The 288,358-nt window shown below is 42.5% G+C and overlaps 13 protein-coding genes and 1 pseudogene across 54 annotated transcripts; 7 read left to right on the top strand and 7 right to left on the bottom strand.

The window, feature by feature from the left end:
* Positions 1–9,610: 9,610 nt before the first annotated feature.
* On the top strand, positions 9,611–22,069 carry LOC110536171 (centrosomal protein POC5-like). The gene is made up of 5 exons (XM_036936332.1): positions 9,611–9,623; positions 14,956–15,017; positions 15,209–15,361; positions 20,012–20,119; positions 20,921–22,069. Exons 1-5 carry the CDS (start codon positions 9,611–9,613, stop codon positions 21,137–21,139), a joined length of 555 nt encoding a protein of 184 aa, XP_036792227.1. The 3' UTR covers positions 21,140–22,069.
* On the bottom strand, positions 20,118–35,392 carry LOC110536170 (ankyrin repeat and death domain-containing protein 1A). Of its 2 annotated transcripts, XM_021621774.2 has the most exons (17): positions 35,265–35,392; positions 32,712–32,903; positions 31,530–31,630; positions 31,272–31,370; positions 31,039–31,137; positions 27,992–28,096; positions 27,762–27,866; positions 27,542–27,640; positions 27,231–27,329; positions 26,976–27,074; positions 26,725–26,823; positions 26,410–26,508; positions 26,228–26,323; positions 25,514–25,715; positions 25,114–25,245; positions 24,959–25,016; positions 20,118–20,953 (listed from the first exon to the last, which is right to left on the bottom strand). In XM_021621774.2, exons 2-16 carry the CDS (start codon positions 32,866–32,868, stop codon positions 24,961–24,963), a joined length of 1,647 nt encoding a protein of 548 aa, XP_021477449.1. In that variant the 5' UTR covers positions 32,869–32,903; positions 35,265–35,392; the 3' UTR covers positions 20,118–20,953; positions 24,959–24,960. The 2 variants fall into 2 exon arrangements, with proteins under 2 accessions (XP_021477449.1, XP_021477448.1); XM_021621773.2 differs by lacking the exon at positions 20,118–20,953 and having other exon boundaries at positions 24,904–25,016.
* On the bottom strand, positions 34,611–49,201 carry LOC110536169 (DNA polymerase kappa). Of its 3 annotated transcripts, XM_021621772.2 has the most exons (16): positions 49,113–49,201; positions 48,778–48,926; positions 48,444–48,563; positions 47,733–47,885; positions 45,832–45,963; positions 45,548–45,719; positions 44,880–45,095; positions 44,264–44,388; positions 43,958–44,124; positions 43,803–43,835; positions 42,144–42,240; positions 40,635–40,806; positions 39,596–40,462; positions 39,191–39,409; positions 38,058–38,106; positions 34,611–35,425 (listed from the first exon to the last, which is right to left on the bottom strand). In XM_021621772.2, the coding sequence occupies exons 2-16, from the start codon at positions 48,904–48,906 to the stop codon at positions 35,341–35,343; spliced, it is 2,736 nt and encodes a 911-aa protein (XP_021477447.2). In that variant the 5' UTR covers positions 48,907–48,926; positions 49,113–49,201; the 3' UTR covers positions 34,611–35,340. The 3 variants fall into 3 exon arrangements, with proteins under 3 accessions (XP_021477447.2, XP_021477445.2, XP_021477446.2); XM_021621770.2 differs by having other exon boundaries at positions 39,191–40,462; XM_021621771.2 differs by having other exon boundaries at positions 39,191–40,462; positions 49,109–49,176.
* Positions 49,202–51,455: 2,254 nt separating this feature from the next.
* LOC110536167 (ceramide transfer protein) lies at positions 51,456–92,960 on the top strand. Of its 3 annotated transcripts, XM_021621764.2 has the most exons (19): positions 51,456–51,602; positions 52,249–52,367; positions 53,106–53,240; positions 69,103–69,219; positions 71,813–71,920; positions 75,481–75,616; positions 75,890–75,976; positions 76,280–76,437; positions 83,406–83,498; positions 83,861–83,947; positions 84,169–84,261; positions 87,545–87,616; positions 89,979–90,074; positions 90,256–90,388; positions 90,511–90,581; positions 90,691–90,819; positions 90,962–91,091; positions 91,312–91,449; positions 91,903–92,960. In XM_021621764.2, exons 2-18 carry the CDS (start codon positions 52,275–52,277, stop codon positions 91,437–91,439), a joined length of 1,866 nt encoding a protein of 621 aa, XP_021477439.2. In that variant the 5' UTR covers positions 51,456–51,602; positions 52,249–52,274; the 3' UTR covers positions 91,440–91,449; positions 91,903–92,960. The 3 variants fall into 3 exon arrangements, with proteins under 3 accessions (XP_021477439.2, XP_021477438.2, XP_021477440.2); XM_021621763.2 differs by lacking the exon at positions 51,456–51,602 and having other exon boundaries at positions 51,763–52,367; XM_021621765.2 differs by lacking the exons at positions 51,456–51,602; positions 87,545–87,616 and having other exon boundaries at positions 51,763–52,367.
* Positions 92,961–93,090: 130 nt separating this feature from the next.
* On the bottom strand, positions 93,091–162,041 carry LOC110536168 (phosphatidylinositol 4-phosphate 5-kinase type-1 beta). 7 transcript variants are annotated; one of them, XM_036936045.1, is made up of 15 exons: positions 162,019–162,041; positions 126,395–126,480; positions 122,240–122,308; positions 121,107–121,237; positions 116,959–117,076; positions 110,678–110,830; positions 110,100–110,396; positions 101,771–101,973; positions 101,450–101,533; positions 100,732–100,780; positions 100,522–100,606; positions 99,895–100,050; positions 98,383–98,500; positions 97,414–97,543; positions 93,091–94,082 (listed from the first exon to the last, which is right to left on the bottom strand). In XM_036936045.1, exons 3-15 carry the CDS (start codon positions 122,306–122,308, stop codon positions 94,080–94,082), a joined length of 1,596 nt encoding a protein of 531 aa, XP_036791940.1. In that variant the 5' UTR covers positions 126,395–126,480; positions 162,019–162,041; the 3' UTR covers positions 93,091–94,079. The 7 variants fall into 7 exon arrangements, with proteins under 7 accessions (XP_036791940.1, XP_036791936.1, XP_036791937.1 ...); XM_036936041.1 differs by lacking the exon at positions 162,019–162,041 and adding an exon at positions 161,303–161,594; XM_036936042.1 differs by lacking the exon at positions 162,019–162,041 and adding an exon at positions 161,055–161,215.
* Positions 162,042–162,530: 489 nt separating this feature from the next.
* Positions 162,531–178,717, top strand: LOC110535087 (protein unc-45 homolog B). Of its 2 annotated transcripts, none has more exons than XM_036936031.1 (20): positions 162,531–162,661; positions 163,445–163,615; positions 163,743–163,779; positions 163,950–164,125; positions 164,265–164,354; positions 164,503–164,670; positions 164,874–165,039; positions 165,248–165,418; positions 165,639–165,810; positions 166,063–166,363; positions 166,536–166,630; positions 170,362–170,503; positions 170,634–170,774; positions 171,013–171,140; positions 172,104–172,170; positions 172,675–172,788; positions 174,995–175,110; positions 177,028–177,145; positions 177,247–177,402; positions 177,844–178,717. In XM_036936031.1, exons 2-20 carry the CDS (start codon positions 163,445–163,447, stop codon positions 178,111–178,113), a joined length of 2,799 nt encoding a protein of 932 aa, XP_036791926.1. In that variant the 5' UTR covers positions 162,531–162,661; the 3' UTR covers positions 178,114–178,717. The 2 variants fall into 2 exon arrangements, with proteins under 2 accessions (XP_036791926.1, XP_036791925.1); XM_036936030.1 differs by lacking the exon at positions 162,531–162,661 and adding an exon at positions 162,821–162,952.
* A 399-nt stretch (positions 178,718–179,116) lies between these two features.
* On the top strand, positions 179,117–200,407 carry LOC110536162. 19 transcript variants are annotated; one of them, XR_005034707.1, is made up of 13 exons: positions 179,117–179,506; positions 190,234–190,288; positions 192,946–193,643; positions 193,859–193,924; positions 194,025–194,264; positions 194,357–194,393; positions 194,549–194,581; positions 197,966–197,998; positions 198,728–198,745; positions 198,951–198,987; positions 199,125–199,154; positions 199,234–199,299; positions 199,713–200,407. XR_005034707.1 is itself a non-coding variant. In XM_021621753.2 (13 exons), the coding sequence occupies exons 1-13, from the start codon at positions 179,407–179,409 to the stop codon at positions 199,777–199,779; spliced, it is 1,497 nt and encodes a 498-aa protein (XP_021477428.2). In that variant the 5' UTR covers positions 179,117–179,406; the 3' UTR covers positions 199,780–200,407. The 19 variants fall into 19 exon arrangements, 7 of the variants coding, with proteins under 7 accessions (XP_021477428.2, XP_036791928.1, XP_036791930.1 ...); XR_005034704.1 differs by having other exon boundaries at positions 194,357–194,410; positions 198,589–198,745; XM_021621753.2 differs by having other exon boundaries at positions 194,357–194,410.
* LOC110536160 (kinesin-like protein KIF2A) lies at positions 199,336–231,251 on the top strand. Of its 8 annotated transcripts, none has more exons than XM_021621747.2 (23): positions 200,544–201,060; positions 202,548–202,713; positions 208,976–209,070; positions 209,686–209,808; positions 210,146–210,203; positions 210,332–210,445; positions 210,665–210,709; positions 211,570–211,670; positions 211,868–211,963; positions 212,063–212,117; positions 213,181–213,343; positions 213,582–213,672; positions 213,861–213,924; positions 214,035–214,126; positions 215,575–215,717; positions 215,868–216,072; positions 216,417–216,527; positions 217,840–217,907; positions 218,383–218,475; positions 219,772–219,916; positions 220,135–220,236; positions 220,500–220,635; positions 230,447–231,251. In XM_021621747.2, exons 3-23 carry the CDS (start codon positions 208,993–208,995, stop codon positions 230,533–230,535), a joined length of 2,172 nt encoding a protein of 723 aa, XP_021477422.2. In that variant the 5' UTR covers positions 200,544–201,060; positions 202,548–202,713; positions 208,976–208,992; the 3' UTR covers positions 230,536–231,251. The 8 variants fall into 8 exon arrangements, with proteins under 8 accessions (XP_036791927.1, XP_021477420.2, XP_021477419.2 ...); XM_021621748.2 differs by having other exon boundaries at positions 202,548–202,719; XM_036936032.1 differs by lacking the exons at positions 200,544–201,060; positions 202,548–202,713 and adding an exon at positions 199,336–199,642.
* A 766-nt stretch (positions 231,252–232,017) lies between these two features.
* Positions 232,018–237,047, bottom strand: dimt1l (DIM1 dimethyladenosine transferase 1-like (S. cerevisiae)). Its single transcript, NM_001165139.1, is given in 12 exon segments — positions 232,018–232,476; positions 232,579–232,685; positions 232,802–232,865; positions 232,965–233,029; positions 234,779–234,871; positions 235,075–235,198; positions 235,560–235,609; positions 235,712–235,805; positions 235,913–235,974; positions 236,070–236,156; positions 236,343–236,416; positions 236,885–237,047. Coding segments are annotated over 12 exon segments (921 nt in total). The 5' UTR covers positions 236,943–237,047; the 3' UTR covers positions 232,018–232,433.
* A 168-nt stretch (positions 237,048–237,215) lies between these two features.
* cenph (centromere protein H) lies at positions 237,216–240,897 on the bottom strand. The gene is made up of 10 exons (XM_021621758.2): positions 240,771–240,897; positions 240,320–240,454; positions 239,625–239,680; positions 239,479–239,527; positions 239,294–239,362; positions 239,039–239,095; positions 238,560–238,623; positions 238,301–238,352; positions 237,897–238,057; positions 237,216–237,546 (listed from the first exon to the last, which is right to left on the bottom strand). Exons 2-10 carry the CDS (start codon positions 240,439–240,441, stop codon positions 237,451–237,453), a joined length of 726 nt encoding a protein of 241 aa, XP_021477433.1. The 5' UTR covers positions 240,442–240,454; positions 240,771–240,897; the 3' UTR covers positions 237,216–237,450.
* A 99-nt stretch (positions 240,898–240,996) lies between these two features.
* Positions 240,997–244,008, top strand: mrps36 (mitochondrial ribosomal protein S36). 4 transcript variants are annotated; one of them, XM_021621760.2, is made up of 6 exons: positions 240,997–241,073; positions 241,250–241,369; positions 241,581–241,727; positions 242,296–242,359; positions 242,956–243,149; positions 243,379–244,008. In XM_021621760.2, exons 3-6 carry the CDS (start codon positions 241,623–241,625, stop codon positions 243,394–243,396), a joined length of 381 nt encoding a protein of 126 aa, XP_021477435.1. In that variant the 5' UTR covers positions 240,997–241,073; positions 241,250–241,369; positions 241,581–241,622; the 3' UTR covers positions 243,397–244,008. The 4 variants fall into 4 exon arrangements, with proteins under 4 accessions (XP_021477435.1, XP_021477437.1, XP_021477436.1 ...); XM_021621762.2 differs by having other exon boundaries at positions 240,999–241,073; positions 241,581–241,673; XM_021621761.2 differs by having other exon boundaries at positions 241,009–241,073; positions 241,339–241,369; positions 241,581–241,673.
* A 139-nt stretch (positions 244,009–244,147) lies between these two features.
* LOC110536163 (pyridoxal phosphate phosphatase) lies at positions 244,148–246,332 on the bottom strand. 2 transcript variants are annotated; one of them, XR_005034709.1, is made up of 3 exons: positions 245,282–246,332; positions 244,639–245,144; positions 244,153–244,493 (listed from the first exon to the last, which is right to left on the bottom strand). XR_005034709.1 is itself a non-coding variant. In XM_021621757.2 (2 exons), exons 1-2 carry the CDS (start codon positions 245,883–245,885, stop codon positions 244,819–244,821), a joined length of 930 nt encoding a protein of 309 aa, XP_021477432.1. In that variant the 5' UTR covers positions 245,886–246,332; the 3' UTR covers positions 244,148–244,818. The 2 variants fall into 2 exon arrangements, 1 of the variants encoding a protein (XP_021477432.1); XM_021621757.2 differs by having other exon boundaries at positions 244,148–245,144.
* A 1,819-nt stretch (positions 246,333–248,151) lies between these two features.
* mier3b (mesoderm induction early response 1, family member 3 b) lies at positions 248,152–257,389 on the bottom strand. Its single transcript, XM_021621743.2, has 13 exons — positions 257,265–257,389; positions 256,478–256,502; positions 256,049–256,194; positions 254,974–255,108; positions 254,552–254,675; positions 253,119–253,192; positions 252,840–252,912; positions 252,553–252,701; positions 252,376–252,457; positions 252,199–252,293; positions 251,902–252,029; positions 251,519–251,679; positions 248,152–251,278 (listed from the first exon to the last, which is right to left on the bottom strand). Exons 1-13 carry the CDS (start codon positions 257,271–257,273, stop codon positions 250,731–250,733), a joined length of 1,749 nt encoding a protein of 582 aa, XP_021477418.1. The 5' UTR covers positions 257,274–257,389; the 3' UTR covers positions 248,152–250,730.
* Positions 257,390–283,720: 26,331 nt separating this feature from the next.
* LOC110535086 overlaps positions 283,721–288,358 on the top strand; it is a 5,998-nt pseudogene continuing 1,360 nt past the window's right edge.

The raw sequence follows: 288,358 nt of genomic DNA, 5'->3' as shown, positions 1-288,358 counted from the left end.
TAATGCTGTATAATTACATAACGGAACACAGGCTCTCTCAAAGATAAGTAGGTTCTTCTGATGAAGTGAGAGACAGTGAGCACTGTGCTTGTTATGTCAAATCCTAGCACTTCTCAAACCCAAGAGCTGTGGAGAGAGACGGTCAGAGAATAAAGTGAGGGACTGATGCAAGCGGCAGCACACTCAGTCCTACAGTACTCACATCATTAAAGACCAAAATCCGTCGTAGCAGTACCACAGAGGAACAAGATCCACTGCAGAGAGATGATTATTATCTGCACAAAACATCCCATTTAATGTTCTTCTGTGGGGGTTACCTCTTGCTGTATATGAGATCTAAGTCATAGTAAGATATGATTGTCAAAGGATTGCATTTAAAATGGATTCCAGCAGTTTGAGCTAAATTCAAAGATGTAGAGGGTAGCACTGGTGTAATGATACTGTCAGGAATTGGTGGTATTATGTTGATATATTTTTAGGGGGGATTCTGTTTGAATGTCAAGAAATGGAAAGAGTGCTTGACACAGGCGATATAACGTACGTAGCGTGAATTAAATACCATCACAGTACATTTCCCACATGAAGAAATGCATTTATATACAGAGACACACTCACATGCATACATACCGGCATGGACACACTCACTCACACACACACTTACAAAAGAGAGGCACCTGTCTTTGTCCTCTGATTTTGATGATTCACAGGAGCGGTGATCTGAGGCTGGGGACACTCTCTGCTTTTCATTCAGAGCTGGAAGACAACATCTCCTCAGGCCTAAGACTCAATTTACTACTTCTGGAGAGCCAAGGAGCACTTAGCTTAATGTACGGGAGAACAGAATGGCCCTCTCTCTCTCTCCCACACACACACACACTCTGACGCACATGGCCACACACACACACACAAACTCTGACGCACATGGCCACACACACACAAACACACCATCATATCACATATTCATTCACATTTCAAAGAATCCTACTTACACCAAACATGCCTATACCCATAGATACACAGAGATGCACATTAGCAGCCATTAATAGTTATAGCTTGGGTAGACTAGTGCTGCAGTCTAGCCATAAAGTGTGTTATCTTTGTCTAGACAGCGATTCAGACATTGATGATAATTGTTTTTGCCTAGTGGGAGAGGTAACTGACTTAGCTCCCACCTTCCCACTCTCTCGTTTCCTCTCTCCTTCTCTCTTATTGGTCAGCAGACCTTTAGCCCTCTCTTACACAGTTGCCAGGGAGTATACTTACATTATATAAATGGAGACAGCATGGCCATATTTACAGACACAATACCAAGTAGCCAGTGATTGTTTTGGAAAAGAGCATCATAAAAGCAAAAGGACACTGGTGTTATTGTCGTGGTGATGTGATAAATGACTGTAGCCTGAGGGGGATGTCCAATATCATCAACATGCAATCAAAAGTTCTCTGAAAACAGTAGGCAGCTAAGAAAAGTGCTTCACTGACTATTATCCCCATTGTCTTGTATGAGAGGTCACCACTGTCGGATATGGGCAGCAAATGGGTTAACATCATCATGATTGATGACAGCACATTGTTGTTGTTGTCAGGAATTGTGGCTCTGCAGACAGATCTAATTCAAATCGATTGTAGGCAGCAGCAGCAGTTTTGTAGAAAGTTATGTTATTTACAGTTTATTACAGTACTATAACCAAATGAATTATAGGAGGTAAATACTGTACATTGTACAGTACATGTACATGCATCAGGTAGCGTAATGTATTAAACAAACTTACTTACTTCCTTATGTCATGTACTGTCATGTTGTGTCTTGTCTCTGTCCTTTCCCTTCACCCTGTCTCCCTCTGCTGGTCGTTGTTAGGTTACCTTTTCTCCCCCTCTTTCCCCCAGCTGTGCCTTGTCTCCTCCTAACCACCTCGTCACCCCTTTTCCCACCTGTTCCCTTTTTCCCTCTGATTGGGTCCCTATATCTCTCTCTGTTTCTGCTCCTGTCCTTGTCGGATTCTTGTTTGTTGTGTTTCATGCCTGAACCAGACTGTCGTCATGTTTGCTGTAACCTTGTCTTGTCCTGTCGGAATCTGCCGGTCCGTCTGAGCCTACCTATGTTTGGTAATTAAAGAAGCTCTGTTTAAGTTAATTCGCTTTTGGGTCCTCATTCACGCACCGTAACAGAAGAATCCGACCAAGAATGGACCCAGCGACTTCGGATCCTCTCCACTCAGCCGTCGGGATCCAGGGAGCGATGCTAGGCAGACACGAGCAGGAATTGTCTGCTGCTCGACATGCCGTTGAGACCCTGGCCACCCAAGTCTCCAACCTCATAGAACAGGTTCACCATCTCCGCCTCGATCCACCGGCCACTTCCAGGGCTTTCGAATCTCCGGAGCCCAGAATCAATAACCCGCCGTGTTACTCTGGGGAGCCCACTGAATGCCGCTCGTTCCTCACCCAGTGTGATATTGTGTTTTCTCTCCAGCCCTACACTTTCTCCAGGAGCACTGCTCGTGTCGCCTACGTCATATCTCTCCTTATTGGACGGGCTCGTGAGTGGGGCACGGCAATCTGGGAGGCAAGGGCTGAGTGTACTAACCAGTTCAGGACTTTAAGGAGGAGATGATACGGGTTTTTGATCGATCTGTTTTTGGGGAGGAGGCTTCCAGGGCCCTGTCTTCCCTATGTCAAGGTAATCGATCCATAACAGACTACTCTATTGAGTTTCGCACTCTTGCTGCCTCCAGTGGCTGGAACGAGCCGGCTTTGCTCGCTCGTTTTCTGGAGGGTCTCCGCGCAGAGGTAAAGGATGAGATTCTCTCCCGGGAGGTTCCTTCCAGCGTGGATTCCTTGATTGAACTCGCTATTCGCATTGAGCGACGGGTTGATCTTCGTCACCGAGCTCGTGGAAAGGAGCTCGCGTTCTCCGTTGCCCCCCTCTCCGCATCACTACCATCTTCCTCTGCCGGCTCGGGTGCTGAGCCCATGCAGCTGGGAGGTATCCGCATCTCGACTAAGGAGAGGGAACGGAGAATCACCAACCGCCTCTGTCTCTATTGCGGTTCCGCTGGTCATTTTGTCACTTCATGTCCAGTAAAAGGCCAGAGCTCATCAGTAAGCGGAGGGCTACTGGTGAGCGCTACTACTCCTGTCTCTCCTTCAAGATCCTGCACTACCTTGTCGGTCCATCTACGCTGGACCGGTTCGTCAGCTTCCTGCAGTGCCTTAATAGACTCTGGGGCGGAGGGCTGTTTTATGGACGAGACCTGGGCTCGGGAACATGACATTCCTCTCAGACAGTTAAAGGAGCCCACGGCCTTGTTCGCCCTGGATGGTAGTCCTCTCCCCAGGATTCAGCGTGAGACGCTACCTTTAACCCTCACTGTTTCTGGTAATCATAGTGAAACCATTTCTTTTTTAATTTTTCGTTCACCTTTTACACCTGTTGTTTTGGGCCATCCCTGGCTAGTTTGTCATAATCCTTCCATTAATTGGTCTAGTAATTCTATCCTCTCCTGGAACGTCTCTTGTCATGTGAAATGTTTAATGTCTGCTATCCCTCCTGTTTCCTCTGTCTCTTCTTCACAGGAGGAGCCTGGTGATTTGACAGGGGTGCCGGAGGAATATCACGATCTGCGCACGGTGTTCAGTCGGTCCAGGGCCACCTCTCTTCCTCCACACCGGTCGTATGATTGTAGTATTGATCTCCTTCCGGGAACCACCCCCCCCCCGGGGTAGACTATACTCTCTGTCGGCTCCCGAACGTAAGGCTCTCGAAGATTATTTGTCTGTAGCTCTTGACGCCGGTACCATAGTCCCCTCCTCCTCTCCCGCCGGAGCGGGGTTTTTTTTTGTCAAGAAGAAGGACGGGTCTCTGCGCCCCTGCATAGATTATCGAGGGCTGAATGACATAACAGTGAAGAATCGTTATCCGCTTCCTCTTATGTCTTCAGCCTTCGAGATCCTGCAGGGAGCCAGGTTTTTCACTAAGTTGGACCTTCGTAACGCTTACCATCTCGTGCGCATCAGGGAGGGGGACGAGTGGAAGACGGCGTTTAACACTCCGTTAGGGCACTTTGAATACCGGGTTCTTCCTTTCGGCCTCGCTAACGCTCCAGCTGTCTTTCAGGCATTAGTCAATGATGTCCTGAGAGACATGCTGAACATCTTTGTTTTCGTTTACCTTGACGATATCCTGATTTTTTCACCGTCACTCCAGATTCATGTTCAGCACGTTCGACGTGTCCTCCAGCGCCTTTTAGAGAATTGTCTTTTTGTGAAGGCTGAGAAGTGCACTTTTCATGCCTCCTCCGTCACATTTCTCGGTTCTGTTATTTCCGCTGAAGGCATTAAGATGGATCCCGCTAAGGTCCAAGCTGTCATTGATTGGCCCGTCCCTAAGTCACGCGTCGAGCTGCAGCGCTTTCTCGGCTTCGCGAACTTCTATCGTCGTTTCATCCGTAATTTCGGTCAGGTGGCAGCTCCTCTCACAGCCCTTACTTCTGTCAAGACGTGCTTTAAGTGGTCCGTTTCCGCCCAGGGAGCTTTTGATCTCCTCAAGAATCGTTTTACATCCGCTCCTATCCTTGTTACACCTGACGTCTCTAGACAGTTCGTTGTCGAGGTTGACGCGTCAGAGGTGGGCGTGGGAGCCATTCTTTCTCAGCGCTCCCTCTCTGACGACAAGGTCCACCCATGCGCGTATTTTTCTCATCGCCTGTCGCCGTCGGAACGTAACTATGATGTGGGTAACCGCGAACTGCTCGCCATCCGGTTAGCCCTAGGCGAATGGCGACAGTGGTTGGAGGGGGCGACCGTTCCTTTTGTCGTTTGGACTGACCATAGGAACCTTGAGTACATCCGTTCTGCCAAACGACTTAATGCGCGTCAGGCGCGTTGGGCGCTGTTTTTCGCTCGTTTCGAGTTCGTGATTTCTTATCGTCCGGGCTCTAAGAACACCAAGCCTGATGCTTTGTCTCGTCTCTTCAGTTCTTCAGTAGCCTCCACTGACCCCGAGGGGATTCTCCCTGAGGGGCGTGTTGTCGGGTTGACTGTCTGGGGAATTGAGAGGCAGGTAAAGCAAGCGCTCACTCACACTCCGTCGCCGCGCGCTTGTCCTAGGAACCTTCTTTTCGTTCCCGTTCCTACTCGTCTGGCCGTTCTTCAGTGGGCTCACTCTGCCAAGTTAGCCGGCCACCCTGGCGTTCGGGGTACGCTTGCTTCCATTCGCCAGCGTTTTTGGTGGCCCACCCGGGAGCATGACACGCGTCGTTTCGTGGCTGCTTGTTCGGTCTGCGCGCAGACTAAGTCCGGTAACTCTCCTCCTGCCGGCCGTCTCAGGCCGCTTCCTATTCCCTCTCGACCGTGGTCTCACATCGCCTTAGATTTTGTCACCGGACTGCCTTCGTCAGCGGGGAAGACTGTTATTCTTACGGTTGTCGATAGGTTCTCTAAGGCGGCTCATTTCATTCCCCTTGCTAAGCTTCCTTCTGCTAAAGAGACGGCACAAATCATCATCGAGAATGTTTTCAGAATTCATGGCCTTCCGTCAGACGTCGTTTCGGACAGAGGTCCGCAATTCACGTCTCAATTTTGGAGGGAGTTTTGCCGTTTGATTGGGGCTTCCGTCAGTCTCTCTTCCGGCTTTCACCCCCAGTCTAACGGTCAAGCAGAACGGGCCAATCAGACTATTGGTCGCATCTTACGCAGTCTTTCTTTTCGCAACCCTGCGTCTTGGTCAGAACAGCTCCCCTGGGCAGAATACGCCCACAACTCGCTTCCTTCGTCTGCGACCGGGCTATCTTCTTTTCAGAGTAGCCTCGGGTACCAGCCTCCGCTGTTCTCATCTCAGTTCGCCGAGTCCAGCGTCCCCTCCGCTCAGGCTTTTGTCCAACGTTGCGAGCGCACCTGGAAGAGGGTCAGGTCTGCACTTTGCCGTTATAGGACGCAGACTGTGAGGGCTGCTAATAAGCGTAGAACTAAGAGTCCTAGATATTGTCGCGGTCAGAGAGTTTGGCTCTCCACTCAGAACCTTCCCCTTAAGACGGCTTCTCGCAAGTTGACCCCGCGGTTCATTGGTCCGTTCCGTATTTCTCGGGTCATTAATCCTGTCGCAGTTCGACTTCTTCTTCCGCGATACCTTCGTCGCGTCCACCCGGTCTTCCATGTCTCCTGCATCAAGCCCGTCCTTCGCGCCCCCGCTCGTCTTCCCCCCCCCCCCCCATCCTTGTCGAGGGCGTACCCATCTACAGGGTCCGTAGAATTTTGGACATGCGTCCTCGGGGCCGTGGTCACCAGTACCTCGTAGATTGGGAGGGGTACGGTCCTGAGGAGAGGAGTTGGGTTCCCTCTCGGGACGTGCTGGACCGTGCGCTGATCGAGGATTTCCTCCGTTGCCGCCAGGTTTCCTCCTCGAGTGCGCCAGGAGGCGCTCGGTGAGTGGGGGGGTACTGTCATGTACTGTCATGTTGTGTCTTGTCTCTGTCCTTTCCCTTCACCCTGTCTCCCTCTGCTGGTCGTTGTTAGGTTACCTTTTCTCCCCCTCTTTCCCCCAGCTGTGCCTTGTCTCCTCCTAACCACCTCGTCACCCCTTTTCCCACCTGTTCCCTTTTTCCCTCTGATTGGGTCCCTATATCTCTCTCTGTTTCTGCTCCTGTCCTTGTCGGATTCTTGTTTGTTGTGTTTCATGCCTGAACCAGACTGTCGTCATGTTTGCTGTAACCTTGTCTTGTCCTGTCGGAATCTGCCGGTCCGTCTGAGCCTACCTATGTTTGGTAATTAAAGAAGCTCTGTTTAAGTTAATTCGCTTTTGGGTCCTCATTCACGCACCGTAACACCTTAGGCCCATCGCTCCTTTGGGAGCATAGGCCATCGATGACTCTTCTCTATGGCACTCAGTTCCAGCTCATTCCACCCCAGGCAGGGATTCTTGATATCTGCTTAATGTACAGTAGCAGTCAAACATTTGGACACACCTACTCATTCAAGGTTTTTCGTTATTTATACTATTTTCTACATTGTAGAATAACAGTGACAACATCAAAACTATGAAATAACACATATGGAATCATGTAGTAACCAAAAAAGTGTTAAACAAATCTAAAAATATGTTACATTTGAGATTCTTCAAAGTGAACACCCTTTGCTTTGATGACAGCTTTGAACACTCTTGGCATTCTCTCAACCAGCTTCATTAGGTAGTCATCAGGAATATATTTCAATGAATAGTTGTGCCTTGTTAAAAGTTATTTTGTAGAATTTCTTTCCTTCTTAATGTGTTTGAGACAATCAGTTGTGTTGTGACATGGTAGAGGTGGTATACAGACGATAGCCCTATTTGGTAAAATACCAAATCGATATTATGGCAAGAACAGTTCAAATAAGCAAAGAGAAATCGACAGTCCATCATTACTTTAAGACATGAAGGTCAGTCAACCCGGAAAATTTCAAATACCTTGAAAGTGCAGTCGCAAAAACCATCAAGCACTATGGTGCAACTAGCTCTCATGAGGAGTGCCACAGGAAAGTAAGACCCAGAGTTACCTCTGCTGCAGAGGATAAGTTAGTTAGAGTTTTCAACCCCAGAAATTGCAGTCAAAATAAATGCTTCACAGAGTTCAAGTAACAGACACATCTCAACATCAACTGTTCAGAGGAGACTGTGTGAATCAGGCCTTCATGGTCAAATTGGTGCAAAGAAACCACTACTAGACACCAATAATAAGAAGAGACTTGCTTGCGCCAAGAAACAAGATCAATGGACATTAGACCGGTGGAAATCTGTCCTTTGGTCTGATGAGTCCAAATTTGAGATTTTTGTTTCCAACCGCCGTGTCTTTGTGAGACGCAGAGTAGGTGAACAGATTATATCCACATGTGTGGTTCCCACCATGAAGCATGGAGGAGGAGGTGTGATGGTGTGGGGGTGTTTTGCTGGTGACACTGTCAGAAATTTATTTAGAATTCAAGGCACACTTAAGCAGCGTGGCTACCACAGCATTCTGCAGCTTAGTGAGACTGTCATTTGTTTTTCAACAAGACAATGACCCAAAACACACCTCCAGGCTGTGTAAGGGCTATTTGACCAAGAAGGTGTGGTGGAGTGCTGCATCAGATGACCTGGCCTCCACAATAACCTGACCTCAACCCAATTGAGATGGTTTGGGATGAGTTGGACCGAGTGTGAGTGAGAGAAAATCAGCCAACAAGTGCTCAGCATATGTGGGAACTCCTTCAAGAAAGTTGGAAAAGCATTCCAGGTGAAGCTGGTTTAGAGAATGCCAAGAGTGTGTAAAGCTGTCATCAAAGCAAAGGGTGGCTACTTTGAGGAATCTAAAATATATTTTGATTTGTTAAACACTTTTTTGGTTACTACATGATTCCATATGTATTATTTCATAGTTTTGATATCTTCACTATTATTCTACAATGTAGAAAATAGTAAAAATAAAGAAAAACTCTTGAATGAGTAGGTGTGTGTAGCGGGGTGCGTAATTGGCGGCAGAGAAGTCAGGCGCAGGAGAGCAGAACTGGGTAATAACCGGAGATTTATTAAGCAAAACCAACGGCATCCAGAACAACAAGATAAATGGGCATAAAAATAACCTGTTGTGCGCTCACGGGGAACATGCACAAGCACTACAATAAACAATCCCACACAAAGACATGGGGGGAACAGAGAGTTAAATACACAACAAGTAAATGAGGGAATTGAAACCAGGTGTGTGGAAAAACAAGACAAAACAAAATGGAAAATGAAAAGTGGATCGACGATGGCTAGAAGACCGGCAACGCCGACCGCCGAGCACCGCCCGAACAAGGAGAGGACCCGACTTCGGCGGAAGTCGTGACAGTATGCGCAGGCTCCAGCAGCGAGCCGACGCCGGCCTCGGGGACGTCCCGGAGGGCGAGGCGCAGGGCGACCCGGACGGAGACGGTGGAACTCCCGCAGCATTGAAGGGTCCAACACGTCCTCCACCGGAACCCAGCACCTCTCCTCCGGACCGTACCCCTCCCACTCCACGAGGGACTGAAGGCCCCTCGCCCGACGCCTCAAATCCAATATAGAGAGAATGGAGTACGCCGGGGCCCCCTCGACGTCCAAAGGGGGCGGAGGAACCTCCCGCACCTCAGACTCCTGGAGCGGGCTAACCACCACCGGCCTGAGGAGAGACACATGGAACGAGGGGTTAATACGGTAATCAGGGGGAAGCTGTAACCTATGACAAACCTCCTTCACTCTCCTCAGGACTTTAAATGGCCCCACAAACCGCGGGCCCAGCTTCCGGTAGGACAGGCGGAGGGGCAGGTTCCGGGTCGAGAGCCAGACACAGTCCCCTGGTGCGAACACCGGGGCCTCACTGTGGTGACGGTCTGCACTGGAGGTGAACATGGGTGGTGTCCCATGTCTCCTCCGCGCGCCTGAACCAGTCGTCCACCACAGGAGCCTCGGTCCGACTCTGATGCCAAGGCGCCAGAACCGGCTGGTACCCCAGTACGCACTGGAAGGGGGAGAGGTTAGTGGAACGAATGCTGCCCACTCCCCCGGCCGATCCTGGCAATACGACTGCAGAAACCTGCCCACATCCTGGTTCACTCTCTCCACCTGCCTATTACTCTCGGGATGAAACCCAGAGGTAAGGCTGATCGAGACCCCCAGACGTTCCATGAACGCCTTCCAGACCCTCGAAGTGAGCTGGGAACCTCGATCAGACACTATATCCTCAGGCACCCTGTAGTGCCTGAAGACGTGCGTAAATAAGGGCTCTGCAGTCTGTAGGGCCATGAGAGACCGGGCAGAGGGAGAAGACAGCAGGACTTAGAGAACCGTTCCACAACGACCAGGATCGTGGTGTTTCCTTGTGAGGGGGGGAGATCGGTAAGAAAATCCACTGGCAGGTGCGACCAAGACCTCTGTGGAACGGGTAAGGGGTGTAGCTTCCCTCTGGGCAGGAGCCTTACACTGAGCGCACACCAAGCAAGAGGAAACATAAACCCTCATGTCGTTGGCCACGGTAGGCCACCAGTACTTCCCAACCAAACAGCGCACCGTCCGACCGTTCCCAGGATGGCCAGAGGAGGGTGACATGTGGGCCCAATAGATCAACCGGTCACGGACAGCAGACGGAACGTACAGTTGCCCTGCGGGACACTGGAGGGGAGCGGGCTCTGCACGTAACGCCTGCCCAATGTCCGCGTCCAGCTCCCACACTACCGGCGCCACCAGGCAGGAGGCCGGGAGTATGGGAGTGGGATCCATGGGCCGCTCCTCTGTGTCATACAGTCGGGACAGTGCGTCTGCCTTCACATTTTGGGAACCTGGTCTGTAGGAAAGGGAAAAAACAAAACGGGTGAAAAACATGGCCCACCTTGCCTGGCGAGGGTTCAGTCTCCTCGCTGCCCGGATGTATTCCAGATTGCTGTGGTCAGTCCAGATGAAAAAGGGATGCTCCCTCAAGCCAATGTCTCCACGCCTTTAGAGCCTTGACGACAGTCAACAGCTCCCGGTCCCCCGAGTTTCGGTGGCGTACCCGAGCGCTGAGAGAGCACGGCTCCTATCCCAGCCTCGGAAGCGTCCACCTCCACTTTGAAGGCCAAAGAGGGATCCGGATGGGCCAGCACGGGAGCCGAGGTAAACAGAGCCCTCAGGTGACCAAAAGCCTTGTCTGCCTCAGCCGACCACTGCAACCGTACCGGTCCCCCCTTCAGCAGTGAGGCAATGGGAGCCGCTACCTGACCAAAACCCCGGATAAACCTCCGGTAGTAATTGGCAAACCCTAGGAACCACTGCACTTCCTTTACTGTGGTGGGAGTCGGCCAATTACGCGAGGCTGAAATGCGGTCGCTCTCCATCTCCACCCCCGAGACGGACTACTGGAAGAACAGGCATTTCTCAGCGTTGACGTACAGGTCATGCTCGGCGCGTGTAGCAGAGTATATCAGAATGTCATCAATATACACCACTACACACTGCCAGTGCAGGTCCCTGAAAATCTCATCTACAAAGGCTTGGAAGACTGATGGAGCATTCATCAACCCGTACGGCATGACAAGGTACTCATAATGCCCTAAGGTCGTGCTGAATGCCGTCTTCCACTCATCTCCCTCCCGGATACGCACCAGGTTGTAAGCACTCCTGAGATCTAGTTTGGTGAAAAAGCGCGCCCCATGCATTGACTGAATCGCTGTAGCGTTAAGAGGTAGCGGGTAACTGTACCTCACAGTGATTTGATTTAGGCCTCGGTAGTCAATGCACTGGCGGAGACCTCCATCCTTCTTCACAAAAAAGAAACTCAAGGAGGTGGGTGAAGTAGAGGACGCGAATGTACCCCTGACGCAGGGATTCGGAGACATATGTTTCCATAGCCGCCGTCTCCGCCTGTGAGAGGGGATACACGTGACTCCTGGGAAGTGCTGGGTCTACCAGGAGATCTATCGCACAATCCCCCCGTCAATGGGTGGTAATTGAGTCGCCTTCTTTTTGGAAAAGGCGAGAGCCAAATCGGCATATTCAGGGAGAATGCGCACGGTGGAGACCTGGTCTGGACTTTCCACTGTAGTAGCACCAACGGAAACACCTAAACAACTCCCCCAGCACTCTCGCGACCACCCCGTGAGAGCCCTCCGTTGCCAAGACAAGCTAACCAGGGTAGGCCTAGCACCACGAGAAATGCAGGAGAGTCAATGAGGAAGAGACTGATTCTCTCCTTGTGACCCCTCTGCGTCACCATACCCAGAGGAGCGGTGGCCTCCCTAATCAACCCTGACCCTGATGGTCGACTGTCTAAGGCGTGAACGGGGAAGGGCACAGCCACGGGAACAATGGAAAATGAAAAGTGGATCGATGATGGCTAGAAGACCGGCGACGCCGACCGCCGAGCACCGCCCGAACAAGGAGAGGACCCGACTTTGGCAGAAGTCGTGACAGTGTGTCCAAACTTTTGACTGCTGTATAAACAAAACATTTTTTGTCAAGATTAATAATTAAACAATCAAACATCAGCAATATACTGACAAAAAACTGAAGAATACTTTTTTGCTTTTTCCAACTCAATCAGCTTTACCTCAGAACATTATTCTCTCATTTCTGTCATGTCTACCATTTCAAGGTCTTGAATAGTCTTACATACCTGAGCTAAAATGCCAGGGGGAGGAAAGTCAAACAGATTGTGATTATTGTCCTGGAACAGATTGAACTTCTTACAGGCTAGGAGAGAAGGATGTGAGCTGCATCCCATTTCAACACAGGCCCAGTTGCATTTACTTTTTAAAACTAAGGTGGTATTTACAAAGTGGATCTAGTGAGGGGGTTGGGGAGTAAAACACTGTTTAATCTCACCCCTATCAACAGTCGTTTATAACCTCTTTCCACTACAAGAATGAAAGAGTTTTAAGATCCAAACACGGCTATTACCATTGATTTGTTGAAGGGAAAATATATCAATCATTCCATGTGTAAAAATATATGTGCACCACAGGAACAGTGAATAATAGTGATCAATATTTGGATATTGTTTGACCCACACACAGAACCACACACATGTGCTTACTGGTAGACCATCGTATCCAATGATGAACCACATTGTCTGTTGGAGACAGGCCATACAGTCCCTGATTGGGAATGGAGTGTAGGGGCATTTACAGCTTCATATCTCTTGTCATTTTGACATTGTGATTCTTGTGACACTTTATTTTCCTTGGTTCACTCTTGCCACACACACGCGCACGCATGCACGCACGCACACACACACATTGTAAGGATTATTTTATCATGCCTTGTTTTGTTATGATATCTTAACCAAAGCATAACAAATTAGCAGTTGCTCACTAATGATATCATAAAGGGCAGGGAAGCTGCCAAAGCAAGCTCTGGTGACAATATCATCCTCAAAGAGAAATTGTGAGAAACATATCCCTTTAAAATGTATAAATATGGTGCATATGTGGAATGGAAATAGGTCATCTGTGTGAAGCTACACAGTTCTGTCATTCATCAGAACATGATGCACTCCCCTCAATGCAACAGGGATTATCCTCTCTGTGCATCCAGACAGGTTAAAACCCATACTGTCAAGATGCATAATGATAAAATCCTATCTATGTGGTTTCATTGCATACTTCACCATGTCTTATTGCCTTATTTTCTTGTAACAAAAGACATATCTTAAACAATATGTTATAGTGACCTGAAATCCACACTTATTCCTCAACTGGAGTAGCCTATGCTATGCCAGGGGATCGGTTGTTAAACTGCTTTTTGGCACTAGTGTTCGTCCTTGGCAGAATAGCCCAGTTTAAGATGTCAGTTTAATCTCAGAGTGAGAGTATTACACTTACACAGACACATATGGCATTACACAGTGTTTTCCCTCATGTATCTAATTCAAAGAATTGACAAGTCTCATATCAATGCTGCTAGCATCGTGCCTGATAGTGCCATAGCAGCCTATTCCCTGCACATCCAGGTGGTAAAGAGGTCCTAGACCAAGAGCAACACAGGCATTTCTGCCGTGGCCAAGAGGGACCATATGTCTCTGCTGTCTGTCCCACCTCCGTTCTAGTCTGCCAGGCCTCTGCCACATATGGGGTTTAATGCCATTAAGCACGAGGTTCATGACCTCAAAGGCGTTTCTGTCTTCGCTCGTACGGGTAATGAACCTAGCTATGTCGGCAGTTGCCCAACTGACACAAACACGATAATGTCTAAAGGCAGGTTCTCAGGGTGGTGGTATTCACCAAAGACATATACCTACTTCAGACGGATAAGTGGGACTGATTGATTGTTTTAATTAATGCATTAACCATCACAATGGTCTGCTGTGGGCTACAAAACCACCAGTAAGTAGTGCTGCTGCCACTAACTGTCATACGCTACCAAACAAGAATGTACACACACACCCACTGTTTTTCCCTGCTTATTAATGGCAAATGATAAAGAAGCATTGACAAATCAATTTAAACTTGCAACACTAGCTAACGTTACAGTGCAATATGTTCACTTAAATATAACAGTAGATTAACATTACATCTGGTCAGCTAATTATACCAGTAGCAGTACTATAGATAGCTAAAATTACAGCATGACCACTTGGATCATCTTAGATGACATGTAGCCGAAGATGGTGGATAAAGGAATATAGTTCACTCAGGCCGTTTGGGGCAGTGGTTTGGTTTGGGTAATATGGCTTCCTCCTCCGCCTCTGGTTGAGTTCAGTGTTGTTTCCGCCTACTGTTACCAGGGAAAAGCACTGCCCAATCAAAAGTACTGTAGTAAGGACCTTCGACTCAGTAACCAACCTAATCGCGCCTTGTTCTAAAGTTAGCCAGTTTGAAACGCAAAGTAAGAGGTTTGAAACGGTCAAATTCAACAAATTACAAACAAACAAACGCAAGACGAAGCCAGTTCGAGATACTCTAAAAAGCAGTAATTGAATAACGTTATCTAGCTACTTTTGAAAATGATGACATTATACAAGACAATGTTTCAAAGCTGCAGTGTGTGTTTTCGCGCTAGCTAGGTTACTAACGTTTGTTATCTAGCTAAATCATGTTGAACATAGTTTAGCAGTCTGCTGCCACTCATTACAAGTTGATCCAATCTATCGTTGTTTTTTCCCCAGTCAATCATCTGCTCTTTGAACATTTGTTTGGTGAAAGCAAGCACCCCATTCACTTGGAAATATAGCCTAAACTTTATGCCATCACCTGACGAATCACCAAAATAGATTTTGTAGGATGGCCTTGCGAGACTACCCTCGCCGTAGCTACCTTATAAATTCGTCATGTCCACTTCTAGGTAAAATCTTTGAATAAAGTATAATAGTTATCTAGGTTTTATTTATCTATTTTTTATGTTAATGAACTATTTAGTATTTGTCATCATGCTATCTGACTTCATCAGCACGGGACCATTCCAAGTGCTGTTCCTAGTAAAATAAACATTTGTTTTGTATTTTAATCTTTCCTCAGATGAAGGGGATTCGAGCAGTCCAGTTCTACCAGGGGACAGCTCGGTCTCATCTGAGCTGCAGGTAACAAAGCACTTCCTTTTACAGATTTGTGGAGAGGTCTTCAAAAATGATAAATACAATTCTTCATCTAAAAAAAACTCATAATTTGACTGTTTTGAGTGATCATTTGAAGTTGCAATGGAGACATGCAGTATCTATGCAGAACTTTATTCAGGATTCAATGACTCACGCTCTTCTTTCATTATGGACAGGATGAATATGAAGAACTTCTCCACCATGCAGTGGTCAGTCCTGAGTATGAGCAGCAGCCCAGTGCTCAACTGCAGCTTCTGAACGCATCACAACTGTCTGCAGATGAACAAGGTTCCCGTGGAAACGATGACGCTAGGCCTAACACTCAGCAGGTACAGTGGGCTGCTGCTCAACCACACACACTCGTTACACTAAGCCATTCTGACAGACACACAGCTTGAGGCCCTCCACATTGCTCCCTTCAAATGATCAACTGTCATAAAGGATTTGGATTTCAAGAAATTATCCTCTGTCGTAGTTTTTTTTTATACCCCAGGCCTACATAGACTCAAATGCACCAAGTCCAACAAGCTGTTAAATGTTCCATGTGTATTTCACAAGCACCCAAACACTTGACATGGAGAAATGAATAGCTTGATGATAGCCAATACCTGTCCCTAAACACAGACTGTGAAGCACGTTAATCATATAACTGACAATATCAGACCATAAATGACAAGTTACAGTTAATTAAGGCAGTTTATACTATTTTAAAAACATTACAATACATGGCCCCTACTCAACCACTACCACATATCTACAGTACCAAATCCATGTGTATGTATAGTGCGTATGTTATTGTGTGTGTATGCATGTGTCTGTGCCAATGTTTGTGTTGCATCACAGTCCCCGCTGTTCCCTAAGCTGTTTTTTAAAATCTAATTGTACTGCTGGCATGAGTTACTTGATGTGGAATAGAGCTCCATGTCGTCATGGCTCCATGTAGAACTGTGTGCCTCCCATAGTCTGTTCTGGACTTGGGGACTGTGAAGAGACTTCTTGTGGGGTATGCATGGGTGTCCGAGCTGTGTGCCAGTAGTTTAGACAGACAGCTCGGTGCAATCAACATGTCAATACCTCTCATAAATAAAAGTAGCGATGAAGTCTCTCTCCTCCACTTTCAGCCAGGAGAGATTGACATGCATATTATTATTAGTTGTGTGTACATCCAAGGGCCAGCCGTGCTTCCCTGTTCTGAGCCAATTGCAATTTTCCTAAGTTCTTTTTTGTGGCACCTGACCACACGACTGAACAGTAGTCAAGGTGCGACAAAACTAGGGCCTGTAGGACCTGCCTTGTTGATAGTGTTGTTAAGGCAGAGCATCGCTTTATTATAGACAGACTTCTCCCCATCTTAGCTACTAACTGCATCAATATGTTTTGACCATGACAGTTTGCAATCTAGGGTTACTCCAAGCAGTTTAGTCATCTCAACTTGCTCAATTTCCACATTATTTATTACAAGATTTAGTTGTCTGAGGTACTCTATTTAATATCAGAATAACCATTCATTCTCTGTTACCTACCACAAGCAAGCTTAAACCAAGCTTACACCCGGTTTCAGTCTTTTCTCCAGACCGTGGCATGTTTAGTTGTGGTTGTAGAGCTTAAACTGTCATGGAGTAGTGCACTGGGATGTAAAAAAGCAGGCAGGATTTTGTGCGCCTGATTTGTAATGATATGCTGGCATCATACCCAAACTGCTCTTTAGAGTGCTTTTTTCTTCCTTGATTAAGATATTGACGTAAATGCATTCCTGGATGAGGAACCAGTCTTACTTTGCATTCTTACGGTCACACTTAGTCTCTCGCTCTGTTTCTTTCTCTCTCACTCTCTCTGCCTCCCAGGCTCAGTTTCTGTAGCTAAAGATGGGAAATGCTCTAGCAGGGGGGTTGGGTCAGCAGCAAGGGCTTCCCTTGTTATAGTAGAGCCCAGGGCACACTAACACATGTCTGAGGGTAGTCACACACAGCCAAAGCAGACAGCTATATGCTTTCTATTTAGTCCAATAAAAAACATTATTATAAAGGCCGTGAGACTGAACAGGCTTTAGGATATATAAAACTATAATATACTATTTTGATGCTCCCAGAGTTCTAATCAAACATTATTATTATTTTTACCCCCTTTTTCTCCCCAATTTTGTGGTATCCAATCGGTAGTAGTTACTGTCTTGTCTCATCGCTGCAACTCCGGTACGGACTCGGAAAAGGCGAAGGTCGAGAGTCCTCCGAAACACAACCCAACCAAGCCACACGGCTTCTTAACACAATGCACATCTAACCCAGAAGCCAGCCGCACCAATGTGTCGGAGGAAACACCGTACACCTGACGACCTGGTCAGCGTGCGCGGCCCGCCGCAGGAGTCGCTAATGCGGCCAAACCCTCCCTAACCCGGACGACGCTGGGTCAATTGTGCGCCGACCCATGGGCCTCCCGGTCGCGGCCTGCTGCGACAGAGCCTGGGCTCGAACCCAGAATCTCTGGTGGCACTGCGATGCACTGCCTTAGACCACTGTGCCACCCAGGATCAAACATTATTTTGTTTATCAGGTTTGTGTGCAGAAAATAAAGACAATCTCTTGAGATCCAGGTAATGAAAAGATGGCCGGTAAGTCGTCTGTTGTCTCAGACAGACTGCAGATGCCGTTTGAGAGGTGCAGACACAGCAGACCACCTGGTCACCATGGTTACTGAGATATTTATCACTGAGGAGAACATGAATGGAGCGACAGCCTCTAGGATAGCCTGCCCTGCTTCTTTTTTGTCTATCTATTCAATGCCTGGAGATGTATTTTAGCTTGGAGATTAACATAATACACTTCTCAAAAAAATAAAGGGAACACTTAAACAAAACAATGTAACTCCAAGTCAATCACACAAGATACCCCCAATAAAGGAGTAGTTCTGCAGGTGGTGACCACAGACCACTTCTCAGTTCCTATGCTTCCTGGCTGATGTTTTGGTCACTTTTGAATGCTGGCGGTGCTTTCACTCTAGTGGTAGCATGAGACGGAGTCTAGAACCCACACAAGTGGCTCAGGTAGTGCAGCTCATCCAGGATGAGACATCAATGCGAGCTGTGGCAAGAAGGTTTGCTGTGTCTGTCAGCGTAGTGTCCAGAGCATGGAGGCGCTACCAGGAGACAGGCCAGTACATCAGGAGACGTGGAGGAGGCCGTAGGAGGGCAACAACCCAGCAGCAGGACCGTTACCTCCGCCTTTGTGGAAGGAGGAGCAGGAGGAGCACTGCCAGAGCCCTGCAAAATGACCTCCAGCAGGCCACAAATGTGCATGTGTCTGCTCAAACGGTCAGAAACAGACTCCATGAGGGTGATATGAGGGCCCGACGTCCACAGGTGGGGGTTGTGCTTACAGCCCAGGACGTTTGGCATTTGCCAGAGAACACCAAGATTGGCAAATTCGCCACTGGCGCCCTGTGCTCTTCACAGATGAAAGCAGGTTCACACTGAGCACATGAGACACACGTTACAAAGTCTGGAGACGCCGTGGAGAACGTTCTGCTGCCTGCAACATCCTCCAGCATGACCGGTTTGGCAGTGGGTCAGTCATGGTGTGGGGTGGCATTTCTTTGGGGGGCCGCACAGCCCTCCATGTGCTCGCCAGAGGTAGCCTGACTGCCATTAGGTACCGAGATGAGATCCTCAGACCCCTTGTGAGACCATATGCTGGCGAGGTTGGCCCTGGGTTCCTCCTAATGCAAGACAATGATAGACCTCATGTGGCTGGAGTGTGTCAGCAGTTCCTGCAAGAGGAAGGCATTGATGCTAAGGACTGGCCCGCCCGTTCCCCAGACCTGAATCCAATTGAGCACATCTGGGACATCATGTCTCGCTCCATCCACCAACGCCACGTTGCACCACAGACTGTCCAGGAGTTGGTGGATGCTTTTAGTCCAGGTCTGGGAGGAGATCCCTCAGGAGACCATCCGCCACCTCATCAAGAGCATGCCCAGGCGTTGTAGGGAGGTCATACAGGCACGTGGAGGCCACACACACTACTGAGCCTCATTTAGACTTGTTTTAAGGACATTACATCAAAGTTGGATCAGCCTGTAGTGTGGTTTTCCAATTTAAAGTTTGAGTGTGACTCCAAATCCAGACCTCCATGGGTTGATAAATTTGATTTCCATTGATGATTTTGTTGTCAGCACATTCAACTATGTAAAGAAAAAAGTATTTAATAAGAATATTTCATTCATTCAGATCTAGGATGTGTTATTTTAGTGTTCCCTGTTTTTGAGCGGTGTATATTCTCAGTTATGAGAATAGACTTTTGAGGCTGTGTTCTACAAATGTATTCTATTGGCCCAGTGGGCCTTATCAGATGTTTCCTGACTGATCAGGAATTCCTCATCTGATTCGTAATTTCTGCTACAGTATACACTACCGTTCATTTTTGGTCCATTAAAATAACATCAAATTGATCAGAAATACAGTGTAGACATTGTTAATGTTGTAAATGACTATTGTAGCTGGAAACTGCCAATTCTATTGTTTTTATTTTTATATCTACATAGGTGTACAGAGGTCCATTATCAGCAAGTACATTAGTGTCTAGTTTAAGAAAGACACCTCACAAGTCCTCAACTGGCAGCTTCATTAAATAGTACCCACAAAACACCAGTCTCAACGTAAACAGCGAAGAGGTGACTCCGGGATGCTGGTCTTCTAGCCAGAGCTGCAAAGAAAAAGCCATATCTCAGACTGGCCAATAAAAATAAACTGTTGACGTTGAGACTGGTGTTTTGCGGGTACTATTTAATGAAGCTGTCAGTTGAGGACTTGTGAGGTGTCTGTTTCTCAAACTGACAATTTCACTAAATATCTGAAAAGTAGAAAAACAAAGTTGTTTCTTGTTCATTTGTGGGTTTGAATCCTGCGTAGTTGAGTCTTTCTAAACATTTCTCCACCTGTCCCTGGTCTATCCTGCTTTCCCCCGTGTCCCCTCCCTTCTCTCCAGGCCCACAGTGCCCGGCTGGCAGAGCAGCACTACAGTCTGCAGCTGAAGAGGAAGGTGTGGGCAGGCTGGCATGCCCTCGTCCAGGGGAGGTGGAAACAGAAATCATATGTAATTCTAACACTCTGAAATGTGAATTTGTTTTTGTTGGGTGTTCTGTACTAAAATAAGACAATTTACCCAGAGTTTACATGAGCACAGAACAGTAGCTAGCTACACTAACTGGACAACAGAGACTGAATTAACATGGTCTTATATAAATAGTTGTCACTCGCCATATTGCACAGTTCTGCAGACCTGACAGCTTTTTAAATGGCAAATACACATTTTTGAAGGTTTGTCTGTAAACCAGGTTTTGTGGAGAGGTTAATAACATTGCTTTAGTGCAGCAGTTATTCATCAATCACAGTGAGTGAGCTTGATTGACTAAACATGTAATTGATGGAGGCTGAAAGCCCAGTGAGAGAGGAGCTAGAGCAGTGATTGAGCCATAGACATGTAGTAGAGCAGTCCTAGCAGAAACGGAGGGAGGGGGGTATTGGAATGGAAGAGAGGATTTGAATCGGCTAGAGTTATTGGCAGTACCATAGACGTGAAGAGAAAGAATGGAGCTAGAGCAGAACACAGGCCTAGCACAGTGAGGGAGAGATGGTTATTACTGTGAGTGAGAGAAGAGAGGGAATGGAGCAGACATTGCAGACTGTGGTCAGTTCAGAGTTAGTGATTTGAAACATGCTTCCCTTTAATCTTTATTCCTCAGTAACAATCTAGCCTCATGTTTTCCACAATGTTACCTTTGAATTTTAATTACGGTACGTTTAACAACGATGATACATTAATTAATCCCTCTCTCTCCTCCTCCCCCACTCTTTCTCGTCCCTCTCTCCTTCTTTTCCCTCTCCCGGTGAGTAGCACGTGGATGCGGCCCAGGCTGAGATCCAGAGCCTGCGGGCAGAGAGGGAGCGTTATGAGGAGTCCATGAAGACGGGCCGGGCACAGTGCGCGCTAACCAAGGTTGCCAGGTGCACGGTGTTTCCTCCGACACATTGGTGCGGCTGGCTTCCGGGTTGGATGCGCGCTGTATTAAGAAGCAGTGCGGCTTGGTTGGGTTGTGTATCAGAGGACGCATGACTTTCAACCGTCGTCTCTCCCGAGCGGGAGTTGTAGCGATGAGACAAGATAGTAGCTACTAAAATAATTGGATACCACGAAATTGGGGCGAAAAAGGGTTAAAAAAAAACCAAACACTTCTGTTCCTGACATTTTCATTCATAGAACAGATTCTTTAAAAAATAAGTATACCTTTCCCAGTCCATATGATCTGATCAACCTACACATGTAGCCTATGTTACAGTAAAACAGACACTAGTTGTCCAATAGAGTGCAGTCTGCTACTATTGACACGTTGACAGTATAGATTTATGTGGAGAGGGGGATGTTTTTCATTCCTCTGGCTCATTCATTCATTGGATGGCGTGATGATGCTAAATCTTTGAATGTGCTGACTGAGTGGTGCTCTTTGTGGAGGTTGTAACCTTGGTCTGGCGTTGACTGATGGGCAAGGACTTTTTCTGATTGTGTTTATGTGTGGTCATCGTGCGTATGCATGTATATGAGATTGTAGGGTTCAGCTTAAAGTAAAAGAGTATTAGTGTTTCTTGTTGCTGTTTCATTTATCTGTGTAATAATTGAGCTTTGTTGGTTGTTTTAGGGGGAGGGCCTGGAATGTCAGTCATTTGTCTCATTTTACAACTGACAATGTGATTTATGTTGGGTCAGATTTGATCATATTGGGCTTATTTGTTTGTCATCTTTGACCTGTCCAGTTATGAAGCTTACTTCAGGACATAAACCTGTATGACATTATATGACTGATCTTATTGGTCTTCCCTCCAGCACGATCCTGGCTCAGGCTCATTGGCCCGCCGCCTCTGTTCGGGTACAGCCCACTCCACCTTGACCCCCCTGTACCATCGTGACAGAGACGGTGAGACTCTCACACACCCTAGTTACAGTGCATGCAAGTTTTCACTATTATGGATCAGGTTCCCCCATCATTAAACATAGTCACATTTCCTGCCGTTGTATCTATTCTTTCTCAAGGCTTAACATTTTCTCATTAACAGTATTTCATATGGGTGTAATTGTCACAACACAAAACTGACTCCTCAAACACCCACTATGTGAAACAGTGGATCAGTTTGTCTAATTTCTTCATCTCCTCTATGTATGGGCTTCTACGATCACTCTGCCCACTCACTCGCTCTCCCTCAGGTGGGTTCTAGGGCAGAGGTGTTCCACAGCACCCTACCACCAGGGGGCACTGCAAGCTCCCACAGACAGGTTAGTGGCTTTGCAAGCTCCCACAGAGCACAGACCGGTTTGTACTAACTATCTATGGCACTGGGAGCTTATCGTGGCTATGTCCCGATTCTCTACCCCTCTCCCACTTTGTCATGGAGCTACAATCATTGGATTGGTGTTATCATTGACAAGGAGTTTTTACCATGGCTAAATCCATGATGAGAAGTGTTTGGGAAAAGGGTGTCAGCCACTGTCTCTGGTTACCGTTTTCCTCACCATTTGTCAAACAAAGTGAAAGGTCCCGTATTTATTGACTGTTCCTTAATAATATGTATCAGCTCAGTACACTGGTGATCACAGCGAGTCAACAGAAAGCCTCCAAAACCTTGACTGCATGCATCACGGCACGCTTCGTCTGCACTCCCAGCAACCTATGGGTGGAGCGCCAACGCCCTGTCACACAGGTACACCATCAGCATCATACATGTCTATTTTTACAATGAATCAAAATCACCAAACAAGTAGATTTATGATCTGTAGAAACACACCTTCGCTGGATAGACCTCACCCTGTCTCCCTTTCTCTCTCCCAGCGGGTCAGGCCACAGCTTCTCCTCCTCCAATCAGCAGGGCCAGAGTTCCTCCAGAACACACTCAGCCTACCACAAACACTCTATCAAAGTTGTTGAGTAAACACACACAAACAAAACCATATCGCATAGGAACATTCCACCCACCTTCTATGCAAATACAGTCTTCCATACATGACTTAGTCAAGCTGATACACCTGCACGTTTGAATATTCCCAAATATTTTAGACATATGCTACACCTGCACCTGATATTTCTAACACTCCGGAATGGAAAATAGAATGGCGACTGATGGAACCATCTTTCTATTTAAATGATGACCATTTTCCTAGTAGTTTTACCCAGGGGCGCAAACTGGTGAGGGCCCAAAAAGGTGACACTTTTTTCTCCACCAAAACATGCAAAAAATCCTTGCTGGGGTGAAATACAGGTTAACTAATTAAACAACAACAAATATGATCTACATAATCAGTCTGTATAAAATAAAAAGTGGTTCATGTGAACCTGACTCACAACTAAAAAAAAGTAAAGAAATCAATCCAATGTTATTTGTTGCCAAGACTTGACTGCAAATGACACTCAAGTCTTGACAAAATAATACACTAATATTGCAGTTAGCCACGACAGCCTTTATAATAGAATGGTTGTGACCACACACACACACATCTACATATTGCAATTTGGGGGGAAAACAAAGTAGAAATATAATTACTCTTTAATTACTTGTTTCTCTTATTCTTATGCGTATTTTTTGAAACTGCATTGCAGGTTCGGGGCTCGTAAGTAAGCATTTTACTGCTACACCTGTTGTCTTCGGCGCATGGAACTAATCAAATTTGATTGAAAAACAGGCATTCTATTTTTGCTCTATTATAGTGGCCACTATAGTAGACATCGAGCAAGTTCACAAAAATGTTCACCGAGTAAAACACGTAATCCCCCCTCACACGTTACTGTCAAATTCAACACAACAATAGCTATCTTTGGACTACACATTATTACGTTCTACAATGTGCCAGCAGAGCATGATACACTTTGTTGGCATAATTGATCTTTCAGGCAGAGTACACCTGGCATACCCCTTTTTATTGAGAAAGAGGGAAGTGTGTGGTGTTCCTTTCACCTCTATGGTGGCATCCAGTTTAAGCCAGGCCAAGCTAACATTACACTTCATCCCTACCTAATATTTTAAATTAACCACACAACGTTACTTTAGATGGTTAACATTTCACACAGATTGCCAGGGTCCAGTAAGCAACTAACACGTTATAACTTGAGGAACGGCAAGTAGTCGTATACCAGTTAATACTATAGCGAATTGGTTAGCTCATCTGATGTTGTAACGTTAGCTGATCAAATAATTGAGTTTAAGTTGGTTAATGTTGCTCAACATTTCTTTGGCTTGCTAACTGATAATTCGATCCAGCTAGCAAGATACTTGTTCCACACTTTCCAAACGTCAGTTGTTTTTCGGTTACAGCTCATGAAGCTTCATCAACTCCTCGCCCCGTCTCGGTGATCAGCTACCTCTTCCCACTCTCCCGCTGTTTTTCCAGCGCGCGCGCTGATTCTGTAACTAGCAAGTTGGTTGTCTCTTCAGTCACGTGCTGCCGTTTTAACGATTGGCTGAGCCCTGGATACAGCCAGCTCCCAACGCGCATCACTTGTTCACTTACAGCTAGTAGTGATCCAAAGCCCTTCCATCCCAAACTTTTCTCATCTGACCCACACGAATCACATTTTGGATTCAAAACGGCGACTAGTTTGCATCCCTGGTTTTACCTAACATTGTTGACGTGTGGAGAACAACACCTGTGTTCAACGTTTTCAGAACTATATCAACGCCATATGTTTATGTTTTAGCCACATTCTGCACCTTAAACCCTCAATGTAAATTGCTGGAATGATGGAACATGAATTGGAAGAAAATGTGCTCATAGAATAATAAACCATTCACTGAATATATATATAAAGATCAATTGAAAAATAACCACACAAATGCTTTGGAAAAAAATAATCTTGTTGACTCAAGCATGCCTATGTCGTTTTTTTTCCACCTTTATGAAAGGATGCATTTCTTCATGTCTCCTTCCTCTGTGTCCATTCGTATTTTATCTGTAAAACAACAAAACACCCATCTGTAATTTGCTGTTATGACTTCAACATAAATGTTATATTTTCCTATGAGGTAAGGGTCATGGACACCCCATACCTGCTATAGTCTTGTTGCCTATGGCAAGCAGGCCCTGGTACAGCTCTTTAGCAGGACTCCTTTGGGCCAGCTCTACCCCATGAAGCCAGATCAACAGCATCCTGTTCCCATGTTCCTGGTAGCTCTGCTGCCCTACACACACACACTAAATTAGAAACTGTTCTTTACTTCCCTGGTAAAATAAGAGTTAAATTACTTAGTGTAGTTAAGGCTTTCCTTGGTAATGTCACCCAAGTGGCTTGTTTTTGGAACAATGTCAAATGAGTAAAGAATCCCTCTTACCGATTTCTAAATTTTATCTTTACACTTGGTATTGATAAATTCATGAGTTTCAATTGATATTCCTGTGAATGATTTTCCCCTGCGCTACACTGTGAGCCAAAGGTGTTGTGTGTGTCACCTGTCCACTGCTCCTCGATGGCAGCCACCTGCTGCTCAGTGAAATGCCAGTGCAGAGCCAGCCTCTTCCAGTCGCCTGGCTTCAGCAGGCGGTAGGCCAGGTGCCAGGCAGTGCTGCGGGTCTGTTTGCTCTCCGTGCGGTGGTCTAATTTAAACGTCAGCGGAGTCTGGCTGTGAAGGTTCTCATTAAGCTCAGTGTTGGCCTGGAAGGGTAATCACATCTAGTCACCTGAGAAAGGACAAGCTTCACAAACTGAGAGCAGTGAGTGTTCAGCGATAAGCACACATAGTCCCATGCTTATTGAATGCCAGAGCCACTTGCTTTGACTGTCAGGTTGGGTATGGAAGATATGCTGAATCAAATTGACACTGAAATTGATTGTCAAGCATTTCAGGTCCATAAATAATGTTCCCACTGCCAGCGTTAATGGTATTACAGGGATTAATCTGGAGTTGTGACTTTAGGAAATTAATAATCGGTGATGAATATAATCATTGATTTCCAGCTCCAGTAAATTGATTAGCAGATGACTTCAGCAACGTATTAATCTCTGATTGAATTTACTGCATTTGATCATACAGTACAGCTATATCACTTATAGGGAGGTCTCTCACACAACAGTAGACTATACATTCTACATTCATTCACAATTATAGAGGATAAACAAACACAATGAAGTTAGTTATTTCCATTATGGTCCTCTGTTAACATTACCATCCTCCATGTCAAATATCTCTCTGCCTTGATGATCATGTCAACGATGATGACCTCGTCTGCTCGGGCTGCCACACCCAGTGCTGTCTTACCCTGCTGCTCAAAACAGAAACAGTTGAGTGGGAAGTTGCCGTGGAGAGGAGAGGGGTCAAATGAGCCTATTCTCGGTGTCCATGTTTCACCTTGTCTTGGAGGACTAGGTTCATCCCAGCTTTCAGAAGCATCTCAACAATGTCCACTCTGGCCAGCTCTGCAGCGACATGCAGGACAGTCTGGGACCTCTTAGGAGGACAGACAGGAGCTCACGTTATAAGTTTCCCTTAACCACAGATCTAGGGTCAGATTACCAAACCCATAACTTCAACCATTACAATGTCTGTCCTACGTTTGGCAGGACCCGGGACTAGTAATGCACTATGCAGAGAATAGGGTGCCATTTGGGACGCAACTAATTCATTATAACATTGATGTGGACCGAGTATACGTGTTGTATGTACGTGATCAGTGACGTTGATGTTGCAGCCAGCCTCGAGCAGTGTGTGTATGACAGGGATGTGACAGTTCTTCACTGCCAGGTAGAGAGGAGCCTGGAGGTGCTGCCAATGGAGACACAACCAACATGGACCATTATATAGAAACTCTCTCTGATGTCAGGTCATACTACAGACTGAGTAATTACACAGATAACAGGTTGGCTTTATTCATGGTTGACCAAGACGTAGGACCAGTTCACTATGCTCACTCTCACCTGGTTTTGTAAGTCCAAGTGGGCCGAGTTCTCTATGAGGAGTCTCACCAACGATGTGTGGCCCTTCTCTGAGACAGGGTGTAGAGCACTGCTTTGGTCCTAAGAGGGGAGAGGAGAGGTTCCCATTGAATAGAGAGGTCTACCTATTAGGTAAAGTACTGAAGTAGAATAAACAGGGTGTGATTTAGTAACTATGCCTGGTGGCGGCCATTTTAGTGAATAGTTGGAGGGTGTGGTTTATGTTTACAGGCCTACCATGGTGACAATGTTTGGGTCACAGCCTGCCTCCAACAGAGCCTGGACGCAGTCCTCATGGCCAGCGCCAGCAGCCAGGTATAGAGCCGTCTCCCCAGCCTGCCACGAATACATCAGTCATTGACCTAAAGCAGCTACTGCAAGGTGTAGCCATTGAGCACACACCATCACACATGCTGGCAATCAAACAGCTCCATTGAAAAGGAAAATGCGCAGCACTCGCTCACCATTAAAGATAATTTTTTCAATTTAAGCAGGGTTAAAATATGAACGTTTTGGCTTCCCTGAAAGCGTTTACAGTGAGACTTTACCATATTGACTTCATTGCGAGTTTCAAAGCTCTTCAGCAGTAGCTGGACGACATCCAAGTGGCCATTGCCGGCAGCCAAATGCAGAGGTGTGTTCCTATTCTAGCATTTAGAGAAAGAGAAAAATCAGGAGGAAATGAGGAAGGGAGAGAGACAGTGAACAGGAAGAGGAGATAGAGGAATAAACAGTCCTACAGCCCCCTGATTGGTGTGACACACACACCTGGTCTTCCTCCATGGTGGCCATATTGTATGCCTCCTCCATCAACATCTGCAGCATCTCCACAGAGCCATGCTCTGCTGCCAAAGCAAACGCTCTGTGTCCAGACTGAGAGAGATTGGTGCGGGGGGGTAGGAGATGAAAAAAAAGGGTCAGCTTATTGAACTAATTCAGCCCAATCAATATTTGAAATGGATGCAATGGTTACTGATACTGTATGTCTATGTAGTTACCAGGTCCTCTTTGTCCAGCTCTTTCATCATCAGGTCGTAGATGATGAATGTCATTATGTCAGTGTGGTTGTTGATGGCAGCACAGTGCATGATGTTCATTCCCAGCTGAGAAGTGAGAATACAACTCACCATCTCCATACAGTGCCTTCGGAAAGTATTCAGACCCCTTGACTTTTTCCACATTTTGTTACGTTAAATAAATGTAAACAAATCCTCAGCTATCTACACATAATACCCCACAATGACAAAGCGAAACTGGTTCTTAGACATCTTTGAAAATGTATAAAAAATAAACTGTAATACCTTATTTACATACAGTTGAAGTCGGAAGTTTACATACACATTAGCCAAATACATTTAAACTATTTTTCCACAATTCCTGACATTTAATCCTAGTAAAAATTCCCTGTCTTAGGTCAGTTAGGATCACCACTTTATTTTAAGAATGTGAAATGTCAGAATAATAGTAATGATTTATTTCAGCTTTTATTTCTTTCATCACATTCCCAGTGGGTCAAAAGTTGACATACACTCAAATAGTATTTGGTATCAGTGCCTTTAAATTGTTTAACTTGGGTCAAACGTTTCAGGTAGCCTTCCACAAGCTTCCCACAATAATGTGAATTTTGGCCCATTCCTCCTGACAGAGCTGGTGTAACTGAGTCAGGTTTGTAGGCCTCCTTGCTCTCACACGTTTTTTCAATTCTGCCCACAAATGTTATATAGGATGGGTGATGGCCACTCCAATACCTTGACTTTGTTGTCTTTAAGCCATTTTGCCACAACTTTGGAAGTATGCTTGGGGTCATTGTCCATTTGGAAAACCCATTGGCGACCAAGCTTTAACTTCCTGACTGATGTCTTGAGATGTTGCTTAAATATATCCACATAATATTCCTCCTGCAGCAAAGCACCCCCACAACATGATGCTGCCACCCCCGTGCTTCACGGATGGGATGGTGTTCTTCGGCTTGCAAGCCTCCCCCTTTTTCCTCCAAACATAACGATGGCCAAACAGTTATATTTTTCTTTCATCAGACCAGAGGACATTTCTCCAAAAGTACAATCTTTGTACCCATGTGCAGTTGCAATCCGTAGTCTGGCTTTTTTATAGCTGGGTTGAAGCAGTGGCTTCTTCCTTGCTGAGCGGCCTTTCAGGTTGTCGATATAGGACTCGTTTTACTGTGGATATAGATACTTTCGCTTTGCACTTTTTTGTTTGTTTTTGATTTGCACTTTTCACAGCACAGTACGTTCATCTCTAGGAGACAGAACGCGTCTCCTTCCTGAGCGGTATGACGACTGCATGGTCCAATGGTGTTTATACTTGCGTACCATTGTTTGTACAGATGAATGTGGTACCTTCAGGTGTTTGGAAATTGCTCCCAAGGATGAACCAGACTTGTGGAGGTATTTTGATTTTCCCATGATGTCAAGCAAAGAGGCACTGGGTTTGAAGGTAGGCCTTGAAATACATCCACAGGTACACCTCCAATTGACCTATCAGAAGCTTCTAAAGCCATGACATCATTTTCTGGAATTTTCCAAGCTGTTTAAAGGCACAGTCAACTTAGTGTATGTAAATGTCTGACCCACTAGAATTGTGATAGTGAAATAATCTGTAAACAATTTTTTGAAAAGTTACTTGTGTCATGCACAAAGTATATGTCCTAACCGACTTGCCAAAACTATAGTTTTTTAACAAGAAATTTGTGGAGTAGTTGAAAAACGAGTTTTAATGACTCCAACCTAAGTGTATGTAAACTTCTGACTTCAACTAAGTATTCAGACTCTTTGCTATGAGATTTGAATTTGAGCTCAGGAACATCTTGTTTCCATTGATCATCCTTGATGTTTATACAACTTGATTGGCGTCCACCTGTGGTGAATTCAATTAATTGGACATGATTTGGAAAGGCACACACACCTGTCTGTATAAGGTCCCACAGTTAACAGTGCATGTCAGAGCAAAAACCAAGCCATGAGGTCAAAGGAATTGTCCGTAGAGCTCTGAGACAAGATTGTGTCGAGGTACAGATCTGGGGAAGGGTACAAAAAAATGTCTGCAGCATTGAAGGTCCCTAAGAACACAGTGGCCTCCATCATTCTTAAATGGAAGATGTTTGGAACCACCAAGACTCTTCATAGAACTGGCTTCCCGGCCAAACTGAGCAATCGGAGGAGAAGGGCCTTGGTCTGGGGGGTGTTTTTCAGCGGCAGGGACTAGGAGACTAGTCAGGATCGAGGCAAAGATGAACAGAGAAAAGTACAGAGAGATCCTTGATGAAAACCTGCTCCAGAGAGATCAGGACCTCAGAATGGGGCGAAGATTCACCTTCCAACAAGACCATGAGCAATGACCATGAGCACCCAGCCAAGACAACGCAGCAGTGGCTTTGGGACAGGTCTCTGAACGTCCTTGAGTGGCCCAGCCAAGAGCCCGGACTTGAACATCTCTGGAGCAGGTTTTCATCAAGGATCTCTCTGTACTTTTCTCTGGAGAGACCTGAAAATAGCTGTGCAGCGTCGCTCCCCATCCAACCTGACAGAGCTTGACAGGATCTGCAAAGAAAAATCGGAGAAACTCCCCAAATATAGGTGTGTCAACTTAAGCTTGTAGCGTCATACGCAAGAAGACTTGAGGCTGTAATTGCTGCCAAAGGTCCTTCAACAAAGTATTGACTAAAGGGTCTTAATACTTATGTAAAGGTGATATTATTTATATATATTTTTTATAAATTAGCAAATTTAAATAAAAGTTTTTGCTTTGTCATTGTGGGGTATTGTATGTACATACATTTTAGAATAAGGCTGTATCATAACAAAATGTGGAAAAAGTCAAAGGGTCTGAATACTTTCCAAAGGCACTGTACATGACAACTTGACATTTTGTATTCTCAAATGGTTATGGAGAAATTGTGTTGATGGTTGATTATTGTAATTGATATCCTAGATGGTTGAGATGTCAGAGAACAGCTTAGGTCTGACCAGCAGATCGAGGAAAGGGATTTCTGAGAAATTTGTGAATAGGAACAGAGGTTCCCTACCGCATTCTCAACCTTCTGATCAGCACCACCCTGCACAAGCAACTTCAGGATGGGCAGACTCCCAAACCAGGCAGCCAGGTGGATGGCTGTCACTCCATGCTGTGCGAGTATGTATGAAAGAGAGAAATAGTTTAATTTTGACAAACCATGGCCATTCTCTCCTGAGAGTTTGTTGAAGAGGAGAAGCTTTAAAAGACACCATCAGTAACACCGGAAAAGTGTTGTCTTCCTACCTTGTCCTCTTGATTGATGTTTGCTCTGCGCTGGAGAAGGACTTGGACGGCCTCTATGTTTTTTCCAGCAACTGCATAGTGCAGGGCAGTGCGATCATGCTAGGGTCAATGCATGGGACAAGTTATTCTAACAAGTGACACAGAACAGAGTACATGGTTCTAATAAAGAAGTAACAGAAATAGTACATGATAGTCTCCTGTAGTCCCACTAACTGCAGTGTGGAGACGATGTTCCTATGGATATGAGGACTGACTCACCAAGTTCTTTGCGTCAACCTTGACTGCCCTTCCCAGAATCTTCATGGTCTGTACATCATTTATCTTTGCTGCTTCAATGTACTCCTTCTCCAGCTCCAGCACTGCAAACACATAAGACTCACCAGGTGCTTCACAATAAGTAATACATCAATATGCATGTTTTTCTTTTGAGAACATGGGGGTGTGAAATTTCAGTTATTATGACTAGTATTAGGGTGGAATTGGTAAGCTGTGTGTGTGCGTGTGGCCAATACAAACACAGCTCTTTGCACACTGGATGTTCACATTCAGTCAAACCATTACCTATGACAGATACATGGTAACACACCTAAGGTTTTCCAACATGGATTCAACCATAAGGATGATCAGGGATTTGGTCAAGAGCATTATCATTTCTACAGTATATTATCATAACATAATCTTTGCAGTCATTATAATTAAGAGGATAAGGATATTCCTTGCTTGCTTTGGTCTACGAAAGAATATGTTAGCATTGAATGAATATTCACCAATGTTTCTCAACATTTAATACCATAATTACAAGAACTCAATTTCCGATCCTGTTAAAGAGGGCAGAAGTAAGGCTCTGTTGCCTCAGGCTATTATTCTTACTGTTAAATTTGACCGTGGGACAATTCCACTGTGACAGAGTGATGCTGAGACTCCAATTTTTCACTTTAACATGCATGTCAAACAAAAACCAGTGATTGAAAAGTTAAACAAACCCTACAACTATATGCAAAGACTACTTTTAACAATTTCCACTTAAACATTTTCAAAAACACTTTCACTTGAATAACAGTGCAGATGGCACAAACCCCCCCTTTTTTAACGTTCAGTGTTTACTCAAGTTATGTTGAATAAAACAAATCTAAACAGGGCTTAGGTGTTACCCATTTACATGCTCATGGGCACACGTTCACACACACATACCCGGTACTCACACATACCTGGTACTCACACATACCCGGTACTCACACATACCTGGTACTCACACATACCCGGTACTCACACATACCCGGTACTCACACATACCCGGTACTCACACATACCCGGTACTCACACATACCTGGTACTCACACATACCCGGTACTCACACATACCCGGTACTCACACATACCCGGTACTCACACATACCCGGTACTCACACATACCCGGTACTCACACATACCCGGTACTCACACATTTCTTCATTATTGTAACTGTTGGTCTCCTCGTTCTGTATGAAGTCAGTGAATCCCTTGACTGCTTTTTTTGTGGTTTTTGGCGTTTTAGGGTTCAGGTTCAGCTCCTTCATCAGCTGTGCCCCCATCCTCTCCTTCAAGGACATTCTCTCCATGGTGAATATCTGGTGACTTCTCCCTGTATCCTGGGCTGGATCCCAGTATGTCTCTGTTTAATACTTGTCTTTCAAAACAACCATGTAGCATTACTGAATGAATGCAGAAAGTCTGGTCAGGAACTGGATCTTTTTACTGAAGCAGATAGAGGTTCTTACTGCATAAGGAATACAAAGTGGTGTGGAAATGGAGCAGTGTATGTACATTACCAGGGCTGGAAGGCTGACCTCTGTTTACTCTGGAAGCCCACACCCTTCACAGAATCGCTTCTGGTCAAAGTGAGTGCATAAGAATACCTGCACTGCCTTATCTACACTCTAAGCCTGGAGTAGTGAGCTGTATGAGTGCAGATTTATGACTGACTCTAGTCATTCATGTGTATTTGACTATTGAGCTCCTGTACAGTGTACAGTTTACTATTATTATGAATCTAAGCTCCAATCAAAACTCCGAAAGTAGTTGAGGCCTTAGGTGTGTTTAAATGGATTTATACTGCACACATTAAATACTCATCAACATTGACACAGAGACTTTACAAAGTTTAACAAGGAGAATAATTGACTGCCAACACAGTTCATTCAGCAAATGTCAACATGGTGGTAACTTTGAGCAATATTCTTGTGGAAACATCTTAAATACTAAATGCACATTTAAATATAATCTAAAACAATTTAGATATTTAAGTTTTCTTATGCAAAACTATAATACACTGAACAAAAATATAAACTTAGAATTACATTACTTACATGGAACAATTTCAAAGATACCGTTCATATAAGGAAATCAGTCAATTTAAATAAATAAATTAGGCCCTAATCTATGGATTTCACATGACTGGGAATACAGATGTCACCAACAGATGCATAACTTTAAAAAAAAGTAGGGCATGGATCAGAAAATCAGTCAGTATGTGGTGTGACCACCATTTGCCTCATGCAGCACATAGAGTTGATCACGCTGTTGTCCCACTCCTCTTTAATGTTGCTCGATATTGGCGGGAACTGGAACACGCTGTCGTATACGTTGATCTAGAGCATCCCAAACATGCTCAATGGGTGACATATCTGAAGAGTATGCAGGCCATGAAGAACTGGGACATTTCCAGCTTCCAGAAATTGTGTACAGATCCATGCGACATGGGTCCGTGCATTATGGTGAAACATGAGGTGATGGCGGTGGATAAATGGCACAACAATGGGCCTCAGGATCTCGTCACGGTATCTCTGTGTGTTCAAATTGCCATCGATAAAATGCAATCGTGTTCATTATCCGTAGCTAATGCTTGCCCATACCATAACCCCACCGCCACCATGGGGCACTCCGTTCACAATGTTGACATCAGCAAACCGCTCGCCCACACGATGCCATACATGCCGTCTGCCCGGTACAGTTGAAACCATGATTAATCTGGGAAGAGCACACTTCTCCAGAGTGCCAGTGGCCATCGAAGATGAGCATTTTCCCCAAATGAAGTCGGTTACGATGCCGAACTACAGTCCGATCAAGACCCTAATGAAGACAATGAGCACGTAGATGAGCTACCCTGAGGCAGTTTGTGCAGAAATATTTTGGTTGTGCAAACCCACAGTTTAATCAGCTGTCCAGATGCCTGATCTCAGATGATCCCGCAGTTGAAGAAGCCAGATGTGGAGGTCCTGGGCTGGCATGGTTGCACCTGGTCTGCGGTTGTGAGGCACTGCCAAATTCTCTAAAACGACAGAGGCGGCTTATGGTAGAAAAATTTAAATTTAATTATCTGGCAACAGCTCTGGTGGACATTCCTGCGGTCAGCATGCCAATTGCACGCTCCCTCAAAACTTGAGATGTCAGTGGCATTGTGTGACAAAACGGCACATTTTAGAGTGCCCTTTGTTGCCCCCAGCACATGCGCACCTGTGTAATGATCATGCTATTTAACCAGCTTCTTGATATGCCACACTTATCAGGTGGATGGATTATTTTGGCAAAGGAGAAAGGCCCAGTAACAGGGATGTAAACAAATTTGTGTACAAAAGTTGAGAGAAATAAACTTTTTGTGCAGACCAACACTTTATATGCTGCATTTATATTTTTGTTCAGTGTTTAGTTATTCTAACCCCTATTCTTCACATCCATCGTGCACCTTCTTCTTTACATCTAAAATGGTGCAAAACACACACAGTCCCCTCATTTAGCCGCAGCTAGTGCATGATCAATTATAGCAGTACAATAAATTAATAAAGCAATTTATGACCATTATGACATTAAAGAATGAACAAAATACATAAAAACTAACATTATAGAAAGAAGAAAGTGCATCTTCAATTATTGAGTAAGCAATCCAAATGCCCAGCAATCCAAGAAGTACTAGGTAGGTAGGTATGGTTTCTAGTGAGGTCACCAGCACTCCATTCACCTGAGATCCAGGTAGCAGTCAGTCTTCATCACCGTCTGAGAATAACATGCCATCCTCTTGGTCTTCGTGTGTGTTGTCACCTAAAGAACTTGTCGATGGTGTTCCGAGCTGGGCCCAGGGCTTTGACCTTCTTAGATGGGGGTGGGGGAGATGAGCCTCTCCTGGAAAAGTAGCCAGAACGAAACACAGCACATTTTTTAATGGCGTCAGACCGAGGCTCTGCATCTGTCCTCGTGCTCCTAGACCTTAGTGCTGCTTTTGATACCATCAATCACCACATTATTTTGGAGAGATTGGAAACCCAAATTGGTCTACACAGACAAGTTCTGGCCTGGTTTAGATTTTATCTGTCGGAAAGATATCAGTTTGTCTCTGTGAATGTTTTGTCCTCTGACAAATCAACTGTAAATTTCGGTGTTCCTCAAGGTTCCGTTTTAGGACCACTATTGTTTTCACTATATATTTTACCTCTTGGGGATGTCAATCGAAAACAATGTTAACTTTCACTGCTATGCAGATGACACACAGCTGTACATTTCGATGAAACATGGTGAAGCCCCAAAATTGCCCTCACTGGAAGCCTGTTTCGCACATAAGGAAGTGGATGGCTGCAAACGTTCTACTTTTAAACTCAGACAAAACAGAGATGCTTGTTCTAGGTCCCAAGAAACAAAGATCTTCTGTTGAATCTGACAATTAATCCTGATGGTTGTACAGTCGTCTCAAATAAAACTGTGAAGGACCTCGGTGTTACTCTGGACCCTGATCTCTCTTTTGAAGAACATATTTTATTTTATTTTACCTTTATTTAACCAGGTAGGCAAGTTGAGAACAAGTTCTCATTTACAACTGCGACCTGGCAAGACCATTTCAAGGACAGCTTTTTTCCATCTACATAACATTGCAAAAATCAGAAATGTTCTGTCCAAAAAGGATGCAGAAAAATTAATCCATGCTTTTGTTACTTCTAGGTTAGACTACTGCAATGCTCTACTTTACGGCTACCCGGATAAAGCACTAAATAAACGTCAGTTAGTGCTAAATACGGCTGCTAGAATCCTGACTAGAACCCAACAATGTGATCATATTACTCCAGTGCTAGCCTCCCTACACTGGCTGCCTGTTAAGGCAAGGGCTGATTTCAAGGTTTTACTGCTAACCTACAAAGCATTACATGGGCTTGCTCCTACCCATCTTTCCGATTTGGTCCTGCCGTACATACCTACACGTACACTACGGTCACAAGGCGCAGGCCTCCTAATTGTCCCTAGAATTTCTAAGCAAACAGCTGGAGACAGGGCTTTCTCCTATAGAGCTCCATTTTTATGGAATGGTCTGCCTACCCATGTGAGAGACGCAGACTTGGTCTCATCCTTTAAGTCTTTATTGAAGACTCATCTCTTCAGTAGGTCCTATGATTGAGTGTAGTCTGGCCCAGGAGTGTGAAGGTGAATGGAAAGGCACTGGAGCAACGAACCACCCTTGTGGTCTCTGCCTGGCTGGGTCCCCCATCTCCACTGTGATTCTCTGCCTCTAACCCTATTACAGGGGCTGAGTCACTGGCTTACTGGTGCTCTTCCATGCCGTCCCTAGGAGGGGTGCGTGGGTTGAGTCACTGACGTGGTCTTCCTGTCTGGGTTGGCGCCCCCCCTTAGGTTGTGCCGTGGCGGAGATCTTTGTGGGCTATACTCGGTCTTGTCTCAGGATGGTAAGTTGGTGGTTGAAGATATCCCTCTAGTGGTGTGGGGGCTGTGCTTTGGAAAAGTAGGTGGGGTTATATCCTGCCTGTTTGGCCCTGTCTGGGGGTATCATCGGATGGGGCCACAGTGTCTCCTGACCCCTCCTGTCTCAGCCTCCAGTATTTATGCTGGAGTAGTTTGTGTGTTGGGGGGCTAGGGTCAGTCAGTTATTTCTGGAGTATTTCTCCTGTTTTATTCGGTGTCCTGTGTGAATTTAAGTATGCTCGCTCTAATTCTCTCTTTCTTTCTTTGGCATGATGACTCCTTGCTGTCCCCAGTCCACCTGGCCGTGCTGCTGCTCCAGTTTCAACTGTTTTGCCTGCGGCTAAGGAACCCTGACCTGTTCACCGGACGTGCTACCTGTCCCAGACCTGCTGTTTTCAACTCTCTAGAGACAGCAAGAGCGGTAGAGATACTCTCAATGATCGGCTATGAAAAGCCAACTGACATTTCCTCCTGAGGTGCTGACTTGCTGCACCCTCAACAACTATTGTGATTATTATTATTTGACCATGCTGGTCATTTATGAACATTTGAACATCTTGGCCATGTTCTGTTATAATCTCAACCCGGCACAGCCAGAAGAGGACTGGCCACCCCTCATGGCCTGGTTACTCTCGAGGTTTCTTCCTAGGTTTTGGCCTTTCTAGGGAGTTTTTCCTAGCCATTGTGCTTCTACAACTGCATTGCTTGCTGTTTGGGGTTTTAGGCTGGGTTTCTGTACAGCTCTGAGATATCAGCTGATGTAAAAAGGGCTATATAAATACATTTGATTTTACTGCACAATTCTCACTCTGTCTTCACCAGTATCTGAAACCTTCTTGTCAACTTCTGGTCAATGTTTTAATCTACCACGCAACATTTGTGTTTAATTAAGTCCATTGTGAATGTACTGACTTTCAAGTCAATTGACCAATTCAAACTAACACGATTAGTGTCAGTAACCATGGGTACATCTAAATCAATTATCTCGCTCCTCTCTGAGTGACACTTCAATCTCTGATATATACACCCTGAGTCAGAGATATGTCTAAGAAGTTGTAGGTAGTTTCACCTTTTGCTCTTGCCTTTCTGTGGCGCTCTCCGCAGGGGCTGCTCTCGCTCTGTGGGCGGGAAACAGGAAAAGACATTAGGAAAAAAAGAATGACAACTGTCTAGGTTCGACAAGCAATTTAGTAATTTGTGTTATTTTCAAAGCTATAAAGACTGCAACCTCACAGGCAAGTTAGTTAAGAGGAAACTGGAAGAGACTTTCTTTCCATTGTCAGGCTTGAATGGGTGAAGAAGTGATTTACCAGGGGCAGTGAGCAGGGCAGGGGAGGCCCCACAGTGTGAAATGAGACGTCTTCACTCTCTCAAAGGAAATCAATACACAGCCCCCACAATACCATGTCACTGAGACAGACAGACTGGCCTCACAGTGGCCAAACATTCTTCTAGTTTCACCCTTAGAACAGGTCAGTTTCACTCTTTCTTGGAAGAAAATATACTCAACCTCAAGTAAGTTCTTGGTCTATTTTAATGACCATTTGGTATTTTATTAGGATCCCCATTAGCTGTTGCAAAATCAGCAGCTACTCTTCCTGGGGTCCACACAAAACATGACATCATATAACACATTAATAGACAAGAACAGTTCAAGGACAGAACTACATGTTTCTGGGATGTGTTTTTCCTATTCATATTAATACACTTTAAATTTGGCCTTGTATAAGAACTACAAGACACATTCATGAACAATGTGCAACAACAGATCAGAACAGCCGTAGTTATAGTCCATACTGTCATTTGCAAAACAATATGTATTGAAAAGCTTAATATAAAGAATATTTGAAGATCAGCACTAAATCAGGTAGAGTAGTGTATACATTTTATGTTAATGTATTTGATCCAGATATCAGTTTTTGTTCTGTACCATTTACATTTTGTAAATAATGTTGGTGCTTTGTAGGACACATTTGAGTTGTCTTTCGGTTTCAAGCGTGAGTTATTTACAGAACTGAACAAATGGAGCTCCATTACGTGCAGTGCGTTCGGAGAATGTTCGGACCCCTTGGCTTTTTCCGCATTTTGTTGTGTTGCAGCCTTGTTCTAACATGGATTTAATTGTTTTGTCCCTCATCGATCTGCACATGGTGCCCCATGGTGACATGTAATGTGAGATCAATCATTAAATGAAACACTGACCTTTGTGGGCAGCAGGTGTTGCATTGTGGGTGGTGCAGTCCACAGATGCCAGTCCTTCAAGCTCATGTAAGACCTCCTGGTTTAGACAGAGGTCAACGTGTCGGTTAAAGAGGGTGAGGTTATCGGTGTCCTGTGTCACCTGACACACTGGGCAGGTGAGGGCGGGTTCTCTGGGGTCATGTGACTCAACCTTGGGCGTAGTCATTGGCCGAGGGCCACCTGGGGACAACGGACGAATACGAGGGTCACTTTGAGATGAACCCTTCAGGATGTTAGGGTCTGTAACTCTAGGTATAGACACACCTCCATTTGGACAAGTGTTAAGGCAGACAGGGTTCAGGCCCACAGCGTTTAGTGAAATATTAGTTGTACTAGTCTCATACAGAAGTAGTCCTTTATTATCACCTGCACTAGAGTCCAATCGAAGGCCCAATGAGTCCAACATGCACCTACTAAGTGGGTCCCTACCTTTCTCCATCAATCCCTCCTCCCTCCTCCTTTCCCCTTCAGCTATCTCTTTCTCAATCTCCCCTTCCCTCTCTTTCTCCACCTCCTCCTCACAGACACTGGAGCCTCTCTCTAGTTCTGTGTCTGTGTGAATGTTGTGCTCCATAGGAACCCCACTGAGACACTGGTCAACATGTCTGTTGAAGACTGTCAGGTCTGTGGTGTTCACCTCCCTGAAGCACACAGGGCAGGTCAGACTGTCTGTCCCTGGCTCTGTGGACCAGTACAATGAAGTAGACACATGTGCCTCTGTGCTGCTGGCTGTAGGTGCATGTGTCATGTTGTCAGGAGCTGTCAATGCACTCATCGTGAAGTGTGTCTCTGCTGATGTATTTGGATTCTTCTGAATGGGTGTCTGTGTCTGTTTGGGCTTGGTGGCTGATGAGGTTGGGCCCAGTCTGGTCTCTAAGACGTTCCACTTTCCATCCTCTGGTGGGTCCTCTCTCTCAGCTTGCAGCCGCAGCCTCTGGGCGCGAGCTTTTTGGAAGAAGGACTGCTGCTGCTCCCCAGTCCTCCCCACCTCCACTCCTCCCCAGCTGGGTACCCAGGGGTGATCCTCCTGCCCCTGGCTCTGCTGTACCAGGGAAGGGCAGGGAAAGGGCTGGGTCTGGCCTGGAGGCTTAGGTGGATGCTCTTTCACAGGCTTGTGGGAGGAGATCTGTGAGGGGCTACTGGAGTCAGCCCTGCCTTGCTGAAGGAATCCCACAATGCTCTTCTGCTGGGGTTTCTTGTCGTCAGCTCTGACAAAGCTGGAAACTCGAATGCCTGCAGACACGCAAGGGTTGATTTTAATTAAAGATAAGAATTAATAACAGAATCAGTAGAAGGTACTTCATATATTATTGATATATACAACAGACATTAAATGTGATATTAAGTATTTTTTTCCAGTGGTATACTCCATTTAAACCAGTGAGAGAAGGTAAATTAAGGTTACCCATGAGCCTCAGTCTCAGTGGCTGGGGGCTGACGTTGTCAATCTCAGTCTTCAGCAAGTCCTTAGCGACAGCAAAGAGCTCGTCACTCGTAGCAACGGCACACGGCAATGTCCACGCTCTGGTTTTCACCTCAAAGTTGACATTTTTAAGCTTCAACGTCACTGTCTTGCCCTGGAAGAAAACAAAGCAATGACATGGTGAATTACAGGATACATCTGGTTGAACCTGGGGATGGAGTCAAAGGACAAAACAGACATTGATTTGACTGATAGATTACACTAAGTGAAGAAGGGTCAAAGACATTTTCCTAAGAGCGCGATGATCATCCCCAAGCAGCCTATTCACCAGGCAGGCTGAGGATCACACTGGTCCCTGGTATTCTCCATAATTGCTCTCTATTTCCTCCAGCTATCAAAAGAACATTAGGGCTAAGCCAGGGGGTGATGGTCGTGCCAAGGCAGCTCTCTCTATCGATTGGAGGGAAACAGACGCTCTAGTAATTGTGTGAGATGCTTCTTAGAGACAGATTGATTCTGGGATCCAACACTGATATTGTGATGTTCTGTGACCCCAAAATACCCTCTCAATACCCTCTCTGAGGAAATATCCTTTCTGTTCAAGAACACTTTCCTGCTCCCTCTTCCTGATAAAATAATGTATATGTTGAAAGATAATGATTAAATAATTCCACTCTGAAACCATATAATTTATGAAATTGATTAGAATCATAAAACTATAATCTGATGTGTGTAGTTTTAGTCAGAATTAGAACAAGGACCTTTTGTTCCTTTTTAGTATGTAAGCAGGGTGCAAGTGGGAAACAAATGATAAGAGGAGCTATCGACAGACAAGCTGGACTACTGTGTTCCTTACAGGACATTGTCTCCACCCGTGGAGGGGAGAAACGGTTAGGCTTGCAGAAGATTATGAAACATGTTGCAGATTAAACAATGTATCTATGTAGTGGAAAAACACAGACTGTCTAAGCAAGGCGTAGCTTAAGATTTGAACTTGTTTGTGTGTGTTATAAAGTCTGGGTTTGCATTTTTGATGTTAGGACGTCCTCGTGAATAAACATTTTGACTATTGTAAGCTGAGAAATCTGTTTCATTTAAATCAGAATCTTACAAACTCTGGGTTGCAGACCGAGTAGATTAATTGATTTTTAAAAAATTGTTTGATTTCAAACACTTTTACTATGAATCCAAGTGAATTTGTGTTTAAGAAAATATACTCTAAGCGAGGTGGAGAAATGTGCTACACAACTTATACCATTACTAAAAGTGTACTGTAATGAACCAAGCTGTACTTTCAAACCACTCCTCGGGGACCCCCAGTCCTTCCATGTATTTTAACTATTCTACAGCTAGCACAACTGATTCAACTTGACAACTAATCATCAAGCCTCTGAAAAGGTGAAACAGGTGAGGTAGTTCAGGGCTACAACAAAATTGTGAAACGTCTGGAGGTCCCCGAGGAGAGGGTTGAAAACCACTGCTGTGGAGTACCCGGAGAGCCTCCTTCTGCAGGTCCTGAGCCAGGTCTTGACACAGCTGCCTGCACAGAGAGAACTGCTCCTCTAATGCAACCATCTCTCCAAATGTCCTGACAGAGAATGAAGGAGATAGAGAAACATGTTGGATGTGGGGAGAGTATTAGAGTATGTTCCATTATTTATCTATTGATTTCACACATACAGTAAGGTCCAAAAGTATTTGGACAGTGACATGTTTTGTAATTCTGTCTCTGAACTGGATATGTGCAATAAATAAACACATTTTAAATGAAACAATGACTGAGGTTAAAGTGCAGACGGCCAGCTTTAATTTGAGGGTATTTTCATCCATATCGGTAGCCTAGCAAGCCACCTGATCTCGCAAGCTTACATGAATGTTCACTGCACAGCGACAATCAGTCTGGTTATTATGAGGCGAATACATTGGGTGAACCGTTTAGAAATGACAGAACTTTTTGTACATAGTCCCCCCCCCCCCTGTTTTATAGCCTGGCAACTCACACCGAATTCTTCCGCTGGTCTGTCGTTCGCTACATACTTTAGTCTGAGAATGCCATCATTGAAGTCGATTGTGGCGACGAGGGGTGTTGCACAAAAAATTGTCAGCAATTAGATTGTCTCTAACGAATCATAGTATCAAAGCAAATGAGGAATTTTAAAACCACCACTTTATACGTGTGTTCTGGCTCAACCCATCGGTTTCTGGACTAATCAGACGGCCCCGAATGGGTTTGCATTCGGGGAAAGGTCGGGGAGGTACTCAGATCCAGACTCATTGTGGAGAAGAAACTAACGTCCGTAGGCGTGGCGTTGCATTTGGCTGGAGCAAGGAGTCTGGGTAGCCAGGCAACCCAAATTAACGTGCGTATTTAAGTAGTAAAAAGTTTAGCATTTGGTCACATATTCCTAGCACGCAATAACTACATCAAGCTTGTGACTCTACAAACTTGTTTGATGCATTTACAGTTTGTTTTGGTTGCGTCTCAGATTATTTTGTGCCAAATAGAAATGAATGGTTGATAAGGTTCTGATGAGTGAGAAAGTTACCCAACCAAAATGGCTAACCTCCCATTATTGGTAATGTTGAGAGGACTCAAACATTCTCACTCATAGTTATTCAAGACTCATGCATTATTATCCAGAATCATGGTAGCATCAATATTAATGGAGAAGTGTTCAGAAACAAGTACTCTATTCTTATTTAGAATAAAAGTGACTACAAAATGACAAATTATTTACAATTAATTTCTATTTGACACAAAATAATCTGAAACAACAAAAACAAACTGCAACAGCATCTGACAAGTTTTTAGAGTCACAAGCTTGATGTAATCATTACGTGCTAAGAATATGGAACAAAATACTAACCCGTTGACTACTTTAACACACATAAGTGAATTTGTCAAAATACTTTCAGTTCCCTAAAATGGGGAGACTATGTACAAAAAGTTATGTCAGTTCTAAACGGTTCAGCCAATATGGATATAATAACCTCAAATTAAAGTTGACCGTCTGCACTTTAAGGTTAACCTCATAGTCTCTGTCATTTCAAATCCTATGTGCTTGAGTACAGAGCCAAAACAACAACAAACTTGTCACTGTGAAAATACTTTGAGCTCACTGTATGTTGCCAGAAAAGAAAAACAACTACCTCTCTGTGCTCATGCTTTTTCTCTCCCCGTCCCTGTAAGTAAATAAAAAACAGACAGACTCAAGTCAGATGACTTGAACTCATTTGAAGGATTCATCTACTGTATAGTTGCCCCTTTCTGCCCTGCCCACCCCCTCTGCCTGCCCGGCCAGAACCTCTCGATGTGTGTGGAGCCCAAGCCTAGGGAGATTTCGAGGAAGTGGTGCCAGGCTGTCTCAGAGAACAGCAAGGCCAGCAGCGCCATCTCCTGGCCAAGATGGATACAGCTGGTGATACCTAGAGCTCCCAGCATCTTCTCTGTCACGTTCCCAATGCCTGATACCTGGCACACCAAAAGACCATCTTTTACTCATCTTTATTTGTAGGCCATCAGCTAGCAACATGGTCCATAAAAAATCTCCTTGAGTAAACATCCCTTAATAGGCTGTCTAGGTTTGGGGCTGAGGTGTATAGCAACCTACCTTCCGGACTGGCAGGTCCTGTATGAATACCATGACAGCCTGTCGGTTAGAGGGGAGTCTGTACTGGCCGTTGGGTTTGTTCTTATCACTACACACCTTGGCCAGCATCATGTTTGGGGCAATGCCTAGAAGAATGACCAATAAAAGACCCATGGCAAATGTGTTACAAGCTTGATGTGACTACATACAGAATAGGATGATGAAGTTAGACTAGGATAGTAACATATCAAATGTTCCCTGAGGTATTTTCACACAGCTATGTAACCCTCAGCTCTGTTCCAAAAGACATTTCATAGTGAATTTGGGTTCACGAGTGGCGCAGCGGTCTACGGCACTGCATCAAAGTGCTGGAGTCGTCATCACAGACCCTGGTTCGATACTGGGCTGTATCATAACCAGCTGTGATTGGGAGTCCCATAGGGAGGCGCCCAATTGGCCCCGTGTCGTCCGGTTTAGGGGAGGGTTTGGCCAGTGTAGGCCGTCATTGTAAATAAGAATTTGTTCTTAACTGACTTGCCTAGTTAAATAAAGGTTCAATTAAAATCTAAATAGGGTGCTATCTGGGACTCAGACAATGTGTCCTCTGAGGAAAACGAACACACAGCGTCTCGCTCACCTGCGCTGGCAGTAAGTGAGGTTTTCTGCTCGATGCGGAAGCGCATCTCTCTCACCGCCTCCTCGGCACAGGTCCCAAACACCATCACGTCTCCCCCAGCCCCGCCCCCAGGAGCATCCTGCAGAAAGGGGCAGGAGGAGGAGCTGGGGCTGTCCTCAAACAGGACAGGAGACAGACCCTCTACTGTCTCCTGTAGGCCATCACCCTGCTCCTCAACTAGAGAGAGAGAGAGGTGTGAGATGATTCACAGCTGTGTGTCCATGTCTCTTCTCTTCTGCCCCCCTTGTCACTCGTTATACTTGACAGGTGGCAAAAGTGAACTAGATAAGAGAAAGCGAGAGGGACTACACATACATAGTTCCAATCCCTTCTAATTTACTTTCTGTCAGGCAGAAAATGAAGGAAGAATTAGATGAGGCTTATGCTATTAAGCTCTTAATAACCCTCTTTACTTTTGTTATATCTACCATAGAACATGTATCTGCCTTTATATCGCAATCGAACTACTTAAAATGGACTCTCAAAGTTGTCTTACAAATGACAACTTTATCACAGTATGTAAACTATAACTGTAAAATGGGTTTAAAAAAGGAATCCAACAGTGTAACAAATGAACATGACACATTTATTACACAGTAATCCACTGTATTTAGACACCGACTCCTGACCTGGCACTGACACGGATGTAGCTGTCCCAGTGTCGTTGGTCCGGAGACGGTGGGTACGCAGGGCCTCTGGCCAGACCCTCCTCTGCTCCAGGTGCTCACTGATGTCCAGGTAGGCCTCGTCCAGACTCATGGGAAGGAAGTGAGGGTCATAGTCTGCAAAGATCTCTTGGACCTAGCAGAGAAATAGGATGATTAGTGACCCATATGTCTGTTTAGGGAGGATATTTATACATATATTAAAAGCCTCACTGGCCACTGAAACACTGTGTGTGTCAGATCCTTACTTCAGCGCTCACTGCTCTGTATTTGTCAAAGTTGGTTGGAACAATAACCAGGTTTGGGCAGAGCTTCTTCGCGATGAAGCCAGGCATGGCGGCACGGACCCCAAACTTCCTTGCATGGTAGTTGGAAGTTGTCTGAGGAGAGTGGATAAAACATAGACAAGTTGTAGACACAACCTGGGGCTCAATACGAGGTAATTGTTGTAGTGCAATAATGGGCCATCTTTCAGATTCAGTTAGAACACCATAAACTAGTTCATACATGAAAGAGAACCAGTGTGAGAAAGATCGCCAGATATGAACCTCCCTCTGGGTAGCGAAGTCAACAGGCTTGGCTTTCTTATTTTGACATCACATAACTAGACATTTGGTATCACAAACTATATAATAATAATAATAATATATAATTATATATTATTTTGCTTGTCTCCATAGTCTTGCGTGGCCAGCCTTCCAAATCCTGTCTCGCTCATGAGAAGCCTGTGCTTATACACTACATGGCCAAAAGTATGTTGACACCTGCTCGTCAAACATCTCCTTCCAATATCATGGGCATTAATATAGAGTTGGTCCCCCCCTTCGCTGCTATAACTCTTCTGGGAAGGCATTCCACTAGATGTTGGAACATTGCTGCGGGGACTTGCTTACATTCAGCTACAAGATAATTAGTGAAGTCGGCACTGATGTCAGCGTTCCAATTCATCTCCAAGGTGTTCGATGGGGTAGAGGTCAAAGCTCTGTGCAGGAAAGTCAGGTTCTTCCACACTGATCTCAACAAAGCATTTCTGTATGGACCTCACTTTGTGCATGGGGGCATTGTAATGCTGATACAGGAAAGGGCCTTCCCCAAACTGTTGCCAGAAAGTTGGAAGCGCAGAATCGTCTAGAATGTCACTGTATGCTGTAGAGTTAACATTTTCCTTCACTGGAGCTTAGGGGCCTAGCACAAACCATGAACAGCCCCAGATCATTATTCCTCCTCCACCAAACTCTACAGTTGGCACTATGCATTGGGGCAGGTAACGTTCACCTGGCATCAGCCAAACCCAGATTCGTCTGTCGGACTGCCAGATGGTGAAGCGTGATTCATCACTCCAGAGAGTCCAATGGCGGCGAGCTTCACACCACTCTAGCCGACACTTGGCATTGTGCATGGTGATATTAGGCTTGTGTGTGGCTACTCGGCCAGGGAAACCCATTTCATTAAGCTCCCGACGTCCAGTTATTGTGCTGACGTTGCTTCCTTGAGGCAGTTTGGAACTCGGTAGTGAGAGTTACAATTGAGGACAGACGATTTTTACACGCTATGCGCTTCAGCACTCAGCACTCACCGCTCCCGTTCTGTGAGCTTGTGTGGCCTACCACTTCACGGCTGAGCCGTTGTTGCTCCTAGACGTTTCCACTTCACAATAACAGCACTTACAGTTGACCGGGGCAGCTCTAGCAGGGCAGAAATTTTACGAACAGACTTGTTGGAAAGGTGGCATCCTATGACAGTGCCACATTGAAGGTCGCTGAGCTCGCCAGTAAGGCCATTCTACTGCAAATGTTTTCTGTGCTCAATTTTATACACCTGTCAGCAACGGGTGTGGCTAAAATAGCCAAATCCACTAATTTGAAGGGGTGTCCACATACTAATGTATATATAGTGTACATGAGGTAAGAAAACATGTAATGAAACGTCTCAATAGTGCCATGTTGAAAGTTGAAAGTCACTTCAGTACGGGCCATTCTACTCCCAATGTTTGTCTATGGAGAATGCATGGCTGTGTGCTTGATTTTGTACACTTGTCAGCAACATGTGGCTGAAATGGCCAAATTCCCTAATAGGAAGAGGTGTCCACATACACTACATGGCCTAAAGTATGTTGCTAGCAAATTAACAGTCCTGTATAGAATCTCACCAGCATGCTCATAGAGCCCACGGCCATGGGTTTGTCCTTCAGGTCAGGACAGTCTCTCGTCTCCACCGCAGCGTAGAAGGCATCCATATCCACGTGCACAATAACACGGCTCAAGTCACGAACCCTCTCCAGGTCAAAGGTCATATTTTCCACCTACAACAAGACGTTCAGAGGCGACAGAACTTCAATCAAATTATAACACCTAAATATATGGGGGCGGCAGGTAGCCTAGTGATTAGAGCATTGGACTAGTAACCGAAAGGTTACAAGATCGAATCCCCGAGCTGACAAGTTAAAAATCTGTCGTTCTGCCCCTGAACAAGGCAGTTAACCCACTGTTCCAAGGCAGTCATTGAAAATAAGAATTTGTTCTTAACTGACTTGCCTAGATAAATAAATGTAAAATAAAATATACTGTAGAAGCTATAAACTTACTGTATCTGTGTGTCAGAGGCCGCATAATGTGTGTGTGTTTTTTAAATTTTATTTAACTCGGAAAGTCAGTTTACAATGATGGCCTACCTCGGCCAAACCCTAACGACGCTGGGCCAATTGTGCGTCGCCCTATGGGACTCTCAATCACAGCCGGTTGTGATACAGCCTGGAATCAAACCAGGGTCTACAGTGACGCCTCTAGCACTGAGATGCAGTGCCTTAGACCGCTGCACCACTCGGGAGCCCGCGTGTGTATAGAGCCCACCTACACCGTACCTGTGTTTGTGCTTTGCTCAACTGTTGCTCAGTGATGTGTGCTTTCTGCAGCATCATCCTCTCAATGCGCTGGTTCACCTGCTGTTCCTTTTTCATCTCGTTCTCATAGAACCTGGAGCCCTGTAGGAGAGGAAGGTAAACACAGAGGCTGATGACCTCCAGTAACTGGCCATGTTACACTGTGAGAAGAGAACACACTGGGCCTCAACAAGTGGGTTTGTCTGTTCCTGTGCCATTACATTACAGTAAGGTAGATAACTAGGGTATTAACTCAGAGTCTAGGCGAGTGTTAGTTTGGGTGTTTGGATACAGACAGAAGTTCTCAACATGGTACCTTGGAGAACTTCATGATGATCTTGTTTATCTTGTCCCTGTCAAGGCCCTCCATTCCAGCCTTGTTGTCGTTGAGGGCCATTCTGGAGAGGAAGCCCTCCCCACTGGAGGAGGTCCCCCCAGTCTCCATCCTTCACCTCAAGTGAGACCCTGCATTTAATACATAAAGTTAACGTTAGAACAAGCAAGAATAATTATGGTAACTAAGTTAACAAACTAGCTACCACAATATGTACCAAAAGTTGGTAAAAAATATTATAAACAGCTAGTAACGTTTGAAGCAAGTTTCCAACTATCAATGACAAAAAAAATAAAATATTTTGTTTGTGTACTGGCCGAATTTGGCGCCGTTATAAGTCTCTTCTTTGCCGATGCATCTTGTCTTCGGTCTTCACTCCTGAGTTTTGAATTTGCTTCCGCATGCTAGCCACGTCATTATGGGGCAGGACCGGAGGTGCGGTCAGAGAGGAAGAGGTAAAAAGAGAGGCCCAACTCGGCGGAAAATCTGTCTCCCTCCAGCAGGTGGCGTTTTAAAAAAAATTGCACACCAAGCAAGGAGTTTTTGTATGTAGATCAATGAGTTTAGAATTTGGTAAAACATCAAATGAATGGCCTATTTTCTACGTGAGCTTTATTTGATTGAATATAATTTTCGTAATGCTTAATTTGTTACGAGTGGACTGATATAAAAGGAACAATATAAATATAAGGACACATGACATCCCCGCAAAACACCTGATATCAGAGTTGTCTCAAGATGGCTATGTATATTCATGACATGAGGCTAGTAGCATAGCATCTCTCCATTGAATACAGCACAGGTAGCTGCTGAGGGAGAAAAGCTCAAATGGAACGGAGCAAATGGAATTGCATCAAACACCTGGAAACCATGTGTTTGATGTATTTGTTACCATTTCATCTACTCCGCTCATCATTACAACGAGACCGATCTCCCTAATTAAGGTGACACCAACCTCCTGTGGAATACAGGTGGTTGAATTCAACAACCCTCATCAACTATTAAACATTTTTGGAAAATAATTGGATCCACAAATCCAAAGAAAGGATAGACGGGAGCTAGACAGCCTATTCCAATTGTTAGGGCGAAGAGACAAGTATCTTGTCTGTATAGAGAGGCCAATTGATGAAGAAGAAGAAGAACCTGGGAGCATGGATTTTGTGGGGACGGTTGAGTGGAAAAAGGCTCCAGAGACAAGCGGGAACCACAGGAACTTCTGTTATGAGTGTGGGGACCTACTGCCTCTACCTAAGCTGCAGGAGACAGTCTTCTGTTTCAGCTGTGAGGAAGGAAAGAGGAAAAGGAGGAAGAAGGCATCGAAGAGAATGACGAAAGCAGAGGTTGAGGTTGAATTTGATGAAGATGACAATAGAAAGGGAGATGGGGAGGCGAAGAAGACTGGTGGCAAGTACAAGCAGAGCAAGGAGTATGCCATGTCAAGTGCTGGAGGTGAAATAGAAATGAGTGAGAGCGAGTTAAGTGGAGTGGAAGCTGTGGTGAAGAGCTCAGAGCCCGAGCCTTTCATCAATGGACATGATAAAGAACAATCTCATCCAGTAGGAGTGACATTTTTTGAGAAAGTGAATCCTTGCCTTTTAGCAGATCCATTTGTGGTTTCAGGGTGGGTGGTAAAGGAGTTTGGTGCAGCTGAGTCATTGAAGGTAACACGTGATATTTGTGTATGTTTCTTCTGCCCAGAGGGAGCGAGATCGGTTTATTGCTTTGCTCTTAGGAATAGGGCGCCATTGAAAGGAGTGATTACTGGGGTAGCGGTGAAGGTGGACCAGCTGAAGGGGAAGATTCCCGGTGTTTGTGATGCTCGTCGTTTGATGCGATGCAGACTGGGTGGCATGACTGGTGAGAGTCATTGCCTGTTCTTCTGAGTTTTGATGTTGAGTCTTTGCCCGATAAAAGAATGTTATAATATTTCAGTTATCCCGTACAAGGTTTTGTGCTGAACCCATTACGTTGTTACAGGTGTCAAGTTTATGGGCATGTGGCAGCAATGTGTATGGGGGAGTGGCAGCAGTGTGTGAGAAGTGTGCAGAAGGGCATGAGACAAAAGGAATGTGCAGTAGAGGTGGCCATGGTGCTGGGGATCAGAAAGAAGCGTATGTGTTAATTGTAGAGGTGGCCATGGTGCTGGGGATCAGAAAGAAGCGTATGTGTCAATTGTAGAGGTGGCCATTGTGCTGGGGATCAGAAAGAAGTGTTGAGAGAGAGGCAGGTTGAGGTTACCAGGGTTAGAGTAGTGCAGAGGGTGTCATATGTTGACACACTGAAAAAAGTAGAGGAAGATGGGTCAGGGTGAGGGATCCTGATATGATTAACATTCATAGCTATGGTTATCAACTGTACAGCAGAGATGGAACGTAGGTCACAGAAATTAGATGTTGTGGTGGCAGAGAAGTTTTTGGGGGTACCATATTTGACTTCAGAAGAGTTACAGGGTGTGTTGGGTGGCGGTGTCCTGTTGGCCTGGGGAAAAGAGCCAGATGGGTTTAAATAATGAAATAGGGTTGTGGGTTTTAATGAGTATAAGGTTAAGGTTGGGTAATTGTTGGTATATTTTTTTCTCCATTTTGTTTTGTGGATCAAAGTATAAGGGATTTATATCCCGGTCAAGTTGTTGGTGGTAATGCATCGTGATTTGTATGCCAACCGCTGTTAAACCTCACTGAAGAAGAAGATGCAGGAATGCCCAACATCCAGGAACGCCCCGAATTGCAGCCGCAATTGCAACCTTCTCTACAGCGCTGATAAACAAAACCTTGACAATACATGTCCATCTACATAAACTTTAACAGGTGAGCCAGTGTTGTTGATGCATTAATATGATCTCTCTATGTAACGTGATTAATTTATTCAAACAATGAAATATCACATCGTAGCAAGTGATTTTGATATAGAGATCATATATTTTGCGCAGTTTCTGCATAGCGGCGATGATACCGAACAACCACAGGCGTAGGCAAACAGGTTTGGGTCGTCCTGTTCATGACAGCGCACTACAGATTCGCGGGGAGGCTAGCTATCGTACTGTTAGTTCTCGGAGTCTGAGGGCGTCTCTGAAAGGATTTACCATGTGTATTTGATCGTAGAGGATATGGCGCATTTAAACAGAAGGACTATTTTGACTGCTGCGTTTTGACTGGATTGCTAGCCAGCTAACTAGCTTTAGCTAAATGCATTGTATTTGCTTCTAGCTAACTTGAGATAGCAAACGTTACGTCGTGTTGCTATCGAAACACATAGCCCGCAAGAAGTTGTGGATTTAACTCTACGTTAGTTAACCATGCAATTATTGCATGCCAATCAGGAGTGGCTTGCTTAGTTATACTGTCTCATGTTTTTCTACAACGTTTGCCCTCTAACCGATTTGGCAACACTCGCTAGGCCAAGTCTTATCAATTTGTGTATTTTAATTTGCACGTGGTAAACGCTATCCTCTAGGTAACTACCAACAACTTGGTTGTTAAATGTCGGAGAATAGTTCGAACTCGTCGGGCTCAGATGAAGATGTGGATCCCGAATCTGGGCAGCCTGTTGAACTCGGTGGCGTCCTAAGCAAGGTAAGACAAACAATGTATCTTTATTCAGGACTTGATCCTCTAAAAAACACTGCTACAACTACAATAACTAAATACCTGCTAGCTTTTATTCAAAGTTTGATGTGCCCATTGTACACTTCCCTATGGTGTACAATGGTTGGGTCAAATTGATCAAAACATTGTCAATCTAAATTACTATCAGCCAATAGGTACAACAAACAAATGGCCGCTGTTACTAATAACAAGCTGCCTGGGCCAAATTGCAATCAGGGATTGACATTAAAGTCTGAAAGGCACTTGCCCAGTATTTATTTTTTTGGTTGCTCGAGGATTCTGATCAGTTGACCAAACATGTAAATGAGCTATTTATACACAAAGTGCAATATATCGCCTGCCTTTCATCTACACATGGGGAGGAATCAGAAATATTCGTTTTAGGCTACTGGAATTCTTTGCAGATTGTTTGTTATTTTATTTGATCACATGCCCAATGGGACAACATCAAAGCAGGCTCCACTGCTCAGTTCACTTGCCTCAAGCAATAGGGTGACCTTTAATGTCAATCCCTGGCCATTAATAGCATCCTTTTGTGGGACATGCAACACCCACTTCTCTTTCAATTAACCAGGAAATGAATTTAACCAATCATTGTCTTCTATAGTGATTGTGTGAAACTAAATATATGACCCCTGTCCTACTGTAAGTACACCGCTAGTAGAGTTGTAGGCTTGACTATCTGCTCTTATGTTTTGTTGACAGTGGACCAACTACATTCACGGATGGCAGGACCGGTGGGTAGTGTTGAAGAACAACACTCTGAGCTACTATAAATCAGAGGATGAGCGGGAGTACGGCTGCAGGGGCTCTCTGTGTCTCAGCAAAGCTATCATCACTGTAAGTAAGAGGAAATGTTAATTTCCTCTCAGAAAGCAGCATTATGGCACATTTTGGCAAAAATGTTTGTTCAGACACTGAAATGGTGGAAGTGAAATGACAAGGGCATACTGACACTACAAGAAGCACCAGTTGTAAACACATATACATTGTTCTTTAGGCATCTGAAATCCTGATTCTGTATTGTAATCTCTGGCCACATACTGTTATCCTTTGTGTGGTATGCTTCTGTTTCTAGCCAGTTGACACTTTATTCTCCTCAGGCAGGCCTCCTGTTGGTTAGATAAACTGAAATCCAACTCCCTGGTTAAACATATTTTCTTTCTGAAATACCATGGTTCACTACAGAGGCCAAACAAATGGTGTTACTGCTATTTGTGCAATAGGATTAAATGACTGAAATCAGATTAAAACCATAATATGGGTTGTTGTAACTTTCCTTAGGTCCAATGCAGCTGTTTTTATCTCAATATTAAATATAATTTCTGGGTAACAACTAAGTAACAATTAAATACCTTACTGTGATTGTTTTCAATTAAATGGTCAAAAATAAACAAAAATAGCTTCTTAGCAAAGAGCAATTTCTCAATGAAGGGTTTTGTTAGGGCTCTCTGGGAGAGGTCTGAGTTAGGAGGGGAAAATTACAAATTAGCTGTTATTGGCAGAGAGGTGTGGAACTCTTTCTCATTGGTCTATTACCTAATTTACCACCTGGTAATGTCACCAGGCAGGCAAAAAATCCGTCTCACTAAAACAGGCTGAAATTTCAGGCAGTTGTTTCTAACAGCTCTTACACTAAGGGAAGGGAAAGGAGAATAACTAGTCAGTTGTACAACTGAATGCATTCAACTGAAATGTGTCTATCGCATTTAACCAAACCCCTCTGAATCAGAGAGGTGCTGCCTTAATCAACATCCATGTCATCTGCTCCCAGGGAACAGTGGGTTAACTGCCTTGCATGGGCAGAATGACAGATTTTTACCTTGTCAACTCAGGAATTAGTTCCAGCAACCTTTCGGTTACTGGCCCAACGCTCCTACCTGCCAGGCTACCTAAAGGACATTATCATAATTTACACAGTATTATTCCAACCTGATAGTGTGGATATATACAGTACCAGTCAAAAGTTTGGACACACCTATTCATTCAGGGGTTTTTCTTTATTTTTACTATTTTATACATTATAGAATAATAATGAAGACATCAGCTATGAAATAACACATGGAATCATGTAGTAACCAGAAAAGTGTTAAACAAATCTAAATATATTTTATATTCTTCAAATTGCCACCCTTTGCCTTGATGGCAGCTTTGCACACTCTTGGCGTTCTCTCAACCAGCTTCATGAGGTAGTCACCAGGAATGCATTTCAATTAACATGTGTGCCTTGTTAATTTGTGTAATTTCTTTCCTTAATGAGTTTGAGCCAATCAGTTGTGTTGTGACAAGTTAGGGGTGGTATACAGAAGATAGCCCTATTTGGTAAAAGACAAAGTCCATATTATGGCAAGAACAGCTCAAATAAGCAAAGCGAAATGACAGTCCATCATTACTTTAAGACATGAAGGTCAGTCAATGTGGAAAATTTCAAGAACTTTGAACGTTTCTTCAAATGCAGTCGCAAAATCCATCAAGCACTTTGGTGAAACTAGCTCTCATGAGGAGTCCCACAGGAAAGGAAGACCCAGAGTTCCCTCTGCTGCAGAGGATAAGTTATAGAGTTGTCAGCCTCAGAAATTGCAGCCCAAATAAATGCTTCAGAGTCCAAGTAACAGACGCATCTCAACAACAACTGTTCAGAGGAGACTGTGTGAATCAGGCCTTCATGGTCAAATTGCTGCAAAGAAACCACTGATAAAGGACACTAATAAGAAGAGACTTGCTTGGGCCAAGAAACATGAGCAATGGACATTAGACCGGTGGAAATCTATCCTTTGGTCTGATGAGTCCAAATTTTTGGTTCCAACTGCCGTGTCTTTGTGAGACGCAAAGAAGGCTAACTGAGGATCTCTGCATGTGAGGTTCCCACCGTGAAGAATGGAGGAGGAGGTGGTGTTATGGTGTGGGGATGCTTTGCTGGTGATGCTGTCATTTATTGAGAATTGAAGGCACACTTAATCAGCATGGCTACAACAGCATTCTGCAGCGCTACGCCATCCCATCTGGTTTGCGCTTAGTGTGACTGTCATTTGTTTTTCAACAGGACAATGACCAAGAAGGAGAGTGATGGTGCTACATCATGACCTGGCCTCTACAATCACCCGACCTCAACCTAATTGAGATGGTTTGGGATGAGTTGGACCGCAGAGTGAAGGAAAAGCAGCCAAGAAGTGCTCAGCATATGTGGGAACTCCTTCAAGACTTTTGGAAAAGCATTCCTCATGAAGCTGGTTGAGAGAATGCCAAGAGTGTACAAAGCTGTCATCAAGGCAAAGGGTGGCTACTTTGAAGAATCTCTAAAATATATTTTGATTTAACACTTTTTGGTTACTACATGATTTCATAGTTTTGATGTCTTCACTATTATTCTACAATGTAGAAAATAGTACAAATAAAATAAAAACCCTTGTAGGTGTGTCAAAATGTTTAACTGGTACTGTATAACACAGGATTTTTTTTTTTTACTGTATTGGGCATTTAGGTGAAAGGTGTCTTTGTGCTTCTAAGAGAGCATTAGAAAAAAGGAACTATGTAAAAGCAACAGACGACAAGGTTTTAACTACTAGCACCACACCTACACAGTCAGTGGCACTCAGTCTGTTTTATAATGAAGGCAAAAACAAGACTCAAAGACGCAACCTCTCTCTGCCATCTTTCCAAATATCCCTGAGCTGTCTGTCGACAGACTCTTCTATCTGTGTTGTGTGAGGTCTTAGGAATGCAGAAACTAGCCATTGGCAGTGTTTGGAAAGCTACTCTGAAAATAGTTTACCAAGATACCAGTTACTTAACATTGGAAGAAGGTAAGCTACACTAAAGCTACCCGTACGAGTAATATAAAAACAGCAGAAAAAGAAATGTCCCTTTTTCAGGACCCTGTCTTTCAAAGATAATTTGTAAAAATCCAAATAACTTCACAGCTCATCATTGTAAAGGGTTTAAACGCTGTTTCCCGTGCTTGTTCAATGAACCATAAACAATTAACGACTGTTCCACAGGTGCATGTTCATTAAGACACTAACAGCTTACAGACGGTAGGCAATTAAGGTCACAGTTATGAAAACTTAGGACGCTAAAGAGGCCTTTCTACAGACTCTGAAAAACACCAAAAGAAAGATGCCCAGGGTCCCTGCGCATCTGCGTGAAAGTGACTTAGGCATGCAGCAAGGAGGCATGAGGACTGCAGATGTGGCAAGGGCAATAAATTGCAGTGTCCGTACTGTGAGATGCCTAAGACACCGCTACAGGGAGACAGGAAGGACAGATGATCATCCTTGCAGTGGCAGATGACGTGTAACAACAACTGCACAGGATCAGTACATCTGAACATCACACCTGCGGGACAGGTACAGGAAGGCAACAACAACTGCCTGAGTTACACCAGGAACGCACAAGGTCTTCACCAGACATCACCGGCAACAACGTCTCCTTTGTGCACAAACCCACCGTCGCTGGACCAGACAGGACTGGCAAAAAGTGCTCTTCACTGACGAGTCGCGGTTTTGTCTCACTAGGGGTGATGGTCGGATTCGCGTTTATCGTCGAAGGAATGAACGTTACACCGAGGCCTGTACTCTGGAGCGGGATCAATTTTGAGGTGGAGGGTCCGTCATGGTCTGGGGCGGTGTGTCACAGCATCATCAGACTGAGCTTGTTGTCATTGCAGGTAATCTTAACGCTGTGCGTTACAGGGAAGACCTCCCTCATGTGGTACCCTTCCTGCAGGCTCATCGTGACATGACCCTCCAGCATGACAATGCCACCATACTGCTCGTTCTGTGCGTGATTTCCTGCAGGACATGGATATCAGTGTTCTGCCATGGCCATGGAAGAGCCCAGATCTCAATCCCATTGATCACGTTTGGGACTTGTTGAATTCCCCCCCCCCCCCAGAAATGTCTGGGAACTTGCAGGTGCCTTGGTGGAAGAGTGGGGTAACATCCCACAGCAAGAACTGGCAAGTCCTGGCGTGAAAGTGCCTTAGGCATGCTGCAAGGAGGCTTGAGGGCTGCAGATGTGGCAAGGGCAATAAATTGCAGTGTCCGCACTGTGAGATGCCTAAGACACCGCTACAGGGAGACAGGAAGGACAGATGACCACCCCCCCCCCCCCCCCCACACCTTTTGTTCAGGGACACATTATTCCACTTCTGTTAGTCACATGTCTGTGGAACTTGTTCAGTTTGTCTCAGTTGTTGAATCTTGTTCTGTTCATACAAATATTTACATATGTTAAGTTTGATAAAAAATTTACGCAGTTGACAGTGAGAAGACATTTCTTTTTTTGCTGAGTTTAGTTTACATAAAGTAAATTTGAAAATGTAGTTCACTACATCATGATTATTTATCCCGAAATAGCTAGATCTAAATCTGAAATATCATAGACCTCAAATTGCAAGAACAGATCACACTGGAGTTAAGTGTCAACAGAAAGTTTGTGTTTAATAGGCTAAAATAATGTTTCAAGTGAGAATTAGGAAGGTCTCATGCCATTTCCTACTTTACTCATATTTTATTTTTACCAAAAAAGTAATGTAGGTTCAGTAGTTAGATACATGGTAAATAGTAATTAACTACAAAAAACACTACCAAGATCTGAACTTAGTTCAACTAGCACCAAGCTACTGCAAAATGTAGTTAAATTATTAGTTGAACTACATGTAGTTCACTACTCTCCAACACTGGCCATCGGTTAATGTCTTGCTCAATAGAGGCCAGCTTCACTGTTAGGATGTACACCATAGACTCGGTACAGTACACTCACTGTAGGTACAGTATTTGTGCAGAAAATGCAAGTCAGATAATTCCGCCTCAGGCTATGGCTCAACCTCATGCTGTGTCACAACACCGCAGGCTACTGTTTACGCATCGCTCTCAGTATCTGCTGCATTTGTTCAGTATCCTGTGCTTCTTTCAAGAGGGATGGAAATCATACACTGCTCTTTTCATGCAGTATGTGTGTGTTTGTCAGAGATGTATTAGGTTTTGTATTCTCTGTTACGTTTATTTTCACGTACAAGGTAAAATATCTTCACATTAGAGTTGATAATTTAATTTTTATTTTACCTTTTATTTAACTAGGCAAGTCAGTTAAGAACAAATTCTTATTTACAAAGACGGCCTAGGAACAGTGGGTTAACTGCCTGTTCAGGGGCAGAACGACAGATTTGTACCTTGTCAGCTCGGGGGTTTGAACTTGCAATATTCCGGTTACTAGTCCAACGCTCTAACCACTAGGCTACCCTGCCGCCCCCTAATGATCGTAATACTGGTACTAACTACTAGTGATGCACCGATATGACATTTTTGGCCGATACCGATATTTTCCTTGCCCCCAAAAAAACCAATACCAATACTGATAATCGATTATTTAATATTTTAGCGTCCTTTTTAAGCATTCTAGCACATGTAAATAGGTAACACACACACATGGATGCAGCGGTCTAAGGTACTACATCTCAGTGCAAGAGGCGTCACTACAGTCCCTGGTTCGAATCCAGGCTGTATCACATCTGGCCGTGATTGGGAGTCCCATAGGGAGTCGCACAATTGGCCCAGCAGCGTCCGGGCCGTCATTGTAAATAAGAATTTGTTCTTAACTGACTTGCCTAGATAAATAAAGGTTACACACACACACTACACTGACTGAAAAGTAATTTTGTTGGCATTTCCATATGTCCCCATTACCAGTAAAACATCATCAAAACCTTTTTCTTTCACTTGCTGTGCTGTTTCGTTGTTCAGTTGTTTCATTCTCAACCAGGATTTCTATGGAACGCCGTTTGGGTTTTTGTGTGTCAAAAAATATACTTGACGTGTCAAAAACGACAATCTGTTTCAGTAGCTATATAGTTAGCTAGCTAACTTCATAGCTGGGTGTCATCTAAAATAACCTATTTATGGTCGGACCCATCTGTGAAGCTAGCCACAATAAGGATTAGCCACAATAGTGGACTTTGCGGTTAGCCTTCAAAATAAAAGTTTAGCATAATTCTACTATTTGTTCATTTGTCAATGACAGTTTTTTTATTTTAAAGGCGAACCGTAAATTCCACTAGTGCCTAATCCTTACTGTGGCTAGCTTCACAACACGGTCAAGCATCACTAGCCAGATGAAGCTAGCTGGCTGCTTATAACGTTAGCTTTGGGCAACAGGGTTACGTAGCTGGCTTGCTATTTATTTTCATGAACTGAAGTTCAATTTCAGTAGGCGGACAACAAGTGGCAACCTAGCTAATACTTACACACCAGGATTCCTAAATCATTGCTTAGAATAATGAACATGACTGCAGTTTCTGCTGGTCATTGTTTTCAGGCTGGTTGTATTGGTGCTAGCTAGGTACCAAGCTAAAGCTAGCTACCCCAGAAGTTGCGGTCGAACAAAGGCTTTATTACCAACGCCGCATTGTAAACACAGCGTACGTGTTTGCAGACTTTTTTGTACAGCTTTGACAGTGCTATTGTATCTTTTTTGACACGCAAAGACCCAAACGTCGTTCCGTAGTATGCATGTCGTGAAGCTAATAGAGGTGACACTATTACTGTGTAACATCTGAAAAATAGCGCACTTGGTAGTGTGTACTGGTGCTCGACCAGTCGGCGAAAGCCAACATCACCCACGACAGAGAACGGTTGATTGTCAAGGGCAATGAATTCCATTGTCTTGGCTTAAATGGATTTCGCCTTTTGAGTTGTCTCGCTGAAATGTTGTTACTCTTTCAAATGACTGCTGGACTTGTTGGATGCTCGATCCACACAGCAGACATTGTGTGGGGTAGGTTAGGATTTTACGTGGCGTTATCACATCATGCACCTACTTCATATAGGTATGCATGGTAGCTTTGACATCGGTGTTAAACTAAACATCGGGCCGATACCAATGTTGGCATCTTTAGCTAATATCGTCCGATTCCGATATGCTTACTAATATATTGTGCATCCCTACTAACTACTATAGATAATGTCAACAATACATTTTAATTTTTTAACAACCAAGGATACAAGCGAAGCAACTGCAGCATTGGCAGTTACAGTGTTCTCAATCAGATCTCTCCACACACACCGATAGGGATAGATTGCAGCACACTATGCTCCTGGAGAAGGAGCGAAAATAAAGCCAGGCTTTATGGTCTGTGTCTGATAGAGTCTTGTGCCAGTGGACTTAATGGTTCTTCTGATTCACACAGACAGCAGAGAGGTTCTTAAGGACATGCTTGATACGAGTAGGGTGTTGTTACCCTTAGAAACTGATCTAAGGTCAGATTTGTTTTTCTTTACAATGGATAGGGGTAATCTGGTTACAATGACAACTTCTACCCAGTACTGATTGGTACAGGAAGAGGTTAAAGAGAAACCAGCAGCCCTCCCTCATCACTACATCAGAAGTTGAAACTAACTTATGAAATTGAACACATGGGGATTGTTTTAGCTTTATGACATTTTGCAGGCATTACATGTATGTTCCAGATACTGTGTGGTGTGGGGGCTCTGCAGTTTTTTGTTACGGGAAATAAAACGAGGAGCTTTATTAATAGTTAAGGCCCTATAAAATTTGCGATGCAGGGAATGTGGACGGAATCCAGACATTAAAACATAATTCAACAATATTTAATCATGTCTTGAACTTAGTAGGAAATCAATTAATTTGTCAAAGATGATGATGTCATGAACGAAATGCGTAGCCTAAGTGATTCGTATGTTCCTTCAACTTTCTGAAGAGGCAACTGCTCGTGAATCCCCATGTTTGTGCGCGTTTGTCTACCGCTTTGGGTAGCCGTTTGCGAGGATGTTAATGACAACTGCCTTCTGGTAGTTGGAAAGGGTTTCATAAAAATCTTCTCAATTAAATGTTAACTACAAAGTAGTCTATGCCTACCTGGCAGAATGAGATCATGATTATTTGCATCAATCCAGTAGTGATTTGTTTAGCAAACTCAGCAATCACGTGTGCTACAGAAACACTGCTAGCCAAGTAAGTGTCTTGCTGGTGCGCACTTGAATGAAAGGTTATCTACACCCAAAAATGAAAATTTCTTAGGTTTTCCCCAGATCTCAAAAGTGGTCTCAAATTGTTGTTTTTCTATTAAAAATGTGTGATTTTTTGAGAGCGAAAACATGAAAATCGGGGGGAAAAGCTGAAACCTGGGAAAACTAAATGGAGAAACTGCATTTTGAGAAAATACAACATTTTATAGGGCCCTATAAAGTTTATTAAACTAGGGCAACATCAGCTGGCATCAACGGGCCATTTCTACTAGAAGAGGAGCTCGAAGTCAGAAAATGTGGAGGAAAAGGCCTTGCTGTCTTTAAGGAACAGATTCCAAACCCAGGTTATTGGTGTAGCCAATAGGATTCCACCATTTGCACACAAAACGATAAACTATCTTTTCTACACCAATGTGTCCCAAAGAGTGGATCTGTGTCACCAAGTAGGGTAAGAGTGTATTTGGCGCTACACATCTCAGGTTGTATTTCCACACACCTTGATTGAGTTTGCATCCTGCAGCCATCCATTCCCACACTTCATTGTTTGCATATCTCTAATGTGTTGCAATGTATCCAAGGTGTATCTCCTAATCAGTTTAGCTGACAGAGATTTTCTCTTGGCATCCGCCTTAGCAGCAATATCAGCCAAATCATTACTTTTGTCTGTAAAGATTCTACCATGTGCTTTCATTTTCAAAATTGTAACTGGAGAGCATTCAGTAGAGCCATCAACTCTGGTCAATTCTTCACAGGAGCTCCCAGTGATGTCATGAATCCTCTGTTTTTCCATATTTTTCCAAAATAATGGGTGACACCAAAAGCATACTGTCTGTGTATAAGATAAACTCACGGTTTTCCAAAGAATGGCTCTATAAACTTATCAGAGAGCTGATCCAAAACCAATTAACAACAGTCGTGTTCAAGTAATGTGGTATCTGGAGGATACATGAGAGTAGCCGGATTGCATGGTGTCTTTTCATCTATACCCATGTTCCATAGATCTTTAATCACTACTTTAGTAGTGTCCATAGCTTCCTTGCTAATGGGATATTGTTTTGTGCAAGGTGGTACAACACCTGTCAAGCACACTGGTTCCTTATCGAAAGTTCCACACTCATTTTGTTTTAGTAGTCCAAATAGGATGGTTCTGAACTGTAGAGCCCTGCAGTTGTCTAATTTGCCATGTCACCTTCCCTTCAGAAATGTTCAATGTAGAGTCAAGTTGCATAAAACATCAAGACCTAAAATAGGTTGTTCAAATGAGCCTATCCACACTCCTGCATCAATCTTCATTGGACCAAGAGAAATTGATAACGGTTTGTTTCATATCGGTCTTTGTCCCCCCCCACGCTTGTTGCTCCGATGTTCTTGCCCGTGTACTGAGGACATTTGTTTTGCATAAGATATGGGCAACAGAGTGACTTCAGCACCTGTATCTACTAAAGACAATCTATTGCAAGCAAAGTTGTTAACCATCATGTTCCCATATATTCCATTTGATTTCATATGTACACCAGCTGAGATTGGAAGTAATAGGGGGTCTGTTAGTTTACCTCCACATCATCCAGAAAACTCTGCTGCTGAGCCGGAGAGGGCTTCTTAAATTTCTGCATCAGCGTTGGGGCTGTTGTCTTGAGTCCATTTTTACATAGACGGACCCTGCTTATCCTATTCTCTTTGCCAGTGACCAGAAATCCCTTAATAATGACACACCAGGTTTCTCTTCTGCTGAACGGATATTGTTGTTGGTTTCACTCGGAACCTGCACAACTCTGATAAGACAGTTTATTATGTTGATTGATGTCTCTGTCCAGTCGTGACCGTCTGTCTGTCGCCGTAGTTTTGTCTCTCCCAGTCATTAGTTGTGGAAACAAATGTTTTTCGCAAGTAATGTATGGATCAGCTGATGAGTGATTACACTCAATTCCTCCAAAAATGGGGCATCTTCATCTTCCATGTCGGGTAACCCACTGTGTCTAACCACCTCTTCTCTAAACCTTTCTTCAAATTCAACAAACGCTTAATTTGGTTTTTGAACACATTTGGTTATCTCTCCCCAATATGGTGGTTGCATTGGTCAGACCCTTAAGGAAAACACGGAAGTTGATAGCTAGCAACAATCAATCATAACCACTAGTTAACTACACATGGTTGATGATAATACTAGATATTATCTAGCGTGTCCTGCGTTGCATATTATCCGACTGAACATACAAGCATACAAGTATCGAAGTATCTGACTGAGCGGTGGTAGGCAGAAGCAGGCGCGTAAACATTCATTCAAACAGCACTTTTGTGTGTTTTGCCAGCAGCTCTTCGTTGTGCGTCAAGCATTGCGCTGTTTATGACTTCAAGCCTATCAACTCACGAGATGAGTCTGGTGTAACAGAAGTGAAATGGCTAGCTAGTTAGCGCGCGCTAATAGTGTTTCAAACGTAACTCGCTCTGAGCCTTCTAGTAGTTGTTCCTCTTGCTCTGCATGGGTAACGCTGCTTCGATGGTGGCTGTTGTCGTTGTGTTGCTGGTTCGAGCCCAGGGAGGAGCGAGGAGAGGGACGGAAGCTATACTGTTACACTGGCAATACTAAAGTACCTATAAGAACATCCAATAGTCAAAGGTTAATGAAATACAAATGGTATAGAGGGAAATAGTCGTATAAAGCCTATAATAACTACATCCTAAAACTTCTTACCTGGGAATATTGAAGACTCATGTTAAAAGGAACCACCAGCTTTCATATGTTCTCATGTTCTGAGCAAGGAACTGAAATGTTAGCCTTCTTACATAGCACATATTGCACTTTTACTTTCTTCTCCAACACTTTTTTTTTGCATTATTTAAACCAAATTGAACATGTTTCATTATTTACTTGAGGCTAAATTGATTTTATTGATGTATTATAATAAGTTAAAATAAGTGTTCATTCAGTATTGTTGTAATTATCATTATTACAAATAAAAAAAAATTAAATCGTCCGATTAATCGGTATCGGCTTTTTTGGTCCTCCAATAATCGGTATCGGCGTTGAAAAATCATAATCAGTCAACCTCTAGTTTCAACATTTTTGACCATTCATCCAACTACACTGCTCAAAAAATAAAGGGAACACTTAAACAACACAATGTAACTCCAAGTCAATCACACTTCTGTGAAATCAAACTGTCCACTTAGGAAGCAACACTGATTGACAATAAATTTCACATGCTGTTGTGCAAATGGAATAGACAACAGGTGGAAATTATAGGCATTTAGCAAGACACCCCCAATAAAGGAGTGGTTCTGCAGGTGGGGACCACAGACCACTTCTCAGTTCCTATGCTTCCTGGCTGATGTTTTGGTCACTTTTGAATGCTGGCGGTGCTTTCACTCTAGTGGTAGCATGAGACGGAGTCTACAACCCACACAAGTGGCTCAGGTAGTGCAGCTCATTCAGGATGGCACATCAATGCGAGATGTGGCAAGAAGGTTTGCTGTGTCTGTCAGCGTAGTGTCCAGAGCATGGAGAGCGCTACCAGGAGACAGGCCAGTACATCAGGAGACGTGGAGGAGGCCGTAGGAGGGCAACAACCCAGCTGCAGGACCGCTACCTCCGCCTTTGTGCAAGGAGGAGCAGGAGAAGCACTGCCAAAGCCCTGCAAAATGACCTCCAGCAGGCCACAAATGTGCATGTGTCTGCTCAAACGGTCAGAAACAGACTCCATGAGGGTGGTATGAGGGCCCGACGTCCACAGGTGGGGGTTGTGCTTACAGCCCAACACCGTGCAGAACGTTTGGCATTTGCCAGAGAACACCAAGATTGGCAAATTCGCCACTGGCGCCCTGTGCTCTTCACAGATGAAAGCAGGTTCACACTGAGCATGTGACAAACGTGACAGTCTGTAGATGCCGTGGAGAACGTTTGGCTGCCTGCAACATCCTCCAGCATGACCGGTTTGGCGGTGGGTCAGTCATGGTGTGGGGTGGCATTTCTTTGGGGGGCCGCACAGCCCTCCATGTGCTCGCCAGAGGTAGCCTGACTGCCATTAGGTACCGAGATGAGATCCTCAGACCCCTTGTGAGACCATATGCTGGCGAAGTTGGCCCTGGGTTCCTCCTAATGCAAGACAATGCTAGACCTCATATGGCTGGAGTGTGTCAGCAGTTCCTGCAAGAGGAAGGCATTGATGCTATGGACTGGCCCGCCCGTTCCCCAGACCTGAATCCAATTGAGCACATCTGAGACATCATGTCTCGCTCCATCCACCAACGCCACGTTGCACCACAGACTGTCCAGGAGTTGGTGGATGCTTTAGTCCAGGTCTGGGAGGAGATCCCTCAGGAGACCATCCGCCACCTCATCAGGAGCATGCCCAGGCGTTGTAGGGAGGTCATACAGGCACGTGGAGGCCACACACACTACTGAGCCTCATTTTGACTTGTTTTAAGGACATTACATCAAAGTTGGATCAGCCTGTAGTGTGGTTTTCCACTTTAATTTTGAGTGTGACTCCAAATTCAGACCTCCATGGGTTGATAAGTTTGATTTCCATTGATAATTTTTGTGTGATTTTGTCAGCACATTCAACTATGTAAAGAAAAAAGTATTTAAGAATATTTCATTCATTCAGATCTAGGATGTGTTATTTTAGTGTTCCCTTTATTTTTTTGAGCAGTGTATTTTGGAGATGCTGATTTATGTGTGATTACTGTCACCGGAGGTTTGTCTTTACTACATTTTACAGCCTGTGTTCTGGTTGGCCTAAGAAATCATTCGTCACTGCTGTCAGAATCTGTTGACTCAAAGCCAGGCAATGCTGACCAGATGCTTGAATGCCGATCATCCTTGCGCAACTCAGCCTGAGGGTAGATTGAAGGAACAAAGGGTCCTCCACACGTTGGAGCCAAGTCTGTTTTTACGACCCTTCCCTGTAATTGTTGAATTTCTTCTTTCAAGGTTTTGATCTGTCCACCAAGAGCTTTCAAACTTTCTTTACCTCTCTGCAATGTCCTATCATGATTCTCCAGAAATAATTTCTCATCCCGTTTTCTTTCTTCGGCTGATACAGTTAAAGATCATCGTGACTTTGTCAAGGAGTTAGACATTCTCTGTATTTTTCCCCAAGCTTTTTGTATATCAGACAGATTCCATCTTTGTCAACAATGACAGAATATTTATTTATCTCATGCTTACACTTCTCTACTTTGAAATGGTTCTTCATATCTTCATAGACAGTGAATTTAAAATCTCTTTCATACTCACATCCGGAGGAGCTGTTCCACCCTTTCCCAGAGTGGTTTTCTCACTTAACAATGGCGCTACATTTAACTTCAAAGTTGTATAATATATCTCTCTCTCTCTCTCTGTTTTATATATTTATTTAACCCCAAAATATATCCCCCTTTGAGGACTCAAACCATTTCTAGAACACATTGTCTCTCTAGGGCCTGGCTACCCATAAAAAAGCTTGTTGACAGGGATGCAAACTAGTCACCTTTCGGCGAAATTTGCCGTTTTGAATCCAAAATATGTGACCTATGTGAATTGTGTAGAGCCAATGAGGAAAGGTGAGTGATGCGCGTTAGGAGCAATACTGGCTGTATCCAGGGCTCAGCCAATCGTTCACATAAAAGAATGCAGCAACCAACTTGCTAGTTACAGAATCAGTGCGCGAGCTGGAAAGTTGCAAAGGCAGTTTGCCAGTTAACTGGTATCAGTCTCCTTGCCGTTCCTCAAATTATAACGTGTTAGTTGCATACTGAACCCTGGCAATCTGTGAAATGTTAACGAAATAACTATCTGTGAACTGAAGTTTTCCCTCTACAGTATGTGGTTAATTTTCAGAATGAGAGAATTAGGTAAAAACAAGTGGATTCATGGATCAAGTGTAGCTGGAGCTGGGCCTGGCTTATGCTGGAGGCCAATAGAGGTGAAAGAAATGCCACACACTTTCCCTCTTTCAATACAGTGAATTAAAAAGGGGTATGCCAGGTGTACTCTCTGCCTGAAAGAGATCATTTATGCCAAAAAAAGAGTATCATGCTCTGCTGGCACATTGTAGAACAGATGTCCACATGCAGAAAGTGTACAATGTAATAACGTGCAGTGTAGCCCAAAGATATTGCTTTTGTTGTGTTGAATTTGATAGTAGGGAGGTGTGTGAGTGAGGGGGATTATTACATTTTTTTACTTAGTGAATGTTAATTTTGTACACAACCTTGTGCACTTGATCAATGTCTACTATAGTGGCAACTATCATAGAGCAAAAATAGAATGCCTGTTTGTTTCATTCATATTCTACTTTAAGATGTTTTTTTCCCCCCAATTGCAATATTTAGATGTGTATGGTCACAAGTGTTCTATTATAAAGGCTGTGATGGCTAACTGCAATATTAGTGTATTGTTTTTTTTCTCAGGACTTGAGTGTCATTTGCAGTAAAGTCTAGGCAACAAATAACATTGGATTGCTTTACTTACATTCTTTAGTGAGTTAGGTTCACATTAACCACTTATTTTACACAGAGACAGATCATATTTGTTGTTTAATTAGTTAACCTGCATTTACCGCTAGCAGGGATTTTTTTGACATGTTTCAGCGAAAAGAGAAAAAAAAAGTCACCTTTTTGGGCCCTCACCGGTTTGTATCCCTGTGTTGAAGACTTACGTTAACCACACGTGTAAAAATTGCTACTCAACTAGCAACTCGCTTCTATGCAACAAGAAGGTTTCACTTGAACCCTTACACATCACAGATACGTTTCACTCATTGCATGCACTAATTTTAACCTGATTTGGTTCTTTTAAAATTATATTGGTCTAGACTCACTCAGCACTGATGGCCATCAATCAGGAGATTAAGAGTAGACTCTCCTCTGGATCAATCCACAGTTGTTAAGTTTTCTTGTTGTTTAGACCAATTCGTCACGGCACCAAACGTTAGCAGTTGTTGTTGTTCTTTAATAGCACAGACCCCAAAGCAAATCAAGGGGAGGAAATATGTTTATTCAAAGAGGATAAATCATAGATATTATGCTGAGGTAGATGATCATTCTCCCCTGTCCTCAGTGATGCTCTTGTGTGGTTCTCTCCCAGTTCTCCACAGAACAAAGGGACAGCATGTCGTTTTATAACCCAGCCCTAGCCAATTAGAATTCCTTGCAATAAAACTGGGCCAAATAACAAGTATCCTATTTCAGGCTCACTGTATCGACAAATCCCTCCCATAACCATTGCTCATTAATCCCCTATTACAGAAAAACTACTATTTGCATTGATTGTTAGTCCTCTATTGACCTCTCGTCCTCTGCGTTGTGTATTTATCTTCGGAATATTCTTACAGTATTCACTAAATTGGTTTATATTAAGATTGTTTTAGAGGGCCAGAGATACACCTGTGATGATAATCTGAATTTCCCAAATAAAGTTGTCATATGATAAAATTCTGGTAGTTTTCTGGTAAACTTCAAAAGTTTCAAGTAGTATACCCTTTGCACCTCTAGTCAGAACCACATTCCTCCTACAACCAACATGTTGATTGGAATAAGCCCTGCATAATAATATAGCCTAGTGTTGGGTGTTTGGGCCTTGTTGAGTTGATTCTGAAAGAAGGATCTATTGACCACTCGTTTGTTTTTAAAGCGGTAGACGCACTGCTTTTCCCAAAGTACTTTCTGCTGTAGGGTTTGACGTCTCCTGTATAGGCCTAGTCACTCGTGTCTCCACTCACTCTCTCTCCCTGCAGCCCCACGAGTTTGACGAGTGTCGTTTTGACATCAGTGTGAACGACAGTGTGTGGTACCTACGGGCAGAGGACCCAGAGCACCGGCTCCAATGGATTGACTCCATCGAACTACACAAGGTAAGAATGAAGGATCTCTTTCTCTCTTGTACACAGAAGTGACATATACCAGAGATCTTCCCCTTGGCATGTGCAATTTACGTTTATTCTCCAATACTTTAAGATCTACACATAAGTGCACCAGCCTAGTGGTTGGTTTGGAATAGAACTAGAGGTAGAGGTAGCCAAGACTAGAGGTTAGAGAGGTAGCCAGAAAGATTCTAGTTCAAGTCCCGGGCCAAGAAATACAAATAAGTGAGAGATGGTGGCAACCGGAAGCATCGTGATTTGAGATCCCATATTTACAGTATGCTACCATTCCCAGGAATTGACATGTTGCAACATGACTGCTCCTGAGTGGAACTGGTCGACTGGTTTGTGACAGTTGAATGTGGGACGAACAGGAAAAACTTGGTGTGTGTGTGTGTGTGTGTGTTAGGACCAGGATGATACCACAGATAGAACAATGAGGAGTTATTTCACCAGATGTATAAATGTGAAGCATCCACTTGGCGTTTCCTTCCTCTCACTACCAAATATGGTAGTGAGAGGAAGCCCAGTGGTCGGCGGGTTGTTGAATGGTGTGTGTTGCTCAGAGGCAGTACATTCATTGTCATCAGTTCTATAAAATAGTGCCAATTTTCACTGTCACTAAATATGATCATATTTATTTTACAGTTATAAGTGTATAAATGTAATGACTGAGTTCCTAAACGGATCATTACTGTATGTAGATATTTCAACTTAGCATACTTCATGCCCTATTCACCCACTTTTCTTGAATAGGAACTCCATCATATTTGTACTAGATTTGAGTTGTTTAGCAGACACTCTTATCCTGAGCAACTTCCATTCATCTAAAGATAGCTAGCTGAAACAACCACATCAGTTGTAAGTCATTTTCCCCTCAGAGGTTATCAGCAAAGTCAGTGCTAGTGGGAAAAGACGAGTGCACGTTTTCTGGGGGGGAGATAAGACTGAGATGTCTCATTTTAAGATACTCTTAGACGAGGTAGGGTACTAAGTACTTGAGCTTGTCGTCAAAAGTGAGTATGTCTTAGCAATAAGTAACTATTTTTACCAGAAAGGTGAGTTATGCACTGAGTATACCAAACATTAGGAACACCTGAGTTGCACCAGCCTTTTTGCCCTCAGAACAGCCTCAATTTGTCTGGCATTGACTCTACAAGGTGTGAAGCGTTCCACAGGGATGCTGGCCCATGTTGACACAGATGCTTCCCACAGTTGTGTTAAGTTGGCTGGATGTCCTTTAGTTGGTGGACCATTCTTGATACACACGGGAAACTGTTTAGCGTGGAAAACCCCAGCAGCGTTGCAGTTCTTGACACAAACCGGTCCACCTGGCACCTACTACCATACCCTGTTCAAAGGCACTTAAATATTTTGTCTTGGTCATTCACCCTCTGAATGACACACATCTACACTGATTTGAAGTGGATTTAAGTGACCTCAAAAAATAATCATAGCTTTCACCTGGTTAGTTTGTCATGGAAATGTTCTTAATGTTTTGTATACTCAGTGTATTTATGGCACTATGCAGCATTACTAGTTACCGTTTATGACAATCTGAATTCTTTGCCTATATGTATTTGCTGTAGGCCATTTCAAATAATAAAGCAAGGGGAGAATGTAGGCTAGACACAGCGGACAATTCCACCAAAGCAGCTCAATGTCCCGTCAGGAAATATACTTTCTCTCTGTCTACGTCTGTGTATAGCATTCACGTGGAGCTTGTTGTTTTTGTCTGCCAATCAGAGCTGACAGAGCGACACTACAGTCCACAAGAAGCAACATGTGTAGCAAGTGAAGTGAGAACTAATGCGAGGTCAGATTACACTGGCTGAAGCACGAGAGGCACGTCTCTGGTCCCTTTCCCTTGCATCCTATGGATACACACACACACAAGCCTGTTACATACTGAAGCTGTCTCCACCAGACAGGAATATTAGAAAATATTTTCCTTTACATAGCCTCTGTCCAGGCTTTCAGCAACATTAACTTTTATTGTGATTATAGCCTAATGGTGGTTATAGCTGGGGTTTTTATTGTAATTTTTTGCAAAGAAAAGTGGTTGGCCAATAGGGGTCGATACCATCCTATATCACAATGTTTTCTGAGTATATAATCATGATAGGACAAATGTTGACATCTCCATACCCAAGCATACAATGCACCGTACCAAGCCTCCTATAGGCCTCCAAACCTATTGGGTCACAAGCTGGTGTAGTCAGTGTCCTGTTCCCCCTTCAATAGATCCCATTGGACTAAAGGCCTTGTGCTTTCCTGTAGTAGACCTGTTTCTCAGGGTTTGATTCTGTATTTCACTGGCTGGGGGAATAATGTATTTCTTACTCTGGTGACTGGTTGAACACGTGTTCCCCAACTTCAGTCGTCAAGTACACCCAACAGCACACACTTTGTTGTCGCCCAGGAACAAACACATCTAATTCAACTTGTCACGGGCTTGATGATTAGTTAAAAAGTAGAATCAGGTGTGCTTTTCCGGGGCCACACAAAAGTATGTACTGTTGGGGGTGCGTGAAGACTGGAGTTGAGAACACTGGTCTAATGTATTCTCCCCCCACCCCTCCAGGCGGAGTCGGGGTATGGTTCAGAGTCCAGTCTGAGGCGTCATGGCTCCATGCTGTCTCTCACCTCTGCTGCCAGCGGCTTCTCTGCCACCTCCACTTCCTCCTTCAAGGTAAACCACCACAACACTGACAACAAATTTTCGGGGAAATTCCATGAATTTCCCAACCTGCGCATGCCTAAATAGTCATGTCCAAATGAATCCACATGTATAATTATCCTTAAGGTCTACATGTTGGAGTTCAGGCTTTATTTGAAAAGTTTAAGTCGGAAATTGTATGAATTATGTTAATTTAAGAGTAGCAAGCCAAGTCTCTGAAGGCTTTTCTGTCAATCATATTTCATGGCTTTTTCAAAGAGCTCACAGTGCTTGTTTCTCCACTCACAGCTGTCCCCCAGTGTTGGTTATGAAGATGTGATGTAAATGAAGCAGTATAGACCAAATTGAAGTGTTGTGAGTTTTGTTTGCGTGTTCTACAGTCTTGTAAAGATCGCCCGTCCCAGCCAACACCCCTATGTCACATCCAGAATGTTTTTTAGGAAAAGTTTTTCTAAAACATGCACATATCGGTCACAGCCTGTAAAGCTAACTTTTATCAAGGTTTTATATGGTCTATACATGCTTTATAACTCTTCATTGCCCGTATCCTTTTTCAGTGTTATGATATCCGTAATATCTATTTTAATCATTTAGCAGACGCTCTTTGTATCATGTCTTAGCTTGTGCATTCACCACATTTTGTGTGATTGTTTTGAGATGTAATCTTCAGACTTTTAGAAGCAATTATTAATATCTTGAAAATGATATGTTCCGTCTAGCTAATATTATCTTGGAAAATATGAACTGGAATGCATTTCTCATACATGGCAGTAATGTTGTAAAGGATAGAAAGATGAGAAGAGTGCTTATCAACAATCTGAACAGTCCTGGAGTGTCCTTTTCAAAAGAAAGCACCCCTAAATACACCATCTTAATTCAGTGTCCAGAAAAGTGGATTGACAGTATAGGCACATGTACAGTGCATTCGGAAAATATTCAGATCCCTTGACATTTTCCACATTTTGTTACGTTACAGCCTTATTGTAAAATTGATTCAATTGATTTTCCCCCTAATCAGCCCCTCCAGGATTTCGCAGGGGGAAAAAAGTGATTTCTGCAGCCAAAAATGCATGATTTTGCTGCAGCTATTCTGAAATTCTGTGATACATTTTGCAATTCAGTCATGGTGATCTGCCGCTGCTGTGGGAACTGTTCTGACATTCTCTTATGCTTTGCTGATTCGAAGTGACTGTTGATTGTTGACTTTCTCTAGTTTCCAAAAACATTTGGAAATTGTTTCGCACAGACGTTAACTGTTATTTTCGTTGGCAAATGAGCGATTAAAAAAAATAAAAAATAAAAAAAAATGATATTTTTTTGGATTGGGCCATTTCCACGGTAAAAGTGCGGGAATTGGTCAAAATTGCGAGCTCTCGCCTAATATGCGCTGATTGGTTGATTTTGCGATCGCGGAATCCTGGAGGGACTGCCCAATCTACACAAAATACCCCATAATGACAGAGCGAAAAACTGTTTTTTATCAAATTTAAAAACAAAAAACAGGTACTCGTTTACGTACGTACTCAGACCGAGGTGCATCCTGTTTCCATTGATCATCCTTGAGCTGTTTCTACAACTTGGAGTCCACCTGTGGTAAATTCAATTGATTGGACATGATTTGGAAAGGCACACACATGTCTATATAAGGTCCCACAGTTGACATGTCAGCACAAAAACCAAGCCATGAGGTCGAAGGAATTGTTCGTAGAGCTTCGAGACAGGATTGTGTCGAGGCACAGATCTGGGGAAGGGTACCAAAATATTGAAGGTCCCCAAATACAGTGGCCTCCATTATTCTTAAATTGAAGAAATTTGGAACCACCGAGACTCTTCCTAGAGCTGGCCGCCCAGACAAACTGAGCAAGTGGGGGAGAAGGGCCGTGGTCAGGGAGGAGACCAAGAACCCACCCCACCCTATGGTCTCTCTGACAGAGCTTCAGACTTCCTCTGTGGAGATGGGAGAACGTTCCAGACAGACAACCATCTCTGCAGCACTCCACCAATCAGGCCTTTATGGTAGAGTGGCCAGACAGAAGCCACTCCTCAGTAAAAGGCACATGACAGCCTTCTTGGAGTTTGTCTAAGTGTCCTTAGGTATCTTTTGATAATGATATTCTCTGTTCTGATGAAACTAAGATTGAACTATTTAGCCTGAATGCCAAGCGTTACATCTGGAGGGAACCTGGCACTATCCCTATGGTGACGCATGATAGGCCATGGTGGTGAAGTAAGTACAATATAGCAATTAAACACTGGAATGGTAGGTGTGCAGTAGATGAATGTGGAGAATGGTAGGAGAATCTTGCTGTGAGGATGTTTTTCAGGGACTGGGAGACTAGTCAGGATCGAGGGAAAGATGAACGGATCAAATTACAGAGATCCTTGATGAGAACCTGCTACAGAGCGCTCAGGTGTTCCGACTGGGGCAAAGGTTCACCTTACAACAGGACCACAACCCTAAGCACACAGCCAAAACATCGCAGGATTGGCTTCGACACAAGTCTCTGAATGTCCTTGAGTGGCTCAGCCAGTGCCCGGACTTGAACCTGATCAAACATTTCTGGAGAGACCTAAAAATAGCTGTGCAGCGTCGCTCCCCATCCAACCTGACAGAGCTTGAGAGGATCTGCAGAGAATGGGAGAAACTCCCAAATACAGGCGTGCAAAGCTTGTAGCGTCATACCCAAGAAGACTCAAGGTTGGAATAGCAGCCGAAGGTGCTTCAACAAAGTCCTGAGAAAATGGTCTGAATACTTATGTAAATTTGATATTTTTAAAAATAAACCAATTTTTGATTTGTCATTATGGGGTATTTTGTGTAGATTGAGGGGGGGGGGGACGGGGGGGGGACTATTTAATCAATTTTAAAATAAGGCTGTAACATAACAAAATGTGTCAAAAGTCAAGGGGTCTGAATACTTTTCAGACAGCACTGTATATGCAATAAATAGAATGTTAGAGTACTAATTGGCCTTGCATACTATTCAGGCTACCTGTAATTATGCAATATGCTTTCCACTGACCTTTTTAAAAACATTCCAAATGACTACAAATTTGTTATGATAGATTTTGATCTTTAAGCTTGGAATGTTTATTTCAGATTCTGTAACATACATAGCCGTCGTTTGTCATTCCCATAATTACTTCAGAGAGGACAGTCTTTTCAGTATTGTCGTTTTTGTGTACAGCCTTTCCTTCGAAATGGCTTTACATATTTTGACCTAAGAGTTACAAACTCACAACTTTTGCTAATATGTTCAGTCTCCCCAAAAAGCTTGTCCATTTCATGTAACCGCCATAACACTTTTTATTGGCTTAATTTCGCCAACGTGCCAGAAGTCTGCTTTCTTGGTATACACCGCCCATTTAAATAGTTATTTTGCATACGCAGGAATCGCTCCTGGACAATACAGCCCCTGGAAAGGTGTAGCTAGGCATTTTGTTTAATTCATTCATTACCAAGGGACAAACCTTAACTTGGTGCAGACGTCCCGTTGATTCCCAATGCATGATTGTTTAATTATGTTAAGATCTAACAGTGAACCCCTGTGTTTGTGTTGTTGGACCTGAAGGGCCACAGCCTGCCGGAGAAGCTGGCGGAGATGGAGACGTTCAGAGACATCCTCTGCAGACAGGTGGACACACTGCAGAAGTACTTTGATAGCTGCGCAGATGGCGTCTCCAAGGACGAGTTCCAGAGAGACAGAGGTAGACCTAATGTAGCTGGTTAACATGGAGGGAGAGGGACTGTGGACCCCAGGAAGAGTAGCTTCTGCAAAAGCTAATGGGGATCAAAATAAACAAATAAGCTAACATGGAGGGAGAGGGACAGTCAGAGGTACTGAAGAATACCTGGGAGGGGCTTTCTGTGGGTTTTACAGTTCCATATTGAACTGGCCATGTAAATTGTAATAACCACACTTGCCACAGAACATGGAATGGCAACCCTGGTAGATCAATGGAGTCTTGTCTCCTTTCCAGTGGTGGAGGAGGATGAAGACGACTTTCCCTCGAGCACACGGCCCGATGGCGACTGCCTTTACAACAACAACGGCAGCAAAGAGAAGCGTGAGGATCAGTGTGTAAATTCACACTTATACTATTACTAAAGTTGCTACTACTTGTAGCAATATGAGTGTTTGTGTCCTTGAGCAAGGAACTTGACCCCTAAAATAGCTCTAGGGGCGCTGCACTGTAGATAACACTGCGTTCCTCCCAAATGTGTGTTTGTGTTGAATGTGTGTTGTGGAAGCAGATCAGAAAACAAATCTTAGTTTCATCACCCCTGAAGCACAGTTATGTGTAGAATGGTGGCATGTGACATTGGAACCATGTCATCAAACTGTGTCATATGTCATCTCTCTCTCCCAGTGTTTCCCGCTGCTAATCCTAAGGGCATGAATGGGATCGACTTTAAGGGTGAGGCCATCACGTTTAAGGCCACTACAGCTGGGATCCTGTCCACCCTCTCCCACTGCATCGAACTCATGGTGAAGAGAGAAGACAGCTGGCAGAAGAGACTTGACAAGGTATGGCACTGCCCACTGCTGTAACAGCTCTTCTTTAGAGCTAAAGTCTTCTTTAGCTACCAACAGGGTCATTCGACCCCTCACCTCTCTCATGGGACACTTCCCCAGTCAGGTTGTTGCAGAAGAGAACGAGTTATCATTTTTAATCGAACATGGCTGGTAAAATAGAAGTGGACTGGTGTGTTTATGGTTTAAGCCAGTGAGAGGAGACAGTACACAACTCCTGGTTCAGCAGAGGTGTTGTCTAACCAGTGGTGGCAGATCCAGTCTAATGTGTGTGTGGAGGTGATTGGATCATCTGGTCACCTCAATGCCCCACTCTGCCTTAATTGGCTTTTAGTTTCATTATGCCGGACTGTTGTGTGTTTGGAAAGAATCTCCCTCAGGTAGTATGTCCAACAGTTGTGCAATAGGCATGTAAAACATTTAGAAACATTCAACTCTTCAGGGAAGATAACAGTGAGTTTGCATTCTATTAGAACTATTAAAACATGGCTAGATTGACATTCTTTCTGAAAGAACTTTGTAATTACAGCACTTGTTAAACACCTTTTCAAGACAATCCTGCTTTTGAAGGTAGAGGGCTCTTTTTGTTTTCATCATGTGAAATAAACCACACTTCATCTGCATTTCCGTAAAGTCACATTTGAATGGTTTAATTGTTTGAATGGTTTAGTGGTGATTTGAGTGGATTAAGAATTGAGAATGTACTTTGTAGATACTGCAGTCTGTAGGAATTCGCCTCCCTACCTTGCGTCAGACACATGACTAAGCTTCACATCCTTACTCTGCTCAGCTGTTGAAAACCAGTTCTTCCAAAAAAAAATTTCAAGGCAAGTTGCCCAACCCAAGAAAGGGAGGTAGGAGTAGCCTGCAGTTGGTTTCGACTACCAGCGTGGCTGGGTGTGTGTATCTTGAATGTAGCATATGTTGATCAGGGAGAGAGCGTCACAGGACAGGACACACACTCCAACACACAAACTGGAGTAAGTAATAGGATGACTGCTCGGACATCGTGGTACCTTCTGTCTTCCTGGAAGCCCTCGCTACACAAGAGGGCCGACATACTGAAATACGAAAGCCAGAGATGGATCCCACTACAGACTTGCAGCCGCTTCTTTACAGTACGTATTATAGTGTCGGTATTGGTTGAAGCGAATCATCTTGATTGGAGATACACCACACTCCCAGCCTCTCGTTATGAACTGTCCGGCCGTTACCAAGAACCACATACCAGAATTTTTAACAGGCTTGTTAGCAATTGAGCTTTAAGAGTATTTTCTGCGCCTACATAGCTTAACTTGTATCAGTCGGATTAAAACGAGACTAGTGTCCATAAAGTGAACATTGGACTTAAAAAATTGCGGATTGGCTATGTTTGTAGGCGCACCTGTTTTAATTTATTTATCGCTCTCACATGCTCATTTTCTGTCCCTTAAGAACCAACGATGTGCTATCTTTTTGTAGCATTTCTGACAATGCTAAAATTGGGACCAACAACTCGGTTGCTGCAGATCTAGCTAACACCAGGCACATGAGAAGCAAGACCAACCTTGATTTCCCTAAAATACTTTTCATAGCAGGTTAGGAGAGCATTTTCGCTAACCCTAACCCTTTCTTAACCTAATTATCCTACAGATACTGATAGGATCGAAAGAAAAGCAGCACTGCTCTTGGCTCAGCTCTCTCCATTCAAATCTTACCTTAACATTAGATACGGACAATGGTTCAGCTCCTAGAAAGAAATGATCAAATATTGAGGAAGCTTATTCTAATGCTTAGGGTATGCACTAAATTGAATATTTGTCACATTGCACACATTGTTAGGCCTACACTATGAAAATGGAACTCAATTGATTTTAATGTGATTGAAATACAGTATATAGGCCTATGTAGCCTACTGTATTTCTTTCAATGCAGTCATCTGTTTTCATTTGAAGCAGCGTTATATCCTTTGCTTCTTTATAACAATTGCAAAGACATTGGCAACTTTGTACTGTAGTCAACTTTGTTCTGAAGTTATCGGCAGTCACAGAGCAACAGATAAAATAAATGTTTGTTTAGCTGAGATCTTCTGTGTATAACTCCTTCAAGACGGTTGAAAAAGCATTCCTCTTGAAGCTATTTGAGAGAATGCCAAGAGTGAGCAAAGCTGTCATCAAGGCAAAGGGTGGCTACTTTGAATAATCTCAGATATAAAATATATTTTCATTTAACACTTTTTTTTGGGTTACTACATGATTCCATATGTGTTATTTCCTAGTTTTTATGTCTTCACTATTATTCTACAATGCAGAAAATAGTCTAAATAAACCCTGGAATGAGTAGGTGTCAACTTTTGACTGGCACTGCATATACCCTTCAAATTAGTGGATTCAGCTATTTCAGCCACACCCGTTGCTGACAGGTGTATAAAATCGAGCACACAGCCATGCTACTCGGCGCTCTCGCTCTGTGAGCTTGTGTGGCCTACCACTTTGTGGTTGAGCCGGTGTTGCTCCTAAATGTTTCTACTTTACAAGAACAGCACTTACAGTTGACCTGGGCAGCTCTAACAGGGCAGACATTTGTCAAACTGACTTGTTGGAAAGGTCGCATCCTGTGATGGTGCCATGTTGAAAGTCATTGAGCTCTTCTGAACGGGCCATTCTACTGCCTATGTTTCTCTATGGAGATTGCATGGCGGTGTACTCAATTTTATACACCTGTCAGCAACAGGTGTTGCTGAAATTCCCGGATCCACTCATTTGAAGGGGTGTCAACATACTTTTGGCCATGTAGTGTTGCTACTGTAGTAGGTCAAAGCTGTGTCCTGGAAAACCTTAGTAGAGCATGTGTGGAGTAGGCATTGTGGTGATCATGTGAATTTCCTTCTGCTTCAGACCAATGGCTACTTCTCACTTAGCTTTTTTCTTTAATAGGCCTAGGTCTCAGAGATGGCTGCTTCCAACACACCACAGCAGATTGGAATACGCTCTTAATGGAAACCAAAACTGACTGTTGTATCCCAGTTTTCGCCTTCCCTCCTTTTTTCTAGTCAATATTTGGACTTGTATTTGGATCAATTTCCACTATGTTGTAGTTTTTTGATAATAGGGTTTAGTCACTAGTTTGACAGATCTGTTAGTTGGAATTTGAGTTGGTTTCGAGTTGGAGATTATCCTAATCCAAAGGTGTACTGTCTTTCTATCCTTAGTCATTACAATTGTAATGGACCTGTGGTAGAGATGTAGGCAGCAGCACCGTTCTGTAGTGTCCTGTTCCATCTTGTAAAAGTTTGTTTTTAATCCTGTGTGACATTTTAATCTGCTTCATGTTGTTATTGGAATTCTGTGTCTTTTTGAAGTAGGTGTGCCTACTGTTCCGTTTAGTGTTTGTTGTGGATTTCATTGTGCGAAGCGGCACTTCGTTCTCTTTGTACTTTGTGACAGCCCTCAAGCCAGTCAGCCAGGTTTAGTGCACCTAAGTGGGGCATCATGAGCAAGGAAGCACCTCCCTCCTGCTACTGGAAGACAAGTCTTAGAGGATGCCAGACAAAGGCCAGCCTCATTTGTCTTGAGTCAGTTTAATTACCTCTGGTGGAGCATGAGACTGGAATTTAAACTATTTTGAGCAGTGTCTCCTAGCATAGAATACTGCATAGAATACTGCATAGAATACTGCATAGAATACTGCATAGAATACTGCATAGAATCGGCTTGCCTTTTTCCTCCAAACATAACGATGGTCATTATGGCCAAACAGTTATATTTTTGTTTCATCAGATCAGAGGACATTTGTTCAAAAAGTACGATCTTTATCCCCATGTGCAGTTGCAAACTGTGGTCTGTCTTTTTTATGGAGGTTTTGGAGCAGTGTGTTCTACCTTGCAGAGCGGCCTTTCAGGTGATGTCGATATAAGACTTGTTTTGCTGTGGATATAGATACTTTTGTACCTGTTTCCTTCAGCATCTTCACAAGGTCCTTTGCTGCTGTTCTGGGATTGATTTGCACCTTTCACACCAAAGTATGCTCATCTCTAGGAGACAGAGCGCGTCTTCTTCCTGAGCAGTATGATGGCTGCGTGGTCCCATGGTGTTTATATTTGCTTTATACTTGCATACGTATTGTTTGTACAGATGAACGTGGTACCTTCAGGCATTTGGAAATTGCTCCCAATGATGAACCAGACTTGTGGAGGACTACAATTGTTTTTCTGATGTCTTGGCTGATTTCTTTTGATTTTCCCATGATGTCAAGCAAATAGGCACTGAGTTTGAAAGTAGGCCTTGAAATACATTCACAGATACACCTCCAACTGACTCAAATGCTGTCAATTAGCCAATCAGAAGCTTCTAAAGCCATTACATAATTTTCTGGAATTTTCCAAGCTGTTTAATGGCACAGTCACCTCAGTGTATGTAAACTTCTGACCCACTGGAATTGTGATACAGTGAAATAATCTATCTGTTAACAATTGTTGGAAAAATGACTTGTCATGCAAAGTAGATTTCCTAACCGACTTGCCAGAACTATAGTTTGTTAACAATACATTTGTGGAGTGGTTGAAAAACGAGTTTTAATGACTCCAACCTAAGTGTATGTAAACTTCCGATTTCAACTGTATGTACAGTGGGGCAAAAAAGTATTTAGTCAGCCACCAATTGTGCAAGTTCTCCCACTTAAAAAGATGAGAGGCCTGTAATTTATCATCATAGGTACACTTCAACTATGACAGACAAAATGAGAAAAAAAATCCAGAAAATCACATTGTAGGATTTTTTAATGAATTTATTTGCAAATTATGGTGGGAAATAAGTATTTGGTCAATAACAAAAGTTTATCTCAGTACAGAGGTCAAATGTTTTCTGTAAGTCTTCACAAGGTTTTCACACACTGTTGCTGGTATTTTGGCCCATTCCTCCATGCAGATCTCCTCTAGAGCCATGATGTTTTGGGGCTGTTGCTGGGCAACACAGACTTTCAACTCCCTCCAAAGATTTTCTATGGGGTTGAGATATGGAGACTGGCTAGGCCACTCCAGGACCTTGAAATGCTTCTTACGAAGCCACTCCTTTGTTGCCCGGGCGGTGTGTTTGGGGTCATTGTCATGCTGAAAGACCCAGCCACGTTTCATCTTCAATGCCCTTGCTGATGGAAGGAGGTTTTCACTCAATATCTCATGATACATGGCCCCATTCATTCTTTCCTTTACACGGATCAGTTGTACTGGTCCCTTTGCAGAAAAACAGCTCCAGAGCATGATGTTTCCACCCCCATGCTTCACAGTAGGTATGGTGTTCTTTGGATGCAACTCAGCATTATTTGTCCTCCAAACACGACGAGTTGAGTTACCATTTTGGTTTCATCTTACCATATGACATTCTCCCAATCTTCTTCTGGATCATCCAAATGCTCTCTAGCGAACTTCAGACGGGCCTGGACATGTACTGGCTTAAGCAGAGGGACACGTCTGGCACTGCAGGATTTGAGTCCCTGGCGGCGTAGTGTTACTGATGGTAGGCTTTGTTACTTTGGTCCCAGTTCTCTGCAGGTCATTCACTAGGTCTCTCTGTGTGGTTCTGGGATTTTTGCTCACCGTTCTTGTGATCATTTTGACCCCACGGGGTGAGATCTTGCGTGGAGCCCCAGATCGAGGGAGATTTTCAGTGCTCTTGTATGTCTTCCATTTCCTAATATTTTCTCCCACAGTTGATTTATTCAAACTAAGCTGCTTACCTATTGCAGATTCAGTCTTCCTAGCCTGGTGCAGGTCTACAATTTTGTTTCTGGTGTCCTTTGACAGCTCTTTGGTCTTGGCCATAGTGGAGTTTGGAGTGTGACTGTTTGAGGTTGCGGACAGGTGTCTTTTATACTGTTAACAAGTTCAAACAGGTGCCATTAATACAGGTAACGAGTGGAGCACAGAGGAGCCTCTTAAAGAAGAAGTTACAGGTCTGTGATAGCCAGAAATCTGGCTTGTTTGTAGGTGACCAAATACTTATTTTCCGCCATAATTTGCAAAAAAATTAATTAAAAATCCTACAATGTGATTTTATTTATTTTTTCTCATTTTGTCTGTCATAGTTGAAGTGTACCTATGATGAAAATTACAGGCCTCATCTTTTTAAGTGGGAGAACTTGCACAATGGATTGCTGACTAAATACTTTTTTGCCCCACCGTGTGTGTGTGTGTGATCATTTTTTACTTTTTACCCTTCGCTGCAACTCCCGTACGGACTCGGGAGAGGCAAAGGTCGAGAGCCATGCGTCCTCCGAATCACGACCCTGCCAAGCCGCATTGCTTCATGACACACTGCTCGCTTAACCCGGAAGCCAGCTGCACCAATGTGTTGGAGGAAACACCGTACACCTGGCGACCGTGTCAGCATGCACTCTACCCTGCGACACAGCCCGGGATCGAACCAGGATCTGTAGTAACGTTTCAAGGACTGCGATGGAGTGCCTTAGAACAAATGTATAAATCTAACAGAAGACTCGTCAGGGTCTGCAGCCTCGCTCACCATCATGACTACATTACGTTTAAACTGATGGAGGAACAGATGTCCAGGAAGAGCGAACAGAGAGAAACAGGCGAGTGAGGACTGATACGGGATGCGGCAGGCTGATTACTGCTGCCACATGATATGCTCATGAAAGTCAAGTGGACATTATTGGACCAGCGGATATGAGACTAGTAGCTGTTGCTTAAAGTCAACTGAATATCTTAATTTTTTTTGAAGACTTAACGTTTTATAACAGGATCCAGAAGGTTCTTTTAGATCGGTTTGGCTGAAAAATGTGGTAGCATAATATGAAACGGCGCCATGATTTTTGAAAAAGCATCATGACGTTTTTGTACCGTGTTTCCAGTATACTGTTGCAACACTTTGAGAGTTAGATTTGAGATGGCGATTTATTTTACCACAAGCGTATAGACTCTTCATGAACAATATTCCTTCCAGTTGACCCATTGACTGTGTGTTCAGGAGCTGGAGAAGAGGAGGAGGGTGGAGGATGCCTACAAGTCGGCCTTGAGTGAACTGAAGAAGAAATCTCACTATGGAGGCCCCGACTACGAGGTAAGAGTTCTAACCTTTCAAACTGCCAAAACTGTCCTGACACTTCCACCTGTAGTGACGATGAATACTGCAACCAATCCACATGAGTTATCATAGGTATCTGACTTAGTAATGACTCAGGAAGTGACACGAGACAAGAATGCTAAATATTTATTTCCACTTGCTTATAAGGATAGATACTATAAAATTGACATTATAGCTCATGGTTATGCCATTGTATTAGTCATAGTGGGTATATACCAGTCAGATTGCGGGACATTGATTCCTGTTGCATGACATTGATTTGGCTACTAGTTTGTACATCGTGGAAACAGTACATCTGTCGTAATGAGTTGTACCTTGTCATGGTGTTGTTTCTACAGGAGGGTCCTAATAGCCTCATAAAGGAGGATGAGTTCTTTGATGCGGTGGAAGCTGCCCTGGACAGACAAGACAAGATAGAGGAGCAGGTACGTTACTATTTTACTCTGCTCGCTAGTTCCCACCTGCCGGCATTCTGTATAGATGTGAAACGTCTGTGTGGCGGATTTTCCTTCCTTGCATAACAAAGAGAACATGTCCTTTCCTTTCAGATCTAGAATCTAGATATTAGACCTACAGGTGTGATCGTTTTGGGATTACACAACTGAGTGTATTGTGAGAATAATTAGAGTTGTCTGTACGTTCTCAGTGTCAGTCAGACAAGGTGAGGAAACCCAGACTGACCCCAGTTCCTCCTGGAGACACATACTCCACCATCGGAACCCACCGCTTTGCCGAACAGGTACACACACAAACATAGGGTTGTGACGATTATTAAAATTCGGGTGACAAATATTTGTCATTTATATAGGCTGGGTTTCTGAATAACACTTTGTAACATCGGCTGATGTTAAAAGGGCTTTATAAATCAATTTGATGGATGTACAGTGCATTCGGAAAGTATTCAGACCCCTTGACTTTTTCAAAATTGTTACAACCTTATTCTAAAATGGATTAAATTGTTTTTTCCCCTTATCAATCTACACACAATACCTCATAATGACAAAGCAAAAACAGGTTTTTAGATATTTAAAAAAATATTACATTTACATAAGTATTCAGACCCTTTACTCAGTACTTTGTTGAAGCACCTTTGTCAGCGATTACAGCCTCAAGTCTTCTTGGGTATGATGCTACAACTTGGCACACCTGTATTTGTGGAGTTTCTCCCATTCTTCTCTGCAGATCCTCTCAAGCTCTGTCAGGTTGGATGGGGAGCGTATCTGCACAGCTATTTTTAGGTCTCCAGAGATGTTCGCTATCGGGTTCAAGTCCGGGCTCTGGCTGGGCCACTCAAAGACATTCAGAGACTTGTCCTGAAGCCACTCCTGCGTTGTCTTGGCTGTATGCTTAGGGTTGTTGTCCTGTTGGAAGGTGAACCTTCGGCCCAGTCTGAGGTCCTGAGTGCTCTGGAGCAGGTTTTCATCAAGGATCTCTTTGTCCTTTGCTTTGTTTATTGTTATCTTTCCCTCGATCCTGACTATTCTCCCAGTCCCTGTCTCTGAAAAACATCCCCACAGCATGATGCTGCCATCACCATGGGAGGGTGCCAGGTTTCCTCCAGACGTGACACTTGGCATTCAGGCCAAAGAGTTCAATCTTGGCCTCATCAGACCGGAGACTCTTGTTTCTCATGGGCTGTCATGTGCCTTTTACTGAAGAGTGGCTTCCGTCTGGCCACTCTACCACAAAGGCCTGATTTGGTAGAGTCCTTCAGAGGTGGTTGTCCTGGGAGGTTCTCCCATCTCCACAGAGGAACTCTGGAGCTCTGTCAGAGTGACCATCGGGTTCTAGGTCACCTCCCTGACCAATGCCCTTCTTCCCCGATTGCTCAGTTTGGCTGGGTGGCCAGCTCTAGGAAGAGTCTTGGTGGTTCCAAACTTCTTCCATTTAAGATTGATAGAGGTCAGTCTGTTCTTGGGGATCTGTGCCTCAACACAATCCTGTCTTTGAGCTCTACGGACAATTCCTTTGACCTCATGGCTTGGTTTTTGCTCTGACATGCACGGTGAAATGTGGGACCTTTATATAGACAGGTGTGAGCCTTTCCAAATCATGTCCAATCAATTGAATTGACCACAGATGGACTCCAATCAAGATGTAGAAACACCTCATGGATGATCTATGGAAACAGGATGCACCTGAGCTCAATTTCGAGTCTCATAACAAATAGTCTGAATACTTATGTAAATAAGGTATTATTATCTTTTATTTTAAACTAACATTTAAACTAACTAACATTAAGCTAACATTTTTAAACTGTTTTTGCTTTGTCATTAGGGGGTATTGTGTGTAGATTGAGAAATGTTTTATTTAATTAATGTTAGAATAAGGTTGTAACTAGGAAAGTCAAGGTGTCTGAATACATTCCCAATGCAATGTAAATGGCCACGGTTATTTTCATAATTGTTATTATTGTAGATTGTTGATATTATATATATTTTTTGCCTCTGAAAATGACCTACTACATAATGAATACAACAGTTTTGGTAACCCCCCTTGTCTTAATAACAAATGATTTTGACCACTTAACTTTTGGAAATGAGTTTTTCCTCCGGACAATCATTTTACGAGCAGAATGCCAATCAACTTTACTCACTTCATGTAAAAATAGACTGCTGTTGGGTGAACCAATATCTACTAAGATACAAAGTTGAATCGCCCCTTCTCCTGAAATGAATGTATACTGAACCAAAATATAAATGCAACATGAAGGTTTCATGGGCTCCCGAGTGGCGCAGTGGTCTAAGACCCTGCATCTCAGTGCAAGAGGTGTCACTACAGTCCCTGGTTCGAATCCAGGCTGTATCAAATCTGGCTGTGACCACAAATTAGCCCAGCTTCGACCATCATTGTAAATTAGTATTTGTTCTTAACTGCCTAGTTAGTGAGAATTTCTCCTTTACCAAGATAATCCAGCCACTGGACAGCTGTGGCATATCAAGAAGCTGATTTCTCAAGTTGAGGAACCGTGCAATTGGCATGCTGACATCGTCTTCACCTAACTGCAGTTCGGCGCCGTAACCGACTTCTGTGGACAAATGCTCACCTTCGATGGCCACTGGCATGCTGGAGAAGTGTACTCTTCAAGGATGAATCCCAGTTTCAACTGTACCGTTCCACAGGCCAAAATCAACGGCCTGATCAACTCTATGCAAAGGAGATCTGTCGTGCTGCATGAGGCAAATGGTGGTCACTGGTTTTCCCGATCCACGGCCCTAACTTTAAAAAAAATGATATGTGACCAACAGATGCATGTCTGTATTCCCAGTCATGTGAAATCCATAGATTAGGGCCTAATTTATTTCAATTGACTGATTTCCTTATGTGAACATAAAGACACCACCATAAAACAACCTGTCAGGAGTGCAGAGACACACGCACGCAAGAGAGCAAGTAGATCAGCAAGAATACCCATGTTGTAGAGTCCCAAACCAACACACACACACACACACATGATCTCAGGTGTCTCTTATGTAGCCTACAGATGAGATCAGAAGGCTCCAATAGTACTGGCAGGTTTGTTACAGTGAAACAGCTTCATAGTGAGAGGAAAGGATTTTAGAGACAAACCATAACAACTGAACTTCTATTGGAGTTTTGATACATGCTGACTATGGCATGTGTTGTATATATCGGTGACAGTCATATTTACGTGTGTGTAGGTAGAGCTGTCAATTATTGTATAACCGATAATTATGGATGACAACTGAACTACTGAGAAAAAAAATACAGTAAACGCTACATGCAACAATTTCACTGAGTTACAGTGATCTCTCGTAATGATTTAGTCTGTTTGATTTGCGTAATCCCTTTCATGTAGTGAAGGGTGGTAATCCCTCTCTGCTAGTCTTTCATGTGTGGTGGCATGCCTGGTCTCATTCCCTGGATGTTTCTCTACCTTTCCCCTCTTTCACTCACCTGTTATTTCTCTTTCTCTCTCCGTTTGTCCTCTCTCTCCCCCTATCTCACCCCACCCCCCACCCCACACACTCTTTCTCCCCTCCTCCCCCTCTGCTGCATAGCCCCATAGCTACTTTTCCCTGTTCTCCGCCGCGCTTGTCAGTGCCTCAGATGTTCACAGATTCAGCATGCAGGTACTGTATGTGTTGAGAACAGAGTGCCACCTGCCTCCTGGGAATGCACATTACACTGCACTCTACTGGCTGAGACTGACTGCATGTGAATGACTAGGAACTGTAATACATACATTGATCTTGGCTGTGTTCACCTTCTTCCACGCTATCTGATGACCTGTCCTATACCCATTGTGTCGTTCCATCTCTTTCTGATGCACTCGTGTTCCCTCCCTCCGAAACCTGTCTTTACACTGTCCAGAGCTGCCTTGAATGGATCCATTTTCAACAACATTCCACTTGCAAAATCATTAGGAGTTGAATTTATCAATGCACACAGTTAGGCAAGCTGAGCTACAAGGCCGCTTAGATACAATAATTAAATAAAATTATGTAGATTTAACTATAGACCTTTTTTGGAACGTAAACAAACTAATTTAGAATGCGCGGCCCCACTATACATCCTGCTAGCTAGCTGCCCCAGAGAACTCAACATGTAAAAAAACGGAAACGGTTTTACATGTAGCTTAGTGTATGGAGAAGTCCCATACACTGACTAAGCTACATGTAGCTTAGTGTATGGAGAAGTCCCATACACTGACTAAGCTACATGTAAGCCCAATTTCTCGAGTGGCACAGCAGTCTAAGGCACTTCATCTCAGTGCTAGAGGGGTCACGACAGGCCCTGGTTCGATCCCAGGCTGTATCACATCCGGTTGTCCCATAGGGTGCGCACAATTGGCTCAGCGTCGTCCGGGTTAGGGGAAGGTTTGGCCGGGGTAATGCACAACTCATTCACAATAATACTCAGAAGTAGGTAGACATTTAGTCTTTCACAGTGTCAAATATGTAGGTAGGCATAGTAAGAAACTCAGTTTATTTGTTCTGAATATACAATATGAGTTTACATAGCACAATTAAATAGTAGCCATACAATACATGGAATCCTTGAACAGTGGTGCAATTGAGACATCTTGTGACAATAACATGGAGGGAATAGATACTTTATTGTCCATTGCTTATAATGGGAAATGTACCTTCTGCTTTTCCCAACACCCTGCATTGTAGCACCCCTGGGTGAAGAGCAATTGTGGGGGGGTAAATTGTTTCAATGGTATTGAAAAACCATCCTGGCTATTCCATATGTTATATATGGCATACTGCCCAAGCCAATTAGCTCGTTACTGGCTAGCTAGCTACAGATGTAGTTTCCTGTTGCACAAAGTTGGCTTTTTGGGTGGCATGGACAGCTTTTAACAGAATAGACCGCTATTGCTAGGCCGTAAGACACTGAGTGAAAAGTCAAATGTAGCCAGACCTTCATTGCAGTGATCAACGCACGTTGTCCTGTTTGGAAAAAACAGCACAGGACTAGCTACCCACCCCTAGTAGCTAGCTAGCTAAACTTTTTCTTCTTGTTTTAGCTTTCCGGCAGACTAAACGCTTTGTAGCGTATTGCTGACTTTCACAGGTTGGAGTGTGAATTACACATTTGGGACAGGGGAATTTTATTTTTTATGTAACCTTTAACTAGGTAAGAACAAATTCTTATTTACAATGGCGGGAAGTGGAGCTTGCTACAACCACTGGCTATAACTTGATGGCGCTCTCTACAATCAAAACAAAAAAACGGGTGGTCAGGGGCCGAGATTCAATAATCAACAGTTCTAGAATTTGTGTCAGTGGTCTAAGGAACGGCATCGAAGTGCTAGTTGTGCCTCTAGAGATCCTGGTTCGAGTCCAGGCTCTGTCGCAGCCGACCGGGAGACCCATTGGGCGCCGTACAATTGGCCCAGCGTCGTCCTGTCGCAGGCCGGGCTCATGCATGCTGACACAGTTGCCAGATGTACGGAGTTTCTTCTTCTGACACGTTGGTGCGGCTGGCTTCCCGGGTTAAGCGGGCATTGTGTCAAGAAGCAGTGGCTGGGTTGTGTTTCGTAGGACGCACGGCTCTCGACCTTCGCCTCTCCCGAGTCCATACGGAGTTGCAGCGATGGGGCAAGACTGTAAATACCAACTCAATATCATGAAATTGGGGAGAAAAAGGGGCAAAAAAAACAAATGGCCGTGTTTCCTTGAGGAGCTATGTGCCAGTATTCAGTTAGCCACAGCATTAAAAAGAGTAAAGCTGAGACCAGGCCCCTGGTCACCATCCATTGTTTGGTCTGAGCTGACCTCAGCAGATGCTGCAATGCATGACTGGATTCCTGTTGTAACCTCTTTCTCTGCATGAGCAGGCATGGACCCCAGTGTACTGAATATACTGTACCTTACATTCTCCCTGACAGTGATGCTCTGTCTCCTAATAACAGCCTGTAGTACAGACTGTTACAGTAAAATACAGTGACTCAAGGCCCTGCTACATGTGATGTGTCTGTGTCAGGTGGAGGAGGTGGTCCAGAATCACATGACATACTCCCTGCAGGACATGGGTGGAGACGCCAACTGGCAGCTGGTAGTGGAGGAGGGTGAGATGAAGGTGAGGATGAGGATATAGACGACCATAACTAGATACTACAGTAGACACACTGTCCCCTGCATGCCTAGTATTGAAGACTATACCTACAGTGATGAGTTTAACACGCTCTGCTCACTCACACTGTAAACGGGTCCAATATGGGTCTATAATGGCTAATGCATGTGACTGTCTGCTATCTCAGGTGTACAGGAGAGAGGTGGAGGAGAACGGCATCGTCCTGGACCCTCTGAAGGCCACCCATGCAGTGAAGGGTGTGACAGGACACGAGTTATGCCACTACTTCTGGGACACGGACGTACGCAACGACTGGGAGAGTGAGTCTATCGTCATCAGATTCTTTTTAGACTAGAGTCATCATTTTATTTTGTTACTTTGCACACAATCAATGTCTTGAATTGTTGTTGATTTGTCTAGTCTTGGTCTGTTTCTCTTCCAGCCACTATTGAAAACTTCAACGTGGTGGAGACGCTCTCAGACAATGCTGTTATAGTCTACCAGACACACAAGGTAATCATACCTCTGGAGTTCAGGCTCACCCTAGTGTGTCAGGCTCTTGTACATGTGGGTTGTCTAAAGACTCGTCATGTTTGACTGACAGCCAATGGTTGTGTTTCAGAGAGTATGGCCAGCCTCTCAGAGGGACGTTCTCTACCTATCCGCTATCAGGAAGATCCTGGCAACCAATGAAAGTGACCCAGACACGTGGCTGGTCTGCAACTTCTCTGTGGATCATAACAACGCTCAGGTGAGTTCCACAGACACAAAGGGCTTATTGCCATACATGCTCTTAATATATGATGGCATAGAGCTAGGGATCAATGTTGAATTGGAAGGGGGGGGATGGCTACTGCTCTCTTACCTTCTCATCAATTCCTTTCTTTCTGTAGCCCACCAACCGGTGTGTCCGTGCGAAAATCAACGTGGCCATGATCTGCCAGACCCTTGTGAGCCCTCCAGAGGGCAACAAAGAGATCAGCAGGGACAACATCCTCTGTAAGATCACCTACGTGGCCAACGGTGAGTACAGCAACCCAAGTTCTTTCAGGTCCCTTCATATGAGCCTGGTCAAGTTTATCCACCTACATTTTTTTTCTTCTCCTGTTTTCTTCTGTTACCTATTGGACCATGTACAAATACAAGCTGCTTTATGGAAGTTAAATGTTGATTAATGGTTTGGTATAGGGATTTTATCACACCGTGTAATATATATAGTGACTGAGTGGTTGTTTTTCCCTAGTGAATCCTGGAGGCTGGGCCCCTGCCTCAGTCCTCAGAGCTGTGGCCAAGAGGGAGTACCCCAAGTTCCTCAAACGCTTCACCGGCTACGTCCAGGAGAAGACCAGTGGGAAACCCATCCTCTTTTAAACCTCTACAGGTAGCAGCGAACTCAAACCCACTCTAAAAGGCTCTGCATATGCAATGGCCGTACAGCATTTACTGCGATACGGCCTCTGTAGAAGTCAGGGCATTCATACTTATTGTGCTTCGCAGATCTGTTGTCAAGGAAGTTTGTTTATACAGGACCTACCATCACCCAATCATGTCAATGTGGAGCTATACGAAGCCTTCGGCATTGTTACATGAATTGGGAAGTGCACAACATCACTGTACGGAGCTCGATTTGGCCTCTGGAGGCTCTGCAATTGGGTCACAGCCTCCATACGCCGCCTCCAGACAGCATTGCTGGATCAAGCCTAAAGACATCTATATAGACAATAAATATTTAATTACACTCTACCACACAAGTACAGTTGTTAAATCAGATCAATGTTGAGGATCATTGTGAGTTTTGTTATTTTTGGTAACTTTCCATCTCCTTTTCTCTCAGGCGGGAACACATTTAATCCTGAAGAGACATGGCTACATTTATGATCATTCAAGGGGCTCCCACAGACTACATTACCCATTAATCCGTCTACCAGAATGGCTCCAAACTATATAACCCATGATGAAATATCTGTATCAAATGACTAGAAACTGGTTTAGGGCTTTATTCTACCAGTAGTTGCTAGCCACCTGAGACAAAAACAACCAAACTGTCCATGTATTTGTATATAAATTCAAGAATTTCTATGGCAATATTTTGAATCAATTGAACCAATTATTTGCTTTTTGTAAATTTGTTTTGTACATTTCCAATTATACTTTGTTTGCATTAACCACTGTTTTCATGCTGCTAATTTTACTACAAAAAGAATGCAAGTAGACAGACGGAGAGTAGTGTGTTGAGTTTGGCTAGCCTTCGTCTTGTCCTCTCCTAGTGACGACCTGCCCTGGAGTCTAAAGCTTTGTACACCATTATACAGTAGCTGTAAAGGATCGTACGGAGACATTAGTTTACCAGTGTATGTAAAGTAAAGGATGTTGGCAAACTGGAATTGGAAGAACTACATAACTCGCCTGTTTTCAAAGTAAGGTGACCTTTATGACAACCAACTGAATGTATGGATGTCATTTGTTGAATGTACCTACCACAGCATTGGGTGTTCAAATGGACCTCTTCATTCGCTTCAACGGCTGAGGAGATGGGGTGGCCATATTTTTTCACATCCCTCGTTAACCTGTCATGCCTTAAACACCAGGATGAGCCCTGGAAGAAGTCTGTTACAGTATCATACGACCAGAGACACTACACTGGGGTCAGCATTTCACAGGATTTCTTACCTCATTTTTGTCAGAATCCTCCACTCAGCTTGAGGGGTCATAGAATCCATGGGGAAACAACATTGCCATGATGATCAGAGGAGTGACATCAGCTGAAGAATGCATTAAGCCTTTAATTTTGTCTGAGGAATTGACACGCTTTGTATATTTCTGTTGTACGTCTGAAGTGTTATCATTTGGGCAATGTTCTGTAAATTAAAATTGTTACGCTACACAAATGAAGACTTACATTTCTACTTAGTCATTACTCTGCAGTTGTTTTTACATGAGGGAAATGGAGAGTACTGTTTTTTTTTTTTTTTAAACAAAGCATCGATTGCAACTGATATTCAAGATTTTTTGGGAAAAGAAACAAGTGGAACGCATTTTATTTATAGGATTCTTCACATTCAGTGATTAAAATATTTATCTTCAGCAAACTATATATAATCATAGATCTGACACATTCTGTCTAAAATGGAGGCAAACTACAGGTTAGTTAACAATAGAGGACACACTCGTTCTTCAGTATCAAAGGATATCCTGAGAAATCTTCAGTTGACACCCCTCCCTATAAAATTTGTTTCTGTGCATCAAAAAAAATCTACCATTGTACTTATGACATACATAGGTGTGCATATTCCACTAATCCAACGTTCGTCAAGGAAAAATAGTTATTACAATCATAACTAACATCCAAAGTGCCATTTTGACAGGGGCGAGTGTATATCGCCATCCTCTTCAATGAAGCTAAAAATCCAAGAAGATTGACCGGATCTCCTCTCAGGTCGACAGCAGCCTTCAAACTGCTCCTTTCATCCTGTCTGATTGGAATGAATAGCAATGTGTTGGTTGGTTTGGTACCTTCAACATACCAGCCAATGAGTCTTTAGCTTGGTCTTGGCTTGGTGGTTTCAGAATGAATATAATATCTGTTCTTTTAACAGCATGAGTCGAGGCTCATCCATGTTTTCCATGTCACTGTTACACTTCTGCAATGGCCAAGATGTCACTAAATGTTTATTATCCAACCAGCTACTATGAAGAAAGTGTAATAACTTCTAGTCAGCAGGAAAATGAAAACATTCAAATTAATGTATATCTTCTATATATGCTTTTCTTTATAGGCCATGAGGGACTTCACTGACATGCTCTAACATCACTTGGTAAGGTCTGACATGTAATTCCATTTGTGTCTTGTTTTAGTTCATCAGCCTATCAGGTGTGAGCATCCCAGTCCTTTGTGTTTGGCAATAGTGGATTTAGCAGCGCTGGGGGTGGAGTCAAAGGAGCCCTGTCCAATGGAGTGTAGCGATTGTCAAGACGATTGACAAAATCGTAGTACTCTGTAAGCCTCCCCTTTCACTGAAACAGAAGAGTGCAGTGTAAGTAAATACTATAAATACAGGTTATTATATCCATTTGACAGATCTGCTCCTACAGGGGTGTGCTAGTCAGAGCCCTATGGGCCCCTGGTCAAAAGTAGTGCACTTTATAGCAGACTTTTATTTTAAATTATTTATTTGATTGTATTTTATCAGGGAGTCATATAGAGACCAAGGTGTATTTTACAGATGAGCCCTGAATTATTATTGAAAAACAATTCGATCCATTTTAGAATAAGGCTGCAACGTAAAAAAAAATATGGATAAAGTCAAGGGGTCTGAATACTTTGATGTTCTGTATGTTTAAAATCAGACTTATTTGTATGTGCTCTAGAGAACAACATATACATAGTACTGAATGCAGGTAAAACTAATTTCAGGTCAAAAAAGTGTTTCTGTAATACAATAAAGGCAGACGGTAGAGCCTGGTCAACCGTGGAGGCGATAGCATACACAACAGTATCATCAGCATACAGTACAAGTGCAGGTTCCAATTTCTTACAGACAAGATATTGTTAATGTAAACAGAAAGTACAGGACCCAGAATCAACCCCTTTCGTAATATCCAGGAAACCTGATTTAACACCATCAGTAGATACACATTGAGTTATATCTGTCAAGTCATTTTTAAACCAGTTACATGCAGCCTGGTCGAGGCCAATTTGAGGAAAGCCTCTTAATTAGTAGTGAGTGATCAATAGTATCGAAAGCCTTTGACAGGTCAATGAAAAGGGCATCACAATGTTGCCTTTTATACATACAGTTAACCACAACATTTATAACTAGGGACCTGGTCTGAAACCTGACTGATGTACATTTAGAATACATTTCTAAGATAAGAAAGAAAGCTGAGAATGAATCAAGGATTGTAATATCTTAGTTGGCAAGAAAGTTTAGAAATAGGGTGATAATCATTTAACCTTTATTTAAGGAGGAGTACCTGGGCCGCCTTCCAAACCTTGGGAATAGTACCAGATATAATCATCAGGTTAAACATATGGGTTAATGATTCAGCAATCAGGGGGGCAGAGAGCTGCAGCAACAATGGATCAAGTATATCAGCCCCAGTGGATTTTTTTTTCTCCATCAATCCAGGCATCTTGCACATCACAGGTAGTAAATTGTTGAAATGAAAACAAAGATTCACTAGAAGTTGACGGGTTAACCATCGAGGCAGCTAGAGGCTGGCAGAGGGAAGAGCAGTCGATTGACTGAACAGGGTCAACTACACCACCGTTTCTCTCAAATAAAAAGCCTGCCGAGATTAAAAGTATCACTTATCCCATTCTTCTCAGTTATGATGCCAGAGTCAGACAAAACTTGCTTAGGCAGGGAAGAACAGGAATTTGAACACTTCAGGGCATTTACTGTTTTCCAAAATGTAGAAGGATCACCACCTGAGTCAGAGAGAGCTTTAAAAATAGTTTGATTTAGCTTTTTTTTAAATCGAGATAGTACAACTGTTTCTCAATTGTCTGAAAGATTGCCAGTCCACCTTGATTTGGCCCAAGTCTGATTTATCATCTGAATTAGCTCAGATAAATCAGGAGAAACACCAAGAACACTAAGGTAACCTGCCTATAACTACTGATCCGTAGCACTCACGTCTTTAGCCATGAAGTGCTTTGAAAGGCTGGTCATTGCTCACATCAACACCATTATCCTAGAAACACTAGACCTACTCCAATTTGCATACCGCCCCAACAGATGATGCAATTTCTATTGCACTCAACACTGCCCTTTCCCACCTGGACAAAAGGAACACCTATTTGAGAATGCAATTCATTGACTACAGCTCAGCATTCAACACCATAGTGCCCTCAAAACTCATCAGTAAGCTAAGGACCTTGGGACTAAACACCTCCCTCTGCAACTGGATCCTGACGGGCTGTCCCCAGGTGGTAAGACTAGGTAACAACATATCCGCCACGCTGATCCTCAACAAGGGGGCCCCTCAGGGGTGCGTGCTCAGTCCCCTCCTGACTGCATGGCCAGGCACAACTCCAACACCATCATCAAGTTTGCTGATGACAACAGTGGTAGGCCTGATCACCGACAATGATGAGACAGCCTATAGAGAGGAGGTCAGAGACCTGGCCGTGTGGTGCCAGGACAACTACCTCTACCACATCCTCTACCTCAACGTGATCAAGACAAACGACATGATTTTGGACTACAGGAAAAGGAGGACCGAGCACGCCCCCATTCTCATCGACAGGGCTGTTGTGGAGCAAGTTGAGCGCTTCAAGTTCCTTGGTGTCCACATCACCAACAAACTATCATGGTCCAAACACATTAAGACAGTCGTGAGGAGGGAACGACAACACCTATTCCCCCTCAGGAGACTGAAAAGATTTGGCATTGGTCCTCAAAAGGTTCTACAGCTGCACCATCGAGAGCACCAGAGAGAACAGTCTGTTTACTCTGCTACCCCACTGCAAGCGGTACCGGAGCGCCATGTCTAGGTCCAAAAGGCTTCTTAACAGCTTCTACCCCCAAGCCATAAGACTCCTGAACAGCTAATAAACGAGCTACTCAGACAATTTGCATTGCCTTCCACCTTTTACACTGCTGCTACACTCTGTTTATTATTTATGCATGGTCCCTTTAACTCTACCTACATTTACATATTACCTCAACTAACCCCCTGTAAATAGCCTCACTATTGTTATTTTACTGCTGCTGTTTAATTATTTGATCTATTTATTACTTACCACTTATTTTTCTTAAAAAGGCATTGTTGGCTAAGGGCTCGTAAGTAAGCATTTCACTGTAAGGTGTATTCGGCACATGTGACAAATACAATTTGATTTGATTTGAAAACCAAGGGTTTCACCTACATTATCTTTGACTCTGAATTGATTAAAAGGGGTGTGTTTATCTGCCAGATGAATAAATATGGAGGATACATTTTCTAGAGCCCACTCAGGGTCAGGAATACAGGAGACCGTGGCTAAATCAGAGTAGAACATGTCATGTTGGGGCGGCAGGTAGCCTAGTGGTTAGAACCTAAAGGTTACAAGATCGAATCCCTGAGCTGACAAGGTAAAAATCTGTCATTCTGCCCCTGAACAAGGCAGTTAACCCACTGTTCCTAGGCCTTCATTGAAAATAATAATTTGTTCTTAACTGACTTGCCTAGTTAAATAAAGGTTTAAAAAAAAACAAAAAAAAACTGGAGCAGAAACATTTTAAAAAGTTATCTTCTTATCGGAAATAGGGTGTTGAGCAGAGCCCTATGGGCCCTGGTCAAAAGTAGTGCATTATGTAGGGAATAGGGTGTAATTTGGGACCAGTGAGTGAATACTCACTAAGTAGACATCGAGCACTGAGCCATCATCCCGGTCCATGTCCACCTCTACGTCCATGGTGCTCTGCTCTGAAGTCAGACAGATGGCGCTGTCCTGCAGGGTGAATGTTGAGCTGGACGCCATTTCATCTCTGAGGGGAAACAGGAGAACAAGAAACACACATAAGTAGATATACAAACAAGAGTCCCAAATGGCACCCTATTCCCTACATAGCTCCCTTCTTTTGACCATAGTGCAAGATTAACTGCATAGCAAATCAAAGAATCCAACATGAAAATGACAGCCAGGTGAAACCCCCTTCAGGGAAACAGAGGAAAACCTGTGTGTCTGGTGTCTGGCTATAGACTAGAGGTCTCTCTAGGGGAAGTTAATGTCTAAGAACTTACAAACAGGATAAGTTCATTTAAGTAAGGGAATTCTGGGACATTATGTTTTATGTGGAACTCCTTTACTGGGTTATGGACCTCTAAAAAGAGTCCCAAATAATCAGGGAAAATAAACGTCCTTTAAAACACAGCATCACGTGAACAGCAGGGGGCACTGGGGGCTGGTGTACATCTGAAACAGGCCATTTCCTTGATGCATGTCAGCTGACTCCTGACTTTGCTTAAATTCAGGAATGTGTTTACCATTTTATGGCATGTTATTGCCTACCCCTCTTAAAGGTGACATGCAGGCACACACACACCTCAGAAAAGGGATTATGTACATACATAGAAAAAGTCACCCTGTCAGAAAATTACACTCTCTCTTCTAACAATGTCTCTTAATCAGACCTTCTGAAAGCCTTGAGTCAAATATTCATGAAACACATTGATAGACAAATTTAGGGCAACAGACAGCCTGAGAAGGGAACAAGACCAGGCAGGCATCACAATGGAGACTTCCAGTTGGGTTAGAACCTGACACTACTGGGGGGGGGGGGAACAGAGAGTCTCCAGGTGGAAGGAAGGAAGGGGAGAGAGGTACCTGTCTTCAGACTGGGTCTCCAGGTTGATGGAGGAGGAGGAGATGGTTCCCATGGAGGAGCCCTCGTAGGAAGATGGGGTGTCAGGGACTAGGTCAGGACGCAGGTAGGAGCCAAACACTGGGAGAAACACACATAGCGATGGCTTCACTGAGAGATACACACATAGCGATGGCTTCACTGAGAGATACACACAAAGCCATGACCTCACTGAGAGATACACACAAAGCCATGACCTCACTGAGAGATACACACAAAGCCATGACCTCACTGAGAGATACACACAAAGCCATAATGCCTTCAGTCAGTCAATGTATTATTAACTGTATTTGTATAACAGCAACCTGGGCCTAAACCCCAAAAGAGTATGCAGATGTGACAGGGCAAGGACAAAGTCCTGGGTGCTTGTGCTGTGCTATTAATTTAACACATGATCTAAAGACCTACAGTACAGACTGGATGTCGAAGCTACAGGACAGAACATGGGTTTGAATTAGTTTAATTAGATGAGATAATAAAACAACCATGTCTTGTGCTTACAATTATTATGTAATTGTCCCTACAAGAACCTTTTATCCCTCAAAATAGGGTTTTCTAACAAGACCGAAGGTATGAGTGGAATTGGTTAACTAGAATACGTAGAGTAAGCTATTGAAAATGAAACTGTACATGTAAAATATATAAATGTCTTTATGGTATGTTATATGAAGGTTGGACATAGAACGTGCACAAAGGTGTTGTTTAGTTAAAATAAGATTTCATATAAACTAAAGAAGCTATGTTGCAATATGAAACAAGACTTCTCTCTCTTACTCAGAAGTCTGCACCCTCATCTCTTCCTGTAATATTGGCCAACAGTTTGGCCAACAGTGGTGTTACCGTAGAGGAAGAGTCATGACGCTGAGTTACTATTGTGGAAAGCGGCCTGATTCTAATCCAGCCAGCCACTGGAGTCAGGGCCTGATTCTAATCCAGCCAGCCACTGGAGTCAGGGCCTGATTCTAATCCAGCCAGCCACTGGAGTCAGGGCCTGATTCTAATCCAGCCAGCCACTGGAGTCAGGGCCTGATTCTAATCCAGCCAGTCACTGGAGTCAGGGCCTGATAATGACTCCTCAAGAGACACAGAAAGAGTTTACATGAATAATGCTAACTCAATCACTCACACAGAGACAGAGAGAGAGAGAGAGAGAGAGAGCGAAAGAGAGACAGCGAGAGAGACACCGAGAGAGACAGCGAGAGGGATGAGTTAGGAGGACTGGCTGTTAATAACAGGATATAGACTGTGTTTTCCTTCCGGTGAGGTAACATTTCAGTGGGGGCTGGAGGTGGAGACACTATGGCACTACTGAAGGACTAGTTTATGGGGACCAAGTGGTTTTCAAAGGCCCATCGGTCCAGACATAATGAGAGGTATGGTCTACATGACATATCTGGGAAGTGATTTCTCTCAGGTGCTTTTTGTTTTTACAACACATGAATGTGTGGATGATTGATAATCGTGTGCTGGTCTACCTTGTCCGTCTAGACTGGCCAGACTGCGTGCTCCTCCCAGACTCTGCCTCCTCTCCTCCTCCTTCTCTTCCTTCTGAGAAGACAGGATCTCCTGAGAGGACGACTTGAGAGCAGGGATGGATGTACGAGTCCTCTTAGAAGGGGAGAAGCGAATGGCTGCAGAGAGACAGAGAGAGAGAGCGTATATCAGTATGTCAGCGTATATCAGTATGTCAGCGTAAACTGAAAGCACAGCGAGAGGAGCTGAGGGAGGGTTTGAAATCTGACCTATTTAATTGACTGACAACAGTGTATGTGTTACTGGATCATCCACATAACAAACTGGTAAAACACAATCACGTATACATTTCTCCTGTAAGAGGACCTTACATCAACACAGCTGCGTTGTTGCCTTCAACACAGCAGGTGACTAACAAATCAATCTGTACAAACATTTCCAATGGTTTAAAGTTGACTAAACTGTACGTGACACACCGACATAGTGTTATTGTAGTCTCAGTCTTAGCCCTCATACCCCTTATACCATTACACTTGTTTTCCGATCCCAGTGCCTGGCATGTGTGACAGCTTAAGTCATAAATGTATCCCTGTCATAGGGGACTGAGGAACAAAAGCCAGCAGACTTACTCGGAGTCTTCCGGAACACCGAAGTGCTCATGAACTTGAGGAATCGGTTGGCATAGAAACCAGGCCGGTGCACCGAGACAGAGTCCTGAGGACAGAACAGAAGACAATACAGGCTTTTATCAGGGAGGGCCATTTGTGATCAATAAGAATGGAACCTATGAACGGTGTGTGTTCAGAAGGACACACGTAATCAGCAGCATATCAACTTACGCCGTCGTAGACGAGGGCCTTCCATGAGTGTTCCAACTTCTTAATGAATCTGAGGGGGAAACAAGAAGTCTTGTCACAAACAGAGCTTGTTACGCAACAAACCCAACCCCGCACCAAGCCCCATCACCCAAAACCTGAGATGCTTCCCGTTGACACCAAAAACAGAACAGGAACCACAGCAATATTACATTTAATGTTACATAATATGCTCCCATTGTAGTTACATTTGACACTGCAATTGATGGACTGAGGCAAGCAAACAGTTGGCAAGGGAAGAGGATTAATATGAAAAGATATATGGGGAATGATATCATTATGTAACTCCCCAGCCAAGACACTGACAGACAGGTCCTGAGGTCAGCTTAGAGATGCTGAGATATGGACAAGGGAACAAGCTTTAGGGACACTTCTGTCTCTCTGGCCCTCGAGGTTTGTCACACTGAGGAGCTTCTCTCTCCCTTACTCCCTGCATTGGGACAGAAAATCAATGCTTCACCAGAGTGAATAGGAAAGACTGATAGCTACAGAACCCTTATTAACAGAGTTGGATAGAAAAGGATGCTTTAAGGACCCAGGAGAGTGGCTGCTTGATATCCAATCAATCAGAATATGTAATGCTAACTAGTCTGTGGGCGTAGCAACGAACCCTCCATGTTACAGAACATTATAGTATGTTATTATGCTATATAATATAGCATGTTATGAAGTCATGTTAAACCTGTAGGACTGCAGGATGTCGATGATGCCCAGGAAAATAAGCAGCTTCTCTTCTTTGTGTGACTTGGCAGGAATTCCACCCATCCTGAAATACAGCCCAGTAAATGCAGGTCCAGTCACAGAATGTAGTCAGGTCAGGAGACACATTAAGGGTTTTGATCATTGTTTGTAAGAGTTTTGCCATGTATTTTTCAGTGTATGTGAATGTGAGTGTGTGTAAGTGTAAATGTCATCAAGCTATTACAGTGTATATGATTGTGTACTGTACGTGTGGTTGTCTTTGAATGTGTATGGGCAGTATGACTGAGGTGAGCTGACTCACGTGTCGTCTGTGGTGTGGGCCTCGGCAGCCTTGCCGTCCCCCTGGATAGACTCCATGGCTGTGGAGTAGAGGACCCTCTGGGCCACGGGCCGCTTGCCATCCCCCACTGCCTGGCCCGGCTCGCCGCCCTCCTTCGGGCTCTGGTCCAGAACATGCACGGCCAGAAGCAGACTGTAGTCCATGATCTTAAAGCTCTCCAACACCTGCAGCACACAACATGAAACCACACAGTTAATTACCATGATCTGAAATAACATCAAAACAACCCGTAGGCTAGCAAAGAGTGGAAACAGTTGGAGCAGTGTTGGCCTTGGTCTAAGTCCGGAATCTGACCAGTATCACACACAGCTGTGTGCATTTTAAACAAAAAGTGTTTTTTTATCATCTGGGTTATTGAAGTGTGACCCGTATTTCTGTGTGACCAAAGATAAATAGGCAATTGTGATATGATGTGTGGAAAGTCATCCTTTTTATAGTCCCTTCTGCCATAATAGGATTATCGAATTAGCATCCAAAAAATTGCTAATGTAGTTTGCCTGATTTTCCATCATTGGACCACGGGAATCGTCTTATTCTAAGCATTATTGTACCAATCCCCGAAACATCTAAGAATAGCACTGTCTGTCTGTCTGTAAGAGAGACGACAACGAGAAACAAGGAATGGTCATCATGATTGTCATGGTAATTCCTAGAATCTGCTCTCAGTTGGATTCCGTAAACAGTATTTCCAACATCGGGAACTTCCAAACTTGCCATAACAGACTCAGTCATCATCATCCGTTATATGGAACTGGCTAGTAGAAAACAGGCTGAGTGAAAGGACCACAACAGAACCAGTTTATTTGCCTTTTCAGACATAATCTAAGAAATGTGAACTAATATGTCCAGAATGAGGATCTTTGATAATAAAGACTGTAACACAAACACACCCTTACTAAGAGTGGACAGTAGGATGGATATAGTTGAGCAAAGATGGCCTTTAGATATGTTATACCACTGATGTATCTATAACTAGAATCCATTGCACCATGACTGAGCACACCCACAATAAGATTATAGAACAGCTATTTCCAGGATATCCCCATGGTAAATGCGTCTTTATTTGTGCTTTATTGTTGGTGGTTTAATCATGGTTAATTAGTTCTGTAGTGTCCTTTTAAGACGAATGCAAACCATGAACAATCATACAGACACGCGCGCACACCAGCCACACATACACACAAACATTCAGAATAAACACTTGTGCTCTTGTTCGAGCTTGGTATTTTCCATGTCTCTGATTTGCATCCCTTCCTCTTGACTCCCCCGTCCTATTCTTAGGCAACCATTTTGAATAGAGCCACACACCAGCCTGCCCGGAAAAGGCTATAAGGACACTCCTGACCTGCAAACCGATATTTCATTTCAGAATTGGTAAAAATCAGGTTATGGTTAGGGTTTGGTTAAGGTAAGGTCAGTTTTAGATTTTAGTTGGTCGTTAGAGGTCAGGAGTGTCCTTAAAATAATTACAATTCTCAGCCTTTACATTGACATTTGATGGAATGTCTCCATGTTTTTATGTTAGGCGTAGTGGCTAGATCCAGCTGTAGCACTGCATGGGGAATATGGTGTCATTTGAGATCTGCCGTGGTTTGGCTTTGTGAGAGAGGCCATTGTTGTCCCCGTCATCTTCCAAAGGAATGACAGAATCACATGACATGGCAGGAGGACAACATGACATGGCAGGAGGAGAGGGGGACAACATGACATGGCAGGAGGAGAGGGGGACAACATGACATGGCAGGAGGAGACGGGACAGCATGACATGGTGACAACATGACATGGCAGGAGGAGAGGGGGACAACATGACATGGCAGGAGGAGAGGGGGACAACATGACATGGCAGGAGGAGAGGGGGACAACATGACATGGCAGGAGGAGATGGGGACAACATGACATGGCAGGAGGAGATGGGACAACATGACATGGCAGGAGGAGATGGGACAACATGACATGGCAGGAGGAGAGGGGGACAACATGACATGGCAGGAGGAGACGGGACAGCATGACATGGTGACAACATGACATGGCAGGAGGAGAGGGGGACAACATGACATGGCAGGAGGAGAGGGGGACAACATGACATGGCAGGAGGAGAGGGGGACAACATGACATGGCGACAACATGACATGGCAGGAGGAGACGGGACAACATGACATGGCAGGAGGAGAGGGGGACAACATGACATGGCAGGAGAAGAGGGGGACAACATGACATGGTAGGAGGAGAGGGGGACAACATGACATGGCAGGAGGAGAGGGGGACAACATGACATGGCAGGAGGAGAGGGGGACAACATGACATGGCAGGAGGAGACGGGACAACATGACATGGCAGGAGGAGAGGGGGACAACATGACATGGCAGGAGGAGAGGGGGACAACATGACATGGCGACAACATGACATGGCAGGAGGAGACGGGACAACATGACATGGCAGGAGGAGACGGGACAACATGACATGGCAGGAGGAGAGGGGGACAACATGACATGGCAGGAGGAGAGGGGGACAACATGACATGGCAGGAGGAGAGGGGGACAACATGACATGGCAGGAGGAGAGGGGGACGACATGGCAGAAGGAGAGGGGGACAACATGACATGGCAGGAGGAGAGGGGGACAACATGACATGGCAGGAGGAGAGGGGGACAACATGACATGGCAGGAGGAGAGGGGGACAACATGACATGGCAGGAGGAGAGGGGGACAACATGACATGGCAGGAGGAGAGGGGGACAACATGACATGGCAGGAGGAGAGGGGGACAACATGACATGGCAGGAGGAGACGGGACAACATGACATGGCAGGAGGAGAGGGGGACAACATGACATGGCGACAACATGACATGGCAGGAGAAGAGGGGGACAACATGACATGGCAGGAGGAGAGGGGGACAACATGACATGGCGACAACATGACATGGCAGGAGGAGAGGGGGACAACATGACATGGCAGGAGGAGAGGGGGACAACATGACATGGCAGGAGGAGACGGGACAACATGACATGGCAGGAGGAGACGGGACAACATGACATGGCAGGAGGAGAGGGGGACAACATGACATGGCGACAACATGGCATGGCAGGAGAAGAGGGGGACAACATGACATGGCAGGAGGAGAGGGGGACAACATGACATGGCGACAACATGACATGGCAGGAGGAGACGGGACAACATGACATGGCAGGAGGAGAGGGGGACAACATGACATGGCAGGAGGAGAGGGGGACAACATGACATGGCGACAACATGACATGGCAGGAGGAGAGGGGGACAACATGACAAGGCAGGAGGAGAGGGGGACAACATGACATGGTAGGAGGAGAGGGGGACAACATGACATGGCAGGAGGAGAGGGGGACAACATGACATGGCAGGAGGAGAGGGGGACAACATGACATGGCAGGAGGAGAGGGGGACAACATGACATGGCAGGAGGAGACGGGACAACATGACATGGCAGGAGGAGAGGGGGACAACATGACATGGCGACAACATGACATGGCAGGAGAAGAGGGGGACAACATGACATGGCAGGAGGAGAGGGGGACAACATGACATGGCGACAACATGACATGGCAGGAGGAGAGGGGGACAACATGACATGGCAGGAGGAGAGGGGGACAACATGACATGGCAGGAGGAGACGGGACAACATGACATGGCAGGAGGAGACGGGACAACATGACATGGCAGGAGGAGAGGGGGACAACATGACATGGCGACAACATGACATGGCAGGAGGAGACGGGACAACATGACATGGCAGGAGGAGAGGGGGACAACATGACATGGCAGGAGGAGAGGGGGACAACATGACATGGCGACAACATGACATGGCAGGAGGAGAGGGGGACAACATGACAAGGCAGGAGGAGAGGGGGACAACATGACATGGTAGGAGGAGAGGGGGACAACATGACATGGCAGGAGGAGAGGGGGACAACATGACATGGCAGGAGGAGAGGGGGACAACATGACATGGCAGGAGGAGAGGGGGACAACATGACCCGCCACGAGTTCTATAACAATAATGAGAAGAAAATAAATCCCAAACATTCTGTGTGTTTGTGCAGGGCAGGATTAAGAAATCACTAAGACACTTTATGTTGGTGTTTCATTTATTTTGGCAGATACCCAAATGTTCTTGTGATAAAACTTAATCCACAGTTATTTTTTATAAACTATTGATCCTCTGTCGCTAAATGATGCTCTCTGTTGTATTTTGAACATTGCCTCTTGGACCTAGCCATTGATTCACACAATTGACCAGTCACATTATGCAGTTATTATACAGTTTATATTTCCTTATTATCCGGGCTGAAGCCCAGAAGCTTCAGCCCCTGCATTAATCCGGCCCCTTTGTGTGTGTGTGTGTGTGTGTGTGTGTGTGTGTGTGTGTGTGGCGCTGTGTGTGTGCGTGCATGTGAGCATACGTGTTTGTTTCCGTCTCAAATTAATAGGGGCATTCCCAGACAAAAACCTTTGCAGACATCAAGTTAAATGCCACTCCACGTCCCTCTTCCCTAGTCACAAACAGACCTCATGATTGGCAACCCCTTACAAAACATTGTACCCTTCGTTAAACTGTCATTCCATTTGACATTGTCATCCTCTCAACAACATCTCAGAGCCCTGCAGTGCAGTGACAATTACATTGTCACTGTACATTGTCTCCCCCCCCCCCCCCACTCCCCTCTCCAGTCATAGGACTGGGCATGGTTTATTAATGTTCTTAGTTTGTTGTGAGATGGAGAGAGGAGAAGAAGGAAAAACATACTACTCTACATTTCCCTCAGTGACCCACATTCAGCAGCAGACACTTCCTGGTCCCCCTCTCTCATCTCACCCCTTACCTCCCCTCCATACCTTGGCTGAATCTCCTTCCCCCCCTCACCCACGTCCCTCTCGATCCCACTCCTGTTTTTCGGTGTGGCAGCAGGCTCTGTGGCTAGGGGTTTACTGCTTACTCATGGAAACGGACAAAGATTCTGCTTAGGGGGCGCTTTGCTTACTGCTCAGGAGGGGAAGGCAGGAAGCCGTGACAATAACAAACTAGCTACAGTCCAGTCACTTACAGTACAACCACTGCTCAGACGTACCACAATAACTTCTGTTCAGGGTTACAGTTACAGAATGTATTTTTGTCTCTTAACAACTCTCCCTACTAAACAAAAGACAAAAGAGGAAGACATTTACACAAGGAGACATTTCAAAAACAAACATTGTGTCAGAATCATGACGTCAAAGACACTGTGCTCCAGCCCCCCCCCCCAGACACAGCCCCCCACCCCAGACAGACACAAACAAACAGTCATTATAAAACCTGGGCCTGGCACATTAATGACCTGCATGAAACACTGTTCTCTTTATACTTTGAAGTACAAAGGAAGTGAGAGAAGAGAGATGGGGAGGGACAGAGAGACAGAGGTCGTCTAAAAGACTTCAAACAAGAGGTCATCTTAGAGTGTCTGTGAATAGGGCTGGCACAATTACTGAATAACTGTGTAACCAACGGTTACAGATGAAGACCATCATGAAACGGTTATTACGGTGACCACGGTCATTTGGCCGGCCCATTACCGTCACCCAAATTCCATGACCGTCACAGCCCTATCTGTGAACCACTGTTATCCTTTCCCCACCATTCTGAGCTAATAGAAAGTCAACATTGAGGAGTGTGTGAGTTTAGTTAACAAACACAAGGAGAGCAGAGGAGATGAATCAGCCAGCTATAGCAGCCAAATCCATCGAGGCGTGACTCCAGGCGGTGTCCCAAAGGAGAGTCATCAGAAACACACAGGACAGCCTGTTACCAAACAGGCCTATATATACCCACAACACCGTGCTACTCATGCAGACTAACTCCATTCATTAAGTCACCACTTCTCGTTTGCTGTTGAAAAACAGCTCAGTCTCCGATACAATGAAAGTGGTAAAAAACTGGTTCACAGAAGCCATGACATTGTTATGGGGGAGTAAAACAAATGTCCTTGACAATCACATCGTAGGCTATAACATTTCCAAGTTTTCAAAGGTTGGATACCTTAAACAGGAAGTGTGTCTTCCTTACTGTTCCTGGTCTACTTCCTGATGTCTACATCCTGGTTGGAGACAGAGTGAAGCACCCTGTGCCGTCAGACAGAGACAGAGACAGACAGACACTACCATGCTCTCTCTGTCAGGGACAACACCCACATTGTTACAACACAGGCTTAACAGCCTCTGGTTTAAAGTTGTCCTTAGGGGCACAGATCTAGGATAAGCTAAACCTCCACATATACTAACTATAACTTAACTGTTGAAAATACTAAACTGCCTAGGGGCAACTTCATTCTTCTCCCACATGAGATATATCCCTTCATCCCTTCAGAGCTAGCCAAGGCGGCCAGGGTTATGTACAGTACATAGGGTTATGTAAGAACTATACTGTATAATAATAGCTGAATAAGACTATTCACCATATGATCTGTAACAGTCCACATTATGATTGATTACGTGTTTTCAATCAATCAACCAATTATCTATTCACAAACAGGTAGTGTAGGTCTGAACAGAGCACAATGACAACAGAGGGAGATAAGACAGATATACACTGAGTATACCAAACATTAGGAACATCTTCCTAATATTGAGACCCATCCCCATCCCCCTTTTGTCGGAAGCGGGATGCTGGCCCCATGTTGACTCCAATGTTTCCCACAGTTGTGTCACGTTGGCTGGATGTCCTTTGGGTGGTGGACCATTCTTGATACACACGGGAAACAGTTGAGCATGAAAAACCCAGCAGCGTTGCAGTTCTTGACACAAACCGGTGCGCCTGGCACCTACTACCATACCCCGTTCAAAAGGCACTTACATTTTATGAATTTCCCATTTCAGCCTCTGAATGGCACACATACACAATCCACGTCTCAATTGTCTCAAGGCTTAAAAATCCTTCTTTAACCTGTCTCCTCCCCTTCATCTACACTGATTGAAGTGGATTTAACAGGTGACATCAATAAGGGATCATAGCTTCACCTGGATTCATCTGGTCAGTCTATGTCATGGAAAAGGCAGGTGTTCTTAATGTTCTGTACACAGTGTACAGCATAGTAGTGCTGTAGGCCTATAGATCTCCAGCTTGACTTGTTGTGGTCCTGTTTGTTCTATGTACATTTTAGGTGTGGCAAAGTAGCTCCTTGCTCAGAGCAGAGTTGTGGTGTTCTCTTTCTGTTGAACAATAGCTCGGATCCCACTACTTCACTAGATTAGACAGGCTAATCTGGTGGCGATTGCTCTGAAATAGACAGGAATGCAGCCTCAGTTTGGACTCCTATCTTTAGGCTGGTGCGCTCCCTTACTTTCTCGCTCTCACGCTGCTGGGAACATTTCTTAATCACACTCAGTGTTTGGAGAGCTGTCATGGAACTGAACAGAGCTCAGAGCTCCCAATGAACCCACAGTGGAAACACACAGTCCCAGTGCCAAACACTGCAGCAACACACAGTCCCAGTGCCAAACACTGCAGCAACACACAGTTCCCTTTCTCAAAACACTCTGTCCAACCCTACAATCACACACACTGTTCTAGGCTTGTATACAATGTAGCAGAGTTTGAAGTGGAAGAGTGGAGAGCGAGTGTGTGTGGGTGTGGCGCACGTGCGTGCGTGTGTGCATACTTGCATTAGTATATATGCGTGTGTGTACGTGTATGCAGTGTATACTATTTGAGCGTGTGTACTGAGTGCAGAGTATCCTGTTTGAATGGGAGAGGTTGCTGATTTCCCAGAGACAGAGGGAGTCCAAATACAAATACAATCTGTGCCCTTTCCTTCTTCTGGCATCTGACCCAATGTCCAAGGGAAGACATCACCAGGAGTTTGGCCATTTAAGTCCAGAGTTTGGGAATGAAAACAGTAGACTGTAGAGATGAGCGTACAGATAGTGCTGTAAACTGAGCCTTCTCATCTGATAGTACTTCTAGTTTCTAATTCTAGCATGACTGGAAAAGCCAGAACGACTCTCCATAATCTGCATACAATACTGAAAGAATGTGAGGAATCTGCTTTGTTTTGTTAAATTGCTCCTGCCATGTGTTTGCTGAGATGCGTTGCAATACTGGGATGACTCAGCAAGTCGAAATGACATAACATTCAAACCAGCTGTATAATCTGCTTTTCTTGGTACTCAAGACAGTGTTGTAGCACAGCTTCACCAGGCCCTACCACACAGTCAGAGTTCGAGCCGACAGACAGACAGACGGACAGACACACACACACACACATGTCCCAGTCTACACCTACCAGGCAGTCTCTCTGTAGGGTCTTCATCAGTGCATTGTAGGTGTCAGCGTCAAAGTAGAGCCCTTCATGCATGTCCTGGAAGTCCAAGTCCTTGAAGACGGGACAGGCCTTCTCTCTCTCCTTCCTGGAGGCACGTCTCTTGTAGGTGGAGCCCTTCAGATCGTACTTGTAGTTCATCTTGACAGAGCGCGGCAGCACGTTGTTCATCACCACCAGCCGGATGTTGACGCCTCCAGACTGGATGCAGTATAGACCGTAGAACTTAGGCAACAGCGTGCGTGGGTTCTGGTTCAGGTTCTGTGTGTGGATGTGGGGAGAGAGGTGGATTGCAGTTAGTAGATTATTAAGGTTCTGGATTGGTTAGAGTTCATATAGCTCTGAATACTCAGTTAACCATTAATCCCAAACCTTAAACCTCAGTATTTTTCCACTGTTTAAAAGGCCTGAGACTAGGTTTGCAACCTAAACTGAACCCTAAATCTTATATAGTGCACTACTTTTAAACAGAGCCCTATGGGCCCTGGTCAAAAGTAGTGCACTGTATAGGGAACGCAGACCAGATTGGGTAAATTACTCACCATGTAGTAACCTGGGAGTAGTTTCTGGAGAAACTCAGCCTCTTTGTGCTGGACGGTTTTGATGATGAACTCGTCATCGCTGGTCAGGTAGAACAGAGAGCCGCTGGCCCCGGGATTGGACAGCTCAATCAGAGGCTCATTACAGATAGAGTACTGAGGAGAAAAACAACAACACATAATATAACTCGTGTAATATGCCTGAAAAAACAACAACATAACTGGTTTAATATGTCTGTAAAAACAACAACATAACTGGTTTAATATGTCTGTAAAAACAACACACAACATAACTGGTTTAATATGTCTGTAAAAACAACAACATAACTGGTTTAATATGTCTGTAAAAACAACAACATAACTGGTTTAATATGTCTGTAAAAACAACATAACTGGTTTAATATGTCTGTAAAAACAACAACACAACATAACTGGTTTAATATGCCTGTAAAAACAACAACATAACTGGTTTAATATGTCTGTAAAAACAACACACAACACAACTGGTTTAATATGCCTGTAAAAACAACACACAACATAACTGGTTTAATATGTCCGTAAAAACACCACACAACATAACTGGTTTAATATGTCTGTAAAAACAACATAACTGGTTTAATATGTCTGTAAAAACAACAACATAACTGGTTTAATATGTCTGTAAAAACAACAACATAACTGGTTTAATATGTCTGTAAAAACAACAACATAACTGGTTTAATATGCCTGTAAAAACAACAACATAACTGGTTTAATATGTCTAAAAACACCACACAACACAACTGGTTAAATATGTCTGTAAAGACAACAACACAACATAACTGGTTAAATATGTCTGTAAAAACAACAACATAACTGGTTTAATATGTCTGTAAAAACAACACACAACATAACTGGTTTAATATGTCTGTAAAAACACCACACAACATAACTGGTTTAATATGTCTGTAAAAACAACACACAACATAACTGGTTTAATATGCCTGTAAAAACACCACACAACATAACTGGTTTAATATGCCTGTAAAAACAACAACACAACATAACTGGTTTAATATGTCTGTAAAAACAACATAACTGGTTTAATATGTCTGTAAAAACAACACACAACATAACTGGTTTAATATGTCTGTAAAAACACCACACAACATAACTGGTTTAATATGCCTGTAAAAACAACAAAACATAACTGGTTTAATATGTCTGTAAAAACAACATAACTGCTTTAATATGCCTGTAAAAACAACAACATAACTGGTTTAATATGTCTGTAAAAACAACACACAACATAACTGGTTTAATATGCCTGTAAAAACAACACAACATAACTGGTTTAATATGTCTGTAAAAACAACAACATAACTGGTTTAATATGTCTGTAAAAACAACAACATAACTGGTTGAATATGTCTGTAAAAACAACACACAACATAACTGGTTTAATATGTCTGTAAAAACAACAACATAACTGGTTTAATATGTCTGTAAAAACAACACAACAGGTTTAATATGTCTGTAAAAACAACAACACAACATAACTGGTTTAATATGCCAGTAAAAACAACACACAACACAACACACAACATAACTGGTTTAATATGTCTGTAAAAACAACAACATAACTGGTATAATATGTCTGTAAAAACAACATAACTGGTTTAATATGTCTGTAAAAACAACATAACTGGTTTAATATGACTGTAAAAACAACAACATAACTGGTTTAATATGTCTGTAAAAACAACAACATAACTGGTTTAATATGTCTGTAAAAACAACAACATAACTGGTTTAATATGTCTGTAAAAACAACAACATAACTGGTTTAATATGCCTGTAAAAACAACAACATAACTGGTTTAATATGTCTGTAAAAACAACACACAACATAACTGGTTAAATATGTCTGGAAAAACAACAACATAACTGGTTTAATATGTCTGTAAAAACAACACACAACATAACTGGTTTAATATGCCTGTAAAAACACCACACAACATAACTGGTTTAATATGCCTGTAAAAACAACAACATAACTGGTTTAATATGTCTGTAAAAACAACATAACTGGTTTAATATGTCTGTAAAAACAACACACAACATAACTGGTTTAATATGCCTGTAAAAACAACATAACTGGTTTAATATGTCTGTAAAAACAACACACAACATAACTGGTTTAATATGTCTGTAAAAACAACATAACTGGTTTAATATGTCTGTAAAAACAACACACAACATAACTGGTTTAATATGTCTGTAAAAACAACATAACTGGTTTAATATGTCTGTAAAAACAACACACAACATAACTGGTTTAATATGCCTGTAAAAACAACAACATAACTGGTTTAATATGTCTGTAAAAACACCACACAACATAACTGGTTTAATATGCCTGTAAAAACAACAACACAACATAACTGGTTTAATATGTCTGTAAAAACAACAACACAACAGGTTTAATATGTCTGTAAAAACAACATAACTGCTTTAATATGCCTGTAAAAACAACATAACTGGTTTAATATGTCTGTAAAAACAACACACAACATAACTGGTTTAATATGTCTGTAAAAACACCACACAACATAACTGGTTTAATATGCCTGTAAAAACAACAACACAACATAACTGGTTTAATATGCCTGTAAAAACAACAACATAACTGGTTTAATATGTCTGTAAAAACAACACACAACATAACTGGTTTAATATGTCTGTAAAAACACCACACAACACAACTGGTTTAATATGCCTGTAAAAACAACACACAACATAACTGGTTTAATATGTCTGTAAAAACACCACACAACACAACTGGTTTAATATGCCTGTAAAAACAACACAACATAACTGGTTAAATATGCCTGTAAAAACAACACACAACATAACTGGTTTAATATGTCTGTAAAAACAACACACAACATAACTGGTTTAATATGTCTGTAAAAACAACAACACAACATAACTGGTTAAATATGCCTGTAAAAACAACACACAACATAACTGGTTTAATATGTCTGTAAAAACAACAAAACAATTCAACTGGTGAGGTACAGTATGCCTGTACAACCATAACCTAGTCGCAGATCTGTTTGTGCTGCCTCAATCAAGTCCTGTGGTCATTGAACGAGCTGCCTAATCCTCACGACAACAAGGTTCTCGCCTGATTTACAAAACACAACTTATACCATGGACAAACACCTAACACACCGTCCGTTGTTTATTGTGTGGTTAAAAAAGAACAAGTTGTATTCCAATTGGTGTGGTCTGGAATGCAAACATACTGTTTCATTCATTCAAAGATGCTTGCGTGGCTTTTCTAGCACGGTATTTCATTAACACTCACCCATGCACGCACACCCTCCCCCTTACCTCACACACACACACCCCCCTACTTCACACACACACACCTACTTCACACAGACACACACACCCCTACTTCACACACACCCCTCTACTTCACACACACCCCCCCCCCTACTTCACACACACACACACACACACCCCTACTTCACACACACACACACACACACCCCTACTTCACACACACACACCCACACTTCACACACCCCCCCCCCTACTTCACACACACCCCCCCCTACTTCACACACACACACACACACACACACACACCTCTACTTCACACCCCCCCCCCCCCCACACACACACACCCAACCCACCCCTACTTCACACACACCCAACCCCCCCCCCCACACACACACACACCCCTACTTCACACACACACACCCCCTACTTCACACACACACACACACACACACCTACTTCACACACACACACACCTACTTCACACACACCCACCCCCCCCCCTACTTCACACACCCCCCTACTTCACACACACCCCTACTTCACACACACACACACACACCCCTACTTCACACACACCCAACCCCCCCCCCACACACACACCCAACCCCCCCCCCACACACACACCCAACCCCCCCCCCCCCCACACCCCTACTTCACACACACACACACCCACCCCTACACACACACACACACACACCCACCCCCCTACTTCACACACACACACCCCTTCTTCTTCACACACACCCCCCCTACTTCACACACACACCCCCCTACTTCACACACCCCCCTACTTCACACACACACACACACACACCCCTACTTCACACACACACCCAACCCCACACACACCCAACCCCACGTAAGGCCAGCAATAAGCCTCAGGGCACGGGTGAATGTATTGTTTCCACCAGCATGTGTGTGTGTTTATCAGTTGTACCTTCACAAACAAAGCCCATGTCTGTACACACAAGAACATTTCCAGTTTAGTTTACATGAGATGAGCCTCTGGCAATAGAGCCCACATACAACAACCGTTCCAAGAACATATTTTGTGTTGTTCTCCATATGAACAGAAAAGCCTTAGTCTAACAGAACCCCTTCTATGTGGAAATCAAAGGAATAGGGGAAGTCAGTGAAGAAAGGCAGTAGTGCTGTGTCCATTAAACACTAACTTTAATGATAAGTGCAGTAAAAGGGAAACAGCACTGTGTATTCTGATGGATAGATAGATAAGAGAGAGAGAGAAGGCATGGGGTTCTCCACAGACTGATGGCAGTCTGCAATCACGTTGAGCCCACAGCACAAACACATCCGCAATATATCTGCATTTGCATTCAGTAGCCTGGGGGGTAGTATGTGTGTGTGTGTCTTAATTAAGCTGATTTGTTGCTCCGGTCTCTGAATAAATGCATAATCAATACAAGGACACACATTAAGACCGTGTTTGCATCACCCTTCATTCTCTCTCCCACTTCCAATCTGCCCCTCTCTGGCTTTCACTCTTTCTTTGCCTGTCGTGTAGCCTTTTGTCTGCTAGCAATGATTACAGATCATAAATGCAGAGTGTGGTAGGGCATTCATAAGAGTTGTGGTGAGGCTGGCTGCAACAGCCTTGACGTAAAGAGTGTTCATCCAAAACCTCAAGCTATGGGCATAATAGAAAAAATGGTAGAAAATCATTTCAAATGATAAGTAATGTGTGAGTGGAATAATATATAGATAACAGATCATGCAGTGAATAGCCAGGCCTGCTCCTGCATACAGTATGATATATGTATATATACTGTATGGTAGGTAGTGCTGCATATTGAAACTCTATGGTGTATTATCCTCTGCTCCACCTATTCCAGTGATAATGACAGCAGAATACTAGAGAGTGGTAATGACTTTGACCTAAAGGGCCTCTCTCTCTGACATGCCTCCTGAGTTGGATCGGTCAGCACGGGGTTAACTCCTGATACACGCACACCCTCTGGGAAATTACAGCCTCATTTCATTTCAATGTGCAGGGGATACAATTAAACCCGTCATAATGAAAGCATGCTCAATTAGCATGACCATTATCTTACACCCAGCCCAACCCCAATCACCACCACCACAGCTGGACACGTAGAACAGGGTAAAACCACTGCTCTCACAGGGTGGCAGGTAGACTAGCGGTTAAGAGCTTAATGTGGAACTTCTTACACAGCGACACTCAAAGTCAATCTTAATTGAATCATTCTTTATTTGTCAGCGCGCTGGAGAGATTCCAACAAACTTAATGCACCATAGTAAATGTCTGTCGGGAGCTCTGCTGGGGCAGTCCCAGCAGTTGTCTTATATACGGCTATACACAGACAAGTTATATTTGTATGATTTAGCATAATTAATTCATCATTACCATTTTGTTTCATTCATATCACTGACCAATACTAGTTCATAACATGTGACAGACCAACACCTCACAAGGCTTCTTCTCTCTAAACTGAGACCTTGAAACTGAGATATATTTCATTCTCAAAACAAGGTCTGGGCGTACTGACAAATTACAGCTGCTGATAGTGAGGATTCGTTAAGTCAGCCACTTGCATGAACACAGAAATTGGTTTATAGAACAGCACATGAATAGAACACATAAATGAGTTATAAGAAAAGCACATGTATACAATTTCATCACAAGCTCAACAGGTCGCTGGTTCGAATCCCCGAGCTGACTAGGTGAAAAAAATCTGTCGATGTGGGAAATTACAGCCTCAATCTGTCGATGTGCAAGGCACTTAACTGTAATTGCTCCGGTAAGTCGCTCTGGATAAAAGTGTCTGATAAATTACTAAAATGTATACATGTAAAATACACTTTAGTCACCACTGATCCCAATGAATTTATTGTAGAAAGCTACTGTACATGATAGGTAGGATGAACTCTAACCTATGGGATGTGTCTCGATCAGGTGCTGTGCATAGACCTACCAGGTAGTCATCTGGTTTGATCCCGAAGAGCTCTCGGAAGTAGCGGAATGCAAGTGGGGCGTAGGTTTTGAAGCGGAAGTCTGGGTAGTGGTGCGCCGGTGTCAGGTTGCTCCCTTCACTGATGGAAACAAGACCAACCAGACAACATAGACACAGAACAGTTAGTTAGAATATCCTCACAAACACAAGCAAGTAAGTTTGGACAAAGCCTTACAAAGAAATCTCAGCTGATCAGTTCACAAATGTAGAAAACTATCACTATTACTGATCTAGACTGATATTTTGCAAACAAATATCACACAGTCTCAGCAAAAATGTGTGGGGGGGGGGGGGGGGGCTATAACTAGAACACAATCTTCATGTCAGAGCATTCAGCCCAGTCAGTTCCATTCAGCGTGGCATGAAGTAGCGCAACACACCTCTGTGTGTATTGACATTAATACAGTAACCCATGATGGCAAGCCAGATGAACTGGTATTCCAGTGGCACACAGCCCTGTTTAGAGGTCAGAGCCTGGAGAGCGAGAACAGCTCTGATTACCCTAAACAATACTCATACAACACCTTACAACACCATAAAACACCTCACAACACAAAACCACACCACACAATACCACCTTACAACACCACACAACACAACATCACACCATACAACACAATACCACACCATAAAACACCTTACAACACCACACCATCTTACAACACAATACAACACAATACCACACCATAAAACACAATACAACACCATAACACACATTACAACACCATAAAACACATTACAACACCATAAAACACATTACAACACCATAAAACACATTACAACACCATAAAACACATTACAACACCATAAAACACTGTACAACACACAACACAATAAAACACCACACAACAACACCTTACAACACAATACAACACCTTACAACACAATACAACACCTTACAACACCTTACAACACCTTACAACACCTTACAACACCTTACAACACCTTACAACACCTTACAACACAACACCTTACAACACAACACCTTACAACACAACACCTTACAACACAATACAATAGACTAGCACTATGATGATATGAGCTCTGTGTCCAATGAAAGAGAGAGAGACTACATAAGAAACATTTCTGTTTTCCTTTCTTCCTCTACTATATGAGATACTGGCATGGCTCACATAAAGACTGACCCAGTTTAACATGAGCCTGTAGCTGTGCCAGGTGGAACAGAACACAGGGGGTCTGCTGGGTGATTAGCTTAGCTCCAGATGCTCCTTGAAATCTTTTAGAGAATAACAACTCCCCTAAATCCATTAACAGTGGGTTAACAAGGCTGTGTTTTCCAGGGAATCTCAACGCCAAGCTGCTTTTGAAACCATGTTTTTGGACTCGGCTAAGATGTTGAGCCGTGCTTTCACTCAGCAACGGGATTTAAAAAAATATTTTTTCTATTTCACCTTTATTTAACCAGGTAGGCTGGTTGAGAACAAGTTCTCATTTACAACTGCGACCTGGCCAAGATAAAGCATAAGCTACAACCTGGCTCCGCTGTGTAACACAATAGTTGTGATTATCAGCCTCCTCCTGAATGAAATCACACTGCTTATATAGTGTGTGTGGGCAGCAAGGAGAATTACCTCCAGCTGCACATAGCCATGTGCTGCCTGCTGTGAGTGCAAGGCCTCATATTAGAACCATTTAGACTAAGGAGAACTTCACACAGCTATGAGTGTCTTTCATAGGGTACTTTTAGAGAAAATACGACTAGACAAGTTACACCAGATAAGCAATGTGAGAGTCAGAAAATGTCTGAGAAATACAGGCATCCAAAACCAGCCTGGGGCTCCCGAGTGGCGCAGTGGTCTAAGGCACTGCATCTCAGTGCTAGAGGCATCACTACAGACCCTGGTTCGATTCCAGGCTGCATCAGAAGATTGTCAAGAACTGCAACGCTGCTGCGTTTTTCACGCTCAACAGTTTCCTGTGTGTATCAAGAATGGTCCACCACCCAAAGGACATCCAGCCAACTTGACACAACTGTGGGAAACATTGGAGTCAACATGGGGTGAAACTCAATTTTAGGAAAGTGTTCCTAATATTTGGTATACTCAGTGTATGTTGAAATTAGCATAATGATGGTGAAACTCAGTCTGTGAGTATAAACTGACAGCATGTTTGAATATAGTTTCTATTGAAGGACAACATTTGCATGTCCTGATGTGCCATTTGGAAAGTGACACACAGAAAGCATTTCCTAGTCCAAGTCTCCGCAAGGCTTGAAAGGAAAGAGGCTAGTCAATCAAGAGGTTGAAATTCTTTTTTGATTTACTGTTTTTCATTTGGGAAGGGGTTTGTTGAATTTTTTTGATCATTTTGGATCAGGTCCAATCCGGCCCGCGGGTGGTTTGAGTAAAAATACATCATAAAAATTATATTTTTGGGGGGAGGGGTAAACAAAATCAGTATACTTTAAAATGACTAAAAACGAATGGAAACTGTGTAGACATAAACTTAAATTCATACAGCATATTGACTGTGTCCAGCTCGCTAATAATCACCGAAATTAAAGCTAGACAGTCCGGGAGCATCTAAAATTCCAAAAACGATGGATAGAGGACTATTTCTATGCACATTTTGACAGAGATTAAATAATGACACATTTTCAGTGTGGCACTCCGGACCTCATGGAAGACCAAATGTGGCCCCCGGGCAAAATGAGTTTGACACCCCTGCTCTAGATCTTGAGAAAAATGTGTGAGACATAAACAAGAAGCTTATTCAAACAGTGACATTGTCTGATGGCACTAATGATATCATCTCTTACAAGCTGTGTGTGTGTGCTTGTGCGCGTTTGTGTGCTTGCGTGTATTTGGATGCATGTATGTGTGTGTACGTGTTCATGCGTGAGAATTCCTAGGTGTGTGCTGGGTTAGATAATGTGTTTCTTTAAGCTGATGATGTAATTATTAAGATAGAGGATTGTATGGCCCAAGCATGGCACGCAGTACATTTTGCACTCTGGCATTAAGAGACACAGTATGTGGATTCCCAGGGTATTGGGTATTCAATCCACTAGAGAGACTGGGTTCGCACACCAGGACTTCAACTAGCTGATTCATTCTCATGTTAAATGATAGATGCCTTTTTCTATTCTTTGGGATATGAACCCTGGGAATCCATCTCTCTCCGTGCATCAATACTGTTTAAGGAGAACGCCTCCTGCCTCTTGTCTCATGATGTGATCCAGACATGAAGCTATCCTATTTCAGCTAGCAGACAGATTGAGCTCAACCTAAGTTCCTCTTTTCATTCACAGGCTCACTACAGAAAGGCAATGAGTCACTTCACAGCAGCACCCACAAATAGGTTGTAGTGTTTCTAATGGACCTATCATTATGGTTAATCTACTCAGGATGTAAAGCATGTTTTTGTGTGAAAGCGTACGCAAATACAATATATGTGGCTCGTTTCTGGAAACTAGGATTGTGTCGCGTGTCACTAATTCAAAAGTTTTTTGGCAGAAATGCCTTCTGGAACATGTGAACTTTCACGTGCCTTAATAACAAACTTGTATGCCATCTGTAAATATGAATACAACATTTTAATTATGAGCCAAGTTGGTTTAGCCACAGAAAGACAGGAACCTTCCCGCTAGCCATGATTGGCTGAGATAATGGATGGGCTGGACATGCCAAGAGATGAGTTCGGATTGGTCTGCCGTGTATCATGCTTCTGTCTATAAGAAGAGCTGCTCAGTGTGTGTAGGTAATACTTTCTAAGACAGCTTTTTGGAAAGATATCACAACTGCAAAAGAGTTGCTAATGCTCTCCACTTTCTGGAGGACCGAGTTTTGAAACCAGTGGAATGCCCGGTGGAAGCAGAGTATGATAGCTAAGGAGAATGATAAAATTTCTGTGTTTGATTCCATATACACGGAGGGGGTCGAAAAGAGAACCTGTATAGAAAACCTGCCTCCGGATTACATCTTCAAACAGTGGAATTTATAAACTTCAGAAGCCTTTTAAAACCTCAAATACACTTCTAGTTTTATATTTCCTGCATTGCAGTGAAGTTCTCCTGCAACAAGGTGATCAAATTAAGATTCTACATCTGTAGCATCACTATAATCATCAGTAATGTCCCTGCTCCTCACCTGGGCAGGAAGACACTCTCCACAACGTAGAAGTCCTGCATGAGAACATCTCTGTCAGGTTTGGAGGTCAAGTTTCCCACCGTGTAGCCGATGCCCAACTGGATGGCCCCCTTCAGGGCCGACGACGTGGTCTGAGGGTGAGAGACAACCAAACACACCAATCAACACATAAATCAATCAATCAACAAATCAATCAAGCAATCAACCAATACATTTAATTACAATTACATGTTTATTTGTATGGTGTTTTTTACAAAAAAAAAATGCACAGTGCTAAAAAGGAAAGCAAACTAGGCATAAACTCCAAAGGGCAAGAAGGTAGCAAATTCCCTAGAGATACTGTACTGAGAACTCTTTTATAGGCATGTCTTATAAAGGAGGCAAATGTAAGATGGGCGTTCAGGAACATACAATACAGTCAGAAAACAATGTCAGATTCTCTGAAACAAGCACGTTACAGTAATGACATTGAAAGCCAGCTGATGCCAAGATGGCTGGTTATTTTTACAAATTACACTGTTACATACAGTGGGGCAAAAAAAGTATTTAGTCAGCCACCAATTGTGCAAGTTCTCCCACTTAAAAAGATGAGGCCTGTAATTTTCATCATAGGTACACTTCAACTATGACATACAAAATGAGGAAAGAAAATCCTGAAAATCACATTGTAGGATTTTTTATTAATTTATTTGCAAATTATGGTGGAAAATAAGTATTATAAATATTTTTTTGCCCCACTGTAGCTTCAATAGTTCTGAAAATATCAAATAAATTACCTAGATGTTTCAAATAGCCTGCACTTTTTGCAATAAGCCCTGTTACATTGTGTGCGCCAAAATCCCATCACCACCATTGATGTCTAATCCAACTGAAAATACAGTAAAGCAGCAAATGGACTGTGAGCTTCCCAGGCATGCTACTTCTGAAAGGTCAGGACATCATGTACCAACTGTGTAGAAGCAGGACATTAAAAGGACTTCAAAAGTGAAAGCTTCTTGGACTTCATCCTAGCGATGAATGGGAATTCATTCCAACAACACTCACTGTGAAACCTCCCTTCATGGTTCTCATAAAAGGCCAAACAAACCCTGCCAGAGAGAGCAGTGAGGAAGTGTGGCGGAACGAAACTTTACCTTCTTGTATGTTTTCTCTCCGCTTGTGTTCCGATACCCTCCCACTCCATTTTCTGTGGTCGTTGACATCTGATGAGAGGAGAGCAGAAGATGAAGAAACTCACTGGTCACAAGATTAGTATGAAATAAACAGTATTTTCAGGTGCTAAGTCAGTGGTACAGGAATACAGTAAATTCTCACTGACTGAGTAGGAATAAATTCATCTTGGATTATTGCATAATGTTAACTCAAGACACAGCTCACAAAGACAGTTTTTTCCACAACCGTTTTTTCTCAATCCAGACTAGATGAACACAGAGGCCTTCAAGTTTTACTTTGACTAATAGAACCATGTAGATTGATGACGTACGCGTTTTTAATCTAAGGAGAAATTGGCGTGCTAAACTCAAACGTTTGTAGTGACAAAATGTTGTCGGGTGCCGGGTTCAAAAAGCATATAGTGAAGAGTTGAGCAATTGTTTACTAGGCTTGGATGGTATACCCTATATACGGGGGTATTTGCAAATAGCCACGGGATGGTTTTTCAATACCGTCAAAACTATTTTTTAAAAGTTTTTCAAAAAATAAAAAAATTATATAAGTAGCTACTTTTGAAGTAAATACAGTGGAAGTTTACATACACCTTAGCCAAATACATTTAAACAAAGTTTTTCTCAATTCCTGACACTTAATCCTAGTAAGAATTCCCTGTCTTAGGTCAGTTAAGTAGAGAGAATCATTTATTTCAGCTTTTATTTCTTTCATCACATTCCCAGTGGGTCAGAAGTTTACATACACTCAAATAGTATTTGGTAGCCTTTTCATTGTTTAACTTGGGTCAAACGTTTAGGGTAGCCTTCCACAAGCTTCCCACAATAAGTTGGGTGTCACGATCGTCAAAATAACATTCGAACCAAGGCGTAGCGTGATATGGGTTCCACATCTTTTTTTTTTCGCGAAACGCACAAAACAATTGGGAAAAAAAGCTAACGAAACATGAAGCTATGGAGTGCTCACAGGCAACTACACATAAACAGGATCCCACAAAAAAACAGTGGGGAAAATGGCTGCCTAAATATGATCCCCAATCAGAGACAATGCTAAACAGCTGCCTCTGATTGGGAACCATACCAGGCCAACATAGAAATAAAACAAACTAGATTACCCACCCTAGTCACACCCCGACCTAACCAAAATAGAGAATAAAAAGGCTCTCTATGGTCAGGGCGTAACATTGGGTGAATTTTAGCCCATTGATACTGACAGAGTTGGTGTAACAGAGTCTGGTTTGTAGGCCTCCTTGCTCGCACACGCTTTTTCAGCTCTGCCTTACACATTTTCTATAGGACTGAGTTCAGGGCTTTGTGATGGCCACTCCGATACCTTGACTTTGTTGTCCTTAAGCCATTTTGCCACAACTTTGGAAGTATGCTTGGGGTCATTGTCCATTTGGAAGTCCCATTTGCGACCTACTTCCTGACTGATGTCATGAGATGTTGCTTCAATATATCCACATCATTTTCCTCCCTCATGATGCCATTTTGTGAAGTACACCAGTCCCTCCTGCAGCAAAGCACCCCCACAACATGATGCTGCCACCCCTGTGCTTCACAGTTGGTATGGTGTTCTTCGGCTTGCAAGCCTCCCCCTTTTCCTCCAAACATAACGATGGTCATTTTGGCCAAACAGTTCTATTTTTGTTTCATCAGACCAGAGGACATTTCTCCAAGAAGTACCATCTTTGTCCCCATGTGCAGTTGCAACACCGTAGTCTTGCTTTTTTATGGCGGTTTTGGAGCAGTGGCTTCTTCCTTGCTGAGCAGCCTTTCAGGTTATGTCGATATAGGACTCATTTTACTGTGGATATAGATCCTTTTGTACCTGTTTCCTCCAGCATCTTCACAAGGTCCTTTGCTGTTGATCTGGGATTGATTTGCACTTTTTGCACCCAAGTACATTCATCTCTAGGAGACAGAACGCGTCTCCTTCCTGAGTGGTAGGGCCGCTGAGTGGCCCCATGGTGTTTATACTTGTGTACTATTGTTTGTACAGATGAACGTGGTACCTTCAGGCATTTGGAAATTGCATTCACAGGTACACCTCAAATTGACTCAAATGATGTCATAGCCTATCAGAAGCTTCTAAAGCCATGACATCATTTTCTGGAATTTTCCAAGCTGTTTAAAGGCACAGTCAACTTAGTGTATGTAAACTTCTGACCCACTGGAATTGTGATACAGTGAATTATAAGTGAAATAATCTGTCTGTAAACAATTGTTGGAAAAATTACTTGTGACATGCACAAAGGAGATGTCCTAACCGATTTGCCAAAACTATAGTTTGTTAACTTAAAATTTGTGGAGTGGTCGAAAAGCATGTTTTAATGACTCCAAACTAAGTGTACGTAAACTTCCGACTTCAACTGTACCTGCAGTCAACTTGTGCAATATATAATATGAAGCAGATCATGTTCTTCATTTCACCCGTCACATAATTTTACATTATGAAGCGTACTGTAGTTCCCCTGAACAGTGTTTGTTTGTAAATTACATAAATGGAGAAAGAGGGAGCAGGTGTGTATTGACAGGGGTCGTGTTTTATATTGAATGTCAAGTATTTTTTTGCTTCAATACAGTGATTAGGGACGTGCAACTATAGTTTTTCTTCACATAAAATATATTAGTGCAACCCATTCAGCAGAAAATAGCTTAATTGTTATCAGATGACAACATAAGTGCAACGCTATTTGGCTGGCAGCCACACACGAAAATGAGTTTACGATTAAAAAGCATGGTATTTTTTCCAAAAACGATCCATGGCCATCATATTTCCAATGTTTATCATAAAGAATGTAGCCAGCTTCATTTTCTAATGTTTTGTGTAAAGGTAATCTTGCAATTTACTGGCCACACCGAGAAAAGTACCAGAAAAAGTAGCTACACAGTCAGAACTCTGTCTGCCGATACATGATAGAATGTCCATTCCTGAATTCTCATCTGAGTGGAGAAGTGCAACTGAAGCACAAAATTTGTTTGATGCTGAGCAGAAATTACAATAATTAGCGTTTTAGATCTGAGTTTACAAAACGCAGAAAGGTTTTTATTATGCATTTTATCTTTTTTTCCTGCATGAATTCTGCGTTAACGTGACCTCTAAGTTTAACTTGCTAGTTATCTAAGTAAGTGGCTAAATTAATAAGGTGACGGAGCATTATATTGTGTTAGCTTTATACTGTTTTTGAGAAGTCAAAGCCATTTGGATGAGTTACACTACATCCTCGTCGAACATCTCATTCCAAAATCATGGACATTAATATGAAGTTGGTCCTCCCTTTGTTGCTAGAACAGCCTCCACTCCACTCAGGCTTTCCACTAGATGTTGGAACAATGCTGCGGTGACTTGCTTCCATTCAGTCATAAGAGCATTAGTGAGGTTGGGCATGGATGTTGGGTGATTAGGCCCGGCGTTCCAATTCATCCCAAAGGTGTTCGATGGGGTTGAGGTCAGGGCTCTGTGCAGGCCAGTCAGGTATGGGGTAAGTTGAGTCGTGGGACAGGGTAAGTTAAGCCGCCGACAAACAAAATTCTGCACTGAATTAAATATTTCCACTACCTATTTAAAACCATGTCTATCTTTATTTCCCAAACACAATTCAGTTTTTTGTCTTTTAATAATTTGAATCATATTTTAACACAGGCTTAACACCTAACAAATACTTTGTACTTTTTTAACATAGGCCAGGCCCGGTTGATACTTCATATCCCAGCGATAACGCTTTGCATTATGCCTGGGAAGAAAACACTTAAATTTGCTCAACTTGCCCTTGGTTCAACTTACCCAAACATTTTGACTGTATTAGCCCACACCGCTACAAGGGTGCACTTTCATGTTAAGTTTAGGACCTCATATCGAAGTTTATAGTGACACCAACTGATGTATAGAACAATCTCAGATACAAGCATCATGAAACCTTGGTGAAAATCTGTTTTTTTGGACCTACGGTATGCTAGACATTCAGTCATGCTGAATTGCTCCTTAAAGCTTAATTCTTAAGAGGTTGCCTTAATGTGAAGATGTAAAGCTAGCACAGTGTATCTACAGTATCTGGTCGTTATGTTGATCAATAAGACCCTGCAGATAGGAGTGTCAGTGTGAAGCAGGTATAATGAGCCCACCTTGCTTAGTGAAAAGCTCTGCCAATGGAATAATGATCACGACCACATCTCTTAGTCATGGGGGTATTTCAATCCACAGAGACCCTCTGGAAGAGGAAAGAGGACATAGAGAAAATACTCCATTACATTACTATCATTACAGAGTGAAAGAACAGTAGAAGAATGCCCTCCGCTTCAATATTAAGCTGCTCCTCTTTCATTTTTCAATAGAAACTTGGAAAAATGTCCACCAGCAAATATTTTTTCATTAACAGGGACATTCCGGCAGATATGCCGGTTTCATTATTGGAATTGTTTTTCAAGTGGCCTCTGAAAACAATTTCATTTAAATTGTATTTATTTTTTTACACTTCCACCAGTTAACAAATGGATTTAATCTATTTCAAAACCCGAAATGATGAACAATCCTGCAGACAATTATCCATTATTTTAGACGGCTAGACAATAGGGTCTTTCAGTGCATTTATTAGTGAGTTTGCATGGTGTGTGTTTCCTCCCCAGCCCTACTGGCTCCCTGCTGTTGTTCAGGAGCAAATCACCCTCCACACACAGCCATAACAAGATATGATGCTGCAGTCATAACATCAGTCAAACCTCCCTAACATCACTAACACCTCCCCTTTTTTTCCCACAAAGAGGAGCTCTGCTGTGGGGGTAGAGAAGGGGTGTGAGCAGCCATGCCTGCTGCACTAACTGTGCTGGATAAATGACTCCTCGTAAAGCACAGAGACAGTCTGCAGACCCTCAGAGTGTACTGTATGAGAAATAATGGTGCCCCAGGCAGGGCCAACACACAGTCAGACCTGCAGCACAAAGAAGCTCTTATTCACCATTCAGCCACACCAGAGTGTGTGTGCCTAATGTGAACATGTCAGCAAGTGTAAAGTGAGTCTTGTTGTTTAAAACCTCTTAAGGATCCACCCTTTTTTCCCCTCAAATGTTCACCTAAAATGACATACCCAAATCTAACTGCCTGTAGCTCAGGACCTGAAACAAGGATATGCATATTCGTGATACCATTTGAAAGGAATGTACGAAAATATAACACATTAGATCTGGAAAAAAGTTATACAAAGAAAAAAAAAAACATGCGTTTTTTTGTACCATCATCTTTGAAATGCAAGAGAAAAGACATAATATATTATTCCAGCCCAGGCGCAATTGAGATTTTGGCCACTAGATGGCAGCAGTGTATGTGCAAACTTTTAGACTGATCCAATGAACCATTGTATTTCTGTTCAAAATGTTGTGTTCCATACTCTTCTGGAACAGAAACTTTTTTAAAAAAGCATGGGAACCGGTTAATACGTTTATTTTAAGTTAGAGGCATTTTTTCCCACACAAAAATGCAACAAAGCACCTATGCAAAGCCCTGACTCTGTCACTCAGAAATGTATTCCAGTGGCTGCCTGCTTCCCAGCTGAAAATCTTTGCCGGTGTGTGGTTAGAATACCTGCCCCTCTCCCTCCAAAGCATAGGCTACTGTACTGACGTTGCGAGCTTGCTAGCTCAAAAGAACATTCAAAGTTCATTCATAGAATCCGCTCCCCCTAGGTATAATTCTGTGGACCTAATTCAGATAATGCATGTCATAACAAGATGTGCACCACTTTACACTTCCCTCTCTCGCTCTCTCCCCCACCCGCAAAATTTCAGTTGTATTGCATCATAGGCTACACTTGTCTGTCCATCACTCATGTAAACAACTACCTTGCCTGCTCTATCCGCACTGATTGCTGAAGAAATTTAACGAGATAAATGTAAAAATGGTTGATTTCACAAGTTAAAAAAGGATCAGAAAGGAACAATATAAACCAGTACTTTAAGGTTCTAACCGGTTCAGAACTTTATTTTGCTGGTCAGAACAGTGGAACGGAAAAAGAAATGGTGGTTCTGTTCAGAACGAAATATCATTTCAATTCCAACCCCTGCTAGTAGATATCTGTGAGGAAGCCTTAAAACAATTATAGGAAAGATATATTAGGGATGGGATTTTGAAAGAAAGTGTGTTCAAGTACTCTCATGAAAATAATGTTGAGTGTTCGCAGTATGCTACTGGTTTTTCCAATTACTGTTTTTTCTGATATACAACTGAAAACAAAACATATTTTTGCTGCACTTGACATAATCCCAACAATAAAAAGATTGAAGTGTTTGAAATTTTTTCAGAGCATATACATTTTACCTGCTAAATAGTCTTTCAATTCTACGGGTCACGTCATCTCATTATATGCCAAAGATATCTTACTTTATCATACTCCAATATTTCACAACAATGCCTTGCGATAGACCTCCAGAATGGTGCACTGGGTGCTAGCAGTGCTAGCTGTGCCAGTAGAGATTCTGGGTTCGAGTCCAGGCTCTGTCACAGCTGGCCGCAACCGGGAGACACGAGGCAGCGCACAATTGGCCCAGCGTCATCCGGGTTAGGGAGGGTTTGGCCGGCAGGGATGTCCTTGCACTAGCGACTCCTGTGGTGGGCCGGGCGCAGTGCACGCTGACACAGTCGCCAGGTGTACGGTGTTTCCTCCGACACATTGGTGTGGCTGGCTTCCGGGTTAAGTGGGCATTGTGTCAAGAAGCAGTGCGGCTTGGTTGGGTTGTGTTTTGGAGGACACACAAGCTTCACCTCTCCCGAGTGCGTACAGGAGTTGCAATGATGAGACAAGACTTACTACCAATTGGGGAGAAAAAGCGGTAAAAAAATAAATAATGCCTTACGATCTGGTCTTTTGCATCACCTCATGGTCCAAATGTGGAATCCGTACACCTTGCCGATTGAGAGTAATGGTTTAGGAACATTACAAGGATTGATAGACATTCATATTACCTTTTTTCTATATTTACAATTTAGGTCAGCTATGTTGGAAACCCAACTACCGAACCATCCAATGATGGGATTTGTAAATAAATTATCTGGGCTCCCAAAAGGACTGATGTCCAAAATATATAAACTACTTTTGGAAAGTTCATATTCTGAGCTAGCCAATAAAAAAATTATGATCCACAGATCTAAGTGAATCTGAATGACGCTTTAACTGGAACAGAATATTGAAAAATATGACATTGGCATCCCGTCAATTTATACATTTTACATTTGTTGACAGCATCCCATCAATTTATACATTTTACATTTGTTCAGACACTGTATTTAACGCTAAAGAAACTTTTCATTATACAATTGGCCCCAACTCCCAACTGTTCCTTCATACTTTTAAAATTTGTATATTTTTTTAAAACTAGGCAAGTCAATTAAGAACAAATTCTTATTTTCAATGACGGCCTAGGAACAGTGGGTTAACTGCCTGTTCAGGGGCAGAACGACAGCTCGGGGGCCCTGCAGTTAAATACTTTTGGGACATGAGTATGTTGCTGAACGATGATAGCTCCTTGAATCTCTCAATACATCAGAGATTTCGCTAGAGACACACTTCTTTTTTCCCCTCTGTACTACATTTATTGTTACTTTCTGGCTCTGTGGTTTGATCATGGTGATCAAAACTTTGTACTTGTGTACTTTTTAAAGTGGGTGGATGTGAGATTACATCAATGTGTGTATTGTGCCTGTAGCCCCCCAACAAGAAATGTACAATATTAATAAAGATTTGGTGACAACAAAAAAAAAGTGTTGCATTTGAGGATTTCAAGAACTTATTATTAGTAATCGAATACAAACCTTTAAACGCGTACTCACGCCCCTCCTTAATAAATACTGTATTCTCATTGACTGTGGAATAAGCTGTTGTTTTATGATGAGCACAACATTCAGTCTGGTTTAACATTCAGTCTGTTTTTTTCCTGGAGAGAAGTGCCATCTTTGCTGCCCTTCTTGACACCAGGCCATCCTCCAAAAGTCTTCGCCTCACTGTGCGTGCAGATTAGAGGTCGACCGATTATGATTTTTCAACGCCGATACCGATGTCGATTAATCGGCCGATTAAAAAAAATATATGTATTTGTAATAATGACAATTACAACAATACTGAATTAACACTTATTTTAACTTAATATAATGCATCAATAAAATCAATTTTGTCTCAAGTAGATAATGAAACATGTTCAATTTGGTTTAAATAATGCAAAAACAAAGAGTTGGAGAAGAACGTAAAAGTGCAATATGTGCTATGTAAGAAAGCTAACGTTTCAGTTCCTTGCTCAGAACATGAGAAAGCTGGTGGTTCCTTTTAACCTTTTAACATGAGTCTTCAATATTCCCAGGTAAGAAGTTTTAGGTTGTAGTTATTATAGGAATTATAGGACTATTTCCCTCTATACCATTCGTATTTCATTAACCTTTGAGTATTGGATGTTCTTATAGGCACTTTAGTATTGCCAGTGTAACAGTATAGCTTCCGTCCCTCTCCTCGCTCCTCCCTGGGCTCGAACCAGCAACACAACGACAACAGCCACCACGTCGAAGCAGCGTTACCCATGCAGAGCAAGGGAAATAACCACCTCAAGGCTCAGAGCGAGTGAAGTTTGAAACGCTATTAGCGCACGCTAACTAGCCAGCCATTTCACTTCAGTCACACCAGCCTCATCTCGGGAGTTGATAGGTTTGAAGTCATAAACAGCGCAATGCTTGACGCACAACGAAGAGCTGCTGGCAAAACGCACGAAAGTTCTGTTTAAATTCATGTTTACGCGCCTGCTTCTGCCTACCACCGCTCAGTCAGATACTTAGATACTCAGTCAAATTATATGCAACACAGAACACGCTAGATAATATCATCAACCATGTTTAGTTAACTAGAGATTATGATTGATTGATTTTTATAAGATAAGTTTAATGCTAGCTACCAACTTACCTTGGCTTACTGCATTTGCGTAACAGGCAGTCTCCTCGTGGAGTGCAAAGAGTGCGAGGCAGGTCATTATTGCGTTGGACTAGTTAACTGTAAGGTTGCAAGATTGAATCCCCCGAGCTGACAAGGTGAAAATCTGTCGTTCTGCCCCTGAACGAGGCAGTTAACCCACTGTCCCTAGGCCGTCATTGAAAATAGAAAATAAGGATGTGTTCTTAACTGACTTGCCTAGTTAAATAAAGATTAAATAAAAGGTGTATATATATATATATATATATATATATATATATATATATATATATATATATATATATATATATATATATATATATATATATATATATATATATATATATATATATATAATAAAAAATATATATTTAAAAAAATATATATATACAGTGCCTTGCGAAAGTATTCGATCCCCTTGAACTTTGCGACCTTTTGCCACATTTCAGGCTTCAAACATAAAGATATAAAACTGTATTTTTTTGTGAAGAATCAACAACAAGTGGGACACAATCATGAAGTGGAACGACATTTATTGGATATTTCAAACTTTTTTAACAAATCAAAAACTGAAAAATTGGGCGTGCAAAATTATTCAGCACCCTTAAGTTAATACTTTGTAGCGCCACCTTTTGCTGCGATTACAGCTGTAAGTCGCTTGGGGTATGTCTATCAGTTTTGCACATCGAGAGACTGAAATTGAAAGACAGGGAATTCGTACTCGGATTAAATGTCAGGAATTGTGAAAAACTGAGTTTAAATGTATTTGGCTAAGGTGTATGTAAACCTCAGACTTCAACTGTACTGAGAACATCATAACAATATACACTGAACAAAATAAACAGTTAGTGATGTCATAGATAGGGTTGTTGTGTGTAGGGTTGCAAAGGGAGGGTATATTACTTGAAACGTTCAATGTTTACCAGTAAACTGCCAGAATGATGGTATTCTTCAAGGATTTTATGTAATCTATCACAAGATATCTAATGGCCCTTTTGAGTACTTCAGATTATCACAGGTGTTAGTAATTATCTCTGGCCCTCTGTGTGGCCTTATCACATGTAAAATATATTAAACAATTAAATACGATAATAGAATGACAAAGCTGTAAAACATTATCCTAAATCACTGGCTGTGCTGATCATTTTTTTATGAGCATGGCCTTATTTCTACTACAGCATATTGAATGACTGTCAATCAAATTCCATTCACCCAGCTCAATGTAACATTGATAGGTTTAGGCTACTACGAATGAAAGTTTACAAAATAGGTGCACAGGTCAAGAGAATTTTGAACAATCAAGGTGACAGGCAGTGACACATTCAATACCGCCTTGCACACTCTTGCCTGCATCTAGCTGATCTAGGGTGTAATCATTAGTTAAACAGCTGCAGATATAGGTATGTATGGACAAATTCAGATATGTTTATCCCTGTTTTGTTCCTTTTAAGAAACGTTTTTTAATAATATGCATGTCAATCTCTCCTGGTTGAAAGTGGAGGAGACATTGACTTCATTACTACTTTTATTTATGAGAGGTATTGGCATGTTGAATTCACCAAGCAGTCAGTCTAAACTACTGGCACACAGCTCCGACACCCATGCATACCCCACCAGACATGCCACAAGAGGTCTCTTCACAGTCCCCAAGTCCAGAACAGACTATTGGAGGCACACAGTTCTACATAGAGCCATGACTACATGGAACTCTATTCCAAATCAAGTAACTAATGCAAGCAGTAAAATTTGATTTAAAAAAACTGATTAAAAAGACACCTTATGGAACAGTGGTGACTGTGAAGCAACACAAACATTGGCAGACACACGCATACACACACACGATAACATACGCACTATACATACACATGGATTTAGTACTGTAGATATTTAGTAGTGGTGGAGTAGGGGCCTGAGGGCATACAGTGTGTTGTGAAATCTGTGAATGTATTGTAATGTTTTTAAAATTGTATACACTGCCTTAATTTTGCTGGACCCCAGGAAGAGTAGCTGCTGCTTTGGCAGGAACTAATGGGGATCCATAATAAACTCCAGGAAGAGTAGCTGCTGCTTTGGCAGGAACTAATGGGGATCCATAATAAACCCCAGGAAGAGTAGCTGCTGCTTTGGCAGGAACTAATGGGGATCCTTAATAAATACAAATGGGCTAAATGAATACACCCATGACCACACACAAACAGTTCACTCTCATAGCTAGCACATAAAAACAGCATGATTTGCTTGTTTGCTCATTAGCAGGCAAAAAAAATAAAAAATAATAATAATTCCAAGCCAAACCTTCATATCAATAAATGATCAAAACCAAAGTTTACCTTGACTTGGAAGAGTTCCAGTGTTGGATAGTCATAGCCAGCTAGATAACATAGCATTCCTTTCTGTTTGAGCAGGGTGTTTGAGTAGTCGAAACTAGCTAGCTGCATTTCTTAGCTAAGTGAAAGTAAAAAAATATACATATCTAAAATACAACCAAATATAGCTCTCTTCCCCTTCATTTTGGAAGAAATTCAATTGTTCAAAACTGTTCAACTATCGTCTTTCTCTCTCTTTGAGTCAACTACTCACCACATTGTATGCACTGCAGTGCTAGCTAGCTGTAGCTTATGCTTTCAGTACTAGATTCATTCTCTGATCTTGATTAGGTGGACAACATGTCAGTTCATGCTGCAAGATCTCTGATAGGTTGGAGGACGTTCTCCGGAAGTTGTCATAATTAGTGTAAATATATGGAAGGGCTGAGAACCATGAGCCTCATAGATTTTGTATTATAGTCAATGTACCCAGGGGAAGACAAAAGCTACACCATGGGGCTACCCTACAGAGTGCTGCTGAGGCTACTGTAGACCATCGCAAAAGTGTTTTAATAAATTATTTGGTGAAGTGAATATATTTAGTATAGTTTTATCTAAAAAATAACCTTCACTAATTTACATTTTTATTAAATTCACTGAGGAGGATGGTCCTCCCCTTCTTATTCTGAAGACCCTCCACTTCCCTAAATATAAACCATCAACTTAGTGAATACCATTGGTGTTAAATATGAGGGTTTCAGCATGAAATATATTTTATTTATTTTTTATAAACATTTATTTATTTGACTGTCAATATGAATTTGTTGTCCATGTTTTGGCGTCAAACTGGTGGCAGTTGGAAGAGTCAATAGTTGAAAGAGTTGCAGAGTTAACTGAAAATAATGCCATTTTTCATTCAAAGCTTTTTTCACTAATTAGGCTATTTTCTCTTGAACCATCTACTAGAAACTTAGACAATATGGACAGATATAAAAAAGGAATACTATATATGAATACATTTTGTACAAGTTATTCAAGTATAAATTACCAAAGTTACAATAGATTAGCATAGATTTTCTGTTAATTACCAATATTACTGAAGATTCCGGTAACTTTGGTAAATGACCGATAGCGTTGCAACCCTGTTTGTGTGTCGGTCTGCACCTGAACTGGCTGACATTAAGAGCGGAATGTAGCAGAGAGACAATCTGTGTTCATCTACAGACTGAAGCCTTATCTGTACACCAGCTCTCTTGTTACTATAGCAACACAGCAGCAGCACACAGGGTAAATACTATTTGACTTGGGGCTGATGTCTGTGCTGTAGGTCAGGTAAGGAAAGACTGTCTCTCGCTGTGTGTGTGAGTATTCTGTCTGTGGTGTGTGTGTGTGTGTGTGTGTGTGTGTGTGTGTGTGTGTGTGTGTGTGAGACCATTGGCTGTTCGCCTTCAGGGGCAACATTGAGTCATAACATGTTTATTCAAATGCAAATGAAAATATCATGCATATTACATAAAGTCACCGATATTGCATAACATGTATAAAGAACAGAATTCACAGCGTCACAGTCATTTCTCCAGGATCCTAGTGAATAAATCACAACTGTGTATTGTCTAACATTATTATTATTGGTGCTGTACAGTCTGTTGGCCAATCAGACCTAAGCTAACCTGGGTAATCATAATAAGTCATGTTTTCTGGTGCTGGGTCTGTCTGTATGGATACTGAACAAGAGGAATGTTAATTAGTCAGTCAGTCTGTCTGTCATAGGGAAGGGGACGCTGACGGTGCCTCACTCCCACTCTACCTCACTCCTACTCTCGCTCTCTCTACCGCCTCCTCCTCTCTCTTTTTCTCTCCCTCTTTCTCTCTGCCCCCATATCCCCACATCTCTCCCCCTCTCTCGCTCTAACCCCTCTCCCTATCCCTCTACCCCCCCCTCTCTCTGTCTCTAAGCCACCTGACCTGTGACCTTCCCAGCCAGCCATTGCTCCCTCTATCAGACCTTTTCCAGAACAATCCACGAGAGGCCCACAGCTGCAGAGCTGTTGTTCCCAGCTAAACAAAGAGAGATGGATGGATGGCCCTTTTTCAAACAGAACACTCATATCATCCTCTGGTGCTACAGTACAACAGCTGTTGAAGCTCACTAACACATTCAACGCATAGCCATATATAGTACAGCGTACAAGCACATGGATCTGATTTGATGTAAATAGTGTGATGTTCGATGTCAGAGCAAAGAGCTATTAAGAACAGTCTCTCTCAAGGACACTGTATGTGGTATATGAACTTAATAAGAACGTTGCCAGAACACTTGGGAAATGCTGTGGACAAAAGTAATGGGAACTTCCTGAGGCGAGGCCCTGACACTATTCCTGAACGAGCAAGTGTAGCAGGGGGAATGGGATGGGCTGCTGGGGTTTGGATTGGAATCAAAACAGGTAAAAGGAGCTAAATCAATATTGAAGTATAGACTCAGTCCTTTACTGTAAAGACTCAATAAAATACTCCCTAGTCTACAAGGGCCAACAAGAACACAGTATCAAATGGAACAGCTCTGCTGCGTAAAGTATCCTTCTCCAATGTGTGTTTGTGTGTGCGTGTCCATATAAAAGTGCACACGAGAGAGAAACACAGATAGAAAGATAAATGAGAGAACGAGGGGAAGGGAGTCAACGCACAGCTCAGGAGACTAGCTACATCATTAGTCAAATCTAAAGTTGGTCCTGCCCTGTGAGTGGTGTGGCATGAGACAAACTGAAGCCCCCCTCAGTCTGCATGGCATGGCATTGTAGATCCTCTGTGTAATAAGACACACTATCTCCATTTCACACAACACTCAAGCAGGGAATTCACATGCACGCACATGCACACAAACAAACAAACACACCTCAGATACATGTTCCAATGTTCAGAGTAAGTGTTTGTCTGCAGAACTTGTGAGAACCTTTTCAGCTAAAATGTTTCTTAGCAAGCTTCACACAACTGTACAGCTTCACACAACTGTACAGCTTCACACAGCTCTATAACTTCACACACAGAGAGACACATGCTGAACTGACTGAGATGTGTTTGGATACGGCCGGCAGGTCTCATGCACTGGAGGTTTGCTGTGTAAATGTGAGTGAGTGAGTGAGATTATGTTAGACACACTGAGGTGTGGCTATGCTCTCACGGTCTCCATAGCTCCAGGAGTTTATTTGCCCATCCCCTCCACTCTATTCCCTCTCTCTTCCACTCAATCTCTCTATCCTCCTGTAGGCTGAAACTTCAACTCCCTGAGAGCAAACAGAGAGCCGAGTGAGGATCTAACACCAGGGCTGTATCTCAAATGGCACCTTAGTCCCTATATACAGTTGAAGTCGGAAGTTTACATACACCTTAGCCAAATACATTTAAACTCAGTTTTTCACAATTTAATTTAATCCTAGTAAAGATTCCCTGTCTTAGGTCAGTTAAAAGAAAATGGTGATCCTAAGAATGTGAAATGTCAGAATAATAGTAGAGAATTATTTCAGCTTTCATTTCTTTCATCACATTCCCAGTGGGTCAGAAGTTTACATACACTCAATTAGTATTTGGTAGCATTGCCTTTACATTGTTTAACTTGGGTCAAACGTTTAGGGTAGCCTTCCACAAGCTTCCCACAATAAGTTGGCTCATTCCTCCTGACAGAGCTGGTGTAACGGAGTCAGGTTTGTAGGCCTCCTTGCTCGCACACGCTTTTTCAGTTCTGCCTACAAATGTTCTATGGGATTGAGGTCAGGGCTTTGTGATAGCCACTCCAATACCTTGACTTTGTTGTCCTTAAGCCATTTTGCCACAACTCTGGAAGTATGCTTGGAGGCATTGTCCATTTGGAAGACCCATTTGTGACCAAGCTTCAACTTCCTGTCTGATGTCTTGAGATGTTGCTTCAATATATCCACATAATTTTCCTGCCTCATGAAGCCATCTATTTTGTGAAGTGCACCAGTCCCTCCTGCAGCAAAGCACCCCTACAACATGATGCTGCCACCCCCGTGCTTCACGGTTGGGATGGTGTTCTTCGGGATTGCAAGCCTCCCCCTTTTTCCTCCAAACATTACTATGGTCGTTATGGCCAAACAGTTTTATTTTTGTTTCATCAGACCAGAGGACATTTCTCCAAGAAGTATGATCTTTGTCCCCATGTGCAGTTGCAAACCGTAGTCTGGCTTTTTTATGGCTGTTGTGGAGCAGTGGCTTCTTCCGTGCTGAGTGACCTTTCAGGTTATGTCGATATAGGACTCGTTTTACTGTGGATATAGATACTTTTGTACATGTTTCCTCCAGCATCTTCACAAGGTCCTTTGCTGTTGTTCTGGGATTGATTTGCACTTTTCACAGCAAAGTACATTCATCTCTAGGAGACAGAACGCTGTGGCTGCGTGGTCCCAGGGTGTTTATACTTGCGTACTATTGTTTGTACAGATGAACGTGGTACCTTCAGGAGTTTGGAAATTGCTCCCAAGGATGAACCAGACATGTAGAGGTCTACAATTATTTTCCGGGAATATTCCAAGCTGTTTAAAGGCACAGTCAACTTAGTGTATGAAACTTCTGACCCACTTGAATTGTGATACAGATTATTTCACTTATAATTCACTGTATGTAAACAATTGTTGGAAAACTTACTTGTGTCATGCACAAAGTAGATGTCCTAACCGAGTTGCCAATACTCTAGTTTGTTAACAAGAAATTTGTGGAGTGGTTGAAAAACAAGTTTTAATGACTCCAACCTAAGTGTATGTAAACTTCCGACTTCAGCTGTAGTGCACTACTTTTGACAAGGACCATTAGCGCTCTTGTCAAAAGTAGTGCACTATGAAGGGAATACAGTACCTTGCAAAAGTATTCATCCTCCTTTGTGTTTTTCCTATTTTCTTGCATTACAACCTGTAATTTAAATAGATTTGTTTTATGTCATGTAATGGTCATACACAAAATAGTCCAAATTGGTGAACTAAAATGAAGAAAAAAAATAGCTTGTTTCAAAAAATTTAAAAAAATGGAAAAGTGGTGCATGCATATGTATTCACCCCCTTTGCTATGAAGCCCCTAAATAATATCTGCCGCAACCAAATACCTTCAGAAGTCACATAATTAGTTAAATTAAGTCCACCTCTGTGCAATCTAAGTGTCACACAGATTTGGTCAGATGAGACTAAAATTGAGCTTTTTGGTCATCAAGGAAAACGCTATGTCTGGCGCAAACCCAACACCTCATCACCCCGAGAAACCCATCATCATGCTGTGGGGATTTTTTTTCCATCGGCAGGGACTGGGAAACTGGTCAGAATTGAAGGAATAATGGATGGCGCTAAATACAGGGAAATTCTTGAGGGAAACCTGTTTCAGTCTTCCAGAGATTTGAGACTGGGATGGATTTTCACCGTCCAGCAGGACAATAATCCTAAACATACTGCTAAAGCAACACTCGGGTGGTTTAAGGGGAAACATTTAAATGTCTTGGAATGGCCTAGTCAAAGCCCAGACCTCAATCCAATTGAGAATATGTGGTATGATTTAAAGATTGCTCTACACCAGTGGAACCCATCCAACTTGAAGGAGCTGGAGCAGTTTTGCCTTGAAGAATGGGCAAACATACCAGTGGCTAGATGTGCCAAGCTTATAGAGACATACCCCAAGAGACTGGCAGCTGTAATTGCTGCAAAAGGTGGCTCTACAAAGTATTGACTTTGCAGGGGTGAATAGTTATGCATGCTCAAGTTCTGGATTTTTTTGTCTTATATCTTGTTTGTTTCATAATAAAAAATATTTTGCATCTTCAAAGTGGTAGGCATGTTGTGTAAATCAAAATGATACAAACCTCCAAAATATCTATTTTAATTCCAGGTTGAAAGACAACAAATTAGGACAAATGCCAAAGGGGATGAATACTTTCGCAAGCCACTGTTTGGTGCCATTTGGGATGCTCTTGTGTAATATCCCTTCCTCCCCCTACCTACATTAGCCCAGGTGCCAGGCTCAGGCTGCTCCTGCTGCAGCCAAATTGGCATTGTCTGGCCTAACAGTTTCGCAAGGCAACGTTGTAGCGTTGTTCAATGCAGAAACAGTCAGGTCCCCAGACTGTGAGAACAGAGACTAGCCAGAGAATGCATTCAACCCTTAACCCTTTGACGTGTACGATCACATATGTGATTATTGTTGAGTACTCCCTGCAGCATACCATCGCAAATATGTGATTGGAACAGTAGCAACAGAGCGTATGATGCAACAAACACGTCTAAACAGCATTGTTGTCTGAAAAGAATCTAAAATGTTTTGTACTGATGGGAAATAAAAAGGTAATCACAACTTTATTCCTCAATGTCACCTTTTATTGTAAAAGATAAACGCGAAATTAATTTTAGCGTCACACGGAATATATCCAAACTCATTCCATAAACCAGTCGCGGTGACAGATAAACAAAACACAAGTTAGCGACCTAACAGCTAGACTTGTTTACAATGCACCACATCTCTGGTGAGCACAAGGGAGAAATGTAATATTGTTTAGAAAAGAGATGCTGTTAGTTTAGCTGAGACGCAGCTAAATTCTTTATGATGGCAGCCATGTTTGTTTATGTTTGACAAGCGAAAACTCCCTAATCCCAGAACGCCATTCACTATAAAACGCAAACAAACAAAGTCAAATTCGGCTGTGCCCATTGCCCCAAAAATATTCATTTAGATTGGCACCTGACGTCTGACACGTTGTTTACAGTTTTTGACAAATCACACAGATTATTACCCATAGTATAAACCTACCGCCTAGTTTAACAGTAGCGCGAAAGCTAAACAGGGTTGCCAGATTTGGTTGAAACCATTTTAGGGGGTTTGTGGGAGGGTGGGTAGAAATGGGGGAAGGTATAATGCAGGAAATATTACTATGATGAGGGATTTATCAATAAATTGAGGCAAACAAAGAACAAAAAAATAAAACCCCTGGAAAGGGGGTCTGAGCTGGCAACCATGAGTAATGGTTTCAATCTGTCAGTCAGTGAACCATCCGTATAACTCGTTATGTTATTACATATTTGGTCTGAGACATTTACATGACAACATGATTGCAATCTATGCAATAATCAGAATGCATGATGTCACTAGTACTTGAAAACGTAAATACATTATGCTCCATACATACATAACGGTGTGCAACAGTAGAAACAACACCACGATATACAGAAACTATAATTATAATGTAATAAGGCACTTACTTTGATAGTCACACACACACACACACAAAGTTTTATCAGTAAGGAAAACAGCAATGAAGGCAAAGCGGGCGCCAGCTGGAAAATGTGCCAGGGGCAAAAGGTTTGTGCAAGTTATTTTCTAAGTGGAAATGCAAATGTCTGCATACTTGATCTGGGGAAACACTGGGGAAGTGCTTGGGGTCTCCTCGAAGAGAGACGTTTGTCCGGCTCAGTAAAGTCTTAAACATAAATTGTCCTTAACAGTGAAATGGGCTAATTCTACGTGAATTAATGAGATGGAACACACCTCAATTAAAACTGTTGTTAGAAAACGACATGTTAGAAAATACTTTGAAATTGACAAGTTGAAACACACCCTATAGATAATTAGCAGGTAGCGTGCCTTGGTTTGAGCGCCTTGCGGGCTAACTGTCATGTTGCGTAACAATCGCATTATGGAACAGTGAGTGCACCGACATCACACGTATCATTTTTATTTTTTTAACTCACGCTGGAGCGACCGTTAGCGATATTTGGAACTTGCACGTGAAAAGGTTAACATTGCTTAATCAAATCAAACCTGGTCATACTTAACATTAAAAAAGGTCCCATATAGGCCTACGACGTTCATAAAGGCTAGTTACTTAAAAGTAATTCAGTTCATTTATAGAATCCCTTCATGGAACTACTGTATATACAGAGGTCAAAGACTAAACTAAAACCACATGATTGTGTAATTGAACAGACGCATTATTGACTAAGAATCATGTCGGTCTCTTTTCTCAGTAGTACAGCACAGTAGTACACACACAGTTTGGGGTTTACCTTGAAACATGATAGAATCGAGGTAATAATAATAATCCTGAGAAAAAAGAAGAAACCCGCACACTGCTCTTGATAGTATCACTGCTCTTGATAGTATCACTGCTCTTGATAGTATCACTGCTCTTGAAGAAGCCTCACCGTCTTATTCAGAGCTTTTAATAATAATAATAATTTCATGTTACTGTGGTACATATTCCTCCTAATTACAACTAGTAATACTGACAGGAGGAACAGAGAGATCCACTCACACGTCATCCACTGGGTTTACTGCTGAAAGCTGAGCTGCTCTCAATGATGTGCTCTTGGCTCATTGGTTTAAAATTGTCCAAATGTTTGCATAGTAATGGTAGAACATAATATTGAACAGCAGAGCCCAGGAGGCAATCTGTAATCTCCAATCATGAAGTCAATACGTTTCTACTGCTTGTCAGATGTGATCAATGATGAAAATGATCACACCAACAGGGAATGTCACTGATGGGTACATAACAAAACTCTACTACAACTAGTACTGTGTTGTTATGTGTTAATAATTTAGACTGCGTTACCCAGCAGGCTATGCGGGCGGGGCAGGTGGTTGAAGAATGCCTTGCATGGCAAAACAATTCATTTTCAAGCTGAAGTATAAGGTTCATTAAAAGTAGTTAAACCTAAGCCCCGGGTTTGTCATTATACAAGGAACAAACATAACAAGTACTACATAAGACCAACCTGCCACATGCCATTTGTTGACCTGCTATACAACACTTTTTTGGTTACTACATGGTTACTACATTTATTTCATAGTTTTGATGCCGTCACTATTATTCTACAATGTAGAAAATAGTAAAAAATCAAGAAAAACCCTGGAATTAGTAATTGTGTCCTAACTTTTGGTACTGATACTGTATATACACACACACTTCCATTTTTCTCTGCCTCAAGGGCCCCCTATGAGCTCGGGCCCCGGGGCTTCAGCCCTGCAAGCCCCTACATTAATGAGGCCCTGGATCCGCACTATGCAGCTGTTGCAAGGGCACATTTTTCACTGGCTGTCCACTGGTCACAAAAACAATGCTTGATAGGCAGCTTAAACGTTTTCAATTCAACCATTATTGGGTTAAAACACACATATACAGTACATTTGTGAACAGCCAACCACAATGCATAAGGCGCAGCAAGCTAAATGAGAAAGTAAACGTGTGAATCACATCAGTGCGCTATGTAGATATCAATAATAAGTGATATCCGTATCACCGTAGACTACACCACTACTGTCATCCTTACCTCCAAGCTTTTATTCAAGTTGGATAATCTTTGGATGCCGGCCACAGTCACACCATTGGAAGACATAGCTTGGCCTGTAGCCTATGAAAGCCTATTCCTGCACTTTTCCCGCAATCCATCAAACGTATTTGGTGTGTCATCATAGTGGTCTCTGACTTGTGGTCAGACTTGCTCAGGAGAAACTTGCACCTTTTTTCAATGCTGATTTGAATGTCATTGAGAAAACAGAAAGCTGTCAACAATTTTTTTTGCAAACATACAGTGGTGGAAAAGGTATCCAATTGTTATACTTGAGTATAAGTTTAGATACGTTAATAAAAAGTTACTCAAGTAAAAGTGAAAGTCCCCCAGTAAAATACTACTTGATTAAAAGTCTAAAAGTATTTGGTTTTAAATATACTTAAGTATAAAAAGTAAATTGAATTGCTAAAATATAAGTATGAATCATTTCAAATTCCTTATATTAAGCAAAGCAGACGGCACCATGTTCTTGTTTTTAAAATGTACGGATAGAGACATTATTTACAAAAGATGCATTTGTGTTTCGCAAGTCAGCCAGAGCATAGGCAGTAGGGATGACCACGAGTTCTCTTGATAACTGCGTGAATTTCACAATTTTCTTGTTCTGCTAAGCATTCAAAAAGGTAAGTACTTTGGGTTGTCAGGGAAAATGTATGGAGTAAAAAGTACTATATTTTCTTTAGGAATGTAGTGAAGTAAAAGTTGTCAAAATATAAATAGTAAAGTAAAGTACAGATACCCCAAAAAAACTACTTAAGTAGAAGTTTAAAGTATTTTTACTTAAGTACTTTACACCACTGGAAACATACATTCTGAAAAGTAATCCTGGAAGTAATAACCAAAAGTATGTGTAATTTGATTACAATATTTTAGCTGGTAAGGTAACAGGATTAGGGAGTAACTGTCACACCCTGACCATAGTTTACTTTGTATATTTCTATGTTTTGGTTGGTCAGGGTGTGATCTGAGTGGGCATTCTATGTTACATGTCTAGTTTGTCCAGTTCTATGTTCGGCCTGATATGGTTCTCAATCAGAGGCAGGTGTTCGTCATTGTCTCTGATTGGGAACCATATTTAGGTAGCCTGGGTTTCACTGTGTGTTGGTGGGTGATTGTTCCTGTCTGTGTGTTTTCACCAGATAGGGCTGTTTAGGTTTTCGTTACGTTCATAACTTTCTTTATTTTGTAGTGTTTGTATTGATTCGTGTTTTACGTTTGTTTATTAAAACATGGATCGAAATCTACACGCTGCATTTTGGTCCGACTCTCCTTCTCATACAGAAAACCGTTACAGTAACAGATTACATGTAATCCAAGATTATTACATGTAAAAACCAGTAACTGTAACCTGTTACTTCCCAATTCTGTTGACAGGACAACGAACACGACAGATCTGCTACCAGGCTAGACCCAGAGACCATACTTTTAATTGAAATAGACCCTACTTTTCATTTAAATATACCCTCCTTTTCATTTAATTTAAAACAAACTTGAACCAACACATTATATCCACTAGATATCTCCATGGAGGGATACTACAGAGTAGCTCAGCAGAGAGAGAGAAAGACAGAGCGGCTAGCTCTGTTACTCCTCAGTCCCCACAGACACTTTTGGATTACTGCAGCAGATAGAAGACATAAGGGCAAATCAATAGTGTGGCAGCAACTCAGAGAGCTGAAGACTGCCAGGCTTCATTGACATTAAGCCTTCACAACCCAGACTGAGGGATGTTAAACAAGCCCAGAAGATTTCTGGCACGGACAAAGTGAGTGGGCAACATGAAAAGGCAGTTTAGCTCCAGGGATCTACGTATTAAGATACTCAATTGCAGTAATTGCTGCCTTTCTTGGCTAGGACCCACTTGAGATTGAAAGAGATTCAAATATTGCTGGAACTGCCATGGTAAAATAAAGAATAGATACAATGACCTCCAGTTTGTTTATATTGGCTTTATAAGATATCACTTTAGGTATCTTCCAGATATATGTTGTCTAAACCCCCAAAACAAATCGTATACCTCCGTTAACTAAATCAGAAGATTTAAGGACTAAGTAAGGATACAATCCTAGACTGATCAGGAGCTGGCTAACCGTGGTTGTTGTGGGCTCCCTCCAGTCCCCAGCAGACATGCCTGCCTGACTGTCTAAACTCTCTTTGTTCCTCACTGGAGGTTCCTGCTTCAGTCTCCTAGCAGTGGTAGTGTCAGACCACGCCTTTTGAAATTGTCACAGAAGTGTTCCATAACAAAACAGATGCTTTGAAACAGAGTTTTAATGATACAGAGAAACCTAGCTGAGCTGAGGGAGCTATGACTAGATAGATTGATCCCTGCACAGGAGGAAAGCGATGCTCTCGTTTCTTTGTAAGGAGATGGAGTTCAATCCATTAAATACCAGTTCATCACAGACCATGATGCTTTGCCAAACAGAAAGCAGCACCACCATCAACTCATGAATAACAGAGAGATGATCTACTCTCATACCGTTTGTTGATCACACATTCTTCACCAAAGCTCTTATATGGGCAGCAATACGAGATAGCGCAGATAAGCGGGGGAAATGTTATAGCGGTATTTTGACATGCATATAGGCGAGACGTGCTTTGATAATGCAAAATATGGACTACAGTATAAAGTTAAGCATTTTCATGCGAGACAGGAGTCAGGATTTGGGGTTTCAGTAGGATTGGGACGATAGGAAAATAGCATAGGCTCTATATAAAGTTATTTAAGGCTACATTGTGAGTCAATAAATAAATATTAAGGATACATTATTGTATGCTAAATATTTCTGTTCAGTGATAGATGAGCAAACGAATAAATGAGCTACCACTTCCACTTGTCCAGCCGAAGATCAATTAACCACATATACATACATAGATTCAGTTAAACAAAATCACAATGATGTATTATCAGAAAAGTCACAGGCTTTTGGTCGGGAGTAGGACAGGGTGAAGAGTAAAATCCACTTGTATAACATGTTAGCAAAAATGTTCTGATCAGCTAATATTTGAGCAAACTAGAATAAAGATGATCATTAGCTCTCACCTCAATTTAGCTAACATTTCCCCTGCCTAAAAGTTACCAAATATCCAAACGGAGATTCAGTGAAAAAATTATCTGACATGGATTGATTTATCCAGACGGGTCCCCCACCGTTGTCTCAAAGCAACGCGATGGCGCTGTCCCAATCAAAACGGTGCGTGTGCTTTTCATTTATGGCGACTTTCCCACTATGTGTGAAGTAAATACGGTAGGTTAATAAAGGCTTCCATGCGACAACCTGTTTGGATAATGTGCAATTAGTTTTTTGCCAATCTGCTGCTGCACATGTGTATTTTGTGGAATTGCATTAGTGTGATATCCGACGACAATTTTTTCGGGAAATGTGAAGTTATCCTGGGACAGTCCCAGGATCCCGGTTACCAGTGTTAATCCCTAGAGATCACACAAGACACCACAACACAGCTCATCCAGTCAAAACAGCTTGAAAGAGAGCAAGAGAAAGGAGAAATCACAAACCTGAACGGCAAAAATCTACTGCATCCATCTCTACACTACCTACACCGCCTCAGGTTCCCAAACAACTCTACATAAGTGGAGCATTGGACAATGAGCAGGTAAAGTTACGGACAGTTCTGTAAGTGTTCCACATTCTGCTACAGACAGTAAGAGCCTGCCTGTGGATCCTCTGGGACGCTCCTACATACTACACACCTCTGCGAGAGAAACAGAGCTGCAGGCTAACTCTTTAGAACAGTCCACTGCACCTGGAAACAACGGAGTCCTACCACGCAGAGCTAAAGTCTAAACACAGACACTGCTGTTCAATTGAACAGAGAGCAGGAGGTACAGTATAAAACATAAGCAGCACAGAAAAAGGAAGAGCACTCTATTGAACTGTGGTTCACCTCCAGTATCATTATGTGGATATCTATACATGCATGTTCAACTATTCAATTGCCTCTGCTCCATATAATGAAATGAGTTAATGGAGTAGAATTGAGTACATGATGTCCTTTTTAAGCAGATAGACTAAAGTATATATTTGGCAGACACACATAACTCATTATGATGCCATCATATGACCTTTTACCATTGGCATACAGGGCCAGTGAGAAAGGGAGGATGAGTGAGAGAAAGAGTGTCAGTGAGAGAACACTTTAAAAGTCTCTCTGTTTAATGGCTACAGATATTATCTTTCAGAAGTGTAGTGAAGAAAGAGAAGGATAGAAAGAGAGAGAAAGACAGAGAAATAAATGAAGATAGAGAGATGGAACAAGATGAGGAGAGAGGGAGAGAGACAGAGAGCACTGTAGAGGAATGTGTGTGTGTGTGTGTTTGTTATTCAGGGAATGTCTCTGTCTCTCCAGCAGCACTGTGCAGCAGAGCAGAGGGGAGGGAGAGGAGTGGAGTCGAGAGGAGTGGGCCACTCTCTGTGCCCACAGAATCACATGGCCCCAACAGTAGAGAGGGAGAAGGGTGAGAAACACAGAGAGGGATAGAGAGAGGGACAGAGACAGTGTAGCAGCAACAAGAGGGAATAGGGAGAGTGAGAATGCAAATGAGAGGGATAGAAAGTGAAAAGAGAGAAACAGAAACCGCTGTCGAAAGAATGAGAGAGGGGATAGAAAGAGGAAGAATGGTTTATTAAAGTAAGGAGAGAGAGAATGAGAGAGGGGTAGAGGGCAAGCTAGATAGCTTCCTTTAATACCATTGCTTATACAGCTCCAGTCCTCTCATATAACCTGGTGTTTGTTTGCCCAGTGGTTTCTATGACCGTGCTCTAGTCTTATGATGTTCTGGTAGGCAGGGAGAGGAATGTCCAACCAGCATAACTGACGTCTGCATGTGGACTGGGAGACAATAGAGGGTTTGATGAGCTAGAATCAACATAGACATTTACTTGACAGAAAGGTCAATATAATATGAAGCAGCTTGGGAAAGCCCTGCAATCAAACCAAAATAAATGCTTAGCGTATAGGGTCTGACAGAGACAACTATAGCTATAGACGGTGATATGGCGAGTGATACAGACATGGCATAGAGGCTAAAAAATATGCATGAGCATTGTCTCATTCAGCAGCCACGCTGTTATAGGAGAGCTCTAAAATTGCTGGCAAACTAACAATGTCCACAAATTAGCCTACACTCCAAACCATAATAGTCCATCCACTGTCAACAAAAACATGACACTCAGAGAGAATGAAGCTTAATGAAGCCTAATCCAGCCCAGTCAACCCCAACACGGAGTGCAAGGTCCTCTCCCTTAACTAGCAATGTCTTACCAAGAATCAAAACGTGGCCCTGATGTTATTATATTCCTTCTGTGCAGCACCTTGTGAGATGTGACTTTACTAGAGGTGTTGAAAGAGGTGACATGGTCATAATGATGCATGCGGCTGCCACATGGGACGATCAGGCGTGGTGGCCGACGGGACAGGGTCACCCTCCCATCACTGATCTTGGGTCAGGAGCTGAAGGACAGAAAGAAGCAAAAAAGACACAGAGACAGACAGAGAGAAAGAAAGAGAAAGGGGGAAAGCACAGAGAGGGCTTTCTCTGTAACTACCACCATGTACACACACACACTCCCTCTACCTCCTAGCCTCACCCTTTCCTCATGCACTCTCACAACATGTCTTTCTTTCACTCACTCTCCTATTCTCCCTCTCTTCATCAGTCTTCCTTTCAGTCTCTCTATCCAGGCCCCATTGTGGGCCTCTCCTAGTCTTTCCCTTGCCAGGACAGAGAAGAGGGAGAGTGGGAGCTCAGCAGGACCAAAACAACAACAACAACAACAACAATAACATGACCTACAGCTACAGTCAATTGGAATCCCAAGAGTCAAATAACAACGAACCAATTCCTGGGCAGAGAATCAAACACCAGCCAATATCTATCTGATGATTTGACAGCCTATGCCTATGTAGCTCTGGTGGCCTTCTTAGGGAGTTTGCACCATCTCAGAGGCTGCCAAAGAAACTGTGGGGCCGGGAAAGGGAGATAAGTCATTAAGATGAAACAGATGAAAAAGGGCATTTCTCCATCTAGATTCAGCTGCTGTTATACAACCAAGAGGATGCAGAGTTTTTAAACAGTCCCTCACATTAGGCTCTCCTCAGTGATAAACACATTTCCTTAGTGTTGCCAATGAGAGTGAATGCCACATGTTGAATCAGAGCTATGGAGAACTTGCTGTGAAAGTATCCCCAAAAATGTACAGTAATACATGTTTAAGGGGAAGTAAGTAATTTCAGAAACATGTAGATTCCTTACTTACAAACCACAGCTGCTAATCCCAATAAAACTACATACTGTTTTGAAGTTGACTTTCCTAGTAATGTGTTCTCTCTTTCCTCAACAAACCAGAGCACATTTAAACAATGTTTTGACTGAAACACTTCCCCTGAGTATACATGCTTCCTGTGATGTTGTGGTGTTCTGAGAACAGCTTTTTAAAGGGTTGTTCAGAGGTATTCAACAGTTTATTAAGCCCATTATGGCCATCTGATCTAACTTGGATCTTATTGGACCACATCAACGCCAAAACTTTCAAATTAATTTAATTTCCAAGTACATAATATGCATTTCCTAGAGAAACACCAATTAGATGTAACATGTACGTTAAAGGACTACTTTAGAGTTGTTCTATGCATCAGTGGATCTGAGAAATAGAGCATGTAAACACAGGATTATTGGTAGAGGTTTCAACCCTCCACAGCAGGACTTCAACTGAGCTCAGAGGAAAGAACTGCCTATTGCCTATACTGTATGTACTGTACATGTATATTTACTGTGAACCGCAAGGCCAATTGCAGCCATTGCACATTCCTTTAGCTTTCATTACGGTCATATCAAACAGATGCTGAGAAACAAAGTTTTAATGAAGCAGAGAAACATAGCTGAGCCAAGGGAGATATGACTAGGGATATTTCCATGTAAAAGGGCCCAGGAGAACCAACATGGGAAGTTCAGAGGAGCAGATCAAATGAAAGCTATCGTGCCTTGCAAAAGTATTCATCCCCCTTGGCATTTTTTCCTATTTTGCTGCATTACAACCTGCAATTTAAATCGATTTTTATTTGGATTTCATGTAATGGACATACACAAAATAGTCCAAATTGGTGAAGTGAAAAAAATTACTTGTTTCAAAAAACAAACTGAAAAGTTGCGCGTGAAGTCACATAATTAGTTAAATAAAGTCCAACTGTGTGCAATCTAAGTGTCACATGTTCTCAGTATATCTGTTCTGAAAGGCTCCAGAGTCTGCAACACCACTAAGCAAGAGGCACCATGAAGACGAAGGAGCTCTCCAAACAGGATAAGTTGTGGAGAAGTACAGATCATGGTTGGATTATAAAAAAAATATCAGAAACTGTAAACATCCCACGGAGCACCATTAAATCTTTTTTTTTTTTTAATTGAAAGAATATGGCACCACAACAAACCTGCCAAGAGAGGGCCGCCCACCAAAACTCACGGTCCAGGCAAGGAGGGCATTAATCAGAGAGGCAACAAAGAGACCAAAGATAATCCTGAAGGAGCTGCAATGCTCCACAGTGGAGGCTGGGGTATCTGCCCATAGGACCACTTTAAGCAGTACACTCCACATAGCTGGGATTTACAGAAGTGTGGCCAGAAAAAAAGCCATTGCTTAAAGAAAAAAATAAGCAAACACATTTGGTGTTCACCTAATGCCATGAGGGAGACTCCCCAAACATATGGAAGAAGGTACTCTGGTCAGATGAGACTAAAATGTAGCTTTTTGGTCATCAAGGAAAACGCTATGTCTGGTGCAAACCCAACACCGCATCACCCCGAGAACACCATCCCCACAGTGAAGCAAAGTGGTGGTAGCATCATGCTGTGGGGATGTTTTTCCTCGGCAGGGACTGGGAAACTGGTCAGAATTAAAGGAATGAAGATGACGCTAAATACAGGGAAATTCTTGAGGGAAACCTGTTCCATTCTTCCAGAGATTTGAGACTGGGACGGAGGTTAACCTTCCAGCAGGGCAATAACCCTAAGCATACTGCTAAAGCAACACTCGAGTGGTTTAAAGGGAAACATTTAAATGTCTTGGAATGGCCTAGTCAAAGCCCAGACCTCAATCCAATTGAGAATCTGTGGTATGACTTAAAGATTGCTCTACACCAGCGGAACCCATCCAACTTGAAGGAGCTGGAGCAGTTTTGCCTTGAAGAATGGGCAAAAATCCCAGTGGCTAGATGTAAGCTTATAGAGACATACCCCAAGACACTTGCAGCTGTAATTGCTGCAAAAGGTGTCTCTATAAAGTATTGACTTTGCGGAGGTGAATAGTTATGCACGCTCAAGTTCTGTTTTTTTGTGTTATTTCTTGTTTGTTTCACAATACAACATATTTTGTATCTTCAAAGTGGAGGCATGTTGTGTAAATAAAATGATACAAACCCCCCAAAAATATTTTTAATTCCAGGTTGTAAGGCAACGAAATAGGAAAAATGCCAAGGCAGGTGAATACTTTCACAAGCCACTGTAGGAGTCTACATTTTTTGGAAATTAAGGCATATATGCATTTTTCAGGAATACGCAAAGGCTTTGATTTCTGGTCAAACAGATGGAAAATGGGTCTTAGAAAACATCTACCAGAGAAAGTCTTAAAAGGTATTAGAAATACATCAAAACACAATAATATAGAAGTAAAGCCCCCTGCCAACTAATATCAACACATATTTAGTTTAGTATAATTTGTTCTGGCTTCTGTAAGTCTAAGAAACATTGCCTTGTAATTCCTTTACCAAAAACCCACATATCTTTAAGGTATTTTCTAAATTTGAGGAAGGAGGATAATGAAAGTCCACAGAAGTAACAAAGGTAGTTGTTAGTTGGTGTTTTTACTGATATCAATTTTATTTAAGTGATTTAACTCAAAATTCTGTTCCCAAATCAGTTATGTTAAGCTGATAACTGTTTTCTTTCTGTCATCTGGTGGTCAAAGCAAAAGTTTGAAAAGTCTGGACAAGCCCTCCCACCCGCTCTCTCAAATTAATGTCACCTCTTCCGTCTCTTACTGACACCTACCCGCTCTTTCTATTTACTGTAACCATCATCCTCACCCACTAAGCACCGACCGACACCGGACGTTACTGAATGTTGAAAAGTAGTTGAAATTGGTTCAGTCCGCTCTGGCTTTGATTTCAACACCCACAGATGTCTGGACCAGCCTTAATTTGGGTCAAACATAGATGTCCATGATTGGTTGAGATTTGTTTCGGTCCGGACCAGTATATAGCACAGTATATATATTACATTACAGTAAATCAAATGTAGATTATAGCTCAGTACAGTCATGTACTGTACAGTGCAGTAAAATAGAGTTCAGTACAGTACACAGTTGAGCACACTAGAGTTGAGTATACTATAATGTACTGTACTGCACTCTACTGAGCTGTACTTAGATGTCCAAACTTGTGAAACATAGACGTCTATGATTGTTTAAGATTTTGTCCAGTCCAACCAAATTTGGTCTTGTTTGGTGGCGGAGCTCATTTAAATAATAGCCCGTGCGTAGCATAATACCCAAATATGCAAAGGAAGATATTGGTGTGTACCTATCACCATGAAGAGACTGGCATTCGTATCCATAATTATGTATTTCTGTGTCGTACAGACCCATCATGAAATTTCACAATTCTGTTACCGGGTGCACATCCACTTACTGTAGTTGAATAACCAAAAGAGATTGTTTCAAAACTCAACGTGTCATGTCATAGCTGACACCCCATTCTTTCTTCAAACATCTTTTCACGTTCATTCGGAACAAATATTTAAGAGTTTTTGGAAAACATGCTCACATAAACGGAGGGAGATTTGACAAATTCTGATACCAAACTTTGCAGTTCTTCCAGTGTTTGCGTTTTTGTAAAAATGTCAGTGTAAATAGTTAAATGTAGTCCTTGTGCATAGAGTTGTATGGTTTGTTAAACTTTTACATAAAAGGTTTTTGTTTTGGCATACATTTTCAATCTCAGCGCAAGTCCGTTACTGTGCAACTGCCCAAATACACAACTGCTGATGGTTCAGCCTGCCCAGTCAAAAGGGGTCAAACACAGCCCTAGGCAAAGACTCAGACTATAAGTTCTAGGACAACAGGCGCCTTCAGAACCACCTGTTTCCTGGTGGAAATCAAGGCCAGCAGTATTGGTATTTACCCAAGTAGAAAAGTAAACTGATAAACTCTGATTATTCCGGCGCTCAAAGTCTGATTATGCTGGTGCTCAAAGAAAGGAATGGTTGTCATGGGAGATGAATCTTCAGCTCCAGTCTGGATGTGTAAACAACAAACAATGAAACACAAAACAATCTTCTATGGGAAGTTTTTGTCCATGCTATCCTGGATTCCTTGGGATGTCGCAACTCTCACATTACGCCATTTAAGTTGAAATTAAAAATTGTTAAGATAAATGGTATTAACTGATGGTCAACTTACACTATATGACCAAAAGTATGTGGACACCTGCTCATTGTACATCTCATGTTCTTCCACACCGATCTCAACAAACCATTTCTGTATGGACCTTGTTTTGTGCACGGGGGTATTGTCATGCTGAAAAAGTAAAGGACCTTCCCCAAACTGTTGCCACAAAGTTGGAAGCACAGAATCTTCTAGAATGTCATTCAGTGGTGGTCAGTGCCGTTTAAGATGGGAGGACAATTTTTCATGAGCATGGCCTTATTTCTATGACAGCATATTGGATGACTGTCATTCATATTCAATTCACCCAGTTCAATGTAACAGCGATAGGTTTAGGCTATGAGTTTGCTACAACTTAGCCTATGAATTAAAGTTTACAACATAGGTGCACACAGGTCGAGAGACAAATTTGAGGTGACACAGTGACAGACAGTAACACATTCAGTACCGCCTTGCACACTCTTGCCTGCATCTAGCTGATATAGGGTGTAATCATTAGTCCAACAGTGGCAAACAAATGTTTCTATTGGACAAATTCAGGTATGTTTATCCCCATTTTGTTCCGTTTAAGAAACATTTTTCAACAGAATCGGCAGAATGAATACACCCCTGATCACACAAACACAGTTCACTTTCATAGCAGCCACGTTGTATTCCTTCTTGCATCTATGCGCGCTCCTCCTCTCACCTTTTCCCTTCGCTTGTGGACTTCAATGCACAACAATTCAGCTGTATGTGACCAGGTGAAAAAAAACTTTCCAAGCCAAACCGTATCATAACTGCTACACACAGCCTACATCGTTGTCACCATATTACCTAAAGTAATGCCATAGTCAAAATTGCTAATAAAACTAATGGGTTAGTAAACCTGCTACAATCATGCAGTAACGTTACAGTGTACAGTTAGTAAGCAGTTCAGCACTTACACCGGCAGCCCCGGTGGCAATAAATGAGTCAAAACCAAAAGCTTACCTTGACTTGGAAGAGTTCCAGTGTTGTGTTGGATAGTCATAGCCAGTTAGCTAACATAGCATCTCTTTGTTTGAGCAGGGTGTTTGAGTAGGCTAAACTAGCTAGCTGCATTTGCTAGCTAAGTAAGTGAAACTGAAAATAAATGACACTATCTTGCAAAGGGTCATTCTGGAAGAAAATGAATTTGTTCAAAACTGTTAAACTATTGTCTCTCTCTCTGAGTCAACTACTCACCACATTTTATGCACTGCACTGCTAGCTAACTGTAGCTTATGCTTTCAGTACTAGCTTCATTCTCTGATCCTTTGATTGAGTGGACAAAACGTCAGTTCATGCTGCAAGAGCACTGATTGGTTGGAGAACGTCCTCCGGAAGTTGCAATAAATTCTGTACAAGTCTATGGAAGGGGGTGAGAACCATGCACCTCCTAGGTTTTGTATTGAAGTCAATGTACCCAGAGGAGGACGGAAGCTAGCCATCCTCTGGCTACACCATGGTTATACCCTACAGAGTGATGTTGAGGCTATTGTAGACCTTCATTGCAAAATAATGTGTTTTAATCAATTATATTTAGTATATTTTTTATCTTATAAAAGGATCATTTTTGTGTGTTTCACTGAGGAAGATAGTCCTCCCCTTCCTTCTCTGAAGACCCTCCACTTATGTCATTGTATGCTGTAGCGTTAAGATTGCCCTTCACTGGATCTAAGGGGCTAGCCCAAAGAATGAAAAACAGCTCTAGACCACTATTCCTCCTCCACCAAACTTTACAGTTAGCACTATGCAGTCGGGCAGGTAGCATTCTCCTGGCATCCGCCAAACCCAGATTTGTTAATCGGACTGCCAGATGGTGAAGCGTGATTCATCACTCCAGAAAATGCATTTCCAGTGCTCCAGAGTCCAACGGCGGCAAAACTTACACCACTCCAGCCGACGCTTGGCATTGCACATGGTGATCTTATGCTTGGAAACCCATTTCCTGAAGCTCCCGATGAACAGTTATTGTGCTGACGTTGCTTCCAGAGGAAGTTTGGAACTCGGTAGTGAGTGTTGCATTCGAGGACAGACGATTTTTATGCGCTACACGCTTCAGCACTCACCTTCTGTGAGCATGTGTGGCCTACCACTTTGTGGCTGAGCCGTTGTTGCTCCAAAACATTTCCATTTCACAATAACAGCACTTACAGTTGAACGGGGCAGCTCTAGCAGGGCAGACATTTTACGAACTGACTTGTTAGATAGGCGGAATCCTATGGCGGTGCCACATTGAAAGTTACTGAGCTCTTCAGTAAGGCCATTCTACTGCCAATGTTTGTCTATGGAGATTGCATGGCTGTGTGCTCAATTTTACACAGCTGTCAGCAACGGGTGTGGCTGAAATAGCCAAATCCATTAATTTGAAGGGGTGTCCACATATTTTTGTATATAGTGTATAAACCTTGTGGTGCACCACTGATAAGTTAAGTTAATGTTCAAATGCACAGAAGGCAGAAAAGAAGATTAAATGAAAAAAAGAAAAAGAGAAACAGCTCAGAGGGAGGATGACTGATATGAAGAAGGGTCACACAAAACACAAAAACAGTCAGGAGCAAAGTGCAAGATTTCATTATAAAAACTCAACACTGCTAGCTCTGTACCAGGACATCTAAAGCCAATGTTCCACCTCTTCAACTGCCACATAAGGACAAGGCACCCCAGTCAGTCAGTCAGCCAGCAAGCCAGTCAGATAGTAAGTGTCACAGACAGCAGTGGTTTAAAGTGCTGAAAAAAAGTGCGGAGACCTTCTGTGTCCCCCTTGTGTTATGTAATCGTGTTTCAAATGAGACTCACATCACTGTTATTATGGCCCTATCTATCCATCAGTCCTCCAGTATGGAGTAGTACAGTGTGACTGTCTAACGATGCTCTCTGACCCAGGAGTACGCTCAAACCCTTAAGGCTGCGGATTGCAGAAACATTTTATTGATTGTAACTGTCCAGAATTCAGACCAGTCACTCGCCAATGTCTAAAGTAAGAATAGTCTTTGGATCTCTCATGCCTATTACAACTAAATGTTCCCTCTAAGCTGCACACGCCGCACATTTGAAATATCAGCGCGCAGAGAGAAGCACGAGATAGAAAACTAGAAAGTTGAATGAAGTTCAAATTGTGCCAGAGAATTTGTTGGGCAGAACGCAGAGTAGGATTCTATTGCATTGACAGGCACGACTCATACTCTACACAAACCGTTGCGCCATAACCAATCAGAGCTGCAGTAGGCCTATATGCAAATAGACCATTGCCATACAGTGCATTCGGAAAGATTTCAGACCCATTACTTTTTCCACATTTTGTTACGTTAGAGCCTTATTCTAAAATGAAGTAAATAGCTTTTTTTCTTCTCATCAATCTACACACAATACCCCATAATGGCAAAGTGAAAAAACTGAAATATCACATTTACATAAGTATTCAGACCCTTTACTCAGTACTTTGTTGAAGCTCCTTTGGCAGTGATTACAGCCTAGTCTTCTTGGATATGACGCTACAAGCTTGGCACACCTGTATTTGGGGAGCTTCTCCCATTCTTCTCTGCAGATCCTCTGAAGCTCTGCCAGGTTAGATGGGGAGTGTCGCTGCATAGCTATTTTCAGGTCTCTCCAGAAATGTTTGATCGGGTTCAAGTCCGGGCCACACAAGGATATTTTGAGACTTGTCCCGAAGCACTCCTGTGTTGTCTTGACTGTGTGATTAGGGTCGTTGTCCTGTTGGAAGGTAAACCTTCGCCCCAGTTTGAGCGCTCTGGAGCAGGCTTTCATTAAGAATCTCTCTGTACATTGCGCCGTTCATCTTTCCTTTGATCCTGACTAGTCTCCCAGTCCCTGCCCCTGACTAGTCTCCCAGTCCCTGCCCACCACCATGCTTCACCGTAGGGAGAGTGCCAGGTTTCTTCTAGACATGATGCTTAGCATTCAAGCCAAAGAGTTCAATCTTAGTTTCATCACACCAGCCTTTTGGCAAACTCCAAGTGGGCTGTCATGTTCCTTTTACTGAGGAGTGGCTTCTATCAGGCCACTCTACCATAAAGGCCTGATTGGTGGAGTGCTGCAGAGATGGGAGAACCTACCAGAAAGCCAACCATCTCAACAGAGGAACTTTGCAGCTCTGTCAGAGTGACTAACGGGTTCTTGGTCACCTCCCTGACCAAGGCCCTTCTCCCCTGATTGCTCAGTTTGGCCGGGCGGCCAGCTCTGGGAAGTGTCTTGGTGGTTCAAAACTTCTTCCATGTAAGAATGGAGGCCACTGTGTTCTTGGGGACCTTCAATGCCGGATACATTTTTTTGGTAACCTTTCCCAGATCTGTGCCTCGACACAATCCTGTCTCGGAACTCTATGGACAATTCCTCCGACCTCATGGCTTGTTCTTTTCTCTGTCAACTATGTCAACTATGTGACCTTATATAGACAGATGTGTGCCTTTCCAAATCATGGCCAATCAATTGAATTTAGCACAGATGGACTCCAATCAAGTTGTAGAAACACCTCAAGGGTGATGAATGGAAATAGGACACACCTGAGCTCAATTTCAAGTATCATAGCAAAGGGTCTAACTACTTATGTAAATAAGGTATGTTTTATATTCTTTATACATTTTTGCAAATGTCTAAAAACCTGATTTCACATTTTCATTATGAGGTATTGTGTGTAGATTGACGAAGCAAAACATTTATTTAGTCAATTTTAGAGTAAGGCTGTTATGTAACAAAATGTGGAAAAAGGAAGGGGTCTGAATACTTTCTGAATGCACTGAATGTGGTAGCAATTGAGCTGGGGCCAAGGTCAGACAGAACAAGTCATATGAGTCTGTGGGAACACGTACATGCCACTCCAGTCCCTTTCCAGCTGGAAAATATGACATAATGTCTCAGGGAGGCCTGACTCTGCTATGACAAGCCTTCTGTGTGGACAGGGACAGAACCAGACGGCACACAGGTGTTGCTTTGGCGATAATTTGTTGAAGGGGACAAGATTTGCATGAGCTGCTTTCCCATTCAAACTCAGTGGCACACTAACCTTGAGCTGGCCAACTCCACCTCACAGTCAAATCAGCAGGAAACAGGAAGCTCATCAGGACTCATGGACCCAATTTTCTCCATGACACCGCATTAGTTTTGCAGTGTAAGGTTTCCATAATGAATCCATTTTTCTCCATGACACCTTGTGACTGTTCCAAAGCAGTGTAAGGTGTCTATGATGAGAGGGGCAGAGTGATTGTGTTTGCAAAACTGGTGACAAGATGTTTTGGGTGGGCTATGCACAACGCTGAGCTAATGGACAGAGCTTGTTCAACAAACCTGCTTAAACCAGATGAGTTCTAAGACATCCAATTTGTGGAAAACATCTCCCGACACTGTTTATTTGAACCTAGCCTCATGTAATGAATGTGGAACGGTAAATCAGGCCTGTGTGATGAGTAATCTTGCCTGAGACCTGAAGACTGGTTTTCGCTCCTTGAGCTAATGACTAGGCTTTAGCACAGCGGGCTAGCAGTCTAGTGGTATGCAGTTGACCCGGGTTTAACCCCCACCAGTCACACACGGTTGCTGGAGACACGGATTCCAGGTAGTTCACTGTTGACTAGAAGAAACCAGTAGAGGAAACAACACCCTGTTGAGCTGTTTATGTTCCCAAAACTATGCCCACAACAAAGAGACCAACATGTCTATGTGGTCGTGTCTGCTTCCTTGGGGGCTGAATCGAAGCCCTTGTCTTGCACAGTCTTCCAGTTAACCTTCCTACAGCATGATCCCATCCTCTCTGTGTGTGTGTGTATGTATGTATGTATGTATGTATGCCACTCAGAGGGTAAATGGGAAGACAACTTATTTCAGTGCCTTTAAAACGAGCTATGGTAGTAGGTGCCAGGCGCACCGTTTTGAGTGTGTCAACAACTGCAAAACTGCTGGGTTTTTCATGATCAACAGTTTGCCCTATGTATCAAGAATGGTGCACCACCCAAAGGACTTCCAGCCAACGGCAGGCCAGTGGTCAAAAACGGGTCATTGATGAAAGAGGACAAAGGAGGCTGACACGAATTGTGCATAGCAACAGACAGGCTACATAGTCAACTGTCTGTCCAGTACAACATTGGTGCCCAAAGACACATAAAAGAATGCATAACTCGTTGTACCTTGACACAAATGGGGTATGGCAGCCGACGACCTAACAGAGTTACACTTCTTTCAGAAAAAAACAAGAAACTGCGGTTGCAGTGGGCTAAGCAACAAACATTGAAGAAATTAGACTGGCGCCCATGGCAGCAGCCAACCTCAAAGTTTGTCAAACACACACCTCAACACTACACTCACATTTATACTGAGATGCTGGCTCAATGAGCACACAACAGTAAAGTAACTAGCTACTGTATATAATCTAGAATAGCTGTTAATAACAGCTTTGATAGAGTTAGTAATAGTAGGACAGTTTTTCAGTAGCCTTTTGGATGTTACATAGAAAACATTATGTGCAATGTTTTATTTCAGTTTTCGGTACGGCTCCTTTGAAATGAAATTGAATCAGGTAGTAAAAGAACGGGCATTGCTCAAATTCTGTGATGATTATTTTCAGAGAAATAAAAAAAGGAGTGTGTGTGTAACAAAAAGTTCCCTGTTGTTCAAGTTCAATAGCCTACTGTAAATAAAACAAATCACATCATAGAGGTGACCTACTAAGATTTCACAGAGCAGTATGTGTGTGTGTGTGTGAACTCTTCACAAGAATAGTAAACAAACAAACAAAACATTTGACCAACTGGGGACCTTTTGTTAGTCCCCACGAGGAAAAAGGCTATTTCTAGGGGGTTTAGAGTTACGGTTACAATTAGTGTTAGGCTTAGGGGTTAAAAGTTAGATCTAAGGTTAAGGTTTTAGGGTTAAGGTTAGGGTAAGGTCTAGGGGTTAGGAAAAATACGATTTTGAATGGGAATCAATTGTTTGTCGCCAAAAGATTAGTTAAACAAGACTAAGTGTGTGTGTGTGTGTCCCTGAGGACGCCAGGTGTTGAAATGCCCCAGGCTTCTCAGAGTCCTTGTCCTTGGAACAATGAGAAAGGTCTCCAACCCAGCCAATGTTGATAAAATAATTGCTCTCAGTAAATTGGTAGGCTTATTTTCCAGAAATCAACAACAGGAATGGGCTATTCAGCACAAACCCTATATGATCATCAATAAGAGGCTGGCAATTCCATGTTAAGAGTGTTGCTGAGACTCATATTTTTTTACTTTAAAATGTCAAACAAAAAACAATTATTACAAAGTTAAACAAACCATGCAACTATGTACATTGCACAATGACTACTTTGAACCATTTCCATGGAAACGTTTACAGAAACACATTTACTTGCAGAATTAGTGTAGAAGGAAAGTTGGGTAACATGGTTTGTGCTGTCATTCTGTTAGCGGCTAACACGGTTAAAGTGATGCTAACTGTTGTCAAACTGTTTGACAACAGTTAGCATCACTTTAACCGTGGAATTGCACCAGTCTAGCCAATTTATCACCAATTGTAAATTGTCAACTGCACTGTGTTCAAGAACTGACCACTTTCATGTCGCAAACTCACAATAGTTCAAGTTAACCCCAAGCTAGGTGCCACTTCCCCGCAATATTACGTAATTTCACTTTCCTGAATAAACTGTGTTTCTCAAAATAGGGCGAGGATGTTGATAAGAACACAACACCAGAAAACCTAATTGCCAATAGCCTGCATAAGCAAACACTTCGGTGCACCCCGATTACCTTGAATACAGTTGCAGTCTGGCAAGGTTTACTGCCAGCTCTTGACGTGAGGTAGCAGCGTATTCTGTTATTAATATTAATACAAATTAGTCTGACACATTCTTCGACTGAGAAAAACACCTTCGCCAAGCAATTGCTGAAACGTCATCCCCATGTCACCTGACCAATATTGTCAATTTCAAATCGATAGCTCAATGGACAGGTAAATATCAGAATTCTCGTTATCATGAATAACACCTCAATCTTACCAGCTGTTCGCCCTCGTTTGTGAAGCGAAGTACACCGATTGATTGACGTTGATTTTATCTTTCTGTGGGATTACAGGGAGTATTCCAGTCCCGGGTAGCAATATTTACGAGAGAGCGAGCGAGCGAGCAATTGTGAGTGCGGCTCCCTGTGTAACCTAGTCTATGCTGTAGCCTACTGACAGAGAGGGGTAGGCTTGGTTACACATGTCTCATTCTCTGCCTCTCAGCATAACCAGACATTGTGCACCAACAACCTACTCTGCTGTGATGCAGAACTAGAATCAGCTAGCCATCTACAGGGCAGTTATGGTAATGTTAGGCTGCAAAATATTTGATTTTCACCACTGATCTTGCAGTACGGTGCATTTATTATGGCAAATAACGCCTTTTAGTGGCTGAGAACGTCTGTTACATGTGTCTGCTAACAATGTTGTACAATTCAATGGCTGTCATTTCCATAACCCAACTAAAACCCACAGAGAATATGCATAGGCACAGTTGACGAGGAAAAACTCCCTAGGTCAGAAGAAAACTTTAGAAGAACCAGACTGAGGGGGAGACAGTTGCTTGTTGTTGACATCTGCCTGCTCTTTGTTTTTGATAAAGGGATGTGTATTTTTTAATGACAGATGAGCCTATACACAGTCTTTCTATTTTTCCCCTTCGATATTCTACATGAAACAACTCTATATACGTCGGTCAGGACTGGAGTTTACCTTCAAGTAGATCCAGAAAGTTGTAGAAAATACCTCTCTCACACACACACACGAGAGAGTTCTCTTTCTAGAAGCTGCCAGGTCATTCTGTGTGTTCCTACAGCTGTCAGTGGCTGCCATACCCCCCACTCCACCCAATCCGCCCCACGCTTCACTAGAGCTGTAGATGCATTTGCTGGTGAGTTCTCAGCTGTCATCGAACCTATTCCTTAAATAGACCATATCAGGAACAGACCATGATTCAAGGGGGTTACCTATGTCATTATGTACAAATAGAGAACAAAAAGAGGAACTACTATGCAGTTATTCTAAAGATTCTCCATTGGAATGTTGTCATAAAAGCAATGAGACATTGTAACAAACCCAAACCAATGCTAAATGTGGGAATTCAGTGTAGAGTTCTCCCAGCAACTGTCTGTTCTGTGGAGAGTAGACCCCCATCCCTTATTTAAAATATATCCACCTTGGTTCTGGCCCACCTCATTGAGATTCAGTATAAATATAAATTGTGACGGAGGGGGAGTTGCATTACTACAAAAAAAGTTGACAGCGCAACAATCAGGCAGTGAAGCTCAACACTAGACAACCCAAGCAAGGGAATAGAAGAGAAGAGAGGAGACGACACAATCACACAATCCTAAAGGTACCGTATGGCTCTAAGGAACACATGTCTTGAGTGTACAAGGTCTTGAGTGACATGCTTGCCTGCCAGGGGCTCTCAAGCCAGGGGAGAGGGGCATGGTGATTGTCTATCAGGAGTGGCAGGAAGCTGTCTGTCCATTAGGATGGTTGTATCAGTGGTAAGGCCCCCACTGGGGTGCAGAATGATGCCCAAATAAGGCATGAGGGGAGGCCATTTCAAGTTAGAGATTACATGTGCAGGGCCATTTGCTAAAGGGGACTCGGGTCAGAAGGAGACATTATAGTGAAAATGGTAAGAAGAGTAACCGTTTTTCATAGAATGTTATATTTTCTGTCATTTGTTTGTCATTTTTAGGAAATGTGGTACATCGCTCATGCTGACTTAAAGTTTGAGTCATGCTGTTAATATGTTTAATTCACAATGAATGGAAACCTTGTCAAAATGATCATGTTTTAGCTGGCATTATTCTTGACTTGTTTCCTTTAAGTGGTTGTAAAGTTAAACAATCTACCAGAAACAGGGTTATATTTGGTAACATTATTATTCTTCCAGATTTAGAGTGGGCTGCAATCTGTTCTAAAGTTCATTAATGTGTTATTAAGTATATATAGCCACTGTACATGTTCAATGTATCGTGTTAGAAGAGTAATGGAATATTCCAGAAACATGTGCTGTTTACTTTGTAAGTACCAGTGACCCCAAAACCTGAAGTAAAAAAAATCCAGCTGAATTCTAACCAAGATATTTAGGATTTTGAGCTACAACTTCTCCTCTCCTTACCAGATGGGTGAGATGGCAGATCCAATCCAGTTCAAAGATGAGGGGAACAAGCATTTCCAAGCCGGTGAGGTCGACAAGGCCATTGAGTGTTACACTAAAGCCATCAAGTTGTGCACGGACAAAAAGGTTCTCGCCGTTGTCTACAGGAACAGATCAGCCTGTTTTCTGAAAAAGGTAAACACCTCACCTAAACCACAAGCCTTCATCAAGCAAAATTTGAATAGATTTATAATTATTCATAATTATCCTTGGGTGTGATTTCCTGATCTTCTGATGTTTTTGAACTCTTTTTTCTTCTCAGGAAAGCTACACCAATGCAGCCTCCGATGCCTCCAAAGGTACGGTACAGTCTACCAAATGTTTAGTACGTAAACAAGAATCAAAACACAGCCAGTTATGGTTTTTGCTCACTCAGTCACATAACATGACAAATAATGTATTATGCTCATGCCACAGTGATATTTTCACTTCAACCCAGACACTTGTATACTTCTCTGCTCTCCGACAGCCATTGACGTGGATGCAGCAGACGTCAAAGCCCTGTTCCGGCGCTGCCAGGCTCTGGAGAAGCTGGGCAAGCTGGACATGGCCTTTAAAGATGTCCAGAGGTGTTCCACCATCGAGCCCAAAAACAAGACCTTCCTGGAGACCCTCAGGAGGCTGGGGGCTGAGATCCAAGCCAAGGTCTGCTACCCTCTGGGACAGTTTAGACACAATCCATTGGTTTACTTACATATGACTATGTGATTATAATATTTTATTGACTTATGAACTAGACATAAAAAAACACATCTGATACTTCTCTCTCGCTCTCTGTCTACAGCTGAAGACAACCTTCTCCACAGACTCACGGGTTCAGAACATGTTTGACATTCTGCTTGATGAGGAGATGGACAAGGACAAGAAGGAAATGGTTTGTATGACACCATAGTAGAGATCAGTTCCATTGATTCAACTGTACTAAGCATGATGCTGTGGTCTTTAATATTTTTAAAGTCTGATATCAAATGCAATGTGTGTAACTTTAATGGCAATATGAATAATATTTTCTTCCCATGTAGGCTGCTAACAACCTGGTGGTTCTGGCCAGAGAAGAAGCTGGCGCAGAGAGAATCTTCCAGAACAATGGAGTGCCTCTGCTACTGGATTTGCTTGAGACCGGAAAAGTAGAGATGGTCCTGGCCGCTATCCGCACCTTCGCTGGAATGTGCACTGGACACAAAGCTCGGGTGAGGGGCAGGGAAGACAGAGAGGTGCATTATAGGTTATGTGAGAAGGGGATAAATGGGGAGCCAAACCTCAAGTACTTCTGATCCTCACAACTCCTGGTCCTTCCAGCCAGATATGGATCATTTTCAAAGTTGCTATTGTAATGTCTAGCAATAGTTCCTTTTTGGACACTCAGTTGACCTGTATGTTTGTCTCTGAACAGGCCATGGCCATTATCCACCTGGTGGGCATAGACAAGTTGTGCAGCATCATGGCCGTCGACAACGAGGACATTGCCTTGGCAACCTGTGACCTGTTCCAGTGCATCAATGACTCCCTCACTGGAGGAGACCGGAGGTTTTATGGGAAGGAGGAAGCCCTGGTTTTGGGTGAGACATCCACTCACATTCCTGATTTCCTAAGTAGTTTCACTCAAAAGCCCTAAAATGTATATACATTTATGTAATGCTTTTTACCAAACTTGAAATGCCTCTGAATAGCATAATCAGCTATATAAACTGATTTTGAAGGTCTCGTCATTCTAATCTTGTTTGTGTTTTATAAAACGGGTCTGACACTTTCTATGCTCCCCTGCAGATGCAAGCAAGGACTTGAAGAGCATCCTGATGGCCCTGCTGGAGATGGTTGCCAGTAAGAAGGTTTCAGGACATGGCAGAGACCAGGCCCTGAACCTGCTGACCAGAAACGTGCCTCGCAAGGACAAGAAAGACCCTGACCACTCCAAGAGCCTCTTTACGATCGACCACGGTGAGTGGGTTACTGTAGCTTTTACGATGATTTGTGACACAAAGTAGGCCTGTGAAATAGTTCTTCTCTGTTTATGTCAGTTGTGGGTTTATGTCTTGTTCTTGAGAAACATTATTTTATGGTTTGTATTGAAAAAAATAAATGTAGTACTGAGAGTAACAACTTAATGTAGGAAAGTTGCCATTCATCTTGCTTTGTGAACCCCCCCCCCCCCCCCCAGGTCTGAAGAAGATCCTGAAGGTGTGTGGCCAGATACCTGACCTCCCAGACCAGCTGCCCATGACAGAGAACACTCAGCTCATCGCCAGCGTGCTCCTCGACAAGCTCTGGGACGACCTGCGCTGCGACCCCGAGAGAGACAACTATAGGGAAGTCTGTGACGAGTACATCAAGTGAGTTACAAATTAGTAACATAACAGCAACGTACAAGTACCATATCTAATGACAATAACATCATACAGACATTAAGCGATATGTGATGCATGCATACATCATGAGTAATGTTACACCAGGGGAAGTATCTAACAGCACCATAGAGTTGGTGGTGGGGATAAGTACTAAATTAACAGACTAACATTTATCCCTGACCTCCTCCCTCATCTATTCCTTAACCCTGCTCCACCTGACCATGTCCCATTCCACAGAGGCAAGTTTGACCCCAACGACATGGACAGGAACATCCACGCCATCAATGCTCTGTCAGGCCTGCTGCAGGGCCCCTTCGAGGTGGGCAACCAGCTGGTGGGTCGCCAGGGCATCATGGAGATGATGGTGGCGCTGTGCGGCTCCGAGCGTGAGGTGGACCAGATGGTCGCAGTGGAAGCACTGATCCACTCCTCGACCAAGATGAGCCGCGCCTCCTTCATCATCACCAACGGTGTGTCACTGCTCAAAGACATCTACAAGAAGACGAAGAACGATAAGATCAAAATCCGTGCGCTGGTGGTGAGCGAGCTTTAGATTTCCATACTATGGAAAGATGGAATAGAATGGACATTTTTATTTTTTAGGGGTTCATTGATAGTTCATGTTTGAAAGCATTACAGGGACTCTTCAGATTTATCCAACCTTACAAGTTCATGAACTCAATATTGTGTGTGTGGGTCCCTTTCCCCAGGGTCTGTGTAAGCTAGGCTCAGCAGGTGGAGATGACTATAGTATGAGGCAGTTTGCTGAAGGCTCCACTGAGAAACTGGCCAAGCAGTGTAGGAAGTAAGTGGTTTTGTGGCTCTGATGATTATGTACAGTGGCAAGAAAAAGTAAATGAACCCTTTGGAATTACCTGGATTTCTGCATAAATTGGTCATAAAATGTCATCTAAGTCACAACATTAGACAAACAGTCTGCTTAAACTAATAACACAAACAATTATGTATTTTATTAACACTGTGTAAACATTCACAGTGTAGGGTGGAAAAAGTATGTGAACCCTTGGATTTAATAACTGGTTGACCCTCCTTTGGCAGCAATAACCTCAACCAAAAGTTTTCTGTAGTTGTGGATCAGACCTGCACAAAGATCAGGAGGAATTTTGGACCATTCCTCTTTAAAAAGAAACTGTTTCAGTTCAGCAATATTCTTGGGATGTCTGGTGTGAACCGCTGTCTTGAGGTCATGCCACAGCATCTCAATCGGGTTGAGTTCAGGACTGACTGGGCTACACCAGACTAGAGGTCGACCGATTATGATTTTTTAACGGATACCGATTGGAAGACCAAAAAAAGCCGATGCCGATTATTGGAAGACCAAAAAAAAAGCCTATACCGATTAAAATCGGCCGGTTTTTAAAAATATATTTGCAATAATGACAATTACAACAATACTGAATGAACACTTATTTTAACTTAATATAATAAATAGATCAATAAAATAAATTTAGCCTCAAATAAATAATGAAACATGTTCAATTTGGTTAAAATAATGCAAAAACAGTGTTGGAGAAGAAAGTAAAAGTGCAATATGTGCCATGTAAAAAAGCTAACGTTTAAGTTCCTTGCTCAGAACATGAGAACATATGAAAGCTGGTGGTTCCTTTTAACATGAGTCTCCAATATTCCCAGGTAAGAAGTTTTAGGTTGTAGTAGGACTATATCTCTCTATACCATTTGTATTTCATTAATCTTTGACTATTGGATGTTCTTATAGGCTCTTTAGTATTGCCAGTGTAACAGTATAGCTTCCGTCCCTCTCCTTGCCCCTACCTGGGCTCGAACCAGGAACACATCAACAGTCACCCTCGAAGCATCGTTACCCATCGCTCCACAAAAGCCGCGGCCCTTGCAGAGCAAGGGGAACTACTCTAAGTCTCAGAGCGAGTGACGTTTGAAACACTATTAGCGTGCAACCCGCTAACTAACTAGCCATTTCACATCGGTTACACCAGCCTAATCTCGAGAGTTGATAGGCTTGAAGTCAAACAGCGAGCTGCTGGCAAATGCACAAAAGTGCTGTTTGAATGAATGCTTACGAGACTGCTGCTGCCTACCACCGCTCAGTCTGACTGCTCTATCAAATCATAGACTTAATTATAACATAATAACACAGAAATAAGAGCCTTTGGTCATTAATATGGTTGAATACGGAAACTATCATTTCGAAAACAAAATGTTTATTCTTTCAGTGAATTACGGAACCGTTCCGTATTTTATCTAACGGATGGCATCCCTAAATTTTGCTGTTACATTGTACAATCTTCAATGTTATGTCATTATTATGTACAATTCTGGCAAATTAATTACGGTCTTTGTTAGGAATAAATGTACTTCACACAGTTCGCAATGAGCCAGGCGGCCCAAACTGCTGCATATACCCTGACTGCTTGCACGGAACGCAAGAGAAGTGACACAATTTTCCTAGTTATAAGAAATTCATGTTAGCAGGCAATATTAACTAAATATGCAGGTTTAAAAATATATACTTGTCTATTGATTTTAAAGAAAGGCATTGATGTTTATGATTAGGTACATTGGTGCAACGACAGTGCTTTTTTTCACAAATTAGCTTGTTAAATCATCACCCGTTTGACGAAGTAGGCTGTGATTCGAAGAGAAATTAACAGGCACCGCATCGATTATGTGCAACGCAGGATAAGCTAGAAATATCAATCATGTGTAGTTAACTAGTGATTATGTTAAGGTTGATTGTTTGTTATAAGATACATTTAATGCTAGCTAGCAACTTACCTTGGCTTCTTGCTGCCTTCGCGTAACAGGTAGTCAGCCTGCTCCTCGTGGAGTGCAATGTAAGGCAGGTGGTTAGAGCGTTGGACTAGTAGCCAGAAGGTTGCTAAAACGAATCCCCGAGCTGACCAGATACAAATCTGTCGTTCTGCCCCTGAACAAGGCAGTTAACCCACCTTTCCTAGGCCGTCATTGAAAATAAGAATGTGTTTTTAACCGACTTGCCTAGTTAAATAAAGGCGTTTTAAAAAATACAAACTGTAAATAATAAAATCGGCCAATCGGTGTCCAAAAATACCGATTGGTATGAAAACTTGAAATCGGCCATCCCGATTAATCGATCGACCTCTACTCCAGACTGCGAATTTTCTTCTGTTGAAGCCATTCTGTTGTTGATTTACTTCGGTGTGTTAGGTTGTCGTCTTGTTGCATCACTCAACTTCTGTTGAGCTTCAATTGGCGGGCAGATAGCCTAACATTCTCCTGCAAAATGTCTTGATAAACTTGTGAATTTACTTTTCCGGCATTGATAGCAAGCTGTCAAGGCCCTGAGGCAGCAAAGCAGCCCCAAACCATGATGCTCACTCCACCATACTTTACAGTTGGGATGAGGTTGATGTTGGTGTGCTGTGCCTTTTTTTTTCTCCACACAGTGTTGTGTGTTCCTTCCAAACAACTCAACTTTAGTTTAATCTGTCGACAGAATAGTTTGCCAGTAGCGTTGTGGAACATACAGGTGCTCTTTTGCGAACTTCAGACATGCAGGAATGTTTTTTTGGACAGCAGTGGCTTCTTCCATGTTGTCTTCCCATGAACACCGTTCTTGTTTAGTGTTTTACGTATCGTAGACCCGTCAGAGATGTTAGCATATTCCAGAGATTTCTGTAAATCTTTAACTGACACTCTAGGATTCTTCTTAACCTCATTGATCATTCTGCGCTGTGCTCTTGCAGTCATCTTTGCAGGTCGGCCACTCCTAGGGAGAATAGCAACAGTGCTGAATGTTTTCCATTTATATACAATTTGTCTTACTGTGGACTGATGAATATCAAGGCTTTTAGAGATAGTTTTGTAACCCTTTCCAGCTTTATGCAAGTCAACAATTCTTAATCTTATTAAGTCTTCTGCGATCTCTTTTGTTCGAGGCATGGTTCACATCAGGCAATGCTTCTTCTGAATAGCAAACTAAACTGTTGTGAGTGTTTTTTATAGGGCAGGGCAGCTCTAACCATCTCCAATCTCGTCTCATTGATTGGACTCCAGGTTAGCTGACTCCTGACTCCAATTAGCTTTTGGAGAAGTCATTAGCCTAGGGGTTCACATAATTTTTCCAACCTACACTGTGAATGTTTAAATTATGTATTCAATATAGACAAAAAAAATACAATAACTTGTGTGTTATTAATTTAAGCACCCTGTGTTTCTCTATTGTTGTGACTTAGATGAAGATCAGATCAAATTTTATGACCAATTTATGCAGAAATCCAGGTAATTCCAAAGGGTTCACATACAACTGTAGCTGCTGTGTAACTTTTTGGTGTTAATGCTCATTGAAGTATTAATAGATAGACAGTCCATCACAGGCTCTTTTTCAAAAGTATTATGGACTAACAATATCAGGAGTAATAGATTGAGCTGTAACCTTATGTTCATTATATTCCCTCAGAGTGATTTTGAAATAGCTTCCCATGATCATAATCCCAAGATGGCGGACCATTTCCTGTTAGCCCTGTTCCCTGTTAACACTCTTCCTGTGTGTGTCAGGTGGTTGTGTAACTCTGCCATGGACACGAGGACCAGGAAGTGGGCTATAGAAGGTTTGGCCTACTTAACCCAAGACGCTGATGTAAAAGATGACTTTGTTGAGGACGATCCTGCCATGAAAGCCATGTTTGACCTGGCCAAGGTAGGTACTGTATTATTGAAGACAGAGGATAGACACCACTCATAGCACATAACATGAGCATAGTGGCATTACATATGCGACCTGGAGGAGAGGATTAAACTTCACTATTCCCTGTTTCCCTGTGACACAGTCTAAAGATAAGACCATCCTGTATGCTGTGGCCTGTACCCTGGTCAACTGCACCAACAGCTATGAGAAGAAAGACATCATGCCTGAGCTGGTTCAACTGGCCAAGTTCTCCAAGCAGCACGTCCCTGAGCAGCACCCCAAGGTAAGATAAGAGAAAGACACAGGCCTCCCTCTGTCTGTCTGGTGGGCAGAACTGTACAACAAGTCATCCTTATGTCAGGACAGAATAAGCACTGTTAACTTAACTAGCATAAAGTATATATAAATGTGACTATGCTGCTCTCTACTGTAAGAAAAGTTATATATTTTATTGTGAGGCCCTAGGTACTGTATATTATCTGAGGGAGGTGCTGACAATACACACACTTCTCTGCCCTTAGGACAAGAAAGATTTCATCCAGAAGAGAGTGAAGAGGATGCTAAAGGGAGGGGTCATCTCAGCTCTCACTGTCATGGTGAAAGCTGACAACGTTCTCCTGACTGACCAGACCAAAGAGATGCTGGCAAGGTGAGCAACCTGGAACTGTACTAGGCTCGAGGATTTAGCTATGTCACAGACATTCTTATAAACTGAGTATACCAAACATTAGGAACAACTTCCTAATATTGAGTTGCATCTCCTTTTGCCCTCAGAATAGCCTCAAAGCGTTTCACAGGGATGCTGGCCCATGTTCACTCCAATGATTCCCACAGTTGTGTCAAGTTGGCTGGATGTCCTTTGGTGGTGGACCATTCTTGATACACACAAGAAACTGTTGAGTGTGAAAAACCCAGCAGCGTTGCAGTTCTTGACACAAACTGGTGCGCCTGGCATCTACTACCATACCCAGTTCAAGGCACTTAAATCATTTGTCTTGCCCATTCTCCCTCCGGATGGCACACATACACAATCCATGTCTCAATTGTCTCAAGGCTTAAAAATCGTTCTTTAACCCGTCTCCTCTCCTTCATCTACACTGATTGAAGGGGATTTAACAAGTGACATCAATAAGGGATCATAGTTTTCACCTGGATTCACCTGGTCAGTCTATGTCATGGAAAGAGCAGGTATTCTTTATGTTTTGTATACTCAGTGTATATGCATATGTACTGATGTATGTATGCGTGTAACTGATAGATGCTACTGAATGTGAATGGAATATATGAGATTGGAAATGTAATAATTCATGTATTTGTATGTAGGCCTAGAGTAATGGGTCTCTCTGTTTCTCTGTGTTGTGTCAGCAGGACTTTTTTTGGTTCTATTGTTCTTATTTTAAATGTGTGTAGTTCCATCCTTGAGCTGTTCTTGTCTATTAATGTTCTGTATTATGTCATGTTTTGTGTGCACCCCAGGAAGAGTAGCTGCTGCTTCAGCAACAGATAATGGGGATCCTAATAAAATACTCATATTTATCCAGTCAGTACATGCAATTAGCAATACTGCAGAACAAATGAGATTGAAATAAATGGTATTTGCTTTGATTTGCAGGGTGTTCCTTGCCTTGGCAGATGATCCCAAAGACCGTGGCACTATTTGCGCCCATGGAGGGGGCAAGGTGAGTGACAGACATAACAATATTTTCCATTCTAGTATAATCTATAACACAGTCTAAATTTACATTTGATTTATTACCTTTATTTAACCAGTAGTTTTCTGACTCTATAGAGAAAACGTTATCTTTTCAAAACAACTATGAGGTGTCATAGTTAAAACTAAACTGTGGTTTGAGTATGGATCAGTCAAGTAGTGTCTGGCCAACCATAGGCGAATGCAGGCTAGAGCAGGGGTAGGCAGTCCTGGAGTGCAGCAGGCACTTCATGTTTTTGATTTAACCAAGCTGGAAGATCAGGTGTGTTGAATTTAGTCAATCACTGAACTAATAAATTAGCTCAGTTGGTCTGGCATGGTGCCTAGTTGGGACAATATCCTGCAATACCTGCAGCATTCAGGAACAGGGTTGCCGACCCCTGGGCTAGAGTATGTTGTAATGTCACAGTAAAAGTTGAAGTGTGTGTGGGTCTGTGTCTGAACCTCTGATCTCTTGCTGTGTGATCACCAGGCTCTGATCCCACTGGCTCTGGAGGGATCAGCTATAGGGAAAGTAAGGGCCGCACATGCCCTGGCCAAGATCGCTGCTGTCTCCAACCCGGAGATCGCATTCCCTGGAGAGAGGGTAAGAACCTGTCTGACCACTTCCTGTTACGTGTATGTATTTTAGTTGTCTTGCATTCAGTAAAACTCATACTTTTTCAACTCAACTTTATTCTTCTTTCTCTGTCCTTCATATCCTTTCTTACTATGTCACTCTCTTTCGGGTTCCTCTCTTTTACCCTCCCTCCCTCATCATGCCTAGCTTTAGAGTTTGTTCTGTTAGGTGACCTAAACTGGGATATGCGTAACACCCTGGCAGTCCTACAATCTAAGCTAGATGCCCTCAATCTCACACAAATCATCAAGGAACCCACCAGGTACAACCCTAAATCTGTAAACATGGGCACCCCCATAGACATTATCCTGACCAACTTGCCCTCCAAATACACCTCCTCTGTTTTCAATCAGGATCTCAGCAATCACTGCCTCATTGCCTGTATCCACTATGGGTCCACGGTCAAACGACCACCCCTCATCACTGTCAAACGCTCCCTAAAATGCTTCTGCGATCAGGCCTTTCTAATCGACCTGGCCCGGGTATCCTGGAAGGATATTGACCTCATCCCGTCAGTCGAGGATGCCTGGTCATTCTTTAAAAGTAATTTCCTCACCATCTTAGATAAGCATGCCCCGTTCAAAAAATGCAGAACTAAGAACAGATATAGCCCTTGGTTCACTCCAGACCTGACTGCCCTTGAACAGCACAAAAACATCCTGTGGCCGACTGCATTAGCATCAAATGGTCCCCGCGATATGCAACTGTTCAGGGAAGTCAGGAACCAATACACGCAGTCAGTCAGGAAAGCAAAGGCCAGCTTTTTCAAGCAGAGATGTGCATCCTGTAGCTCTAACTCAAAAGTTTTGGGACACTGTAAAGTCCATGGAGAACAAGAGCTCCTCCTCCCAGCTGCCCACTGCACTGAGGCTAGGTAATACTGTCACCATCAATAAATCCATGATAATCGAAGATTTCAATAAGCATTTCTCAACGGCTGGCCATGCCTTCCTCCTGGCTACTCCAACCCTGGCCAACAGCTCCCCTGGCCAACAGGACACTGTGCTAACTAACCTCCAAACGAGCTTCAATGACATACAACACTCCTTCCGTGGCCTCCAACTGCTCTTAATCGCTAGTAAAACTAAATGCATGCTTTTCAACCGTCCGTTGCCCGCACCCGCCCGCCTGACTAGCATCCCCACCCTGGACGGTTCCGACGTAGAATATGTGGACAACTATAAATACCTAGGTGTCTGGTTAGACTGTAAACTCTCCTTCCAGACTCATATTAAACATCTCCAATCCAAAATCAAATCTAGAATCGGCTTTCTATTTCGCAACAAAGCCTCCTTCACTCACGCCGCCAAACTGACCCTAGTAAAACTGACTATCCTACCGATCCTCGACTTTGGCGACGTCATCTATAAAATGGCTTCCAATACTCTACTCAGCAAACTGGATGCAGTCTATCACAGTGCCATCCATTTTGTTACCAAATCACCTTATACTACCCACCACTGCGACCTGTATGCTCTAGTCAGCTGGCCCTCGCAACATGTTCGGCGCCTGACCCACTGGCTCCAGGTCATCTATAAGTCTATGCTAGGTAAAGCTCCGCCTTCTCAGTTCATTGGTCACGATAACAACACCCACCCGTAGCACACGTTCCAGCAGGTATATCTCACTGATCATCCCCAAAGCCAACACCTCGTTTGGCCGCCTTTCCTTCCAGTTCTCTGCTGCCAGTGACTGGAACGAATTGCAAAAATCGCTGAAGTTGGAGACTTTTTTTTCCCCTCACCAACTTTAAACATCAGCTAACCGATCGCTGCAGCTATACATAGTCCATCTGTAAATAGCCCACCCAATCTACCTACCTCATCCCCATACTGTTTGTATTTACTTTTCTGCTCTTTTGCACACCAGTATCTCTACTTGCACATCATCTACTCATTTATCACTCCAGTGTTAATCTGCTAATTTGTAATTATTTGCTCCTATGGCCTATTTATTGCCTACCTCATGCCTTTTGCACACACTGTATATAGACTTTCTTTTTTTCTACTGTGTCATTGGCTTGTTTATTGTTTATTCCACGTGTAACTCTGTGTTGTTGTCTGTGTCACACTGCTTTGCTTTATCTTGGCCAGGTCGCAGTTGTAAATGAGAACTTGTTCTCAACTAGCCTACCTGGTTAAATAAAAAATGCCTTGTCATCTCTCTCTGGCAGATCTATGAGGTGGTGCGTCCTCTAGTCAGCCTGTTGCACCCTGAAAGAGATGGGGTGCAGAACTACGAGGCACTTCTGAGTCTCACCAATTTGGCTGGTCTCAACGACAAACTGAGGTGAGGGTCTGTTTGTTTACCAACCACACCACAGTATGTATGTATAACCCAACAAAACATCAGACTATTTTGGATTAATTACACAATTCAACAATCAATATAAGGTAATATTGAGGTGTGAGAGGATAAGTGTGTTTATTCATATGGCACTAAACATGGGCTAATACAGTGCCTTGCGAAAGTATTCGGCCCCTTTGAACTTTGCGACCTTTTGCCACATTTCAGGCTTCAAACATAAAGATATAAAACTGTATTTTTTTGTGAAGAATCAACAACAAGTGGGACACAATCATGAAGTGGAACGACATTTATTGGATATTTCAAACTTTTTTAACAAATAAAAAACTGAAAAATTGGGCGTGTAAAATTATTCAGCCCCCATAAGTTAATACTTTGTAGCGCCACCTTTTGCTGCGATTACAGCTTTAAGTCGCTTGGGGTATGTCTCTATCAGTTTTGCACATCGAGAGACTGAAGTTTTTTCCCATTCCTCCTTGCAAAACAGCTCGAGCTCAGTGAGGTTGGATGGAGAGCATTTGTGAACAGCAGTTTTCAGTTCTTTCCACAGATTCTCGATTGGATTCAGGTCTGGACTTTGACTTGGCCATTCTAACACCTGGATATGTTTATTTTTGAACCATTCCATTGTAGATTTTGCTTTATGTTTTGGATCATTGTCTTGTTGGAAGACAAATCTCCGTCCCAGTCTCAGGTCTTTTGCAGACTCCATCAGGTTCTCTTCCAGAATGGTCCTGTATTTGGCTCCATCCATCTTCCCATCAATTTTAACCATCTTCCCTGTCCCTGCTGAAGAAAAGCAGGCCCAAACCATGATGCTGCCACCACCATGTTTAACAGTGGGGATGGTGTGTTCAGCTGTGTTGCTTTTACGCCAAACATAACGTTTTGCATTGTTGCCAAAAAGTTCAATTTTGGTTTCATCTGACCAGAGCACCTTCTTCCACATGTTTGGTGTGTCTCCCAGGTGGCTTGTGGCAAACTTTAAACGACACTTTTTATGGATATCTTTAAGAAATGGCTTTCTTCTTGCCACTCTTCCATAAAGGCCAGATTTGTGCAATATACGACTGATTGTTGTCCTATGGACAGAGTCTCCCACCTCAGCTGTAGATCTCTGCAGTTCATCCAGAGTGATTATGGGCCTATTGGATGTATCTCTGATCAGTCTTCTCCTTGTATGAGCTGAAAGTTTAGAGGGACGGCCAGGTCTTGGTAGATTTGCAGTGGTCTGATACTCCTTCCATTTCAATATTATCGCTTGCACAGTGCTCCTTGGGATGTTTAAAGCTTGGGAAATCTTTTTGTATCCAAATCCGGCTTTAAACTTATTCACAACAGTATCTCGGACCTGCCTGGTGTGTTCCTTGTTCTTCATGATGCTCTCTGCGCTTTTAACGGACCTCTGATACTATCACAGTGCAGGTGCATTTATACGGAGACTTGATTACAAACAGGTGGATTGTATTTATCATCATTAGTCATTTAGGTCAACATTGGATCATTCAGAGATCCTCACTGAACTTCTGGAGAGAGTTTGCTGCACTGAAAGTAAAGGGGCTGAATAATTTTGCACGCCCAATATTTCAGTTTTTGATTTGTTAAAAAAGTTTGAAATAATCCAATAAATGTCGTTCCACTTCATGATTGTGTCCCACTTGTTGTTGATTCTTCACAAAAAAATACAGTTTTATATCTTTATGTTTGAAGCCTGAAATGTGGCAAAAGGTCGCAAAGTTCAAGGGGGCCGAATACTTTCGCAAGGCACTGTATATGCTCTGGGGACTTTCCAGAGTTCATTTAGATTTGTTCACTGTTGCTGCCAAACTATTTTGAGTGGAGGAGATGAGATGGTTGCCTGATTCATTAACTCTTTCATCCCATCCTCTGTGGCACTAGGGTGAAGATCCTGAAAGAGAAGGCTCTCCCTGAGATTGAGCAGTACATGTTTGAAGACCATGACCATATCAGACAGGCAGCCACAGAGTGCATGTGCAACCTGGTGACGTGCAAAGAGGTAAGAGGGAACCCCATCACTCTTTGGGAACAATGTCATGACATTGTGTGCGTGATAAACGTGTCACCCAGTGTAACGTCATCATTGTGTGTGTATTCCAGGTGCAGGATCGGTACCTGGAGGATGGGAATGATAGACTGAAGCTGCTGGTGCTGATGTGTGTTGAGGACAATGAAAAGCTCCAGAGAGCTGCAGCCGGGGGCCTGGCCATGCTCACCGCTGCCCAGAAGAAGCTGTGCACCAAGATGACCCTGGTGGTACGTCTGTCTGGTTGCATTCACCACTCACTTTGGGGTGACCCAAGGACAGTTCCTGTGCAAAGTTCCTAATTTAATTGAACTGTGCCAATCAAGCACAACACTGAATCATCTTGATACTAATTACAGTTCTATGTTACCGAATTAGTGTAGAATCACAACATTGAATATAGTTATATATTACATAATCAATAACTGTCTCCTCCCCTTCATCTACACTGATTGAAGTGGATTTAACAAGTGACATCAATAAGGGATCATAGCATTCATCTTGTCAGTCTGTCATGGAAAGAGCAGGTGTTCCTAATATTTTGAACAAAATATATATTACCTAATCAATATGTGTCATAATTATGAGGCCTCATCCACATCACTTGTCAAATGTAAAGCGCTTGTAATCATTTGACTGACTGATCAATCTTTTCTCGGTTCTCTCCACAGACGCTGCAGTGGATGGAGATCCTTCAGAGGCTGATTCTCCATGATCAGCCCCAGATTCAGCACAGAGGCCTTGTGATCGTGTACAACATGCTGAACTCGGATGACAACGAGCTGGCCAAGAAGCTGATGGAGAGCGAGATCCTGGAGATCCTGACAGTGATTGGCAAAGCAATGGACAACCCCAAGAGGCAGATTGTAATCGATGTGGCACGCACCTGCCTGGTCAAGGCCATGGACCTCGGCCTCATCAAGCCCTTCACAACCCCTTAAAGCAGTGTTCCTCAACCTTTTTGTAGTACCAGGGACTGGCATGCATTGGTCCTACCCCCTCAAAGGCGCAACACCAAGTTATTTGTCTCTTGTGGCAATGAGAGGAAATGCAAACTCAATCAACCAGAAACAAATCACACACATACAGAAATAAGAACCTGTATGCCAATTCCATTCTAGTCCAATGAGTGCTCATGTTCCCCCTCTTATTTGGCAGGTACACCTGCAGATGCCCATACCGCCTCACTACCCTCAGTCCCCCCAAAGTGTCAGGCTAACACTTGTCACAGGACATTGAACTTGCAGATTGTACCTAAAACTACAACTTGAGAGCTAATTACAGTAACTTGCTTATGGACTGAGATTCATCCCACAGATCGAGGTCCAGAGATTTAAGGTTGTAGGCCTATGGACAGGGAGGCAAGGCGATAGGACCGATCCACCTGAGCAATTAAAGCAGGGTCTGCTCTCCTGAATTCAGAGACCATACAAATATATTTATCTGAGTTTTCAGTCAGTTAAGTAAAGTGTATTTGTGTTGATGAGAGGTGTTTGTTTAATGTAATTTTTCACTTAAGGATAAAGATTGGATTTTTAGGAAAAATACGCTGTTCGATTCTTGCATGGATTGTTAGGGTTGTCAATAGATACCAGCCACTCAAACCCCGCCTTTCTAAAATATTGGTATTGTAGTGGAACGTACCTACAGTATTTCTCCCAGTGATGCCAATTTAGCAATTTTGTTGCTAGATTTAGCAACTTTTCAGACTACCTTGGCAACTATTTTTTCAAACAGCACCTGGCAACAAATTGACCTAGTTTTAAAAATGTATTTTGAATTTTTAGCAACTTTTGAAAAGTGACTCAAACGCTAAAATGCACGCATTTTCCCTCTAAATGACACAAAAAAAGATTCTCTGTCACAACACGGGCCTGGCTGCAAAAGTGCGTTGTGAGTGACGTCAGCAGCAGACGCTCAGCTGTGCACAGTAAATTGCAAATCATTGTTGGCTGACTGCAGCAGCAGTAGTACGGGTTCGACTAGCCAAACCCAATGAATATAGTTGGACACGAATGTTTGATCTTGAACAGAACTTACAACATCAATCAAAATTGTACAGAAAAGAGTGGGTCTGTACCTGAACAAATGTCAAATAATATTTTTTTGCCGAGATGGCCAGTCAATTTGAGTAACGTCATTGTATTCTTCATTACGTTCTCGCAATGACATCGCAACGTCAATTAGCAACAAATCAACCTGCCTCTAGATGGGATCGCCATATAAATTAAACGATGAAAAAGCCTGGAAGGAGGAGAAATGACGAGAAACGATTCGGTTGGCCGGTTTATGTGTGGATTAATTGTCGGAGTACGAGGTCATTGTGCATTTCAGGTAAAATAACAGCTTAATGTTTATATCCCAGGACAAATTAGCAAGCAACAGCAAGTTAGCTAAATAGGACAAATTAACGTTAGCTAGCAAGTACTAGCTAAATTGCCATACATGTTTAATGCTTTTCGACCTGTCCCCAAATTAATGTGATTGGTTCAGAGTTTGTTTTGATATTTTAACCTGCGTGTTGTGATGACGTTTGGTGTGGGGGGGCTAAATAAATGTATGCACGATAGCGCACGCGTAGTCGGTTTGGGTTCCGTGTTACACTCGAAATTAGTTGGCAACACTTAATTTTCTCCACCTTACACTTCAAACGAACGTATTAGTTGACTTTTCCTGTCGGCGGGTATTGCATCGTTATTTGTGATTACCAGAAATAAGGTAAGTGTAAATAGTTAACCGTAACTATGTTTCCATTAACTTGTCCGGTGATAAAGCATTTTTTGTCGACGTTTAGAAAGTTTGTCTTATAGGGCAACAATTGCCTGCTAGAGTCCGTCCGTCTGTTCGTAACAGATTCTAGCTGTGGAGATACATTTTAATCGATGAGAAAATTACGTTTCGAATACACCGACAGTGTTTTTGTGCGAAATAGTACACAGCATAATCTGAATATGTATTCAACTTCTGCTACCATTTCTGTCAAGCCGTCTACTCATACAGTTTGACGCATACTTTCGATAAATCCAATCCACAATGCTGAAAGGCAAACGCAGCGTTTCATTGGAAATGAATGTAATGCCGGTGTACCAAAATGCAACGACATTGTCGGTGTGATCGAAGCAAAAGCAGAATGTCTTCATTTGTAAATTGTTGGCGTGTGCCCCTGGCTCTGTAAAAAAAAAAAAACTATAATTGTGCAGTGTGGTTTGCTTAATATAAGGAATGTGAAATGATTTATACAGTGGGGCAAAAAAGTATTTAGTCAGCCACCAATTGTGCAAGTTCTCCCACTTAAAAAGATGAGAGGCCTGTGATTTATCATAGGTCACTTCAACTATGGCAGACAAAATGAGAGAAATCCAGAAAATCACACTGTAGGATTTTTTTTATGAATTTATTTGCAAATTATTGACCAAATACTTATTTTCCACCATAACAAAAGTTTATCTCAATACTTTGTTATATACCCTTTGTTGGCAATGACAGAGGTCAAATGTTTTCTGTAAGTCTTCACAGGGTTTTCACACACTGTTGCTGGTATTTTGGGCCATTCCTCCATGTAGATCTACTCTAGAGCAGTGACGTTTTGGGGCTGTTGCTGGGCAATACAGACTTTCAACTCCCTCCAAAGATTTTCTATGGGGTTGAGATATGGAGACTGGCTAGGCCACTCCAGAACCTTAAAATGCTTCTTACGAAGCCACTCCTTTGTTGCCCGGGCGGTGTGTTTGGGATCATTGTCATGCTGAAAGACCCAACCACATTTCATATTCAATGCCCTTGCTGATGGTAGGCTTTGTTACTTTGGTCCCAGCTCTCTGCAGGTCATTCACTAGGTCCTCCTGTGTGGTTCTGGGATTTTTGCTCACCGTTCTTGTGATCATTTTGACCCCACGGGGTGAGATCTTGCGTGGAGCCCCTGATCGAGGGAGATTATCAGTGGTCTTGTATGTCTTCCATTTCCTAATAATTGCTCCCACAGTTGATTTCTTCAAACCAAGCTGTTTACCTATTGCAGCTTCAGTCTTCCCAGAAATTAAATAAATATTGGCTCACAAGCTTAGCCTTTTGTTAACACTGTCATCTCAGATTTTCAAAAAATGCTTTTCAATCATAGCTACACAAGCATTTGTGTAAGAGTATTGATAGCTAGCATAGCATTAAGCCTAGCATTCAGCAGGCAACATTATCACAAAAACAAGAAAAGCATTCAAATAAAATAATTTACCTTTGAAGAACTTCAGATGTTTTCAATGAGGAGACTCTCAGTTAGATAGCAAATGTTCAGTTTTTCATAAAATATTATTTGTGTAGGAGAAATCGCTCTGTTTTGTTTGGCTAAGAAAAAACCCGAAAATTCAGTCATTACAATGGCAAACTTTTTTCCAAATTAACTCCATAATATCGACAAACATGGCAAACGTTGTTTAGAATCAATCCTCAAGGTTTTCACATATCTATTCGATGATAAATCACTCGTGGCAGTTTTGTTTCTCCTCTGAACAAAATGGAAAAATGCACGCACCTGGAGATTACGCAATAGTTTCGACGGAGGACACCGAGCGGACACCTGGTAAATGTAGTCTCTTATGGTCAATTTTCCAATGATATGCCTACAAATACGTCACAATGCTGCAGACACCTTGGGGAAACAACAGAAAGTGTAGGCTCATTCCTTGTGCTTTCACAGCCATATAAGGAGACATTGGAACACAGCGCATTCAAAATCTGGCTCACTTCCTGTATGAAATTTCATCTTGGTTTCACCTGTAGCATTAGTTCTGTGGCACTCACAGACAATATCTTTGCAGTTTTGGAAACGTCAGTGTTTTCTTTCCAAAGCTGTCAATTATATGCATAGTCGAGCATCTTTTCGTGACAACATATCTTGTTTAAAACGGTAACGTTTTTCATCCAAAAAATGAAATACTACCCCCAGAGGTTCAAGAGGTTAAAGAAGAAGTTACAGGTCTGAGAGCCAGAATTCTTGCTTGTTTGTAGGTGACCAAATACTTACTTTCCACCATAATTTGCAAATAAATTCATTAAAAATCCTACAATGTGATTTTCTGGATTTTTCTTCTCATTTTGTTTGTAATAGTTGAAGTGTACCTATGATGAATTACAGGCCTAATTTTTTTTAAGTGGGAGAACTTGCACAATTGGTGGCTGACTAAATACTTTTTTGCCCACTGTACTTTTGATACTTATGTATATTTAAAACCAAATCTGTTACACTTTTACTTAAGTGACCTTCACATTTACTTGAGTCATTTTCTATTAATTTATCTTTGCTCAAGTATGACAATTGGGTACTTTTTCAACCAAAATCCACATCTCTCAACATCTTCTGCCACTGGACTTCCTCACCACCCAGTGTTAGTGAGTGAAAATGCCAACTGGATGCTTCACATTTTATATATCTGGTGAAATATCAGTCTCTTTGTTCCTTGTGCTCGTAGTATACCGTGCCTGATGAACTTTGTTTGATTTTTTTTTTCCCGCTTAACAATTTTTTTTGTGAACAAACCTGGCCAAATTGGTAATCTGATGTTGCACTGAATTAAAAGTGCAAGAAAAAATAGCCTTTTGACGATACCCTTCATGAAGTGGAATGTTTTAACATCTAAGCTACTCCACTAGCTAGCTAAGAAGGCTAACAGAAAATACTCACTGTTATGCACGTTCTGATGCAACTTGCCCTGATCTGGTGGAGCAGCCGGACTATGTGTCCAACACCCCCGCTCCCAAGAAAGGGAGGAAATCAGAGGAGATTGAATTTGAAACTCTACGCGCTTCCGGAACAAGAGGGAGACGGCATGAAACAACGAGCGATTGTCTGCTGTGCTGTTATGTAGCACTATATTGGATCACGCCAATGTGGTATCCTTTCGCTCAGCAGGATACATTCCAAGTAAGAATATCAGATTAGTCCCGTGTTCTGGGTAGTGCTGCAGCTGACCCCCTTAAATAGCTGCCGCCACACTACCTTTTCTCAGCTCATTCCAGAGAGCATTCGCTTGGTAAGAGCTCTATGTTAGAGTGTATTCAATAACTTAGAACACCTACATTACCTGTCTTGGGTTAGATCACACACAAGAGTGGTTAGAGAACCTAATAGTTGTTTGGCCTGCGCCGCCTGCGCTTAGCACACCTGAAGGGGATGAGGGCCACAGTACAGTCCTCCCATCTGATGACCGTATTCCCCCCTCTGGGTTGATGCGTCGTCGCAGCAGCACTCCTTCGGCCGCTTTGGGGACCCACCCTACAAACTTAGTACGGCTAAGGAGTTGATCTGCCTCAAACATCAGGCGGAAAGCCTGCGGGAGGAAGGGGATGCTTTACAGGGGGATGATGACGGCAACGAGGCCCTCTCTCTCCACTCTGGAGACGAGTTGGAGTTGGGTGACAGTGCTCCAGTGTTCCGAGCACATCAGGGATCGACCCAGTCCACAGCGCCATCTGTAGATGGGAGCGCCTCTACAGAGGCACCCCAGGCGGTGATGTAAGCAACACTGGACATTTTAGCGAGGGTGGCTACCGCCCTTGATATCAAGCTAGAAGAAGCACCATCTGAGCAGCTCCTTATTCCCATCTGCCCCAAGTTCGCTTTGGCTCTCCGCAAATACTGGCGCAAGATGGAAGGGGGCTTCCGTTGTGACAACCAGACCAGGCCGTGGACTCTCCTAATGGATGCAGAGTCCTTGGGGCTAGACCACAATCCGGTGATGGATGACATGGTGGTTGCCATGATCCTCCTTGACAAGGAGATTGTTGGAATGGTGCCTCGCCTCAAACCAGGACCTGAAAGAGTAAGTGATAAACGGCTGCAAAGCACTTCCGGGACCCTCTCCATCAATGCGTGCCTCGTAGAAGCGGCTACGATGCTGCAATCCTACCTCGCCCTGCTGATCCCTTGCCTCCCAGGTGGTGATGACAAGCTTCTTAAGGAGGCCACAAAGGTGTCAAGGCTGCTCACAATGCTCCAGATGGATATGGCACGTGCCAACCGCAAGGCTTTGGCTTCAGTGGTGACTGCACAATCTAAACTGCCTCCGCCAGATAAGAAAACATTCTTGGAGCTCACCTTCATGACAGGTTCAACCATTGGGTGAGGGGTCAATAACCTCATACAGCAGACTACAAAACTGAGCAAAGACAGAGCGACTTTGCAGCAGTTTTTGGAAACTGTGCGCCCTGCCCCTGACCCTTGGACGAGCAGGAAGACGGGGCAGGATGGGAGGTGTCAACTTTTAAACTATTTAAAAAAAAAATTCTACTGATACTGATTTATTGGAGGACCAAAAAAAGGCGATACAGATTAATCGGCAAATTGTTTTATTTTTTGCTCATAACCTGAGAACATGTGAAAGCTGGTGGTTCCTTTTAACATGAGTCTTCAATATTCCCAGGTAAGAAGTTTTAGTTATTATAGGACTTTCTCTTTATATTTCATACACCTTTTGACTATTGGATGTTCTTATAGGCACTATAGTGTTGCCAGCCTAATCTCGGGAGTTGATAAGCTTGAAGTCATAAACAGCGCTGTGCTTCAAGCATTGCGAAGAGCTGCTGGCAAATGCAGAAAAAAGTGCTGTTTGAATGAATGCTTACGAACCTGTTGCTGCCTACCACTGCTCAGTCAGACTGCTCTATCAAATATGAAATAATAGACTTAATTATAATAAACACAGAAATACGAGCCTTAGGTCATTAATATGGTCAAATCTGGACACTATCATTTTGAAAACAAAACGTTTATTCTTTCAGTGAAATACGGAACAGTTCTGTATTTTATTGAATGGGTGGCATCCATAAGTCTAAATATTGCTGTTACATTGCACAACCTTCAATGTTATGTCATAATTATGTTCAATTCTGGCAAATTAATTACGGTCGTTGTTAGGAAGAAACCGTTCAAGCCAGGCAGCCCAAACTCCTGCATATATCCTGACTCTGCTTGCACAGAACACGAGAAGTGACACAATTTCCCTAGTTAATATTAAAGTTAATTCTTAAATATGCAGGTTTAAAAATATATACTTGTGTATTGATTTTAAGGAAGCCATTGATTGATGTACCGACAGTGCTTTTTTTTCGCGAATGCGCTTGTTAAATCATCACCCGTTTGGCGAAGTAGTCTGTGATTCGATGATGAATTAACAGCCACCACATTAATTGTATGCAATGCAGGACAGGCTAGTTAAACTAGTAATATCATCAACTATGTGTAGTTAACTAGTGATTATGTTAAGGTTGATTGTTATAAGATAAGTTTAATGCTAGTTAGCAACTTACCATGGCTCCTTGCTGCACTCGCGTGACAGGTGATCAGCCTGCCACGCAGTCTCCTCGAAGTGCAATGTAATCGGCCATAATTACCAATTCTTATGAAAACTTGAAATTGGCCATGCCGATTAACTTCTTATGGGTATGTGGGACGCTACCCTCCTACCTGGCCAACATCCGGTGAAATTGCAGAGCACCAAATTCAAAAACAGAAATACTCATAATACAAATTCATAAAACATACAAGTGTTATACATCGGCTTAAAGATGAACTTCTTGATAATCCAACCGCGGTGTCAGATTTCAAAAAGGCTTTACAGCGAAAGCATACCATGTTATTATCTGAGGACAGCGCCCAGCACACAAAACATTTACAAACAGTTACCAGCCAAGTATTGGAGTTACAAAAGTCAGAAATAGTGATCAAATTAATCACTTAACAGTTAACTTAACACTCCCAGTTTCACAATAAATGTTCATTTGTTCGATCAAGTCCCTCTTTATATCCAAAAACCTCAGTTTTGTTCAGTTATCCAATGGCTCAAAGGCAGTCACAACAGGCAGACGAAAAATCCAAATAGTATCCGTAGAGTTCGTAGAAACATGTCAAACGATGTTTATAATCAATCCTCAGGTTGTTTTTAGTCATAATAATCGATAATATTTCAACCGGACAATAGCGTTGTCAATCTAAAAGAAAAACAAGAAAGATGCGCTCTCGGTCGCGCTCAGAAAACGGGTCTGGGGACTTTCCACTATCCACTTACTCAGTGGTCTTACTCCCTCATTTTTCAGAATACAAGCCTGAAACAATTTCTAAAGACTGTTGACATCTAGTGGAAGCCATAGGAAGTGCAATTTGAGTCCTAAGTCATGGGATACTGTATAGGCACACTCTTGCATTCTCTCAACCAGCTTCATTAACTAGAGATTATGATTGTTTTTTGTAAGATCAGTTTAATGCTAGCTAGCATCTTACCTTGGCTTACTGCATTCGCGTAACAGGCAGTCTCCTTGTGGAGTGCAACGAGAGAGAGGCAGGTCGTTATTGCGTTGGACTAGTTAACTGTAAGGTTGCAAGATTGAATCCCCCGAGCTGACAAGGTGAAAATCTGTCGTTCTGCCCCTGAACGAGGCAGTTAACTAGGCCTTAATTGAAAGTAAGAATGTGTTCCTAACTGACTTGCCTAGTTAAATAGAGATTAAATAAAGGTGTTAAAAAAAGGTGAAATCGGTGTCCCATTTGACCAATTTCCGATTATGAAAACTTGAAATCGGCCCTAATTAATCGGCCATTCCGATTTAATCGGTTGACCTCTACTTAAGTGTAATAAATGTTTGGAATCCTGTTACCCTCTTTACTAGCTTCCTGTAGAGCCATAAAATGTAAGGATTGGAGAGAAAGGGGAGTGTCTTAAGTAGGATGCATATAAACTGAAGTCTGAAATCTTTTGCTCTCTGTTTTCAGCTGTACAGAACCTTTTGGGGAATGATTCAAATTGGTTGAAGTTTCTATAGTGTCCGTGAGTTATTTACTCTGAAAAATAAGAACCTAACTGTATTTTACCAGCACCATGCTTCACTGTAGGCATGGTGTTAGGTTCCCTCCAGATGTGACGCTTGGCGTTCAGGTCAAATGGTTCAATGATGGTTTCATCAGACCAGAGAATCTTGTTTCTCATTGTCTGAGAGTCCTTTAGGTGCCTTTTGGCAAACTCCAAGCGGGCTGTCATGTGCCTTTTTACAGAGGAGTGGCTTCCACAGGTGGATTCCAGTCAAGTTGTAGCATCATCTCAAGGATGATCAATGGAAAAAGGATGCACCTGAGCTAAATTTTGAGTGTTATGGCAAAGGGTGTAAATGTTTGTTATTAATGTATATATTTCTTATAAATTTGCAAGCATTTCTAAAAAACAAATGTAGCTTTGTAATTATGGGGTACTGTGTGTAGATTGAGGATGAGATTTACATTGTTTTATTTATTTTTTATTAAACTAGCGTAACAAAATGTGGAAAAGGGGAAGGGGTCTGAATACTTTCCGAATGCACTGTATGGATAACCGGGTTAACGTGTTATGCTCGATCCGCTCAGTTTTCCACTACAAAACAACAGAAAATTGCCAAAAAGAGTAGAACCGGCTCACCTGCTTTTACACTATGATTTAGATGTAGAGGTCGACTGATTAATCGGAATGGCCGATTTTAATTAGGGCCGATTTTCAAGGTTTCATAACAATCGGTAATCAGCATTTTTGGACACGGATCATGGCCGATAACATTGCACTCCATGAGGAGACTGCACGGCAGGCTGACTACCTGTTATGCGAGTGCAGCAAGGAGCCAAGGGAAGGTGCTAGCTAGCATTAAACGTGTCTTATAAAAAACGATCAATCTTAACATAACTAGTGATCAACTACACATGGTTGATATTACTAGTTTATCTAGCTCATCCTGCGTTGCATATAATCGTGCCTGTTAATTTATCATTGAATCATAGCCTAGTTTGCCGAACGGGTGATTTAACGAGCGCATTTGCGAGAAAAGCACTGCCGTTGCACCAATGTGTACCCAACCATAAACATTGATGCCTTTCTTAAAATCAATACACAGAAGGATATTTTTTTTAACCTGCATATTCAGTTAAAAGAAATCCAGGTTAGCAGGTAACATTAAACTAGGGAAATTGTCAATTCTCTTGTTTGTTGCACGCAGAGTCAGGGAAAATGCAACAGTTTGGGCAGCCTGGCTCGTTGCGAACTACTTTGCCAGAATTTTACATAATTATGACATAACATTGAAGGTTGTGCAATGTAACAGGAATATTTAGACTTATGGATGCCACCGTTAAATAAAATACAGAACGGTTCCGTATTTCACTGAAAGAATAAACGTTTTGTTTTCGAAATTATAATTTCTGGATTTGACCATATTAATGACCTAAGGCTCGTACTTCTGTGTGTTATAATAAAGTCTATGATTTGATAGAGCAGTCTCATTGAGCGATGGTAGGCACCAGCAGGCTCTTAAGCATTCATTCAAACAGCACTTTTGTACGTTTGCCAGCAGCTCTTCGCTGTGCTTCAAGCATTGAGCTGTTTATGACTTCAAGCCTATCAACTCCTGAGATTAGGCTGATGTAACCGATGTGAAATGGCTAGCTAGTTAGCGGGGTGCGCGCTGATAGCGTTTAAATCGGTGACGTCACTCGCTCTGAGACCTTGAAGTAGTTGTTCCCCTTACTCTGCAAGGACCTTGGTTTTTGTGGAGCGATGGGTAACGATGCTTCGAGGGTGGCTGTTGATGATGTGTTCCTGGTTCGAGCCCAGGGAGGGGGGTGGAAGCTATACTGTTACACTGGCAATACTAAAGTGCCTATAACCATCCAATATCATCCAACATCCATATAAACATCCAATAGTCAAAGGTATATGAAATACAAATGGTATAGAGAGAGAGTCCTAATAATGCCTATAATAACTACAACCTAAAACTTCTTACCTGGGAATATTGAAGACTCATGTTAAAAGGAACCACCAGCTTTCATATGTTCTCATGTTCTGAGCAAGGAACTTAAACGTTAGCTTTCTTACATGGCACACACTTGTTTTTGCATTATTTAAACCAAATTGAACATGTTTCATTATTTATTTGAGGCTAAATTGATTTTATTTATGTATTATGTTAAAATAAGTGTTCATTCAGTATTGTTATTGTCATTATTATAAATAAGAATTGGCCGATTAATCGGTATCGTTTTTTTTGGTCCTCCAATAATCGGTATCGGCGTTGAAAAATCATAATCGGTTGACCTCTAATTAGATGTTCTATGTTTCTTAAAAAAATACATTTAAATAGGAAAAGTTTCACCATATTAAATAAATTGTTCAGTTCACATAACAGGGTTGACCTTAAAATGAGGGACCTGCATAAATGAATCGCTGATCACATGAAGTAAATCATCTTCAGAAATGACTTAGTCAAAGCAAAAAAATAACTAGGGCTTTGCAATGATGGTGAAAACGTTGACGGCCCAATAGGTGAACAGGGGAGTTCTCTACTATTTGATTGCCTCCTCTGGTGGAGGATACTCGGGTGTAGGCCGACCCTACTGCTGAAGAGTTTTGAAATCTGCCACACCACCTTTTGAATCAGCTGTTTTCTCAGCATAGTGTGCTGAGAAAATGCACACATTTAAAAATGATACCGCTACTTTTCCTTGTATCTATAAAATGTCTTGCACAACTAGTTAAATAGATTTTTTACCACTTTACATATGTGTTTTGGGATTCTACCCATCTCATTTAATTCAAGTGTATTTGTTTCCACGTTTCATCTCCTTGCCTCCTCTCCTTGAGTACTTTTGACATTTTTCAAAAAGAGGCGAGGAGAGGATGCGAGGAATCGAGGTAATCCTGTTGAGATTCTCCCCAGGCCTAGATGTAACCAGAAGTAGTATAATTACAGGATCTCAGCTCTCAGCAGATTGTACTGCAATGCCAGCAATTCACTGAGGGAAGTTATGGCATCAAAATATTTGAAACACCAAACTTTGATATTATTTTCTGAGTATCCTAACACAAGTCACATTCCAATGGACATTTATAGTCTAAATAGTATGACTCGTAATGAAAGCTGTTGTAAATGTGTAGGGTCTTTTTCTATTTAAAAAAAAGTTGAATATTTGACAAACATGTACATGTTATGTTTTTGCTAATGGCTGGAGAGAAGGATCATGAATGGAATTTGAGGTCGATTTGTATTATCTCAAGTAGGTGGGTCAGCTATGGCGGTGGCGGTCTATGAAGAAACTGAATGCAGAAAAAACTGGTAAGCCTTCATATACAGTGACACTCGATAAAGATGAGCAAAAATGACTAAAATAATTCAAATACTGAGCTATATTGTATGCTACATTTTGTTTAAAATAATTGTATTTTATATTAATACAATTGCTCAGAGAAAGCAATTAAAAAATATATATTTACTTATATATATATATATATATATATATATAAGTAAATATTTTTTTTCTCAAAGGTAGGGGTCAAAATGATTGACACCACTGTTTTCAACACCTCACTGAGCCTTTTTCTAAAGTGTTTTATCCGTTGAAGACTTTGGGAGGGATCTCAGACCATTCCTCGAATACAGAATTCTTTCAGGTCCTTGATATCAATCGTCAGCGCTCATGAACTGCCCTCTTCAATTCAAACCACGGGTTTTCAAGTCCGGAGACTGAGATGGCCATTGAAAAGTGTTGCTTTTGTGGCCAATTAACCATTTCTTTGTGGATATTGATGTGTGCTTGGGGTTATTGTCTTGCTGGAAGATGCAATGGTGGCCAAGTTTCAGCCTCTTAGCAGAGGCAACCAGGTTTTTGGCAAAAATGTCCCCAGGACCAATAGAAGTAAAATAGCTCCATAACATCAAAGATCCACCACCTTTATTTTACAGTAGGTATGGGGTTATTTTCTGCTCATGGATTCTTATTTCAATGCCAAACCCACCACTGCTGGGTGGATCTTTGATGTTTTGTTAGTGATGTAAGTTTTGAGAATTTGTATTACTTGTTAAAATAACTCTTGTTCTCTGAGAAATTGTATTAGTATAAAATATTTTATTTTTGCACACAATATAGCTCAGTATTTGAATTATTTTGTACAGTAATTTTTGCTTGTCTTTACTATATTTTGAAGAATGTGTTTTCATGTGCTGAAATGATAATGTCCTGATACTGCAAAACAGTACAGTATAGTGTTCACAAATTTTACTTGCTCCATTATACAGTGCCTTGCGAAAGTATTCGGCCCCCTTGAACTTTGCGACCTTTTGCCACATTTCAGGCTTCAAACATAAAGATATAAAACTGTATTTTTTTGTGAAGAATCAACAACAAGTGGGACACAATCATGAAGTGGAACGACATTTATTGGATATTTCAAACTTTTTTAACAAATCAAAAATTGAAAAATTGGGCGTGCAAAATTATTCAGCCCCTTTACTTTCAGTGCAGCAAACTCTCTCCAGAAGTTCAGTGAGGATCTCTGAATGATCCAATGTTGACCTAAATGACTAATGATGATAAATACAATCCACCTGTGTGTAATCAAGTCTACGTATAAATGCACCTGCACTGCGATAGTCTCAGAGGTCCGTTAAAAGCGCAGAGAGCATCATGAAGAACAAGGAACACACCAGGCAGGTCCGAGATACTGTTGTGAAGAAGTTTAAAGCCGGATTTGGATACAAAAAGATTTCCCAAGCATTAAACATCCCAAGGAGCACTGTGCAAGCGATAATATTGAAATGGAAGGAGTATCAGACCACTGCAAATCTACCAAGACCTGGCCGTCCCTCTAAACTTTCAGCTCATACAAGGAGAAGACTGATCAGAGATGCAGCCAAGAGGCCCATGATCACTCTGGATGAACTGCAGAGATCTACAGCTGAGGTGGGAGACTCTGTCCATAGGACAACAATCAGTTGTATATTGCACAAATCTGGCCTTTATGGAAGAGTGGCAAGAAGAAAGACATTTCTTAAAGATATCCATAAAAAGTGTCGTTTTAAAGTTTGCCACAAGCCACCTGGGAGACACACCAAACATGTGGAAGAAGGTGCTCTGGTCAGATGAAACCAAAATTGAACTTTTTGGCAACAATGCAAAACGTTATGTTTGGTGTAAAAGCAACACAGCTCATCACCCTGAACACACCATCCCCACTGTCAAACATGGTGGTGGCAGCATCATGGTTTGGGCCTGCTTTGATGGATGGAGCCAAATACAGGACCACTCTGGAAGAAAACCTGATGGAGTCTGCAAAAGACCTGAGACTGGGAGATTTGAGAGAGATTTGTCTTCCAACAAGACAATGATCCAAAACATTAAGCAAAATCTACAATGGAATGGTTCAAAAATAAACATATCCAGGTGTTAGAATGGCCAAGTCAAAGTCCAGACCTGAATCAAATCGAGAATCTGTGGAAAGAACTGAAAACTGCTGTTCACAAATGCTCTCCATCCAACCTCACTGAGCTCGAGCTGTTTTGCAAGGAGGAATGGGAAAAAATGTCAGTCTCTCGATGTGCAAAACTGATAGAGACATACCCCAAGCGACTTACAGCTGTAATCGCAGCAAAAGGTGGCGCTACAAAGTATTAACTTAAGGGGGCTGAATAATTTTGCACGCCCAATTTTTACGTTTTTGATTTGTTAAAAAAGTTTGAAATATCCAATAAATGTTGTTCCACTTCATGATTGTGTCCCACTTGTTGTTGATTCTTCACAAAAAAATACAGTTTTATATCTTTATGTTTGAAGCCTGAAATGTGGCAAAAGGTCGCAAAGTTCAAGGGGGCCGAATACTTTCGCAAGGCACTGTATCTACATTCTGAGTGCATGCATTTACTTGCTGCATGTCTCAAACCAAATTAGGAGTCAAATATATATGAATTATAATGGTTTCTGTACTGTGTCTTTCAAGCCCTGCACAGGACACAAACCTTCCACCAGAAACAAGCTCAGCACTGGAATCTTGTACCTCCATCTCTAGCAGTAGAGAGGTGTTGCCAGCTCTACCAACAGCTATCCTGGAGAATATTCATGAATCTGGAGAGATAAACCTGAACTTGCCTGAGGGAGGCAAGGGTGAGGGAAGTGTAGAGAGGGTGTTCACTGGTGATGAGGATACAAGTGGGATTGTTAAAGAGCTGAGTTGGAACTCAGGTGACCGTGATAAGGAGGAAAGGAGAGATGCTTTCTCAGAGGAGGGTGTGAGTGACACAGTCAGTGCAGAGTGGAGAGAGGGAGACTGCTTTGTCCCAGTTGGAGTAGAGGTGACTGAGATGGCTGCTGAGGGGGAGTTTGAAGATGGGATGAGAGCTGAAATGAAAGAGGGAAAGGGGACAAACAGTTGTGAGTCAGGGGAGGAGTTGGTTGCTGAGAGGGCTGTGAAGAGAGAGATTGAAGAGAAAGATACAGAGGGAAAACTAGTCCCAGAGAAAGAACACAAGGTGGCTCCCAAGAGGAAGAATATAAGGAAACGCAGACGATCAGCCAAACCTCAACGTGACAAAGAGGCAAATTCCAGTGCTTCCTTTGTAGAGACTGTTCTCTCATGGCTACTGTCAGTCTTCCTATGGCTGCAGGCATTCTCACCAACAATGTTATGCTGGTCCCCAAGTAAGTTGTAAGATATGTACATGGGATTCATTTTCAGGGTCAAGTCCATTTGAATTCAGGTAGTACACTGAAATTCCGATTCCACATTTTCTCTTGGAGAAGCATTAAGGAAAATTGGAATTTCAGTTTACATTCTGAATTGAAATGGAATTGACTCCAACCCTGATGTGATCCATATGCTATAGATATGCCTCTAATATTTTGTTTCTCTGTAGATAGTTTATTTTGTGTAGTCATGCTCGGGGTGGCATCTGGCACTGGGGGTGTCTTTACAAGCAACGGTGAGGATGGATCAAACATTTTGCCATACTTTTTTTTCTGTACATTTAACAGAACAGGTATTTCTTATGCCAAGTGCATTGTCTTTCTGTGCCATTGTAGATCACCAGAGTTTGTCATGCATCGCCTGCAAGAGTCCTGGATGTGCTGCTGATGTGACTAAGATATGGTGTGGGGAGGATGAACTGTTGAAGGGTTTACCGATCCCACTCTGCACAAGCATTTCCCAAAAGTCCAAGACTGTTTGCCAGCATGATGGTCGGACATTTGTGCTTATGATTGAAGAGGGCAAGAAGTGTGATATGGAACAATATCATGACCATGTGCCCTCTGAAAAGACAGGTATTGACTGCAACTGAAGACACATTCTACTATGTCTATGTTGAGCCTTGTTTTTTTTTTTAATGATTAACATTTCTGGAATTATGTTTCAGAGTGTCCACCATTGTTGGAGGCTGCTCAAGACTCAAGGTTGGACACTGTTCGAGGCAAGCTCTCTGTCCATAGGGTCTGTTTGTTTATGCAACACAGACAAAAACATGTTTCTGAGTTAACTTAAAATATTACATTTTCATCGTTTAGTTTTTGTTAATCTTATTTCATTGTTTCTCTTGTTCTTTACATAGGTGACACCACTTTGTCAGCACCAACTCTCAATGGTGAGCTATAACAGAAGGGTTAGGTTTTAACTGTGTATTATTCTGAATTATTAACTAGGTAGTTTGAGCCCTGAATGCTCATTGGCTGACAGCTGTGGTATATCAGACCGTATTCCACGGCTATGACAGAACATGTATTTTTACTGATCTTCTTACATTGGTAACCAGTTTATAGTAGCCATAAGGCACCTCAGGGGTTTGTGGTATATGGCCAATATGTCACGGCTAAGGTCTGTATCCAGGCACTCCATGTTGCGTTGTGCATAAGAACAGGCCTTAGATTGGCCATATCCCAACCCCCCCTGTGCCTTGTTGCTTAATTAAAGCATGGTTAACCTCGATCTCCTGTCTTCAGGGATAAAATGTCGTCGAAGAGAATGGCTGACGTTTTACATGTCCGTAATCAATTGTGCTATTTAGTTAGATTTTTTTTGCGTTGTTTGTAGCTTATTTTGTACATAATGCTGCTGCTTCCGTCTCTTATGAAAGAGACTTCTGGACATCAGAACTGGGATTACTCTTCACGGACTGGAAGAAGCTTTTTCAGACGAGAAAGATATACAGGGCCAGATACACGTCATTTGTGTGAAGAAAAGACGGAGGAAAAGAGGACGCAGATCAGGCTGCCTTTTGCGAATCCGTAGGCGAGCGAGTAAACTCCCATTGCCATCAATTCTACTTGCTAACATGCAATCATTTGAAAATAAAATGGATGACCTACGATTATCCTACCAACGGAACATTGAGAACTGTAATATCGAGTCGTGGCTGAACGACTACGCGGACAATATAGAGCTGGAGGGATTTTCAATGCACCGGCAGAACCGAGAAGCTACGTCTGGTAAGACGAGGGGTGGGGTTGTTTTTTTTAATCAATAACAGCTGGTGCACGATGTCTAATATAAAACAAGGGATTGCTCGCCTGAGGTAGAGTACCTTATCATAAGCTGTAGACCACACTATCTACCAAGAGTTCTCATCTATATTTTTCGTAGCCGTCTACATACCACCACAGACCGATGCTGGCACTAAGAGCTCACTCAACCAACTCTATAAGGCCATAAGCAAAAAAGAAAATGCTCACCTAGAAGCGGCGCTCCTAGTGGCCTGGGACTTAAATCCGTTTTACCAAATTTTTACGAGCATGTCACATGTGCAACCAGAGGGGGAAAAAAACTCTAGACCACCTTTACTCCACACACAGAAACGCATACAAAGCTCTCCCCCGCCCTCCATTTGGCAAATCCAACCATAGTTCTATCCTCCTGATTCCTGCTTACAAGAAAAAACGAAATCAGGAAGTACCAGTGACTCGCTCAATACAGAAGTGGTCAGATGGTGCGGATGCTACGCTAAAGGACTGTTTTGCTAGCACAGACTGGAATATGTTCTGGGATTCATCCAATGGCATTGAGGAGTATATCACCTCAGTCATCGGCTTCATCAATAAGTGCATCAACAACGACGTCGTCTCCACGGTGACCATACGTACATATCCAAACCAGAAGCCATGGATTACAGGCAACATCTGTATCGAGCTAAAGGCTAGAGGCAGGGCTTGAAAACTATTACGGACTACAAAGGGAAACCCAGACACGAGCTGCCCAGTGACGCGGGCCTACCGGACGAGCTAAATGCCTTTTTATGCTCGTTTCAAGGCAAGCAACACTGAAGCATGCACGAGAGCACTAGCTGTTCTGGATGACTGCGTGATAATGCTCTCGGTAGCCAATGTGAGAAAGACCTTTAAACAGGTCAACATTCACAAAGCTGTGGAGCCAGATGGATTACCAGGACATGTACTTGTACCAGACCTTCAGTTTCTTGGCAATTTCTCACATGGAATAGCCTTCATTTCTCAGAACAAGAATAGACTGATGCGTTTCAGAAGAAAGTTATTTGTTTCTGGCCATTTTGTGCCTGTAATCGAACCCACAAATGCTGATGCTCAAGATACTCAACTAGTCTAAAGAAGGACAGTTTTATTGCTTCTTTAAACAGAACAACAGTTTACAGCTGTGCCAACATAATTGCAAAATGATTTTCTAAGGATCAGTTAGCCTTTTTAAAATGATAAACTTGGATTAGCTAACACATCCTGCCTTTGGAACACAGGAGTGATGGTTGCTGATAATGGGCCTCTGTACACCAATGTAGATATTCCATTAAAAATCAGCTGTTTCCAGCTATAATAGTAATTTACTACATTAACAATGTCTACACTGTATTTCTGATCAATTTGATGTTAATTGACCAAAAATGTGTTTCTTTCAAAAACAAGGACATTTATAAATGACCCCAAACTTTTGAACGGTATTGTATGTGAGAATGCTGTTCATTGACTACAGCTCAGCGTTCAACACCATAGTGCCCACGAAGCTCATCACTAAGCTAAGAACCCTGGGACTAAATTACCTCCCTCTGCAACTGGATCCTCGACTTGCTGACGGTCTGTCCCCAGGTGGTAAGGATAGGCAACCACACATCTGCCACGCTAATCCTCAACACTGGGGCCCTTCAGGGGTGTGTACTTATTCCCCTCCTGTACTTCCTGTCCACCCACGACTGCATGGCCAAACATGACTGCAACACCATCATTAAGTTTGCTGACTACACAACAGTGATCACCGACAACGATGAGACAGCCTATAGGGAGGAGGTCCGAGAACTGGCAGTGTGGTGCCAGGACAAGAACCTCTGCCTCAATGTGAGCAAGACAAAGGCGCTGATCGTGGACTACAGGAAAAGGTGGCCGAACAGGCCCCCTTTAACATCAACTGGGCTGTAGTGGAGCGGGTTGATAGTTTCAAGTTCCTTGGTGTCCACATCACCAATGATCTATCATGGTCCAAACACACCAAGACAGGCATGAAGAGGGCACGACGAAACCTTTTCCCCCTCAGGAGACTGAAAAGATTTGGCATGGGTCCCCAGATCCTCAAAGTTCAACAGCTGCCTCATCGAGAGCATCACCACCTGGTATGGCAACTGCTCGGCATCTGACCATAAGGCGCTACAGAGGGTGGTGCGTACAGCCCAGTACATCACTGGAGCCAAGCTTCCCGCAATCCAAGCAGTATACTGCTTTTTGTATACTGCTGCTAACTGTTTATTACCTATGCATAATCACTTCACCCCTACCTGCATGTACAAATGACCTCTAACCTGTACCCACGCACACTGACTCGGTACCGGTACCCCCTGTATATAACCTATTTATTGTTATGTTATTATTATTTTTTACTTTCGTTTATTTGGTAAATATTTTCTTAACTCTTCTTGAACTGCACTGTTGGTTAAGGACTTGTAAGTAAACATTTCACGGTACGGTCTACACTTGTATTCGGTGCATGTGACAAATTAAAGTTTGATTTGATTCAACAGCTGATATGACTACCTCACCACCACCTGAAAATGGTAAGATCCAATAGACAGAATTACAAAGGTCAAACTGCCATGTTTGTGCAATTAAACAGTTTGTGATTTTCTGTTCCCATAGGTTCATTGTTTGTCGGCGTCATTGTCATTGTCATTTTAGTTATTGGTAAATTTCATCGAAAAGGGCCCCTCCTATCAATCCTATCCTGTACTACATCTTAAATGTGCTTTTTGGGGGAGGGGGGTGGGAACAAGCCTTTTGCTCCCTTGTTTCTTGCTAATGGAATGCTCTCCCTTACCCTCTGAGCGCTGCTCCACCAATCCAAGCGTTTAAAATGGGCCTTTATAACCCACTTCTACAGACTTTTTCTCATAGGTCTAATCCTAATCTGAAAACAGTTTTTTTGTGCATCTATTCCATTTGCATTTTTCTTTGCCTAAGTAGAGCCTTGAGAAGGACTGTAATGAAAAGCACTATGCACATTAAATGCATTATTATTAATATTAGATGGCTCTGCTACTGCTTTTCCTGTCGCCGCTGGCATGGCTGTAGTTAATCCTTTACATGTATTGCTAAAGTACTTATACAGAATATGTCTTATAAACATGAATTTGTATATTTTGTGAAGTGGGTCTTGCAGGCATAACTAATATCAATGATTGCTTGAGGGCTAAGCTTTGCTGCTGCTGTATCTGCTGCTGCTCTTGCCATGGTCTCCTGTATTCTTCTTCTGTTTATTTCCGGGGCTTGATTGCCTGACACTGCAGCGATTGTCCTGTTACGAGGTGAGATACTAGTTTCTTTAGAATATCTTCCACATTATATTCACCTGATACTTACTCAGTTCCATGTTGAAATGATTGCTTCATCTATAGTTCCAGGTGCAGTTTAGCACCATTAGAGCTTGCATTACTCCTCTCTAATGCTAGGATCACAGTATTAAGTCTTTGAAAGTTATGTTTTTGATTAATTGGCACTTTTCTCTGTCAGGCTTTATTGGTGTTGTTGTTGCAGTCTATTTGATCAGGTATGTTCTGTTAAAGTTGCGCTTAGACACACACACAGATATTCATACTAGAACTTTCATAAAATATTCACTGTCTTTTAGAATAATATTTTATTCTCTCTGTTACAAGTTAAAACACTGCATCTGTCTCCCTAGAGACAAAAGCAGCAGGGTGCCAGTAGAAACCAGTAAGTCTAATATTCATGGTTTGAATCATAATCAGATGTAAGATATATTGAGTGATTACTGCTGCATGTTTTGCTGCAGAGATGAAGAGACTGAGATGAGTGCTCTGAACAACGGTATCAATCAGAATGGAGGTCCTGCCAATAGGTATAGTAGAGAACAATATTTGACTACCTGGGGTGCGTTCAGTATGACCGAACGGTGTTCAAGGCTGAATTCAATGGAAACTATACTGTACTTAACGACCAATTGAAAAACGTAGTGATTATGATGACCCAGAGGGCTATTACCGTATGGTGTGCTGCGCGAGTTTTGATATTTCAAATGGTCACACCCATATTGGTCAGGCCACATACACCACACCCACCCAATGGGAGCAAAGGTTCACCAAAGGTTGTTGAAGATTGCACATCGTTTTGGAGAAACGTGCTGTTCAGTACGCACCATCACTCAACATAGCAAAAGTTGAAGCGAACTGAACACACCCCAGGTAATAGATATGGTATTTTGCTACTCAACATTGATTTGCCATGTCAATGACATGCATCTTGTTCCTTTAGAGACAATAATGAAGTGATGGCTGTGAACATGCTTGACAATGGGGGCCCCCTGAGCCATCGGCAGTAATGAGGGCCCGTGGAGCTGTCTCCGGCAGCATGGTTAGCATAGAGACTATGGTACTGATTGACCTGGCTCGTCTATGAAGTGTTTTTTTATGTTCATGTTCAAAATGTGGCACATCTTACATTTTCATTTCAACAGATAGTGCATGTTTGTGTAAATTGTGTTTTCAACATATTTCAGTGTGGAACATAGATGGCATAAGACCCTGATTTTATTGATCAGTGAAAATGGAATGCAAATTATTAAGGGAACTGCTTTGGGGCTTCACATTTTTTGCTTTTTTCCATTCTATGGCTTACCTGTCCATATTTGTTCAAATAAATGAAAGAATTATGAACAATTAGGCTGTCATTCAATCAACTCTGTTAATTGCAGCAATTATATATGAATTATTCTACTTTTAATTGTAGCCTTCAAGATTTTGAGTGAACTCTGATTTGGTTTTCACATGCATTTCTTTATCCTCGCTAGCAGATTTTGAAAGTTATGTTGATACTTCACTTGAATAGCTGTAGACACATGGCCTTATACATTTTTTATCATTATGTAATCTTTTGGGTAAGTTTGAGGAAATCCCCGTGTAACCTGTCAATAATAAAACCTCATAACACACTGTTTAACATTCATAAAACCCTACCAGCTGTTCTTCGTTGACTGTGCTTTAGGAGGAGAAACTTTAATGCACTATTCACATAGGCGTTTGAAGTGGAATGACACCCTGGTGCAGCGTTCAAGAGCGTGTCCCAACGCTCTTGTCGGTGAGGTGTCAACAGTTTATTGAGGGGGTCAGATGTTGACAGAATGCTTGTGCGCTATCATGCCAAACAGACACAGCAATGGTGTTGGCATTGGCAAGAACACATATTGATCTTGGACCAGACTGTTATGTGCAGTAGTATGGATTGCGAAATTGTCTGTTTGACAGAGTATGCGCATACACGTTAGGTCACTTTTTTCCGATCGTCACTAGTAAAAGAAACGCCAATTTCTACAATTCATCGTCTTAAAATGTGATTTGAAACCTAACCCTAAAGGAATACCAAAAAGTTATTTTTTAAAATATTTTTTTACGATGTGTATCCAACTACCCCTTTGTGGCTGTGGTAACTATTGAAATCCCTTATTTCTCTCTGGCTGGCTGTCCGTCCATGCATCCTCCGGTCAAAGTAGATTTATTTCAAACACAAGTCAACATCTCTCAGGATACTATACACTAATGAAGAATGGCGGGTAGTTTTGGCAAAATCGTCCTCGGCGTGTACGTTGAAATAAAGCGAAGCGATGGTAAGTTTACGTTCGTATGTCATTTCTGATGTCTCGATTGATTTTTACCTCGCTGGTAGTTGTTTTGAGAAGCTTTGTGTTGCTGTGAATACACTGCAACCGTTGAAGCCGAGTAGCAGCCGCAAAGTTGGGGTGGCTGTGCTTGCTAGCCAACTTGGCCTATGTAACGTTAACTAGCTGACTACCTAGACGACAAATGCACATTCTAACTGGATAGTTAACAACCAGTTAAAATGGGTTATTGGACTAACTAGTGTAGTTTGCCAGTTAAAGCAGCTAGCTCCTTAACGCTTTACAGTAACTACAGTATGCACAGCTCTGGTTACCACACTAACGTTAGCTAGGTAACGTTAGTTTAGCAGCTAACAACAAACTAGCTAACCAAAGCCACCCGCTAGTTAAGTAACGTTAGGTTGTGAAAGGTACCGCAAAATACGTGTTCTGGTTAGTTAGCAAAGGTAAGCTACCAGCTGTCCTTGTATGCTTCAGAACACTGAAGTGGCTAGGTAATTTAACTGGCTAACTTAACTGGTTATATATAGGTTAACGTTAGCTAAAAGTATATTTAATATAATTTCTAGCTAGTTAACTTTGATAGTGTTTTATTTTTTGGGGGGTGAGAAGGCTGGCTGTTAAACTTATTGTCAAGTTAGCATTGTGTCATACTACGACTAGCTACATAAGTTACATAGGTCGTTTGGTGGGTATTATCAACCGGGATTTTGAGGTCTCCCAATAACGTTACAATATCTAGCTACTGCAGATAATTGTTGTGCGGGTAGTAGCTAGCTGACTGAACTTCGCGGCGAAGGAAGTTGTGGAGTTTATCAAACTTCCTTCACTGTGGAGTTTAGTAAGCTAGGCAGGTACTGTAACGTTACAGATGGTTTGAAACTGAGGCACTTAGCTGCTATCTAGCTACCCATGAATGTTAGCGGTATAGCAGGCAGCTGTCAGTAAAAATAACCATGACAACCAGTCTAATGGCCTCCTTTTTATTTATTTTATTTTTAGGACTACCACCATACACATCATTGACTAGCACGCACAGTTTTTATATTCAGATCAACTTGATCTGGTAGCTTTGCAGTGCACCCAAGATGAGCTTGACTGATTTGTTATAAGGGAGAGAAAGGGGCTGGCTGTTTTTTGGCCATTTGCCCGTTTCTGTGTACCTGCGCCAGGCAGCCAAACCGGGTTAACACTCCTAGGAGACAGATCCCTCCTGGGATGAGGTATAGCGCCGCAACAAAACCATCATATCCTTCTGATTACTATAAACTAGGGGTGAAGAGTTATTACTTTTTTTGTTGCGTAAATTGAGTTGTTATGGATTACGTGGGTGTTTTAATGTTTACTGGTGTATCATGTATGGGAAGTGGGTCCTATCTAGTGTCCGTAGGTAGAGCTGTCTGTGCTATCTCTGGGGGCGGTGCCTGGCGAAGTCCGATTCAAGCTATTAACCACCACCCCCTCATCTGTTGCAGGCAGCTCTCTGGAATATACCAGGAGTACCCCCCTCCCTCAGTCTCTAGTCCTGCCATTAGCCAGGCACTGATGGGCTCTGCGATGAATGGAGGCATCACTCAACCACAGAATAGCCTACTGTGTGCCATGATAGCAGACTATCATAAGGACTTGAGAGGAAAAGTGGTAAAAGTATAGCAGTTAGATGAGGCTTTAAGCCTCTATTACATTTTATCATCTCTTTTTAAATATAAAAATATATCAGCTAATTTCACTTTTGACATTGACACTTCAGTCTAGTCTACTAGAACTTTAACTGTGCAGGGTGTGTCTGGCACCAGCATTCCTTTTAATCCCAGCCAGGACAGGAAACACTTTTTGCCCTCTTTCAATGGCATAAGAGAAAGGCCTATTTAATCTTTATGTGGATTATCAACTGTATTCTAATGTCTGCATGAAATGATCCCCATTCAGTGTCTTTCAAAGTAGATGCCATGGAGACATTTTTGACCAACTGACAGCAGTCAGTTAAGTAAGGAAGCGGCAGGTAGCTTAGTGGTTAAGAGTGTTGGGCCAGTAAACAAAATATTTCTGGTTCGAATCCCCCCGCAAACTAAGCAAAATATTGGTGTGTGCCTTTGAGCAAGGCACTTGACCATAATTGCTCCTTTAAGTTGCTCTAACTTGATGTGTTTTGTAACTGCCCACTCTGTCCCCCGCTCAACATATGAGGTGTCAACTAGAGGCCAACCGATTATGATTTTTCAACGCCTATACCGATTTATTGGAGGACCAAAAAAAGCTTATTTAAAAAAAAAAAAAAGGTATTTATATATTTGTAATAAAGACAATTACAACAATACTGAATTAACACTTATTTGAACTTAATATAATACCTAAATAAAAATCTATATAATCTCAAATAAATAATGAAACATGTTCAATTTGGTTTAAATAATGCAAAAACAAAGTGTTGGAGAAGAAAGTAAAAGTGCCATGTATTATAACATAACACACACAAATACCAGCCTTAGGTCATTTAATATGGTCAAATCCAGAAACTATAATTTCGAAAACAAAAAGTTTATTCTTTCAGTGAAATATGGAACCGTTCTGTGTTTTATTTAACGGTGGCATCCATAAGTCTAAATATTCCTGTTACATTGCACAACCTTCAATGTTATGTCATAATTACGTAAAATTCTGGCAAATTAGGCAGCCCAAACTGTTGCATATACACTGACTCTGCGTGCAATGAACGCAAGAGAAGTGACACAATTTCACCTGGTTAATATTGCCTGTTAACCTGGATTTCTTTTAGCTAAATATATACTTGTGTGTATTGATTTTAAGAAAGGCATTGATGTTCATGGTTAGGTACACATTGGAGCAACGATACGCACCACATCGATTATATGCAACTCAGGACACGCTAGATTAACTAGTGATTATGATTGATTGATTGTTTTTTATAAGGTAAGTTTAATGCTAGCTAGCAATTTACCTTGGTTTACTGCATTCACGTAACAGGCAGTCTCCTCGTGGAGTGCAATGAGAGGCAGGTGGTTAGAGTGTTGGACTAGTTAACTGTAAGGTTGCAAGATTGAATCCCCCAAGCTGACAAGGTGAAAATCTGTCGTTCTGCCCCTGAACAAGGCAGTTAACTAGGCCGTCATTGAAAGTAAGAATGTATTCCTAACTGACTTGCCTAGTTAAATAGAGATTAAATAAAGGTGTTAAAAAAAGGTCAAATCGGTGTCCCATTTGACCGATTTCCGATTATGAAAACTTGAAATCGGCCCTAATTAATCGGCTATTCCGATTAATCAGTCGACCTCTAGTTTAAAGGCACAGTCAACTTAGTGTATGTAAACTTCTGACCCACTGGAATTGTGATAGATCACCTATTTCACCTATAATTCACTCTATCTGTAAACAATTGTTGGAAAAATTACTTGTCATGCACAAACTAGATGTCCTAACCGTCTTGCCAAAACTATAGTTTGTAAACTAGAAATTTGTGGAGCGGTTGAAAAACGAGTTTTAATGACTCCAACCTAAGTGAATGTGAACTTCCGACTTCAACAGTAGGTATTTCAGACTCGGTCAGGGAGAGGTTGAAAATGTCGGTGAAGACACTTGCCAGTCGGTCTTTTGTTCACGTCCTGGTAATCCGTCTGGCCCCATGGCCTTGTGAATGTTGAACTATCTTGCTCACATCGGCTACGGAGAGCATTATCACACTGTCGTCCGTAACAGACTGTGCTCTCATGCATGCTTCTGTGTTGCTTGCCTTGAAGTGAGCATAAAAGGGGTTTAGCTCTTCTGGTAGGCTCACGTCACTGTGCAGCTCGCAGCTGGGTTTCCCTTTGTAGTCCATAATCGTTTTCAAGCCCTGCTACACCCGACGAGAGCCAGAGCTGGTATAGTAGGATTCAATCTTAATCCTGTATTGACACTTTGCCTGTTTGATGGTTCGTCTGAGGGCATAGGGACTAGTGTCCCACTCCTTGAAAGTGGCAGCTCTAGCCTTTAGCTCGATGCGGATGTTGCCTGTAATCTATGGCTTCTGGTTGGGTTATGTACGTACGGTCACTGTGGGGACGACGTCGTCGATGCACTTATTGATTGAGCCAATGATTGAGGTGGTATACTCCTCAATGCCATTGGATGAATCCCGGAACAAATTCCAGTCTGTGCTAGCAAAACAGTCCCTTAGTGTTGCATCCGCGTCATCTGACCACTTCCGTATTGTGGGAGTTACTGGTACTTCCTGCCTTAGTTTTTGCTTGTAAGCCGGAATCAAGTGAATTATGGTCAGATTTGCCAAATGGAGTTCGAGAGAGAGCTTTGTACGCGTCTCTGTGTGTGGAGTAAAGGTGGTCTAGAGTTTTTGTTTCTATTTATTATATTTAAAAAAAAATCTCCCTCTGGTTGCACATGTGTCATGCTGGTAGAAATGACAAAACGGATTTAAGTTTCACTGCATTAAAGTCCCCAGCCACTAGGAGCGCCGCCTTTGGATGAGCGTTTACTTATTGCCTAATACAGCTGGTCGAGTGCGGTCTTAGTGCTAGCATCGGTTTGTGGTGGTAAATAGACGGCTACGAATAATATAGATGAGAACTCTCTTGGTAGTTATTGTGGTCTACAGTTTATCATAAGGTACTCTACCTCAGGCAAGCAATACCTCGAGACTTCTTTAATATTAGACATCACTCACCAGCTGTTATTGACAAATGGACACAGACCCCCACCCCTCATCTTACCAGACGTTGCTTCTCTGTCATGCCGATGCATGGAAAACCCCTCCAGCTCTATATTATCCATGTCGTCGTTCAGCTACGACTCTGTAAAACATGAGATATTCGCTTTTAATGTCCTGTTGGTAGGATAATCTTGATTTGTTATTTCAAAGTTTTGATGTCTTCTATTATTCTACAGTGTAGAAAATAGTAAAAATAAAAACCCTTGAATGAGTAGGTGTGTCCAAACTTTTGACTGGTACTGTATGCACGAACTCTAACGAACTGCTTCGGCTGGGAAGCATGCGGATGCTTTTAGTCACCTTAGGTTTGTATTTTAGAACAAAGAGCTAGAGTATGGCACTGCACTGCAGTCAGTGCACACGGACAGGGTACCATTCACCTGTCAGTTACCATTCACATGTTTACCGATGAGATGGATGCATGTGTTGTGTAAGTTTCTCTACACACAGAATACACAATACAGATTCTGTTTGCATGTAGTGCTATTTGAGGAGTGTGTGGGTAAAGCTGCTGAGATAGTGTGGTGGTTGGTTGGTCTGTACAAGGAAGTTCTTGGAGGACCAGGCCATTCTCTATTCTTAGTGATTCAATTGCATCAGGTCTTGCAAGCCTGAGTGCCAGTCTGTTCAGTATTTGCCTGCTGCTCTTGCTCCCTCCACAATGGTAAGCGATTCCTTTTCCTTGTCTGTGTGTCCTCATCTAATCCTCCGGAACACACTGGGCTCTGTCACCTCCCATGTGTCCCTGTTCTTAAGTAATTCTGTCTGTCTGCCATTGTGTGTCTACAGTCACCTGCTGTTGCCAGGGTAGCTTGCAATCAACCTGCTGATCCAAGATGGGATTTAACTGCCAGCTAGCTTGGCGCAGGTCCAGCCCTACCATAAAGATCTCTGAGACACAGCTCTCAGAATCACACACACACACACACACACGCAGTCTCTATTAGAGGTCAACCGATTAATCAGAATGGCCGATTTCAAGTTTTCATAACAATTCGGAAATCGGTATTTTTGGGCGTCGATTTAAAAAGAAATATATAATATTTTTTTATACCTTTTATTTAACTGGGCAAGTCAGTTAAGAACACATTCTTATTTTCAATGACGGCCTAGGAACGGTGGGTTTAACTGCCTTGTTATGGGGCAGAAAGACAGATTGTCACCTTGTCAGCTCGGGGGATTCAATCTTGCAACCTTACAGTTAAGTAGTCCAACGCAATAACGACCTGCCTCTCTCTCGTTGCACTCCACAAGGAGACTCTGCCTGTTACGCGAATGCAGTAAGCCAAGGTAAGATGCTAGCTATCATTAAACTTATCTTATAAAAAACAATCAATCATAATCACTAGTTAACTAAACATGGTTGATGATATTACTAGATATTATCTAGCGTGTCCTGTGTTGCATATAATCTGACTGAGCATACAAGCATACAAGTATCGAAGTATCTGACTGAGTGGTGGTAGGCAGAAGCAGGCGCGTAAACATTCATTCAAACAGCACTTTTGTGCGTTTTGCCAGCAGCTCTTCGTTGTGCGTCAAGCATTGCGCTGTTTATGACTTCAACTATTCTGAGCAAGGAACTGAAACGTTAGCTTTCTTACATGGCACATATTGCACTTTTACTTTCTTCTCCAGCACTTTGTTTTTGCATTATTTAAACCAAATTGAACATGTTTCATTATTTACTTGAGGCTAAATTGATTTTATTGATGTATTATGTTAAGTTAAAATAAGTGTTCATTCAGTATTGTTGTAATTGTCATTATTACAAATAAATTCATTTAAAAAATCGTCCGATTTATTCGGTATCGGCTTTTTTGGTCCTCCAATAATCGGTATCGGCGTTGAAAAATCATAATCGGTTGACCTCTAGTCTCAATGCAGCAAGTTCTCCTCAGCAAGTTGTATTTCTTCAGGTCAGTGTAGTAGTGCATAGGCTCACCAAGACACACACATCAGTTGGTGTGTCCCTCTTGACCAGAAGCAGAGTTTTCTAGAGCAGATCTGCCAAAGAGGAGAGGGAAAGACGTCATGGTGGAGTGACATGCATATGGACTCTTGACAGGCATCTGACCGCATGTTCCACATTTCACTTGCCGCCTCTGTCAGTGCTGATGTAAGCTATTTTTACATCACTGTCTGACACTTACTATCTCAGATCAAAGGGATTCTTGTTCTGTTACTGAGTTATTTAAGTGGGCTTTCACTGCTGTGCGCTGTAGAATCATTACTTGGGTAGAACTCAGCAGCAGCAAACACTAAAAGCATCCATAAAGCTCTCTGCTCTAAATAATGAATGCTGGGAACATGTCCCCCCCGCTTCCCCCCTGACAGTGAGCAGCCAGGGGATGTAGTGTGTCATAGACCAGGGTTAGGCACAGGAAGCTGCTGGTAATTATGGAGCAGACTCCGCTCAGGCTGCCTGTGAAGTGTGTATTTAGACCAGCGGTAGATGGGAGGGAGGACAGGGAACGGGTAACTCCATGTATATTGACTACATGCTTCCTAACTTGTTTGACATGGCTTTCTATGTCTCAGTTGGTCGAGCATGGTGATTGCACCATCAGGGTTGTGGGTTTGATTCCCAGGGCCACCCATATTTAAAATGTTTGCATGCATGACAGTAACTTGCTTTGGATAAAAGCGTCTGCTAAATGGCATATCTGTGGCTGAAGTTTAGATAGACCACCTCTCTTGTCTTCGCACACTTCTGTTGAGTAATGTCCTGGAGAAGCTAGTTTGGGATGTTTAAGGCCAATTATTTTGTCATGTACTGTATTGTCAGGCTGGCATAGCCATACAGTTTCAGAGAGCATGTTGAAGTGTGTGTGTGCTGCAGGGGTCTGTGTACTCCAGCTTCATTATAGTAGTTTAATGTCCCTATGCACTTCTCCAGTTGGGTAGCTACTAGTAGCTACGGTCTTCCCTGCTGACTGATTCCCTGGGGAAAGTCCTCCCACTCCCGCCCTTACAATAAAGATGTGTCATGCAGTCAGTCATCCCTAATGACTGTAGTGCACTGTGAGTAGTGTAGGCCAGAGTCAGGACAGTACTGTGCAACAATTTTAAGGAATTAACTAATTTGTTACATTTCAGAGAACTCCCCTTTAGTCTTCCAACTTCTCTGTGCTGTGGGTGTTTGTCAGATAATGCACAACCACACGTGCTTTGTTACAGGACGAATACACCAAGCCATGGTCACGTCGTTGAATGAAGACAATGAGAGCGTCACTGTGGAGTGGATCGAAAATGGAGACACCAAAGGGAAAGAGGTAACCAAGCCTAGCTAGTAGCTTAGCACGGCAGCCGGCGTCCGCTCAGCTCTTAGGCATTGAGCCGTATGAATAATGCATCTGAAGACATTCTAGAGTTTTGGAGATTACACAATCCTTCTGCATGTTCTCCAAGACATCACTCTCTGCCCTGAATATACTTGAGTTTAGAGAGCCTTACAGCAGTCATATTTCCTGAGCTTTGCTGTTGAATACAGATGTTGTCCTGCTGCTCTCTGCTCCTCTGAGCTACACAGATATACTTCTCTGCTCTCCATATACTAACATATAAGGTACATATTAACAGAGTATATTTGCACCTAATCTCTTCTGCATATTGATGTGTAGAGTATATTGTGTTAGATCTCCTGTTGAATATTGACTTGAAAAGTCTGGCTCGAAGGACCATGAGAAAGGGCACCAATTGGTTGTGGCCTCTGTTAGGTGTGGTAATGATGATCAGTAGGTGAGAGATGTACAGTCAACACATTTATTGCCACACCACACACAGACACACACACAAGAAGGGCAAAGAGAAGGGACTAGTAGAATTGTTCAGGAGCGATCTGTATGGGTTAGGTACAATTACAGTGACACACACTGCTCTCTATCCAGATTGACTTGGAGAGTATATTTGCACTAAACCCAGATGTGGCCCCAGAAGAGGAGATCGCCCACAGCCCAGAGACCCCTCCCCCACCAACGCCCACCTCTGTGAAGGTCAACAAGATCTCCAAGGTGAGCGTTTCATGCGATGGAATTGAGTTTTGTTATGGACTGCTAGGATAACCACTGCAGGGTGAAGTCTGCCTGTGTAGTGCATAGGTAAAAACATAAAAACACAGAACAGATGCGAACAAAGGAAGCTCCAGTAATCTGATTCTCAGTATTTGTCCATTTTCTATAACCCTTATTTTGCAGTCATGGGAGTGAGAAGTGTTGTATTCTTCAGGGTTGTGATCGAGTGATCTGCTGGGTAAAATCATTTCGCAAACCATGATTACAGTTTAATCCTCATGGCTTCAATTATTTTTGTCAATGCATTTATCTTATCTCCCTCTTTTGTGTTCTTTAGCAGAACCGGCGAACCATAGCGCCCACTAAGAATGGCACTCCATCCAGGGATAACAGAGGTGTGTTTGTGTACTTGTTTTTGATCATTGACAGTTGAACATTTCAAGACAATGTTCATGGGTACCATGTCGCTTAATTCACTTGAAACAGGCCCTCTTGATAACTCTCTGTGTTGTGGGTTCCACAGTGGTGTCGACCCGGGCCAGACCAGCTCCACCCCAGCAGCCAGAGCCTTCTCCTCCTCCTGCCCAGCTGCCAGCCCAGCCCACCCAGGCCCAGACAGCCCAACAGTTAGCCAATGGTAGGAACATTACGGCTATATCCATCTATGTTGGAGTTATTTTTACATATTTACTCATTCCGGAAATCTGAATGTTCTGTCATTTTCACCCTCCTAAGCATTCCCTGGAGATATTATTTGTTATTCCATTTCATGTTGTGTATTTGTTACGATAACATCTGACCAATAGGCTTGATGTTCCTGATTTTCTATGTTTTGTCGATCACATGTGTGTCACAGAAGCGTCATTGCATCAGCTAAGCAGAAAGGAGTTTGGACAGCTTTGTATGTATCAACTCTCCCAACCACCCCAATGCTTAATGCTATCTTAGAGCCCTGTCGCTTTCCTTTGGAGAACCTTTAGTTTGTGATTATTACTCGCCTAAAAGGCTTCCGCTATATTCAAAGTCTTGATGGGGGCTCCCCCCTACCAATGGAATCAGAAACAGAGAGACATCCTCGTAGCTCTCTCTCTATTTCTCTCTTCCTTCCTGCCGGCCAACCTGGCACTGGTTCTGTCCTGGCCCTGCTCCCCCAGATTACTGCAGGTTATTAATCCTCGCTCTCTGCTCTGAATGACGAGCCTGCAGGCCTTCAAATGGGGCTGTATGCTAGAGGAAGGGTTACTGTGCTGCTCAGCTGGATATCTTGGGCTCTGGTGGAATCAGAAATGGGCTACTGACACTCACTTTATACTCTCCTCTCTCTTATGATCGGATTTTCAAATTATGAATTGGGTTTCTAAATGGTACTAACTGTAATGTGATGCAGGATTTATGTAACTTTTGAGGAACCTAGACTAAGAAGTCCCCTATGTACTCATATCTCTGCTTTCCCAGTCAGCATTTGACTGTTGTTGGATCAGTGGTTGGTCAGGAGCCCTATAGTAGTGTAATAGGAATAGAAGGGTTACCAGGGTAAGGTTTGTGCCAGCTGCTGTAGCCTGCCCTCAGGCCTGTATAAAGTTGCTGCCCCCCTGGATGCTAGAAGGTCCAGTCCCCAGCCAGCCACCACTCTGTCTGGACAACCCTATAGTAGGGAAACACCAGCAGAGGAAGAGATCCCTTTCAGAAAGGTTGAGTGTGCATGTTCTGTGAAAGGCAGCGTTTGTGACTTCCTGTTCCTTTGCCGGGGTTTCCTGGCAGCGAGGAGGAAGTCCAACTGTGTGAAGGAAGTGGAGAAACTGCAGGAGAAGAGAGAGAAACGACGGATACAGCAACAGGAGCTGAGGGAGAAGAAGGCACAGGTACAGGGGCACTCCTCCTTCCATCCTCTGGCCCCCCCATATCTTCTCTAATATCTGGGTTTTTAAAATGAGGATAAAATAAGATAATTGACTCACTATAGCGATGTTAGTCATTGAACACATTTTCTTTAGTGATAATAACTTGCTAATTCAATTTGAGTATAAATTGAACAGTGACCTAACATAACCGTTCCCAGGAGGTGGACACCACTGTCCCTAACTATGAGATCCTGCATATGATCAGAGACTTTCGTGCCAGTCTGGACTACCGGCCGCTGTCCACCACAGATTTGGTGAGTACAGACAACACCCTGCTCTCTCTCCCTCTCCCTGCTTTCTCTCCCTCTGTCCCAATACAATGGCCTGATTAATGTGTGTTTTTATTTTGTCAGATTGAAGAGCACAGAATATGTGTTTGTGTGAGGAAACGTCCACTTAACAAGAAAGGTAAGGAGGACATCCAACAGAGCCTTTAATCATAATGAGGAACCAGTCACGAGTTTACCTACTATGAGCTTTTGGACGGTCATAATCAGTCAGGTTCAGGTATTTTCTTATGGCCTGCAATCAGGGAAACTACACTACATAACCAAAAGTATGTTGACAACTGCTCGTCTGATCATCATTCCAATATCATGGGCATTCATATGGAGTTGGTCCCCCCTTTGCTGCTATAACAGCCTCCACTCTTTTGGGAAGGATTTTCACTAGATGTTTGAATATTGCTGCGGGGACTTGCTTCCATTTAGCCACGAGCATTAGTGAGGTCGGGCACTGATGTTGGGCGATTAGGCCTGGCTCGCAGTTGAATTTCCAATTCATTCCAAAAGTGTTCGATGGAGTTGAGGTCAGGGCTCTGTGCAGGCCAGTCAAGTTCTTCCACACCGATCTCGACAAACTATTTCTGTATGGACCTTGCTTTGTGCACAGGGGAATTGTCATGTTGAAACAGGAAAGGGCCTTCCCCAAACTGTTGCCATGTTAGGCTTGTGTGCGGCTACTTGGCCATGGAAGCCCATTTCATGAAGCTGTCGACGAACAGTTCTTGTGCTGACATTGCTTCCAGAGGCAGTTTGGAACTCGGTAGTGAGTGTTGCAACCGAGGACAAACTATTTTTCTACATTTCAGCACACGCCGGTCCTGTTCTGTGAGCTTGTGTGGTCTTCCAATTTGCGGCTGAGCCGTTGTTGCTCCTAGACGTTTGAACTTCTCAATAACAGCACTTACAGTTGACCGGTGCAGCTCTAGCAGGGCAGAAATTTGACGAACTGACTTGTTGGAAAGGTGGCATCCTATGACGGTGCAACGTTGAACGTCACTGAACTCTTCAGTAAGGCCAATGTTTGTTTATGGAGATTGCATGGCGGTGTGCTCAATTTTACATACCTGTCACCAACGAGTGTGGCTGAAATAGCTGAAGTCGCTAATTTGAAGGGGTGTCCACATAGTTTTGTGTATATAGTGTATCTTCTCTGTATACTTTCATTAACATGGCTGTGTGTGTTCCAGAGTTGACTATAAGGGACCTGGATGTGATTACCATCCCCAGTAAGGATGTGGTGATGGTCCATGAGCCCAAGCAGAAGGTGGACCTGACACGCTACCTGGAGAACCAGACCTTCCGCTTCGACTACGCATTTGATGACAGCACCACTAATGAAATGGTTTACAGGTCAGACAGAGAGCAGTCGGTTGTTGCAGTAAAACAACTGTTTTGTTTGATGTGTCAGCTGTATGTTTTTACTGGAATTCAATCCAGGAGGACTGCTTGCAGTGTGTGTGTGTGTGGGATGTATTTTGATGGTGTGTGTTTGTTAGGGTGTTGTGATGGAATGTGTGCAAGTATGTGTTTTGCTAGTGTGTGTGAATGCACACACACTGATGAGTGGATTTGTGTGTTTCTACTACAGGTTTACTGCCAGGCCCCTGGTGGAGACCATCTTTGAGAGGGGCATGGCCACGTGCTTCGCCTATGGACAGACTGGTAGTGGCAAAACACATGTGAGTCGCACACACACCAGCCTCCTCATCCTCTTCTGCTGATGCATGTCAATTATTAAACACTAACTTAACAATAACATTACATCCGCGACATCCAGGTTCAATGTGTACAAGCGTTGTTGCATTTTCATTTCTATTTATGTTTCACCCACAATCAGAACTGTGAATATTGCCGTCTTTTGTTTCAGACTATGGGTGGAGATTTTTCTGGAAAGAACCAGGATTGTTCTAAAGGGATTTATGCATTAGCTGGTAAGTGATTCTTAGTGTATTCTTAGTATTGTTGTTGGTGCTGTAATGCTCAGAACCTATTACAATTGTAAAACTTTCTCTTAGTCTTTTTCCCCTTTGTCCTCATGCAGCTCGGGATGTGTTTGTCATGTTGAAGAAACCTTGCCACAAGAAGTTAGATCTTCAGGTGTACGCAACCTTCTTTGAAATCTACAGTGGAAAGGCAAGTGATTAATGACTTGTTTATACAGCATCCACTTGTGGTTTTGGTTGTAGGCAATGTTCCTTCTAAGCTGTGCGTGTGCGTGGCCACGCATCTCCAGGACTGCCGGGGCAGTAGACGCAAGAGATTGAGTTTCACTGAGTTCGTCTCATCAGTTTGCACTATCAACGTTTTTCTCTGTGATCGAATCAACATTATCAGCCCCTTTTCAATGCAACAAAACAAATCTAACTTTGCAAGATTGAGTCTTTAATATGAAGGGTCTGTTGCATATAAATTAATAGGCGTAGCCTATTGTGTAGCCTACATTGTCCAATTCTCTTTATAAACTGGGTGGTTCGAGCCCTGAATGCTGGTTGGCTGAAAGCTGTGGTATATCAGCCCGTATACCATGGGTATGACAAAAAATGTATTTATACTGCCCTAATTCTGTTGTTATCTAGATTATAATATCAATAAGGCACCTCAGGGTTTTGTGATAGCTGTGGTATATTGGCCATATAAGGGCTGTATTCAGGCACTCTGCGTTGTGCTTAAGAACATCCCTTAGCCGTGGTATATTAGCCATATACCACACCCCCTCTGGCCTTATTGCTTGGTAATAATAATATATTTGATTTTGTAATGTGGTTTATTTAAGCAATAAGGCACAAGGGGTGTGGTATATGACCTATATACCACGACTAAGGGCTGTTCTTGTGCACGACGCAACGCGGAGTGCCTGGACACAGCCCTTAGCCGTGGTATATTGGCTATATATCACAAACCCCCGAGGTGCCTTATTGCTATTATAAACTGGTTACCAATGTAATTAGAGCAGTAAAAATACATGTTTTGTCATACCCATGGTATACGGTCTGATATAGCACAGCTGTCAGCCAATGAGCATTCGGTGCTTGAACCGCACAGTTTATATTGCATCATATAACACATTACAATGCAATTTACAATGACCTATTTGGTCCATGATGTTAAAAAAATGTTTTTTTTTTAAGTCTCATGGAATGTAGGCCTATCATAGAAATTTAAAGCTATTTCCATGTGAAAATATTAGAGGATTTTCTCCATTGGTTTCGTTGGTAGGCCACTGATAGGCCTACATTTATGCTCAAATAGCCATTAGACTATTGACTACTGTCTGAAACGGTAAGGGTACAGCCTCAGTGTTCACTGTAAACATGTGCTGGAGGTTGCACAGAATTCTCACAACGTTCAAGTTTCTGCTTCCAAGACCTCAATTGGTCAGTGCCCCAAAATAATGTAGGGAACTTGGTTGTAAGTGTTTAACTCGGCCTGTAAGGGGAAACTGTGTATTGCTCCCGTGGGTGATTATATTGACAGACTGGTTTTAAGTTGCGGTTCTATATGTGTTGGACCTGACTGTGTTTAACCTGACTGCGTGTGTGGTTGTATAGGTATTTGACATGCTTGTTGTGTGTGTCTTCTAGGTGTTTGACCTGCTGAATGGTAAGGCTAAGCTCCGGGTGCTGGAGGATGGGAAGCAGCAGGTGCAGGTGGTGGGGTTGCATGAGAGAGATGTCAAATGCACAGAGGACGTCCTCAAACTCATAGAAGTGGGCAACAGCTGCAGGTAAGGCAACGGAGTGGAAGGTATTTGTAGCAACATCCCACAGTTGCCCTAACTAATTACATAAACGGTGATCTTTAAAATGTTATTGTGCATTACATTTAAATGCTCTCCTTCCTGCTTTCTTTCTCCCTCTCTGTCCCTCTCTCTCAGAACGTCAGGGCAGACCTCGGCCAACGCCCACTCGTCCCGTAGCCACGCCGTGTTCCAGATCATTCTGAGAAGGAAGGGGAAGATGCATGGCAAGTTCTCCCTGATCGACCTGGCGGGGAACGAGAGGGGGGCCGACACATCCAGCGCTGACCGCCAGACACGCCTGGAGGGCGCTGAGATCAACAAGAGCCTTCTGGCACTAAAGGTCAGAGGGGAGAGGTCAGAGGGCAGCTGCAGAGTATTCTGACAGGGACACTCGGTAGAAAGTCAGCAGATGTTTAGTCTGGTAGTTCAAGTAAAAGTTTATTCATCTTAGAGGGATTTACAGAATTTTACATGAATACAGCTCTGATAGTGTGCTGTCTGAGATGCATTTTCCTCCAGTTGAACAGAACTAGCAGGCTTAGTTGGACATAACGTAATCTTATAGAAATGGTCAACTGTATTTTTCCTGTCCCATCTCTCTCAGAATGTATATCAGTCAGCCAGTCAGACTTAGCAGCAGGCAGACAAACTGAAGCTCATTGTATCTCTCTTTAACTCTACCAGGAGTGCATCAGGGCGCTGGGACGGAACAAACCACACACTCCATTCAGGGCCAGCAAGCTCACACAGGTCCTCCGAGACTCCTTCATAGGGGAGAACTCCCGCACATGCATGGTGAGTTCATCATTAGTCACTGCTAGTGGGATTGGTAATTGGTGAATTCTTTCCTCACTGGCATATGGTTCAGTCATCTCTGATTTTATTAAAAATTACTTTTTTTAAGACACCTTGCCCATGGTCTAGGCCAGGGGTCACCAAGGTATTCCTAGTCGATCGCCAAACATTTATTTTAAAAAAAACAACGATAAAGCCTTGCGTTTCAATTTTTTATTTTTTTTTGTATCGCGCCGTTTCCTGGGTAGGCGAAGTGTTCCCATTTTGAACCATTTCATGTGTCTGAAGGTACATACTCTGCCTTCCCGTCGGGCCCAGAGAGCAAATCAAGCACACTATAGGCCTACTGCTGGCCAATCGGATGTCTCAGATTACCATGTCTGCGATAACGTAGCAGGCTTAAAAGAAAGCTAAAGTTGATGCTGTGAGATTAAAACGTTTAAAACCATGACTAGAGAGAGACTGTCAATGAATACAGCAAAGACATGCTGTTTTTATGACTGAGCTCATGTTTGTTCTTACTCAGCACTGTCAACACTTTATTCAACTCTTTCATAATCCATTTAATGGGTGTTCTTCCACTTGTGCTACAACCACCACTGCAGCTGTAATGAATGAGAAGGAAAGTGTATCGATAGGCTTGTTGTTATTATTAGCAGCTTGGGAATATTTCACTTCCTCTGTTCATAGGAATAACAACATTAATTTGTGCATGAGGCAGAAATAATTTGGTGTGACTAGAGTTTGGCTATCAGCTAGAAGACGGTGTCCCTTTTTGGTCAGTGTCAGTGGAGGAAAGGGAGTGGAGGGATGTTGAGAGGCTGACCCTCAGTCTGCTGCTCTCTCCCTCTGCTGAGATTGACCATCAGATGCAGGCACCATCAATCAGCCCAGAAAAAGAAAAAGCAAATTATTTAAATGTATGTTCACTCAGCTGTGCCTCACAAGTAATACAACAACTGATGTATTACCGGTGTGATCATATAGACTACCTCAAAAAAAGTATATAATTTTCAGGGAAATTCAACTGTAGCCAATATGCAGTGTTAATGTGTTGGGCCTATAACCTACTGTATGAACCTCAATGCTACAGAACTGTTTTTAATTGGTTAATGTTGCATAGACATGTTTTTGAAGTGATCTTGACTCAGAAAGGTTGGTGACCACTGGTCTAGGCCTATACCGACCCTGTAGGGGACCCTGTAGCTTGTAAGTAAGCACACTTTCTGCAAAGGACGGGCCACCTTACTTGGTCTTTGTACTGGCCTTACCTTACCTCCACTGATTTTCTCCTCACCTCTGTTCTATCCAGATAGCCACCATCTCTCCTGGCATGACATCCTGTGAGAACACCCTCAACACGCTACGCTACGCTAACAGGTGGGCACACGTGTTACAGCTGGCCATGGGAAACTGTCTCTCCTACAATTGTGCTTTCCATCTGTGATCAGCACAGAAGTGTCTGAGAAAAGGAATATAGGAACCTCTTCTTTGAATACGCTCCCTTTACGTTTCTATGGACCTTGAGCTCTTCACTGTGCTCGTTCACACAGCATTTTTGTGCTTAGAAATGGGTAGAGGATGCTTCTGAGCCTCAATAGGCAGGTATAATGATGTAAAGAAAGGGCTCTCTATGATCATACAAGTATTTCAATTGGGAATATCTGTCTGCAGCAGTTTGATGAGATGTAGGCTACATGTGAAAGACTGAATGAGTGCCACTGTGGCAGGCAGGTCATGGGGAAAGGAAAATGCCTATTTCTCTCTCTAGTTTTGTGTGTCCTGACCCTCGTCCCCTCTCTCTTGTGTTTCCTGCTCCTCTTCTCTGGGCCTGGTGCTGTGCTCTGCTCTGCAGAGTAAAGGAGTTTGGGATCAGTCCCTCAGACATCCCCTTCTCCCAGGGCGGTGGAAGTCGCTCGGAGCTCTCGGAGCTCTCGCCCACCCATGAGTACGATGACTTTGCTACTTCTTCCTGCAGTTCAAGCACCTTCCCATTGTGTGCACACATACAAATACCTTTTTGGTTGTCAAAGCATACACTTACCTGCATGATTTCCCTGTATGCATACATTAGTTGTATAATACACACAACACACTTTCTTCTTTTGGTCTTTGTTCCATCGTTCTCACCGGTCTCTGTGGAGGACTTGTCCATGCGTCTTATTCCTCATTTCCTTCCCTTTTTATTCCATCTCCATGAAACATTCTTTCATCCTTTTCTCCAGCCTTGGCATGTGCTCTGCGATCATCTTTTGCTGTGCTGAGTGAGATTGTTAACTTGTGAAAGCTGTTCTCCTCATATCTTCTCATGGACAATAATGTGTGCCCTCGCGCTTTTTCACATAATGTTCTTGTGATGTGGCATTTGGTTCCAAATCTTTGTTTATGGTGTCATGTAGCATAACCAGTCAGTCAGGCCTATTAGTTGATGCCTAGTATTTGACTGGTCATTTTATACTATGCTAGTTAGAGGATAGTTCCTTGGCTAAGTACCTGCAATTATTGCCAAAGGTGCAGTGAGACCAGCCTGTGTTTATTCCAACTGCTACAGCAATTCCTGTCACCACCCAGTCAGTCATGGCTTAGACACAAGTCAATAAGGTTAGGCTGTACTGGACCATATCAGCTCAGTCACACCTCATTAAACATACACGAGATGCCAGAAGTATAGACAGTCCTGGCCATATGTTTGTGCTATCATGCCAACTCATTGTCGCTCATTGTCATGCCAAACATGGCTAACATGCAAGGGCCCTGTTGAAACACACAGCTTCTACAGTTCTATAGCATCATCATTTAGAGCTGCTTTAGTGGGGAACAACTAATCTAGCACTCTGAATTTGATTAACTCATTATTCTTATATTGCTTAATTCGGTTTTATCGACTGAAAAAATAAAACATTTGATTTTAAAGATACCATATCACTGTAACTTAAAATGGATTGTCAAGCAAGTTGCAACCAATAAGAGCACAGATGATGGACCCATTGGCTGCACATGGTGTCACTGGTGTTGTGATGGTTTCTGGGTATCTATTCAATGGGCCAAAACATTCAGCCAAATGTATTGCATAGAACTGACGAGACTTAATATTCTGAGTCAAAGTCATATCCAAGTAATGCATTTCTATCTGCAATATCCTGACTGTTTGTCCCTACTGAATAAGGCCCAGCATATGGAGTGTATTTAACTGGGCTGAGCAGCACTGTCAGCTGACTGGAGGATGGTGTTGATTGACACACAGAGTGAAGGAGTTGACGGTGGACGCTAACCAGGTGACCGAAGGGGTCCGACCCAACATCCATGTGGTGGACCTGATGGACTATGACTGGGACCACCTGGGCAGCTCCCCCCAGAGAGACGACCTCAAACTGCTCTGTGAGCAGAACGTAAGCCACACTCTTATAATACACTCTTATTGCACTTTTATGCTCACTCAGCTTGTATCCTAGATGGTTTTCTCACTGTGTGTGTGTGTGTGCATGAGTTTGTGTATGAGCCCCAGCTATTCCTTCCCTGAGGCCATTTATTCAAAAGAGGTGATGCTGGTGTGTGTGTGTGTGTGTGTGTGTGTGTGTGTTACTCTGACTGTTGTCTGTCTTTCCAGGAGGAGGAGGTGTCACCCCAGCTCTTTAACTTCCATGAGGCTGTGTCTCAGATGGTGGAGATGGAGGAACAGGTGCTGGAGGACCACAGAGCTGTCTTCCAGGTCAGACGACATTAACAGATGGCTCCTCTTAGATCCTTTCACATATGGTTAGGGGAGGACCTCTGTGTTGAATTAATCTGCAAGATTAATGTCCTGTGGAGCGACTATCCATGAAATTCTCTAAATCATCCACTTCTTCAAGCTAATGTAATACTGACTTGATGGGAGCAAAGTCATTGATTTAAATAATTTGTTTGTCAGTAGGAAGATGATCGTTATTGGTGAGTTGTTAATGTGTGTGTGTGTGTGTCTTTTGCGAGCAGGAGTCTATCCGGTGGCTGGAGGATGAGAAGGTTCTGCTGGAAATGACTGAGGAGGTGGACTATGACGTGGACTCCTACGCCACTCAGCTAGAGCAGATACTGGATCAGAAGATTGATATCCTCACTGAGCTCAGAGGTAAGCAGCCTAGACATGTATTATTACAGTGACATGGTACCGTTTCAGTCAGATGGAAGAACATCGCTAAGGAATGAGGTTTGGTCCATTTACACTACATGGCCAAAAGTATGCTCACCTGGAAAATCCCATTCCAAAATCAAAGGCATTAACATGGAGTTGGTCCCCCCTTTGCTGCTATAACAGCCTCCACTCTTCTGGGAAGGCTTTCCACTAGATGTTGGAACATTGCTGCAGAGACTTGCTTCCATTCAGCCACAAGCATTAGTGAGGTTGGGCGATTAGGCCTGGTTCGCAGTTGGCATTCCAATTCATCCCGAAGGTGTTCAATGGGGTTGAGGTCAGGGCTCTGTGCAGGCCACTCAAGTTCTTCCACACCGATCTCAACAAACCATTTCTGTATGGACCTCGCTTTGTGCATGGGGGCATTGTCATGCTGAAACAGGAAAGGGCCTTCACTAAACTGTTTCCACAAAGTTTGAAGCACAGAATTGTCTAGAATGTCATTGTATGCTGTAGCATTAAGATTTCCCTTCAACTGAACTAATGGGCCTAGTCCGAACCATGAAAAAGAAGCCCCAGACCATTATTCCTCCTCTACCAAACTTTACAGTTGGCACTATTAATTTGTGCAGGTAGTGTTCTCCTGGAATCCGCCAAACCCAGATTTGTCCGTCAGACTGCCAGATGGTGAAGCGTGAGAGAACGCATTTCTACTACTCCAGAGTCCAATGGTGGTGAGCTTTACACCACTCCAGCCGACGCTTGGCATTGTGCATTGTGATCTTAGGCTTGTGTGCGGGTGCTCGGATATGGAAATCCATTTCATGAAGCTCCCGACGAAAAGGTATTGTGCTGCTGTTGCTTCCAGAGACAGTTTGGAACTCGGTAGTAAGTGTTGCAACTAGGGTTGCAAAGGGTCGGAAACTTTCCGGGAAATTTCCGATACGAAATTAAGCCTGGGAATTTTGCTTAAATTATATAACAGTGAACCTTTTTGTGGGATACACATAAGGCTATTCTTGGTCTTGTGGCATATTTTGGTTAAACTATCCCCAATTCAATGGAATTGCAACCCTCTGCATGCACAGTGCATTCTTCCATCACATGTACAGCTGATTCTCAAGATCTTGCACACTAATGAGATGCTATTGAGCCCACACTACTACACTGTCTGAGCCAAGGACTACATGCTTTCTAGTACAATACTGGGTGAATATATTTTATATGACATACATGATTTCTTGTAAATAGTAGCCTACAGAAAAGTGTGTTTAAATAATTTTGTAACTTAATCATTTTTGCTAGTTAGTTTTTGCTACCATGTGGGTTTTAGCTTGCTTGAGCCTGCTAACTGACGAGTTTTAATTCACCTGTTTCCATACATGTTTCAGTTTAAACCATGTATCTTACAAAGGAGTTGTTTTAATCTAACTGCTTAACTATTTATCTGTACATGGAATTTTATTTGTATTTTTTAAACTCATTTTGTCCCCTAATCTTTACATGAAAATGCTACGGGCACTATCTGATGTATGGATACATTTCACTGCAGCTAATGTAGAAGGAAAAGCTGTGTACATTTGCAACAAAGATGCAGAATAATTTGGCCAAGTGCATAAAGTTCCCTCAGCGCTCACAAAAAGTCCCTCTACTTCTATTCACCAATCCCCAACCAGACATGCTTAATCTACTCATTTGCTGGATGCAGAGTTCAAGTGAAGGTCAAGCAAATCGTAGAGAAAGCAGACTGTATTGCAATCATCTCCGATGGGTGGTCAAATGTTCATGGGCAAGGAATAATTAACTACATCATCTTCGCCCCTCAACCAGTATTCTAAAAGAGCAGAGACACAAGGAACAACAGACACACCGGTCTCTACATTGCAGATGCGCTGAAGGCAGTCATTAATGACCTTGTACCACAGAAGGTATTTGCACTGGTGACAGACAATGCTGCAAACATGAAGGCTGCTTGGTCTAAAGTGGAGGAGTCCTACCCTCACTTCACACCCATTGGCTGTGCTGCTCATGCATTGAATCTGCTCCTCAAGGACATCATGGCACTGAAAACAATGGATATACTCTACAAGAGAGCCAAGGAAATGGTTAGGTATGTGAAGGGTCATTAAGTTATAGCAGCAATCTACCTCACCAAGCAAAGTGAGAAGAATAAGAGCACCACATTGAAGCTGCCCAACAACACCTGTTGGGGTGGTGTAGTCATCATGTTCTACAGTCGCCTGTAGGGGAACGAGTCTCTCCAAGAAATGGCCGTATCACAGTCTGCCGATATGGACAACCCCATCAAGAGGATTCTCCTGGATGATGTATTTTGGGAGAGAGCAACCTGAAACTCCTGAAACCTATAGCAGTAACCATTGCACTGATTGAGGGAGACAATGCCATCCTGTCTAATGTTCAGACTCTGCTTGCAGGAATCAAGAGAAGAGAAGGAATCCATACTGTCCTGCCCACTTCACTGTTGCTCCAAGCAGAGGAAACTGCAGTTCTGGAATACAGTGGGGCAAAAAAGTATTTAGTCAGCCACCAATTGTGCAAGTTCTCCCACTTAAAAAGATGAGAGGCCTGTAATTTTCATCATAGGTACACTTCCACTATGACAGACAAAATGAGAAGAAAAATCCAGAAAATCACATTGTAGGATTTTTTATGAATTTATTTGCAAATTATTGTGGAAAATAAGTATTTGGTCACCTACAAACAAGCCAGATTTCTGGCTCTCACAGACCTGTAAATTCTTCTTTAAGAGGCTCCTCTGTCCTCCACTTGTTACCTGTATTAATGGCACCTGTTTGAACTTGTTATTAGTATAAAAAAACACCTGTCCACAACCTCAAACAGTCACACTCCAAACTCCACTATGGCCAAGACCAAAGAGCTGTCAAAGGACACCAGAAACAAAATTGTAGACCTGCACCAGGCTGGGAAGACTGAATCTGCAATAGGTAAACAGCTTGGTTTGAAGAAATCAACTGTGGGAGCAATTATTAGGAAATGGAAGACATACAAGACCACTGATAATCTCCCTCGATCTGGGGCTCCACGCAAGATCTCACACCGTGGGGTCAAAATGATCACAAGAACGGTGAGCAAAAATCCCAGAACCACACGGGGGGACCTAGTGAATGACCTGCAGAGAGCCTACCATCAGTAACACACTATGCCACCAGGGACTCAAATCCTGCAGTGCCAGACGTGTCCCCCTGCTTAAGCCAGTACATGTCCAGGCCCGTCTGAAGTTTGCTAGAGAGCATTTGGATGATCCAGAATTGGGAGAATGTCATATGGTCAGATGAAACCAAAATATAACTTTTTGGTAAACTCAACTCGTTGTGTTTGGAGGACAAAGAATGCTGAGTTGCATCCAAAGAACACCATAGCTACTGTGAAGCATGGGGGTGGAAACATCATGCTTTGGGGCTGCAAAGGGACCAGGACGACTGATCCGTGTAAAGGAAAGAATGGAATGGGGCCATGTATCGTGAGATTTTGAGTAAAAACCTCCTTCCATCAGCAAGGGCATTGAAGATGAAACGTGGCTGGGTCTTTCAGCATGACAATGATCCCAAACACACCGCCCGGGCAACGAAGGAGTGGCTTCGTAAGAAGCATTTCAAGGTCCTGGAGTGGCCTAGCCAGTCTCCAGATCTCAACCCCATAGAAAATCTTTGGAGGGAGTTGAAAGTCTGTGTTGCCCAGCAACAGCCCCAAAACATCACTGCTCTAGAGGAGATCTGCATGGAGGAATGGGCCAAAATACCAGCAACAGTGTGTGAAAACCTTGTGAAGACTTACAGAAAACGTTTGACCTCTGTCATTGCCAACAAAGGGTATATAACAAAGTATTGAGAAACTTTGTTATTGACCAAATACTTATTTTCCACCATAATTTTCAAATAAATTCATTAAAAATCCTACAATGTGATTTTCTGGATTTTTTTTCTCATTTTGTCTGTCATAGTTGAAGTGTACCTATGATGAAAATTACAGGCCTCTCATCTTTTTAAGTGGGAGAACTTGCACAATTGGTGGCTGACTAAATACATTTTTGCCCCACTGTACATCAAAAAGCATAGAGACTTCTGCCTGAAGCCCATACATACTGCAGCATACATGTTGGACCCCAAGTATGCTGGCAAGAGCATCCTGTCTGGTGCAGAGATCAACAAGGCCTATGGTGTCATCACTACCGTGTCTCTCCACTTTGGCCTGGATGAGGGCAAGGTTCTTGGCAGTTTGGCGAAGTACACTTCCAAGCAAGGGCTTTGGGATGGAGATGCAATATAGCAGTCGTTGCAACATATCTAATGTATTTATTTTTATTTAACTAGCCAAGTCAGTTAAGAACAAATTCTTATTTACATTGACGGCCTACCCGGGAACACTGCCTTGTTCAGGGGCAGAACGACAGATTTTTACCTTGTCAGCTCTGGGATTCGATCCAGCAACCTTTCGGTTACTGGCCCAACGCTCTAACCACTAGGCTACCTGGTGGAAGGGAATTTGTGGATTTGAGCGCAACTGGTCCTTGTTTGGGAACACACACACCAAAGCACGCAACAGGCTGACCAATACAAGGGTTGAAAAATTGGTGGCCATCCAGGCAAATTTGAGCCTTTTTGAGCCCGACAACGAGCCATCCTCAACAAGGTTGGAAAGTGACAGTGAAGCTTCAAAGTCTAATGTTCAAGAGATGGACATTGAGGATGTCCAGGGAGAAGACATGGAAGCCTGAGAGGAAGACAATGAAAGCGTTAGTTTCTAGACCTTAATTTTACAGATGTATGTTGAACATGTTTTTGGGAGATGCGATGGATCATTGGGGATCATTCAATATTCCCTTTTTGTTGTTCAGTGAAATTATCTCATGTTTAAAAAAATATATATTCTTTTTTTTTTAAATCACCTTTATTTAACCAGGTAGGCAAGTTGAGAACAAGTTCTCATTTACAATTGCGACCTGGCCAAGATAAAGCAAAGCAGTTCGACACATACAACGACACAGAGTTACACATGGAGTAAAACAAACATACAGTCAATAATACAGTATAAACAAGTCTATATACGATGTGAGCAAATGAGGTGAGATAAGGGAGGTAAAGGCAAAAAAAGGCCATGGTGGCAAAGTAAATACAATATAGCAAGTAAAACACTGGAATGGTAGATTTGCAGTGGAAGAATGTGCAAAGTAGAAATAAAAATAATGGGGTGCAAAGGAGCAAAATAAATAACATAAATACAGTAGGGAAAGAGGTAGTTGTTTGGGCTAAATTATAGGTGGGCTATGTACAGGTGCAGTAATCTGTGAGCTGCTCTGACAGTTGGTGCTTAAAGCTAGTGAGGGAGATAAGTGTTTCCAGTTTCAGAGATTTTTGTAGTTCGTTCCAGTCATTGGCAGCAGAGAACTGGAAGGAGAGGCGGCCAAATAAATAATTGGTTTTGGGGGTGACCAGAGAGAGATACCTGCTGGAGCGTGTGCTACAGGTGAGTGATGCTATGGTGACCAGCGAGCTGAGATAACCGGGGACTTTACCTAGCAGGGTCTTGTAAATGACATGGAGCCAGTGGGTTTGGCGACGAGTATGAAGCGAGGGCCAGCCAACGAGAGCGTACAGGTCGCAATGGTGGGTAGTATATGGGGCTTTGGTGACAAAACGGATTGCACTGTGATAGACTGCATCCAATTTGTTGAGTAGGGTATTGGAGGCTATTTTGTAGATGACATCGCCAAAGTCGAGGATCGGTAGGATGGTCAGTTTTACAAGGGTATGTTTGGCAGCATGAGTGAAGGATGCTTTTTTTGCGAAATAGGAAGCCAATTCTAGATTTAACTTTGGATTGGAGATGTTTGATGTGGGTCTGGAAGGAGAGTTTACAGTCTAACCAAACACCTAGGTATTTGTAGTTGTCCACGTATTCTAAGTCAGAGCCGTCCAGAGTAGTGATGTTGGACAGGCGGGCAGGTGCAGGCAGCGATCGGTTGAAGAGCATGCATTTAGTTTTACTAGTATTTACAGTTTTTCTCAGTCGCTTTGGTGCATTTTTCACATCATCTCTAACATGTGCAAAATAAGTGCATTTCTCAGAACAATTTGTACAAACTGCAATATACAATAGATATGTTTCTAAAGCTAGTCAGTCACTAAAAATCCTTAGTACATCTCTCAAAAGTAAATATTCATGCCAATGATCATGTCAGTGTCATCAGAATGATAAGTCATTTAGTCATTGTTCACGAACAAGGTCGTCAAAATGTTTAGGCTTGTTGTCAATGTAACTGTGTACTTTGACAGTATTACCTTATGTAAACTTAGGCTACAGTTTGGATGACAGTTACTGTATTAAAAATGCACAAAGCTGCACTTCTATGGCATATATCAATTTTAACAGTACTATTTACATATTACTGTATGTGGGTTATTGATTGAAAGAGACTGGACAACCCAAGGGGCACAAAGGAAAAAAAACTAAATTAGAAAGAAACACAGGAAACCACCCCTAAGGCACAACTTTGCCCGCAGCACTATTGTGCTGTCTCTACACATCCAGACGTTCCTGTCTGTCGGCCCACATATTCTCATCCACATCACAACGGATATTTTCCCTCCAATGCAACGTGGAAAGAATCTTTTGGAATGCCTTATCCATCCTCTGCAGGCGTCTACTGTGATGTCCTCACATGCTGCATCCATTGCAGCCAGCAGGGTCATCTGTGTGTGTGGCTGACGATCGTACACCTTCCACCTCCATGCTGAAAATAACTCCTCAATTGGGTTAAGGAATGGTGAATAAGGTGGGAGGAATTCTATGAGCATCCTCGGGTGGGTCACAAACCATTGCCTTATGATGTTTGATCGATGGAAACTCACATTATCACAAATGACCACATACTTTGGCAAATCCTCTCTAAACAGACCCCTCTCATCATCAGGGATGAGAGCCCTGTAGAGAGTCTCTAAAAAGTTGAGTAGATGCTGGGTGTTGTATGGCCTTATAAGGGGGATATAGGTTAGGACACCATGCTCCGAAAATAGCAGCACACATGGTGATATTTCCTCCCCGTTGGCCTGGCAAATCCACAGTAGCTCAGTGACCGATGATATTCCGACCCCGCCTTCTGCATTTGGTCAGGTTCAAGCCAGCCTCATCCACGTATACAAAGTTGTGAGAGGGTTCACTTGATTCCAACTCCATTATACGCTATATCCCAGAACACACAGTTGAATTTGTTTTGGTAAGGAAGAGTGACATAAAATGTACATATATTGCATGTTCCTTCCACAGCAATGGAAATGTGTGCAGTTTATGCTTACTGTACTATGTATCACTATAAAATGTTGCTGTAAAGTAGTTACATAGATATATGTTTTACCTGTACATACTGGTACCATATCTCCTTAACTCTGTCCTCATTCCTTTGGAATGGTACACGGTACAGCTGTTTCATACTCATCTGGTTTCTATGCAGCACCCTGTCGATGGTTGAGATGCTAACCGTATGGATGTTTTCAAAGACATCGTTGTCTTCTATAATGGTCCTTTGTATTTCCCTGAGTCTCATGGCATTGTTTACTCGGACCATGGTGCAAATAGCCTCCTCCTGTTGAGGTGTGAAAAGGTGTCCTCTGCCACCGGTTTGAGGTAATCTTGCAGTCCTATGTGGGGAAAAATGCAGTGATGCATCGCACACTTTCACATAGACAAAAACTATGCGAACACACATTTTACTGTAAAACATACAGGTGGGTGCATGTAAGGTGCAGTATGTATCTGTATAGAGTATATCTCTGTATGCTGTGAAATACAAGTGGACTACTGTAATATGAAGCATTGTAGGAAGTATACAGTATACTGCTAATATACAGTAACACTGCACTGTACATTGGTGGACATACCTGTTCTCTCTTCTAAACGTTTGAACTATTGAGGACACGGTTGATCTCCCAATATTCGGCTGCACCCTTCGACCCGCCTCAGCCATTGTAAGGCCATGATTGACAACATGGTCTACAATAGTGGCCCTTATGTCATCAGATATGCGCCTATGTCCTCTTCTGCCTCTTCCTCTGTTTTGCCTTCCACCACGCATCCTTGCTCCTCTTCTTCCTCCTCTTGGCTGTTGACCCTGTTCGTTTCCTGGTCCATCCATTATTGGAAAATTGCAACTCTATGTTGTGGTCTGTCTATATATGCTTGCCAATTGATTCTTCATGAGATGCATCTTTGAGCAATTTAGACAACTGGTTGATTGTTGGTTGAACTAACACTTTACATTCCTTCATGAGTGAGGGTCAATTTCACCTGCATGATTCATCAATTCACGTTTTTGTACAAAAGGTCTAATAGAAATGTGTAAAACTATGCTTGACAGTTTATGACAAATAGCTCAACAATTTTGCATGTAATGGCTTATGCAAGGAACTAATGCCTAGATGTTTTGAGGGGTAAGACTATTCAACAGAGAACCATCTGCTATATTTTGATCAACATGACATGAGCAATTGATCATGTGGAAAAAAGCTGTACATTATCAATTGCAATTTGTTCAAAGGAATAAGAAATTGCTTTAATGATGTGCACAAGTGACTAGATGATTTGGAATTTGTACAAGTAGTATCAAGAATTGCACTTTTGATCTAAGAAATGCACCAAAGCTACTGAGAAAAACTGTAAGAGCAATTGGAGGCCACGGAAGGAGAGTTGTAATGGCATTGAAGCTTGCCTGGAGGGTTGTTAACACAGTGTCCAAAGAAGGGCCAGAAGTATACAGAATGGTGTAATTTGCGTAGAGGTGGATCAGAGACTCACCAGCAGCAAGAGCGACATCATTGATGTATACAGAGAAGAGAGTCGGTCCAAGATTTGAACCCTGTGGCACCCCCATAGACTGCCAGGGGTCCGGACAGCAGACCCTCCGATTTGACACACTGAACTCTATCAGAGAAGTAGTTGATGTGAAGAGTCAACTCAATTACAGTTAAATTTGTAACTGAGTTGTTTTTTAAATTTATATTGGAAGGATTTAATAATTTGCAATTATGTCTACTTATGATAAGGTCAAATGTTTGTTTCTGTCTCCATATGATATGGTAAATATATCCAATGCAAAAAAACATCTACTTTTAAATGGTATTAATATTAATTTGCATATATTTCCATTAATTCCCATATATTCCTGTTAATTCTCACAAAGTTTCCACGTTTTGAATATTCCCCCAAATTTGCAACCCTAGTTGCAACCGAGGACAGACGATTTTTACGCGCATCAGCGATCCTGTTCCGTGAGCTTGTGTGGGGTGCCACTTCGCAGCTGTTGCTCCCCGATGTCTCCACTTCACAATAACAGAACTTGCAGTTGACCGGGGCAGCTCCTATTGGGGCAGCTCCTATTAGGGCAGAAATTTGCCATCCCATGATGGTGCCATGTTGAAAGTCACTGACCCTTCAGTACGGGCCATTCTTCTGCCAATATTTGTCTATGGAGATTGCATGGCTGTGTACTCAATTTTGTACACCTTTCTGCAACGTGTGTGGCTGAAATAGCCAAATCCACTCATTTGAAGGGGTGTCCACATGCTCAAAATTAGCTATTTATTTTGACTCCTGGCGTATGCATGCCAGCATATTTGTATTATTCACCACCTCTTTTGTTATTTTGTTGATTTTGGTCTCTGCATGTATCACCGTTGACATTCAGTAGTAGGTTTAACCTTTATTAACATGAGTCATCGTATTCTTTTAATAAGCAGTAATATCTAATCCACTCTTTCTGCTTCTTTCTTTTCAGATAAAGTGAACTCGTTCCGCTCGTCGCTCCAAGAAGAGGAACAAGCCAGTAAGCAGATCAATCCTAAGAGGCCACGTGCCCTGCTGTAGACCAGACCTGACATGGGGGTGTGGTCTTTGTGTGTGGAATGGGCAGTGGCACATACAGGAACATGAATATAAAAACGTGGCACAGCTGTCACAAAGAAACGGACTCATCTGTTTTCTAATCAGGCTCACCACGGATGTCATCAGAAATAACAGGAGGGGAATGCAACCTTGGATCCCTTTTATAGCTGATTTTACATTTTCACTCTTGTTTTGCCCTGTTCTATTTAATTGTTTTACTTTTTTGTACTTTAAATTGAACGGCTGTTGACTTGTCTTCATCAGAGACCATGTTGGTTGTGCTTTTGGGTTCTACAACACCAGTGTTGTGTATTCTGGTAGGTCAGATTGACATGTATGCATGTGCAACTCTCTGTTGGCTTCCAACTCGTGTGGTTGATTCCCTGCTCAGTTGGCACTGTACAGAATAGACATTACTCTGTAGGGCCAGTCTTTCTTTCCTTCTTCAATTTCCTGAGTTGAGATGAAGTCAAATCTAGTTGTGGTTCTCATGTCTTACCAGTCCTTGTCTATAGTTTGATTCTGTGTTGTTCTCCCTGTTATTTAATACTGTAAAGTCATTTTTCACCCATTTAACTTTGTAAAGACAAATGTATAGTAAATACCACTGACCTACTGTTGCATATGTTTCTGTGTTTGCCACAGATGTCACACTGGCAGAAGTAATAAAGGGGATACCTAGTCAGTGATACCTGAAATGTGTCTTCCTCATTTAACCCAAACCCTCTGAATCAGAGTGGCAGCCTTAATCACCTCTTCAGCTCCCGGGGAACACATTGTTACCTTGTCCGCTCGGGGATTCGATCCAGCAACCTTTCGGTTACTGGCCCAACACTCTTGAGTATTCTGTTTGATTTGACCCTTGACCTGCACCACTGAAATGCCATTAGAACCTCTCTATAGTCTCCTTAACTGACAAATGCACATGCAGTCAAAATACAACCTGGATTTTACAGGGCTGAGTAACACTATGAATTTGGGCTAGATTCAATCCAGAACCCATTACAGTACGGTTGATATTTAAATGGTATTTCCGATTGCCCCGACATGCATGGTTTACTGTGAATATTGCATTTAAATTGAGCTGACACATATAGCCCTTGATTAATTTCCAGTTGTCATGGGTAGGAAAACCTCTAGTTTAATGATAGGATGTCCAGTAAGCAGGGTGATGTCCTTTGTTTGTAGGACCCAGAGACAGTTGTCAGGGACTGTGGTGACTCTGGCCCTGTAACTCGGCAGAAGTGACACCAGCACCATCTAGAGGCAGACTTCATAGGGAGATGGGTATAGTGCAGCAAAGCCTGTTTGAATACTTCCAAGTTGTCATTATATTACTATCCTGCTGATAACTCTTCATCGGAAAGACATAAGGTCATTTTTTTATGGTGGTAAAGCAGTCATGAATTGCGTAACTTCATGAAACAAAGATTATCTCAGGGCTCCTCACACAACCATGAGTCAGACATCTGACAAAGTATATTTTTCAACCTATCCATGACAACCAAGCACATACTATAGGGCTGACATTGGCATAGAACACATCTCAACAGGTACTCGCGTCACCTGTTTTATGTATGAACATCAACTATACCTGTTACCACTTAATAAATGTGTACATTTCAGCAAAACAAACAATTTCACTTATCACCAGCTTTCATGTTGATGATGAAGGTAGTAGTCCATGAGTCTGAGGTGTCTTTCTGCATTCCTCCAGCCAGTGAAAGTAGTTATCATCCAAACAAACACATGACTCTTAGATGTGATCTCAATCCATAAAAGCTTCCAGTTTCTGTTCTTTAAAGAACACTGGAGATTTAATAACTGGATATGTTTCCACCACCACTTTTTGCTCCTGCACAAAGTCCTCAGCTGTCCAGTTAGGAAAAGTGGATCCCAGCAGAGTTGAACGCGTGGAGAAGTCTAGATAGAAGACAGATGACATGAAGAATCTCAAAAAAAACAAATTAACATTAAAGGAGAAAAAAAAACTGCAAACATAATAAGAAGTCCAGCTCCACTTACACCATGAAGTCATCTATGTCCATGATCCTGGCTCGCTTCTCACTAAACTCAGCCTCCTGCAAAACACTCTCAATCTTCTTGGTGATGCTGAAGTCTGCTGGGATTTCCTGTTCCAGAAACAATCAAATGTAATGACTCGTTAACTAGTAATAAATCACCCAACCACATCCAGAATGTGAAAATATAGACTGCATAAGTGGAATATTGGCATGTGTGTGCTTACCACGTTGTGTACTGAACAGTGAATCCTGTAGTTCTTCTCCAACAGCTGCTCAACTGCAGTGGACCTGGAAAGAACCATCTTAAGGCTATAGCTTGTCACACAACCATGAGGCTGACAGGATATGACCAAGAATGATTTGAATATGCTTTGTTTTGGTACTCACTTGAAACCTGCGTTGAGGGTTTTGTTTTTCCTCACAAATGCAATTCTGACGAGACCATCCCATTCCTGTTGGAGGCAAGATTACAAACCTGATCACAAGACCTACTGTGCAGCAGAACATTTAAACTCCTATCTTTCCCATGTACAGTGCCTTGCGAAAGTATTCGGCCCCCTTGAACTTTGCGACCTTTTGCCACATTTCAGGCTTCAAACATAAAGATATAAAACTGTATTTTTTTGTGAAGAATCAACAACAAGTGGGACACAACCATGAAGTGGAACGACATTTATTGGATATTTCAAACTTTTTTAACAAATCAAAAACTGAAAAATTGGGCGTGCAAAATTATTCAGCCCCTTTACTTTCAGTGCAGCAAACTCTCCAGAAGTTCAGTGAGGATCTCTGAATGATTCAATGTTGACCTAAATGACTAATGATGATAAATACAATCCACCTGTGTGTAATCAAGTCTCCGTATAAATGCACCTGCACTGTGATAGTCTCAGAGGTCCGGCAAAAGCGCAGAGAGCATCGTGAAGAACAAGGAACACACCAGGCAGGTCCGAGATACTGTTGTGAAGAAGTTTAAAGCCGGATTTGGATACAAAAAGATTTCCCAAGCTTTAAACATCCCAAGGAGCACTGTGCAAGCGATAATATTGAAATGGAAGGAGTATCAGACCACTGCAAATCTACCAAGACCTGGCCGTCCCTCTAAACTTTCAGCTCATACAAGGAGAAGACTGATCAGAGATGCAGCAAAGAGGCCCATGATCACTCTGGATGAACTGCAGAGATCTACAGCTGAGGTGGGAGACTCTGTCCATAGGACAACAATCAGTCGTATATTGCACAAATCTGGCCTTTAGGGAAGAGTGGCAAGAAGAAAGCCATTTCTTAAAGATATCCATAAAAAGTGTTGTTTAAAGTTTGCCACAAGCCACCTGGGAGACACACCAAATATGTGGAAGAAGGTGCTCTGGTCAGATGAAACCAAAATTGAACTTTTTGGCAACAATGCAAAACGTTATGTTTGGCGTAAAAGCAACACAGCTGAACACACCATCCCCACTGTCAAACATGGTGGTGGCAGCATTGTGGTTTGGGCCTGCTTTTCTTCAGCAGGGACAGGGAAGATGGTTAAAATTGATGGGAAGATGGATGGAGCCAAATACAGGACCATTCTGGAAGAAAACCTGATGGAGTCTGCAAAAGACCTGAGACTGGGACGGAGATTTGTCTTCCAACAAGACAATGATCCAAAACATAAAGCAAAATCTACAATGGAATGGTTCAAAAATAAACATATCCAGGTGTTAGAATGGCCAAGTCAAAGTCCAGACCTGAATCCAATCGAGAATCTGTGGAAAGAACTAAAAACTGCTGTTCACAAATGCTCTCCATCCAACCTCACTGAGCTCGAGCTGTTTTGCAAGGAGGAATGGGAAAAAATTTCAGTCTCTCGATGTGCAAAACTGATAACATACCCGAAGCGACTTACAGCTGTAATCGCAGCAAAAGGTGGCGCTACAAAGTATTAACTTAAGGGGGCTGAATAATTTTGCACGCCCAATTTTTCAGTTTTTGATTTGTTAAAAAAAGTTTGAAATATCCAATAAATGTCGTTCCACTTCATGATTGTGTCCCACTTGTTGATTCTTCACAAAAAAATACAGTTTTATATCTTTATGTTTGAAGCCTGAAATGTGGCAAAAGGTTGCAAAGTTCAAGGGGGCCGAATACTTTCGCAAGGCACTGTAGGTGACAGTGAACCATGTCTCTTATACAGTCACCTTCACAGAACTAACACTTACCTGGAAGTTAACAGGAGGTGGTGGGTTCTTAGGCTCTATTCTGACAACACTCGACTCCACTTTAGGAGGAGGACGGAAGTTATTCTTCCCCACCTGAGCAAGAGAGAAATGAGAATTAAGAATGAAGCAAGAATGAAACATAGCTGAGAAGCACAATAGTCCGCATGCACAATGCCAGTTTCATGGCTGAGTCAATGGTTCTGTCCCAAAATGTAAATGGCATCCTATTCCCTATTATATAGTGCACTACTTTTGACCAGAGCCCATTTGGGACGCAAGCAAGAGATCCCACTGACCTTCATGAGGTGGTCTACTCGAGCCAGCAGCTGAGTGTTGATGGATAGCCTGCAGTACAGCTTGTCTCCAGGCTTGGCAACCAGACGCATGGCAAACTCTCTCTGGAACATCAGCACTGCACATCTGACAAGACACCAAATCAAACGGTTTTATCCGTTGTTTAAGTTGTTGCACTGTTTATGAGGAGAGCTTGCGAGTATGCATGTCATTGTACTGTGTACACTACACTGTATCCTGTGCATATGACAAATACACTTTAATTTGGCCAAATCCCAACTTGAGATCCATGCACATCACTCAAATGTCCCTAAATATCTCACATTGATAATAATGCATGATTTACACAACAGTCTGGTCTACCAATGCCTGTTTGAGGTTCACATTTGGCCCCCAAGTGTACTAATGGATGCGGGGGGGAAAAAAATCAGACAGTATCAGGCGAGTTTTTCAGCTCTGGAACCAGCCAGCTTCTCTTGTCTCTTACCTAAAGAAAGGCCTGTGCAGAAGTAACTTGAAGACAAAAGGTGATGAAATCTGCAAAACAACAATGAAACATGTTTCTGTAGGTATGTATTATTGTCAGAATTATGCTACTGAACTGGGTAAGTGTTGGTTACTGAGGGTGATGAGTTTTACCTGGTAAGGTAAATTGGCAACACAGACATCAAAGAAAGGCAGCTCTGTTTTCAGGACATCCCCCACTAAGATCTGTAGTTTAGTTTGCATAGGCCTATTACAGACAATGAACACAGATGTCACTATCACACTTTCAACTTATACTCCCCCTTTAAGGAATTGTAAATGTATCTCAGTAGCTAAGTTATGGCAAGTACTCACGTGCACTGCACTCTCTTCTGGAGCTCAGCAACCAGCCTACCGTCCAACTCACAGGCCACTACCTTCAGACAAGGGGAAGATGAAAGCAACAGTAAGTACCAGAAGCTTCAAGCCTTTAGCTACAAACATTCACTGACAGTAAGAACGCATCTCTCACCTTTTTGGCTTTCTCAAGCAGTTTGACAGTCATGTTTCCTGTGCCAGGTCCCACCTCCAACACCACATCTGTCGGCCTGAGAGCAGCCTGCCAACATGGATATCGGAATGAGTGAGCCTTCCTATCAATATCATGTTATATTGACCAGAGAGGGTACAGCTGCTTGAAAATGTGAAGGCATTTCTGTGCATGCTTCTGAAAATTGTAGAAGGGGTGGTTGTGATCCTTGACCTTTACCAATGGTAAACAAAGTGGTTACAACCAGTACATTACCTTTTCAATGATTCCATTGACTACCAGTGGGTTTTTCAAGATGTGTTGACCAAGGCCAGTGTTGAACATGACCCCTAGAATACATTTACAAAAACAGTTGTTTTATGTTTTTAATTCAACTACGCAAGTCAGTTAAGAACACATTCTTATTTTACAATGAAGGCCAAACTCTCCCCTAACCCGGACGACGCTATGCCAATTGTGCCGCCCTATGGGACTCCCGATCACGGCCAGTTGTGATACAGCCCGGGATCGAACCAGGGTCTCTAGCACGGAGATGCAGTGCCTTAGACCGCAACGCCACCTTATGCTGTTAACATAATGAACTAGCTAACTTAGTATCTACTAAATCACGCCAGATATTAGCTAACGCACGGTTAGATAAATCACGCCAGATCAAATGTCTTCTTTCTAGCCTATATAGAGCCATAAGCCTGACTAGCTAACGTTTGTTAAAAACGTATCTGCCACTGGCTAGCTCCGACTCGCACTAAGCCACTGCTAACGTTAGCTGCTAGATACTAGAAACAGCTGAAACAAACCTTGGTTTTTAACCTGTTGGTGTTGTCTGGTTTTCCTTTCTGCCCTTACTTTTGGCATTTTTCAATCGACTTTGAGACACTCCCAAAGAAAAACTAATTAGACAAAAATTGTTCCAGTCGCAACAAAAAAAAAATCAACACGTGCAAATAACCGAAATATCCTGATTTATGACGTCTGCAGGAAATGTGCTACCGTGGTTAGAATGGTAGAAACCTTTGCCGGTCGGTGCGTACCGCCATCTACTGGCAGAGCCATACACTTGTGGTTTCATCATGAATCAAATTTCTTTCCCATCCTTTCACTAAAACATTTACTACATTTCAAAACTGGTGAACAGCAGTTTTATTCATAAAAACACATGGTCAATACAAATATGCTTTTTATTGTAAAAACAACTAATGGTTTATTACAAAAATATGTCCATCTCTGATGCAGTGTATTATGCACTTTACCAAGTGCTCTTAACATCAGTTAATGTTATCTCTCTCCCCCCTCTCCCTTGATAACTGAACATATTATACATATAAACAATGTCACAGAAATGTTTCCCTTCCATGCGGAAAGCTCATTCCTCAGAGATGGGAATGTCCTCCAGCGTCATGGAGATGTCTCTCAATTTGGGGTCGTCTCTCCAGTTCACTTTACTGGCAATGATGATCCCCTGGAGAAAAAAAACAACATAGCATCATGAGTTCTGACATTATTAACAGAACAGGTAAAATGCTACCATCCTCTTGGCACAAAGGCTCTGTCCCAATTAAATCTCCTTTATTTAACCAGGTAGGCAAGTTGAGAACAAGTTCTCATTTACAAACCCCTTCCCCACATCCCTTTACTGATTTGGAAGGAAATGACTGGTACAAGAAATATCATGGACATTCACACAAGTCCAAAGCTTTCAGATTTGTGAGACGAAGTAATCAAGTGCACACTTCAAAATAAATGCGATATTATTGGGACACACCCTAAGAATAAAGAGCTGTATTCTTAAAGATATAGAGTGCAATTTACCCGCAGGACATTCTGTGTGATGGTGGCCATCTTCTGGTACTTCTCCAGATGAGACTGGCCTTTCTGCAGGACATTTCTGTACTTCTCTGCCTCTGGGTGCTCCCTCTTCCTCTTCAGTTCATCCATCTCCTTCATCTTCTCATGAGTGAGACGCTTTAGATCTGCAGAAAAATAAATAAAACATGTCAAAGAATAAAATATGCTTGAGGGATTTTATTTTATTCATGTCACTTATCCTCCTGAACTACACGGCAAAGTACGAAAACATTCACTAAAGAAGTGATTGTTAATCTTCATTAAAATGTAGTGAATTCTTACACCCTCATAAGAGTAGGTTCAAAAAATACATTTGAACTTTCCTATACATCCTTGGTAAAGCAGTAATTGTGTGGGTGATGTAATACCTAGCCTTTGCTTTTTAACATCTGTGATTTGGTCCTGCAGCTCACATGATTCCTTTTGACAAAGCAAACAAGAGGTCAGAAAGAACATTCCATAAATCTGCAACAATTGGTGACACCACAGCAGAGCCAAGCCAATGACTACACCGTTTTTCTGATGAAAACAATAAACATTCTGTTCTCATTTATAAAACAGTAGGATAACAATCACACCATCAGATTGTTGAAAACTTCCAACCATATTGAAAACAGATGCACCCACCTGCTGAAGTGTCTTTATCTTTGAACAAAGGTCTAGGCTACAACTGGTCAGTCCCCTCATTGCTCTGGAATAAAAATATACAGGCCCCACTCTACATCAAGTAGTGCTAAAAAATATATAGTTACATGTTTTTAAATTGGTAACGTTAGTTATGTACAGTATAGGCAGGTAAAGTGTAATAACAATGTCAGTAGGGAAACAACTGATAACTATTGGTGGTTTGTGTAATTGACATTTTTACAAACAATGCAAACAAATTCAAATCAATCCCAAAGTATATCAATGGTAGTGATAATAATATTTTTATTCTCAAAGGCCAGTTTAGGAGGAACTGCTATCAATAAGACAGGGTCTATTTCCTGGCACCCTATTTCCTATATAGTAAATATGGCTCTGGTAAACAGTAGTGGACTATATAGGGAATTGGGTGCCATTTGGGACGCAAACAGGCTGTTACAATCTGCTCCTGTTGGACTTACACAGCCTCTGGATCACTCTGTTTCAGCTTCTCAGAGATGGCATGCCACACCTGCATCCTAACAAATACAACACAATGTATAATCAGTAAAAAAAAAATATTAAAAAAAAGGTACTGTCCAAATGGAACTGATGCTCCAAACTTCTACTTAAAGGGTTTGCAAGCAACAAATGACTATTATCATAACTAATGCACTAGTAATTAATGGATTGAAAGACCGTTACTTTACATATCAATACAGAAATGTGATAGTTACCTGTGTAAGGCCAATGTCTTGTTAAAATGAATGATTTTTGCTTCCTCCAAAGTATTTGCATAATCCAGCCTGTGGATTATCCAGAGACAAAGAAATCCACATTTTCAAAATATGAGTTGAGAAAATATTCCTTTTAGTTATGGATAGGCCTACATGAGACGATATTGCAAACTAAAGACACTCACAAGTCTTTCTCAGCATCAGATGCACTGCAAGAAGATCTTTTGCTTTTTCCTGTTAAAGAACATTTGAAATTGCTAAATAATTACAGTCTTATTGTCACATAGTATATCAGCATACCCAATTCAGTAATAAAGGTAATGTAATTTACCTGCTTGGAGCTTCACTGCCATCTCAAAACATTGATTTGACATCTGTTCTTTCATCCTGAGGGGAGAAACACTCATGAATGTAGAATTTAATACCAAGTCTTGTTAAGCAGTGTCAGCTACATTCATAGGTAACTGCCAAAATAAAGGAAACACCAACATAAAGTCTCTTAATAGGGCGTTGGGCCTCCACGAGCCAGAACAGCTTCAATTGCACCTTGCCAGAAGATACCAACCATTCCGAGCTGCATTGAGATCGTAAAGCAGTCATGGTTACATTAAGAAACCATGGAGCCGGCACGAGATATTGGTCGGGAAAGAGTACCTCAATGCAGGGATGGGATATGCCACTGTGCTCAAAATTGTACCTTTATCCACACTGCTCCATTGAGAAGATTGAAAATACTGCTAATTTTCCAGGAAAACTGCCCTTTTCGACCTCATGCTGAAGTACAGGGGCTATCCCATCCCTTCATTGAGGCACGTTTCCCAAAGAAACCCCACCTGGATGGAAGCACCTGATTCAGTATACTTTGTATCCCTCATTTACTCAAGTGTTTCTATTATTTTGGCAGTTACCTGTATTACATACTCTATGACAGATGGGTTGGTTAAATGGTAATTCTGAATGATACATATTCATCTGAAAGTATTGTAGAATGATTGAATGATCTATAGATAAGAATTGTGGAGAAACCTTAGCATCTCTGCAGGTGAGCTGTCCTTCTGTCCATTGTCAACCGTAGTAGCCTGAAAACCATTCAATGCCACGGTCTCAAGACTTGAGGCAAGGTTATCCAGTCTATCCAAGGACTCCATGTTCAATTATTACCTGGAAAATTAAATAGTGTCAGTCAGTGTGTTCACCGCCAACGTCAAGAGAACCATAGAGAAGAACAATCAACTCAAGGAAAGGACATTTAGCTATGATTTTCTGTAATTGTTTAACTCTGCAATTACTTTTCCATCTAAGTCAGTGAAACCAGAGATGATCTGTGAACGACTTTGATAAAGGCAAGCAGACAACCCCAGCTAAAGTTAGCTAGCCAGCTAAATTACAGGAATGTCGGGCAAGAACTTGAAAGCAACTAATTAATTAACACTAACTGAAATATAATATATAATACAGACGTTTATATAATACGTACCCTTTTCTTAGTTTTCAATACACAAACAATGTATGGATTCCTTTTAGCGGTTAACTTGCAAACCAATACAACATTTCTACTCAACTGAAGTGAGAAGTCTAATCCTATTGGACTAGTCATTTTAACAATTTCCGTAACAATATTTCCATTGGTTAAACGTCACGTCCTTTAAAATTCGACTCGATGATAGGCTCTTGGTGCAATATTGAATATACCGCCAGGAAATTAAGACTAACCACGTGACCAAGTAATTCTTCAGTATCCCCCCCGCTTTTTTCTAGGCGGAGTAAAATTAAATTACCAGTAGGTTATTTTCCTTTGCTAACCGCAGTTGTCATTGCTTATACTCTAGTGATTATTTGGACATATAAAACAATGTTAATTTTCAATGGACCCTACGTAGCTCAATGTGGTTGATGGAATTTGTCTGCTACCAGCATTTTGATCGATTAAGAGGATTTTCCTTGTGTTATTCTTAGAAATCAAGTTGGTGCAAGCAAAAGTAACGTTTGACAGTAATGGCATGAGAAACTGACCTGAACGTTTACTGTTATTTCGAATAATAAAGCCTATTTTCAGCTGACTGCATCTATACAAAGGTAAGAAATTCTGAAGGGTTTGGAGCCCGTACATAGATGTTTTATTCTGTATTTGACTCTGAATGTGACGGTGTTATCCGCCGGTGACCCGGTTAGCTTTTTGACAGCTCACATTCGCATCACATCCCATCCATACCGTTGTTCTCAATCTATGGTTTCCATACAGTGGACTTGGTTATTTTCACATGACAAATGCTCTGGTACTTTTTAGGAACTGCGAATTGTTTTCAACCGGAAGAAGACCCGTGAGGTCATGGGGGGCAAAGTCAGTAGCAAAATGGCGACTGTTGGGCGGGTTGTACAGGTACGCTTGTCTAACTGGGTCATTTATCGCTCTGCAACAACTATTGTCACTCAAGTGAGTACATTTAAAAGTTGACTAGTTAATGTAAGACGTTACGGTTTCAAGGTCAGAAACCAGCGACATTTATGTTATTGCTGTGCATCCCCAAAGCTAACGAGCAAGCTACCCGTGCTAATGCCCTTGTTGGTCTGCATGAAATTCCAAAATGTTAGCATGTAGTTAGCTAGTATATAGATGAAAGTTGACTGACTAACTAGCTCCACTCTAACTGGCATAAGTGTAACATTTATTTATGTGGTTTGGCTTTGAACTAAAGCTATAAATAGCAAGTTCATTAATCAGTAGTTCTTGCTTTCAAAGTGTTTACTCTAGCTAGCTAATTTATCTTGTCCAGTAGCTAGCTGGCTAGTTATCGCCATGCAGCTTCCCAGTATGCAGTTTATTCAAAGTAATGATAAACATGTGTAGGCCTACAATACAATATGTTATGGCATTGTTTTCACTTCATATCATTAAACAGTATATAGGACTGTCTGGCTGCAAAAGACAAGTGTGTCATAACAACTACTTTTAATTTAAGTGGTTGATTTAATTTGTCTGGTTTCATTTGACTACCTTTCAGGCTGTGAAACCTCATGCTCCACTAATCAAGTTTCCCAGCAGAGAGGGGGTACCCAGGCCGAATGGTGAGTAGCAACTTGTCAGTTTGATGTTGCACTAGCTATTTTTTTATTTTTGTCCATGCATAGTGCTAATCCTATTGAAGAGGACATTCCACCCTTTGACTGTTCAGGGACTCGGCTACTGTATGCAATTATGCTTTGTTCGTCAACATGTAGCCAGCCTATTGCATATCAATGTGTTGGTTGCATGTTGATTAGTTGCATTAACTTGAACATGATAGGCAGTATGAATTGCGTCAAACAATGTTCTATTGTAATATTACTTTGTAGCTCTCCGCATTAAAAACATTTGTCCTCTGTTAGTTTGACATTATGTTGGCCAACCTGGGTATTGTTATGAGGTTATTTTCATATAAAAGGGGAAACACTGACTTGATTTTCCATTTAAAAAAACATGTCAACGACTGTAATTTAGGAAAAGGTTATTTTAGTCCTTTCCAATTTCATTATAGAAACAGTGCTATGAATGTGCTAATCGAAGCAATAAAAGTGATGAATTAAAATAACATAAAACACAAAGGATGTTTAAAACAAAGTCACTGATTTTAAAAGCTACATGAATATTGTTTAAAAACAAACAACCATTTCCTCTGTTTCAGTCCAAGAGGCTCTTAAAACATTAGCAGTCAGCTCTCCTAGTCCACCTCCACTTGTAGTGCCGCTGCCGTTATCAAGACCCCCTGGACCTCTCACTTGGCTCCCTGGAACCCCAGACAGCTTGGCCACAGTGAAGGAACTCCCCCAAAGATACCGCAGGAGAGCACTGGAAGCAGAAGAGATGGACTATATTCAGGTTAATGCCTATCTGTGGCACTGAAGAAGTGCTGTAATTGTGTGGTATTGTTGATTTTAAAAAGTAACAGGTGGTAACATACGGCTACACTCATGGGTATGATATGTGCTTTGAATTCAGCCCGTAGTGTTACAGAAGGCATCCCGGGTACACAAAGTGCATTAACTGTTACCTTAGTGTTGTAATACAGTTAAGATCTCACTAACCACTCTTCTGGTTTATTTTTCAGCGTGGTGGACCAGAGTAAAGTTGAGTGACTCAGTGAATGCAACCACGGTCCTTATCTGTGGAAATCAATTTCTTTGCCTAATTTTGTTCTTCAACAAGAGGACCTGCTGCAACACCTCATTAAACGTCATGCAGAATAAAGATTTTATTCATGTTGAAATTGTACATATAAAGTTTATTTTTAAAGATGTGACTGTAGATATTTTTTGCTTGATTCTACCTTAATTTCAATGGGTACATTTTAATTGTTTTATTTTAGAAAAGCCATTACAGTAAATCTTCCAATTATATTATTTGTTCAGCACCCACCTCATTCAGTGCTCACTATTTTACACCTTCACTTAATTCAATCCTTGAAGGTTAATGTTGGCATCAACAGTACATCTGTGTACCATTGACCAGCCCTTTATCCCATCCCTACACTACATTGTTGTCGATAGTTGCATATTTATGACAAGACTGAATTACGCCACAAAACTGAAGAAAATGAAGGGCTCATTTCTCATGGCCCAGATTAACATGGATTAATCTGGTGCAAGTTTGTTCGGGTACAAAGCAAGTAGGATACATAATGGAAGTGAATGGATTTTGTTTGATATTGGACAAGAATGATTAAAATGATTACTGTGAACTTGCCTGTGATTTTATATTTAAGATGGCATTTGTGCCACAGTGGGTAAACAATGGACCTTAACACACATTAGACCATTAACATCTAACTTGGTTTTATGTCTGGTGTTGAGTATTTAGAGTGACTGAGACAGGAGCGTTCAGATATCATAAAATATACATTTATTGGATCTGACAATACATGTCAAACACCACACCCAAGGGAAAGTCTAATGAATGTCAAATCTCACATTTCAGTCTTCCAGCAAAGGAGTTCACAACAGGGATAGTTCAACTGACAGTACTGGCACCAGTTGTATTAAATTACAAGATCATAATACATTGAAAAGACAGTCATTATCTCAAAGCTTTTTTTCAAACGTTTTCAGTATTTCTCCAATACTATTTGTGCATTGATTGCCTCATCAATGTGGTAAGTCTGCAACGGTCACAGGCCATTCAGAAATATGGATCTTCACATGTTCTTCTAAAACCAATAAGGGATACCTGAAACAGACCACATCACGTTTACATCACTATACACATCAAAAATGCATTGGAATATTTACAGCAGGCCTACACGCACTGCCAAAAATGTCAACATTATTGAGACCTGATTGCTAAAACCTTTAATGTTAACAAACGGCATTACCTGGGATGAGTAGTTCCTACAACCAATACTGGAATAAAGAAGTAACATTTCACTCCTGATCCTACAACTGTTTTTCTTAAATTTAGTAATATTTTGAACAGTCAGTTGTTATAAGACAGTTATAACAGCAGAGTCACTCAAAACTGGTGAACGGACAACACCACCATCTGAAACACAAAGTCAGTCCTCAAATGCAGGTAAGAAGTCAGCAATGGTATCCACTACATAGTCCGGTACAAAGCTCTGATTTGTGGAGTGATCACTGTCTCTGTACTCCTGGGCTGTCTTCATCTGAGAGATCCCTGTGAGTGTAAGCATGGTATCCAGGCCACAGTTGGCCCCAAACAGCATGTCTGTCTCCAGGCGGTCACCCACCATCAGGCACTGGGCTGGGTCAACTCTGAACTGGCTGGAGATGCACTCAAACATGAAGGGGCTGGGCTTGCCTATCACCATAGCCTTCCGACCTGTGGCCACTTCCAGCGCTGCTGTCAGACACCCAGAACCTGACAGAGAGAGATGGGGGTTGGAAATAGAGTACATGTTATTATTTTTTTATCTAGCTCTGCTCCTCTCTTCCACACGCACACCAGTCGGTTAGTTTACTAGCTAGGTTAGTTAGTGCACAGCATCGGTACCATACCTGGCAATATCCTTCCATCTTGCAGCGGGTGCCAGGGGTCCACATCAGTGGCCAAAAACAGACACTCTGGATCCCGCAAATAGCAGGAGGCTTTGGCCAATTTAAGGAAGGTAAACTTGTCATCATGTCCAACGAGGACCGCTTTGACATCCGAGGCCAATGCGCAGTTAAATATAGTGCCGTCAGGCGCGTCTTCGTCACCAACGAAAGAAATGCCAGCCTGTAACAGTTCATTACGCACTCCCTCTCCGCCGATGACAAACACCTTACCTTGCACCTTAGCGACATCTCTCAGGTAAAGCGCCGAACAATACGAGGAGCTGAATATCTGCTCTTGCATAACACCAGTAAAGCCCAGACGGTAGAACTTGTTCACGTAATTCTTACGTGGCCTAGTGCAATTGTTTGTAACGAAAAACACGTTTTTGCCGTGTTTGATCAAAGAACTCACCACCTTAGGGGCACCAGTTATTGCCTCTTCTCCGTGCCATATCACGCCATCGCAATCGAAAAGGAAGAAATCTTTTGCATTAAGCAGATTTCTTATTTGAGAGCCTCCAATCTTCAGACATCCCTTGAAGCCGAGGGCGCGTGCGCCGGCCATTCTTAACGTTAGATAGCCAATTTCTCACCTTTTCATATGCCAAAATCTACTGCAATGTCATAGGTTTCAACCACAATTTGACCTTTCATAATCAAGAAGATTTAACCACGCCTTTCTGTAATGATAAACCAATGAAACTGCAGCGTTCGCATTGTATCCAACGTTGTTACAATGGGCGGATTCGATTATGCTCAGCCGCGGGGCACATCAACGGGCAAAAATCACATCTCATCACATCTCACATCAACGGGCAAAAACGGGGAGGAGGGCAATTCTCAAATCGAACGGTAATCTGTGTGTAACCGGTGTGAAATGACTAGCTAGTTAGCGGGGTGCACACTAATAATGTTTCGATCGGTGACGTCACTCGCTCTGAGACCTTGAAGTAGTTGTTCCCCTTGCTCTGAAAGGGTTGTGGCTTTTGAAAGGGGCACCTGGCTCATGCCCGGGAGGCCGAAACACGCCTACACGGGCCCTGGGAACTTTAATCGATCCCCTTCAATGGAACCAGAAAGTTCGGTTGTAACATGGACACTCTTTTCACCGCATTTCTCCTAGTGGTCGTAGATTTCAACAGCACACTGCATCGAGAACGAGCCGAGCACCCGCCCAAATCCGGATTGTGGACAAAATGTATTGAATTTACATTTTATTTAAATGTTGCATAATCTGAAAAATGGTAAAGCAAAACAAACCCTAAATCCCTGTAAAGCCTTTTGTATTTAAAAAAAATAAATGTTTATACCCCTGTGTATAAAGTTTGTCTGCATTAGTTGGTATACTGTTTTGTAAGATACTTTGTGTAATGAGTTGTTAATCAAATAAAAGGCCATATCGTGGAATCTTTTTCAACACATCTAACTACAGTAATGGTTGTTACCATTTTATCATGGAGGTAAATTACAAAGATGAAGTAATGTCATCCCAGAATTATTATTACCTTTATTTAACTAGGCAAATCAGTTAAGAACAAATTCTTATTTTTAATGACGGCCTAGGAACTATGGGTTAACTGCCTTGTTCAGGGGCAGAACGACAGATTTTTACCTTGTCAACTCGGGGATTCGATCTTGCAACCTTTCGGTTACTAGTCCAACGCTCTAACCGGGGCGGCAGGTAGCCTTATTCGCGTTATGTTTGCTATTTCATACAGCCACAGAATAGAATGATTTTGTATTCAGATTTTGCATCGTTGTTTTAACCTACTAAACTAGACATAATATTGTATACTGTGCTCAAAGTACATTTTGATTTCAAAACTTTAAGTACCACTAACACATTCTTAGTACTGTTAGAAAAGTACACATTGATTAACAATGCCAGACACGATGTGACTACTACAGAACCCGAGATACATTATGCCAAAAACCCCTATAATGTAGTTCTTCGGGAACACACAGTAAACATGTCATCCTTGGGCCAATCAGTGTAATTTGTAAAAGACGTCTCTTTATGGCAAGAGCATCATTCACTCAACTTTCATCAAAATGTCTGCGATATCACGTGGCTTAGCTAGACTCATTTCCCTGAGCATGTGTGCCAAATTTCAGTACACAAGTCAAACAGATCAAAAGATATAAACATGTCTGTTATAGTGCCACTGTGTGGTCGATGTCTTGAAAGTGTTTTAAACACTTACCAAACTGTTACAATGCAAATATCCTTAACTGATTTATGTATTTATGTTCTTGACCACACCCACGTGAATGTTTATTGGTACTAGTCTGGAAAATATTGCATTGATTCTGGAGACCTTTGTCCATAGATGCCACAGTTTCATGCAGATCGGTCATTCGGTACCAGAAGAGCAGGGTTTATTTGACAAAATTCTAAATGGCAGAAAGTCCATCATGGCAGACCTAAGGCAAATGTGTTCCTTGTGAGGAGAGGGATATATGTACCAACTTTCATGTTTTAGGTCAAACAATGTGAGGGGTGTGACCTTTCAAAGTTGGTATTTCCAGTCTTTTATAGCACTACCATCTGGCCAATCAGTGTAATTTTGTAAATGCTGGATCTCTATGGAATGACAGATCATTCACTGATGTTTCTTCAAAATCACGCCTTTGCTGTCTGAGATATCCCATGTGACTAACGTATGAACAGACGGAGATCCACAGTCCCAGACCCGATTGTGGGGGACAACTATAAAGTATAGACCCACCATAGTGATGTCAGTGAAGAAGTTGGAGACAGGTAACACATTTTAGGGAACACCACAAAAATCACAATTGTGCTGTCACACAAGTCAAAGCAGGAGTCTTGAGACATTTTCCAGATCTTTTTTCTGGATCCGTACACCATGTATTAAAGAACAGAAAATACAAAATGCTTAAAACCAAAAGAAAAAAAACTATTCAGTGTCTATGTACAATTCTTATAAACAATAACGATTTTCTTAACATTTGATTGTAAATGTGTTGATTGTCTATTTCTGGATACACGTTTTGCAGGTTTTATTCACAGAACTAGATTTATATATATATATATATATATATATCTGCTATAGTCACTCCCCCCTATCTTCAAAACACAATACAAAATATAAAAGGAATTAGTTTAGTGCTTTCTTACACACAAGTCTCAATGAAATCACAAGATTTCAGCACAGGGTTGTAAAATCTAAATATTAATCTACTAGTCAACGGCCTTTACATTCAGACAGTATTTCCGAGTCTTTGTACAAACCATTGGGTGAAAAATATATCCCTGCACTTCTAAAGCTAGAGAGCACCTGGACACACCCACTGCATCTGCACTTTGTATGATGGTGAGCAACAATCATTTGGTACATCTCCCTAGGCACTTGATGTATCTGTAAGTATTTGATGGGTATAAGCAATATGGTATACCATTTTTGGTTATATTTATCCAACCATACCAGATCTATGCAAGTACCTAAGGGATAGGGACAAGGGCTTGATTCTGGACTAGACCCATCTCTCAAGATAGGGACTACAGAAGCAATCCCTTTATCACCAAGACAAAGACAGCAATGTGAAAATAAAATAAGAGAGAAACAAAATGGGATTTGTACATATGATTGCAGACTTCAGAACACAAAATGCGACATTGAATAATATATTAATAAGTCTTAGGTAAAGCCTTTTTGTGGTACATTTTCAAGAACTGTCACACAGCTAGCATGCATTGTCCCCCCAAAGTATCCAAACAAAGTCCATCAGTAAAACGTAAGAACATGTAATGTCTGTACATATCTACACATTGCCCTTTTACAAGGAATACCATTTAAAGTCTTTGTATCAACACAGATTCACAAGTTTAAGACAAGTTTAAGTCGATGAAGACATTTTCAAGGCTATTAGCTAATTATTTACATGAAACTGTCCACATTTGGGGAAACAATGCAAGGTGAACAAACAGCCGACTCCAATGTTTGCCATAGAAATAGTGACTAGATAACACCTACCTAGGTAAAACCAATGCTCATATGCAAGAAACCCGACAGGACATACTCAGGATAGTGAATTATTGGATGGTACATCTTTATGTAAAAATCTATGGACTTCTGTGTCTGACATTCAGAATTAAATACCCCCCAAACAAACTAATTATCCAACTCACAATGCATAGTTAAATTAAGTAAACACTATTACTGCACTCATTAACACAGTGATGACTCCACGACAATCAACAATTCACAATTAGTTCAGTCTAGAGAAATAGAAGTAGGCTGTTAGACTGCAACTGGACATTACTTTATAGACCGGATAATAAAAGGCATCCTCCAGTCCGTACTGTGGAAGTTACATGAAAGTGGCTTTAAATAAGGAAATAATACTTCTAACAATCTTACGCAGGCTGTTTTAGTTTCAATATAGAGCAATACAATTTAGAATCATTTGTTTTGCTCTTCTTTTTTTTTTGCCGAGTGGTCAAGCTCAACTCCATGATAAACATGCAAACAGCACAACTTGCCTGGGCCAAATAGATTTGTATTGTGCCAAGAGTATAGGGTAGAAACTATATACATTACTGTAACTGAACACATGACATCTCAAAGCAACACTTATACCAATCCAAAAAACATTTTCCTTCATAAAGTATAATATTTTCATGATATAGACTAATGTCTGGGGCAATACGAGCGATTTTTAAGGAAACGTTTCAGACAATCTGATGGACAGACAAAGCTGCTCTGCTTATTGGGGTGTTAGATTCAGCCGTATAGTCTCTAAATTTAAAAATGTCTTGACCTGTCATGACTCACAAGAATTAACAATGAGAAATTATCATATAATATACTGTTACATTTCTAGAACATTCTCCTCCGGTTTGGCCACTTTGGACTGTTAAGATCTGATGAAAGCAGGTTGAGTACAAAATAAGCTTCCACAGGAGAAAAAAACTAAGGCAGAGAGGGAGGTTATAACGAGTTATAACCTACAACGCCTCGACAACAATGAGTGCTGTTGCATTAAATACAAACCCCAGGCTCATCTCAGACAAAATAACATTTGCCCAAGCCTGGATACTATAATTACCTGTAAACACTGATATTCAATCAAAAGTACCACTTTAACAATGAACAAACTACATATGAAACCAGAACAAAGATGTTTTGGCAGCTGAATATGAGTGACAGGATAACTTGGGGAGGGGGTGGGGGGGGGGGGGACAAACAACTGTCTATCCGCAGCCTTGGGCCGGACCCCACTGTACACAAACACGGACATTAAACACCTCAGGACCAGAGAAAATAAATGGCTATATAAACTCTTGAGAAATCAAGATTTTTAGTTCTATACGATAAAGACATCACTGATGTCATATTTCACAAATGAAATAAATGTATATTCATATATATAATTATTAAATACAAATCTAATTCTCCAGTGAGTGAGTCTTATGTACACATGGGAGGGTGGTTTTAAAGGTGGAACTCTGGGGGCGGGGCGGCGGGAGGTCACACTGACTGGAGCGCCGTGCTGTGCTGTGCGTGATGCCGTGTGTGTGCTCCCATAAGTCTGTTGGGCTCCCCGCCAAACTCCCAAAGTCTGTGACGGACACTGCCATCTTGGTGCCAGTGATACGGTGGTGTGTCATTTTCCGCCGCCCCTCAAAGTCCACTCCGAGGTTTCCCACAGAAGCATCGTTGATGAAGGAGTCAGGCAGTGCCAACTTGAGCCTCTTAGAGGGCCGCTCACATTCCTTGGCCCCGCACACCCCACCCAGCTGGCCCAGATCCGAGTGGTAGAAGCCAGCATCCAGCATGTTGAGACAGTTGGGGTCCCCTCCGTTGGATGGAAAGCCCAGGGGCTCGTCATGGGCCAGGGACCCCCGGTGGAGGCTCTCCAGAGGGGGGAAACTGTACGAGTCCAGGCAGCTCACCTCCGCTGGGCTGCACACTGTGGCCACGCTGTTACTCAGGGCTGAGGGAGGGGGACACGTATATAAACTACTTGGTTATCTGTGGATTTCATATGTATTGTTTTTAGGACTTATGTAGATTGTATAAAGTTGTATTGTTGTGTATAATATGTGTACTGCAGATTCATACTGAATACCAGATCTGAAGCTAGGCTTGTGAAAAATATAGTTACCCTGTCAAGGATAATGGGGTCAGTTTGTGCTACATGCAGTGTGGAACATCTGAGACCCTGTTGACTAACCTGTGAGGTCGCTGGCAGTGATGGAGTTGAGTAGGCTGAGCTGCTGCTCTGTGGTGGGCTCCATCCTCACCCCGCCTCCTCCTCCTCCACCTGAGCAAACAGAGGAGGAGCTGTCTACTGCCAGGCCCTCCGCCTCGTCCACTAGCCGGTCCATCAGGTCCCTGCAGGCAGAGGGAAGACACACAAGGTTAACACACACTCAGCCATAGACACATTCTCCTTTAATAACCATGAGCCACCCCTTTCATGTAGTTGCAAGCACAATAAAATAAAATCTGCAAACACAGGCTTTCATCATATTCAGAGAGAACTCTGTCTACATACATTTGGCAATGAATTCAGACCTCAGTTACTACTGTTGAGCAGAATGAACGATCACTTACGTTACGCCAGGATAGCTGCTATACTTCTTTTTGCCAAAGCGGTTCTGCTGGACGAAGAAATCAAAGCGCTCTGACTTCTTCCACATGTAGTAAAAGGCCACACATTCAGCTACCGTCCGTGTCTTCACCTGATGAAGGGCAGAAATACATGATAAAGAGAAAAGTTCTACAACACAGGAAGTTAATGTCAAAGGCTTTTTAAAGAAAGGCTAAATAAAAAGTGTCCATATCCTTACAGAAGCTTTCAACATTATGATAATTTCTCCACCCTTTAATCAGTAACAGAGAGAGTCCCACCTTGTGTTTCTGTATGAGGTGAAAGTTCTTATCGTATATCTGTAGTGCATGTTCAAAGTTTCTGCATTCATCTTCAGACCACGGTGGGGATTCCTCTGTAAAAATCACAAGGAGTCATTTTCCCTCACAATAGAGTGACATTTATGAGTCTACTTTTCATTCAAAATGGTAACTTACCCTTTGAGGATTTCACATTACTGCAATATCGCTCCAATGCTTTGTGGGTATTGTAGTTGCATTTCACAAGCTCATACAGAGCCTACAGGGAGACGACAGAGGAATAGGTGAACTCTGATGGCAGCAGGAGCATATCTAATGTTATGACATCCAGTGAGTCTTAAAGTGATGACTGACCTGCTCATTGTCTCTCACATGAGCTCCTGCCGTGTCACTTCTTGTCCTCTCGTCAGTTGCCCATGACAACTCCTCACACAGGAAGTCCCTGACCTTACTCTCTGACAACACGTCCGGGGTCCATAGCAACTGGTCATCATCTTCGTATACTGTACGAAAATGGCAGATGACAATCACAATGTTAGACACTATGCAATATTACACTTGGAAACACTAAATATCTGACTGTCAAATGCAACTTTGACAATATGTTTATGGGTTAACCTCGTAAGAAAGCCTCCACTCACCCTTCTCATCAACACCATAGTGACAGAGGTGAGTGGGGACCTCTGCTTGGTGCTGCGATCCCACCATTATTTCCTGTGAAATACAAAACAGACTTACCGCTCAAAACAGAACATGCAGCACCATGTTCCAAATGCAGGTCTAGGTTCAGTTAACCAAAGGTCACTAAATAACTGTAACCATTGGAAAGTAAAATAACTGACCTCCAATTAGTGCTTATGGGAAACCTAATCTTGTATCCCCTTCAAATAAAGTCACCTTTGAAAGGACAGGATTCTTACCTTTCTGGAGTCCTCGGGGCTTGGCCCATCCTCCTCACATTCCGACTCCTTATCACCGTCGTAGATAGTGTTAGCTGACAATGCAAAGACAGAAAGGGCACTCCCCATTAAAATTCTTGCTATCCGAATGGTGTCCTGTGCTTATCAACTCATCACATGACAAGATAAGATCATATTAAAATATAGTATGAATGTTTGGGAGGGGATAAATGCTGACAAAGCACAAGATAAATAAGTTACTGTGCTTTTGTTAATAATGACACCTGCACTTCACAGTAGATGCACTACGCAGAAATCGCGTTGACATTTTCTGGTTGCTGAAATTCTAATGGTTTGCCTCATTTCAATTTGTGTGACAAAACAAGCAAGTATAGTGTAGAGAATCATTGTACCATCTAAACCACTGAAATATATTTTCCATAAGCAAAAATATTGTATTTTCAGCTGTTTGAAGCTGGTGTACAAAACCCAAAGTAAAAGACGCAAAACATAACAGGAAGCATAGAAATAGCTCACATAGAACATATCTACCGTTTCTTATACTTGCATTCAATGAGAATGACATAACAAAAATAAGCAACATTTAAAAAATAAACGTAATAAAAATTGTTTGAATAACACAGTGTTTTTACAACTAATGCCGGTTTGCCTGATGCTGATGCCATGCAGGTGTTTGTACACATGCATATACGCACTCTCATTCAAATAAACGCATACAAGAACACACACATACACGTAATAGTGCCAGACATGCACACAAACATATACATTTGGCATTGCTGTTATGATTTTAGTTGTCCTCGATGTCCTTTGTTTGAAATGTATGTTTTTATTTAATAGTTTTTTTGCATTGTTGTTTGCTGTTTTCTTCTGTCTTTCTTTTTTCTCATTAGTTCATTCTCTTGGTTGTTGGTGCATTTTGGGGGGGGTGGGTTCTTGGGGGAATGGAATTAATTGTATTTTTTAAATTTTTCTTCTTGGGAGGGGTTTCGAATGGTTGAGGGGCAGCTATTGGGGAACTGTGGGGGGGTGGGGGCATCTTGGAGGGGTTGGGTTCACGATTTTTGGCCTGGTGGGAGATCAGTCAATGTGCCCATTCAGGCATTGACCCTGGATGCTTCTGTGTGTCGCTCTGAATGGGACTCTGTTGGATGACTGGTATGATGTAGTTGTTGAGCGGCTTCACTGAAAGTATATTGTATGTTTTGGATATTAAATAAATAAATACATAAGATTTCTGTGAATTTGGTTGGGTCGCCCAAAAAGTTATATTGCAGCTTTAATAAATAAAATATTGCAGTTACTCATAACTTTCACACCATAAAGCACTATATGAATCTGCGTTTTGTAATTGGTCTCTCTTGAGCTCTGACAATGTCTTATTTACCCCTGAGGTGTCCTAATAAAGTTGCAATTGAAGTGAATTGCCTTACATCTGAGTGTTCTGGGGAAGAAGTCAGTGGCCTCGTGGGAAGTGACTGAAGGAGTAAGGTCATCAGCGGAGGACTGGGTCTCCTCCTCATAGTCTCCTGATAGCAGGTCTTTAGCAATCTCCTCCTGTGGAAGAACACAATCACCATTTGTAACGTTAGAAGGGAACCCGCCAAGGATCAATTGACCCTAAAAATTCCAAGTTTGTTTTGCTTCATATCTGTCGTAACCACACCTTGGAGGTAATACAAAAGTAAGACACATATAACGTAATAATAGTTGGGATAGATGGCCTACTGATGATATAACAAATACATTTGACTGAAAACCTCTTTCAATATCCACAAATTTGTCTATACAGTACACGGTGACATTTTCTAAATATATATTAATATTCCCTTTACCAAATCTGAATTTTGCTCACCTTGTCCAAAGTCATGTCTGGCAGTTCATCCGTCAGCTCCCCAGAAGAGCTGTCCATGCTGGATCCTGCAGCCGTACTGACAGACGCCTCGTAGCGGTAGATGGCCAGCAGTTCCTCCAAGGGCATGTTCCCCTCCTGTTACAACAAATAGAAATCCTATTAGACCATGTTTCTACAATCAAAATCATGATATTTCATGTCTGCTATGTGAAGAATGGTTAGACAAAAAGTTCCATGACACAGTGTCTGTTTCCATAATAACACAGAACATAGTCATGTATACATTATGCTTCCCCCCCAGCCTATAACATTTTATTCATTGAAGTAGGGAAGTGGTAATTCAAGCATAGACAGAATTTAAAAATATTCCAATAAAAATGACAACTACAATGCCTGTCTAGAAGAAAGGAAACAGTATATTCATTTATATTATTAGCCAACCTAGCTACAGATTGTAAAACCAGAAAATGTGATTTCATGGGAAAAAGATGTGTACCATTATACTGGTAATTACAGGTGTGGATATTAAAAAAACATTGTCAGAGATTTTTCCAACTAACCTGGTATTGGCGATACCATCTTCGCCCTCGATTCGTGGAAAAAGGAGTTTGCAGTGGGTCTGTTTGAATTCAGAAAATGCTCTATTAAAATAACTAAAATATTTTGGTCCATGAAGTAATCCAACAATGTGTATGTCACCATCTTTTCTATTTCAAGTCTTCTCACATTGATAGAGACAGGGATGTCTGTCATGCAGCACTTTGGGGGTGGACACACCTGTCTCAATTAATGAGAGAAGACTTGAAATAGACAAGGTGGCGACGTACACATTGTTGGATTACTTAATGAACAACATTATTTTAATATCAGAGCATTTTCTCAAATCAAACGGACCCCGTGCAACTGGATGCATCCATTTTACGAGACTCCTGTTTCCACCAATCGCTAATACAAGGTTAGTTCATCTCTGCTGATGTTTTGTATAGTCACACCTGTCATACCAGTATAATGGTAAAAAAAAGTTGGGTTAAATCACATTATCTGGTGTTACAATCTGTAGCTATAGCCAACCAACCTTCTCTAGATCGGCTATCTCTGAGTTGAAGTTTTTCTCGCCCTCAAATGACTCTTCCTCCTCCAAAGTCCTCTCATCGTCATATTCATGAACTAGCATCTCAGCTGACGGATCGAAGTCATGATCTTCCGACGACAAAGAGCCAACTGTGGGCGAAAACTATTTTAGAATGCAGTTTAAAGGCACCGTTACAAGGACAACCACAAATAAATTAAGATACTCTTGACAAAACTGGCACTGCCACTGCTTGTCAATACCATTGGCGCACCCACAGCACAATTAAATAATTTACAAGAATTACTTCCTCAATAAAGATTTTATAAATGTATTTAGCTGCATGGTATCAAAACATTAACTGAATATAAAATGGACATGGCATATTCATAATTTCACATTCAAGTTCCATTAAAAAATGTATTCCGACATTACCTGGGCTCGAACTCCCGAAGGAAGCCTGTTTGGAAGAACAAAAATATAATAGCACCAATTAAGCAATTTTGAATCTGTGAATATTACTGTTACACTTTCGAAAATGTTCGTTCAAACAAACATTGATTTTTACAGCAGACATTGTCGATAATATATAATATCCACCAGGATAAATAAATAAAAAGAGCTGCATTTTTCCGCAACCTGAAAACACATACCGAACGCACAGCGGTTTATTTAATGTTGTAGAATTGTAATATTAAGTAGCAATATGATACCATTTGGATGTGGCACACAAAATAACATTAAGGCCCCTATATCCAGTTTTGTGTACTGCCAATGCTCTGAAATTAGCCTTAAAGCTAACCTTATTGACAATAAAAAATACAATTATTGTTTAGCCTCGTACACGGTAACCTAAAACTGTAAACAATTCACCAGTTATAGGCGATGTTTTTGTTTTTACACAAGAACCGAAAAACACAATCGCAATTAATTGTAAATCAAGTCTATTTATTTTTCTTCCCACATCAAATTGGCGTTTGAGTCTGCCCGGTAGACCTTAGCAAAGCAGCTGAGAGCGAACAGGCCTTGTCGTGAAGGATCGGTGTATACATTCAAACATATTTTAGAGGGATAGTTGCAGCAATTTTGACACAAAACCACAAATATTGAACAAAAACAACTTAATCTATGTAATCGATTACATTTAAATAGAAAGTTGGCAACACACATTTTTTAAACATCGATTTAAAATCTGATGCTTCTCCCCTGTTTTCCCTCTTACCTCCGCCATATTGGTACCTTTAGCTCGTTCCAGCTCAGTACCCGGATAGAGTCTCTGAACCAATCAGAGATCCAGGTAACAGTAGTCGTGACGTCTTTCAAACTTAACACTGGTAGGCTAACTACCGTCAAAATCTAGCCAGGAATGTTACTGTAAAAATTGACTGGGATAAATAATGTATTGATTGTACGTTCAATTGGTTTGTATTAATTTGAGACCTGTCAGAAACCACTATCCAAGCAGATACTGTTGAATAACTTCTGAAATTACTATTCACAATGCTGAATTTCCTTTTCCTTGAATAGATGAAAATCATGCAATTTACTCAATGTACTACAACTAAATCAGACAATGTCAATTCAGGTAAACCAGTTAACAGGCAATTTCCAGAGTCCCTACCCATTGCAGACCCAACTTACAAAACCAGTAGGGGGCACAGCAGAACTACTATAAATGGAGTGTCAATTCAATTCAATTCAAGGGGCTTTATTGGCATGGGAAACATGTGTTAACATTGCCAAAGCAAGTGAGGTAGATAATATGCAAAAGTGAAATAAACAATAAAAATTAACAGTAAACATTACACGAACAGAAGTTTCAAAACAATAAAGACATTACAAAAGGCATTTGTAATGTCTTTATTGTTTTGAAACTTCTGTTAACTGTTAATTTTTATTATTTATTATATATATATATATATACAGTGTTGTAACAATGTACAAATGGTTAAAGTACACAAGGGAAAATAAATAAGCATAAATATGGGTTGTATTTACAATGGTGTTTGTTCTTCACTGGTTGCACTTTTCTTGTGGCAACAGGTCACAAATCTTGCTGCTGTGATGGCACACTGGAATTTCACCCAGTAGATATGGGAGTTTATCAAAATTGGATTTGTTTTCGAATTCTTTGTGGGTCTGTGTAATCTGAGGGAAATATGTCGCTCTAATATGGTCATACATTGGGCAGGAGGTTAGGAAGTGCAGCTCAGTTTCCACCTCATTTTGTGGGCAGTGAGCACATAACCTTTCTCTTGAGAGCCATGTCTGCCTACGGTGGCCTTTCTCAATAGCAAGGCTATGCTCACTGAGTCTGTACATAGTCAAAGCTTTCCTTAAGTTTGGGTCAGTCACAGTGGTCAGGTATTCTGCCACTGTGTACTCTCTGTTTAGGGCCAAATAGCATTCTAGTTTGCTCTGTTTTTTTGTTAATTCTTTCCAATGTGTCAAGTAATTATCTTTTTGTTTTCTCATGATTTGGTTGGGTCTAATTGTGCTGCTGTCCTGGGGCTCTGTAGGGTGTGTTTGTGTTTGTGAACAGAGCCCTAGGATCAGCTTGCTTAATGTACTCTTCTCCAGGTTCATCTCTCTGTAGTTGATGGCTTTATTATGGAAGGTTTGGGAATCGCTTCCTTTTAGGTGGTTGTAGAATTTAAAGGCTCTTTTCTGGATTTTGATAATTAGTGGGTATCGGCGTAAGTCTGCTCTGCATGCATTATTTGGTGTTCTACGTTGTACACGGATGATATTTTTTGCAGAATTCTGCATGCAGTGTCTCAATTTGGTGTTTGTCCCATTTTGTGAAGTCTTGGTTGGTGAGCGGACCCCAGACCTCACAACCATAAAGGGCAATGGGCTCTATGACTGATTCAAGTATTTTTAGCCAGATCCTAATTGGTATGTTGAAATGTATGTTCCCTTTGATGCCCTTCTTTTTCCTTGTCTCTCAGATCGTTCACAACTTTGTGGAAGTTACCTGTGGCGCTGATGTTTAGGCCAAGGTATGTATCGTTTTTTGTGTGCGCTAGGGAACAGTGTCTAGATGGAATTTGTATTTGTGGTCCTGGCAACTGGACCTTTTTGGAACACCATTATTTTGGTCTTACTGAGATTTACTGTCAGGGCCCAGGTCTGACAGAATCTGTGCAGAAGAAATAGAGTCTCTCTCTCGCTCTCTCTCTATTCTCTCTCTCTCTCTATTCTCTCTCTCTCTCTCTCTCCATTCTCTCTCTCTCTCTCTCTCTCTCTATTCTCTCTCTCTCTCTCTATGCTCTCTCTCTTTATTTATTTATTTAATAGGCTTTATTGGCATGGGAAACATATGTTTACATTTCCAAAGCAGGTGAAATAGATAATAACAAATTAACAGTAAACATTACACTTAGACATTTCAAACGTCATATTTTGTCTGTATACAGTGTTGTAATGATGTGCAAATAGTTAAAGTACAAAATGTAATATATTTTCACTCAATAGATATGGGAGTTTATCAATATTGGATTTGTTTTTGAATTCTTTGTGGGTCTGTGTAATCTGAGGGAAATATGTGTCTCTAATATGGTCATACATTTGGAAGGTGGTCAGGAAGTGCAGCTCAGTTTCCACCACATTTTGTGGGCAGTGTGCACATAGCATGTCTTCTCTTGAGAGCCAGGTCTGCTTTTGGAGGCTTTTCTCAATAGGAATGCTATGTTCACTATGTCTTTCTTTAATTTTGGGTCAGACCCGGTGGTCAGGTATTCTGCCACTGTGTACTCTCTGTTTAGGGCCAAAGAGCATTCTAGTTTGCTCATTTTTTTTGTTATTTCTTTCCAATGTGTCAAGTAATTATCTTTATTTTTTCTCATGATTTGGTTGGATCTCTCTGTTGGTGATGGCTTTGTTAAGGATGGTTTGGGAATCGCTTCCCGGCGGCTGTAGAATTGAATGGCTCTTTTCTGGATTTTGATAATAAAAGGGTATCGGTCAAATTTTATTCTGCATGCATTATTTGGGGTTTTACATTGCACACTGATGTTTTTGCAGGATTCTGCATGCAGAGTCTCAATTTGGTGTTTGTACCATTTTGTGAATTCTTGGTTGGTGAGCAGACCGCAGACCTCACAACTATAAAGGGAAATTGGTTCTGATTCAAGGATTTTTTAGCCAGATCCTAATTGGGATCTCAAATGTTGTGTTCCTTTTGATAGTGTAGAAGGCCCTTCTTACCTTGTCTCTTAGATTGTTCACAGCATTATGGAAGTTACCTGTGGTGCTGATGTTTAGGGCTACCGACATTAAGGCTAATCTGAAGATGGTGCTGGCTAAAGCTAAAACTGGCTAAAAGTGTAGAGAGTATAGGGATATCGTTATCCACGTCGGCACCAACGATGTTAGGATGAAACCGTCAGAGGTCACCAAGCGCAACATAGCTTCAGCGTGTAAATGAGCTAGAAAGATGTCGGCATCGAGTAATTGTCTCTGGCCCCCTCCCAGTTAGGGGGAGTGATGAGCTCTACAGCAGAGTCTCACAACTCAATCGCTGGTTGAAAACTGTTTTCTGCCCCTCCCCAAAAATGGAATTTGTAGATAATTGTCCCTCTTTCTGGGACTCACGCACAAACAGGACCAAGCCTGGCCTGTTGAGGAGTGACGGACTCCATCCTAGTTGGAGGGGTGCTCTCAATGTGTCAAAAAGTCAAGGGGTCTGAATACTTTCCAAATGCACTGTACACTGGAGTTGCTTACCAAGACAACATTGAAAGTCCTGAGTGGCCTAGTTACAGTTTTGACTTAAATCGTCTTGAAAATCTATGGCAATACTTGAAAATGGCTGTCTATTAATGATCAACAACCAACTTGAAGAGCTTGAGGATTTTAAAAAGAATAAATGTGCAAATATTGCACAATTCAGGTGTGTAAACCACTTAGACTTTCCCAGAAAAACGTATAGCTGTAATAGCTGCCAAAGGTGATTCTAACATGTATTGACTTAGGGGTGTGAATAATTATGTAAATTACATATTTATTTACTTATTTAATTTCAATAAATTAGCAGAAATATTACTTTGTCATTATGGAGCATTGTGTGTAGATGGGGGAGAAAAAATTAAATATTTAAGCCATTTTGAATTCTGGCTGTAACAAAACAAAATGTGGAATAAGCCAATGGGTATGAATCCTTTCTGAAGGCACTGAGGTCCACTGCAGTGTTTTTAAAGCAGAGGGCTCCAAAAGGCAGCAGCGTGGCCCTATCTGTGAGCAGGTGGGTGGTGTGGGTTTGGATTACAGGATTTCACAAACAGATAATAACACTAACTAATTCACTCACGGAGCAGCTGGGCTCAGGAAGACACCCATCCATACTTCATTACCTTTATTGTGAAGAGAGTTAGTTTGTGCTCAAAAAGCAGAGATGGTCAGCAACCTCAAATAAGAGTATGGTAATGTGAAAATATGGAATGTAGAATGACATCATTGTTTCATGGATTTTACTATTTTTGCACATCATCATCATCACCACCAATATGGCTCAGTTCCAGGGTAGTTAATACATAATCAACCACCACAATAAAACTTGTCGGAAGAAGTGGGTTTTGATCAAAATCAACAATGATGACAACAATCAACAATGGGGTCTAATAATGTTGTGGGTTATGGATAGAGGAGAAGAGAGGGGGTATACATTGGGGGCCTGCAGGCTTGTGATTCAGACTCTTCCATTCACTGCAGAGTCTGTACCCACACTGCTGATAGAATTTCTTTGAGTGGGGTAGACACTCAGAGGAGAAATTAAAATGGCTATTTCATGCCTTGTATCTTTCTGGTGGTGTTGTCTGGAGCAGTGGAGGCTCATCAGAGGAGGAAGGGAACTTATAATAGTCAAGCATTTAAAAGGTTATAATTTTTAGGTAAAAATATTCACATATCACCAAATAACCGATTTAAAACACACTGTTTTGCAATGATGGTCTACAGTAGCATCAACAGCACCATGGTGTAGGCGGAGGACTGCTATTTTCAGTCCTCCTCTGGGTACATTGACTTCAATATAAAACCTAGGAGGCTCGTGGTTCCCACCTCCTTCCATAGACTTACACAGTAATTATTACGACTTCCGGAGGACATCATCCAACCTATCAGAGCTCTTGCAGTATGAACTAATATCTTGTCCATTCAATCAAAGGATCAGAGAATTAATCTAGTACTGAAAGCATAAGCTACAACTAGCTAGCACTGCTGTGCATAAGATGTGGTGAGTAGTTGACTAAAAGAGAGAGAAAGACAATAGTTGAACAGTTCTGAACATATACATTTCAGCCAAAAATTAAGGAGCAGAGAGAGAGAGAGAGAGAGAGAGAGATTTCATTGTATTTGTTCTTCTTAGTTTACTTTTCACTTACTTAGCTAATAGCTAATTTAGCCTACTCAACAACCTGACTCAAACAAAGAGGAATGCTATCTCTGTGTTGGACAACCTGAGAGGAATTATGTTTATGTTAGCTAGCTGGCTAAAGCTATCCAACGCTGCAACTCTTCCAAGCAAGGTAATCTTTCGATTGTATTCATTTATTGCCACTGGAGCCTGCCGGTGTAACTGCTAAACTGCTTGCTGTACACTGTACTGCATGATTGTACACATGGGTTGGACTGTGGGTTTGCTAACTCGCTAGTTCTAGTTTGTTGACTATAACATTAATATGGTGACATCGATGTAGGCTGTGTAGCAAAGGGAAAAGGTGAGAGGAGGAGGAGGAGAGCGCGTAGAGGCGAGAAGGAATTATACAACGAGCAAAGTGATGATCTATGTGGCTGCTATGAAAGTGAACTGTGTGTGTGAATGATCAGAGATTCATTCCGCAGATTCTGTTGCAAAATGTTTCTTAATTAAACGGAACCAAACGGAACGTAATGAGGAGGGACCTACCTGAATTTGTCCAATAGAAACTCATGTTTGGACTAATGATTACACCCCAGATCAGCTAGATGCAGGCAAGAGTGTGCAATATGGTATTGAATTTGTCATTGTAGGTCACCTTGATTACTCCAATTTTGTTTCTTGTCTTGTGCACCAAAATTATAAACTTATATTTGTAGGCTAGGTTGTAACAACCTCATGATTGGTATAGGGAAAATTTGAGTATCATGTAGTAGCCTAACCCTATCGATGTTACATTGAGCTGGGCGAATGGAATATGAATGACAGTCATCCAATATGCTGTAATAAAAATAAGGCCATGCTCATAAAAAAAAGAGTCCTCCCTAATCTTGGAAGGCACAAACCGCCACTGGTCTGTAGAGACAAAAACAACATACATTCCACTTAACGCATCAACATCTTCGAAGGCATTGGAGTAAACATGCACTTTTGGTTATGTTTTCTGGATAAACATTAGAGGTTTTTCAAAGGTTTGGAGCTCAGTGCACCCACTGAACTTCCACCCTGACATTATAAGAACTGAGTGTAGGCTTCTCACTTAAACACACGCATTGGAGGACAACTGTGAAACTATGAGAAACTGTAAATATAACTAGTTTCTATGTTACATTACGTACCTGATACCTTTGTAATAACACTAGTAATACCCATGCAAGTATAGTGTAATATTATACCTTTAAATACATTGTGCTTGACATTCGTTTTTTTAAAGTCAGTTAATGTATATGCACTTGATGACTATGGCAACGTTTTAAAAGTAGGTTGTGATAAAAAATAAACAGTGAACATGTGAAAGGGTTGTCATGTTAGCACCTTGTGAGGAGGTGGTTTCTAGCTAGTAATTCAGCAGTGAACTCCGCAGTAACTTTACCCATGACGATCACGATGACGATCACAAATGAGATGTCTGAGACAGGAGCCCTGCTGCCAATTCAACACGACACAAATGAAAACAAGTCGATGCAGAGAGGGTATTTAAAATTACAAGGCATACATTGGCACATGGAATAAAGAAGTGTGGATGCAATAGGCTACATGCCAGACAAGGTACAGGTTTCTCTGAGATTCTCGGATGGATTGCATACCCTTCCCTTGAAGCAATCATTTACAGAAATGCATTTTCTCCTTTTGTTTACACTAATTACATCATTGTGTTTTTTTTAGGAGATCCAGGGCTAGAAGAATAGACATTAACACCAATAAGGATGCTAGTTAACAGGACAAATTCTAAGAAATGGGATAAAGTAGAATTTCTTCTTATTTTTTATTTGATTTGGTCTGTTAGTTGGGCTATTGAGTCATGAGTTGCATTGCATGCTATAACTTTGCTCAGTGTTAGCTATCCGTAGAGTTGTTCCATTAAATACAGAATGCTACTGGGCTTACTTCTGTCTGTCTGGTTACACGGCAACTCACTGAAGGATTCTAAGAAATGGCCAGGAGTAACATAAATCATAAAAGACATGACCGAGACACCTCAGACACATGGAAACTGAAGGCAATGTGTAATCACAGATCTTACTTTATCAGTGGCAACACATGATGCTAGCCACTGCCAACCACAGCAAACACATTGACTACAACGTCACCAAATCTTAAAGAATATCTCAGCTGTGCTGATGCGGTGTATGTTGATTTAAGGTTAAGCCCTGACTTGAAACAGATCAGTGTCTGTTTACATGATGGCTACAGTTTCTATGTAAACCACAATTTCTAATCAGCAAGGAAAAGTAGCAGCTGCAGTGCAGGCGCTTCTCTACCAACGGAGCTGTTCTAAGAAATTGTAGTTATGAAAGTTATGAAAGCCTGGTTGCAGCTCAGATGTTATAGACCCGTGTAAACTGTATTTGTTTGGAAGCTACACAAGGACTATCAAAATGTTTTCAAAATACAACAATTCTTTTGTAGGGTTGCAAAATTCCGGGAAATTTCTATAAATTCCCTGGTTTTCCCAAAATCCTGGTTGGAGGATTCCCGGTATCAGGAGGGAATAAGCAGGAAAGTTCAGAGAATTTTGTAATCCTACATTTGTGTCATCCCCAATTTGTCACCCAAAACAATCTGATGGGCTGTGCCTTAGAATAGATAGGAATAGCAGCTGTGGGACCAACAGCTTGCTGTTTATTGTCATCAATCGAGCCTGGAAGCAGAACTGAGCAATTTCCGCTAGATGGGCCAGCTGCTAAGTGAAAATTGTCCATACCGTAAACACTCCAGTCTCCTTTTCACCTCATTTAATTTTTTTGTAAACATTTTTATTTAATCTTTATTTAACTAGACAAGTCAGTTAAGGTAAAAGGCCTCCTGTGGGTACGGGGGGCTGGGATCAAAAATACAAATTTAGGACAAAACACACATCACGACAAGAGTGACACCACAAGACTACATAAAGAGAGACCTAAGACGACGACATAGCACGGCAGCAACACATGACAAGACAGCATGGTAGCAACGCCACATGACAACAACATTTTTATTTAATTACATTTTTGGTTTTATTTTATTTCACCTTTATTTAACCAGGTAGGCCAGTTGAGAACACGCTCTCATTTACAACTGCAACCTGGCCAAGACAAAGCAAAACAGTGTGACAAAGAACAACAACAAAGAGTTACACATGGGATAGACAAACGTACAGTCAATAACACAATAGAAAAATCTATATACAGTGTGTGCAAATGAGGTAAGGCAATAAACAGGCCATAGTGGCAAAAATAATTACTATTTAGCATTAACACTGGAGTGATATAGTTGCAGATGATGATGTGCAAGTAGAGATACTGGGATGCAAAGCATGGCAGCATCACAACATGGCAGCAGCACAACATGGTAGCAGCACAAAACATGATGGATTAAGCATTATTGGGCACAGACAGCAGCAAAAAGGCAAGAAGGTAGAGACAACAATACATCACGTGAAGCAGCCACAACTGTCAGTAAGAGTGTCCATTATTGAGTCTTTGATTGAAGAGATATCCCAAAGAGATAAAACTGTGCAGTTTGAGTGTTTTTTGCAACTCGTTCCAGCTGCCATCTGCAGCAAACTGAAAAGAGGGGCGACCCATGGATGTGTGTGCTTTGGGGACCTTTAACAGAATATGACTTGCAGAACGGATGTTGTATGTCGAGGATGAGGGCTGCAGTAGGTATCTCAGATAGGGGGGAGAGAGGCCTAATAGGGTTTTATAAATAAGCATCAACCAGTGGGTCTTGCGACAGCTATACAGAGATGACCAGTTTACAGAGGAGAATAGAGTGCAGTGATGTGTCCTATATGGAGCATTGGTGGCAAATCTGATGGCCGAATGGTAAAGAACATCTAGCCGCTCGAGAGCACCCTTACTTGCCGATCAATAAATTACGTCTCCGAAATCCAGCATGGGTAGGATGGTCATCCGCATCAGGGTTAATTTGGCAGCTGTGGTGAAAGAGGAGCCATTACAATGTAGGTAACCAAGTCTAGATTTAACCTTATCCTGCAGCTTTGGCAGGACAGTGTACCATCCAGCCATACTCCCAAGTACTTGTTTGAGGTGACTACCTCAAGCTGTAAACCCTCAGAGGTAGTAATCACAATAGTGGGGAGAGGGGCATTCTTCTTACCAAACCACATAACCTTTGTTTTGGAGGTGTTCAGAACAAGGTTAAGGGCAGAGAAAGCTTGTTGTACACTAAAAGATATGTTGTAGAGTGTTTAACACAAAATCCGGGGAGGGGCCAGCTGAGTATGAGACTGTATCATCTGCATGTAAATGGGTGAGATCTTCCTACTGCCTGAGCTATGTTGTTGATGTAAATTGAGAAGAGCGTGGGGCCTAGGATCGAGCCTTGGGCCACTCCCTTGGTGACAGGCAGTGGCTGAGACAGCAGTGGCTGAGACAGCAGTTCTGACTTTATACACTGCACTCTTTGAGAGAGGTAGTTAGCAAACCAGGCCAAAGACCCTTCAGAGACACCAATACTCCTTAGTCGGCCCACAAGATTGCTTAGAATAAAGGGCAATGGTGACATTATTTAGGACCTTTAAGGTTGCAGTGACACATCCATAACCTGAGCGGGAACCAGATTGCATACCAGAGAGAATACTATAGACATCAAGAAAGCCAGTCAGTTGATTGACAAGTTTTTCCAAAAATGTTGATAAACAGGGCAAAATTGAAATTGGCTTATAACAGTTATGATCAGCTTGATCTCCCCTTTAAGTAAAGGATGCACTGTGGCTGCCTTCCAAGCAATGGGAACCTCCCCAAAGAGGAGAGACAGGTTAAAAAGGTCAGAGTTAGGCTTGGTGATTATAGGGGCTGCAACCTTAAAGAAGAAAGGATCTAAACCATCTGACCCATATGTTTTTTGGGGGTCAAGTTTAACTTTAGAGGGTCAAGTTTAACTTTAGGGGGTCAAGTTTAACTTTAGGGGGTCAAGTTTAACTTTAGAGGGTCAAGTTTAACTTTATTACCTCAGACTCAGTGACTGCCTGCAGGAAGAAACTTTGTAGCGGGGGGAAAAGAGGGAGGCGCATCTGGGCTAGTTGCATTAGAAGGGGTGGGAGATGAGGAAATGTTGGATGGGAAATGAGGCATGGCTGAGTCAAATAGGAATCCTGAAATGGTGATTAAAGAGCTCAGCCATGTATTCCTTGTCAGTAACAACCACATCATGGGCAGCTGTGAGGAGAAGGGTTTATTCTCCAGGTCTTTAACCGCTTTCCAGAACTTCTTGGGGTTAGACCCACAGAGAGAACTGCTCCTTAAAGTAACTAACTTTGGCCTTCCGGATAGCCTGAGTGCACTTATTTCTTATTTACCTGAACGAGAGCCAGTCAGCCTGAGTATGCGTGTGCCGAGCCTTTCGCCAAATGGAATTCTTGAGGTGGAGTAACTCTGCCTGATCATGGTCGAACCAGGGGCTGAACCTGTTTTTAATTCAAATTAAATTTCTTAGTCTCATTTTCTTTATTTAACACCTGATTTACTCAACAAAAGGCACATCTCAGTAGGTGGTCAAGGTAAGTCGTGACATAGCACAAAGTGTGTATGTGTGGGGGTGAGCCTTCCTCTTTTGTTCTCTATTGCTCCTCTATTGTTCCTCAAGCAAGGGGGAGGCAGATGCCATCCCAAATCCACATCAGATCAACTCCTTCAATGCCCTACTCCTTGAAGTTTGCAGTTGTGTCTGAAAAACACTATTTTGCTCAAACCATATTGTCATTAATCCTGCCCTGAAGGAAACTCTGCAGAGTGGTCACTAACATTTTTCTGTGTGTACTACTGTATTTATAATTCAGATATCGCTTTTCAACAGGAACATTTAAAAAATCACTGGAGGACGTTTTTAAGGTTAGGGTTAAAATCAGATGTTATGACTTTGTGGCTGTGCCAGCTAGTGACCACTCTGCAGAGTTGCCTCCAGGGCAGGATTAATGACAATAAATGCCAACCTGCCCAGTGATATGGTATCATGCACACTGAATAGCCCCAGGCCAGTTAGTTAGCATGGGCCCATTTGAAAGGGAGTGTTCAGATATTCTATGTTCCACAGATGCATTACTTACTGTACTCGGTTATGCATAATTAATCACATCCAAATCTGTGAGTCAAATGACTGAGTCATCATCATACCACTCGACATCCAACACCATCTATGAGCTGACGTGATTGGAAAGCACATATGGCAGGAAAAGTGAGATGTTTTGATTTGAATCTTACGGACAATGCGCAAATGAGGGCCAGTCACGTTGTGTCTTAATAAAGATTTTCGTCACCTCTGAACACCCACACTGCACCCATCACCACCAACTCAGCTGCATGATGACTCTGCTCCATTATACTTGCATAAAGCACAGAATACTAGACATGTTTGAGCATTTAATATGTTAATGTGAAGCACCCTTGACATACAGAATCGATTCGAACAGAATCGATTCATCTCCATAGGGATGGACTAATAAAATATATACAGTGCCTTGCGAAAGTATTCGGCCCCCTTGAACTTTGCAACCTTTTGCCACATTTCAGGCTTCAAACATAAAGATATAAAACTGTCTTTTTTTGTGAAGAATCAACAACAAGTGGGACACAATCATGAAGTGGAACGACATTTATTGGATATTTCAAACTTTTTTAACAAATCAAAAACTGAAAAATTGGGCGTGCAAAATTATTCAGCCCCTTTACTTTCAGTGCAGCAAACTCTCTCCAGAAGTTCAGTGAGGATCTCTGAATTTTTTATTTATTTTTATTTTACCTTTATTTAACCAGGCAAGTCAGTTAAGAACAAATTCTTATTTTCAATGACGGCCTGGGAACAGTGGGTTAACTGCCTGTTCAGGGGCAGAACGACAGATTTGTACCTTGTCAGCTCGGGGGTTTGAACTCACAACCTTCCGGTTACTAGAATGATTGGAATGATCCAATGTTGACCTAAATGACTAATGATGATAAATACAATCCACCTGTGTGTAATCAAGTCTCCGTATAAATGCACCTGCACTGTGATAGTCACAGAGGTCCATCAAAAGCGCAGAGAGCATCATGAAGAACAAGGAACACACCAGGCAGGTCCGAGATACTGTTGTGAAGAAGTTTAAAGCCGGATTTGGATACAAAAAGATTTCCCAAGCTGTAAACATCCCAAGGAGCACTGTGCAAGCGATAATATTGAAATTGAAGGAGTATCAGACCACTGCAAATCTACCAAGACCTGGCCGTCCCTCTAAACTTTCAGCTCATACAAGGAGAAGACTGATCAGAGATGCAGCCAAGAGGCCCATGATCACTCTGGATGAACTGCAGAGATCTACAGCTGAGGTGGGAGACTCTGTCCATAGGACAACAATCAGTCGTATATTGCACAAATCTGGCCTTTATGGAAGAGTGGCAAGAAGAAAGCCATTTCTTAAAGATATCCATAAAAAGTGTTGTTTAAAGTTTGCCCCAAGCCACCTGGGAGACACACCAAACATGTGGAAGAAGGTGCTCTGGTCAGATGAAACCAAAATTGAACTTTTTGGCAACAATGCAAAACGTTATGTTTGGCGTAAAAGCAACACAGCTGAACACACCATCCCCACTGTCAAACATGGTGGTGGCAGCATCATGGTTTGGGTCTGCTTTTCTTCAGCAGGGACAGGGAAGATGGTTAAAATTGATGGGAAGATGGATGGAGCCAAATACAGGACCATTCTGGAAGAACCTGATGGAGTCTGCAAAAGACCTGAGACTGGGACGGAGATTTGTCTTCCAACAAGACAATGATCCAAAACATAAAGCAAAATCTACAATGGAATGGTTCAAAAATAAACATATCCAGGTGTTAGAATGGCCAAGTCAAAGTCCAGACCTGAATCCAATCGAGAATCTGTGGAAAGAACTGAAAACTGCTGTTCACAAATGCTCTCCATCCAACCTCACTGAGCTCGAGCTGTTTTGCAAGGAGGAATGGGAAAAAATGTCTCTCGATGTGCAAAACTGATAGAGACATACCCCAAGCGATTTACAGCTGTAATCGCAGCAAAAGGTGGCGCTACAAAGTATTAACTTAAGGGGGCTGAATAATTTTGCACGCCCAATTTTTCAGTTTTTGATTTGTTAAAAAAGTTTGAAATATCCAATAAATGTCGTTCCACTTCATGATTGTGTCCCACTTGTTGTTGATTCTTCACAAAAAAATACAGTTTTATATCTTTATGTTTGAAGCCTGAAATGTGGCAAAAGGTCGAAAAGTTCAAGGGGGCCGAATACTTTCGCAAGGCACTGTATATATTTTTTGACCCCTTTCACTCCCCGTGGTATCCAGTTGGTAGTTACAGTCTTGTCCCATCGCTGCAACTTCTGTACGGAGTCAGGTGAGGCAAAGGTCGAGAAACACAACCCAGCCAAGCCACACTGCTTCTTGACACACTGCTCACTTAACCCAGAAGCCAGCCACACTAATGTGTCGGAGGAAACACCGTCCAACTGGTGACCGTGTCAGCGTGCATGCGCCCAGCCCTCCACAGGAGTTGATAGAGCGCAATGGGACAAGGACATCCCAGCCAGCCAAACCCTCCCTTAACCCAGACGACGCCAGGCCAATTGTGCACTGCCTCATGGGTCTCCTGGTCACGCCAGGCTGCAACACAGCCCGGGATCGAACCCGGGTCTGTTGTGAAGCGTATAGCACTGCGATGCAGCACCTTAGTCCTCTGCGCCACTCTGGAGGACTGAGAGACATCACATTAAGTGGTACCTTCAGATGTTCTTAACATGTCTCCACATCAAACTCCTCAACATGACCAAACATGGCTATGACCTGGGATATTTATGTTGCCTAAATGTGAATTCAGTAGGTTTGTGGCAGGTGAACAGCTTGCTGATCAACTCCGCCATTAGATACCACGATAACAATCACCAGAACTAAAATATGTTCAGAGAGAGAGAGAGAGAGAGGTATCTGTAGTTCAAAGCGCTTTGTAGAGATGGGAATCTTTGATAATTGCTGCATTAACTTTCACTTAAACCAGATTGGTGGTGACTGGTGACACATATTCTATTAATGTCTTTGAAGGACTAATCCCTCTGCTCAAGATACTACAGTTGTGGCCAAAGGTTTTGAGAATGACACAAATATTAATTTCCACAAAGTTTGCTGCTTCAGAGTCTTTAGATATTTTTGTCAGATGTTACTATGGAATACTGAAGTATAATTACAAGCATTTAATAAGTGTCAAATACTTTTATTGACAATTACATGAAGTTGATGCAAAGAGTCCATATTTGCAGTGTTGACCCTTCTTTTTCAAGATCTCTGCAATCCGCCCTGGCATGCTGTCAATTAATTCATCAATGACTTACCCCAGTCCTCAGCAGTCCAATCCCTGTACCTTTTGCAGAATATCAGTCTGTCCCTGATGTTTTTCCTGGAGAGAAGTGGCTTCTTTGCTGCCCTTCTTGACACCAGGCGATCCTCCAAAAGTCTTCGCTTCACTGCCCGTGCAGATGCACTCACACCTGCCTGCTGCGATTCCTGAGCAAGCTCTGTACTGATGGTGCCCCGATCCCGCAGCTGAATCAACTTTAGGAGACGGTTCTGGCGCTTTCTGGACTTTCTTGAGCGCCCTGAAGCCTTCTTCACAGCAATTGAACCGCTCTCCTTGAAGTTCTTGATGATCCGATAAATGGTTGATTTAGGTGCAATCTTACTGGCAGCAATACCCTTGCCTGTGAAGCCCTTTTTGTGCAAAGCAATGATGACGGCACGTGTTTCCTTGCAGGTAACCATGGTTGACAGAGGAAGAACAATGATTCCCTGCACCACCCTCCTTTTGATGCTTCCAGTCTGTTATTCGTACTCAATCAGCATGATAGTTTTCAGATACCTCCAAATCAGGAATTTCTTAAGGACACATATCCCACAGTGTGGCATGAAGCCAAATAGTCCTACATTAGATAGCTTGTTCCTTGTCAAACCCCAATCAAAGGGTCAGTATCTAGACTGTATGATGTGCTACAGGCCCACAAATATGCATCCACAGACACCATTAAAAGGGCTTGAGAACAAGAACTTGGTTCAGAAATCTCAGATGAGGACTGGGTAGAAGCTCTCAGGAATATAAACCACAGTTCAGTGAATGCCAGACACAACCCTGTACAGTTTAAGGTGATACACAGGTTACATTACTCAAAAGTAAAACTGCATAAAATATTCCCGGACACCTCACCACTGTGTGAGAGGTGGCAGGATGAGGGGACGTTGACCCACTTATTCTGGACATGTCCTAAGTTACATGCTTACTGGGCTCTCATTTTTGATTACCCATCTAAAGCCTTTGATAGAGTTCTAGCCCCAGACCTATTGATCACTCTGTTTGGTACAGTTGATGAGAATAACCAGGAAGGGAAGGCTATCTCTCTTTGTACTCTATTAGCCAAAAGGCTCACATTGCAATTTTGGAAATTGGAGAGTTTGAAATGTGGTTACGGGATTTAGGGAATGTAATACATATGGAAAAGATTCGATACAATACCTCCAATAGAAGTCCAGTGTTCTACAAAATATGGCAGCCGATACTAGATAAATGGTCTAGTCCCGCTTCATAACTGGGTTGACGATCTGATGCTACTCTGTGCTGTACTCTACTCAATATTTATTTTTGGCTTAACTACACTGCTTGTAATGACTATATGCTGTCTTCTTATACATGTACCACCTAATAGGATTTTGTTTTGTTTTGTGTATGTGTGAGTTAAGTTTTGTTTTGTCATATAAATTGGCCATCCCATTCAACAGTACAATGAATGTCATTGTTAGTATTGCTGTCTTTTTTATTTAATTTTTTATTGGAAAATAATAAACATATTATAAAATTGAAAAAAAAATCTGTATGATAGAGTGATATCCAGCCTTGTGCTCGTCAGCACACCTGTGTTAGCGAGAGAATCACTGACATGATGTCAGCTGGTCATTTTGTGGCAGGGCTGAAATGCAGTGGAAATGTTTTTTGTGGATTCTGTTAATTAATTGCAATTCATCTGATCACTCTTCATAACATTCTAGAGTATATGCAAATTGCCATCATACAAACTGAGGCAGCAGACTTTGTGAAAATGTATATTTGTGTCATTCTCAAAACTTTTGGCCACGACTGTACTTTTCCCAACTGCCTGTCAGCTGAAGTTTTTGAAGACCAATTACATAAGCTTTCTTTGAGATTCTACTTGTAATGAAAAGCGCTATATAAAATAAATAAATCATTATTATAGTGCTGCTGCTGCACTAAATGGGCAGAAAGGTAAAATTGTGATATTACAGATATAATCAGGCAGTTTGTATTCATCTCATTAAAAACATGTCACACTGAACAGACAACAACTCTTTAAATGTACTATTGAAATCTTCGAAACACCCTCTAAAGATTTATCAAGCGCTTCTATGTGACCATAATGATCCCATTTCAAAAAATAGTGCTTGAGCATTAGTGTTAACCTCAGTCACTTCAGTCCCCATTAGTATCCAGAGGGGCCTCAGGAACATTGTGTCCTGTCCCTCTCCTCTGTGTCTCCTGTCACGTTGCCTCTGGAAGGAACAGGAAACAGCTGAACTCAGACGCCTCCAGGCAGGTACAAGGCTTTAATGCAGTGTTCCTGGAGGCTAGACAATTTCAACACAGCTCACCGTCTGCCAATATTACAGAACAGGGCTTCGAAGGCCAATGAGCATTTAAGCCTCTGATCATATTAGGTACTGGAGAATAAATAAAAGCCTTTACAGTTTTGTTTTGAGCCACTTAATTTGTGGTCAAGAGAAACACTCTGAAATCATCTGGAGCTCAGAATCACAGGAGCTCATCTTTGATTGATCTCTCAGGTACTGCTGAATCAAAGTCCTCATCCATTTGTAGAGTTCACAAGTTCACACTAGTAGGCTTTTTAGCATCATTACCGTAACATTCTCATTTTGAGTTAGAACACAAATCTCTGTAGGGTCTTTCACTCAGTCTGCACATGGTGAAGCTCTGGCTGGCAGGCTGGTCTCCATGCTATCGTCAGGGCATTGGGTGTTAGCAGTACTTGCTGTCTCTCCCCCACACTGTGCCATGCAGCACAGCACAGCAGGATCTTAACAGAGCCCTCTCCCCAGCTAGCACATAATGTTCTAAAAAACATATATTTTGCGTACAACCTTACCACAACTTTCTGGGAATGGTGAAAGCTTGTTCCAAAGCCAAGCAACTATCTCAGCACATTTAAGGAACTTGACAAAAAAACATTATTTTCTTGATATTTTCTTAATTTAACGAACGTTTCTTAAAAGTTCAAACATGGTTATATTTCATTTAAATGTTGGTAATATTCTAGGAACATTCTAACACTTGTTGGACATTGGGAATGTTCTCAAATAGTTCAGAGAAAGTTAAGAAACAATGTTCATCTGAGAGAATTTCAGTTTTTCAGCATAACGTTTTCTACAGGTTTCGTCATGGTTCTAATTAAAGTTATGTTCGAAGAACGTTAAGAAAACTTTACGTACCACAAGAAAACTTTAGCGTTCAGAGAACATTCTAAGAATGTTATTTAAAAAACGTTCCATAAAAACCACAATAAAACTTTAGTAACGTTAAGAGAACATTCCAAGAATGCTGTCATGTACTGTCATGTTGTCTTGTCTCTGTCCTTTCCCTTCACCCTGTCTCCCTCTGCTGGTCGTGTTAGGTTACCTTTTCTCCCCCGCTTTCCCCCAGCTGTCCCTTGTCTCCTCTAACTACCCATTCACCCCGTTCCCCACCTGTTCCCTTTTTCCCTCTGATTAGGTCCCTATATCTCTCTCTGTTTCTGCTCCTGTCCTTGTCGGATTCTTGTTTGTTTGTGTCATTCATGCCTGAACCAGACTGTCGTCATGTTTGCTGTAACCTTGTCCTGTCCTGTCGGAATCTGCCGGTCCATCTGAGCCTACCTGTGTGTGGTAATTAAAGAAGCTCTGTTTAAGTTGATTCGCTTTTGGGTCCTCATTCACGCACCGTAACAGAAGAATCCGACCAAGAATGGACCCAGCGACTTCGGATCCTCTCCACTCAGCCGTCGAGATCCAGGGAGCGATGCTAGGCAGACACAAGCAGGAATTGTCTGCTGCTCGACATGCCGTTGAGACCCTGGCCACCCAAGTCTCCAACCTCACAGAACAGGTTCACCATCTCCGCCTCGATCCACCGGCCACTTCCAGGGCTTTCGAATCTCCGGAGCCCAGAATCAATAACCCGCCGTGTTACTCTGGGGAGCCCACTGAATGCCGCTCGTTCCTCACCCAGTGTGATATTGTGTTTTCTCTCCAGCCCAACACTTACTCCAGGAGCACTGCTCGTGTCGCCTACGTCATATCTCTCCTTATTGGACGGGCTCGTGAGTGGGGCACGGCAATCTGGGAGGCAAGGGCTGAGTGTATTAACCAGTATCAAGACTTTAAGGAGGAGATGATACGGGTTTTTGATCGATCTGTTTTTGGGGAGGAGGCTTCCAGGGCCCTGTCTTCCCTATGTCAAGGCAATCGATCCATAACAGACTACTCTATTGAGTTTCGCACTCTTGCTGTCTCCAGTGGCTGGAACGAGCCGGCCTTGCTCGCTCGTCTTCTGGAGGGTTTCCGCGCAGAGGTAAAGGATGAGATTCTCTCCCGGGAGGTTCCTTCCAGCGTGGATTCCTTGATTGAACTCGCTATTCGCATTGAGCGACGGGTTGATCTTCGTCACCGAGCTCGTGGAAAGGAGCTCGCGCTCTCCGTCGCCTCCCTCTCCGCATCACTACCATCTTCCTCTGCCGGCTCGGGTGCTGAGCCCATGCAGCTGGGAGGTATCCGCATCTCGACTAAGGAGAGGGAACGGAGAATCACCAACCGCCTCTGTCTCTATTGCGGTTCCGCTGGTCATTTTGTCACTTCATGTCCAGTAAAAGGCCAGAGCTCGTCAGTAAGCGGAGGGCTACTGGTGAGCGCTACTACTCCTGTCTCTCCTTCAAGATCCTGCACTACCTTGTCGGTCCATCTACGCTGGACCGGTTCGTCAGCTTCCTGCAGTGCCTTAATAGACTCTGGGGCGGAGGGCTGTTTTATGGACGAGACCTGGGCTCGGGAACATGACATTCCTCTCAGACAGTTAAAGGAGCCCACGGCCTTGTTCGCCCTGGATGGTAGTCCTCTCCCCAGGATTCAGCGTGAGACGCTACCTTTAACCCTCACTGTTTCTGGTAATCATAGTGAAACCATTTCTTTTTTAATTTTTCGTTCACCTTTTACACCTGTTGTTTTGGGCCATCCCTGGCTAGTTTGTCATAATCCTTCCATTAATTGGTCTAGTAATTCTATCCTCTCCTGGAACGTCTCTTGTCATGTGAAATGTTTAATGTCTGCTATCCCTCCTGTTTCCTCTGTCTCTTCTTCACAGGAGGAGCCTGGTGATTTGACAGGGGTGCCGGAGGAATATCACGATCTGCGCACGGTGTTCAGTCGGTCCAGGGCCACCTCTCTTCCTCCACACCGGTCGTATGATTGTAGTATTGATCTCCTTCCGGGAACCACCCCCCCCCGGGGTAGACTATACTCTCTGTCGGCTCCCGAACGTAAGGCTCTCGAAGATTATTTGTCTGTAGCTCTTGACGCCGGTACCATAGTCCCCTCCTCCTCTCCCGCCGGAGCGGGGTTTTTTTTTGTCAAGAAGAAGGACGGGTCTCTGCGCCCCTGCATAGATTATCGAGGGCTGAATGACATAACAGTGAAGAATCGTTATCCGCTTCCTCTTATGTCTTCAGCCTTCGAGATCCTGCAGGGAGCCAGGTTTTTCACTAAGTTGGACCTTCGTAACGCTTACCATCTCGTGCGCATCAGGGAGGGGGACGAGTGGAAGACGGCGTTTAACACTCCGTTAGGGCACTTTGAATACCGGGTTCTTCCTTTCGGCCTCGCTAACGCTCCAGCTGTCTTTCAGGCATTAGTCAATGATGTCCTGAGAGACATGCTGAACATCTTTGTTTTCGTTTACCTTGACGATATCCTGATTTTTTCACCGTCACTCCAGATTCATGTTCAGCACGTTCGACGTGTCCTCCAGCGCCTTTTAGAGAATTGTCTTTTTGTGAAGGCTGAGAAGTGCACTTTTCATGCCTCCTCCGTCACATTTCTCGGTTCTGTTATTTCCGCTGAAGGCATTAAGATGGATCCCGCTAAGGTCCAAGCTGTCATTGATTGGCCCGTCCCTAAGTCACGCGTCGAGCTGCAGCGCTTTCTCGGCTTCGCGAACTTCTATCGTCGTTTCATCCGTAATTTCGGTCAGGTGGCAGCTCCTCTCACAGCCCTTACTTCTGTCAAGACGTGCTTTAAGTGGTCCGTTTCCGCCCAGGGAGCTTTTGATCTCCTCAAGAATCGTTTTACATCCGCTCCTATCCTTGTTACACCTGACGTCTCTAGACAGTTCGTTGTCGAGGTTGACGCGTCAGAGGTGGGAGTGGGAGCCATCCTTTCTCAGCGCTCCCTCTCTGACGACAAGGTCCACCCATGCGCGTATTTTTCTCATCGCCTGTCGCCGTCGGAACGTAACTATGATGTGGGTAACCGCGAACTGCTCGCCATCCGGTTAGCCCTAGGCGAATGGCGACAGTGGTTGGAGGGGGCGACCGTTCCTTTTGTCGTTTGGACTGACCATAGGAACCTTGAGTACATCCGTTCTGCCAAACGACTTAATGCGCGTCAGGCGCGTTGGGCGCTGTTTTTCGCTCGTTTCGAGTTCGTGATTTCTTATCGTCCGGGCTCTAAGAACACCAAGCCTGATGCTTTGTCTCGTCTCTTCAGTTCTTCAGTAGCCTCCACTGACCCCGAGGGGATTCTCCCTGAGGGGCGTGTTGTCGGGTTGACTGTCTGGGGAATTGAGAGGCAGGTAAAGCAAGCACTCACTCAAACTCCGTCGCCGCGCGCTTGTCCTAGGAACCTTCTTTTCGTTCCCGTTCCTACTCGTCTGGCCGTTCTTCAGTGGGCTCACTCTGCCAAGTTAGCCGGCCACCCTGGCGTTCGGGGTACGCTTGCTTCCATTCGCCAGCGTTTCTGGTGGCCCACCCGGGAGCATGACACGCGTCGTTTCGTGGCTGCTTGTTCGGTCTGCGCGCAGACTAAGTCCGGTAACTCTCCTCCTGCCGGCCGTCTCAGGCCGCTTCCTATTCCCTCTCGACCGTGGTCTCACATCGCCTTAGATTTTGTCACCGGACTGCCTTCGTCAGCGGGGAAGACTGTTATTCTTACGGTTGTCGATAGGTTCTCTAAGGCGGCTCATTTCATTCCCCTTGCTAAGCTTCCTTCTGCTAAAGAGACGGCACAAATCATCATCGAGAATGTTTTCAGAATTCATGGCCTTCCGTCAGACGTCGTTTCGGACAGAGGTCCGCAATTCACGTCTCAATTTTGGAGGGAGTTTTGCCGTTTGATTGGGGCTTCCGTCAGTCTCTCTTCCGGCTTTCACCCCCAGTCTAACGGTCAAGCAGAACGGGCCAATCAGACTATTGGTCGCATCTTACGCAGTCTTTCTTTTCGCAACCCTGCGTCTTGGTCAGAACAGCTCCCCTGGGCAGAATACGCCCACAACTCGCTTCCTTCGTCTGCGACCGGGCTATCTCCTTTTCAGAGTAGCCTCGGGTACCAGCCTCCGTTGTTCTCATCTCAGTTCGCCGAGTCCAGCGTCCCCTCCGCTCAGGCTTTTGTCCAACGTTGCGAGCGCACCTGGAAGAGGGTCAGGTCTGCACTTTGCCGTTATAGGGCGCAGACTGTGAGAGCTGCTAATAAGCGTAGAACGAAGAGCCCTAGATATTGTCGCGGTCAGAGAGTTTGGCTCTCCACTCAGAACCTTCCCCTTAAGACGGCTTCTCGCAAGTTGACCCCGCGGTTCATTGGTCCATTCCGTATCTCTCAGGTCATTAATCCTGTCGCAGTGCGACTTCTTCTTCCGCGATATCTTCGTCGCGTCCACCCGGTCTTCCATGTCTCCTGTGTTAAGCCCGCTCTTCGCGCCCCCGCTCGTCTTCCCCCCCCCCCCCCCCATCCTTGTCGAGGGCGCACCTATCTACAGGGTCCGTAAAATCTTGGACATGCGTCCTCGGGGCCGTGGTCATCAGTACCTAGTTGACTGGGAGGGGTACGGTCCTGAGGAGAGGAGTTGGGTTCCCTCTCGGGACGTGCTGGACCGTGCGCTGATTGATGATTTCCTCCGTTGCCGCCAGGTTTCCTCCTCGAGTGCGCCAGGAGGCGCTCGGTGAGTGGGGGGGTACTGTCATGTACTGTCATGTTGTCTTGTCTCTGTCCTTTCCCTTCACCCTGTCTCCCTCTGCTGGTCGTGTTAGGTTACCTTTTCTCCCCCGCTTTCCCCCAGCTGTCCCTTGTCTCCTCTAACTACCCATTCACCCCGTTCCCCACCTGTTCCCTTTTTCCCTCTGATTAGGTCCCTATATCTCTCTCTGTTTCTGCTCCTGTCCTTGTCGGATTCTTGTTTGTTTGTGTCATTCATGCCTGAACCAGACTGTCGTCATGTTTGCTGTAACCTTGTCCTGTCCTGTCGGAATCTGCCGGTCCATCTGAGCCTACCTGTGTGTGGTAATTAAAGAAGCTCTGTTTAAGTTGATTCGCTTTTGGGTCCTCATTCACGCACCGTAACAAATGCTATTTAAAAACATATACATTTCGTTCTCAGAACCAACAAAACTCTCTCTATCCTCTATCTTGTTAAGTCTGTTCAGATGTGTTGGCCACACCCATTAATTGGCCACACCTGATCTTAATGAGTGCTTGTTTCCTTTGAAATGGGGTCTTGACTAAAATAGACTAAAATTAACAGCTTTGTATCTGTAAAAAACCCTAGCATGCGTCCTCCATCCTGGTGGCGCAGCGGACCATTTCCATGGATAGAAAACAAAATATTATAGGTTTGAATCTCACTGATGCCATGTCACAATAAAAAAGACGTGTTGCAATGATTAATGCCTAAGGAAATTAGTTTCCACAAGTTCAAAAAAGTTGACAGTGTTAATAAAAGTCATATTGAAACATTCTGTGTGAGTTTTTAGGACGTTATTAAAAAACCTCCAAATAACCTATTATTTCTGTTCTCAGAGCATTAATAAAACCTGACAAGAAAACTTTAATGGAACCAGAGTTCAACGTTCTCAGAACCTCCCTGCAACCTAAAACTTAACATTCACAGAACAGGCAACATTTTCACTTCTGTTCTCAGAACGTTTAAAAAAACGTTCAGTTTTACCGGTCAGAAAACATATGGCTTCGTTCCCAAAACAAATATTAAACCAAAAACATATGTTCCCACAACTGCCAAGGAACCAAATGTGCTAGCTGGGTCACCTATCTCACCTTTAATGAGGCACATGTTTGAAACTCCTACACAGCACATTACCTTATGAGTCATCCTCTCATGTAAGCCCGGAAACCAGTGTGTGTGTGTGTGTGTGTGTGTGTGTGTGTGTGTGTGTGTGTGTGTGTGTGTGCATGTGTGTGTGGTTGAACTGGAGGCGAAGTAGTTATCTCTTGAGAACATTCTACCTTCATTTTATCTTCCCCAAGAAGCATTTGTGGTTGTGACTTCTACCAGTGGATTAAACACTGAAGACTTTGTTTGATTTATGTAATGAAAAATGTAATTGACATACACCGTCATTTCACCATAACAGTTGACTGAAAGGATCAGTGGAAGTAAAATGAGTGGGCTCAATCATTTCTTTTTTTACTCTCTAACTGTATTAGACTCCTGTGACTAGGTGCGGAGGTGTGTGCTTATCTCTACTTTACGTCATGCAGAAGACTTTTACATGAAAATACTTTTCCCACAATGGAAATGACCATTTAAAGATAGCACTGGCTTCAGAGATTTTTCAATTGCTCATCTGCAAAACATCACTGTGTGAGTAATGGAATGATACTTCAGGAGTGGCCATAACTAATCCATATGCAGATTTAGCTTTTAAATGATTTAACATTTGTTAATCTGTCACCTCGACTGTCATTTAACAATATGCATTTTTCCCTCCTGTGTTGAAGGGCATTCATTATCTTACAAATACATTGAGGAATGTAGAATAGACCGAGAATGTTGTGTGTGTGTGTGTGTGTGCGTGTGTGTGTGTGTGCGTGTGTGTGTGTGTGTGTGTGTGTGTGTGTGTGTGTGTGTGAAAAACCATGTGGGTGATGATATCACTATAGCAACCCATCTATGACCAGAACAGTTGCCCAAATACATAAGTTACTGTACTCTTGTTGGAGGGTGAGATCTTGAAAGGGGGAGCCTCAAACTCCCACATGTTGTGGAAAATTCGATCCAAGGATTAAGGCAGAGACCATTTAATGTTATAATACACTGCTCAAAAAAATAAAGGGAACACTAAAATAACACATCCTAGATCTGAATGAATGAAATATTCTTAATAAATACTTTTTTCTTTACATAGTTGAATGTGCTGACAACAAAATCACACAAAAATTATCAATGGAAATCAAATTTATCAACCCATGGAAGTCTGGATTTGGAGTCACACTCAAACTTTAAAGTGGAAAACCACACTACAGGCTGATCCAACTTTGATGTAATGTCCTTAAAACAAAAAGTCAAAATGAGGCTCAGTAGTGTGTGTGGCCTCCACGTGCCTGTATGACCTCCCTACAATGCCTGGGCATGCTCCTGATGAGGTGGCGGATGGTCTCCTGAGGGATCTCCTCCCAGACCTGGACAAAAGCATCCGCCAACTCCTGGACAGTCACAGCCACATGAGGTCTAGCATTGTCTTGCATTAGGAGGAACCCAGGGCCAACCACACCAGCATATGGTCTCACAAGGGGTCTGAGGATCTCATCTCGGTACCTAATAACAGTCAGGCTACCTCTGGCGAGCACATGGAGGGCTGTGCGGCCCCCCAAAGAAATGCCACCTCACACCATGACTGACCCACCGCCAAACCGGTCATGCTGGAGGATGTTGCAGGCAGCAGAACCTTCTCCACGGCGTCTCCAGACTCTGTCACGTCTGTCACATGTGCTCAGTGTGAACCTGCTTTCATCTGTGAAGAGCACAGGGCGCCAGTGGCGAATTTCTCTGGCAAATGCCAAACGTCCTGCACGGTGTTGGGCTGTAAGCACAACCCCCACCTGTGGACGTCGGGCACTCATACCACCCTCATGGAGTCTGTTTCTGACCGTTTGAGCAGACACATGCATATTTGTGGCCTGCTGGAGGTCATTTTGCAGGGCTCTGGCAGTGCTCCTCCTGCTCCTCCTTGCACAAAGGCGGAGGTAGCGGTCCTGCTGCTGGGTTGTTGCCCTCCTACGGCCTCCTCCACGTCTCCTGATGTACTGGCCTGTCTCCTGGTAGCGCCTCCATGCTCTGGACACTACGCTGACAGACACAGCAAACCTTCTTGCCACAGCTCGCATTGATGTACCATTCTGGATGAGCTGCACTACCTGAGCCACTTGTGTGGGTTCTAGACTCCGTCTCATGCTACCACTAGAGTGAAAGCACCGCCAGCATTCAAAAGTGACCAAAACATCAGCCAGGAAGCATAGGAACTGAGAAGTGGTCTGTGGTCACCACCTGCAGAACTACTCATTTATTGGGGGTGTCTTGCTAATTGCCTATAATTTCCACCTGTTGTCTATTACATTTGCACAACAGCATGTGAAATTGATTGCCAATCAGTGTTGCTTCCTAAGGGGACAGTTTGATTTCACAGAAGTGTGATTGACTTGGAGTTACATTGTGTTGTTTAAGTGTTCCCTTTATTTTTTTGAGCAGTGTAGAATAATCGTTAATACAAGCAGCTGCAGGGGAGACCAGCTCTGATTTCACAGGGACCAACTCTAGGAAGAAATGGTTACATGTCCCTTATATATTGGGAGGTAATAATACAATCATGCTGTTACACAACAGTTCTTTCAATAGAATCAACAGTTCCGGAACACAATGGCCTTGTGTTAAGGAGCAGCCTTCCCTGGAGTCTGTGAAAAGCATAATATCACAGTCCAACACCGAACATATCCCTTTAGAAGTTACAACAGCTCACCCCAAATTCTGCCACCACACACACACACATATAGAATGCATTGCCAAATGTGTGTGAATTATGACTGAGTAGATGATCTACTAATGAGTATTTATTATGCCAGGTGATTTGTAGATCAGTCAGTCTTGACCTGGCTGCAATGTTGAACAAGCTCCAGTGTCTACCAAATATGTCTGATTGTTGTGGCATATCAATATGGATGAGCAACCTGGGAGCTTCCAGACAGAGGTAAAGGCAGATAGAACTCCCACCTGCAGAGACATGGACTGTCAGTCATGCTAAAGCAAATGTTTATATACAGTGCCTTCAGAAAGAAATCTCACCTCTTGACTTTTTCCACAAAAATAGTTTTACAGCCTGAATGTATAATGGATTAAATTGAGATGCTTTGTCGCTGGCCTAAACACAAGACCCCATAATGTCAAAGTGAAACATTTATACAAATTAATAAAACAATTTAAGCTGAAATGTATTGAGTCAATAAGTATTCAACTCCTTAGATATGGCAAACCTAAATAAGTTCAGGAGTAAAAATGTGCTTAACAAGTCACAGAATCGGTTGCATGGACTCACTCTATGTGCAATAATAGTGTTTAACATGATTTTTGAATGACTACCTCATCTTTGTACCCCACACATCCAATTATCTGTTTGGTCCCTCAGCCGAGCTGTGAATTTCAAACACAGATTAAACCACAAAGATCAGGGAGGTTTTCCAATGCCTCGAGAAGAAGGCCACTTATTGGTAGATGGGTAAAAAAAAGAATACATGAAATATCCATTTGAGCCTGGTGAAGTTATTACACTTTGGATGGTGTATCAATACACCCAGTCACTACAAAGATACAGGCGTCCTTCCTAATTCAGTTGACGGAGAAGAAGGAAACCTCATTGATTTCACCATGAAGCCAATGGCGACTTTAAAAGAGTTACAGAATTTAATGGCTGGGACAGAAGACAACTGAGGATGGATCAACATTGTATTTACTCCACAATACCAATGTCACGGTCGTTATAATGCGGAGACCAAGGCGCAGCGTGATAAGCGTACATTCTTCTTTAATTAACGAAATAACACTGAAAGAACACTGAAAGAACACTGAAAGAACACTGAAAGAACACTGAAAGAACACTGAAAGAACACTGAACAGACTATGAAAACAACAAAACGACCCATGAAGCTAATATGCATAGTGCAGACAGGCAACTAAACATAGACCAAGAACCCACAAAATACCCAAGGAATATGGCTACTTAAATATGGTCCACAATCAGAGACAATGATAAACAGCTGCCTCGGATTGAGAACCAATCTAGGCAACCATAGAAATATAAACACCTAGACTTACAAAAACTCAGAGATATACAAAACCCCCTAGACATACAAAACCCCCTAGAAGATACAAAAACTAAACAAACCACCCTCGTCACACCCTGACGTAATCAAAATAATAAAGAAAACAAAGATAACTAAGGTCAGGGCGTGACAACTAAGCTAATTTACAGAGTGAAAAGAAGGAAACCTGTACAAAATAAAAAATATTCCAAAACATGCTTCTTGTTTGCAACAAGGCAATAAAATAATACCGCAACTTTAGCAAAGCCATTAACTTTTTGTCCTGAGTCTAAAGTGTTATGTTTGGAGCAAATACAATACTACACATTACTTAGTACCACTCTCCATATTTTCAAGCATAGCGGTGGCTGCATCATGTTATGGGTATGCTTGTATTTGTTAAGGACTGGGGAGTTTTTCAGGGTAAAAAATAAACTGAATCGAGCTAAGCACAGGAAAAATCCTAGAGGAAAACCTGGTTCAGTCTGCTTTCCACCAGACAATGGGAAATTAATTCACTTTTCAGCAGGACAATAACCTAAAACACGAGTTTAAATCTACACTGTAGTTGCTTACCAAGAAGACAGTGAATGTTCCTGAGTGGCCAGGTTACAGTTACAGATCTATGGCAAGATATGAAAATGGTTGTTTAGCTAATTTGACAATGCTTGAAGAATGTTTTAAATAATAATGTGCAAATGTTGCACATTCCAGGTGTTGAAAGCTCTTGGAGACTTATCCAGAAATACTCACAGCTGTAATTGCTGCCAAAGGTGCTTCTACAAAATATTGACCCAGATGTGTGAATACTTATGTAAATTAGATATTTCTGTATTGTATTTTATATATATTTGCACAAATTTCTAAAAACACATTTTCAATTTGTCATTATTGGGTATTGTATGTAGATGGGTGAGGAAAAAATATATTTAATTAATCTTGAATTCAGGCTATAACACAATAAAATGTTGAATAAGTCGAGGGGTATGAATACTTTCTGAAGGCACTGTACAAGGGCCAGGGTCAGATTTACTGAGCATTTGTGTGTGTGTGTACAGCTTGCACGTATGTATACAGTTATATAAATACAAAATACACCTGCTATTTTCCAGAGGTAGAAAACCTATAGGAGTTTTAGAACAACATGTTAAAGTGTATAAACTCTTAAAATTGAAGACAGTTTCATGGTTCTAGCTTTGTGTTGTGTATTTTATTCCCTTCTGAAAATAGCAGGTGCAAACACTCTGGAAATCAATCTCCTCTGTTTTTATGCTTCAGCCCAGCTTCCTCCCTGTGTCTGCCTGTTTCCTTCCCCTATCTCTTTGCCTGTATGTTATACACATGAGAATCTACCCACCTTCTGCAGCCATCCACCCATCACACTGTGTACCCACCAGCATGTCAGTGTCCGCCCTCCCTCCTGTCTATTTTTCTGTCTGGTCGACTTTCTTTTTGTCTCCTTTCTGCCCAACATTACCAACCCACACTGCACTGACAGCCCACTCTCTACTGTTACTCACTCTCTCTAGTGGTGAAGTAGCTGCTCTTAGGTTGTCTGGCATGCTTGTTAGATTGGAACACCCCTTTGGCCTAGTGTTCTGAGTAGGCCTATTGTCTGCATGTGGCTAAGGACATCTGAAGTGCAAATAGAAGTTCAAATGTGCAAATATGGAGGAAGCAAGGGAGGAAACTGAAGACAGTGTACATTGACATCATGTTGCAGCTCTCCACAGTTCAAACACACTGCTGCTAAAATAATGAAAAGATTGGATGGAGATCCGACTGTTAAGCAAGACAATTTCATCATGCAGTAACAATAATGTGTTATTACAAGTCCCAGCAACAATGGTTTGTTTGAGAATGGCCTTGAATGGTCTCCTGACAGACTGCAGGTCCCCCGGAGGTCAGGGCCCCCAGATAGCATATACTGTAAACACGTTGCAGCTCTCCACCATGTTTTTATTGGGGATTTTCAAACAAATCATTTTCTGTATTTTACAAATGTTTTATTGAACTATTTTTAGAGGCAAAAATATGTACATGGACTGTATGTTTACAGAATCTGTTGTCAACTCCATCAGTGGCTTGTCAACTCCCTCATTGATGGCTAACCCCCTTAAGATATATTTTTTTGTCAGTATTCAGAAAAAATATTGTAATTACTGTTACACAACATATACTTAAACAATTTAGGTATTTGCTGTTCTAGACCTAAGGGATAATGTTTGCTTTATAAATTGTGTTTTTTGTTCTAGATATATAAAAACATGCTAAAATGCTAACAAAATAAGAAAAATAAGTTTGGAGATTTGTATTCCATGTTGGAATAATATAATGTTAGAATTAAACAATCAAGGCCTTTAAACACTTGGATAATAATTGTAAAAATTAAATACCTTTTGGTGTCTGATGGAGCTGATATAAATCTTTTAGTTGTATATTATGAAAAATAATAATAATTATTTGTTAGGTTCTTACTTTACATCAGGGGTCTCCAACCTTTTCAAGCACGAGAGCTACTTTTAACAAATGAAACATGTTGTGAGCTACAATTTTTATTTATTGCTTTCAAATAGGCTCATTCTTCTCTTCTCATCCCTGCCACTCTTATCCGGGTCCTTAGTGTACAAAAGAAAGAAGTGCACGTTTCTGTCAGTATACCTGGTGAAATAATGGTTAATAAACAACTCTAAGAGGGGCCCTATGAAATCTCAGATTTCCTCCACAAATTATATTTGACATGTTTCCCAAATTATGTTTACACAGTTAAATAGATCTGGTTTTAGAATGCTTTTGTTTTTCACTCTCAAAATTACAATTGTTCCATGTCAATGCTTAAATCTCAGCAGAAAGCCATTATGTTTACATCTGGAAGAAAACAAACACATTTGTATTTTTTGTGAAATTCCACTTTAACAGTTGTCTGAGTGGGGAGAGTAAAACTGAAAACTAGCTGTTATTGGCACTGGCAGAGAGGTTTGGAACTCTATTTCTTAATGGTCTATTAACAATTTTACCGCCTGGTGATGTCACCAGGCAGGCCAAAATTCCAACCCACCAAAACAGGCAGAAATTTCAGGCGGTCTATTCAAACAAACAGCTATTACGCTAAAAGAGCATTATCATAATTGTTACAATATTATTCCAACCTCACAGTGTACAATCATCCTTCAAGCCAGGTGTGTGTGCCAACGATTTACACTGATGATGGCCTGAGGCTGAAACATTTGTTTTGTTTTCACATTTTGGGGCATCGTGATGTTTTAATTAACATCTCACTATTCCAGCACAATTTCAACCAACATTTCAACATCATCAAATCACCTATGCTTAGTGTAATACAGTGACAAATAAAAGATTGTGTCCAATTAACCTAAGCTACATTTGATATGGCTGTTCATGGTTCTGATTTGTGTCTGTGTGAGTGCGTTCATGCAAGTAGAAAAACATGTTGACACCCTACTGATAGAGAAATGCCAATGACATCATCCTGTCGA

This window comes from Oncorhynchus mykiss, chromosome 11 (assembly GCF_013265735.2).
Source record: "Oncorhynchus mykiss isolate Arlee chromosome 11, USDA_OmykA_1.1, whole genome shotgun sequence".
NCBI lineage: Eukaryota > Metazoa > Chordata > Actinopteri > Salmoniformes > Salmonidae > Oncorhynchus > Oncorhynchus mykiss.
Note: the sequence above shows the minus strand (reverse complement) of the source record. Positions and strands in the feature narration are given on the sequence as shown.

Bases quoted from the DNA above. Each gene is read 5' to 3' on its own strand.
- LOC110536171 (XM_036936332.1), top strand. The intron at 15,018-15,208 runs GTAACAAAGCAC...CATTATGGACAG, and splicing joins CGGTCTCATCTGAGCTGCAG to GATGAATATGAAGAACTTCT. The intron at 15,362-20,011 runs GTACAGTGGGCT...CCTTCTCTCCAG, and splicing joins CTAGGCCTAACACTCAGCAG to GCCCACAGTGCCCGGCTGGC.
- LOC110536170 (XM_021621774.2), bottom strand. From the start codon at position 32,868: ATGGAGAGAATGTCCTTGAAGGAGAGGATGGGGGCACAGCTGATGAAG. The intron at 31,631-32,711 runs GTGAGTACCGGG...ATGTGTTTGCAG, and splicing joins TTACAATAATGAAGAAATGT to TGCTGGAGCTGGAGAAGGAG. The intron at 27,641-27,761 runs GTGTGTGTGTCA...TCTAAATGCTAG, and splicing joins CCACCATGGAGGAAGACCAG to AATAGGAACACACCTCTGCA.
- LOC110536169 (XM_021621770.2), bottom strand. From the start codon at position 48,906: ATGGAGACTGGGGGGACCTCCTCCAGTGGGGAGGGCTTCCTCTCCAGA. The intron at 45,964-47,732 runs GTGAGATTCTAT...CACTCTCCTCAG, and splicing joins TGGGCTCTATGAGCATGCTG to ACAACTTCCAACTACCATGC. The intron at 44,125-44,263 runs GTAGGTTGCTAT...TTGGTGTGCCAG, and splicing joins AGGACCTGCCAGTCCGGAAG to GTATCAGGCATTGGGAACGT.
- LOC110536167 (XM_021621764.2), top strand. From the start codon at position 52,275: ATGTCGGAGAATAGTTCGAACTCGTCGGGCTCAGATGAAGATGTGGAT. The intron at 75,617-75,889 runs GTAGACCTAATG...TCTCCTTTCCAG, and splicing joins CGAGTTCCAGAGAGACAGAG to TGGTGGAGGAGGATGAAGAC. The intron at 76,438-83,405 runs GTATGGCACTGC...CTGTGTGTTCAG, and splicing joins GGCAGAAGAGACTTGACAAG to GAGCTGGAGAAGAGGAGGAG.
- LOC110536168 (XM_036936045.1), bottom strand. From the start codon at position 122,308: ATGTCAACGACCACAGAAAATGGAGTGGGAGGGTATCGGAACACAAGC. The intron at 100,781-101,449 runs GTTTAACATGAC...TTTCCCCCTCAG, and splicing joins GACATCCTGCAGTCCTACAG to ATTCATTAAGAAGTTGGAAC. The intron at 97,544-98,382 runs GTACCTCTCTCC...GTTTCCCCTCAG, and splicing joins GAGACCCAGTCTGAAGACAG to AGATGAAATGGCGTCCAGCT.
- LOC110535087 (XM_036936030.1), top strand. The intron at 165,040-165,247 runs GTGAGACATCCA...GCTCCCCTGCAG, and splicing joins GGAGGAAGCCCTGGTTTTGG to ATGCAAGCAAGGACTTGAAG. The intron at 172,171-172,674 runs GTGAGTGACAGA...TGTGATCACCAG, and splicing joins GCGCCCATGGAGGGGGCAAG to GCTCTGATCCCACTGGCTCT.
- LOC110536162 (XM_036936033.1), top strand. From the start codon at position 179,407: ATGAAAAAGCCTGGAAGGAGGAGAAATGACGAGAAACGATTCGGTTGG. The intron at 194,411-194,548 runs GCAAGCTCTCTG...TTCTTTACATAG, and splicing joins AAGGTTGGACACTGTTCGAG to GTGACACCACTTTGTCAGCA. The intron at 197,999-198,080 runs GTAAGATCCAAT...CTGTTCCCATAG, and splicing joins CTCACCACCACCTGAAAATG to GTTCATTGTTTGTCGGCGTC.
- LOC110536160 (XM_021621744.2), top strand. From the start codon at position 201,000: ATGGCGGGTAGTTTTGGCAAAATCGTCCTCGGCGTGTACGTTGAAATA. The intron at 209,071-209,685 runs GTAACCAAGCCT...CTCTCTATCCAG, and splicing joins GAGACACCAAAGGGAAAGAG to ATTGACTTGGAGAGTATATT. The intron at 209,809-210,145 runs GTGAGCGTTTCA...TGTGTTCTTTAG, and splicing joins AGGTCAACAAGATCTCCAAG to CAGAACCGGCGAACCATAGC.
- cenph (XM_021621758.2), bottom strand. From the start codon at position 240,441: ATGGAGTCCTTGGATAGACTGGATAACCTTGCCTCAAGTCTTGAGACC. The intron at 239,096-239,293 runs GTAACTATCACA...TGTATTTGTTAG, and splicing joins AAGACATTGGCCTTACACAG to GATGCAGGTGTGGCATGCCA. The intron at 238,624-239,038 runs GTAAGTCCAACA...TTTTTATTCCAG, and splicing joins CAGAGTGATCCAGAGGCTGT to AGCAATGAGGGGACTGACCA.
- mrps36 (XM_021621760.2), top strand. From the start codon at position 241,623: ATGGGGGGCAAAGTCAGTAGCAAAATGGCGACTGTTGGGCGGGTTGTA. The intron at 241,728-242,295 runs GTGAGTACATTT...ACTACCTTTCAG, and splicing joins CAACAACTATTGTCACTCAA to GCTGTGAAACCTCATGCTCC. The intron at 242,360-242,955 runs GTGAGTAGCAAC...CCTCTGTTTCAG, and splicing joins GGGGGTACCCAGGCCGAATG to TCCAAGAGGCTCTTAAAACA.
- LOC110536163 (XM_021621757.2), bottom strand. From the start codon at position 245,885: ATGGCCGGCGCACGCGCCCTCGGCTTCAAGGGATGTCTGAAGATTGGA. The intron at 245,145-245,281 runs GTATGGTACCGA...TCTCTCTGTCAG, and splicing joins AGATGGAAGGATATTGCCAG to GTTCTGGGTGTCTGACAGCA.
- mier3b (XM_021621743.2), bottom strand. The intron at 253,193-254,551 runs GTAAGGCAATTC...TTGCATTGTCAG, and splicing joins CTTCCCCAGAACACTCAGAT to CTAACACTATCTACGACGGT. The intron at 252,294-252,375 runs GTAAGTTACCAT...TGATTTTTACAG, and splicing joins TAATGTGAAATCCTCAAAGG to AGGAATCCCCACCGTGGTCT.